The 258,270-nt window shown below is 41.4% G+C and overlaps 6 protein-coding genes across 13 annotated transcripts in view; 3 read left to right on the top strand and 3 right to left on the bottom strand.

Moving 5' to 3' along the window:
• Positions 1-15,207: 15,207 nt before the first annotated feature.
• Positions 15,208-51,599, bottom strand: STN1 (STN1 subunit of CST complex). The gene is made up of 10 exons (XM_033149739.1): positions 51,473-51,599; positions 44,578-44,787; positions 41,482-41,577; positions 30,437-30,508; positions 26,710-26,880; positions 25,594-25,705; positions 24,395-24,557; positions 17,639-17,761; positions 16,589-16,661; positions 15,208-15,722 (listed from the first exon to the last, which is right to left on the bottom strand). Exons 2-10 carry the CDS (start codon positions 44,708-44,710, stop codon positions 15,565-15,567), a joined length of 1,101 nt encoding a protein of 366 aa, XP_033005630.1. The 5' UTR covers positions 44,711-44,787; positions 51,473-51,599; the 3' UTR covers positions 15,208-15,564.
• A 439-nt stretch (positions 51,600-52,038) lies between these two features.
• On the top strand, positions 52,039-97,564 carry SLK (STE20 like kinase). 4 transcript variants are annotated; one of them, XM_033149737.1, is made up of 20 exons: positions 52,039-52,080; positions 52,499-53,328; positions 67,706-67,870; positions 69,053-69,101; positions 71,111-71,260; positions 74,233-74,305; positions 74,665-74,859; positions 75,593-75,674; positions 77,760-77,888; positions 79,133-80,575; positions 81,782-81,912; positions 82,515-82,638; positions 84,101-84,280; positions 86,772-86,864; positions 93,116-93,245; positions 93,693-93,817; positions 95,200-95,388; positions 95,819-95,944; positions 97,114-97,227; positions 97,390-97,564. In XM_033149737.1, exons 2-20 carry the CDS (start codon positions 53,179-53,181, stop codon positions 97,534-97,536), a joined length of 3,795 nt encoding a protein of 1,264 aa, XP_033005628.1. In that variant the 5' UTR covers positions 52,039-52,080; positions 52,499-53,178; the 3' UTR covers positions 97,537-97,564. The 4 variants fall into 4 exon arrangements, with proteins under 4 accessions (XP_033005628.1, XP_033005626.1, XP_033005629.1 ...); XM_033149735.1 differs by having other exon boundaries at positions 79,130-80,575; XM_033149736.1 differs by lacking the exon at positions 52,039-52,080 and adding an exon at positions 52,086-52,105 and having other exon boundaries at positions 79,130-80,575.
• A 6,235-nt stretch (positions 97,565-103,799) lies between these two features.
• COL17A1 (collagen type XVII alpha 1 chain) lies at positions 103,800-165,606 on the bottom strand. Its single transcript, XM_033149734.1, has 51 exons — positions 165,433-165,606; positions 157,117-157,178; positions 156,138-156,182; positions 154,387-154,485; positions 151,729-151,860; positions 150,879-150,926; positions 150,135-150,170; positions 149,547-149,594; positions 148,785-148,928; positions 147,642-147,797; positions 146,731-146,802; positions 146,269-146,337; positions 145,156-145,236; positions 139,495-139,659; positions 138,691-138,780; positions 137,989-138,033; positions 136,202-136,351; positions 134,828-135,022; positions 133,983-134,012; positions 133,252-133,269; positions 132,027-132,080; positions 131,537-131,641; positions 130,383-130,445; positions 129,760-129,795; positions 129,474-129,527; positions 128,854-128,889; positions 128,646-128,681; positions 128,127-128,189; positions 127,335-127,370; positions 126,873-126,944; positions 126,138-126,164; positions 124,930-124,965; positions 124,007-124,042; positions 123,815-123,895; positions 122,547-122,582; positions 120,542-120,625; positions 119,010-119,063; positions 118,024-118,065; positions 116,564-116,605; positions 116,011-116,067; positions 115,284-115,325; positions 114,785-114,907; positions 114,005-114,130; positions 113,779-113,916; positions 111,605-111,706; positions 110,923-111,075; positions 109,506-110,036; positions 108,290-108,430; positions 107,478-107,540; positions 105,106-105,177; positions 103,800-104,478 (listed from the first exon to the last, which is right to left on the bottom strand). The coding sequence occupies exons 2-51, from the start codon at positions 157,169-157,171 to the stop codon at positions 104,429-104,431; spliced, it is 4,269 nt and encodes a 1,422-aa protein (XP_033005625.1). The 5' UTR covers positions 157,172-157,178; positions 165,433-165,606; the 3' UTR covers positions 103,800-104,428.
• Positions 165,607-188,257: 22,651 nt separating this feature from the next.
• Positions 188,258-192,369, top strand: SFR1 (SWI5 dependent homologous recombination repair protein 1). Of its 5 annotated transcripts, none has more exons than XM_033149731.1 (4): positions 188,258-188,292; positions 189,912-190,033; positions 190,656-191,066; positions 192,041-192,369. In XM_033149731.1, exons 2-4 carry the CDS (start codon positions 189,932-189,934, stop codon positions 192,230-192,232), a joined length of 705 nt encoding a protein of 234 aa, XP_033005622.1. In that variant the 5' UTR covers positions 188,258-188,292; positions 189,912-189,931; the 3' UTR covers positions 192,233-192,369. The 5 variants fall into 5 exon arrangements, with proteins under 5 accessions (XP_033005622.1, XP_033005619.1, XP_033005621.1 ...); XM_033149728.1 differs by lacking the exon at positions 188,258-188,292 and adding an exon at positions 188,956-189,223; XM_033149730.1 differs by lacking the exon at positions 188,258-188,292 and adding an exon at positions 189,372-189,435.
• A 413-nt stretch (positions 192,370-192,782) lies between these two features.
• On the bottom strand, positions 192,783-245,380 carry CFAP43 (cilia and flagella associated protein 43). Its single transcript, XM_033149727.1, has 39 exons — positions 245,271-245,380; positions 243,763-244,016; positions 242,778-242,874; positions 241,435-241,602; positions 239,231-239,381; positions 238,863-239,022; positions 236,910-236,960; positions 235,363-235,442; positions 233,555-233,686; positions 231,800-231,916; positions 228,516-228,596; positions 227,856-228,004; positions 225,547-225,650; positions 223,888-224,028; positions 222,528-222,697; positions 220,806-220,958; positions 218,673-218,803; positions 217,807-217,978; positions 215,685-215,789; positions 214,383-214,460; positions 210,402-210,527; positions 209,809-209,913; positions 208,345-208,461; positions 206,201-206,407; positions 204,058-204,264; positions 203,469-203,558; positions 203,288-203,368; positions 202,425-202,550; positions 200,432-200,551; positions 200,244-200,351; positions 199,433-199,519; positions 198,442-198,530; positions 197,297-197,504; positions 196,721-196,833; positions 196,007-196,166; positions 195,517-195,681; positions 195,035-195,115; positions 193,810-193,963; positions 192,783-193,121 (listed from the first exon to the last, which is right to left on the bottom strand). Exons 1-39 carry the CDS (start codon positions 245,333-245,335, stop codon positions 192,946-192,948), a joined length of 5,079 nt encoding a protein of 1,692 aa, XP_033005618.1. The 5' UTR covers positions 245,336-245,380; the 3' UTR covers positions 192,783-192,945.
• A 4,300-nt stretch (positions 245,381-249,680) lies between these two features.
• The window catches only part of GSTO1 (glutathione S-transferase omega 1), a 9,615-nt gene continuing 1,025 nt past the window's right edge, over positions 249,681-258,270 (top strand). Inside the window, exons 1-5 of the mRNA XM_033149726.1 lie at positions 249,681-249,806; positions 252,432-252,540; positions 253,295-253,517; positions 254,785-254,886; positions 255,659-255,765. Coding sequence (XP_033005617.1) covers positions 249,689-249,806; positions 252,432-252,540; positions 253,295-253,517; positions 254,785-254,886; positions 255,659-255,765 — 659 coding nt within the window. The 5' untranslated portion in view covers positions 249,681-249,688. The remainder of the gene's footprint in view (positions 249,807-252,431; positions 252,541-253,294; positions 253,518-254,784; positions 254,887-255,658; positions 255,766-258,270) is intronic.

Below are 258,270 nucleotides of genomic sequence, written 5' to 3'. Positions count from 1 at the left end.
CAGAGGCTCATAGGAAGAGAGGAGGCAATTTTTTGAAGTTCCCCCTCTTGCTGCGGCCTCCTGCACCTCCATCCTTACAGAAAAGTTTAGGGGAGACTGTCCCCCTTCTGTGAGTAGGTGTGTTCCACAAAAAGAATTCTTATAATGGATCTTTGGATCCAGTCCAATAGGGAAAAGACCTGTCTCAGAGAGATCATAATCTAAAGCTTGACAATGGAGAGAGAATAGAGGTACAGGCAAAGGATGAATGTGAACAAATGCAGTTAAAAGTTACACATACTTAGGATATGTTAGGGTTGGAGAAGTCTCCTGCATCTCCTGGAATCATGGAGCTCAGTGTATAGTTTTGTTAGGTATTGCTGAATCACACTGACAAATATTTGACCAAGTATGCTCCTCCCTGTATGGTTTCGAACATCTAAGAGAAAGTGAGAGATAAGAGCTGGCAGTCAACAAGATGAAAGTATCCCTTTTGCTATGTTGACCTTGGGTGAAAAAATGCCATAGACTGTTCATTTTCCCCACACAGGCAAAAAAATAAAAAAAAATAAAAAATCAAGCTTTGCACATTGCAACAGTGAGATATTTAAAACCAGACTGAATAAAGCACATGAAAAAGGCCTGAAAGGAACAATATCATAATGGCAGCTGGATTCACTTAGCCAGCACTAATGCACAGAAACGAGGAAAAGGCATACATGTACATGCATTTGGCCTGAGGCTGTGGATGGGTTTTGATCACCCATTCTCAATACACATCTGGAAGATCAGGTTAAACATTTCAAATGAAAGCACTCTTGGATGAGTCCAGTCAGTCAATATCGATTTGATATATCAGACAACTTGAGTCTGGGAAATCAAAGAGAATCCTCCAGAGAGTTAGAATGGGGGGGGGGGGAATCAGAAGCCCTAATTAAGTCATTGCAGTATTCATTAATTCATGTAGAAGCAAGGAACATTTTTCAACAGAGCACAGCAAATCTCATGTTAGTATTGCACGACCCCATTCTGACTGGCAGTTGTCTAACAATCTGTGTAAGCACTAAATCAGAATCTTTCTGCTGCCATGGAATTTTGAAAATGAAACTTTTCATTTTGCTAAAAGATCAAGTTTCTGGCCCTCATGGTTACACAGAAATATTTAAAAGATCAATACAATCCTGCACTCTGATTTCCCTAGGTCCCACTCCCCGCCCCAGACCTCAAACACTGGAATTAAAATCCCAAATTATGAAAACCATTTGGTAACAACTGAAAAATGCATGTAATTTAATCAAGCATTTCTATCTAATTTGCATTTATTAACAAGAGAATTTGACTTTGATATTCAAATGTTGTTGTTTTTTAAAGGAAGTATAGCATGCAAGTCTAGCAGGCATCACCAACCACCTTTGGAATTTGAGAAGGTGCCATGAACACCAGTCACAAAATGACTGCCATGGGGGTATTGGCATAACACAAATGACTGCCACACCATCCACCATTATCACTTACAGAGTAGCTCTTTACACCTCCTCAAAATGGGAGGGTGGGTGTCCAATCAAGGCACCAATAAGATGTGGACATGTTTAAGGGGGTGTCTCCAATACAGGAGAAGCAGAACTAGTGCAAACAAACTGAGCAGGAAGAGCAAATAAGTCTCTGGTGCAGTGTTGTTTTCTGAAGGAACATTTACTGCAATCTTTTGCAGGTGCCGTAGGCGGTACTGGAGAGCACACTAGCACCCACAGGGTTTGCTTAAGCAACCCCTGATCTAGATTCAGTTACTCAGCCTCTATAACTGAGGGTTGTTTGCTTGTTTTACACATGAAAAATACTTGCTTTGAACTTGAAGGATCTCAACTGTAAACATTTTAAAAGTCAGTCCAACTGAGTATTAACATGCTTACTTCCAGGTAAGTGTAGATAAGAACACAACCTGATAGCACCCAGTGTGACACAGAACTGTCTCACAGTTATACCCAGATATGTGAATATCACCCACAATACTCTCTGTCTATGGCACAAACTACCAAAGAACTGAACAACTGTATGACAAGAATAATACCATCCTTTGTCCTCAATCGTTCACTTCTATGGCTGGCATTGCATAACTGCTGAATATGTTATGCATTTTAGTTCTAGAGTTTGGATTTGATATCCTGCTTTATCACTACCCGAAGGAGTCTCAAAGCGGCTAACATTCTCCTTTCCCTTCCTCCCCCACAACAAACACTCTGTGAGGTGAGTGGGGCTGAGAGACTTCAAAGAAGTGTGACTAGCCCAAGGTCACCCAGCAGCTGCATGTGGAGGAGCAGAGACACGAACCTGGTTCCCCAGATTACGAGTCTACCTCTCTTAACCGCTACACCACACTGGCAAGTTACAAGTGATAGCCACTGGCTTCAATTGTTTTAAGGAGGGATCAGCTATATTCACGGAGAATAAGTCTACCAGTAGTGATTTGCCAAGACTGATAGAACCTTTAAATTTAGTGGCAGTCTACCGGGAAAGCACAATAGGAGGAGCCAGCTATGGCCTTCAGGCTGTGTTGTTAGTGGGTTTTCTGGTTAATCAATGTGTGAAGCAGAATGCTTAGCTAGATATACTTTTAGCCTAATAATCAGAAAAGCCCTTCCCTTACACCAGCAGTTTTCAATTTAAGAGAATGTCTTCTGAAACACTGGTGCTAATACCAGTCCAATACATTTTGCTGTCTGGAGCAAAGCTGAGCTTTAAAATGAACAAGATTACAAGTAGATCCTGGTTAACTTGGCAAACTGAAAAAAAAAATGTCATTTAAGGTTGAATTCACAAAAAAACAAGCTGCACATCTGATAGGCTACTTCCACAGGGTCCTTGGCAGAAATATGGAGAAAGATGCCAATACTAATAATGCTCTTTATATCCACTCTTGTGCATGACTTGGCTGTCAGGTAAAAAGGACTGGTAAGGAGGGCTGACGCAAGAACTCCTCCCTTTTTGTCCTTCTCCAAGGCTGTGATTACTCCTTGCCTCATCTACTATTTCACTTCTGTTCAAAAAGGATGATGACAACATGACAAAGTTTAGTGTTCATATCTGTAGGATTAAACAAATTCCCTTGATACTCGTCAGTGAACAGTTAGTTGGAAGGGGTAAGCTATTCTCTGGTGCTCAGTTACTGGCTTGTATTCAGTAGTCAAAGCTGGTGGGAAATGGTAGGTATGGAACATCAGCAAAATAGTATACAGCTCCAGCAAAACATTTCACCCACATCCAAAACAGAGTTTGGAGTTCCATGAAAATATTATAGGTGGAGTGCAACATGGCATTAAGGCAATTGTTTCATCAGTGCAATTATTTCTGCTTGCATCTCTCTCCCCCCCCCATCATGTCTCCTAAATCTGTTCTAAGGGTTCTGCCAATCCTCTGGAGATTTTGGGAGGCTGTTGGGCGAGTACAGGGTTGGGAAAACAAGAAAGTCCTACTGCCCATAAATCCTTGCACTGATGAGAGACATTAATAGAATACCACCCTATGAGAATTAACCTAAAATATATAGTCCTTACCTACTGGCAAGGATAGGATACCAAATTTACCACCCTTGGTACTTTCAAATATTGGGGCCAATAGATCTGAAAGCATACATGGCCCTCAGTTTGTCCCATGTTGTAGCGACTAACATTTACAACCTCTTTGGATTTTTTCACTGAGGTTTGTCCTGCAGTGACTATGTTTGTGTCCTGGCCTGCACTGCACAGGAGCACAACCAGCACTGCACATTGATTGAGCTGGCTCAGCTAAAGAGAAGAAACCGAGGGTTCATGTACGGTCACTGCCTTGGATCTCTAACGAGAAAGTCAAACGAAGAATTTTGCCAATAAAGCGTAATAGAGAAAATGGGACACCCACCTAGGTAAGAGTCAAGGTCCTTAAACAGCTATTCCAAAATGCTCTGGGAAGAAATGCCCTAACCACTGTCTTTCTGCGGGCTTGGATTTGCACCTACCAGTCTTCCCATTAACATAGGTGCACCCACAAGAATTCATCCTCATCCCAATGTTTTCCTGGACTTCTCCCCCCTACATGCAGGTGTTTCTCAATCCTGATCATTTCAGACTTTTCAAGGATTTTTTAAAAAACACCTATATTAAAAGGATGGAAGGTTCAGGGCAGCACTGGAATAAGGAGGGCATCATGTGGGTGTCCATACATTAATGGGGAGATAGGAAAGTGCAAGTCTACATTTTGCTCCAGTGTGCTCAAGTCAGGAGTAGGAGAAAGTAAGGCTCAAGTCAGGAGTAGGAGAAAGTAAGCAATCTTCCAGAATAGCAGAGCTGAATGTGTATGAGGAACTGAGGGAAACCCATGCCAAATGTGCATCCAGGTCAAAATAATAAGTTGGGTCAAACATGCCCAGATGGCTCAAAATAACATGTGCCTCCTGCTCCACGGAAAGGGCAAAGAATGGTCAGCCAATTTGACCAGAGGGCAACATTCTTGTGCATGAATAAACTGGCATTATAGACTCAGGGCTGGAGAGGAGCTAAGCATCATCTAGTCCAGTTCATGTCAAACACTCCACCCAAATCCTAGCATGCTACCAATGCTCATCAAAAACGACCAAGGATGTGGCAGAGGAACTTTGTTTGCAGCAGGATTATTTTAAAAAAGCCTGCAAAACTGATTTTAAATTGAACAAGAAGAGCTCTTTAAAAACAAAACAAAACAGCATCCATATACTCATCCTGGGTGCTTTTCAGACCACCTGGGAAGGTGCAGCCCGTTCCAAACAAGTTTCTGGTGTCCTTCTTATATAGGCTATGTTACACAACACTGCACCCGAGAAAGAATATTGCGCCAAATTGAAAAGCTTGCAAAAAAACCCATGCTCACCTTCTTCCTTGGTGGTAAAGGTGCTTCATAAAGTTCATCAGTGGGGCACAGCACACACTCAGAAACCCTATCCCACCCACTTCACTTTCCAAATAATTTCTCTGCCTCTTTACAAGCCCTAACAGCCAGCCTTGTAAAATGCTTCAAGGATGACACCCATTGCCGGGACATGCAGCCTTGGCACAATTGGACATTAATGGCACCCCCCTCCCATATAAGCATTATTCAGCCCCCATCTATGTACTCACATAATGCTTGGATGGGTTTCGCCTTTTTTCCACGTCCACCACATTAGCATCCAGCACGCTGTAGGACAGCATCTTCGTCCCCAGGAAAACCAGGAAATGCAAACAGAGTCCAGATGTATCCTTGTATTCTGATGAGTGTGCTTATTCTTTCAGGATGGCTCCTTGGCGCTCAAGAAGGATTTCCTAGGAAGCTGGTGCCTTCCCTTCTCTCTCTCTCCCTTTTTTCTTTTCTTCGTTGCTGGCACCAGAAGAGAAGCAAAACTTCCCCAAGCTTCAACAGAAGATGTTTTAAATTATATAGATATATTGGAAACTGCACCAATCTTGGAGAGCCTGGTCACACTGCTCACGATCCTCCCCTTGGCCCTCGAAGGGAGGAAAGGGCAGAAATGGTTTTCGGCCACTTTCAAAAGAGCTTGGCTCTTATATTCAGGTGGGACTAAGGGGATTCCTTTTGGTCCAAGGCTGCGTTTATATGGATGGGAGGGAGTCTCTATTCAGTTCCCTCCCCCCCCCCAAAGGCGGATCAAGTTTTGCAGTCCCTGTACGGATCCCCGGCGCGGTGTCCCGCGTGCGCGTGTGTCTATATGCCTGCCTGCCTCCTTTTCCCTCGCCTCTACACCCGAGTCGCCGCTGCGCGGTTCTCTTCGGCCCCAGCTTCGTGCCTAACAGCGGCGGATCCTTGGCAACGCTCCTTGGTGCAGCTGCTGCTTCTGCTGCAGCCGCCCCGGGGGAAGGAAGGAAGGAGGAGGCAGGCAGAAGGCGGCGGGCCGGCTCGGGCAGAGAGGCGAGCGAGCGGCTGGGCGCGAAGCTCCCTTCCCCTGCCTTCTCGGCTTCGCCTCCTGCTGCCGCGATCTGCACTCCGCGCCGAACAAGGCGAGGGGCTGGAGGGGGAGGAGGAGGAGGGGGCGGCCGGTCAGGAGGCAGGAGGGCTGGGCTCTGCTTGCCGCCCGCGGAGGGGAGGAGGGGGCCCGGTCTTCCCCCGGACAGGAGATCTGAAAGGGGAGTGGGCGATCACCTCTCCACACCCAAGCCCCGAGGGGGGCTGGGCGGCCGAGGAAGCTTTGCCTGGGCGGCTCCGCCCCCTTCAGAAATAATGACTTTGCGAGCCGCTGGGGGGTGGGGAGAAGTTCCCCAGGGACGGGCAAGAAAAGAAAGGCAGAGGAGATCTCCTCTAGAAACAGATCTCGGAACAACCGGCTCCCTTTGGGGACTGCTGTTCATGGGCTGGAGGCAGGCGAGCGGAAGGGAGCATAGGGTTCGTTTGCCCGTGGCCAGTTCTATCAAATCTACCATCGTGATTGGGGTGCAATCAACTCCCATTTACCTGGGAGTAAACCCGATTGAATTCTTTGGGGCCGTCTCCTAATTAGACGTGGTTAGGTTAGCTGCCCTAATAAGGGTCTGCAGTTGGGCCTGCATTGCCACTGTCTGCCCCCCTCCCAATCCCTCCCTCCCTTGTTGCTGGCATCCAACTGTCCCGAGAGCCTCCACGCGTGAAGTCAAACTTAGCAGCACCGATGTGACCTCCCTGGGGTGCAAGCCTGGGCAGTGTGTATGGAGGTCCTGGGCTGCTCAAATGACAAGACCTCACTGATGTGGTCGAAACAAAAGCAGAGCAATATGTTTGGCACCAGCTTAGCTGCAGGTGTTGCTGGAAGAAGACCTGCAAGTTGGCATCCTGCCGCCATAGAAATTCCACATTTACTTGCATGTTAATTCATATCCCTAACATGGGACTATTTAACTTGCTCATTGCTCGATTTGCACCTCTCTACCCCTTGTATCCCAGCTCCTGCCAACCTAGCAGTTCAAAGCACGTCAAAGTGCAAGTGGATAAATAGGTGCCGCCCCGGCGGGAAGGTAAACGGCATTTCCGTGCGCTGCTCTGGTTCACCAGAAGCGGCTTAGTCATGCTGGCCACATGACCCGGAAGCTGTACGCCGGCTCCCTTGGCCAGTAAAGCGAGATGAGCGCCGCAACCCCAGAGTCGTCTGCAACTGGACCTAACGGTCAGGGGTCCCTTTACCTTTACCCCTTGTATAAAATAATTGGAATCTCAATATGTATTGTGGATTTCAGATGAGGCTGCCCAACAGAATGAGACAGCCCTCTGAAGAACCACAGGGGATTCATTTCTAATTGCCATATACTCTTCATTCTGATATCAACCTGCTAGCTATTCAGTAGCAGGCTGGCTGCAACATAGCCAAAGTAACCTTCAGTGCTGTGGTGCTACTTTAGGATTTTCATGTTTTGCTTGGTTTTTTCAGAAGGCATAGCATGTGAGTGTTAGTTCTGCACCCACACCTGAATCAATCTTATTGTCTTTATCATCATTGGTGGCTGGTGTCCAGTGGGGCTGGTAGGGCAGATGGTAGGGAGGCCAGCAGTAGGTGGAGCCAGAGCCCATGGAGGTATTGTTATCTAATTTCAATCTTATCCTCCTCCCTGTTGAGTTCTGCAAGGGCAAAACTGAGACCCAAGAGGAGGAAGCTGACAGGCAATGCCACCCTCTAGACTGGTTGTTAAGTTAGAAGGCAGGCAGATGGGGAGGGGAGGGCTGGCTGAGGGCAGACTTAGGCTGGTGGGGCAGTGCCACATTCATCCTAATGGAACTGCTGCCACTGTTGCTCAGACGTCGATAATGAGTTGTGCTTGCAAGAGAACAGAGAAATCTCAAGCAGGGCACAATGTTACTAGGACTGAAGTGCTAAGGAATAATACATTGTCTGCATGACAAAAAGGTGAACAACTCTTGCATATCATGCTGAGCAGGCAAAATTAACTTACAACAGCAGAAAAAGAAATTTACCATTTTAGCTCCAAAAGATGGAAATTACCGAAATAATCAGGTGCACAAGTGTAAAACTGGTGACACTTGGCTTCACAGCAGTAAATTAAGAAAAAAAGGAACAAGGGCTTTTAGTAAGCTACTGTCTCTACATGAGGTAGCTATGCAAGAGTCTAGGGCATTGTTAGGAGGTGATCTGGGGGAGCTGAGCCCTGGGTCTTTTGCACACTTCAGGTCTTCTGCCCTTTCCCTTCCCTCTGAAAGTAGACCTAAAATTACATGCATATATATAACTTAGGAAATACACCTTTTGTGCAAATATATATCATGGACCTGTGCTTTGAATCCTTCTGAAGACCTAACGTCCCTGGCAACAGCTAAAAAGTTGACTGCAATTTAAGCTGCGTCAACGAAAGCATGAAAAGTAATGGTACCACTCTATTCTGCTTTGGTCATACCTCACCTCAACTGTGTCCAGTCTAAGGAGGATACCAACAAACTAGGCCATGTCCAGAGAAGGGTGTCAAAGATGGTGAGGGACTTGGCCTCTGAGGAAGAGAGTTTGGAGGAGATGGGCATGTTTAGCCTGGAACAAAAGACAAATAAGAGCAATGATGCTCAAGGTGCATGATTCACAGGAGCAATGTCAACAATTATGTTAATTCTATCAGGAGCACCCAAATGACAGGTCAGGTTGCATCTATTGGGTACTGTGATGTCGAACTCCACTCCATCCACTATCAACTTTATATTTACCTTTTATGGGCACTCGGCACTTCTGTGATACATATCAGTGTGGATACTGTGTGTGCAAATAAGTAAAGTGTTCCAGTTGATGCTAATTAGACATGCCCAATGACTGCTACAGAACTCCACTGTATTCTGGAATCTTGCCATTCATGATTTCTGGAAGGAGTTATGCATATAGATTAAAATATTACAATATCTTTTGGAATATACGGAAATTGAAGACTGACTTTAGGGAGCCATTTCCCTGAGTGCAAATGTAATTTTATTTAATTAGGTGACTTTAAACCCACTCTTCATTAAATCAATCCCAGAATGGGGGGCAACATGAAAAATAAACCCTTATACAGTACTGTATAAAACATCCATGTCTCACATTGAATATAACTGATCTGTAGAAAGGATTTTATGATCTGAAAATAAAGACCATGTATGTACTTATGAAGAAAATATTTAGCAGAAATATAAACAAAGCAATAAAACAGCAAACCACAACAACAATAAATCAAATAATGGCATGAGCAGTCCTTACTTCATGGGATGACAGCGTCAGTAACATACGCTGTTGGGTGCAAGTGCCTTGCAGAAAATGGCATTGCAGTTAGCAATAGGGTGGAATCCCACCCTACATAGGAAATATGTAGCAAGTATCACTGCCAACAGCCAAATTACTATGGCAAATTACAAACAAGGATATACAACTAGCAACAGTGATAATCACACATAGAATAATTTCTGTGGGGAGAAAATGATTACATGGTCTATATTCAAGCCCTGCATAAACAGACTTCAAGACACTGATTTTTATCTAGACGGCTCCTTTGGAATGTTTTTTGGTGAAAAGCACTACAGAGAGTTGTGCAAATAAAGAGAGGGGTTACACCAAAATTTTCTCCCACATTTTTCTTCATCAATTAGAAAAGAAATTGCATTTGAATGGTATCTAAGCGGAGAGAAAGATTGTGAAATTCTCGTGGGTAGGGTGCAAGATTTTTTACCCCTATGCTTTTGAGGTGGTCAAGGGATATTTGTGATTGTCCTTTCTTTAATTCAACAAAATAATCAGGTGCCCAAGCTTCAGTTCAAGCCCAGGGGAAGACACCCCCCTATGCATCCCCCCCCCCCCCGATCAGGAACTGTGGACATCCAGGGAGACTGCAGTGTGTTGGATAAGAGTTTACTGGAAAGAAAAACACACCTTGAGTCACCTTGCAACAATGTAACACCTTGCACTCATAAAAAGGGTACAGAAATTGCAATATGTCTAGATAAAAAGGCAGAAATTGGAAGGCAGATGTTAAGCACAGCACTAGTCACAAACCACTACAGTATACATTAAAAATGTAAAGGTTGAGGGAAATGCTTTACTAAAATTGGAGGCTGATGCTGTCTTATGGATCACCCTGGGACATATACAATAGATTTTCACACTAGGTTTTATGTGACATTCACAGGATGCTTAGCATAGGTGAGGTTCCTTCTCTTTGGTTAGTGCATCACAATAACTCATGTGTCAGTTGGCTCAGAAAGGTGATCAGTTGATAGAGGGAACCATCACATGAAAACATAGGAATGTGTATCTATCCCCAGATTCCGAAAATAATTCATAGTGTTTCCCTTGGTGCCTTGTTTTAACCAATTAGGTTACTTTCACAGTTACACAATGTTCAGCCCCCTTGCAAAAAAACCCCACAAAAAAACATGTTCCTATATCTATAACATTATTTTAAAATCACAAACTATGGATCAAGAGGAAACCCCAGATATCCAAACCAGACCTAAGAATTTGACCACCCCCAATGAGAAGAGAGAAAGAGATGGCTGCCTTAGATTAACAAAACAAAAACAAGACACCCATATGAACCTTGGGTCGAAGGTAAACCCGGGATTTGCTTTGAAGGGAAGCCTAGGCTAGAGCTTACTTTAACTGCAGTGAGATTTCATCTCTTTGAAAACCGAGTCTGGTGGATCTGACCTCTTCATCTGTAAAATAGGGGAGGAATAACAACCAATGGGAATATTTATTATTTATTTTTGCTATCCTTACAAAGTTATTATGATGCTCGGTAAGATGGAGCATATCTATCCCCTTTTTCAAAGTGCCTCCTAGTGTGTGGACATCTTTGCATGCTGGGAGGATGATGCCCGTGGCTATCCCTCTTAACCCTATTAATTTCATGTACAGAAAACATTATCAAGAGAATGTTCCTTGCTTCCTTTTAAAAGATACATTAAGGGTAACAATGCACTTTCCCCCACCACCTTTGAACATATTGGTAGAGTTTATTGATGAGTGAACTGAAAACCGGTGAAGAGATCCAATGCACAAAGCTTTAGAGAGGAAGGCTAGCCACCAAGTTCCAATTGTAAACGCTAAGGTACATCTCAACTGCTCACTGCGGGAGGAAACTGCTTATATTATTGTAAGGGAAGAAAAATAACACATTTGTAAATGAGGACAACCCATGGGAGGGAATGTGCTGGTTTATCCAAGCTCCATTCTGATCACAAGCATCTATTGTGTGCCTGTGCCCACTTTTTTCTATATTTAAGGTGGTCTCTGCAGTGCTGGCAGCCTGAAACTTCTTGACTTGTAAATTGAGAACTTGATCAGGAAATAGCTGAAAGAAAACAAACAAGGACAACCAGGCCTTCACTGTGCTACTTTCAAAGTAGCTATTTTTGTCCAGACATTTTGAAGCCTCCTTATTGTACAGAGGGAGTGAAAGAGACAGATAAACACACAATGTATCAGCAAAACCAGGCACAATGCAAAACGTTCAGGATAACAGCACCTGTCAACCAATGATTTTCAAACTTGTGTGTGTTTGCGTGCATGTCTTTATACAAACCAGCCAATTATGGTCAGATCATTTCCATATGAGGCCAGCAACTTTTTCTTTTGTTAAACCCATTAATGGAATTGGAACATGTCACGTACCTTGCCAAGGTGTATATGTTCATAGATCAATATTTAATATGTACTCCGGCCAGGAAATGAAACTCTGACTCACTATGACAAAAAAGGCTCTAATGTCTAATCCCACTCATTTGATAATACACGACTGGGGGTTAGGCTCTGCTATGCAATAAGAGATAGCATTATCCATAACCTTGGCAGAATGCTTTCTACCTTGGCATGAGATGCCTTGTGTAGAAATCACAATTTCCCATTTCCTTCTTCCCTCTTACTCCGCTGCTGTGTTATCTATGACTGCCACAATCACAATGCTAGACAAGCAAGAATCTTTAGTCGAAAGCTCAATGACTAGGAAAAATTCTGATTCACTAAAACTGGGTGCCCCAATCAACAGAGATCACTGCCATAAGGAGGTATTTGTCACACCCAGTCCCCATTCCTACACAAACTCTACAGTATGCCATATAAGGACAGCAAGAACACACTTGTCCCATAGTAATGGTTTTTGCGTGATTAAGATATTCCAACAAGTGCTGAGCTTCGTAAGATAAAGTGACTCAAAATTTCAACTAAGTAAATAAAACCCCAAGACTTTGTGAAGCATTCTGAAAAATACGCTACGTAATTTGAATACATCCTGCATGCAGAGGTCCTGCTGGCTTAGCATCTGGGCTCAGATGTGTTGCAGTAGTCGTGTTGCAAAAGCAAAAAAGAAGTGTCCCAGAGCTTCACGTCGTTCTTGAGGTGTCCAAACTTTTGCCGACCTTGAAGGATGAATGTAACGCTGGAGCTTTTTAGCCATTGTTTAAGTCTCTTGTTTTTTGCCTCTATTGATAGAGCTTGTTCCTTTGAAGAAACTGGAAGACTTTCAGCTAGCAACCCGTCGGATAGATGAGGACAACTGAGGAACTTTGCTTTAAACATCATATCCACTAATATTTACTTTATACTCACCTGGAATATATAGGATTCCTAAGTGAACTTTTGCACTTTAGTGTTGATAATCCTTGGAATGTATGCATCAGGCTATAGCCATTGAATTGATAATTTTTATCTCCATTTATACTTTTGTTATACTGTAATATATTCAATACCTTTCATTGTTGTTTTTCAAGGTTTTCTGTTTGTTTTGTGTTTGGTTATATTTCCGCGATTGTCTGTTTGCTATTGGAGGCATCTGAACCTGGCTTATCTGCTTGCCTTAATACAACTTAAGTGCAACTTAATACAACACTGCACATATTTAAATGCACTCCCACAGCAGGCAGTAATGGCCACTAACTTGGGTGGCTTTAAGTTTTGGACAAATTCATGGAGGATAAAGCTATGAATGGTTACTAGCTGTGATGGCTATGTTCTGCCTCCACAGTGGGAGGCAGTAATGCTTCTGAATAAAAGTTGCTGGAAACTGCAGGAGAGTGCTCTTGTGCTGGGGTGCTTCTTGTGGGTTTCCCAAGGGCATCTGGTTGGCCACTGTGAGAATAGGATGCTGGATTAGATGTGCCATTGGCCTGATCCAGCAGGCTCTTCTTATGTTTGTTTGAATATGCTTTAGTAACAGTGACTTTATTAGTTCTTTCTGGTCCTCCTTGAATTCCATAGCTTGGTTTCTTGATCACTTCTCCAAACAATTGCCCCTCTCTGGGTTTTTATTTTTTATCATGGGCCAAATTCAGTGTTAATAGCTTGTTAATCCATTCAATAAATGTGTGTACAGTATTTGAGGGACACAGTTGCAAGCTGCAGCTCATGCTCAAGTTTGCTTCAACAGCACCACACTGTGGCTAGACACATACTGTACTAGCATGTCCCGTTCTGCAATACTTCCTGAGACACTAGTACAAGACGAACAAATCAGAACTTGGAAGTTCTGAGCTAGGAGTTCTGAGACCTACTCCATGGATATTATGTTAGTGGAGCCATGAGATGATACATCCATTTCATTCCACAAGACTTCCATTTGTTCCCCTGGAAGGACACTTTAAAATATAGGGCATCAAGAAAACATATTCCATTGCTAACTAAAATGTAAAAAGACATTTCCTCTGGCATCAAGATAATGTGGGTAAGAGGATAGGGAAGATTTTTTTATTTTATTTTACAGCAAAAAATAAAATAAAAAATCCCCTGCTAAGTAATTTGTAGACTTGGGGTTCAAAAGGCAGAAGAGTAAGTTGACTCCTGTCTTTGTTTATTCCAAAGAAGTCCAGAAACAGCTTGAGTTTCCCCTGGCCCAGGTTGGGGGACTAACAGGGATATGGTGGCAGTTCTACCATGCAAGGCTGGCTTTCACCCTGGCGATTTGGCACCCTACTAGAGTCCAGGGGGTTGGCACCCTGGGGTTTGGGTACAACAGTCTTGGGGTTTGGGAGCTGGAAGGAATAAGCAAGATCTTGTTTTAAGCTTGGATTCTTTCCACCCCCATCTGATTTTGTGCCTTCCCCTCCTTTATTTACAAGTTGCCTTGAAGTTGCCCATCCAGTTAGCAGTACATGGTCAGCAGGCATACAAGTCAGCTGTTGTCTTTCCCTAATATAGTAATTATTACTAAATTTTAGGCAGATTGCAATATTTCTGTTTAAATACAGTAATTATTTATAGACTTTCACCTATACATCTAAGTTACCAAATTCAAATTTTATACAAAAGCAGTGTCCTCCCCCCCCCCCTTGGTGATGTATCTGTCAGCAGATCTGAATTTGCTTCACATTTGTGGATGTGACAGTCATGCATTTATAAAACAGTCCATGTGGTGGCTGGAATGACACACAAAGACTTCCTATGCCCAAACCACAGCGCACCGGAGCAAACAAGAGGCTCTTGCCAGACAGTACCACTTGGAAAAGGGCTCTTATCTGCTGGACGCCTACCAAAAGGATGCATGCGCTGAACAAGGGCATTTGTAGATCAACAGCATTATGGAATAGGGAAGGAAGAAAGACAGGGCCTAGGGGGTTTTCAACAAAGTATCTTTATTTTAAAAATGAATGTAGTCTTACTGGGACCAAGGAATACTTTACTCTTGAGCAGTTTTATGGCGATTTAGAATAATATAAAACAAAGCTATAACATGCATAACCAAGATATAATACATATATATTTTCTGTCACTCACTGCAGTCAGGTATAATTCTTCTCTCTGTCAGTTCCAGAAATAGTGCTCAAATGGAAGTAGAAGTGCCCTCTGGAATTTTCCCTCCTTCAGTCTCGAGGAAACAAGATTGTCACTGTTCATCTACTAATGAGTATTATTTAATACGTGCCTCAGTTTGCAAAAGAGGCATAGATGAATGTGCACATTTCAATATTATGGAAGGAAAAACTGCTTTGATTTTTAATGCCAGTGCACTGTCAGCTTTTTAAAAAATCACCTCGTCCACGACTTATGCAATCAACCGCTGTGTTCTGCAGGAGGGCATCCTGCAAATACCCTAAATTAAAGCACTGAATAGCATTTAGTAATTATTGAGATAATCATGGAATCCAGGTTAAAAGTAAACTGGAAGTAGTAACAAATCTAATTAAAACAAGGATTCAGAAGACACAGTACTTGTTGTATCTCAAGAGATGACCTAAATTAATGTACCACAAATTATGTAGATCAAACTAGGAGTGTGGAAGGGGGTATATTATTGGAGAGTGTGGTTAATTTATTCTGATGCCTGTTTCTCAAGTATTTCCTTGAATTCACACTGCTCACCTTTTTAAGCAGCTCCTGTTTATTAAGACTATAAGGTATGAATGCAAAGTTTGTTTTGTCTTCCATCCAGCCACAAGAGGGCATTCACAACATCACTGTTTAAAGAGGTCCCTGTGTTTAGTATCTTGAATACTAGAGACAGACTGAGCACTTCTGAAACATAGAGAGAAACTAAATGAATAGGAATTTTATGATACAGCATCTTCTAGGAATTCCAGCCAAGTTTTTGGTATTGAAGTATTTGTACTACTCATGCCCACGGTACAGAGTTTGGCTCTAGAAGTCCACAGCATCTTGTCTTAAAAGACAGTATAGTATCCTTCCATGGTAGTGACCACGTCACTGTTGGTCTCCATCCAGTCCAGTAGGCAATGGATCACAGCTTTGGAAACAAAAGGGCTGTAGCTCTGCTGAATACAACTGAGGATGTAATTGAGATGGCAGCCCTTTTCAGCATCTACAGATGTAAAGCAGAAGTGGAATGGTAAATGGGTGGACAATTGTTCTATTATTTATATAGATGGGAGACTGGATTTCAGTAGCAAGAGTGAAGCTGCCCCTATGGGCAGGTGGCAGACTTTGGATAAAAGCTTTGAGATAACTTGCCCAGGTGCTGGCTCAGAAACACACCACCACCATTGCCAATGCCATATTTCTTTCTGCAGGTGCCATACCTGAAGGTATTTCCACAAAACTGGCAGATCGTTTCTAAAAGGTTCACTATGCTGAATGAGAACTGACATGAACCAAAAGCATGAAACTTATGTCATTACAGATACCAGGAAGGGGGATTAGAACATTACAAGTTATTCGTTCTGTGCTGGAACAAACTGTAGTCAGTTCCACTTTCCTGTGGCAGTTATTTTGCAAATACATATCTAACTGGGTACATTCCAGAATAGTTAGAATGGGAGGGTGGTGGTGATGAGAGACCCTTAATTATTCTAGCTGGATTAATCTCCTTTAGTACTTCTTTGTTCAGGTTTCTTCCCATAAGGGAATACAGGGTTTGTGAGAGCATGCTTGAATTCTCTAGTGTGGGAAGGCTTTCTCCTTGTCCTATGTTGTGATTTTCTTCTGGTTTGATCGATTGTATTATACTGGTATGCTGCTAGCTTTTGGACCCCAAAGTGCCCAAACTGCAGTAGCAGTAATAATAATAATAATAATAATAATAATAATAATAAGAAGAAGAAGAAGAAGAAGAAGAAGAAGAAGAAGAAGAAGAAGAAGTTGTTATTAAATTAAGTTCTCTTACTCAAATACAATTATTCCTTACTTGTACAGGCCTGTGTTTGTGGTTATTTAACTGTTCATACTTACATTTTGGCCTCTTACAATCAGCTCTGAGGACTTCAAGGGTCACTTTGTGCAATTCTTTATCTTGCTCAGTCACCTAGAGGATGCAGGAGGGATTCTTAAAATCAAAGCAATGTACATTTATATCAAAGATGAGAGCCTGGCCTACAATTAGAGACCATTGCATTTTCATGATAACAGAAAGAAACATTTCAGGGCCATTGGATAATCTGTGAGTGGAAGTCACCTAACCAGCCCTGTCAGTGGAAGCCCTGTGCAAGGACTTCCACTTATACAAGAGGGCTCCCCCTGGAACCCCCTGGAACTGGCTTGGGGGGTGTCAGGAGAACCCACAGAACGGGCACACAGTGGGAGGGGGTATTGTTCTGTTCAGCTAGAATGTTTGTGTATGTGGAATGATTGGAAGAGCACAACATTGAATTCCACCCTGTGTCTGGATTTAATATCAGCTCCCAGAAAACGCATGGAAAAAGCATTGCTGCACTCAGGTCCTGATTGTGGGCTTCCCATAAGCATCTGGTTGGCCACTATGAGAACAGGATGCTGGACTAGATGGACCTTTGGCCTGATCCAGCAGGGCTCTTCTTATATTCTTATGTAAAGAAGCATTCCGCATGCATCTGACCATAATAAAACACCTATCGCTGGCCCATTTGAAGTGGTGGCTGATGCCCATTGGAACTGGCAAGGTAGTATACAGGAAGGTCAACAGTGAGCAGATCTAGAGCCAATGACAGGCAGATCCAATCAATTATAGATTTTCCTCATCCTTTTCCACGCCGAGTTCTATAAAGACAACTCTGAGACTAAGGAAGTCAGAAAGGTGACAGCCAGCAGCATCCTCAGACTGGATGTCAAAGAAAGAAGGCTGACAGGTGGGTCTAGCTGAGGGGACACTGAGTTTGGTGGGGCAGTGCCCCATTTGCTGTAACAGACCAGCCCATTTGTATGTAGAGTTAGCATGCTAGTGGCATGCTTCACATATTAAGCTTATGTAAATGAGACAGGACATGCTTTACCTACAGACCACCGTTCATATAAAGAGATACTTACAAAATACATATCCTTGGGATTTTTTGATTTCTGGAAAAGAACTCCCTCTTTTTGCAACACCTTTATTGCTTCCGTGAAAGAGTCTCTAATCAGTTTGGAGCAGGGACCAGGTTTGGAATCTGTCTGAACAATAAAAAGACAAAAAGAGAGGCATATTTGGATAAGGGGAAAAGGAGAGGCATGGAAGTCAAATGCACTTTTAGGTTATTTGGGTTATTTCCTTCAAACAGCAGCAGAAAACTGTTGAGATTAAAATGGCTGAAACAAACCTTACTCTCAGCTACTGAAAGGAGCTGCTGCCAAAGTCATTACCTCATGACACACCAATCCATTTTTAATAAGAAAAGGGAAATGAACTAAAGGATCTGCAAGTGGAAGGAGCAGAGTCTGATAATTACTTGCTTTGGTCTAGAGCATCAATCCTGTCTGAAGATAAGGCCTAATTAAGAACACACTCTGCATGAGCTGACAGAAGGCTCAGCTTGGATAGCTCTTGAAAGAGAATTGCTAATGGCAAACTTCTTAAAACTGACAGAAAAAGCAGAAGAAATGGGTGTCAGCTTGAAAAGTACAAGCAATGAGCTACTGAAGAAAACCTATGTTTTATTAACCTTACTCCTTGCCTTACAGGCAGCACTAGCACTCCTGTGCTTGCTTGCACCTCAGCCCAAAGAACTATGATTTGGATGACTATAGATTAAGTTTTCCTATTTTGTTAAGTCTTCATTGCACTGCTCTGGTTCGCCAGAAGCGGCTTAGTCATGCTGGCCCCATGACCCGGAAGCTGTACGCTGGCTCCCTCGGCCAGTAAAGCGAGATGAGCGCCGCAACCCAGAGTCGTCCACGTCTGAACCTAATGGTCAGGGGTCCCTTTACCTTTACCGTATCAGTATGTTGAGTTTTATTTACAATTAACCAAAGATCTCAGAATAGTCTATATCCCTGCCTTCTCTCTTTGCAATCACCCTGTGATGTAGCATTAGATACACAAGACAGAAAAGCAGCTCAGTGTCACCCTGTAAGCTTTATGGCTGAATGGGTTTAAACCTAGATCTCCCTAGATTAAATCCAACACACTTGATCTGCATTGGATTTGATCCAGGTAGATCTAGGTTGAAATCTATTCAGTATGGCCACAGAAGACAACAGTGGAGTGCTTTCTTTGTTATATGTGGTGATCTACAAAGAGATCTGATCAGGGGGAAAGCATCAGGAAGTAAACCTGCAGCGAGGATGGGTGTAGGAAATTCAGATAGGTCATATACAAAAGAAATTGTAAAACAAAGGAAGTCTATCTGGCCACAGAGGTTTTTTGTTTTGTTTTGTTTTGTTTTGTTTTTTGCTTCTTTAAAGTGCAACTCTATTGTACTCTGCATAAAATCCAGGAAGATCCTTGGGACCAAACTATAGTGCATGATGAGGTTACTGGCTGGGAAGACCAAATTTTGCAACATATGGTACCTCCTCCCCCTCCCTAGATGGAGGAGTCCAACTTGTTTCCTCTAATACTGCATTTTGCTTTAGAGGCACAGGGATGGCTTGTGAACCTTTGCCATTTCCTACCTTGTACAAAAGCACCTGCTGCTGCTCTAAATTCTTTTCAGCACAGATTGCTCACAGATCCTATCTTTTGCTCTTCACATTGTTTGTGGGCTGTGGCTTTTCATCAGGGATCACTGAAATTCTTAACCATAAATGTGTTCATAATGCCAATAAATGCAATGTACACATTAAGTGACACTGGGTTCCATGAGGGAAAACCTGATGCAAGTGTTACATAAACTTTATTACCAACAGTCCCAAATCACTCCTCCTCCGATTCTCCAAAAGCTCTACTACCTTTACCACTGCCCTTTCCCTTCCCTAGAATAGTCCAGGATCTTTGGAGACCCATTTCTCTTCAGTGCAATTTGCTTTATGATACTACATCAATTCCCCTCTGGTGCAACTAAGTGCCAGAATGCAGAGTTGAAAGCTCAGATGTGCATTGCTAATCTTCAAAATTAATGTTGATGAGCATGGAAACTCCTGAGCAATCAGCCTGTAAGAAAAATACCAGTTTATTCCCCTGATTGTTGACAAGCACTTCTAATTCTTTCTATGAACAGGATTCTGCAGCTTCTCCAAGCAACTCAATACAATGCCCATCTGCTTGCTTAGCAAGGAAGTTTCTCTATTCTATTCTAAAACCTGCTTTCCTGTGATTTAAAGCTCACTTCCTCATCTGTGGCAGTAGAGAATAATTGCTTTTCTAAACATTTGAAGATTGCATTTAAAGATTGCAGTTAAGCCAAACCTTCACTTCATTCATCTTTTCTTGAGAATAAAATGACTCAGGATTATTCAATGGTTTTTCCTTTTTTTAAAAAACAAACAAACCAAAACCTACTCTGACCTCTGAATTTTTAATTCATTTCTTAAAAGGTGGCTAATTTAAAATGGTTACAGAATTCCAAATGTGTATTAACCAGAGAGAATGCCATGTTAACAAAACACAAAACAAATACCCCCCTGGCCTATGCAATGGGTCAACACAATAGGTTTTACAAGTGCAACACATTACTTACAAAATATTTTGCTCAAATCATTTTGATTTATGTGTTGAAAATCTGATTAGTTGGTTAAGTGTGCTTTGCTTTGAAGCTAGGCACTGCTGGGGCATACTGGAAAGTGCCAGGAGTTGTGAAGCATTTCTTCCTGCCCCCACCCCCCCCCATAAATCTGCTTTAATGTGAGTTAGTGCTAGCATGCAAGAGTGCATGCTGTCTCCCAGCTGATACTATATAAAGAAAGTAGACATGCAAAAAATAGGGATAATTCTGCTGTATTAGTGTGGCTCCAGTCTGCTGGATTTGAAACTCAACAGGAGTCCAGCTTAGTCTATTTCAGGTACATGAAGCTTATCTAAGGAGTAGCAAAGAGGCTGAAAGAGGTAGACTATCGGCAACAAATGCAGTCCAGAGGATGCAAGAGATCAGGGCAAAGACAGAAGTTCTGCCTCTACATGAACTGAACTTAAAGTTCTTAGAGGACAGAAACAGACCAATTCCAGAAATTCAAATTAGAAACTATGTAGACTATTACCTGACCTGAGGATTTTCATAATTAAATTTTTTCATTTGATCCTTACTCTGTAGCCTTATTTTATTCACTAGCAATGTGTTATACCACTTTATGCCTCTTGACAAACATAGGGGGGGGGGGAGATGTTAATCTGGCAATCTAATAGTGTGATTCTATGCTTCTTTACTCAGAAGCATGTACTGTACTTTGTAGTTAAATTTAAAAAAATTCCAGGTAAATGCATATATACTGGAACACAGGTTACAATGTATTTTGTTTGAGAGCGTCCCCAACTTAAGGCTTGGAGTAATTCAGGGTCCCACTGACAAAAAGAAAATAGTAATAAAAAATGTAATGACTGTAAAAATATCTGAGCACAGGGTAACGGGCAAAAGAATGAAAAGACTTCATGCTAAATGTGTGTCCGTGCGGTCTTTGAAATGACAAACATAATAGGGGATACATAAAGTGAAAGGTCAAAATTACAGATTTGAAAAGGTCAAAATTACAGATTTGAAAAGGTCAAAATTACAGATAAAGTTAGAAGATATGCTGCTGCCTGCAATTTGATACCCAGTAGAATGGAAATACATAACAGAACTCTGCAGAATGCCACTGCTGCTCATCGCAGGAAATTGCACATAGAATATGATAAGAAAGTGGTTATGCACTTCTATTCAGGAAATGACAGAACTAAAAAAGACATACACTTCAGGAAATGACAGAACTGAAAAATTCTTCAAGCTGGAGCTATTTTACCAAGCATCCAAGCCTGCAGCATCCCAGGGTTTCCAGATAAATATTTATGAATACACTGAATTGAATTACACATTGAATTACACATTCAATATGACAGCTGAAATGGATGCATAATTAGATTGACATGGGTTGAGAAGAGTCATATAATTATAAAAATCTAACACTATCTAGTGCTGTAAAAAAAAAATCAGTAATTTTGTAACAGAAACTTCAATAAAGAAACTTGTCAGAATGATGCCAAAAGGTGTAAGCAACTATACTACTCTGAGGTATGGGTGACTCTTCAGAGAATGGATTGCAACTCCCATCAGTCCCAGTCAATATGCCTAATATTAATGGATAATGAAAGCTTCAGGCCAGCAATGTTTGATGAGCTACAGGTTTCTTGCCTCTGCTCTAAAGAAAGACTCTCAAATCAGATAATCAGCCAAGAGGAAGATGGCCACAGGAATCATCATATCAGGTGCAAGACCAACATATTTTTTTTTTCAAATGAAGCAACTGGTAGGGAATATCCTTCTAAAATGATGAATGAGTTCCCCATGCTTATTGTTTTTAAATTTTATGTAAAGGGCTAGTTTAAGATCTGATTGGATCAACTTTCTACCAGAGTAAATGTGGCTCTGCCTGGTGTGCTGGGGAGGGGATAAGGAAAAACAGAAACAAAGTTTTTAAAAATGTAAATATATGGGGGGTGCTCAGAGAAAGAGGGAGGATATTATTCACAATTTTACCAATGGGTAGCTGAAGCTGAGAAATGCGACTTACTAAAATCCCACAGTAAGTGTAAGGGTTCTGCCTGCTGTGGTTCCTTGCGAGTAAAGAGGCTCGACTCAGGTCCTGTATATTTACAGGTTTTATTAGGCAGATATGTATAGTGAAGAGCTCAAAAGTCCATGACCAGCTTAATCACTTTCAGATCCCGGAAGTGGCACTTTTCTGGAGCGCCCCCAACATAAGAACTTGGGCACCCCTAGTCTCCTCCTTCCCTCCTTACGTTTCACACCCCTGCGTTATTGGGGTGACGGAACTGTCGTTGCTCCCTCTTGGCTGGATCTGCTGAGGGGGCGTTGGGTCTCTGAAGCACCCCCCAGACCTCTCTCCGCTGGGCTGCTTCCGCTGAGGGGGCATTGGGTCTCTGAAGCACCCCCCAGCCCTCTCTACACTGGGCTGCTTTCCTTCCTGTTGCTCCCGCTGGAAAACCCCCTGCTATCCCCGCAGTGCTGTGGCTCTCCATCCCTTGACAGCCCCTATACCGCCCCGCTGGGCGCTGACTGTTCCCTGACAGTAGGTGTTCAACTGAGCTGTGATTTCAGCCCAGGACTACTCCAACACATTATCAAGAGATTATACTAACTCTGTTATGATTACTTCATATACTGAGTTGGGGAAGTCAAAGGGGACTGGACGCAGTTGAAGCAACGCTATTGCTTTGTGTGACCATAGTAACCCAGAGCCTACTGAGCAGAATAACTTGGAATAGCCTTCAGCTTTTACCAGAATTGCTTATTATGGCAGTTGGCTTGTGAAGCCTATTTTTTCTCTGCTGTTTGGTACTTTTTGTATTATATTCCTGTGCCACAGACCAGCAGGGTTCTTGTTCAAATCCAGGCCTATTGCTTTATTAAAATTCAATGACAAGCATTTCTTTTATGAAAACAAGTGGTTGCCAGGAAGCAACCACCAGGAAGGAGGCCACAGAACCCACTATGAATGGGAGGTAGGTTTGTTGTTACTGTACAGTTTTGGAAGGATTAAAATATCCTCCTATAGAGCTGGGAATTTAAAGCACATCCTTAACTAAATACATAGCTAGACACAAAAGGGAAGCTAGGGGGGGAAATCACCTCAGTTTCCATTGTACTGAAAGCGGAAAATAGTAAGGCAAAGTCTGAAGTTAAAGAGCGATAGATTTCCATACTGACATTCAGTTTTAATTGTAATGCTAAAGAAAGGATTTTTAAATTATATATATTCAGCCCAGATTCTCAGCAAACATAGCTATACGTAACATTATAAGCACTGAAGTTATGCAAATTTGTACCAGGTGGGCATCTGGCTCATTACCCTATTCTCTGCATGCTAAGAATCTTTTTACAGGTGGGTAGCCGTGTTGGTCTGCCATAGTCAAAACAAAATCGAAAATTCTTTCTAGTAGCACCTTAGAGACCAACTGAGTTGCATGCACACGAAAGCTCATACCAGGAACAAACTCAGTTGGTCTCTAAGGTGCTACTAGAAAGAATTTTCGATTTTGTTAAGAATCTTTTATAAACAAATTCCTATTTAACCAGAAGCACAGAGACAGACAGAAATGTTTTGCTATTGAAAAGCAGTCCAAATCTCAAACAAGCCCTTGCTTTATGTATAACTCTGATTCCAATTAGAGTTTGGGACTTTGAATCTCCTAAAAAAAATGACCCAGACCCAAAGTTTGCTCTGAACAGGGTGAAATGTCTTACAAGTAGAATGTATAATACAGAGCAGATGTCAGCATACTCTTTATAATTTTCTACAGAAGGGCCAACCTTTTTAATATGTTGGGCCTCATTTATCTTACCCTTGATTAAGTTCAGAACCATCCAGTCCTGTCACTCAACTGATCCATTATCTTCAAGAGACCTCCCAAGCTCCATTATAGCTACCTACACAGTTATGAAAGTAGTAAGTTAATAGCAGTGGCAAGTCTCAAACTTTACTTTGCTTTATAGCTTTTTCGTTTTGATCTGTCTTACTTTTATTACCATCAAAAACAGTATATAAACTAACATGCTATTAGGCTACCATGCCATTAACTGCAGAAGGTTTTGTTTTCTCAAACTAGCAGCTATTACACAGTCCAGTGTTTAGTTCAATATTATCATTAAACACTCTTGCTTGACCTAAGCTACCCCACAAATGCACTCAGCTCCCTACAAAGCCACCTTTACTCACTTGCTCAGCAGTTCTTGGTCCATCCTCCTTGACCAGGGATACTAAAGCCTCCACAGTTTCCAGCTCCTGCTGATAGAAACTCTGGATCTTGTTCTTCAATAGGAAGTCTCTTATTTTTTTGCTCAGTTCAGTGATGGAGCCCAACATGTACGCTGCACCTTGGCTATCAGCAGAAAATAAATTTAAAATGGAGAGCGAAAATAAGGCCTCCTACAACTAGATACTTACTTAGTTTAAATGGCACCCAACTAAATTTTCAGTAGTGCTGAACACACTGTCACTATTAGGTCAAGCCTACAATAGCCCAGACTTATGAGCTGGTGTAGGAGAAATTTCACAGAAATCAGAAATGTAACTGGCTTCTATGATCCACACAAAGCTTTACGATCTGGATGACATGTATGCATGATCACTGCGTAAGTGTTTGGAGTGGCGTTTGCACTAGATCTTACTGTGTGGCATCTATTCTGTGCTATGGTGTGGCACTAGGGTTACAAGAAGAAGAAGAAGAAGAAGAAGAAGAAGAAGAAGAAGAAGAAGAAGAAGAAGAAGAGTTTTGATTTGATATCCCACTTTTCACTACCCAAAGGAGTTTCAAAGCGGCTAACATTCTCCTTTCCTTTCCTCCCCCACAACAAACACTCTGTGAGGTGAGTGGGGCTGAGAGACTTCAAAGAAGTGTGACTAGCCCAAGGTCACCCAGCAGCTGCATGTGGAGGAGCGGAGACACGAACCCGGTTCCCCAGATTACGAGTATACCACTCTTAACCACTACACCACACTGGCTCTACACCACACTACTACAGCCATCTCTCCACTTGCGTATGATTAGCATGGGCACTCCTGCTAACACACACACTGACAACAGTGCTGAAAGTCGGCAGGGACAGAATGGTGCAAGCCCCACTTGTGCCCATCCCAGTGACGCACATGGCAGCTTAGAACGGAACCCCCACATAAGGGGGGATTCTCCCGTACATGAATCTGACTGTCTCATTCTATGGCTCTACCTATTCTAGACATATCATCCTTCCATCTTCTTCTTGTTCTTGCCTTTGAACTTGCCCCATTTTCATGACTTCCCCACCATACAAATTCAGTTTTCATAGAAAACCAGTAACTCTGTTTTATATCCTACTCTTGATGCAAAGCCTACACTCCTGAATCACCAGCATCTCCTATATAGATCTCTCACTGACCTTTGTGCCTCTTCTTGCAACTGGAACGGCTGATCATAAATCTCTCTGTACAGACGGGGGAGTTCCAGCATCCTTGAAATCAGAACTTCACACATAGGGTCATCAACTTTATCTGAAAAGAAATAAGGAAGGCACAAAAAAGCAAACAGATTCAAACTTGAGTCGCTAGTTGCATTTCATTTATTTATTAGTTATTTACAGCCCACCTTCCAAGATAATGGTTGTTTTATCTGATGTTAATAATAATAATTTATTTCTTGCATCCATCCCATCTGCCTGGGTTGCCCCAGTCACTCTGGGCGGCTTCCAACAAAATATAAAGGAACACAACAAAACATTAAATATCACTTGCCTTCAGATGTCTATGAAAAGTCATATGATTGTTTATCTCTCTGACATCTGACGGGATGGTATTCCACAAGGCAGGGGCAACTAAAGTGGTACTTTGGGTTAAGAACTTAATTCGTTCTGGAGGTCTGTTCTTAACCTGAAACTGTCCCATTGCCGCTGCCGCGTGATTTCTGTTCTCACCCTGAAGCAAAGTTCTTAACCCGAGGTACTATTTCTGGGTTAGCGGAGTCTATAACCTGAAGTGTCTGTAACCTGAAGCATCTCTAACCCAAGGTATCACTGTACTGAGAAGGCCATCTGCCTGGTTCCCTGCAACTTTACTTCTCACAGTGAGGGGAACTGCCAGAAAACCCTCGGAGCTGGATCTCAGTTTCCAGGCTGAGTAAATCTCAGATTATTCACAACTTCTGAGTATCAGATCTACTGTATATCCTATTTGGAATTTAGCAGGTTTGTCGTTCTATAGAAGGACAGAGAGAGGCCACACTACATCTGCATGTGAGTATCTGGAACTAGGTTTGGAGGATGGCTTTTAGAAAGCTGAGAAGCCTAGCTTTAAAAAAAAACACAACATCCATATGCTGCACAGAGTCATACACAGCAGCTCTCAACAAGGGGTATGAATCAGAGACACAAAGTGGCCTTGATACAACAGGAAAAAAGCCTGGGCGCAGCTTAAATAAACTGTAAGTCGCACAGGTTACAATTATGGGAGCTTTAAAGGTCAGGATAAAAATGCATACTGCTGAATGAGTAACTACTCACAGTACATGGAGGCCTTTATTTCTCGCTGCTGTCTGAAGATCTGAATGCAACCACGGACTCTAATAGTATCACCAATTTCCAGTTTCGTTTTTTGGCAAATTGCTACTTGGAGCTTTCTTATTTGTTCAACTAGATCCAAGCCACTTGAGGTACTAGGATGAGGTCTAAAATCTGTGGGGAAAGAAACATTCACTACATTTGGAATGGAAAAGCACAGTAGATTTTCCCAAATATCATGACGGATGTCGTCCAATATACCATGCATGTTAAAAGACCACTTCATAGGCAATATTACAGCTGCCAACACACACTGTCTTCTCCCCTTAGAAACTGCCATCCTCCAAAAAATTAGTTGTGTAGATTAAGCACAATTAATGGAAGAAAAAACAGCAATTGGAGAGATGGGGGGGGGGATAAAAGAAGACACTGTAATTCTGCTTGACCAGCCTTCCCAAACCTGGTGCCCTCTAAATGTTGTTGGGGCTTCAATGATTCCCTAATTCTGGCCATGCTGACTGGGGCTGATGGGAGTTGTAGTCTAACAATACCTGGAAGGCACCAGGCTGGGGAAAGCTCCTCTTCACTAAGATGGTGACTCAACAGAACGAGACATCATTAATATATATATTCATTATTCAAACAGAAGTAGAAAGCAGTATTTTTGTCAGACTTGCTTCCTGAAATGTTAACCTCTTTTAAAAGTACGAATGTGTGTTAGGTTTGCTGTGAAATGTTCCTTTTAATTTTACCAGCTGTAATAATGCATCTCCTTCCTCACAGAGAAACCATGTATATGTAATATCCAACACTGTCCTTAAACATTTAATGCACCTGATGAACATAACTTTGTTCATGCCACAAAACACTAGCCTACAACAGACAAACAGTGCTAATCTTCTGAAGTTCAAAACTGAACAAAAAAGGCGTTGCTAGGGAGGGAGAAGGCCCTTGGTTACCGCGCGTTGCTGCTGCTCCGCGGTTGGAGGGGACGGGGAAAGGATGGTGGCGACCCCGCAGGTAACCATGGAGGGAGAACTTCGTAATATAATCGTCTTCAATGCTTCTAAAAAGGAAATTTTTACTATGAACAATGGTTATAGGATTCTACAAAAAAAGCTTCGAAGCAACTGGAAGATACAGAGTTTAAAAGATGAAATAACTTCAGAGAAGCTGACCGGAGTAAAACTCTGGATTACATCAGGACCTAGAGAAAAGTTCACAGCTGCTGAAGTAACAATGACAAGTAACCCAGTAAAGTCTGATGAAAATAGAAAAAAACGTAAAAAGGAAGAAAAGAATGAATCTTCAGAAAATCCACAAATGTCTTCTTTTGAGAAAATGGATTTGTCTCTTTCTGAAAGCTCCCAGGCAGTTCTCAAATCTGAAGTTCTAGAAGAAGTTTTGAATGATACAAGCAAAGAAATAAATATTCTCTTATCAAAATATGTTCATATTTTAAGTGAGAGAGCAGCAATGGATGCCTCATATGTAGAGGAGCTTGGAGGAATTCTGAAAGAAGCTGCTTCTATAGAATATCACTTGAGATTGAAATGGGAGAATCTAAAGCACAGGTTTGCCGCAATGACAGGCCCTCTACAACAGTGTTTTTCAACCTTTTTTGGGCAAAGGCACACTTGTTTCATGAAAAAAATCACGAGGCACACCACCATTAGAAAATGTTAAAAAAATTAACTCTGTGCCTATATTGACTATATATAAAGTAATTTCCCACGGCACACCAGGCAACATCTCGCGGCACACTAGTGTGCCGCGGAACAGTGGTTGAAAAACACTGCTCTACAAAGCGAAAATGGATTATCTAGCAAATAATCTTTATTCAAAGGCATGGGCTGCATGTTTAGAGTTCTGTATCTGCTGAACACTAATATATAATTGAAATACCCTTTTATCTATCTGGATGCTTGATGCACATACTTGTATTGTATACTGTTTTCATGCAAGTTATGACTGCATTGCCTGTAAAAAATATCTCTGTCATGAGGATAGAATCTCTGCCATGCATGTCTACCTGTCTGTTCTTTGTGACCTCCATTCATGACCTCCAGTCCTTACTACACATCACTTACTCATATCTTTCTGTAACTGCATTTCTCCTCACAATGAATTCTGTAAATTCAAATGTATGTGGCATTGGCAGTGTGGATATTTTCCTCTAAGGACTTATTATGAGCAACCCTGTTTTTAATGTTTAAAATTTGTGAACTCACATGCTTATTAAATAGATATTCACTGAACAAAAAAAAAACTGAACAAAAAAGTAAACCCAAGTTCAAAATAAAAAGCAAACCTCACCAGCAAACCTCACTCTTAATAAAAAGGAAACTTAATATCATTAGAAGTAAAACAAAAGCTGCCTCTTTGAGCCTGCCAAGATACAAATGCACTTTGACAGAACTTCAAGTTTATTGGCTCACCAATAAGTTTTTGATCCAGGGCAGCATAAACTTTAATTGCAGCCATCTGGAAAAGTTGTCTGCTGTGAACAAATTCTCAGGGGGGGGAAAGCAGGCTACTAAATATTCTGTGTTCCTTTTCTGGACTTGAATTCTTCTTATATTTTAGAGCTAAGCCAATACAGAAAAGAAGGTGACTTCTTCGTTAAATATCAGTTTTTCCTGGCATAACTGAGCAGCTTTTTCCAGACAGATAGCCATTTTAAACTGGGACATCACACACAACTAAGAATCTTGCGGCACCTTAAAAATTATTTAATTATGCCATAATGAGCTTGTCCGTGTTTAAGGTGCGTCAAGAATTGAGCAGAGCTTAAAGTTTCAGGGTTCTTAGCTATCATTTGGATTTAGTGTTGACAATCTGACCTCAACTGTATATTAATAAAGGTTTTCCCCAGCTACCGGTACTTTTAGAGCATCAATAGACAAGGAAAGGCCTGGAACATTTATTTAACATTATTCTCTGCACCCTGAAAGCAATATACTACTGCATATTTTTAATTATGCAGTAGTAATGACTGAGGCAGTAGGGAGTGAACCAAGAATAAAACAAGCAAAGCCCAGCAACTGAGTTCAAAACAGCTGATTCCCAAGATGAAGTCTCTAGGTGACTATATGCTAGTACATTTTTTAAAAAATCTATTTTTCGTGGCCTGTTTACTCTTCAACTCACTGAAATAGGGAGGTGGGAAGCAAAGAGGAAGGGACATAATTCTGGCTATGTTATGTGGCAGGTATCTGTGGGTAAGAAGGAAAAAGTCATCTGCACTGAAACATGGGAAACATGAGACATTCACATTTTTAAAATAAACTGTTCAGAATAGGATATAAGATGTGTAAAAGAAAATAATAATATATCTGCAAATCAAAAGATATGCAAAATGTTAAGAGGCTATCTTGAATTCAACAAGCTAACGGATCTCAGATCATTTAGCTCTAATCGGAAAACACTCCTTTAATTTAGCTCTAATTGGAAAACGTCACTTTTTAAACAAAATGGAAAAGTTGCATTGGGAACTACAGTAAGAAGGCTCTTCAAGCCAAGTGTCCTGAACAGAAACAACAGAACCATCTGTTATGAATGAATGGACCTCAGCACTGCTCTTTTATCAAGTCACAGTAAAACAATATAAAAATGAACAGGGAAATGGTGCAAACACCTGAAAATAACCCTCACTAATAAAGTATAGAATATATATTAATACATATTCTGAAAAAGCTAAAAGGAAAGCAGATATGAGGTGGAAAGTTACCTGACAAAGATTTCTGCTGTGCCAAAGGGTTTTTCCAGCAGGTGCAGCTTATAACTCCTGTGCCGTCATCCACTAGACAGTAGGATAGCAATTTTAATCAGTTTGGTGGGAGTTTATAGAACACACACCACAAACATTTTTGTTCAGCAACAGTCTTTTTGTTTGTACCAGAGAAGCAAAATCTTTCTCAAAGCTCTCCCATCCATTTTACCTGTGCCAATTTCCTGCTGCAGCAAATCAACAGACTAAATGTGACTGACAAACTAATTAAAAGTCAAAAACACATTTTCTGAAATTCTGCCCTACAGCAATTTTTTCCCTAGTGGTGTTGAGGGAATAGTCTGGATAGTGAAAAGATGGAGATGAGGGTCAAAGACAGACAGACTATCTGGGACTAAGCTGGGTTATGGGAGTGTGAAGGAAAGAGGAAAATGACTGTTCCATGGACTACTGTTGTAGAGGCTGGACAAGCTACCTTCCCTATCTCTATACTAGATTAACGGTATTGGCAATCTATCTTAATGATATATAAAGAGACAGGTTTTTATTTTTAAACAGTGTCTTCTTCACTCCCAACCCTTTCTATACCATTGTCTGCAGAAATGCATATGCTATGTACATGACCTTTCCTGAAATATCTAACATTTGTCTCCTGAAATTGATATAAGGGCAAGAATGCTTGCTATTTGATACATACACTGTTGACCAGCACAACTTCTAGTATTAGCTGCAGCTTGAACTGAGATCACAAAGGGAGAATGAATGAGAGCAGAAAAGGCCTTAGATATCCTCACAGTGAGTTGTCAACTTTTGGTGCCAGATATTCACAAGGAACTGGTCACTCGTAATTTCTATCCAAGCACCTCTGCCACATTTGGGAGACTTCTAGCATTATTGACCTACATTCTTGTCCTTTTCCTTTTAAGTCCTTTCAGCAACAGGATACTTAGTCTGCGGGACCACTGGCCTTACTTAAAAGAGTTTAAAACAAGCAGCCCCTTTTAAGTATGTAAGTGTAAACAAATTCCCATTTTTCAGTGCAGAAACAAGACAACAATCCACATTTCTTCCTTTATGCAGCTTTGCTTTTCAAACAGGAGTGCCTCATGGCTCTCTAAACTCAAGCACGTGATCCAGCTGATGCAATACTAGCCAATTAGATCCCCAGCTGGCAGAGCCTTGCTTTTGAACTGGAAAATGCAAATGGTAGTTACGATTTATTTTGGGCGAGTCAGCCTGACTGCAGCTGAGAGGGGCAGCTTGGCAAGATGCCCAAGAATAAAATGGGAACAGTTTGAACATGAGAAGAAAGACAGCCATGGACGCAAGGAGGGTAGTCCTTCTCCTAAGTTCACTGGTGTGAACTTGGAAAGTGTTGGCGGTGAAGGGAGGGATGGCTGAGGAAAGCATAGCCTATGTCTTTGTACCAAAGAACAACTGTACAAGGCAAACATGCTAAGAACTACACAAGCATTTCTTCCCAGGAACAGAAAATTATGCACCTAGCATCCCACTCTCTGCACTGGGGCATTCAAAAGGCTATGCCATTGTTAGTATGCTCTTGGAACCCCATCTCTCTCTCTCATTACCACCATCTGTCCCGGTCAAGGCTGTGGAAGTTGTCAATGAAAGTGAACATTCCCCCTGAAGGAAGAGTTTCACAGCTTGGGGCATTCCTAAAGCGTCTTACAGGATACAGTTACAGGTGGGTAGCCGTGCTGGTCTGCCATAGTCGAAACAAAATAGAAAATTCTTTCCAGTAGCACCTTAGAGACCAGCTGAGTTTGTTCTTGGTATGAGTTTTCGTGTGCATGCACACTTCTTCAGATACACAGGATACAGCGATGGCCAGGTGTCGGAATACGTTTCACGGATCCGCCATGGATTCATAATTTATTGGTTATTTTATGGGTTTTTTAAGGTCTACTTTTGGTATAATTGCGCGCAAAAGTGAAAGTGAAAGCATGAATGAATAGTGTGATTCACTTACAAGATTAATCCGCCTTTATTTTGTAGATCCGGTCATGTTCAAAGCTGTTAATGAGCGTTAAACTTGCTTCCCGCCTTTTTGGAGGGCAGCAACAGTGATTTTATTGGTTAAAGTACTTATGATGATGTCACGTTTGTTCCTTAATAAAAGGCAGAGGCACCCCGCTTAGGAGAGGGGAGTAGCACGAGATCGCACGTTCTTCTTATGTTCTTTTTAGTTGGGTTTTAGTTGAAGTCAAGTTTAGTTTAAGGGGCTAGGAGCGGGCTGGACGGGTTGGATGGGTTTTTCTTTAGTTAGAGTTAGATCGCGGAAGATCATTCGGTTTAGCCTTAGTTAGGTTTTCTTTAGGTTAGCCTAGGGTTAGGCCCGCGGAAGATATTTCGGTTTTAGTTTATTTAGTTAGCCTCGCGGAAGATTGGGCGCGCAGGGTCTTTAAGTTTAGGAGAACTTAGCTTAGGGGACGAGCCTACGCGGGTTCTGCCGAAGCCACTAAAGATACTACCGGTGTCTGTCTTCCTTTGGGGTTAACGGGGGAGTAAAGTAAAATTTTAATTTTCTGTAAATCGGTCCGCCTATTCAGAGTCAGGGTACAAATTTTATTTCACGAGGCAACGTTTCTTTAAAGAAGGCAACTAGGAACTCACACACCATCAGAGTCTTCAATTGGCTTACTCATCATCCTTCAGACTGTGAGGCTTGGCCGGCGACCGTGCTCAAAAGCACGCGGAACGCTGGCCGCTTTCCCCGCAACTGGTACCTCGTGCATAACCAATCCAAGGCCGTGCACGAGGAGCTCCAGCAACCATACCCCGACAAGTGGTGCCCTCTCTGAGGCAAAGCGTAGTCAAAAATCGCTTCCACGAAGACTCCGGTTAAAGGCAACATATCGGAAGTGGCTCGGAAACAGACATTGAGAGGTGAGGTATAACGGCCCGGTTTATCTAGGATTTCGCTGCAGTAGCGCGAATCCACCGCTTGCCCAAAGTAGTGTAAATAGAAGTCGCGCGCGTGTATTTTTGCCCCAAGGGGTCCCCGGGTAGAGCGGCAAGGAGTTTAGTGTAAGCCTACGGGCAGAGTAAGGTCTTCCCTAAAGCCTACGGGTGGGAAGGGTCTGGCAAAAGCCTACGGGTGCCAGGGTTTTCGGTCAAAGCCTACGGGTAGGGCCGGTGTCTCCCGAAAAAGCCTACGGGTGGGAGGGAAAGGTTTTCTGGCAAAAGCCTACGGGTGCCAGGGTTTTCGGTCAAAGCCTACGGGTAGGGCCGGTGTCTCCCGAAAAAGCCTACGGGTGGGAGGGAAAGGTTTTCTGGCAAAAGCCTACGGGTGCCAGGGTTTTCGGTCAAAGCCTACGGGTAGGGCCGGTGTCTCCCGAAAAAGCCTACGGGTGGGAGGGAAAGGTTTTCTGGCTAAAGCCTACGGGTGCCAGGTTTTTCGGTCAAAGCCTACGGGTAGGGCCGGTAGCCCCTAGTAGAAGCCCACGGGTGGGGGCGGAGGTTTTCTGGCTAAAGCCTACGGGTGCCAGGTTTTTCGGTTAAAGCCTACGGGTAGAACCGGTGTCCCCTAGTAGAAGCCTACGGGTGGGGGAGGAAAAGTTTTGGAAAAGTGTTTAAAAAATGGGCTCCTCACTCTCAACTGCTCAAGTAAAATTTTGTGAAGACTTATTGTACCTTTTGAAAAGAAATGGTCACCCTGTCTCTGAATCAGAAGTAGAGCTTTTAGTTAAAACCATTGGGGAAATTTGTCCCTGGGTCCCTAAGGAGGGAACGAAAGATTTAGCCTCATGGGAAAGGATCGGGTTAGAATTTATGGCCAACCCGAAAATCGGAATTCCTGTACAATTAGTATGGAGCAAAGTAAGAAACTGCTTTCAACAAATCGCTCCAAGAAATATTTTGCTTAATGGAACAGTGAATTTAGGAAATACTGCTTTTAATAGTGCCCCTGTGCTGCCGCTTGCGGTTGTGCCATTTTCGGCCCCCTCGCAGCAGCCAGTTCAGGCCCCGTTGTCGTACACGCACTCGCCCTTGTCCAATTTGTCATTGCCAGATTCATTGCCGCCTGTGCCGGTGCAGCAGACGCCGTCGGCCTTTCAAGCCCCGCCGCGAACTGCCCCACCGCCAGTCGCTCAGCAGTCATCGCAGGCCTTTTACCAGCCAGCGATTTCAAGTCAGCAGCAGCCGCGGACCTCGCTCCAAGCAACGGTCCCGCTTCCTCCATCGCAAGCCGCGCTTTTGCCAGCGATCCAGCAGCAGCAGCAGCAAGCAGCCTTTTTGCCAGCAAACCCTGCTGCCCTGCAGGCCGCGCTCAAGCCAGCAGCTCCAGTTTTGCAGCAAGCTGATTTCCAATCAACAGCAATCCAAGCTTCAATGCAAGCAGCACAACAGCAATTTACCAACCCTTCAGCACCTCCAATGCCAATGCAGATTCCAAGACAAGAGCAAAGCCAAACAATGATGATCCAGATGCCAGGACTTGCAGTACAGAGCCAACAACCTTATGCTCCAACTTCAAGTCAGCCATCTTGTCTTCATCCAACTTCAAGTCAGCCATCTTGTCTTCATAGTCAGCCATCTTCAAGGCATCCAGATGTCAAAGACTCTTTAGCGCCATCTAGTGGCCCATCATTTGGAAAGCATCAAGAAGATTTAAACTCACTGATGCCACCTACAGATCCAACAGCAATGCAACCCATCTGCAGAACTCAAGCTTTAGAAGCAGCTTTGGGACAAATAGACTTTAGTGCTGATCCAATGCACATCTTTCCAGTGATTCGTGCCAATGGAGGACAACCTGCAAGATATCAAGCCATTCCTTTTGAAACACTACGTGAACTGCGAAAAGCCATACGCGAAAATGGACTTCAAGCTCCTTATACTAGAAGTTTACTTGAAGGACTGTCCACTAGTAGACTTCTGCCATCTGATTGGAAGTTGATTCTTCGCACCTTCCTGTCGCCTACAGATGCTCTTCTGTGCCTGCAAGAGTGGAAAGAAGTAGCAGCCAGACGTGCAACGCCACTTGCCACAGAAGATATGCTCACAGGATCAGGACATTACTCCAATCTCAATCAACAGCTAGCCATACCTGATGCTGCACTTGTCACCATAGCAGACATTGTAGTCAAAGCTTGGCGCAGACTACCCAATCGCACAGATGCTAGCTCAGTATCAGGATTCGCTGCAGTTAGGCAAGGTCCAAAAGAACCTTATGGGGACTTCGTGGATCGCCTGATTGTTGCAGTGGAACGCCAGATAGAAGATCGTCATGCCAGAAACATGCTGACGAAACAACTTGCCTTTGAGAATGCCAATGATGACTGCAAGAATGCCCTAACAGCAGTTGCAGCTCGTCCAGATGCCACATTGACTGAGATGCTACGCGTCTGCCAGAATGTTGGTACCCACTCCTACAAAGCACAGCTCTTGGCAGCTGCGGTACAGATGCCACGTCAAGACAGCTCTACGCCAGTCAAGAAGTGCTATGGGTGTGGAGGCGATGGGCATTTCCGGTCGCAGTGCACAACAACGCCAAGGCCTTCTGCCAAGCCGCCAGAGAGATGTCCCATCTGTCAGAAAGGATTTCATTGGGCAAATGATTGTCGCTTGAATCCACAAAACACATCACCTACCTCATCTCCAGTTCAGGGAAACGGTTCTGCGGGCCGCGCCCCGGCCCCGGTAAAACAATAGGGTGCAAGTTCAAGAACATCATGAAGGTCAACCATCCCAGAAAGGTGAACAACGCTACTCCTTATCCAGGTCATCAGGAAAAAAGAGTGATCCAGAGAGATATCTACTCTTCAGATGTCCAGAGAAAAGATGTGACCTCATCAAGCATTCAGGTTCCAGAGGTTTCATCATCTGCCTTACCTATTCAAAGGGTTCCAGTAGAGAACACAGCATTCAGTTCACCTTCTGCTGACCGCCCTTCAGTTCCAGCTGATGTCAACCCTGCTTCACAGCAAGCAATCACAGTCAAGTCTCTGATCGCAGAATTGCCCTCTACATTGAGAAAACATCCTACTGAGGTCAACCTCGCAGCACCTGAGCTTTACTCACCATTGAGTCAAGGTCAATCTGTCATCGAAGGACATTTGCCCTTGATGAAACAGCAGTGTTCAAGTTGCAGCCCAGCTGATGATCACTTTCCATGTGGCCAAAGAATACAAGTGAGTGAGCCAGCTCCCTCTTGTGGAAGCTTAAACATCACTCCAGTTAACAATGTCCACACCTTTGTGTCACCTCCAGCTTTTAAGCTCAGCCCGCCACAATCACTGCCTCGCGTCAAAGAGGAAGTTCCGTCCTGCCAGTTTGATGCACAACTGCCTGAATGTCAACAGGTTCAACAGCATCAGCAACTCTTACCAACGGAAGAACCTCAAGTTTGCCAACTCAACGCCAAGCAGCTTCAGAGTTGCCAACTTCAGCAGTGCAAAAAACCCGAAGCCAAAAAGATGTCTTCAGACACTGCCAATGAAGAACAAGAAGAATCTTCTGTCCCAGGTATACCACTCTTCTTAACAGAGGACTGTTATTTTTCAAATCCATGGTTTGCTCAGCAATTGCCAACATCCATTCGTGGTCCATTCCCAGACACCTCAATTTGCCTTATTCTGCCTAGGATGGATCGCCTCCCTGCCACAGTCACACTGACTGCAGGCCTAGTTCGAATCACAGATTCATCGCAGTTGCTGATTCCAGGATTTTCAACTGTTCCTTGTGTCCTAACAAAAGGTTTGGAAATTGCCAGACTCTATTTGCTTACTTCTACACCTACAGCTCCTGTAGACTCTTTGCCTCCTCAGGCAGCAATGGCGCTAATCAAAATTACAGAAGAACGCCCTCATCTCGTCTTAGAAATGGGTGGACGAAAAATCAAGGGTCTTCTTGATACAGGCGCAGATGTCACAGTGATCGCCAGAAAGGATTGGCCTGACCAGTGGGCAACGACTGTCACCCAGGAAGTCTTTGGAGTCGGAGGTTTCGAACCCGCCCACCAGAGCGTGCATCCGATTACCTTCCAGTCAGACTCAGGCTCCATGGTGCAGCTCCGTCCACTTGTCATGGATGTGCCTATCACCCTCTGGGGTAGAGACTTATTGTCTAAGGCAAGAACTGTTGTCCATACACATTTTTGATGTGGGCCTTTGCATCAGCGCCAGTACATGCTCTTCCACTCACCTGGAAGGAAGGACCCCCTGTATGGGTCGACCAATGGGCGCTGACGTCAGAAAAGCTCGCTGCAGCAGAGGCCCTAATCAAAGAGCTACTACACCAGGATCGCATGCAACCCCTTACTCTCCATCAGTACCTCATGGATAAAGCTCCACAGTCATTGATCTTAGAGCGTTCCCTTGATAGTCTTAAAACTGTCCTTTGCAGAAAGCCTATTGCAAAGTCCCCCTGGAAAGTTTCACTGCTTGGTAAGGTGAATTCTCCTGTCTACAAGTTCTATTCAGCAGATTCTTCAAGCACTCTCATGTCGTTCAAGTTTTCCCCTGCTCTAATGATCCAATCGCCAACCATGGGATGTTCCTTGCTATGTTCCGTGCTGTCTTTTGCATGGGCATTCTGTTGGCCGGTTTTGAATGGTACTCACCGTGCCTATAATTTGCTGCCATCACTTCTTGCAGCATACCTTTTTCCAACCAAAACCGCAAACCCTTTTCACCTGCTTTCTGTTGCTCTCTACCTGGTTGCAAATATGCTCCGCATCTCCCCAGGTATTCTTCTGGAGTATCTTTTCCTGCATCAACCAAGAACTCTACTACAGGCTCTTCAGACGGTTCCTCCTTGTGCTCAGAAGTACTGTCTTCCGCAGGGAACTCTTCACCTGAAGGTCAAGTCATGTAACCCTGCGTGGTACTTGCCAGCCTGCATCTTCAACGACAACCCCTTGTTGCTTAATCCTCTCAGCGGAGGACTGTCCTTACTTCTGCGGAAAAAACCCCTACTTCCACACCTTGTTTGTGTGTTCAATTCCATTCTTCACTTAAGAAACACGCTGGACAAACTTTGCGTGAAATTCGATGCTCCCTTTTCATCACAAGCCGTGATGTCTAACTCTGGTTGTTAGCTACTCGCTAACTTCTCAACTTCCTGTCAAATGCAGCAATTCTTCAAAAGTGCTCAACTAACAGCACCAGTTGAGTTCTGGGCAGTTTGCCTTACCCTCCTACTGCCTAGGCCTTTTGTTTGCCTCTGGGCGGCCTCTGGTTCCTGGCTGCCTAGATTTGTTCCAGTTATTCCCATACCTGCACTCATTAGCAGATCACCTTGATTTGCTTGCTTAACCTCCTTTCTTCTACAGGTATCGTTGTTTCTTCAGAGCTCGATGTTTCAGTACTTTCCTGAGCTCCATGAACTTTTCCTGAGTTCCAGGACTATTTCTTCTACATGGTCATGTGTAGTCGGAGAAGAAGACGACCGGCAACTCATTCATCGTCTTCATCCTCCTCTCCAACACCATTTTGCAGTTCTAAACCTGTCTTGTACTTTATATTGTACTTGTAAAAATTGCATATTTGCCTTTGTATGCTTCTTGAAATATCCGCCTCGCATGTTACATGTGTTTTCCTTATAGCTTGATAATTAATGATATGGATGTTTATATATGCAAAGCTTTTCTGAAATGGTTTCCATTTAGAGCGTCACAATTTTGATGATATGGAAATGTTTATGTAAGGTTAAAAACATCATCTTTGTGCAGTTCTAGTCATAGATATATTTATATATATATGTTTTATTTCAATAATCCTAAATCTCCACGTTGTGCTTGCAAAAGTTGTAGTTCAAAATGTGGTAACATTTATATTTCCTTTGGTCAAAGAATTGGTCATTCTCGGATTTGTTCAAGATATATATGTCAAGTCTGGTGGCGTCCTACCCTTTTGGTACCCCTATTTATTTTAAAGATTCCCCTTCTATATGCTACCTTTGGCAGTAAACCAGGTTCCCAGCTTTTCCCTTCACTCTGTTTCCTGCTGTTAATGGGAGACCCTTAAATCCTCATCCTGGCTGGGACACCTTTATGTAGGTAGCTTATATCCCCTCTTGTGGCGCAAACCACTTGTACGTAGGTGCTTTAAATCCCCTTTCTGGAATCGGACCCTAGTTCCCCGTTACCTGTGGTCGCTGTGGTAAGTCCAGAATCTGTCTTCCTGAAAGTTCCCTCGATTCTGTAGCCTCAGTGCCACACACCCTTTATGTTGCCTTATCCATTTTACTTAAGTTTTCCAAATAAAAAATTAAAAAAAATGGGGGAGGGGTCTGGGTAGGCCATGTAGCCCCAGCTCTAGTTATATCTTAATTTTGGGTCCCGGATCGGGACCTCTCTTATGTTTGGGCAGTCGTTATCCGTTATTTTTAATTTTGGACCTGCATCAGGTCCTCTCTTGTGTTTGGGGAGTAATTTGTTGTTTTACGCTGCACGCGAAAGTATATATGCTTATAAGATGATTTGTTGTGTTACACTACATATTGAAGTATTTATATATACCTAAAAAGGTTTACAGTGTATCGGATCGATCACTTTTTATGTTTGGCTAGTGGTTTGTTATTTTCACGACTTTATTGTTATATTATTGTACAAGTATTTCCTCTTATGAGGGGGATGGATGTTGATAGTGTTGCCAGTGTTTATATCACAGTTTTGATGTGGACACTGTTGGCACTGTTGACGCTCTGCCTTTTCATGTCGAGGTTTATATCAAAACAAATGGTAATGTTTGTGTTAGATAAATGCTTATGATATTTCTAACCTTCCTTTTTATATAACTAAATCAAAAATAATTTAATTTAAAACAAAAAAAGAAAGATGATATGTCGGAATACGTTTCACGGATCCGCCATGGATTCATAATTTATTGGTTATTTTATGGGTTTTTTAAGGTCTACTTTTGGTATAATTGCGCGCAAAAGTGAAAGTGAAAGCATGAATGAATAGTGTGATTCACTTACAAGATTAATCCGCCTTTATTTTGTAGATCCGGTCATGTTCAAAGCTGTTAATGAGCGTTAAACTTGCTTCCCGCCTTTTTGGAGGGCAGCAACAGTGATTTTATTGGTTAAAGTACTTATGATGATGTCACGTTTGTTCCTTAATAAAAGGCAGAGGCACCCCGCTTAGGAGAGGGGAGTAGCACGAGATCGCACGTTCTTCTTATGTTCTTTTTAGTTGGGTTTTAGTTGAAGTCAAGTTTAGTTTAAGGGATCAGGAGCGGGCTGGACGGGTTGGATGGGTTTTTCTTTAGTTAGAGTTAGATCGCGGAAGATCATTCGGTTTAGCCTTAGTTAGGTTTTCTTTAGGTTAGCCTAGGGTTAGGCCCGCGGAAGATATTTCGGTTTTAGTTTATTTAGTTAGCCTCGCGGAAGATTGGGCGCGCAGGGTCTTTAAGTTTAGGAGAACTTAGCTTAGGGGACGAGCCTACGCGGGTTCTGCCGAAGCCACTAAAGATACTACCGGTGTCTGTCTTCCTTTGGGGTTAACGGGGGAGTAAAGTAAAATTTTAATTTTCTGTAAATCGGTCCGCCTATTCAGAGTCAGGGTACAAATTTTATTTCACGAGGCAACGTTTCTTTAAAGAAGGCAACTAGGAACTCACACACCATCAGAGTCTTCAATTGGCTTACTCATCATCCTTCAGACTGTGAGGCTTGGCCGGCGACCGTGCTCAAAAGCACGCGGAACGCTGGCCGCTTTCCCCGCAACTGGTACCTCGTGCATAACCAATCCAAGGCCGTGCACGAGGAGCTCCAGCAACCATACCCCGACAGCCAGGGGTAGCTTTCTGCCAACTCTCATCTGGTTCCCCTATTTTGCCATTTACTGGAGCAATCAGACCTTGCCTCAACCCTACATACCTTGGTCTCTTCCAGACTGGGTTGCATGGGGTTCTCTCATTGCAGACTGATCAGAAACCTCCAGCTAGTAGTAATAGTAGTAATAGAAGTAGTAGTTGTTGTTATACTATATATAAAAGCAAACCTAATTTAAGAAGGCAGTACAGGCTAATGAGAAAAGAGAAATTTAAGAGCTAGCAGGAATAAGAATTTCTTACCTCCATAAATATACAAGGCATCTCGTTCTTTGATCAGAACCACAGTTCCAAGAATATCCACCTGCCTTATTGGATGCCTGTTGTAAAAGAATATACCTATGAAAGAAGGAGATCATTATTGATACATAGCTGAAATAAAACTGTACGTACGCTAAGTAAAGAAGGAGAATGGACTGAGGGTGGTGCCTGGCTTATAAATCCTGATGCCCACTCATTTGCTATAGGGCTAGAAAGCCCCATACGCCTTCCCAAACGCCTCTTCCATGAAAAACCACTCAAGGCTTCTTAGGAAAGGGGTGTGTGACAAATTTGCCCCCCCACCAGGTTGGCATTCTGATATTTGGCCAAAAGTGTCAATACAACATTATAATATGTCAACAAAGCAAAAAGTTGTAAGAAGTATTCATCATGCCAGTTAATGATTAAAGGCAGTAATTATTTTCAGTTTACTTAAAAAGGCCATGCCCCACTTGCTCAGATTTTGCAACCAGTAGGCTGGGAAATGCTGCTGTAGGAGTATCAGGAACCAGCATGGAAATGAAGGGTTTACTAAGGGAAACTGGAGTTTGCCAAGCAAGCAAGAAATGACAGTTTTAATAAATGAGGGTAGGTAAGGTCTGTAAGGAACATGCTGAGGAATGTTCAGCCATGGCTTTTAATTAAAAATCTTTTAAAAGAAAAGAAAGCAGTATTTATTCTTTACTTCTGTGACACAAACAGAAGAGATGCTAAATATTGAGTACACAGTGAGGGTGGGGGGACATTTTCTAAGCAGACTTTTGTTAAATTCTTTGGCTTCTGTATATCACAATTCACCTCACTTTTTCCCTTAAGCATTTTTGGAAGCAATATGCTATGTCTTGATTTCCAGTTCCATTTAACAAATATTATTCATGAAAATCTTACGTTCTTACATAAAGGAATAGGTGATGAGTCTTAAACTGCATCAGACTAAGCAAAAATAATGGTAAAAAATTATAGTTGTTTCCAACCAGGGCAGTTTTTGTCTGGCCAAGCTGCCCTGGTAATAATCATGTGAGAGATGAGCTGACAAGTAGTGGGAAAAGAGCTCTGGTTGAAGTACTATGTGAGTACGGTTATGTTACTAGGGATATAGTATCTTACGGTCAGGACCCAGGATGAATACCCTGCCATACAGGAAGGATCTCACCTCCTTTAAAAACTGACTGAGCGAGAAGGCTGGTGAATATGAAACAAAGAAACACTTCAGCATCAATCCATAATGGGAGCTGTTGATACACAAACAACTTGCCTTTTAAAGTCATCAACCATTGGGCAGAAACTAAACCAATCTCTAAATGTATGGAGACAAACAAAAAATGTGCTCTACTTCTCACCTGCAAAAAAAATCAAGTAAACAAGGAACATGTTTGTTTACAAAATGCAAGCTCAGTCACCCTACAGACACTTGTCAAAAAGGGTTGATCCAAAAAACCTAATCCATATTGGTGTCCTTAGGCTGATGGGCAATTCAATTTCTTTCACTCTTTCTGCATGGCCTAAGGCAGCATTTACATGCGATTACACTAATGCAAAGGAGTTTATGTCACTTTGAACTTCCTGCATTATTAGTCCTCAAATTAAGAAGCCCATAGCTGTAGGACAGTAATAATAGTTTAGGTCCCTATGTTCATATATTTTTGTGGCTGGTCACCTCTGACCCTCTTTGGACTGCTCTGATATTCACCTTAAATATTCAAGAAACAAAACAGCAGACTCATTCAAACAGTCAACAAGAAGAGCAGCAGATAGCAAGGTTCATCAGCTGATTGTTTACTCATAAGCATAGATGCAAAGCACAAGGCTGCAAATAGCAACTAAAGAGCAAACTATAATATACCAAATACTGTGTGGAAATCTGCAACTCCTACGCACCTTCAGATAAACTTCTACTTGTCTTAAGGGTCACCTTAAGACAGCTTAGCATGTGCAGAAGCCCAGGGAGGAGCAATTGAGTGAGCTTAAGGACATGGAGATGGAAGCATCCCCATTTCCACACTCTCCAGCTCCCCCCCCCCCATCCTCCACCCCTCCAGCCTTCCATGGGCAGCAGTCTGGGCACTGAGACTGAGGCGCAGCTCTGAGTCACTGGCTGCAAGCTCATCCAGGCTGTTGCGATCCTTCTGGCACTCCCTCAGCGCCTTTATCACGACATCTCCCTCCTGTCTGCAGCTAGTTGTACTAGTATGGCCACTCTGAGGGATAAGTGTGATGGGTCACTCCCTCCCAATGACATACGGACAATTCCAGGGACTGAATTTCTTCCCTCTTCTTTCCCCAATCCAATGGCTTCACGCTACATGAGATGGGGTGGAGGCAGATTCAAGAATATCCATAAGAGAAGGGACACTCCTCTTGATGGAGGTGCATATTGCATCCACCATTCTATTCCCTTTGCTGCTGGGGAAGGTAACAGAAGGGAGAGAAAAGTTTTTATCTGCAGCCAGATTGTCAGGCTATAGCATAGTAATGCTAGGTGTCAGGGAACTGCCACCTGGCCTGCTGAGGGGACCGAAGGGATGGTTAGGATACAGGGAGCCCCAACGCCAACTGCACAGCAGCACCTCTTCCAGCACGGAAAGCAGCCACACCTCCAGTGGGGAGGAGGAGGAGGGGGAAGGGGCAAGCCTGGCAAGGAGAGGGCTTGGGGATGCTACGGAGAGCCCCGGCACCTCATCCAGCCAGGAGCGGCAAACAGGGAGTCTGGCGGGGAGAGGGCTTGGGGATGCAACAGAGACCCTGCGCTCACCTGGCTGGTCAGGAGGGAGGCATGCCATTTCCATCGCCCCAATTGTGCAGAGGGGTGAAACGCAAGGAGGGTAGGAGGAAACTTGGGGTGCCAAAGTCCTTATGCTGGGGAAAGAGCCAGAAGGGGCTACTCCCGGATTCTGCCAGTGACTGAGACAGACATGTACTTTGAAGCTCTGCATTGGAAATATTTTGCACAATAAACCTGTAAAAAGACAGGTTGGGCTCTTGCTTTGTTACTTGTGAGGCACCACCACATGAACCTTACAGCAGGCTTCTCATTAAAACCAGTGATGTTATACATATCATAGCAATCTCATAACTCACCTGGAACCTGTTTTGATTCTCTCATTTCTTGTAGATCTTTAATGTACAGTCTTGCAAAAGCTGAAAAGATAGGATCCAGTCCCCATAACAATGAAGGGACCTCCTCTTCTGATTCTGTGGCTGCGGTGAACATTCAGACGTGAATGACGTGGCTCCAAGACCATGTATCAACCCAAGACAAGCAGAGCTTCTGACCAAATGTTTGCAAATCTGTAGGGGGAAATGTGTGTAACATAAACATTATGCTAGCTTGATCAGTTTTTATTATGATGCCTAGTTTTAAGATTTTACAGTAATTGTTGATGGTATCACAGGAATAGAAGGAGTGCTAACTGCTCCATGCATTTTATGTAGCACCTAGCCTCTGCTAAAAGGAAATAAACAAATGCTTGAGTTCATTCCTTCTGGATACAGGAAAACAGAGATGTAGTCCGAGATCAGCAATGAGGGTCTGCAACCTGCAATGTCACCTCAAGTAAGTTTATCACAAGAGGCGACATTTAGGCAAGGACTACAGGCGCATCACAGCATGCTTTGCACCCCACTGTCCAAAACCTTGCATCAATTTATAGTTGCCATCTTCCTTGCTGACAAAATTACACTATTAGTAGCAATCAGGAATACAGTGTCAGTTATTACACAATGACTAGTTTCATTATCTCCAGTGCTTTCCCTTAATTAGTTCCATCCCTGGTATGCACTCCATGCGTTGCGCAATCCTCCTGTGACCCACTGGAAAAGCAGGCATGGCTTGTGTTTGTTTTCTTTTCAATTAGAATATTTGCTACTTGTTTATATTTGAAGCTATCAAAAGAAACATATATGAAATGCAGATTTGGGAGTATCATTTCCCCCATTCCATCTTCAGTCTTTAGATCTTACTTAGTTTGAAATTTTGAGTGAATACTTGGGATGACAGTGGTATATAAACATATTACCTGCCAAATCTCAGCAATGAATTTACACAGGATATGAACGGTAGAAACCTTGTTGTTGAATGAATGGGTTACATACAACTGAGGCATACTCGAGTAGTTCCACTTTTGTCAATGGAATTTAGTCAAGTTCTTTAATTTCAATTGGTCTACTTGGAGTATGACTCGGTTGGCTACAACTCATTATGGTTTTTTAAAATGTTATTTCTACCTGCCTTGAACTGTATGAGGCTTCTTGCACTTAAAACCAAAATAATTTTTCCCAATAATTAATTTGAAATGCAATGTAATTATGAGGATCATTTTGCAATGCAAATCAATGTGAATGAAACTTTGTTGTTTAAAGCCATAGGCCACCACAATGTGACATTTATTTTTAAAGAAAATATTTCCATAGTTCATGTCACCTGTAAATTCACTGTCATGAGTGAATGAAAGCAAAGAAAATGCAGTTGCTAATGTCTGATTATGGTTCTACATTGAACTATGCATTTTGATCAATGCAGCATTAGCTGTGACTTTACAAAGCAGATTTGCTATCCAAGAGCTAGCAGGAAAAGTGTATGGAGTGATGAAATGGGTAGAAATTGTGGCACACATTTGATTTTGCAGTTTAATACCAAAAAGTTAGATGCATTAAAGGAAATATTGTGGTTCTTCCTACACATTTCCCATCTTTATTTTCTGAATTCTTAACTGGACTGGAAGTGTTTGACAAGGGCTGTTCCTTTTGCTGAGTGAGAAAGCTTGCAAGTTATAAGGTCTGTGCAGCTTGACTTTTTCAGCTAGGGAAGGAATTCAATAATGACCTACATAGACCCTGCTATGCATGCATTAGCGGCAGCAATTACCGGTAGGCATTATTGAGGACAACGGGATAATAAAGTAGCCTTAAATCCACTAAAGCTTTGAGACCTTTGTATGATTAACAGTCTTATGACTAGATTAATAGAGAACAGTTCTGCATAGTCAGAAAATCACCGTGCAATGCATATATACATAACTCTAGGTTAAGAAACCAATTTGCAGAAAGAAAACTAAAAAAATATGAATGTGGCGTAGAGAGCCAACTGTCTCTCCACCTACTGAGCATGGTTGATGAATTAGCCTTGTGTATACATATATTAGGATAGGGAAGATGTGGACAGAGAATGCTGTGGATTAGGCATAGGAAAGAGATAGAATAAAAGATGTAAGAAAAATAAAAGACTCAGAGTGAAACAAGGAAATGAGTTGGGACAAAAAAAATGGGGAGAATAAGCAAAAGAGCAGATAGTAAAAGACAAAAAATAAAATAAAAAATAGGAACCCAGATGGATCAGACTCAAAGGTTACAGTATCCTGTTAGCAGTGTCCACCCAGATACCTATGGTAAGCCTACAATCGAGGCCTAAATGCAACAGTACTCTCCACTTGTGATTCCTATCAACCGGTATTCAAAGGAATACTGCCTCCAACGGTGGTGGTAGAGCACGGTCACCTTGGCTTGTAGCCAACAATAGCTTTAGCTTTATCCTCCATGAATCTGCCTTTCAAGCCAACCAAACTGGGTTCCATCATATTGTGGCAGCTAATTCCATAGTTTAACTATACCCTGGTGAAATTCTTCCTTTTGTCTGCCCTGACTCTTCCACCATTCAGCTTCTACTATAATACAGATACAGAACAGGATAAAAACTTCTCCCTACCCTACTTTCTCCACACCATGCATAATTTTCTATCTATCTATCTATCTATCTATCTATAAAAGTCCCCAATGATGTTATTTTAGTTGCTGTATCCCTTGATCACTTTGATTGCCCTTATATATAGTGTATAGCTGTACAATATCCTCTTTGAGGTGCAGTGACCAGAATGGTACACTGTATTCCTACAGCAATCTCACCATTTATTTTAATAAAAGTAATATATTAGCAGTTTTATTTTTTATTCCTTTCCTATCAACTCCCCACATGGAAATTGTCCTTTTCATAGCTGCCACAAAGTGAGCCAATGTTTTCATTGAGCTATCAGTTACTGCTATTTTTGAACACAACAGTGTGTATTTGTCCTAACATGCATCACTTTCACTTTCACATTTCAAATTTTAATGCCCATTCCCCAGTTTGGAGATATCTTTTTGGAACTCTTCAATATCCTTTTTTGTTTTATCACCCTAAATAATTTGGTGTTATCAGAAAACTGAGCCACCTCACCCCTATGAACATGTTTTCCCCCTCCAGAAGTGACATCACAGGGGAGCAGCCACAGCTGTTACAGGATTCCATCTTCCATCAGATCCAGTCATCCTAGCCAGTGTAGTTCAGCAATCTCTGGAAGACAAGTTTCTAATCCCTGCCTTAAACAAAAGGTAGAACAGCAGTCAATTTGAATCCAACTTTTTGTCACCATCGTGGGAGAACTATAATAGTGAACACCAAAGATAGCAGAGCTTAGCAGGTAAAAGGAAGCATATGAAAAAGATTGGAATGAATAGGGAACAACAGAAACAGAAGGATAAGTGGAAAACATATTTAATCTAGTTCTTTAGTCTGTGAAAATACAAAGGTTTAAGGAGGTGGGAAATGTGACATCCCCCATCAAGTCCAGATAATAAATACTGGTAACCTTACTGGCTCAAGTGGATTTGAGAAAAACTCTATGATGAACTACAGACTGTGTATATACTTCAAACCATAAGTCTCTCAAAACAGAGACAGACAGGAACAACAAGATCAGTTTTGTGTTTTACTGCCTCCAAATAGATACCTCCAAGAACAGAGAGAAGTTAACTGATTGCATTGCAGGACGAAGATGAGATTGGTTGCCAGAAGAAATAGTGGGAGGCTGACTTTTTCATGGGAATGGAGGACTACCTTTGACTGAAGGAACAGACTTGCCTCAAAAGTTTTCACTTATAGTATTTTCAACAGAATGAAAATATTAGGGAATTATTAAATAATGTTTTTGATTATTTTGTGTTATTATTCATATAACCTTATATTAACATGCTTTATACATTATAACCTTTATATACTTTATAATCTAGAAACCTTATATGCTTTATAACCTATTTTTGTATGTACCGGTAATCAATAACTTAAAGATATAGGAATAACAGGTAAAAGAGTCTGGACAACTAGCCCTGTTTGAAGGTGGTCCATTCTAATGGGAATCTATGAATTCCAAATTCCACGGGCAGTATTTCAGGGGTTGCATTTTGTGTTTTGGAACACAGGGTAATCAGCTTAGCTGATAAAATCTCTGCTCAGACATGTTCTGATATCACAATAAAACATTTCTTTTCAATGCAATGCTGTAATGGAAAAGATTCTGCTTTTCAAATATTTAGAGAATTGCTATCAGGAACACAGGAAAATAGTTGTTTATTACTGACTCTTGTTTTATAACATAATACCATAGCAATGATTTAATCCTATATTACTGGTAATATCTATATTAAAGTTAGAGAACATGGTATTTTCAAGGTGTAAGTATGCAGCTGTGAAACCGCCTTTTTGACTGTTGGACCCGCTATTGGTCTTGTCTGCTCAATCAACAGGAGCTTGTCTTTGCATGCAGGTGATAGACAAGTTCCTAACTTACTGAAGGTTTAAGACCCATTAGCTACCCTCACCTGGTTTAGCCAACCAATCAGCCCATATTACAACGGCAGTGGTATAATTGGTCAAATTGATTTTAACTTCATAAATCATGATATTGCAAGTGGTTCTCTGGCACTTTTCACTGGAGGATTAGGTAGCCCTTTTATTTGGGCAACCAAGATTTAAAGGAAACACTTTAGCTAAATTGGGGGGGGGGGTGTTATTCATTGACCAAGTTGCATGTACTACTGTACAAGTAAAAACCCCATTGGTGGAAGCCACCTTGTTCCTGCTGAGAAATAGGTTCTTGGTTGCCCATCAAGTTTTGATGTTATCCATTGTGTCTGTATTCTGTGGATGATAGTGGGTAGGTGAAGGGTAGTAGGAAAGGGAAATACTGTATCTGAATATATATTTTATGCAGATTTGTTTTAATTCTTTTGCTGTTCTACTGACTTTTGCCTAACTAGCACACCATCTAAAATTAACCTCTACCTGTTTTGACAAGGACTGCCTAGTTTCTTTATAGTCTGGCTCTCAACTTTATAAAAATATTTACCGTATTTTCCGTGTATAAGACGGCCGGGAGTATAAGACCCCCAACTTTTCCAGTTAAAATATTGAGTTTGAGATATACTCGACCGCAGATTCTCCACCCGGCGTATAAGACGACCCCCGACTTTTGAGATGATTTCCCTGAATTAAAAAGTAGTCTTATATGCCAGAATATACAGTATATACAACTAATTCACAAAGAAAATATTGAAGTGGTTCACAACAACTAAGGATGTGTGTGCTTTACCTAAGCATGGAGACAAAACTGAGTAACACCTGGATGTTGTCTTTGCAGAGAGGGGGAAATCAGCCATTAGGTGTTTCTCCTTCCTAGGAGGCCTTGGTACAAACCTAAACCCTCCATATCAACTAAGAGAATAATTTGCAATCTGTTATCTCTTCCCACACTTCATCTTAGTACTCTTATTAGGTACAAACATGAATGGCTTGACCCACCAACCCTTTTCTCTCTCTCACTCCTCCCACCATTGAGGATTTTACCACCTACTCTGATGAAGTTATGGAGAACGTGTACACCATTTGGGGATATTTTGGTCGGCATAATACAGATGCAGCCCCAAAATGGATTTTGGAGCCCACATGGCCAGATTGTGTGAGCCATACACAACATCAGAAGGGAGAAGTAAGCTTGCCAGATGAAAACTATTTGAAAAGAGTATACTACCTCCTGGAACACTGTGAAAAAGGCTGCACTATTGCCTCTAATATGAAACTAGAATTAATTTCTGTGTAGGTCATAATGGGTGCCTTGTGCATTAAACTATTACAGTTCAGCTCTACTAAATGAACAAGAAGCAAACGTTTTCATTCAGGATAAACTAACTTATTGCAGTAAAGTTTGCTTAGTCTGTCAAACTATATTCTGATACAGTATGAACAGCTTGACAGGATAAGAGCCTTGATAAGATCTTAAATCCATCTTGTCCAGCAGCAGCCCGTTTCTATGGAATATCCACAGCTTCCATGACTTGCAACAGCTTACCCTGTTATCTGGGCTCAGGATTTAGTACAGTACAGTATTCAGAAGTGGACTGTTCCTGACGCATTGCCCATTGTTTATTTTTTATTCTTAAAAAAAAGCTACTTTCATTTTAAAGCAAAGGACCACAACCATATCTTGTGGCACTGAATTACAAAAATAATTTGTGTTCTTATGAGCACAAGAACTCTGCTAGACCAAACACGTATCTAGTCCACCCCCTAGTTTTCCACAATACGAACCGGACATCCATGGGGCCCTCAGGGCATGAGGGAAAGAGCCTTCTCCCGCTATTGCTCCCCAGCGAGTGGCACTCAAAACACACGTTGCCTCTGATCCCATACTGCAGTGTTTTTCAACCACTGTTCCGCGGCACACTAGTGTGCCGCAAGATGTTGCCTGGTGTGCCGTGGGAAAAATTGAAAAATTCAAGAGAATTGCTTTATATATAGTCAATATAGGCACAGAGTTAAAAATTTTAACATTTTCTAATGGTGGTGTGCCTCGTGATTTTTTTCATGAAACAAGTGTGCCTTTGCCCAAAAAAGGTTGAAAAACACTGCCATACTGTATGGACATAACGATCAGTAACTATCCTGTGCCTAAATTCCCCTGTCCAAACACTCCACATACACAGCCATACATGATGGAGGAAACAGGAAGCCTACCCTTTTTTCTTTCCCCTACAACAGAGCACAAAGGAATCGCCAAAAACCAATAAACCAGCACAAAAGAAGGTTGCCCCTTTTAACCTCCCCTTTTTTTTCCAAAGTGCTGTAATCTCTCCCCCTCCTCAAAACAGTTGACGCTATCCCACTTACCCGCCAAAGAGCTCGGCGCGCTCCTATTGGCTCTCCGCCGGTAACGGGCGTGTTTCCTAGGCGTCACGCGCATGGGACAGGGGAGGGGTGTCGGTGGGAGGCGAAACCGGAAGGAAGCCTACCTCAGGCGGCCGCCTTCTCTTTTAAGCTCCTCCTTCTCCGCCTTCCTCCGCCCCCGTTTACTTGAAACCCGGCTGCGTACAGGGTTGTGTATGAGAGAGAGAGGCGGGGGGGAGTCATAGTCAGCGCGAGTCCGGGAAAGAGGCATCTGGCGGAACTCGAGTGGAACCGCGCATGCGTAGTTTAGTGTCAAAGCGAGGCTGTGAGAGTAGAGCCGGGAGGAGAGCGAGTTGGGAGTGGCCTTTCTACCAGGCTCTGGCGAGGGTTGCTGAGGAGAGAGCGCGCGTGCGCGGCTGTAGTTGGGAGCGAGCGAGGGAGAGAAGCGAAGCGCAGCCGGGCTTGGGTGGTGGATGAAGGCGGGGGGAGGAGGAGAGGAAATCGGCATAAGGAGGCTTATTGCTCTGCCCCGCCCCCACAGAGGAAGTGGGAACACAGAAGGCGGCGGCGGCGGCGGCGAAGACGAAGACGCCGGATCCGTCTCGGGCCGGGTGAGAGACTAAAATGAGCTTCCCTGTGGGTCTTGGGCTCCTTTATTCGCAGCGTTTTTCCTTTCTCACTTCCTACCCCTCCAAGACTAAGAAAAGTGGGGCTTGTTTTCGTTACGACTTCTCCGGGGGGGGGAGGTCTCTTTTAGCCCAGACTCCTATGGCTTTTCTTTTCCACACAGAAGTGAAGTGGGGGGGGGGGGTTGAGAGATTTATTTCACACGCCCCCTGCTTTGTGGGGTAGCTCCACTTTATCCTTCAAAAACTCTGGTGGAGCCCCTCCCTCACGCCTTAAAGCAAAATCCATGATTGACTTTGAATTGTTGTGGGGATTGGTTAAGTGTCTTTCGGGGAGGGACCGGAGAGTTCGTGAGTTGTCAAGGCGGGACGGTCTTTCTCACTTTCTTCTTCTCTCCAACAGGCGAAACTGGCTCCCAACGCCCCTTGGATAAGGAGTCTTTTCATTTTATTTTACCCAAAACATGAAGGAGGATGTGCAGGCTTCACACTGTTGGAGTCTTGAAGCTGTTTCATCAAGGGAAAGGAGGCTTGTCCTGAAATGGTGCCTATAATCCTCGTTGCTAAATAAGTAGTATTGGAGTTGTAGGATTTGAATACGGCTGTCTGCCCTTTTGTTGTTTGGCACAAGTATCCTCCACCAGATGTTTTGCTACACCATCAAAAATATTATGCTGGTGTGTTTTTTCCAGCCCCCAGACCGCAACAACTGATGGCTGTAGACCATCAATGTACTTTATCTAGCAGCATCTTTGGGGCCTTGCCATGTACTCTGGTATGGTTATTATGAGCAAGAAATTTGTGATCAAATGATTCTTTGACTTTTAAAGCTAGAGAAATAGACTTGAAAGAAGTTCTACTTGACATTGGATTGTTGTATACTGCATCTAAAAATTAAGGTCAAAAACTCTTTTTCTGTTGCTTTGCTGGCAGCATCAAAGTTCTCACGTGACATAACTGCCGCAATTGTGTGCCTTTTATCCCTTTGGATCATAAAACAAGGAAGAAAGGTGTTGGAAAAAGCCAAACTGTTGTCTACTCTGAGGTTTTAATACAGTTTTTGAGTTAGTTTAAAAAGCAAAGATGTCATTCTTCAATTTTCGTAAGATCTTCAAGTTGGGGGGTGAGAAGAAAAAGAAGCAGTATGAGCATGTCAAGAGAGACTTAAACCCAGAGGACTATTGGGAAATTATAGGAGAACTGGGAGATGGTGCTTTTGGAAAAGTATTCAAGGTGAGAAATTTTGTTTTCTTATATTCCTGCTGTAATCCTGAAATATGAACACTGTCTTTTTCTATAACCTGTAACTTGGGTACATCTCACTTTATCATAAAAAAATTAATTATCCTTAGAATGATTTTGGTTGTTCTGTTGTTTACATCTTAGGTCAAATGTGGTTTTTCTTTTGATCATGCCAGCCTTCCAACTCTACAGTTCTTTGATTCTATGAATTGTTGCAGTTTAGAATAATAGAAATGTGAGATGGAAAAGTATTGGACCATTAATCCACCCTCTTTTTTCTTTGGTATTGCAAAGTTGTTCTTGTTGGCTGGTTTTTCTACTATAACTGGTTTTGCATTTCATTTATAAAAAATATATGCTGGATTCTCTTCATGTCACCACTGTCCTTTTTTTTACTAGATGCAGTTTGTTATGAAAGCATCGAATTAGTTTCTTTCAACAAAGTACATTGCTAGGGGGAAAACACTCAATTTTGTATGTGTTTTTCATATAACATTGTTTTTGTATGACTTCTGCAAGTACTGCTTATCACTTCAACCTTCCTTTCTCTAGATGACAAGCTGCTTTCTAAACAGTTGGCTTAGGCTTAGCAAGATCTTTATGAAGTAACTCCTAAAAGGAAGAATTCCATGCCTCATAGATACAGTACTATGCCTTTGGTTTCGCATTGCTGATTTATGGTGGTTGGGGGAATATATGTGAATATATGCAAAACAGCATTTTAAAGCATGAGCTCATCAGAGAGCATAATTGGGAGATTTGCTTATTAGAGATTGGTAAAACAAGTATGAAGTGTTTTCAGGAAAAACACACTCAGAGGAAGCAATAATACAATTTTCAGGCATCTCATTCTTTAGTGCATGGTACTAATTTTACTAAATTATCTTTTAAGGACATCCAGCTTACTGGTTGTCACTACATCTTATAAGAGCCAATTCTATAGTTTCGTTATGTAGGAAGTAGTATGCCTCTGTGTAACAGTTGTTGGTATTTGAAAGTGGGGAAGAATGTGCTCAGATCCTGCTTTGAAACTACCTCTAGGCATCTTGTTGTTGCAGTGAGAATAGGTTACTGGACTAGATGGGTCTATGGCAGGGGTCAGCAAACATTTTCAGCAGGGGGCCGGTCCACTATCCCTCAGACCTTGGGGGGGGGGCAGACTGTATTTTGAAAAAAATATATGAATGAATTCCTATGCCCCACAAATAACCCAGAGATGCATTTTAAATAAAAGGACACATTCTACTCATGTAAAAACACGCTGATTCTCGAACCATTTGCAGGCCGGATTTAGAAGGTGATTGGGCTGGATCCGGCCCCTGGGCCTTAGTTTGCCTACCTATGGTCTGATTCACCAGGGCTCTTCATATGATAGTATTTCAGTACTCTTCATATTGGTGTGGGGCTGAGATTGCCTTGTCCAAAAAGATCAAATATCTAGGAATTTGGATCTCTACAAAAAATATCCATCTATATAACGATAACGATAATTATGTTGAAGTATGGAAGGAGATAAAAAAACCTGGAAATTTGGAGTAGACTAAATCTATCATTATGGGGAAGAATCTCGACTATCAAAATGTCAGTGCTGCCAAGAATGCTATTCTTATTCCAAATAGTCCCTATAATAAGCGGGGAAAGCTGCTTTAAATAGTGGCAGAAAGAACTAGCAAAGTTCATATGGCAAGGCAAAAAACCTAGAATTAAGTATAAACTTTTGACGGAGATAAAGGACAGAGGCGGCTTTGCATTGCCGGAACTCAAATTATACTATGAGGCTGTATGTCTTTGCTCGACAAAGGAATGAATGATTTTGAAAAACACAAATATATTGGACATAGAGGGGTGAGATAACAGATTCAGCTGGCAGGGGTATTTGGGCTATAACAAAGTGACAGCACATAGAGGCTTTTTCATCATATACGGTATTTAGAAAATCTTTATACACAGTCTGGGAGCGATACCAAAAAGTTATTAGAACCAAATACACCATTGTGGCTATCGCCTTTGGAGGCTTAAACACAGATCTAAATTAGAGAGAATTATTATTAAACAATAAGAAAATATTATCGAAAACTTATAGATTACTATTAGATTGGGAACTCAAAGATGAAGTGAAGAATGTAATGGTAAAATGGGAACAAGACTTTGGATATTCTATTTTAATGAAAGACTGGGAAAAATTGTGGAAAACAGATTTAAAATTCACCACATGTTATTTGATAAAAGAAAATTTTATGAAAATGGTTTACAGGGTGGTACCTGACTCCAAGTAAATTGGCTAAAATTTATAAAAAATAATAAGAGCACATGTTGGAGGTGTAAACAGGGGGAAGGAACCCTCTATCATATGTGGTGGACCTGTTCCCAAATTTTTAAAAAAGGGACATGGTCTATGAAGAATTAAAGTGCTCAGACAAAAATTTCCCCAAAGACCAGAGGCCTTCTTACTAGGCATAATAACAAAAAACATCTCCAGAAAAAGCAAAAGAGTTATTTCTTTATTCAACAACTGCAGCTAGAATGTTAATTGCCAAGTACTGTATTGGAAAGGGGATTTTATTCCAACTAAGGAAGAATGGCAAAAGAAAGTATATATCGAACTAGCCAAAATGACAGAAGCAATACAAAACCATTCGAGCTTAAGGATAAAAAGGAATGGGATTGTTTTAAAAATTATATGTGTAAACATGGTTCCCAAATCAAAACTTGGATGTGCCTAGAGTAAATTTCACAAAATTACAAAATATTTAGAGGAGTTATTATGTATAAAGAGAAGTTTGATAGGATTTTGACATGGTACAAAAGAAAATGAAATAAAGTGAGGAGAAGAAGCTGTTAAGAGGTAGAGGGAAGTCAATAATTATTATTTAAAGTATGCAAATATGAAGAATAAAGTAGAAGATGTATGTCAGTGTAAAGGGAATTGTTGATGGTTATTATAAATTGCAATAAAAATAATTAAAAAAGAGAGATTGCCTTGTTCACCCTGTTGGGTGACCTGTCCTGGGAGATAGAGGGCTGTGATCCTGTTGATTCCCCTGTACCTCTGATTTGTTTTGGTTGGTAGTACTACTGTTCTTGCAATAAATATTTAATTGTTCTATGCCAGGTTGCACTCCCAGCATCAGGCTCATAGATTTGGGGGTGGTTCCTGGATCTCCCCTATTTATGCAGGTGCCTGTGACATACCAGTAACTATCTGATCTACCATCTTGCGCCCTTTCCTTGAGAAATCAGATCAAGTCTCATTTGTTCATGGCTTAGTCACTCCCAGGTTGGATTATGTAAAGTATCCTACATGGGGCTCCTCTTGAACACAGTTCAATTGGTTCAGAATACTGCTGCGAAACTGTTATCTGGAGTCACCAGGAATGTTGTTGTACCAACTTAACAGCTTTTGATTTCTTTCCAGGCTCAATTCAAGAGGTTGATTGGGCCTTAAATGCCCTGACAGCCTGGACTGGACAAATCAGCTTGAGGTTTGCTGTCCTCCTGCTGACACAGGTGCAGCTAGTTGGAAGAAGAGAGGCCTTTTCGATGGTTGCACCCAGGTTATGGAATAATTTCTCCAGGGACATTTGTATGCCTCTTCATTACCTGCTTTCAAACATGCCTTGAAAACTGTTGCTTTTAGTGGGCATTTTTAATTGAGACTTTTTGAATACAGTAGTTTGTTTGCTCTCTGCTGGTTTCATTAGATTCTAATTGATTATATTATTTTGTTTTTGTATTTAGCCGCCTTAACTGCATTTGCATAGAAAGCCAAAGTGTAAGTGTCGGGATACACAAAACTAAATCTTTGTTTTAGCTTTTCATTAGCATTTAAAAAGGAAGATAAAACACTACACTTTACTTTAGAAAATTATTGTGGAAAGATATAGCCCTGTTTAGGGAAGGCTTTAATGTTTTATGTTATAGTGTATTTTTAACCTTATGTTGGAAGCCACCCAGAGTGGCTGCGGAAACCCTGCTGGATGGGCGGGGTAGAAATAATAAATTATTATTATTATTTTATTATAGCACAAGGACATGGTGGGAAACCTATGGCCCTCCAGATATTGTAAGACTCCATTTCCCAGTAGCCATTGTCAGTATGGTCAGTAGTTGGGGATTTGTGATTTAGCAACTCCCAGAACACCATAGATTGCACATCCTGATACAGCATTTCTGTGGAACATGGTTTAAAGTGTGTCTTGTATGACTCATTCATACAGTTATAGATGCCATTCTCCTGAACATATTGCATGATGTTAGCTTCTGGAAGTTTTGCACATGCAGTTAGTGAAAAGTACCGTTGATATTATCCAGGGTTAATAATTTTTAATTCTTCAAATCAAGGAAGTATGGTGTGCATGCTGATTCTTGCCATCTTTCATTAGTCACTTATGAGCTGGGTGTATACCTCATGAGTAATCTGGAGTCCTTCTTTCGCACTTCAGTACATGGAGTGTGTATGTAGAATGTATCCTCCCATCCCTTTATAGAGCAAGTCATTTTCTCCAAGGTATAAGTTAATTCTTGTTAACCTCAAACATTTATTTTAAGAGGAGGAAGCAAGGTCCCAAAAGGGTGTATTAGCAGTTCATGTATATATTTTTGCTTAAATATATTTTTATGGTAGAAAAAAACACTCATGATTTCAGTTTTGTCTTGAACATAGCACTTCCAGGACACTATTTTCTGAGCAGTCTCCTAGTTCCATGGTTTGGGATTTCCTAAAGCCGTTCTGTGGTTTTATTTGCTCAGATTTCAATTTCTTTTTCATGCTGCTTATTTATTTCTGAATTGAATAAGGAACTATGAATAAACTTTATAGATTTCTGCCATCTGTCAGTTTCTGTTTCCCAAGTTGTGGAAATGATCATCAGTTGTACAGTTAAGCATTTGTTAAAACAGTAGTTAACTTTTCCTCCCAGCTGTCTGTTGCTATTCTCCACTTAATTATCCATTTTTAGTTTTGTGCGTTTGACTGGCCTCTAATCTCTGTAAACAATTTCTAGGAGGCTTGTGGAATTCTGCAATAATCAGAATGGGTAGAATGTTTTTCAACATATTGATAGCATTTAATATATTTTCAGGACAGAATAAATATATATTGAAACATTTTACATTATAAGCCATAATTGAGCCTATTTTTTAAAAAACCTGCATTTTGTTGAGTTAAAAAAGCATTCTGTAAACTATTATATTATGGGATTTGATTTACTGTCTAATAAGAGGTGATATCCAAGTTATGCTAAGAGTAGATAATTATTTAAAGCCATTGATTTAAAGGCTGGGCTCTGAGTGCTACCAATGTTAGCACTCAGTGATTTTATAATAAGGTACAATTAACTGTATCAAGGCTGCATAAACATATCTCTGTAACTATTCATCTTATAACTGTATAAATAGTATAGTGCTTTTCATTTCCTTATAAAGAATGCCATTGGGTTAGCAACGGGCAGTTTTGAGGTCTGTCTAGATTGGTGTGGGGAACCTCTGTCCTTGGATGTCCTAGTAGACCTATGAGTCCCATTTCCACCAAAACACCAACCTGCCGATCAGTTAACATCACTGAGTGGTATCAGGTAATGAACTAGGCGTGGAGTTCAATTCCCCACAGGGAATGTATTGGCAAAGCAGACCCCACCCCCATGAGACACCCCACTCACCTGTCAAAGTTGACCCACAAGGTGGGGGAAAGTAAAGGCCTGCTCCTCCAGCCAAAAAGGTTCCCTACTTCTGGTCTAGATATTCCAAAAAGGAATATGGATTGGATGTGTATTGGGGATGTGATTTTGTAATGCAGGATTATCCAGTCATTAGCTACTAATTTTGGTGCTTTTGCTTCTGTACTTGGGAATTACAACAAATCATGGAATCCAGGGTTGTCAGTAATCCATCAGTCAAAATGTTGTGGCCCTGCTGTGTTTATTTTGACTTTTTAAATTAATAAGATAACATCATTTGAATTTAAAGTAGTAAATTTGATATAATTCATAAAAGCTAATAAAGGAAACGCAACAAAACAAGCTGCAAGTTTTGACATTCGTAACCAGAGAAAAGGGCACTGAGACTGCTACCCAAAGCAGTTCACTAACTGATATATGTGGAACCTTTTGCAGAACTCTAATTTTCAAATGAAGGAGCTACACTGTTTCAGTATTTTGGTCATTTCAAACTTGATCAGGGTAAGAATCCAAATTAAATTCACTATAATTCGAAAAAGTAGCAGTTATATTAAACTAAAACAGTCTTCTTCAAGTTTAGATGTTTGATCTTCCTTGTCATTTTATTGTTATGTATTGTCATCTTACACACTATTTCCTGAATTGAAGTGAACAAATGTTTCTTACTTTCATTAAGGCAATTTTTATGCATATGGTTTTTATCAGTAGGAAGAGAAATATTCCTCTGGGGCTTCTAATTGTGTTCTAATGGTAAGGAACCCATTATAATAAAAGCAAAACTTGCTCTTAGTGATCATATTACATGCTTGAACATTGGATAGCAACAAATGTTTGCCTCGGGTTACAGAATTTTCAGCCATTTCCTTTCTCCAGACTGAAAAGCTTTATATTGGCATGTTTTTATTTCTGAAGAAAGCATTATGAATAGGCTGTTCAGCAGACAGTGGCTGCTGTGTTGGTTGGAAATGACAGAAGATACAAAGCAGATAAATATTGCATCTGACAAAGGGGCTATGATGTATGAAAGCTCATGTGACAATGCAACTGTTAGTCTTGAAGTTGACACAAAACACCCTGCAGGTCAATGATACTGAAGCAACCTAAGGAGGCATTCGTATGCAGAATTCTGAGTTGCATAGAATGCTTTATTCGCAGATTGTGATGTTGACAGTACTGCTTCCAATACTATTTCCCTCTGCTCACAACTTAGTCAAACAAACAGGTTGTTCTTTTTAATTCCTCGAATTACGCTGTACAGTATAGTAGTCACAAGGTGCACACATTTGTATCATGCCAAGTGTATTGCAGTGCTGCTCTCAAGTTGTATGTGGAAATAATGTGAGGTTTGTATTCTAATACTGCCAAGAATATGGGATTCTATGTAGATTTCTTGGTTGTTGGTTTAAAATATTAATTTATCTGTAGATATGTTACCTGTGAATCTAAGCCATTAAAAAAAAATTAGTAGTATAATTTATTCTGTTTCGTTATGAAGACGTATGTCCTGGGACAGCAGAGCTGTATACTCCAACTCTGCCTTTTGCAAGGGGGCCAAAAGCCACTGGGAGGAAGTGTGCATGCAAATGAAAGCTCATACCAAGAACAAACTTAGTTGGTCTCTAAGGAGCTACTGGAAGGATTTTTATTTATTTTTTTGTTTTCACTATGGCAGGCCAACACAGCTACCTACCTGTAACCTCCTATCATGATAAGGGGAGACCAGTCTGAACCCATCAGCCAGTGAAGGGGCAGCTACCTCCTTGCCACAAGGAATACTGAACAACTGTCAGTTGCTCAGGGGCAGCAAAACTGTAGGAAAGCATGGCCTAGTCTCATCTACTGTTGGGGAACTAACACAGATGAGTGGATGTTTATTATTTCAGTCAATTTTAAGCTGCCGTGAATATCATTTGATCAAATGACAGGGTGTCAATCTTACTGGAACAGGCAAAAGTAGCATTGGGTCTAAATCTGGTTTGTGTGCGTGCATCTGTAGAGTACATAATTATTAGGCAATAAAGTTTTGCAGTGGTTATAAAGAACCACTAGGGAACATTTGTACTGATTGGCTCTTTGGTATGTAACCAAAAGGGCAACATTAGAGACAGCAGAACAGCATTAGAATGGTAGGATGGATGGTGAGCTGATAGTGCTTCTTCCATTGTAGCATTTTGATTATGGGATTTTCTTCACGGGGGGAGGCTTGTCTGAAAAAGATTAAAATACTCTGGTTTCTCTTCAGATCGTATAAATCTTTCGCCTTTTTTGAAAAAGATTAAAATCTGTTTTTAAATTGTCATCTTAAATGGATCGGAAGCTATTGGCAGTCATTTTGAGACTGGCAAGCTTCTTCTACTTTGCCCATCCTCATTGGGAGCCTAACAACTTAATTTTGAACCAGATGCATTGCTTAAAGAGAGCCCTGTGTACAGTATATGTTGTATAAATGGAATGTGACCAGAGCACAGATAATTGTCAGTCTTAGCTGCCTGCTGGAAGGCAAGCAGCAATGAGATTAGATTAAACTTCATTAGGCACAATCCATGTTTTTGTTACCTGAAAAATAGGCAAGTTGGAGGGGCCAGTGAGAAAGTTAATGTGGCAGTACATAGTCTACAAAAGTATTAGGCTTTAACCTTTCTGTGCAACAAAATGGAGGTATTTTGACAATTTTTGAAGAGAAGACTAAGTTCTTGGGGTGCAAAATTTGCTTTTACTGTCCTGAAATGATCCTAGTGTCATCAGTCCCATCCCACCAAGCAATATTGCATCACTGAGGGGAAAAAATTCTTTTCTGGGGATTCCTTTTCCCTCCGCTCACACCCCAGTTCTGTATAGGAGCTTTCAGCTGAGCATTGCATACTAAAGCAAGATGGTGAATCTTTTGCCATCAGTTGTTTTTGGGCTCCAACTTAGATTGGTTCCTGCTAGTTGGATTGGTCAGGATGCACAAATGGTCTCCCAAGCACCAGCAATATTTACACTAAAGTTATTTTTAGAGTGATGGCAGACGGAAGAGATAAGATGAGGGGAAAGAATAAATAGTCTCTGTTTGCAGGAAGGGTATTGACCTGGCTCTTGTCACTTTTACTGATAGCATGATTTACCAAATCTTTGACAGATACAGTAATACAAACCAGTGCAGCAGAAGAAAGAAATGTGTGGAAATGTTGAAGAGGCTATTTCCATGTATTTGAGTGATGATGGAAAATCTGCACCTAGTAGAGGCAGACAGTTAAAAGGATATATAAAAGGCAAAAAGTTAAGGAATCTGTCCCTTCAGTGCATTCCTGTGAACATCAGCCCAGAGGTATAAGTGCCACTGAACTAAATGGAGTTTCCCCTCAAGTAGAAAACTCTAGGGTTGCAGCCTTAGGGTCAGATTCAATCACTGCATTCTACTAGCAGTGCAAACACTCCCACTGGTGCAGCAGGGCTGGTACTCTCTGTATCTTCTTTAAATCTGCTCTGGAGGGTCGGGAGAGCCTGCCCCCAATAGAATTCTGTGGGGAGGAGATTGTTACCTAAACAATCTCCATAATCCTACATAGAATTCCCCAGTCCACTCTTAATGTGTTGCCTGTTTCTTTGTTTTAGCATTCCAATGTTAATAAGAGTTTCCCCGTTTGAAAGAAGACATTTTGACCCAAACATAATAGTTACTTTAATATATTCTTAAATATATTGATAATTATGGATAAATTTTAACACTTGCAGAATTATGCTTACGTGTGTTGCCTTTATGCATATAGATGCAGTACATTTAGTTACTTAATTTACATCACACTTAAGTTCAAAACTCAAACTGGTAGAACACAGTTATCACCTCTTGGAGAAAAATCTTCTCAATTCTGAGTATAATTTTGTTCTGTTCTGCCAACAGCTGCTTTTATAAAGGTGCTCTTACATCAGGTCTGTAGCATTCAATCTATGGTCCTATTAAACTCAACAGACTTGTAATACTGTATTTTTACTATTTGGAAATAATTGAATGTTTTCAAATTCAGCTAACTTCAGATAGGCCATTCAAGGGAGATAAATGCTGTATGAAAACTTTAGATAAATGTTTACTACATTATATTTTTATTTATTACCTAATATTTACTGGTGCTTTAGTGGTGTTTTTATTGATGCTTTACTGAATTAATTTTCCTGTTGTATGTTGCCTTGATAAACATTTACAAAAGCACAGACTATAAATAAATACATACATACATATATGCATAATTAAAATATATACTTACCGGTATGAATTTGTGCCATGAACTATGCTACGTACTTGTAACTTTATAAATTAAAGTCTTGACACTTAATAAACATCAATGCAGTTTTCAAATTAGACCCTGCTTAAAATTATTTGAAAATTCTTGTTTCCCAAATTTCAAAGTTGATTTTAATTCTATGGACGGAAAAATGAATCACTGTGTGTGATAAATGTGTTTGCTAGTACACATTCTTGTATATAGCCTCTTCTACAAGTAGTACTTGAAAAGCTAGTCATGCAATTTTGCTACTTGTTTGTTGGCCTATTAATGAGGAACGTATGTGAGATGGTCCTGCTGGTAAACTGAAAGTTAGAATGTGAGAGGAATAAAGTTGTATAATATGCTTGCAGAAACTGTCGAAGTTAGCCTAGTCGGGTTTTTTTTCACTGACAAGATTCACTTCTACATTTATATTAATTCTAGTTAATACTTCATAGTTCAGTAAACTATAGAAGAAAAACAATGGAGTTTTGTTTCATTCCTCAAGCTTTTCTGCAACTGTATTCACAGTTTACCCTCCATAATCCTTTAGTGGAGTTCGTAGTACACAATTATCTGTACACAGATTTACTCTTGTGGCATAACACAAATATTATTTGCATTCACTGTCCCCACGTCTGATCTCTAAGGTACAAGACTCTAGACATGATAGATGTTCTGGAGTGCTTGAAAATGTTTTGAAAAACAGGAAGATCTGAGAAAATTCCTAAAACAAAGGTTATTGCTTTGTCATGCTTTATATGTGGATGGTCCCAGGTTAAGTCCTACACACCTCCAGTTTATTTTGGCCGGTGGCTGGGTTGGAAAGACTGAGATCTTGGAAGGCCACTGCCACTGTGTCTGTACAGAAAGCAATTCTCCACAGAAAACAAATATTGGCCCTTAAGGTTATGGTCTTTAGATATGCTGGTTTATTTTCAGTAGCTTATAATGATGGGTTTCCCCACATACAGAACAGAGGTAGGAAACTTTCATCTAGACCAGGCATGTCCAACAGGTAGATCACTGGTTCCCCCAAAGAAGCTCAGCAACTTTGGCTCCCCTAAAAAAAGCTCTACATCTTTGCCCCGAAGCCCCCCAAACAGGGCTTTCCTTCCTAAAAAAAAAAAGCTCAACTTTGACCCGAACTCCCCAAAACATGGATAGCTTTCCTTCCTAAAAAAAACTCAATGACCTCAATCTGAACCCCCCAAAAGGGGGTAGATCACTGCCAGTTTTTAACTCTGTGAGTAGATCGCAGTCCCTTGGAAGTTGGCCACCCCTGATCTAGACCCTTGTAGGAGTATGTGTGTATGATGATATCAAAAAGATTCACCATTCCTGATATAGACCAGTACAATGACATGACACCTGGGTCAGGTATTAGGCCAGCAAAAAATAATTGCCCATAGCTTATAAAAGCAAAATCTAGACTCCATCACAGTAACAAAAATGTAATATGAGTGGAGTATTGTCAATTTATTTGGTTTGGTGCATCACTTCCTTTCCCAATACTTTGAAGCTGCATTGTGAGTATGTCATTCACTCAGTAAAGCATTTGCAGTTATTTAGGGAGGCCCACTTACAATCTGGAATGATACATGCACAGACCACATTGAACATCCATTGAAGATCAACTAATACAGTAAATTGAGATGTTTTTCTTTTTTTAAAAAAATCCAGCATCTCTGAACTATGGTTTCTGAGACATCTCCCCAAAATTAAATTACCAATGTGGTTATACAAACCACCACAAAAAAATAAAATGAGCATTACAAATTGAAGTTATAAAAGTCAAGCTGCACATTTGCTTCTTGCAGGCATACTAAGTAGTTCGTTCCTTTCTGTGGGCAGCATCTTCCAGCCACATGGGACTTAAGGTAATGCTACTATAAAAGGTAAAGGGACCCCTGACCATTCGGTCCAGTCGTGTCTGACTCTGGGGTTGCGGCACTCATGTCGCGTTACTGGCCGAGGGAGCCGGCATACAGCTTCCGGGTCATGTGGCCAGCATGACAAAGCCGCTTCTGGCGAACCAGAGCAGCACACGGAAATGCCGTTTACCTTCCCGCCAGAGTGGTACCTATTTATCTACTTGCACTTTGACGTGCACGCACAGTTCCACTGTCGAACAACTCTTGCCATCAGAAGGTCTTCCTGAAGTTTAGTTGGAATCTCCTTTCTTGTAACTTGAAGCCATTTCTCTAGAGCAGGAGAAAGCAAGCTTGTTCTCTCTTCCATGTGATAGCCACCTTGACAATAAAGAAATCTTATCTTAAATATCTCAAGGGCTATCATATCTCCTCTCAGTCTCTCTTCTTGGCTAAACATACAAGCTCCTTCAACCGTTCCTCATAAGGCTTGGTTTCCAGACCCTGTTTCATTTTGGTTGCCCTCCTCTGCACACGTTCCAGATTGCCAATATCCTTAAAGAAAATCTGGGGAGATGGCCAAAGTTGTTGAGCTTTTTTAAGGGGGAATTGCACTTGTGCCATCGCCCCAGCAGGGCCGTTGCTGGGGGTTGGCATAGTGGGCAGCCGCTCCCCCCATGCCACTGTGGGCAGGAAGCTCCCTAGAGCGCAGTCCATCAACCAGTTGGCTGGCACACATAGCTTCCCCTCCACGCAGCTGTGGGAAACGCTCCCTTGAGCACATGCCTCCTGCAACAGCATGGGGGGGGGGATTGCGCGCCCGCCAACCAGCTGGCTGGCAGCGCGCAACTTCCCCCCACACCACGATCCGTGTATAAGACAACCCCAGTTTTTTGACAGGATTTTTGAGTAAAAAAACCCTCGTGTAATACATGGGAAAATATGGTATTTCCTTTGGTGATTGATCTGTTCCATGTCATAGTAGGCCAGGGTTGTGACAGGATATCTACCCTGGGTGCCAAACAAGCAAATAAGTAAATAAATAGTTTCCCATCCATCCAAACTCACAGCCCAGTTAGTCTTTCCAACACTCCAGCTCTCCCGACTCTTAACTTTGCAACTGATGTTCACATTTAAAGGGAATCTGCAGCTTCCACTCTGAATCATTTACTGCTATTTTGACAGCTCTTGCAAATGTACAACTTTCGTTTGTTTGTTTCACTGATTTCCTTAATAGAAAAGGTAAAAATGAGGTGTGTTTCATTTTAGCTTAGAAAATGTGAATAAGTCCCATGGAACTACTGGAAATGTGAGGGAAATAATATGCTTAACCAGACAAGTGTGTATTTGTTTTAAAGATATACATAAATATGTACACTAATAAACAAGTCAATATAACAGAATAACATTGTCACATTCAGGAAATTTACATGCAAAGATAGGGGAGAGGAGTGGAAGATTCACTTCCGTAACAATCAAGGATATGGCAAGGTAAAAGTCAAGTTTATTTCAACAAATCTTTCCAAAAGGAATCCCAGGACACTTTGCCTTAATGCCCCCCATAGGCAAATTAATACATGAGATGAAAGAAATCCAAACTGCTTTAAATGCTTCAGGTTATTGCCAGTTTTGTATATATAACTTTGTGGGTTGTACAGTAAGTAACCATGTCTGGGAGGAAGGAAAAGAACCGCAACAAATATGCTGGGTAGTCTGTTGCTAATGCTGAGGTGGTTGATATGGAAACGGCACTCAAAACAGTAGAGGCATGTAATAGCCATGAAGACAGATGAAGCCTGCAAGAGAGCCAAAGCCCACAGAATGCACAATGAAATGCTGCATTTAGCCTGACACCATGTTAATGCATTCATGCTTCACAATATCCACCCCCTAACAAAAGAAAACCCAAGAAGTTGAGTATTTCTGATTTTATTGGTGGCATTTCTTCTTGGTTGTATCCTCACAACTTTGTTGACTTGTTTCCTGGCCTAAGCATATTTACTTCTGTATTTGGCAACTTGTGTCTCTCTCTGTGTGTTTATCAGTGATGTAGAACATCACACTAGTTCAAAGTTTCGCCTTTACCTTGTGTGTCATTTTACTTGTGGAAGTGTTTAAACCTCTACAGGAGACAAAGGTGTACTTTGTGTCTTAGGTCTTACATATTATGTGGGTTGCTACTTTCATATGCAATTGGTCTAGGATTAACCAGAAACAATAACATACTTTCTCATTCAGATGTGGAAGACTTAAGGAGAGTGTAATATTACCTTAAAGTTTTCCGTTGTTTATCACCCTCCCCTGCTTTTTGTTGCCTTCATACTGGGGGCAGGTGCTTTAGTAATGCAGGAAGGAATCAACTTGTAGACTGTTTTCCCCACTCCCCAAAGAGTCCGGTAACAATAAAAGCTGGATGAGAGAATGAGACAATGAATTAGAGAGCAATTAAAACCTAGACATTTTGAAATGTTAATACTTTTTTGTAGAGTCTGTTGAAGATGGGGAAGTGCTCATAAAGTTACATAAATTGGACCAAGTAAAACAACTGACTAGAATTTTGTTTTAATGTATTTTCCAGGCTCAGAACAAAGAAACAAATGTGCTTGCTGCTGCAAAGGTGATTGATACTAAATCTGAGGAAGAACTTGAAGACTACATGGTTGAAATTGATATCCTAGCATCCTGTGATCATCCTAACATTGTCAAACTTCTAGATGCCTTTTATTATGAAAACAACCTTTGGGTAGGTATTTGCTGTTGTTCAGAGCCTGTACTTTAGGAGAAGATGTGAAATTACAGTGTCTTTATGACTTGACAAAACAGTACTTCAGTACAATATGGGTGTTTAATTAGTACTTTTTATTTGCATATGTACAGTTTGTTGACAGTAGAGGAAAGGATGTTTAAACCTTCTGGAGTGTAACTTTAGACCTAAATATGCTTGCTGTTAAAAAGGCAAAAGCTTTTTCTAGAGATCTTGATTAATAAAATAAGATATTTTAATTTAATTTTATATATTTATTTAAGAGTACTTATATCTTATCCTTTCATTGTAAAAATCCTTATGCTCTCAAATGTGATGGATTGGGCTTCTATTTTTGCCAGCCTAGGTGAAAGGAACAGATCATTTTCACCAACTGACAGGTGGCCCAGCAATCTGCTTTTGTCCCAGAATAAGTGAGGGAGAGATACACAGAGAGACAGGGAGAAGCCTGACCTACACTAGGCAGGCCACGCTTTGCTTACTGTGGCTTACTACATTCAGAAAATCATGGGAGTATATGCCTGAATCCCAGGTTTCCAGAATTTTTGTGGAATTTCCCCCCTCTAAAGTCTGTTGCCTTTTTAAAATTTTAGCTAATGGGGGAGTTGCAGATTACAAGATCAAGATCAAGATTACAAGATCAATTTGTTAAATCTTAGAATTCTAGACGAGTAGCAGAGGGGTGTGACAATGTTATATCGCACACATAACACATAAAAATAGTTGCAGTTACAGGTAGGTAGCGTTGGTCTGCCATAGTCAAAACAAAATAAAAAGAACAAACTTGGTCTCTAAGGTGCTACTGGAAGGAATTTTTTGTTTTTTATTTTGTTTTGACATATAAATACTGTATATTCTGGTGTATAAGACTACTTTTTAATCTAGGAAAATCTTCTCAAAAGTCGGGGGTCGTCTTATACGCCAAGTGGAGAATCTGCGGTCGAGTATATCTCAAACTCTATATTTTAACTGGAAAAGTTGGGGGTCGTCTTATACGCCCATTCGTCTTATACCCTGGAAAATATGGTAGCTTTTTCTTTACCCGTCTAGCTGAGTCCTTGGTTAGGGGAGTTTTGATTTATCTCCTGTGCTCTGACTAGCCAAAGTTAAATCTCAATACTTGGATGTTTAAAAATATATTATTTTAATTTTTACATGCAGATCCTGATTGAATTCTGTGCTGGTGGTGCTGTAGATGCTGTAATGTTGGGCAAGTACAATATTATGTTTCGCAAAAGAAAGCTACAATTTTGCATATTAACAGTTTGGTTATACTGTGTACCAAAATCTATCCGTCTGTCTTTCTGTCTGTCTGTCTGTCTATTTATCTGTTTATCTATTGTCTGCACTGCCCTTCATTTGAGGATCATGGGGTGGTTTACAATATAAAAACACAAAAATACATAACATAGAAACAAACAATAACAATAACCACACCACACACAGTTTAAAAGGCCATAGATTGTTTAATTAGCAAAAGGCCTGGGAGAAGGGGAATGTTTTGCCTGGTGCCGAAAGGTATGTAACAAAGGCACTAGGTGAGCCTCCCTGGGAAGAGCAATCCACAAGCTGGGAGCTGCTGCAGAAAAGGCCCACTCTGTGTTGCCATCCTTCAGACCTCTCATGGAAGAAGCACACAAAGAAGGCCCTCAAATGAGGATTGCAGGGTTCAGGTTGGTTCATTTGGGGGCGGGCGGTCCTTGTGATTTTTAAACATTTGTATACATTTAACACGAAAGAGGCTTACTCACCAAATATACCCTAGGAATTAATTTAGTAGTTAAAATCCTTCTAAAATAAAAAGAAAGGCCTTAAGGGAAGAGCAGTTTCTGATCTCACTAAAGGAGTTCATTTCAAGACCTCTTGAAAACCACAGTAAAACCCCCAAAAGAGTGTTACTTCATCCTAGTTACCAGGGCAGCAGGACTTCTTGAACTTCCCCAATAGGCCATTCTTATCTCTCATTTTAGCTTTGATGAGAAAGCTGGAGCCCAGAATAATTTATGGAGCTTTAATAGTACTGTTCCTTCTGCAGCACCTTCCTTTTTTCACTCTCAGCCACCTCCATTTTGGCTGGTGTATAAGATAAAAGAATTCAGGTGTAAAAGAAAGTGTGTTGCCAGTTCTGATCTGTGAGAAATGTGCTCCAGGTAAAAAATAGTTTGGAAAACAGTGGGGCATATTTTTTCACAGTGTGGGAATTCTGCTAATTTTTAGCATTTTGTTATGCTTGAATCTGATAGAATTTGTACACTTTAAACAAAACAAAACAAAAAACCTCAAAAGTATTTTATGAGTGCTGTAGCAGCACTTTGAATCTTCGAAGAAACTGATAGCTCAGCACAGAATATGGGGATCCCTTGACCCCCCCAAATGTTGCTGAATTACCCATCATTGACTATTGACCATTCTTGCTGGGGATGATGGAGTTGTGGTTCAGCAACATCAGGGGGTGAGGGGTAAAGGTTGCCCATGCCTGGTTTAATATATTTTGTGGACCCATTTTATATATAAGAATATCCATAGTTAAACTGTTTTATTTTAATGTATTTAGTAGCAAACATACACACAAGTATCATGATTCAGCAATGCTGCAAAATGAAAAACAAGACAGCATTTGAACTATTGTGGATATAAATATCTATGACATAGCTTTTACATTAAAACAAAGAAAACAGGTTCTACTGCTTACTGTTGCAAGACTTTTATTTTAGCTCTCTGTTTCTGAAATACTCCTTCAGGAACTTGAAAAGCTTGCAAGTACTTTGTACTTGTTTGGAAAGTCTGAACTTAACATTATTCTCTCTGTGTCTGCAATGAATAGCTAGGGTGATAATTTCAGGAGCTTGCAAGTTTTTCAAGTTCCTGAAGGACTATTTCATTCCAAAACACATAGAACTATAATAAAAGTCATGTGACCAGTTTTTTCATGGTGCTTCTTCATATTTCTTCACACTGTGGCTTCTACATTAGCTTTCTCCGACCTCGTACCCTCCTAATGTGTTGAACTACAAGTGTTCACTTCAGTGGCCAAGGTGACTAGGGGAATGATAGGAGCTGTAGTCAAACACATCTAATCAGCACTAGGTTGGAGAATCCCGTTCTGTTTGATCAGCTTTTAAGATTTATCAGGTTGAAGCAAATGTTCATTAAAAAATGTGAATCAATGCAATCTGCAAATGATGGTTTTTATATTTTGAGGGTATGCTTTTCTTGTAGAACTTGAGAGGCCACTAACCGAGCCACAGATCAGGGTAGTTTGCAGGCAGACACTTGAGGCGCTGCACTATCTGCATGAAAATAAGATCATTCATCGAGATCTAAAAGCTGGCAATATTCTTTTCACATTGGATGGAGACATTAAGCTAGGTGAGTATTCCTCTTTTAAAAATGTAACTTGGATGAAAAGAGATTTCATGATGTATTATTTTGCAGCTGGTATAAGTAAGTTTTGTGACCTGGAAAATAACAGTTTAAGTAATTATTGTAATTACGGTGACAACTTCCTTTGAATTTCAGAGTGAATGGGTGGGCCTATTGTAATACTGTACTGAATACTTTAATGTTTCTTAAAGCCTGACATGGTATGTTTTTTTTGGCTCACACTTAGAAACGCTTTAAAATGCCTGTACTTGTTCAGATAAATGATCTACATAGCTAGACCATTTCTTCGTATTGTACTGACCTACCAAATGCTTGGGAAAGATTATAATCAAGGCGTGTGATCAATATTCATTGCCTGTTTTTTAAACCCCAGCATCTGGCATTCACAGATAAGATTCAATCATATGCTATCCTTACAATGTGGCTGTTGCTTCTGCATAGTCAGGTGTCATGCCAAGAAACCCCATCATATTGGCTAAGGTTTCCATGTGGGAAAATGAAAACGTCAGCTGTCCACTGAATAGGATTCCTTGATTGGTCAGAAGCAACAACCACTGAGATAATATGAATGGCATGCTTCTGAATACCAGTTGCTGGGAATCACAAGTGAGGAGAGCACTGTTACACTCAGTCTCTATTTGCAGGTTTCTCGTAGGCATCTGGTTGGCCATTGTAAGATGAAAATGCTGTACTACATGGGTCTTTGGGCTTAATCCAGCAGGACTGTTATGTCCTTATATGATCAATATATTTTTAATCCAACTTTTAAACAATTGTTTGTACTTGGCTTTCAGTACATACTGTGGGAGTGGAGTCAATATGTAAATTATGCATCGAATGCCGAAGTATTTACTTTAGTCTTAAGGAATAAGATGTGCCTATTGAGTTCCAGCATTTTGAATATTTGTACCAGCAAGCAAATGCCTCTGTTTGTGCTGTAATTGTTTCATTGAATTATTAGGCTCCTTTTAGATTATTATATATAGCTTTATTTCATTCTTTAAAAATAGTTTGAGCTTAGATCTTCAGGGCAGTGTCTGCCTTTCCCGCCTGCTTTTTGTGGTGGCTGCTTGCTGTTTGGTCATAACTTAGCCCGCTAAGATGTTGAAAGGCCATTTTAGGAAATCCACATGAATCTGTGTGGGGATTAAGGAATGGACATACATTTTCTTTCCCCAGATTGAAACTATTGACTTAAACTGAGGAACAGTTTCCTCCTCAGCTCCGTTTACTATTTGCATCTTTAGGCAAAATGTTTCAGTATTGGCAAACTGGCTTCTAAAACTCATAGGGCCAGATTCAACTACAGTGGTACCCGTTCGTAACCTGAAAGGTCCGTAACATGAAGTGCTATGTCTGCGCATGTGCGTGACACGATTTGGTGCTTCTGCGCATGTGCGTGATGTCATTTTGCGCATCTGCGCATGCGCAAACCGCTGAACCCGGAAGTAACCCGTTCCGGTACTTCCGGGTTTGGCGCGTTCGTAACGCGAGGTACGACTGTACAGTGGTACCTTGGTCTACGAACAGTCCTGTTAATGAACGCTTTGGACAACAAACTCCGCAAAACCAGAAGTAGTTGTTCCGGTTAGCACACTTTGCCCCGGAAGATGAACAGAAGCTGGACACTGGTGGTGGGAGGCCTTGTTAGGGAAAGCGCATGCCTCGGTTTAAGAACTCTTTGGTCTAAGAACAGACCACCAGAACGGATTAAGTTTGTAACCGAAGGTACCACTGTAGTCCAGTTTATAAACAGAAGTCAGCACAAGGACTTCTGCTAATGCAGCAAGGCTCTCCTTCCCCCACATATCTCCAAGCCTCCCCCAAATCCACTCTGGAGGTTTGGGATAATGCCTAGAATAACCCAGGGTGGAAGAAAGGGAAAATAATTCCATCAGGCAAGCAGATTTCCATCAAAATTCCTAAATATTTTTCTAACCATGTACTGTGAAGTAGCCCATTTCCATTGTGTTGCTTCAGGTGGAACTGCACTGTTATGTTACATTTTACTAAGCATTCATGATGTTAGTGGGGACAACAGCTTAGTGCTTATTGGGGATACTCATCTTTGCTACTGGTAACTTGTAGAATGAATTCCCTTCATATTTCTATTGATGTGGTCTTTAATGCCCCTTTCCCTCTGAATTTTATATCAAAGTATTAAATGATATAATCAAATAATTAAAATGCAAAACTATTTCAGTTAAGTGTTCACAGAGCATATTGGTTATTACATTATAAATATAAACTACAGACCTCATCCATTTTTCTGTCTTCTTGAACCCCAAGAAAATCAACCCCCATCGTTCTGCCCGGACACTGAGGTCCAGTGCCAAGGGCCTTCTGGCGGTTCCCTCACTACGAGAAGCCAAGTTACAGGGAACCTGGCAGAGGGCCTTCTCGGTAGTGGCACCCACCCTGTGGAATGCCCTCCCACCAACTACCAGACTTTTAGAAGACATCTGAAGGCAGGCCTGTTTAGGGAGGCTTTTAATGTTTAATAGATTATTGCATTTTAATGTTCTATTGGAAGCTGCCCAGAGTGGCTTGGGAAACCCAGCCAGATGGGCGGGGTATAAATAATAAATTATTATTTGATGATTTATAAAACCAATGCAAATATACATGATTAAAGTGATTCTTTTGGAGAAGAGTGCCCAGGAGGCTCAGTGCTATTAGAGATACAAGCTTCCAATTTGGGAGCTCAGCCTGAAGTGAAAAGAAGTCATGCCCCTACCTGTGCCTCACTTGTCACAGATCTACTCACTAGGTTAAACTATGCTCTCATCACTCATGAGCTTAATCCCCTCTATTAATTCATATTTTTTTTGTTGTAAACCTGTTGAATATTCTTGACTAATGAGTGGTGTTATACATGTTTTTACATAAATGACACTGTTTGAAGTAAAAGTGTATATTGGTATGAGTGACTGTAATGTTTTCTCATTTGTTTGAAGCGGATTTTGGAGTGTCTGCTAAAAATACAAGGACAATACAAAGACGTGATTCTTTCATTGGTACTCCATATTGGTATGTGTGCAATTTTTTGTACTGTTTTATGCTGACTGCAGCATATTGCATTTAATATGCAACTGTCTATTTAAAAAAATCAAGTATAGTAAACAAAATGATAATGTTGTTTTGTTGGAGCATTTACTAGTTTTATTAAATTATATGTAAGATTAGTCATACTCTCACCCATTGGAACCAAAGGTTTAAAATAATTTATATACATTTATTTCAGTGGCTCTACTCAGATGATGTTGATTAATTTCCATTTAACTTGGTTAGATATTGCCCCTTGGATATATTTCTTCTCGCTGTTGGAAATACCAGTTATTACAGATAATATATCTTTAAAATCTTTTCTTTTTTGCTTTCTATCCCAGGATGGCTCCTGAAGTAGTAATGTGTGAGACCTCTAAAGACAGGCCTTATGATTACAAGGCTGATGTTTGGTCTTTAGGTGTCACTTTAATAGAAATGGCTGAAATAGAACCACCTCATCATGAATTGAATCCAATGCGTGTTCTGCTGAAAATAGCAAAGTCGGAACCACCATCGTTGGCACAACCTTCAAGATGGTGATTATTCTATTTTATTTTATGGTATATTTTAATTTTAATTTTTCAGGAATAATACCTAGGTACGGAATAATAAAGCTGTCTTAATTTTTAAGATGGTCAATTGGCAAAAAAAAAAAAAATTTAAAACCCCCACACATAAGCCTCAAGAGTTAAATGTTGTTTTCCCCCAGAAGCAAATAGGCACCTCAAGCTTAGCTGGATATTAATTAGGCTAGCTTTCAGTTAAATATAGGTGTACATCACTGGAGGAGAATGAGCTTGCCTCAAGATGAGGATGCAGATAGTGGTGCTATGGAAATAAAATAGTACAATAGTCTTGGACATCAATCTTCATTAAAATGATCTGAAGTATCTTCTTCTTTGGCGATCACTCGTAGCCGAGTAAGATTGTCTTCCATAAACACGGTTTTAACAATGAGTCCGTAAGTGACTGTGGAGGCCAATTCTGGATCCATACATCCTTCCACAGTTAGGGACATTGGTTTCCAGGTGGGAGTTGATCATGGTATGAATTTGCCAAGCATGCCTTCCTCTTAGCATGTTTCTCATATAATAGCTTATTAACCGTGTACTGTGCATCTTATGAGAGGTAGCAGGCAAGAAGTAGACGGTACTGAAATTATTTTTATCTGACAGTCATTAGATACTTCTGATGACATGGATGTCATCACTCAATTTGTATGTAGTACTGAATGTATAGCATTTATTGAGTTCAGCTTCTTTTATGCAGGTCTGCTGACTTCAAAGACTTCTTAAGGAAATGTTTGGAAAAAAATGTAGATGCCAGGTGGAACACTGCTGAGCTTCTACAGGTAGGAAGAATGAAGTGTCTATTGAGTCATGATATTTTATTGAGTGCATTTATATAAGTAATTTAAAACAGGAATTATTTTAAAAGTCTGCTAAATTTTCAATATTGGTATGTTTTAACTTTATTTAGAACATTCCTGTAAGGTCCTCTGTTCATTGCTCATGAGTAAGCAGGCAAAACTCAAAGTTTCCTTTAAGAGTTTTATTGTGCAAACTATGTACAGTGCAGAGCTAATAAGTTCATGTCTGTATCAAGCGTTGTCAGAATCCGGGAATGGCCCCTTCTGGTTCTGACCCCAACAAAAGAGCTTTGGTATATGGAAACCCCACCTCCCATCCTTTTGTTTCACCCCTCGACACCTTTGGGGCGCCGGAAACTGCATGTCTCCTTCCTCGTCCCTTGAGCAAGAGGAGTGCGAGGGCTCTCCAGCATCCTCAGAGCCTTTTCCCTCCATACCCTGAAAAGCCTGCCCCTCCCCACTGGAAGCCTCGCTGCTCCCTCTGATGCTAGAGGAGGTGCTGCTGGGCAGGTGGGACCGGGGCTCTCTGTAGCATCCTGAGAGCCCTTCCATCACCTTCTGCTGTGCCGGGGACAGTTCCCTGACAATTCCCATTTGCCATTGGTCACTAGAGAGTTAGGAGTCAGCATCAACTGGTTAATACCCCACTTTTCTAGCCAAATAATGATAAAAGCAGCAAATAACTTGTTTGTTTTTTTAAAAAAAAACTGCAGTGCTTGCAATAAAAAATACTAAAAGCAACATAAAATAAATAAAATACCAGTCTTCCAGGAGCCACATGTTAGTGACAAACAGGGCAACTCTACACTCTTTTGCAAACATGCATATACATACACCATAGATACATCCAACATGCACCACAGAGGCACACAGACAAGTATACTCACATAACCTTTCCCAGTCAGCAGGATGGAATGAAAGGAATACTGTGAGGAAATTTTAAAACTATCCTCCCTGCAGTCTCTCCCCCGTCCCCAAACTCAGCTGATCAGAAAGCAGCTAAGCACAAGCAAAGAGAGCTCTGCTCGGGTTCCTTAAACTTTTCCAACATGAAGGGCAAGGAAAGCCTTTTCAGCCATCACTTTGAGCAGTGCTCCCCCACCACCTCTTTCAGCTGCTCCTCAAAGCAGCAGTTCCAAAAGATGACAGGTCTGCAATTTCTTTTGGACTGCTCCCATGGAAGGGGGATGGTGAGACACTGGGGGCTAGTCCAAACAGCTATGATTTGGATTTTAAAAGTAGCTGGTAATTTAGGCATGCAGATCTTTAGAAGAGGGCATTGGGGAAGTGAGTGAATAGCATGCACCCATTGGTAAATTGTGCTGTTACTATTCTCCTTTACCACTGGTATTATCATGAGAAGCTCTCATGTCTAAGGGAGCTTGAGAATTTAAAGAGAACTTGGAAGGTTCTAGGGAGAAGACAGACATTCTGACAAAAGTATATCCAGACCTTGGTTATGCATAGGTCCCCTGGATTCCAGCCTGTCTGGTATTTCAGAAGCTGCAGTCTCCTTCATAGTTTACAAGGAGATAACCTAAACGGTGTTTCCATGTGCTGCTGTGGTTCGCCAGACGTGGCTTAGTCATGCTTGCCACATGACCCGGAAGCTGTCTGCCAGTAAAGTGAGATGAGCGCCGCAACCCCAGAGTCGTCCGCAACTGGACTTAACAGTCAGGGGTCCCTTTACCTTTAACCTAAATAAATGTAATAGGATGAACATGACTTGGTTTCATGTCACTTCATTTATGTTCCCATCTAAAATACATTAGATTTAAAAACAAAGACTTCTGAAATGGGGCCAGGCAAAGATAATCTGCCAGAGAAACACTCTTAGCTTCAGCCATGCAAAATTTCAAATAAATAAATATAAATGATCTTAGACTTGAAAATAGAAGAACAATAGCAAAGAAAAAAAGTTGTAAGCTGTATAAATTTTCCTTTAAGTGTTCTGTTTTATTTTGAGTTGGATACAAAAAATACCATAACCTGGCCCTAAGTGATAAAATATGTTGCTATTAAATGGTTTTTAATTTTGATTAACTGATATTATGCCTTTTAAAACAGCATCCATTTGTTACTGTAACTTCTAATAAACCAGTCAGAGAACTGATTGCAGAAGCAAAGGCTGAAGTTACAGAGGAAGTAGAAGATGGGAAAGAGGAGGAAGAAGAGGAAGAAACTGAAAATTCTCTGGTAAGTCAAAACAAATATATCAAAAATATTTTAACTTGTGCTGCAGTTTAAAGCTGTGAATTGTATTCATTTCCATTGATCTGTTATGTAATTGAACTTAGGGATACAATGCTAATTGCCTTTTACACGCTTTCTGTTGCATAACACACAATTCTCTTTAAGATGCCAATGTAAAGTGCAAAGTAAGTAAATGTAAGCTTCCTTAGGATGTCATGGAACTGTTTCCATGGTCAGAGGAGGGAGAGCCACAGTCAAAGGCTCCTTCGTTGCAGAAGAAATCTCTGTTGCCATTAGTCCTCTCTAGTTAGTGTTCCAGGAGGAGGAGGACCATGGGATCCTCCCATTCCTCCAGCATGTCCCAAATAAGATAAAATCTCTGCCAGCTCTGGAGTCAGTGGTTATTCTCCTCCCAGCAGTACAGTAAATTAGGAAAATCCACAGTAGGGAGGAAAAAGGAACAGGTCACTTCTGCCCTGGTCAACATAAGACTTCAGATTGGTGGTTTGTCAGCAAAGGATTTCCTTGTCTCAGAACACGGTTTAAAGCATACTAAATATATTCTGCAATGTTATAGTAATGGAATAACTTCTCAGTTATCAATGCATATAGATTACAGAACACCATCATTACTCAGACTTACATTATAAGTTTACATGTTTGAATAAATTGCTTCCTCGGGCTTCCAGAATTTAAATAAATATGAAGACTAGATCCAGAGAACCATGAGCTGAGTTCTGTTTGCACTAGCAGATTTAACCTCCTAATACCTCCCAGCTGTAGCAGCTTTATACCCCTTGGAGAACCACTCCACAGGGTCAAGGGACCTTCTAGAATGATAGGGGGTGTGAGTCTGAGGAGACTGAGGACAGGGAACTTGGGGGGAAATGGCTTTCCTCACACAAGAGGTTGTCTGCATTTGCCCACTATGTTTGCAAAAGGTTAGTGACCAAATAAAAGTGTTGCTTATATTGCTCTAAATATAAAAGAGGGGAAAGGGTTGAAGGATTATTACTATTACAGTGCACCCCAACCTTTTACTACTACTATGTGAGTATTGAATATGAAAGGTTCTAAAAGCAGGTTAATTTGGAATGGGCAAGATACCTATCAATTTAGTGTGGAAGCTCCTAAATGATCACCATTACAATTAAATTCCCCATTGGTTGATATAAAACTTAAATAGCATTATTTCCTTATTACTGAATTGTATAGCTAATCAGTTTTTTGTGTATCTATTTTAGCAGTTACCTGCAAGTAAACGAGCCTCATCTGACCTCAGCATTGCCAGCTCAGAAGAGGATAAACTTTCACAGAATGCCAGTATTCTGGAATCTGTTTCTGAAAAAACAGAGCGTTCATCCACAGAACAGGCTAGTACTAATGCACTTGAAGGTGAAAAAACAAGTGTGGCTCCTGACAAAAATGAAAAGGAGAAATACATTGCCAGCACGACTGAAGCCATACAAGAAGACACTGAAAAACTAAAGAATGGATCTGCATTGCTCCATGAAGATGAGGAAGCGAAGAAGAGTGAGAAAACAACTGAAAATTCAAGATTAAGTGAAAACACAGAGTCACAGAAAGAGGAAAAGGAAATTGGCGCAGTAGTATCTGAAACTAATGTTGAGCCCTGTCTAAAAACAGAGGAGGGAAAGGACCTCACAAATGAATCAGTGGTTGAAAACAAACAAGAAACAATTCCTGATGATGGAGGCAGCAGTGCAGAAATTACAGATACAGTCTCTAAAGCAGTTGGTGTGAAAGAAGAAAGTACCACAAACCTCCAAGACAATGAAATGGAAGAGGCAAAGCCTACCGAAGGAATTAAAGAGGTTGAGGAATTGCAAGGGGATGACAAATGTAAGGAGGGTGACCTGAAAGAGGCCAAAAGTCAGAAAAATGAAGTTACTGCAGGTACTGAGGAATCACAGGTGAAGGTCATAGCTGAGACAGTTGATGAACCACAGAAGCAAATAAAAGAAGGTACCAGTAGTCCACAAGAGATGGACAGTGCTGGCAACAATCTGGTCACTGATGTAGATAAAGTGCTTGAAAATGCTCAGGAGCCAGCAGAGTGCCTGGCTGAGGATGCTTCTGAGAAAGTCCCAGAAATGGGAAAAATTGTAGATTCTGATCAGCAGTTAGTTGAGGGATACAGTGACGATTCAAAGAAGACAAGCAGCACAAAGGAAACAGAGGCCAGTGTTTCAGAAAGAGAAGACAACATTGATCATAAGCCAGCAGACAAAAAACACACTGAAGAGGCAAGAACTGAGGAAAGCAATATTGCACCAGGGGATAAAACTGCAGAACCTGATCATAAATTAGAAAACAGAGCTGAGGAGAAGCATGAGAATAATATACAAATGGACACAGACCGACCAGCAGTTTCCAGTGGCTTGCCAGTTGAAAATAAGCTTGAAGATTCTGCAGCCAAGCAGATGCAGGAACATGAGGTGTCTTCGGTACCCAATATTAGCATTAGCTCTGCAGAAAATGAGGCAGAAGATAAATCTGGCAATCAGGATAGTGTTGAAAACTCGCATCATGTTGATTCTGAAAGCGCTAAAGAAAATGATACAGATTCAGGCAGAGGTTCCACTGCTGACAACAGCAGCATTGATTTGAACTTGTCCATTTCCAGTTTCCTCACTAAAAACAAGGAGAGTGGATCAATATCTTTACAAGTAAGAGTCAACAATTTTATTAGTAACAGTGATACAGATCAGGGTAGCTAGCTTGCAGGGCATGCACTAGATTTGCCCCACCAACCCATAGGAAGTGGCTCACTAGCCTCCACAGCTTATCTCTGAATCTGATCAGGAGATAAAATTTCTCTACCTGTTCTTTAGATAGGATTTTAAAGGTATGAGATAAAATCAGAAAATTTGGGATTTTGTCTCTATTCTAAGGCCAAGACTAAGATTAGAGATGAAGCTGTCTGCCTGCTCTTTAAGAACAAAAGGCAGCATATTCCTCCACTCTAGCACAGGGGTAGGTGCAAAATAAAAGGCTGGGTTTCCAGCCTTTACTACACCAGTGCTGGAATAAGAAAGGCTGGAAATACTGGGTGTTTATGTGTGTGTAAGAGAACAAGAGAGTTGCGTATAGAACTGGTGAGCATGGTGTGTGTGCATACGTGGTGGTGCATGTGTGTTTGGTCCATCTGTGAGCTGTATGGTCATGCATGTGTGTACCATGACCCTCAGAGGGGTAGTTAAATGTCAAGGTGGTCCTTGAGCAAAAAAAAAAAAAAAAAAAGTTAGCTAGCCTTAATATAGGCAGTGTGTAACATACACACTATATAATATATTTTATGTTTATAACAATATATCTGTCTACAAATTTAAGTGAAGGTTCCTGAATTCATGCAGAATAAGAATTTTAAGGCTGTAATCCTAGATGGCCATTGTAGAGAGTAAATCACATTGAAATTATAAGTATATACTTCTGAATTAACAGCTTGAAAATAAGTTTGAATTATCTTTCTCTTCTTGGTTACTTTTGTAAAAGTGAAGGTAGATTGCATATGTAGCAAAAAATAAAATAAAATAAAATCCTTCCAGTAGCACCTTAGAGACCAACTAAGTTTGTTCTTGGTATGAGCTTTCGTGTGCATGCACACTTCTTCAGATACCACACAAAAACTCATACCAAGAACAAACTTGGTTGGTCTCTAAGGTGCTACTGGAAGGATTTTTTTATTTTTTATTTTGTTTTGACTATGGCAGACCAACATGGCTACCTACCTGTAACTGCATATGTATATCTAATTCTGTTGATTGGAAACTGAAATCTTTGAACTTGCAGGCTTTAGGTTCTTTCAAAAATAAGTAAAGGTTGGATAGGTATGCTTTATGCAGCACAGAAATAATGCATGATCTTTTATTCAGGAAACTAAAAGACACAAGAAAACATTAAAGAAAACTCGCAAATTTGTTGTTGATGGCGTGGAAGTAAGTGTGACTACCTCTAAAATTGTAACAGAAAGTGATTCTAAAAGTGAAGAATTACGATATCTTCGGTGAGTTTGAAAATACCCATTCTTAATGACAGAGGAATTATTTTCTGAATTAAAACAACTTTTCTCATGCTTGTTTTTTTATAGCTTACTGTGGTTTGATTATATTTTTAAAAAATCATTTTGTCCCTTTAAATAACGTATGAATCAATCCAGACCCTGATATCATCATCTGAGGCCCTTCTTCGTGTGCCACCTCCGTGAGAGGTCTGGCGGGTAACAACACGAGAATGGGCCTTTTCTGTGTTGGCTCCCCGCTTGTGGAATGCTCTCCCCATCTCTTACATGGCACCTTCATTTCATATTTTTAGATGCCAGGCAAAAACATTCCTCTTCTACCAGGTCTTTGGCTAATTAAACAATCTATGGCCTAGTGGGGGAGTACTGTTTTCATTTGTTACTATGTTGTGTGTTTTTATACTGTAAACTGCCCTGTAATCCTTGGGTAAAGGGCAGTATAGAAATTTAATAAGTAATATATTAAATGCAGGTGTTTGTTTCCGCACCACCCCCCAGTGCATCTACACTGTACGCTGATGCAGAATTCTGAACTCAGTCTGTTTCTTTCTCCCCTGCAATACTGCTTCCATTCTCCTCACTATCAGGCGTCAAGAATTAAGAGAGTTACGACTTCTACAAAAAGAAGAGCAGCGAGCTCAACAGCAGCTTAGTAATAAACTTTTACAACAAAGAGAACAGATGTTCAGGCGCTTTGAACAAGAAATGACGGTAAGGTTTGATTTCCTGGGACCCACATTTTGCAGCCCCCTTATTTTGAGTTAATTTACTTAATGTAAGCAGCCTAGAAGTCATTCTAGGTATATCCTTGCCCTTGTTGCCACATTTCAACTTATATACGGTACTATGAGTGAAACTTGCATACCAAAAGCCTTAACTGATCTGCAAACTACTGCAATGGTAGCCCTGCATGTAGTCGCTGGCTGCCAACAGTGGAAAAGGCAATGAAGCGCTGCAATGTTTAGCTTGAGAGTGTCCTGTTAAGGCATGGTCAGTACAAGAATTGGCAGAATGTGGCCACTTCTTACCCTTGCAGGTTAGAAACAATTATTTTCTACTTGTAGGTAGTGAATGCAGATTTCCAGGATTGCTATACAGAAGAGGAAGCTGTTGCATACTTTGACAACAGTAGAAAATATCTCAAAATAATTTCAGAGACCAAGTTCATGATATTTGCCTTTAGTAGACTGTGGTAACCAAAACAGTATTACCTTCTAGCCCATGTGCAATTCTTTTTTCCTTGAAGTGGATAATAAAATAACTTACTTGAAAAAGTGTTCTATGTGTTGGGTCTGCTGATTCATTGGGCAGAGAGAAATACTCCCTATTGTATCTGAAACAGGTTCCTGTACTAAAGATAGCATACAAAACAAAACTTAACCACTATACCCTTAACAAAATAGTTTACATATGTTGAGTTCCAAATATTAGATTCTGAAGAGCTGAATTTCAGATCACTTCACCATGTGTTTGTTTGTGTTCAAGAAGGAAATGAACTTTGTAGTATCAGTCCCAGTGAGAAGATAAGAGTTCTGCCAATATTTTTAAACTCTGTGCAATAACAATTAGTTCCACTTCTGATTCTGAGTTTTGAAGAATTGCTGTGGGGTTTTAAAAGTATTTTTTGTGCTTCATAATGGCAGAAAAACCCAGGGAGTGCCTTTTCAATCAATTAAAAAAATCTAGGAATTGAAAAGCATAGGCAATTGATCCTTGTGCAGACTTCCTGTGCCCTGCCTCAAAACCATCAAATTCAACTATAGGTAAAGGTAAAGGGACCCCTGACTGTCAGGTCCAGTCGTGTCCGACTCTGGGGTTGCGGCGCTCATCTCGCTCTATAGGCCGAGGGAGCCAGCGTTTGTCCGCAGACAGCTTCCGGGTCATGTGTCCAGCATGACAGAGCCACTTCTGGCAAACCAGAGCAGCGCACGGAAACGCCATTTACCTTCCCGCTGGAGCGGTCCCTATTTATCTACTTGCACTTTGACGTGCTTTCGAACTGCTAGGTGGGCAGGAGCTGGGACCGAGCAACGGGAGCTCACCCCGTGGCAGGGATTCGAACTGCCGACCTTCTGATCAGCAAGCCCTAGACTGTGGGTTAACCCACAGTGCCACCTGGGTCCCTTAAATTCAACTATAGGTAAATATAAAATTTAATGGAATTATTTTTCAGAGCAAGAAGCGGCAATATGACCAGGAGATTGAAAACCTGGAAAAACAGCAGAAACAGACAATAGAGCGCTTAGAACAGGAACATACAAATCGCTTACGTGATGAAGCAAAACGCATCAAAGCAGAACAAGAGAAAGAACTGTCCAAATTTCAGAACATGTTGAAAAACAGGAAAAAGGAGGTAAATACTCTTTATTTAGTTGGAGGAAATAAGGTTGGTATTTCTTGGTCTCCAATGATTGTCTGCAGTGTTACTTTGAACAAGAATCCTCAACAGTAGATGTATTTTTATAATAATATTTAACGCTTAAAAGTTTTTTTTAAAAATAAAAAGCCATGTGCAATTAAAATAGTACCTTAGATAGGAGCAACAGAAAATATAATGAAAAAACAATTATGTGGTATAGATGTCTCCACCCTTATGATTTAAACATCATCATTAGCATAGGAGTTTCACCATTTATCTGGAACGGTATCAAATGATATATGTAGTCAATGCCTTATATGTTACAGACAATGTAAAATTGACCTGGGAGTTCAGTAGGGAGAACTGCAAGAATCCATTGCACACATATCTGTCACACGTGCCTCTTTGGATAAGTGAGACAAAGATTTTGCTTACTATATTCAGTACATATAAAAACAACACAAAGGTGGGGGGATGAGGATACTTGTGCACGGGTTCATGAAACATTCATAGCAAAATGCAATGGTTTTTTGGGTTTTTTTTACTTGTAGTTGAATTTGTTAAAAAGGTGATTTAATTAACTGTGTGTAGAAGAGTCTAGAACTCTGTGCTGTGGAAAACTACTCTGTGCCTCCAGAAAATCTTAAAACTGCAATCTTAAGCAACTTTGTTCGCATGCATAATACTGATAGCAAGATTTGTTGTAGCCAACTTGGTTCTACTCATTGTAAAGCCATTTAAACTAATAATCTAGATTCAACTGATGAGCCCCGCTATCAGAAGCCTGCACGTGCACTTTTGCTAATGCAACAGGGCTTTCTTCCTCCCTCCACACAGCATTAAAGTGGCTCGGATGGAGAAGGATAACCTCCAGAACAGCACACTGGGATAGGAGAGTGGGCTCTTTCCATTTGGCAAGATGAAACACTGGTGCTGCAAGAACGATTACCATGGCACTACTTTGAATTACTCCCAGTGAACCTAAGTTAGTGATGACTGTAACTTCAGTGAGTCTACCCTGAGTGGGACTAGCATTGGATATAACCCTTGATCTTTCAGAATGACTTACATGAGGGATTGATTGTAATATATGTTAAGGGCTAGAAATGACCAGTCAGTGATAAAGGTTTTTTTTAAAATTTAATTTGAGTTTAGTTTCAGTTCAGCAGAGAGCGTAGTTATGTATCAAGTTCAGTTGATTTAGAATCAAACCAAATTGAAATTTATATTATTTCATTACACTGGATGGGAGAAATACAGGTATGCAAAATGCAGAAATTCTACCTATGATGTCATCGTTTTGCAGAAAGTGTCTGTAATCTTTTACTTCTCATCTTAACTTTTAAAAAAGCAGTTCAACAATTTCTAGATATTATACCAATTTTGAGGCATATAATATGAACAGATTGCACAGATTTCTAGATTCTTTCATTGGTTTTTAAACAACTTTTCATGATTTTTATACTAAGTAATATATGCTATTTAATCTCCAAGATACCATCACTTCTGTTTAATTTGCACAATATTGACTATTACTTCTTCTTTTTGCTGAATTTCTTGCACTCTGAGTCTATATTGGTAATTGGGTCTCAAAAGGAAATCTGGTGAAGAGGTTTAATGCACTCAGGACCAATCTTTTTCATTGAACAGTAGCATGTGGTGATTTGGGCTTTGTTTTCTGTGGGTTCTTTGACTTTTAAACAGCCATTTGTTCTTGGATAGTTGTGAGCTCCTAGTTCTTTTGTAGGAAATAACATCTAGAGTACTGAATCTCTTCATGAGAGTATGAAAAATATACAGTCATACTTTTGATTATCTATGTAACATGCATTATTATTTCTTGACAAAATGATCCTTTAGATCCTTTGACATACGTTGCTGAAACATATTTATAAGTTGTTGCCTTCTCTGAATGTTACTAGCTAGATAAGCTATGTGAAACAGGACACTTGATTTACACTTTCCTGTGTTCTGTAAATGCCCCTTTTGAGGTGGTTTACTTTTATGAAAGTTGTTCTTTAGACAATTGTGTCTCAAATAAGACATAATGTCTACAGTAGCTGTTATTTTTTAGAAATCTAAACATCCTGCTATTTTGGAGCTTTTCCATGACGCTAAAATCATTTGTTGTCCCTCCCAATATCATTCTTCCTTTGACAACGACCTTATATTCCTTCGTGTATATACAGAATGATTGCATAAAAAGTAAATATAAAAGCATCTAATTAGTAGTTGCATGCAAAATGAAACTAGTTTCTAGAATACAATTAGCTCATGCACTTCTTTGTAGAATGCAGTCCGCAAATGCTTTGTGCATGTCTGCTTCTTCCACCCACCTTCTGCCAAGCTAACTCTTCTGGCTTCAATGCATGCTCTCTGATAACCTTTTTAATGCCTGACCTGCTCCTCTCGTATTCACCATAAAATGCTTGCTGTGGAGAAAAAGGGTTATCTTCCCCACCTTCTGCATGCTTGTGCACTATAGGTTTTTAATGAAGTGGAGAAAGCACCAAAAGAGCTGAGAAAAGAGCTCATGAAACGCAAGAAAGAGGAACTTTCTCAATCCCAGCATGCCCAGGTAACCGCAGCAGCTTCATGCTTCTAAAAACAACCAAGCAGCTTTGTTCACAATAGCTTTAACCATTCCATAGTGGTTGCTTTTTGTTTTCCCTCTGAGTAAATATGATATTAATTTGTAATGACTGACCATTCTTAAAACCATAGCTCAAATATGTGTCATATAAACAGAAGTGCAATATATTCAGCATTCATTTACTTAGATGTGATTAGTTAGAACAGCAGCCAAGGTTATAAAAATGCAATCTATGTAGTTAAAGTGTGTATTCAGGTGTGGATGTGAATTTCAGGCTGTAATGTCTACTTTATTCAGGGCATTTACCATAAAGAATAATGTTATCAAAGTGTGAAAGTAGTAATTATCTCTTTCCTTTGAATCTTTAATCCCAGGCAATGCAGTTGACATGATGGTGTCCATGTTTATTATTTAATGTCTTGCCTGTACTATCTGTGTTCCAAGCATGCCATTGCAGCAGACATACTATTGATTACTTTTCCTGTCTGAAACGAAGCACATCTGAAATATATCAGGATCTGGGTGTGTGGAAGTATATCTAGTGAATAAGACAATGGAGAACTCTTCACTTTTTGCTGACATTTCTTGTCTTGGTGTTAAATCTCAGACTAAGTACAGATAACTTCTGATATCCATGAATGCTTCCTATGTATTCATATACAATGAGACTGAAGTAATTCTGAAGTAATGTTTCAGGTATAAATGTTTAAAGTGAACTATGTCACAGTTTCTGTACAAGGGTATGAGGAGGTCAGGAGAGTGCTGCTGAACTCCCTGAGTGACAGAGAAATCTCAGGAGTCAGTGCACTAAAGAAAAGCCAGTTTATCTCATGTATGGAGCAGAATCCTGCTTTTGCAGATATTCATAGTAGTGTTTACTACTTCCTTCAAAAGACAACTGTGTATATTTGAATGTGCACATCTCTTGGAACTGGATTATTGAGAAGCCAATATTGTACTACAGGAAGGCTTATAGAGTAATTACAGTCTTAAATATATTGGAGAAAATTTATTAATATCTTTTGGGCACAGAGAGCTATCAATATAGGTTAGATAGGACTAGGTTGTAGGGCACTATCTGGCAAAATAAAATAAATACTGAAAACATGACATGAAGGTTTTTACTTCGTTTTGCAATTGGTATCTTCATGAATACAATGTAATTTTTGTTCTCATAGCTCCACCCACATCACTGTAGGTATAAACTATAGCTTCAGAAATTTTACATCTTTTAACAGAAGTAATTCAGCACAACTTCTACTTTTAGGGAGGGAGGTGCTCCACTAATGAGTCATCCAGTCTTATTGCTTATGTTCGGTGTTTGAATGCATGGTTTGTGCTTGCATTCTGACCTGGGAAGTACATTGTATTCTGCTCTGCAGGGCGTTGCTCAGGTTATGATTCAGTCTTTTCAGTTGTCCTCATGTACCCTCTTCAATGCAGTAATGCAGGATGTAAGTCCAACATGCCAAAAATTGGATGTTTCCTCTGTAGTTCTAGCTTGTTGTTCTGCTTTTTCTCTGACATGCATGTGCTGATGAATTTTAAAAATAATAATCTAAAAATGTGTTCATCTGCACAAAGATTGTGATGGACAAACTGAGCAAATGGGACTTTCAGCACATGTGTGAAACCAGTGCTGTGTTTTGCTTTTCTGTGTGCAGTGAAACAGGCATTTTCCAGAATGCTTCCTGATACCACCTGACAATGGGTGTTCCCTGCTGTACCCTATAGAGTCAGCCATCCTAAGTTTTGACTCATGGGGCAAGGAACACTCTTGTGACATTTTTTCTTCTCTGCCTTGTGCAGTAGTGGTAATTTATTTTTTAAACAAACCCGCTTCTACCTTTGTGTTCTCTCTTCTGTTCCACCAGACGGTAGTTGGGATTTTAGTAGGAAGGTGGAAAGTTTGCTTTGCAAACTTTATTGAAACGGCTTTTTGTTACATGGCTCTAGGAACAGGAATCTTTACTAATGTAGAATATCTAGGCTCCCCATCAGCACTGTATACCAAATCTCTCGGTGTCTCTTTTAATTGCGTAACAATGTTAGTGATCACAAGCCTGACATGGAAGTCTATGTCAACTGACCTTTTGTTCACAAAACTAAAGAATAGGCTGTGGTAATATCTTTTATCTAGGTTATTCTCATGTTTTGTGTTCTAAAACATACTCATCTAAACTGAGGAAACCTCAGGACTAAAACACTGCTTGCTATCATTTCAGTTTAATAATCCAGCTCCTGCAATTTGACAGAATTGCTGCTTGAGAAGGGCAGGTACTTTTGCCATTTGTCTCACTTCATCAAAGCCATTAAGTAGACAGTGGACCTATACATTTCTTGTTGTTGACATCTGTCTCTACAGATCTGGGTTTTTGGATTTGTCTGTACAAATTTTTGGTTTTTGTTGTTGGAGCTTTTTTACCTGCTTTTCATTAGAATTTTGATAGTAGTAGACTATGAACTTTTCCTCCCTCTCTTCCTCTCACATGCCTCCCCCCCCCCAACATTCTCTGAAATTTGCTCTGGGGTTTCCTTCAACTTTCCAGAGCAGATATGTGGGGTCACAGGGAGTTGAGGCAATTCAATCCCTAATAGTGATGTGAAGAAGGTAGCATTTGTAAAAAATTGATTCTGAAGGTAAGCTTTCAGTTTTTGAGGGATGTTTAAAATACAGTGGTGCCCCGCTAGATGAAAAACTCGCTAGACGAAGGCATTCGTCTAGCGGAAGGCTGCCCCGCAAGATGAATTTGTCTATGGGGCTGCCTCACAAGACGAATTTTTTTTCATCTAGCGAAAACCGCGGTTTGCATTGCCGCTTCGCTAGACGAAAAAACCGCTAGACGAAAATATTCACAGAACGAATTATTTTCGTCTAGCGGGGCACCACTGTAATGCATATTTTTCTATAGTTTTCAGGAAACATGAGCTAACCAAAGTTGAACATATTTCAGTCTCACTGACTTTCATTAGGAGAGAATTTAAAAAAAGAAAATATACTTTATATATATAGGTTGCACAGATATTCCACACTTATATAATTTATAATTTCGAGAAAATAGGTCTGTGCCATTGATCTAATACATATATAATGAGAGTGATACCTAAACCGTGGAATTGTGCAGTAGGCTTCCAAGTCCTAGTTCCAAGTCTGGTTAGAGTTAACTCTGGTTTGGTGTTACGTTTACCTCACCACTAAATATGCTTAGTTTTTAAACTTAAGATTTGAAAATTGCAGTGAAAATCTACTTTGCAAGTTTTGATTAAAACTAACCATGGTGAGCACTGGTGCAAACGTAATGCTGCATTGTAGTTAATGCTAACCAGGGGTAATTTGCATGCAAAGGGAAAGGGACCTTAAGAACCTGGTGTCCCCAAACACAGAGGATCACTACCATTACTGCTGCACTGTTCCATTGTCCATCTGCCAGTAATTTCTTTGCTATATTGTGCTTTTCCTGAAGAGGATGAATAAATAGTATCACATAAGTTAATTTTGGGTTTTGGTTTTTTTTTGCAAATAGATTCCTCATTTTCCTTCTCCCCCGCCCACTTGATAGAAGCTGCTGTTTAATTCCTTGTAGCTTTTAAAAGTGAGTTAGCATGTGGCTGTTAGGAAAAGAAGTGACCCATTCTGATGGAAGTACAAATCTTCCTATATGGTACTTTCTGTTGGTTCTTGTGAGTAGGAACATCAGACATCGGACTTTGATAACATCTTCATCAAATTGGTAAGATGCAATTTGTCTGAAGATTACTAGCAAGTAAAGAATTGCTACCAGGGCAGATGATTTCTGTGCAACATGGCCTGAAGGTGAACTTTGCAGATTTGTTATTTATTTTCTCATTTGTGTCCATAAATCACACGTCTTCCTTTTATATGAACCTTTTGAACTACAAGGACATCAGATGTGACTTACCCAATGCATTAAACATGGGCCTGTCTCAACATGAAGTGTCCCTGTTGTATTTGATACAAGATTTTTGCATACATTTTATTATATAATAGAGATGCACATAATACCATGTGCCCACCCCACACATGGAAATAATGTGTTCAGACATTGTTAGATTTCCACACAGCCTTCTTTCCATTGGTGGAATGATCTGTATAGGATATGATCAACTTCTAGTGTAGGGCCAATATTTCTAGTTATTTTCTGAGCTTGTGACATCTATTTTCATAAAGCTCCTTTCCACAAAGTAGGTGATAAATCCTTCACATGTAACCACTTCCATTAAAGTAGCTACACGTGACTTGTTATGTTAATCTTTGGAAGCCTTTTTCTTGTGTATGTGCACTGTTCAAAATGTGCATCTGGAAGCCATTGGCCTCATTTTCCCAGCATTTGCTTAATTACCGGCCTCACATTACATGGTATAGATCAGTGTTTTTCAACCTTTTTTGGGCAAAGGTACACTTGTTTCATGAAAAAAAACACGAGGCACACCACCATTAGAAAATGTTAAAAAAAATTAACTCTGTGCCTATATTGACTATATATAAAGTAATTCTCTTGAATTTTTCAATTTATCCCACGGCACACCAGGCAACATCTCGCGGCACACTAGTGTGCCGCGGAACAGTGGTTGAAAAACACTGGTATAGATGGTGCAGCTTAATATGTACATCAGTTTCCTAATGTGAAACTGTTTACAGTGCCATTGAGGAGCTAATCTTGTAAATTCTGGATTTTGAATTTTGGAAGTGTTTGGTCTTTTAGGTTATCATGTGTCATCTACTTGGTCTGGGTAGCTTGCTCTGAAACATGAAAATGCAATGTTGGAAATATAATAGGCATCCTCATCTTGGAGAGGATTCATGTGGGCCAGAGGTTTCCCCAGATTTTGCACATGTTCTGTAAAAGACAGGTGTACACATTCTAACCTAAACCTTTTCAGTATTCTTCGCACATAGTGAATCAAGACATTTCAATTGATTCTCAAGAGTAATTTGCCATCCATTGTTAACAGATAGCAAGAGAGACCTGGTTCTGTGGAGCAAATATTCTTGTTTATATTAGGGCTTTTTTTTTTACATGGGTTAAATCCACTCCCCCAGTTTCCATTTCTGCTTGAAAGTAATGATTGAGACAGAAAATAGACACTATTCTCTTCCCACAAGATACATTAAACCTACCTTAGTCACAGTAATTTTCAGCCATTTATTTATATTTGCTGTTCCTTGGACTATTCTGACCTTCATCCCACCCTGCTTTCTTCCTCTTTAAGTGATCCCAGCCATTTATGGATCATATAATGGACATCTCACAATAGCACTATGTACTGAATCTGATATGGCTATTTGTCAACATCAAGAAGTCTTTTAGAGTAAAGGCAGCGTTTCTTAAACTGGACAATGATCAATCCCAGCCCCCCAGGGATCACAAAATGGACACTTTTTACAGCTATTTCTGTAACAATCTACCAAAAAGAAAGAAACCAGAAAATTGCAGGGCAGCGTGGCTTTCTTTTAATTTTGAACAAGTTTTTTTCTGAAGCAGCTCAGCCCTAATCTTGTCATTTGTTGCTTTCCTAAACAGAATTTAGTTTACTTGGTAATTTAATATAAATGCAATAAATAATAATTTGCAAGCAAATGTGTATAAGATTTGAACTTAAAGTCCTTAAATTAAAGATTCTCTAAGTTGTGTTCCCCCCCCCCCCCATTTGCTGATTAGCATAAAGGCTGTAATGACCCGGCATACAAAGACATAGCAGGGCACAGCAACTGATCTGACAAGCTACTTGCTCAGGAAGAATTAACTTGGACTGGCAAGTGACTGCCCGCAAGGCTGTCTTGTATATAATTGGCCAAATTATATGTTTGCTGAAAAAGCAGTACTTGGTGGAGGGAAAAGAAAGAGAGAGAACTCATAGGGCCTTTTAGTTTCCCAGTATAGGTTTGCTATTGTTCAGAAATGCATGTTTCCCCTCACACTTTATAGTGCTGAGCACTTCAAATGCTGTGGTAAGTACAGCAAGCTCACTTGCTGTGTAAATGTTTTAATTGACCCTTAGAAATAATGTTGTGATTTGAATATGGGTTACCCAGGTTCAGATCCCTGTTTGAAGTTTGGCTTGTGGCAAAGTGTATGCATCTTTCGCTCTCCGCATATTACCTGCTAGCTGTGAGCTAAAAGGCTGCTCTGAGATCCTTTAAAAGAAGGCTGTATACAAATGAAGACATCTGAGACTTGTGCATAATTTACTCAATTTGGCTTAATTTCTGATAGGAGCAAGAGTTTGTACAGAAGCAGCAGCAAGAACTGGATGCATCGCTAAAGAAAATCATTCAGCAGCAAAAAACTGAGCTAGCTACCATTGAGCGGGACTGTCTTAACAATAAGCAACAACTCATGAGAGGTATTTCCCCCTTTCCCCCCAGTTGTTGGATTACTGTTCATCAACTTAAAGAAGCATTAAGGGCTCTAGGCACCTAGTACAGCTCACATGCAAGCCCCATGAAACTTGTGGAATGAGTCATGTCCTAAATTTATGTCCTAGTGAAGGCATGAAAATCCAGTGAAGACTGTTGCTGTACATAAGAGTCTTTATTAGGCAAGCAGAAAATGGTGTACAGAATCCATTTTAAAATGGCTTGTCTGTTTCTGAAACAAGCCTACTTGTGTCTGTAATTTTGGTGAATTGTTATTGGATAACTTGATGGGAAATAATTTCTTCAATGCATTTCTCCATTAAATATTTCATTGGGGTTATTCTGTTGTTGATTGCTTCCTGAAATACATTGTATAAGGAGTGTTTTTGGGGTGACTTCTCAGTAATTTTGACAGAATTTTTCTTCTGTTCTAGCCCGTGAAGCTGCAATATGGGAACTAGAAGAAAGACACTTGCAGGAAAAACACCAACTGCTAAAACAGCAACTGAAAGATCAGTACTTCATGCAAAGACATCAGCTGCTTAAACGGCATGAAAAAGTTAGTGCGATCCTAGTTTGTCCTCTTTGCTGGCTTCAAATCCTGGTTCAAATACATCCCGTCCTCCTACCTACCTACCTTTGTTTATTTATTTATTGCCTTTTTTCTTTAGTATTTAATACTTTTATATTTTGTGTAAGTTATTTGATGCACCAATATTTAGTCCCAATGTTCATAATGACAAAACAGCACCTTAAATTCAGGGAGGGAGGGACACACAAACACTTTAGACCACCATTTCCCAACCTGTTGGTCACGAGTCAAAAGTGGGTCACAGTATCTGAGTAAGTGAGGTGTGGCCTTTATAAGTAAAACCAAAATAAGTATTGCTTTTGCTCCTGAACTGGTATGAGGAATACCTCTTGCAGGTTTTGTTTGGATATTATAATTCTGTGTTGGCACATGTAACCAAATGTCAGAATGCTGCTCCCAGTTTGCCCCCATTTCCCGAGAAGCCTTTGGTGGTTTCTTCTGTGGAGGGGGTTAGGAAAGGCACATGTGCCTTTCTACCCCTATAGTGAAAGGGCAGGTGTCAAGCTTTATAGGCTTGGCACCACCCTCAGTCCATCCTTCTTTGCTTAGTCAAAATAATAAATAATATCATTATCTTATGTATCAATAATGATCTGAGACCATGTCTAACAACCATCAAAACCTGCATCAACCTACTTGTTGACAAAATGCAAGCTCAGCTACCCCATTGATACTCGCCAAAATGGACGTTTTCATGAATAAAACTATTTAAAATATCCATAATTTGTTATATATAACACAGCGGTTTTTGAATAAAAGTTACAGCTTTTGAAGCAATATATTGCAGTCAGATAGCTGGTCTTACATTCCTATAAATAAAACCATGAATAGCATTATAATTTTATAAATATTTACACAAATTTCATATCAATAGGGGTGTTCAGGAAAGTTTTCCTTGGATGCCTCAAGTAATGGTTATAAATTAGACAAAATTGCAGTTAAACAGATGGATGTCGAACGCCTAAGTTGCAAAATCCATATGACAATAAAATGATGGGTAACTATACCAAGTAAATTTGGACTTGTGGATCATTATACCCAAAGGGTAGAGAATCACTGGTTTAGACAATAAATAAATGAAAACTATGAGTGATGATAGTAGGTAAAAGGAGAGCTGTGATTTTTGAAACGATATGATTAAATGATCTTTGCAGCTGGCTGAAATTTGTGTGTCATTATTACTGCTGGTTGACTAACCAGTTATTTATTTATTTTTTAAAAAAAGATTTATCTTCAGTTTTTCTGATACAGAAAGTTAAATTATGAAGTGTTTTATTTGCACAGGGTAAAATGTATATTAAATACTTTAAATGGATATATAAAATGCATTTCTCCTCATTTTTTTAAAGGAAACTGAACAGATGCAAAGATATAATCAGCGGCTTATTGAGGAATTAAAAAACAAGCATACCCAGGAAAGAGCTCGATTGCCCAAAATCCAGCGAAGTGAAGCAAAAACTAGGATGGCAATGTTTAAAAAAAGCCTAAGAATTAACTCCTCAAGCACTCCGGAACAGGATCGTGAAAAGATTAAGCAGGTAAAGCAGTGATTTTAGACAAAGGGGGAATCTACATACACACATTATGCAGTTCTATGAAACACTCAAGTCAAAAATCTGATAGTCCAAGTCTCTGGAAGTGATGTCTTCAACTATATGTGTGTGCTTGAAGCTGATTTACTATTAGCCTATTGAATCTAGTAAGCCAGTTAGAATTGGTTTAGAACCAAGTCACATTGTTGTTTATGTGTTTTGTGGATCAGCTTCTTCAGGTAAGATCCACATTTATCCAGTATGTACTAAGAAAGAACCAAGAAGGTTTTTGCAAGCCCATGTTTTTCTTTCAAATCTGTCTAATATTAGTTATTTCAATATACTGTTTTTGAGTGTTACACTGTCATTTAATTATATGCTTGAGTCTATAAACATTTAAAAAATTCTAATTTAAGTCCTCCTGTTTCTCTGAAAGTTTGCTATTCAGGAAGAAAAAAGGCAAAAAAATGAGAGACTGGCTCAACATCAAAAACATGAAAATCAAATGCGAGACCTCCAGCTGCAGTGTGAAGCCAACATTAGAGAATTACATCAGCTACAGGTTAAAAAATGTTAATCCAAAATGTGCCCCTTTATGTTATATATACATGGGATAGGCCTGTTTTGAGTGTGATGGCACTTGATGTGCTGCAGTTACATGTGACACTTTGTAGTTGTGGTACTACACACAGTATTTCTGTTCTTTGTTTTTTTTACAAATGAATCTGCACCAGTTTTTCTTTCCAAGGCCCTCCTCTAAGTCTCCACACCTTCTGAAGTCAGGTGGGTGATATCCAGAAAGAGGGCCCTTCTCTGTGGTAGTGACCTGCATGTGGAATGCCCTTCTCTGTGAGATTTATGTGCCAATGAGTTTGGTATCTTTTTGGTGTTAGGTGAAAACATCTCTTATTAGTCCAGATCTTCCAGCATGTCTTTTAGCTGGGTTTAGCTGTGGATTTGTAGCAGTGTTACAGTTTTGTTACTGCTATGATCTCTTCTAACTTTTTCAATTGCATGAAGTATATTTGTGTATTAAAATTTTCCTGTACTACAAGTAGCTGTGGAAATTTTGGCAAACTGAAGACCGGGGAATATTTATACACAAAATGGACTCTGTGTAGGGACTGTGTGTGTAGAAACAAGCAGTGCTTTTTCTGGGGGGACGCAGGGGTGCACATGCACATATCCCTAAACATTTTGTGAATCTAAGTTTGGCCTCATTGAGGGGCAGTATTTCAACATAAGTAGGAAAATGAGAGTACCCCTAAACTTTTTTTTTTTAGAAAAAAAAGCACTGCAGAGAAGACAACATGAGGTTTCTGGTTGGGCTGATCTCATAAAAGCTAGTACCTCTTTATTGAAATAGAAGAATTTCTGTGTGAGAGAACCAAAAAAAGTAGAATTCTGATAGATTGCATAACTTTTTGCCCCTGTCAGTCTGTACTATAAATCTTGTGATTCTAGCTCTGAGATATGTTCATAGTTTTAGCTTCAGATAAAGTTTTAAAAAACTATAATACATATTATTCATGCCCTGTTTGAGGAATTCAAGTAACATTTTCTATTGAAAAGCTAAAATCTTGATAGAGAACATTGCTATGTAGGAATTATCTTGGCTACTGTACAGATTAAGCTAATTAAAGAATTAGGTCAGCATATGCTTCTATACAAGTAGCCAAATGTCTAATCTGATTTAGTTTTACTAAAGGATTATCTGTATCCCATTTTCAGAATGAGAAATGCCACCTGCTGGTTGAACACGAGACTCAGAAATTAAAAGAGCTGGATGAGGAACATAGCCAAGAACTTAAAGAATGGCGAGAGAAACTGAGACCAAGGAAAAAGGTAATGCAGATTGACTTTGAATCTCCAATAGAATACTATATTCTATACTAATACTATATGGGGCAGTTGGTTTTGTAGCTTGTCTCTGATAAATCAGATCAAAAACTAACACCAAGCTCATCATGTTTATTTTGTTTAAATGATGTTGTTGTTTGTCCTTAGACATTAGAAGAGGAATTTGCTCGTAAACTTCAAGAACAGGAGGTTTTCTTTAAAATGTCTGGAGAATCTGAATGCCTTAATCCATCAACGCAAAGCCGGATTTCCAAATTCTACCCGGTCCCTAGCCTGCACTCCACTGGATCATAAATTTTGAGCCTCTGTGAGGTGGCTTTGGGTGCATTGTTCAGCTTCTCCTCTTCAGCTTCTGTCACAATGAAATCTACACCCTGCATCCAAGAACCTTAGTGGAACTCCATCCACCTTCAGTGGAGACAATCAGTGATATCAGATATAGAAGCACAAATGTTGGTCTTGAAATCCGATCAGATATTTCATGTATTTCAAGGATAGCCATTTGAAAACTGGACTGAAAAAATGTATCCAACTGTGTTGGCACTGGAAAGCAAACTTAAACTATTAAAGATAATCTGCAATGCCCCAAGAATAATTGTAGAGGATTCTTAGGCAGATATATTACTACTCATTTAACCAAATATTTGTTGTATTATGCCCATTACCTTGTGAGGAAATGGGTCACTAGCCTCATTGAGTGCCTGAAACCTGTAAACATGCTGGGGTTTTTTTTGTAAGAGGATCATGTTTCTTTACCATTAAAGAAACCCTCATTATTGATGTTACTGTAACAGAAATGCTTGCCGCTGCCACATTTTTTGTCAAATCCTTGCACTAAAATATGTAAAAGTTTAAAAAGAGTACTCCTGTCTACTTTAAAATATACACCTCATTCCTCTACAAACTGAAATAAAACTATCATTTATTTCTCAAGACAAAGTGCGCAAAATTTGCTCCCCTATTCTCACCCCCACAATTAGAGAAACGTGAACTAAATAGATTCTCTCCTTACTCAAAGTAGCAGTTTTGAAACTCCAAAGCAGAAAATTGCCGTGACTGTCCCCGTTCTTTCAAATCAATGCTGATGTCTGGATTGCAAGGCATGTTTTCTTTCAAAATGTATGTTGATCTATAGAAGGATTTAAGTTAAATTTATGGACAAACGTTTAATCTGCTTCATTGTTTTGCCATGAAGTAACTAAAGTTAAATGGTTTTATTTCTAAAATTCATAGTTGTATTATAACTTATTTGCTGTGGGGGTGGGATAGAAATATTTATCATGTTGTTGGCAGGAGATGTGCCTGCATTAAACAGCAGCTGCTGTTTTTTCAGGCTTCAGATCTGAGTCATATCAAAAACAGTATTGTAGACTGTCCTTTTGATATGCCAAAGTTAGATTTGTAATATAAATGTTGGTTGCTTCCTGTTCTTTTGCAGCCTAATCTTTTAGTAGGTAGCTTTGAATAATCAACTGTAAGTTTCCACATTTGCAGTCTTTTCATTAAATGTGAATACTGTCCAATTTCTTACAAATTTTATATTATGTCAGCAGCATTCCTGCATGTGAAGGAAGCAGATTATAAAAATATATAGTACTTTAATCAAGTGTGTTCAATACTTTGGCTACTGGATCCAGATACTGAGGTTGATCTTACCAGATCAGATTGTTTAATTGTGACAGTATAGTAAACATACTTTGAAGATGCATGTTTCAGTTAAATTTTGTTTTCCTTTGATCATAATCTACCTAACAAATATTTCATAGCTAGCCTTAATACTTCACATTTTATTTTATAAATATGTATTGTGTACCAGGTTGTACATTTGCATATACATCACCTAGAATGTGGCATTTTGCTCTTTACAAAGTTCTGAAATCTGTTTATTCTGAATTGTTTCGGTGGGAAAGTTTTCAAAAGCCTTTACTTTTTTTAAAAGTCACCTTTACAAAATAACTAGTATTGATTATAACATTAAATACTGTTTCTATCTGTTTAAAAAACTATTTAAAAATCTCAAGTTTGTGGATTCCTTTGGGGAGTTGTGTGTGTTGTGTGCTAGTCTGAAAGGATTCTGTGGTGTTGCTGTTTCTTGGGGCACCAGAACCAAAATGAGTACCAGAACTTAGCCCTAATCAGTTTCTTCCTATATTGATGATTGCCTGGTGGCATTCTTCCATCCTCATCCCCCTTTGTTGTATATAAAGTCTTCATTTCTTTGCATGTTTCACACGCTACAAAATCAGACCTTTATTATCCCGAGATGGTTCCTGCTATCATGACACGATGTTAGGGTCGGGTGACAAACCATGGTTCAGCTGTCAGAAATTTGCATACTCTGATTCTCTTTTTATTTTTCAATTCATGGTAACCCTAGGTTTCCACGATAGCAAAATCGGTGGTGCTATGGTTACTATATACCGGAAATTGATATACACTTCAAACTATAGAAGCAACTTGATTTGTATATACATTTGTTGCATTTTGTCTAATTTGGTTATCCCTGGAAACCAGGGATAACCAGGTCATGCAGGAGGAAATTAGAACATAAAAGGGACCCTACAAACAAAGGGCATGTTCTTGCGAGTCAAACCATGCTGTGTGTATGTGATGTCTGAACCTAGCCACAAATAAAGAGGGTAAAGGCTGGCAGATAATGCATTAATTAGAGGCCCCATGAGAGGGGTCTGCCCTTTGTGCCACCAAGTCCCCCAGCATTATAAAAGCAGTTTTAATTGTAAAAAAAGTTGCATTTTTGTTTTGTGTTTGGCTCCCCCTCCCGGCTGAAACTTTGAGCACCTGCACCTGATTCGTTTCTCTGTGGAGGTACACAGTGGAGTTTGTTGAAAATGATACCAAGACATGGCCTTGATTTGATGGCGTGAGAAATGGCTTCCTTCACAGATAATTGATGAAGGAAAATACCCTGCCATTAATATTGAAACTCAGTTTTGTTGCTCTACTATGAGGGCTCCAAAAAGCCCACATAATTCTGAGCTAAGCTGATTATGTGAAAGGAGAAAACTTTTTATTGAATCGTTTTTTGTTTTAGCCTGTCAGTTGCTATAATCAAGGGGGGGAGCGCTGAGATTTGGGGTTGGGGCCACACTCGGCAGTAGCTATAGCAAGCATCCAAGGGGGCCGTTATTTCTGAAGATCTCAGGGAGTGCCCTTGAAAGTGCAGCCTCTTCCTTTGAGTCCTGTGGAAGGGACATCCAGTATTAATTTTCTAGAACAAGAGGTGCTGGACTCACCACGAACACCTCCCTTGTTCTCTTATAATGGCAATGGTGCCCACCTGAGAGTGGCCGGAACTGAGTTCTGGTGAATTGCTGCTGGAAAAAAACCTGGGGATATCATCCTCTGCTGCTTCATTGAGTCCTAAACCAACCAGCTCTGAGACTACATCATCTGTGGAGGCAGCAAGGAGTGAAGAAATGGGCAAGCATAATGGCGGCCGTTCCTGAGGAGATACAATCCATGCCTGGTGAATGACAGGCACTTTCCTCACTGCATTCCCCTCAGGCTCAGCATGGGAAAGTAATACATATTCAGTTGTGTTAGTCCTTGTGGATTTTGTTGGTTTCCAGAATGGTTTTTCTCCCACTTTTTCTGGTTTCCTATTTTGTACATATTTTATCACATTTTGTGCTGTTGAGTTTTGTTTTTCCTAAGCTGTTCCAAGAAATGGGACTGAGCCTCAACAGGAAGAGAGCAGAAAACTTATGTAGGCATTTCCTGCCTCCTAAGCTGCAGGGCAGGCAACACAATCCGCTTGGAGCCTTCTTTGCATCCCCAGTGAAATACCATTTATGGTAAGAACAACTTTTCCTTTATCCTACTTTCATTTAAATCAGTGGAATGTAGGAATACAGTTGGATCTTAAGATTCTAAATAATCTTCTTGGAAGTTGATGCTACTGATTTCTTTTAGAACACAAAATTTTTATTCTTGCTAAGGTGTTACTAATTGTTTTCTTTAGAAAGGCTTCTTACCAAAGCACAAGTTCTGGCCCCTTGAAAGTGCTATTTTAAGGGTTGGGATGTGGTTTATTTTATCTCTAGGCAGAGATAAAATAAAATTCCAGAAGGCAGAATTTCAATTCAGTTAGTACTGTACTTGAAGTATTTGCCTGTGAGCCGCCTACTCTTGGTAGTAAACTTTTTTTAAAAAAATTGCTGAATTAGAATTATATCTGCCCCTGCCCCCACAAGCTTTGAAAGTTCAATTTCATTTGAAAGCATGGAAAGTGAAGCCCATGTATTTCAAACAAAATAAACTGCAAGAAAGATCTGTAGAATAAGGACTGTGATCCATTACCTATCTTTTAAGAATCTATACTTTTCTTTCACTAGCCCTGTTCTTTCTGTGTCTTGAAAGAAAAGGGCTGCTAATTCCAAAAACCACACTGGCCACTGTATTTTGTACCAGCTGCAGCAAGGGTGTAGGTAGGACACAAGCACAGGCAATTCTGACCACAGCTGCCACCACTTGGATGGACTTGGGTATGTTTTGGCCTGATAATGAGGGGAGAGATGTTAGCCATCTTCAAATATTTAAACGCTTTTTTGCCACAGAAAACCAAAATTCAGATAAATGACTGAAATTATTTTGAGGCTCTTAAGAATACAATCCAGTGCACACTTAAAGGTAAAGGTAAAGGGACCCCTGACAGTTAAGTCCAGTCGCGAACGACTCTGGGGTTACGGTGCTCATCTTGCTTTACAGGCTGAGGGAGCTGGCGTTTGTCCGCTTCCACGGATAGTCTTTCCAGGTCATGTGGCCAGCATGACTAAGCCGCCTCTGGCGAAACCAGCGCAAGCAGCGCACAGAAACACCCGTTTACCTTCCTGCCAGAGCGGTACCTATTTATCTACTTGCACTGCATGCTTTCGAACTGCTAGATTGGCAGGAGCTGGGACTGAACAACGGGAGCTCATCCCGTCGCAGGGCCCTGAACAGCCAACCTTTCTATCGGCACAGTGGTTTAAACCACAGCGCCACCTGCAGCCCTTAGCTGGAAATAAATCCCACTGAGCTAAACAGGACTTCTCAGCAGATATGTATAGGATTACACTTAAAAGATAATGTTAAGAAGAAACATGGGCACTTTGTATCAAAACAAAATGGGGGTTTGAAAGAGGGAAACACATTCAATTTCTATTCATCTACCAAATGACTCTCACCCTTGCCTACCTGTATAATATGCAAGCATATCAGGAAACAGCTCATGGGAAGAAAGAAACTTGACACATTGGAAGTAACTTTATTTTTAAAAAAGTAAATGTCTCAGTAATAGATACAGCTGGTTTAAATGCACAACCAATTGCTTGATAAGTTGAAAATACTATTTAATACGATGTTTGCTCCAAAATTGCAAAACCAGACAACCAGTATGCCAATTACAGGAGATTCATCATTCATCTTTGGAATCCCTTGAGCACAAATCATGATGTCAAGGGTCACAGGTCCAGACATAATTTGTGCACTTAAGGGCTTGTATGCAATTCTGAGTCCCTTAGCAAACAGCCCCCAAGCTCAGTACCATGTCACAAACTAATTTTGATTAGCTACCTAGGTATGTTGGGATTGATGGAGAAACAAGTTCAAAGCCCCACTGGACACATTTAGTGGAAGTGCTAGTCTTAGGTCACACCAGAAAGCCATGCAACTATCTGCCTCTTTGTATTGTAGAAAACTGGTTTTTCTTTCACAAGATGACGAACTGCAGCTATCAATTTCTACTTCTATGTTTGCTAAGGTCGGAGGCAATAGGTAACCAGTCCAGGAAATGTGTATTTCCAGCACTGGTGTTAATTTTTCTAATTTGATCTTCCTTGATCTCTTAGCTAAATTCTGAATCTTTTACTATCAGTTATGGAACACTAAATTTGTATCTTGAAGCAAATGGAGGAATTAAGGTTGACTTATATCCAGCAATGTTTTATCAAATTACAATTCCATAACATCTTGAGATGTGTTGCAGCTTCAGGATTTACATTTTTAAAACATGCAATGAATATCTAGAAATGAAACCTGATGATTAGATTTTACTTAGCTTAACCCATTCCAGAGATGGGTAGTTGCTTGTTCATATATTTTGTTTACCTAAGCTGATTTGGTTTTTTAATGTATGTATAGTGCATTGATAAATTTCCTGTGGCCCAAAAACCTGTCCCTCCAGACTTAACTATCACTTTATTATTGCCATGATTGCATGTATAATAATGGGGTAGAGGATTCACACTGTACAACATTAATTTCTTGATATGTTGATATGATTTAGGACACATGAAAATAAACTTTATTGACTTTGCACAGACTTAGGCATGTTGCCTAAATTCCCCTTGCTGCACATCATTCTATGCTAATGGGGATTACAGCACCTTAAAAACATCAGATGGCTTAGGAGATGCTCACTGCAAACAGGCAGTAGAGGAAGAAATGGTCATAGATAAAACTGCTCACTTTTGAAGGTGGGCAGGTTACTGTACTTTATGCATAAGCTTCCCTGACTTTGTCTGTCATAATACTTCAGTGTCTTGTTTCTGCTGAAGTGAGGCTAGAGTGTAAACAAGCTCTAATCGGGAAGCTTTATATTAAAAGGGCACTTTTATAGTAATTAAAACCACAGCAAACATTTTAAAAATTGTTTCCAGCAAAGTGCTTAAATGCTAACAGCCCCAAGGTCCTTCACATTTTTGCAATGCATTTTATAACAGATTAAGTGGATTTAATAATAATAAAACATAGCCTATGGTTATGCATCCTGCTAGCATATATTTGAGTATTATCACAACTGGCATAGCCTTTACTCTTAAATCCAGATTCTTGATAATTTTGGATATGCTTTCTCCTACTTCAAGGGAAGATACATAACCGCTGACTCCAATCCTTTCAACTTTGGTTGAGTTTCTGTTGAAGATTTCTCATGCTTATCTTCATCCAGAGAAACTGAGATGTGAGTTTCCTGGGGAGTAAGTTACAACTTTTGAGGCTATGCTGTTATAACATCCTTGAGTTTAGATGAGGGCTATACTCTGTTCCAGCCAATTCATATGGGACAACAAGCAAATGAGCCATTAGTTCAATATGTACTACTGGAAGCCACCCATATCTTAGGCAAGAGATAAAAAAGCTACCATAAGCAACTGAGGAATCTTCTGCTCAAATTTGTGTTCTTAGATTAGACCCCAATGCTTCTCCTTTTCCTTCGGCCAACATACACTGCTTCACCTAAGAGAGATGGAAGAAGATGAAGAAAGTGTTACTTTACAAGTACACATTTTCCAACTTTCATGCTACTGTTGGGAACTGAAGAGCAGCACACTTTTCCATTTGCCAGGGAACAAGAACCACTGCACCTCCAACTGTCCCTCAGGATGGGGAGGCCAAGGAAGGAGCTGCCTGAAAGACCACTTGGCTGCAACTGCCCTGGGACTGCACAAGCAAGCAAGGATACTCTTGACTGCAGCCACAGGAACAGAAGCTATCAGCTGCTATTCAAGCAAGGAAAGTTCAATCTGGCCACATCCTCTTCCCTCAATTCCCCTTCCATTGTGTGTCGTGTATTTTCCATTTGTAAACTTAATTGCAGGGTCTTGCTCTTGCTTTCATTTATGTAATCCACTTTGGGATACACCAGTTGTCTGAGAAGCCGGATAAAATAAATAAACTTTGCTTGTGTCATTGCCTATGTATGGGTCTCTGAAAAAAGTAGGGGAAGGATGACTCACAATACAGGTGGCTACACTAGAACTATGACAAAAGCTAAGTCTTCATGCTTGGACCCACGCTATGCTTCCCCATGATAGTACTGGTAAAATCCAAAATACACTCCTTTCTACTCTGAAAAACAAATACCTTTCTCGCCCTTTTCACCTCTTGGTCCTCTTGGGCCTTGGCGGCCTGGGGGCCCCATTGGTCCTATGTCACCTAGCAGAGGGAAGAGAAATGATATTTTACTTGATTGAGATTGCTGTTCATTTAAAATAGTTCAACTACAACACAGGCCCACTTCTTGAAGAGTGCATCTTCCAAAGCTGACCCCATGCATTATCCCATCATGCTGCAATCTGATAAGTATGCCATAGAGAATGATGAAGCATATTTCTTAGATCACACACAGCATGGCCAGATGATGAAAGTCTGTTGTTTGCGCAGTTGGGCTAGTCCCGTGAGGATAATTGCTCTACAGAACATGTGCTCATTCACTCAGGGGTGCCGAACATCTATGGCACATGCTACTATTCAGAAATTAAGGTGAAATGCACACATTTTCAAATAGCATTTTACAGAGAGAATCTAGCCATCCAGATACAGAAAACAGTATGGTTACAGCCAGACAATCATCCATTGTGGCAACAGTTGGGCTTTGTCTGAATCCCAGTAGACCAAGCCCATAATATCCACCTTATAATGCCTAACAAATGGAAGAAGTGAAACAAAAGCTTTTTTAAAATAAAAAATAATAATAATTCCTGTATATGTAAACTGAATCAGAAGAGAGTGTGGTTTAAAATGGCATTCCCACATTTTCTTTCTTTAGCAAACAACCTTCGTAAGTGACACATTAGTGACTGTTGTGAAAGTGTTCAGAAAACAGCAACCTAGATACATTAATGGGAACCTTAATGATGTCGGCTGAATTCAATTATCTCTTCTATCAAAGAATTATTTGTTTTCTGCAAGTTCAGATTAAAAATTTGTGTATGAGAGATATATTTTCTATTTCATACAAATGGTAAGGTAAACTCTTGTTTACAAATACTAGTTCTGAGATAAATTCATATCTAAGGTGTCCCAGGACTTTGCCTTCTTTGTAGGAAAAGGATTAAGTTTAATTAATACAGCAATTAAGGAGTTAAAAACACCCTGCACTATTTTTACTTTGGGGACTTCCAAATGTGGACTTAATATTGCAAATGGACAGCTGGAAACAATTAAAAAAAAATCTTACCAGATTTTCCATGGAAAGGCTAAACCCAGATTAAGATACGGGGAAGGATACAGACTGGTATTTTTATGCCAACACAGTTGGTGCAAGAGGCAGACGTACACTTAAAGCGCATTCAATGCACAAGTAAAACACAATTCCCAAAGAATCCTGGAAGCTGCAGTTTGCCAAGCATCTTGAAATCATAGCTTTCTGAGGGGCAAATTATAGTTCCCAGAATTCTTTGGTGTAAGCCTTGCAATTTAAATCTGCTTTAAATGTATGGTATGTATGCAGCCTGTGCCTTTAAGATATCACAAGACTCTAAGCTGTTTTTGTAGCAACTTATTAACAAGACTACCACTTTGGGAAAAAATACATAAGAGCTGAGCAGGCACACCTCTGTTAGGTAACAAGCATATCAGCATTTAAAAGTAGGAACTCCTGCCTGGGAACAGGCAGGTAGCCAGAATATACAAACTTGTTCACAGGCAGGATTAAACAAAGGAAATTCAGCATTTGCCCACACCAGCAGGACAGGGCTGCTTTGCAAGCTCCCAAAATGAATTTTTGCTCTTAATGATAGCCAGCTTAAAATATCTCAAGGGCTGCCACATGGAAGATGGTGCAAGCTTGTTTTCTCCTGCTCCAGAGGCCAGGATCCGAACCAACAGATTCAAGTTACAAAAAAGGAGATTCTGACTAAACATCAAGAAGAACTTTCTGACAGTTAAGAGCTGTTTGACAGTGAGACAGGTCTCCACAAGAGGTGGTGGACTCCCCCTCCGAGGTTTTTAAGCAGATGTATGATCTAGCTGAGATTCCTGCTGTTACATTATTGGGAAAAGTGTGAATTTAGTAGATTTGCTATGCTGGAGCCAAGTGAAGCCACTGAGAAGCAAAAGGGAGATACCGGTATTAGCCTGCTCAGGGGAAACCAAAGGCTTCTGGTAGCATGTATACACACACACACCCCCCTCTCCCTCTCAGGACTAAGCATGCTCTGTCACTACAGAACATTTGTGTCAGGAAAGAAAAACCGAAAATGGCAGATGGTGGTGGGATGACGTATCTAGCTGGCTGGCTAGAACCTTGCACAGGAGCACTGCTATTGGGGGGTGAGGGTGCATGGCAACATTTTGTGGCAGGCCCCACTTGCATCTGAAACAGAAGTGCTCTATTGGGTTCCCTTTCAGTGTCTTCAAGAGGAGAAGACTACTTGTACAGGGGGAGGAGCCATCCATCTCCTTGCCTCCCTCCTGGATTCTCAAGTTGGCAAGTGTGGCATCCAACTTCTTACCTTTGGGTCCTGGGAATCCTATCTCTCCTTTCTGTCCAGGTGCACCTGGGATAGTTCCATAAGCTGTAGAAAACAATCAAACAACATCATGTTTGTGGATATCTGCTCTTATTGTAAATATAAGAACTTCCATAATGAAAAGCTCTGTGCTTTTGGCCCATTTAGCAAAGTAATTCAACACTACGAAGCCTGAAGGGCCCAGGTTACAAAATCAAGGTAAGCCATATCTGAGGGACTGTCTCCTCTTCTAATGGGGCAGAAATGCAGGTTGTCACAAGGCTATATTCTACTACACACGTCTAGGGCCTCTTTATTGAGCATTCATCATGATTTGTACTCAACAAGTTGTTGCAGCAGTTATACACAATCACACTTTCAATACCATTTGTGCCTGCAAAAGTTTTGGCGTGTCATACTGCTTCGTTTCCAAGCAGTGCATGTCCCATAGCTTCCTGCTGCAACCCTGTAACTTATTGTACCACAAACATTCCAAATTATTATTATTTTGTGATTGCACTATATATGGCAAGTGTGCCCCTTGAGAAGGTACTAATAGATAACATTGGGGAATCATTGCAAAACAACCAGTAAAGGGGAATGATGTGTAGACGGTCCAGTATGAATCCACCATTAACATGCTACTATTGCATCAGTGACATGTTGCAGAATGCACCTGCCCCCCCCCCCAAATCCACCAATATGGAGTAGCTCCTAAACTACTCCCTATCCAGTAAAGCAACAGCTGCAGTATTTCATTTCATTTAAAATTTCTGTATATCTTAAATTAAAATGAGAACTGAGATATGACTTACTTCTGAAGAATTCCATGAGGTCCGCAGTGATATTGCCGTAGGATGCAAACACTCTGCTGATGCCTGGAATGCCAGGAGGCCCTGGAGGCCCAGGTGGTCCTTGCACAGCATAAGTCATCATGTCCTGCAGAAGCCCTCGGCCTGGGAAATTTGAACATAAATTTGAAATAGAGTATACGAAGGTTGGCATGACCAATTTCACCCATCTTCAAAATGCTTTGTGTCCAGCAGTGAAAATTCCATTCTATGTTTAGGGAATATTTTAAGTTTGATGGATTATTGTATTTTAATATTTTGTTGGAAGCCGCCCAGAGTGGCTGGGGAAGCCCAGCCAGATGGGTGGGGTATAAATTATTATTATTATTATTATTATTATTATTATTATTATTATTATTATTATGAAGCAGGGGTAGGCAACCCCTAATTCTGATCAGTCCCAGTTAGCATAGTCAATGAACAAAGAAGATAGGAGTTGTAGTTCAGAACATCAGGAGGGCCACCAGTTCTACATCCTTGCTACAAAGTCAGAACTCAAGGAAGCGTCTCTTCCCACCCCCCGCCCTTTGAAGCTGTGGCATTTTCCTGTACTACTTTTAAAGCATCCTTAACACTCCAGAAAAAGATTCAGCCCATGGTTGAAGCATTGTACTTCAGCCTTCACCAACCTAGTACCCTCCAGATGTTTTGGCCTACAACTCGCACCAACCCTAGTGCTGGTGAAGGGTTCTAATCTGAGTTAGGAATCTGCCAAGAGCGGAGCAGCAGCAGGCGCGTCCGACAATGGCGGAAACCGAACCGGAAGTCCTTGAATCTGATTTAATGTTTTGATCCTCTGGTGAAACTTTTTGAACCAATCCTGCTGAGCACATATATTATATGAAACTGTTTTGCTGTGATAATCCAAGATCTAGCAGTCAAGGAAGAAACCTGCTCCTGGGATTCCCCTCAGAGGTACATACAGCACGTTTCAATTTAACATTTCTCATGTTAGGGTCATTTCAAAAAAAGCTTTCCAATGAATGCCAAGTTTTCCCTTAGAATAGCCCATGGAATCTACACTGCATATATTCAAAGGAGTGGAACACAATTTACTGGTACTTAATAGTCAAGAATCACATGTCCCAAATTCTCTCTCTATCTCTTTCTCTCTCACACACACACACTAAACAGTCCACAGCACTTTAGATAGCATGGGATAAAATATGGATATACTTACTTTGTATGTTTTCCGACACTCTGGCTGCCAACTCATTGTAATCCAGTGACCCAGCAAATGATCCACTATAGGATCCTCCTGCGCCTGTTGATCTCATCTGTGATCCACCTGCTCCAGTTGAACCTCCATAAGATCCACCTGCTCCAGCTGAACTACCGTAAGATCCGCCCGCTCCAGCACCATAAGATCCACCTGCTCCAAGCACTCCACCATAAGAACCATCAGCTCCAAGAGATCCACCATATGAGCCATCAGCTCCAAGAGATCCACCGTATGATCCATCAGCTCCAAGTGATCCACCAGCTCCAAGAGATCCACCATATGCTCCATTGCTTCCCAATGAGCTGCTGTATGATCCCCCTGTGGCAAGTGATGCATCATAGGATGTGGCGGAACTTACGGACCTGCCATACGACCCATCTGAATTTAGAGACCTTCTGTAAGATTCAGCCATCAAGCTGCCATCTCCTCCTACACCAGGTGGTCCTGGAGGCCCAGGGGGTCCTCTGATGATGCCACGAACATCGTCACCTACAAAGCACAGCAGTGGGTGTTAATAGAGCTGCACCAGTTATAATGGAATCTGGTGACAGATTGTTCTACAGGGGTGCTGAAGCCAGCAGAGAGTGCTCTGGGAGGGCATCCCAGGGGGTCACATGATATATCAGATCTTCTTAAAGGGAGCTCTGGTGTTGAATCCTCCTCTGATCCCCACAACTTCCACAAACCCAGCCCTATCAATTTTGGAACTCTTGACATCCCCAAACCAAAATGTGTTTGGGAGCTTGCAGAGAGAGCACTGGGATCTGAATGATCCAGTGCCTTCCCAATTCCACCCATTATTCCTAACAGGAGTGCTTATCCACTGTCAATTCCACCCATAGGCGAGAACCTGATAGTATGTCAATGATATTGATGTAAGCCTCTTTAAGTTTAACGAAGCAGGATGCAAATTTTAGTAAACTGAGGGACATGAGCAAAATGGTCCCCCAAAGAGAACCTATTTCTGGAAAGCTTTTCATTAAGGCAAGAGGATGCTACTTGAGACTGAGTTGATGGTTAGAGGTTATGCCCTACCAGCTAAGGTGCTGTTTTTTAGACCTTCTGGTTCCAGTAAAGGAAGCACAAATTACAGAACCAGTCTCTTCCATAAATGAGACATGTCAAAGATGACCAAACAGAAATAAATCTTAGGATCCACCTTATGACAAAACCATATTCAATACTTTCGATTTCTTGAGGGGCTTTTCAGTCCAGGATAGCAGCTGTAGTAAGCATTTACCAGCTGCTACAAAAGACCTATGAGATCAGCCCTAGGCATAGTGCCAGGATGAGGCCCAGACTTGAAATTTCAAGAAGAGCAACAGCTGGTTATAGCAATCAAAATTGTGGAAGTGGTTTTGTGTGTGTGACTTACTAGTAATGTACTTGATCAAGTCACTTCTGAACTGGTCAGTCCAAAGATCATCACCATAGGAAACAAGGCCACTTCCTGACAAGCCAGGTGGTCCTGGAGGGCCTGGTGGGCCTGGTGGTCCAGGGGGTCCAGAAAGTGTGAAGTACCCCAAACCTTGGAAGAAGAAACTGGGTTAATAATGTGCTTTTTAAGAAATTGCAAGCAGACCCTTTGCTTGAATTCTTTCCCCTATGTACCCTCCCCCATTCTAACAGCACAATCATATGCACTTAGCCACCATTACGTTTAAAAACAATTTCATTGGCATGTCAATATGGCATGCTATTTTATACCTCTGTAATTTTTTATTCATTTTTTTTTTTTTTGCAGCGAGGTTCGGGTGGGGTGATGACACCCCTTTACCCTGTTAGCAAGGAAGGTCAAAGTATCTCATAGCTTTCATTATAGGGAGCTACCAGCAGCATTTTAGATCAGCTGATTAACCAATCATACCATTTTGTCACTAGCATCCTTTTCTGGTGATGACCAACACACCCAGATCTTATGATACTGGGATTCACTGAATTGCTGTGGCTCAATTTATTTACTCTGTCCTAGAAAGCCCAGCAACTCCCCCCCACCAACAAGATATCCCAGACTCCTACAAGATACCCAAGCACAGAGTATGGCAAATCATATTTACTTTGTAAGTAGGTGGAGATGTCCTCTGCAGTGATGGAGGAAAGTGCACTGCCTGGTGGGCCTGGTGGCCCAGGTGGCCCTACAAAGCGATCAAATTCTGAGTCTGAAAGAAGGAAGAATGTGCATAAGTATCTGAGGCATGATTTACACACACACACACACACACACACACACACACACCTTTTTTTCGCTATGCAAGCAAATCCCCTCTGTCCCTACCCACATTGCCAGGACAGAATAGCTAAAGAAAAGGCAGAAGGACTTTTCTGTCCTACTCTGTTAGCTTGTATAATGGAGTGAGGATTAAGAATGGCAGAATCAGCTATGTCTTGAGGAATAATTAGGACTATGCACCTCGTACCTGTAGTCTCTTTGCAAAAGAAATTATAAAGCACATACTTCTTTTGACAGTGATCTTACAGCTCATTTCTAGAATGTGTCCGTAGGAACATAAGAAGCTGCCTTATACAGAGTCAGACCATTGGTCCATATAGCTCAGTATTATTATTTATTAAGTTTGTATACCACCCTTCATCAGAAGATCACAGGACACTTCACAACATAAAAATACAAAATGAGAACACAAAACACATAATAAAGCACACACACCTTTAACCCACAAACACCTTTTAAAGACAATAGAATGTTCAATCAGCCAAAGACCTGGTTATAGAGAAACATTTTTGCTTGGTACCTAAAGATATGTAATGAAGGCACCAGATGGGCCTCCTTGGGGAGAGTTTCCCACAAACATTATCTACAAAGATGGACAGCAGCTCTCCCGGGTTCCAGGCAAGGGATATTCCCAGATCTATCTGGAGATGCTGGGGATTGAACCTCAGACCTTTGTCATGTATAGCATGTGCTCTGCTACTGAGCTACTTCCTCCATTACTCAATCTCAGCTGAAGTAGGAACACAACCACTCAGGTTACTCTAGCAATCTACCTTCACTGAACTAAATGGAGACCTAGATGTCTCCACTGCATTTCAACTCTTTTTAAAACCCAGAGATGAGCACAGAGGGGCAAATCCAAGCTGGGTGTCAATGAAGCATTGGTCATTGTAAAGGTAAAAGCACCCCTGACCATTATGTCCACTCAGGGACGACTCTGGGGTTGCGGAGCTCATCTTGCTTTATTGGCCGAGGGAGCCGGTGTACGGCTTCCAGGTCATGTGGCCAGCATGACTAAGCCGCTTCTGGCAAACCAGAGCAGCACACAGAAACACTGTTTACCTTCCCACCAGAGCGGTACCTATTTATCTACTTGCACTTTGACACGCTTTCGAACTGCTAGGTTGGCAGGAGCAGCGACCAAGCAATGGGAGCTCACCCCGTCACAGGGATTCAAACCGCCAACCTTCTGATCGGCAAGCCCTAGGACGTGTGGTTTAACCCACAGTGCCACCAGCGTCCCTTAGTGCAGGCATAGGCAACCTTCGGCTCTCCAGATATTTTGGACTACAATTCCCATCATCCCTGACCACTGGTTCTGTTAGCTAGGGATCATGGGAGTTGTAGGCCAAAACATCTGGAGAGCCGAAGGTTGCCTATGCCTGCCTTAGTGTGTTGAAGCAGTAAATGTGCTAAATACTGGATTATTGAGAGCATCTCTGTAAAATAATCCTTTATTTTCAAAGTACTCCTATAGTATGTAGTGTTTGTAGAGAAATGTTAGGGAGGGAATAATATTACAGTGCTTCACATCCTAAACTCCTGAAAATGTTCTCTGGATCAACTCTTCAGTTTAGTCTGAGAATTCTGTGAACTAAAAGCCACCAAAAAATGGATTATTCAATGTAGATGGAAATCAACAATAGTATATTCTTACTGACCACTACAGCATATCATCCAAACATAGTGGGACATGCCCTGATAGCCCTTATGGCAGAAAGTGGGTCCACATGAAGCTATTGGGTGGCAGCAAATGTGTCAAGAATAAGCATATTCTTGCTTAAGAATAAGAATAAGAGGTCCCACCTGTGTGTGGCATCCTAAGGGATTTCTATACCAATGAGTGTGTAGCCATATACACACAACATATGGTTGTAAAATTTATGAAGGGGCCTGCAGCCAACAGGTAGTACCAAACAATACCAAAAAACCAATTTGCACCTCACAGTGCTGTTGGGGAAATCACTTAGTGCAACATAATAGCTATGCATATGACATTACTTGTTATATAGCTGACAACCCGTCTTGTCAATTCATCATAGTCCAGGGACACAGATAAGCTGTCTCCTCCCAGTCCAGGGGGCCCAGGGGGTCCTGGGGGACCTTGGGGTCCAATGAAATACTGGCGAACATCCACTCCTAAGAAAAGAAAAGAAAATTAGTCCTGCTTTTCTGGTTTGTCCAGAGATGGAACCAAATTGACGAGCCATAAAAGCATGGTGCTTACCAGACATGTAGCTCACCACACGGCGGGCCAATTCAGTGTAGTCCAAGGATTCCTCACCAATGGCGGTAATCATTCCTGGTGGTCCCGGAGGACCAGGTGGTCCAACCAGATAGGATGCACTGTCACCTAGTGAAGCAGAAAGGCAGAGTACAAACATTACTGGAGTGGATCTGTGTGGTGATTACATGGTTTTGTGGTTCTCCTGCAGCTCCACAAGCATAATCCTACAAAATCACGCACACTCTTGATTATTCTACATTGCCCCTTGGCTGCTCCTACCATAGAATAATTTGTGATCACCTCTCATACAAAGGTTTAAGTAGGGTAATTTGGAATCCAGAGTCCAAGCTTCTAATGTATTGGTCTGTCTTATTTGTTTAGTGCTAAGGTTCTTGTACTCCCTAGGGAGGAGTCATATACCTGGACCAGAGGTAGGAAACCTCTGCCTCTCCAGATGTTGGACAACTTCCATCAGCCCCATCCTGTTAAGTACAATGGTTTAACTGACATTGAAATGGAAAATGCCTGTATGTATACTGCTGAAGGTTTAACTGGAAAATATTATCGGGGTATATTGAAACTAAGTTTTACATGGCAGGAGGCAGGAAGCATTCCAGCCCCCTTCTACCTGCAATGTGAAATGTCCACAATAAATCAGATATCAGATGATCAGAAGGCAGGCAAGCTCCAGACTTTCCCCAAACACCCAAAGGTGTCTGAACTGAGTGCTGTCAGATAGTGACATGATAGTATGACTCTAACAAAAGGTGTGCGACTTACTTTGCAGGTACTCAGCGATCATCAGCTGAATGTCTCGGGCCGAACTAATTCCACTGATTCCTAGGCCTGGAGGTCCAGGAGGACCTGGGGGACCTGGAAGACCCTGAGATGCTCTTGATCCAGCTGCAGAAGTACAAAAGTTGATTTGTTTTTATTACTATGGAAGCAAGGCACAGCCTAAGTGCATTGTACTGACACTTAGGATGACATAGTACATTATAAGACAACTGTGTGTGTGTTTCACAAGCCGGCATTTGCCCCATGACAGGAGAATGACAGGCCTCCTTAACCTGTCATGGCCCCAGACCAGGACTCCTCAGAGTCCTTCAGCATCTCTGTGGGATGAGTGGGATTTTCAGCCCTGCTCTGTGAGCTGAATTGCCTTATTTATTTGCCCAGGAAGGAGACACAATACATTTCAGAAAGCTTTAACACTAGGGATGGCTATGACAGTTTATACTATATACAAAAGTGTGCATAACTTATGCTGTCATCTTACCTCCTCCAGGGATGCCTGGAGCTCCTGGTACACCTGCATCACCTAACATAAAAGAAAAACACGTGTTCATTGACTCCATTCAGCAAGCCTGTGGACTGCATGAGGCCACCTTTCTAATTGCACTCCTTCTGGGGATAAAAAGTCCAAGTCACATGGGTGGGAAAGCTTTTTCAGAGCAACAGCCACATTCCCATCAGGACAATTTTCTGGGAGCCACGTGCCAGTGGTGGGTGGGGTCAGAGGCAAAAGTGGGCAAAGCAGTGACCACAAATACTACCTTTGTACAGTAGGCTAGCTTTTACACCCTTTCACCCACCCATCTGTCCTCAATACAGGAAACCAATAGGTATTATCTGAGTTCAAGGACACATTCCAACCACTCAAAGAGGGGATGAAGTAGGGCTGGTAAAGGGCATGGCATGGGGAGTGGAGGGTGGCCTGGAAAGCAACACAGAAAAGCCTGCAGGGCCACACTTGGCCTCTAAGCCTGAGGTTCCCCACCCTTGGCTTAGGAGAACTGTAACAATCTATTTTGCCCTGTGGGAAGAGGTAAGAAAAGCAGCAAAAGACCTTTCTCAATAGGGTCACCCACAATGATTTACATTACATCGTAGATGGGCACTTTTACAGCTAAGAGCAAGGCTCATCACAGCATGCCAGAAGACAAAGATTTTGCCTCACACGCAAAGTTCAAGAAGCAAAAGGGTGCTCAGTGCTCTTCACAAACCTTTCTCTCCTTTGGGCCCAGGTGGTCCTGGTGGTCCTTGGATGGCAACTCCAGCACCTGCAAACAGGAATCAGGGAGATGGCGATAAGAAATCTGGAGAGGGGGTGGTGGAGAGAACAGGGGCTTCACATTTAGAGCCTCCTTCTTTACATGGTGCCCTCCAGATGTTCCAGCCTACCTACCACCCCTGATCATTGTGGCCCTGCTTGCTGGGGCTGACAGAATTGTAATCCAAAATGTATGGAAAGCACCAGTTTGGTGAAGGCTGATTGTCATGGACTGGCTGGATGCAGAGAAGTGGCAGGGTGAGGGTGGGTGGGGAGGCAGCAGCTGGGAAACCCCCAGGGGAAAAAGGCTCAGAGCCAAGGGCCTGGTGGTGGGATGGCAATGAGTGGCCAGAGAGAGAAGAAGGAACAGACATGGGGGAGGTGGTGTCAGAAGCTGAAGGGGAAACAGGGTTTAGTGATCAGGAAGAGGCTGTGGAAGGGGGCAGGTCAGACTCAGAGGCAGGAGAGGAAAGGGCTGATAAGAAAGAGAGTGCATTTAGGCTCACCTGACACAGAGGCTCCTGGTAGACCTGGCTGACCTGGTTCACCTGTGAGAAAGAAACCACACAACCAGGTTATTACAGTGCATCAATAGCTCCTGGTTCCCATAAGGAAAATTTAAAAAAGAGAATTGTTCAATTATTGTGGGCTGAGTGAGCTGGCAATTAAGAAAGGCCCATTAGATCTCTGGTGCTTAGTGATGGGGAACACTCAAGGTCTCTTGCCCTCTGACCAGAAGAATGGACTAAGACCAGCACCACAGCTGGTGAATATGCCAGATCTTATCTTTTCTTTTTTTAATGTTCAGGTTTGCACCCACTTAGCTCCAACAACTTTGCAGCATTAGCTGCCTCCGTACCATTCATTGGGTCAGGTTGTAGCAAAGGAAAAGTTGAGCCTTAGAGACTTTGGATCTGTTCTCTTTTGCTTTCATGCTACCATTTTACCTCCATTCACAACCCTCTGAGCAAACTCAGGCTCCTATGCGACTGCACCAGTCTGTAGAGTAAGGCTTCAACTCCCATCAGCTCTAAACAGTGGCTATGGTGATTAGGGCTGAGTTGGAGTTCAACATCATCTACAGCAAGAGTGGGGTTTTTTTGTTATCCCAAGGGCCAGATTCTTACCTTGCCAGCCCTCTGAGGGACAGGTGGGTGGGACCTAAAACCAACTGGGTGAGGCCAAAGGACAGTGCTTTATGTTGAAGTAGCATATACTAAGGCTATCACATACCAAAGTCACATTTTAGTTCCCAAGTCACAAGTAATCACACACAGAGACAAAAATGCAAACCAAGTAAAAAATAAAAATCCAAGTCCAGATTCTAGGGGGTACCAGGTTGGGAAAGATTAGCAAAGAAGGCACACAAATCTGTTCTTCCTCTGGAAGTGATTTACTTGCTCCACCACAAGCTAACTCTTGCTTGTAAAATCTGGAGGATTTCCCCCGTATTATTCATGGTTTTGTTCTATGCTGTTCTCTCTTGAAGAGAGAAAGGGACATTGCCCTGTCCTACCATTCTAAAGTTCCATGCAGGGGCATACGAAGGGGGGGGCGGGGGTGATCCGCCCTGGGTGCCACCTGGGTGTGTGTGACAAGATGGCCTGCTACCTTCCCTCCCAGCTGTAGAGACCCACCCATCTGTATGGGTGCCGTGCATGTGCAATCCGTACGGGTGCCGCGGGGCAGTTTGCCCCACCCCTTGGCGCCCTGCCTCGGGTGCTGGAGAGGCTTCCTCCGCCACTGGTTCCATGGTCTGAGACTTGTTAATTATTACTGAAGGAAGAGAGGGGGAAGTCTGGAAATCACACAGGCAGATCAGCTTGTGCTTTCACTGAACAAATTCTTCAGAAATGCTTTGGGGATTAAATCTGTGCATTAAAAATGTGTTTCACCAAAACAACAGAGCAGCTTTTGAAAATCCCTCAAAGGGAAGTTCTTAAATCAAACAAAAGCCTTTTTTTACCTGGTATACCACGAGGTCCTGGTGGGCCTTGAACAAAAGCGCCTAGGGGAAAAAATAGGGGAAAGTATTACACTGGACTCCCATTTATTTTCATAATGCTTGGAGTTCTAACCTGCCTCTCTGTTCCCTCCATACCTACCGACTTCCAGAAATAGATACAGCTTTAGGGCCTATTCACACAGTCACTGGACATGTGGCAGCCATGGATAAGGGACTCAAATAGAGTGTACCACCTACTAGCCCATGGCTGGCTAGGCATGTGCATGAAGCGATAGACTTTGACAGAGATATAAGAGATCCACAGGCTAGGATGTAGCACATTGTGCAGGCATTTCCTGCTGCTACCTCACATAACAAAGATGTTGCCTGATGAGGTCGGTTTCTTTCTGTCTGACCTAATATTAAAGGACTGTTTATCAAACTTTCCAGATTTTTAAATATTTATATTCATTAAGGCACACTTTTGTTCCTAGTCAGAAGTTATGTCTTGCAAAGTCCATCTTGTACAGCAGTTTAACTACACAAAATGTGACCTCTTTAAGTAGCTGCTAATTTCTTACAAAGGTTTTATTCCAACAGAATACAAGGTATTGCAGTGTTGATTTTTTTTTTAATGGCAGCAGCTCAGCTCTTGCCGAGTTATTGTTTTTCTTGCCTCCTGCTAATAAACATGATTTCAGGGCACACTGTGGAGTGTGTATGTTGTCTCTCTCTCTCTTTGTGTCGGTGAAATGTTTCAGTTCACTTTATATCACGCTGATCAGAAAACTGCTGGTTTTCTGCCAAGACTATCAAGGGGACAGGTTAGAAGCCATTGGGAATATTTATATAAGAAAGTACATAGAAATAAAAACAGCAAAGTGGTTCTGTGTGGAATTCCCTTTTTAGCATAGGAAGACTTACAGCATGATTATCTTTTTTTCTACTTAGCTTCCCCACCACCATTTTTTTCACTTATATGCTAGTACAGAATAGACAGTCTATACCTGGAGGTCCTGGTGGTCCAGGGGGTCCTGGTGGTCCTTGCATCTCTGGTGCCACTAGACGAAAAAGGGAAATAGAAGTACGTATGGCTTTTAATTGTACATATAATAACTGCAGCTGCCATTGCATATTTTAGAAACAGAAAGAGGCTGCTTTTAATAATAATAATAAATGATCTCACGATTTAAAATATTAAAGGAAACCAGACAGCAGTTGTATTTGAAAGGATGGCTAAATCATCTCATGTGTCTATAAATCAAAATGACAGAGGCTCCATTGACTAGAACGTACACTTTGGGTTCTGTCTAACTAAGACACATTCAGAGGAGACCCACTGAAATCAATAGACTTAATTTACCTTGAGCTGCCTTGCTCTTTCTTCCCAAAATGAAAGGTGGTATATACATTTTTTTTTAAATTATTATTATTGTTATTATTAGAAGAAGAAGTCCCTTGATTTCAAAGTGTCTACTCTGAACATGACTTAGATTGAACCAACTTCTTCAAAATTGTTCACTTCCATACTGAAATCCACACCAACATTCACAAGTGACACAACCAACACTAAAAAGTAATACTCTATCTTGTGACAATGCCCAAAGAAACATTCTATCCTGCCTGGAGTGTGAGGCATGGGGCAAGTAAAATAACTGTGTCTTCTTCTTTTTTAGGAATAAAGTTGAGGATGAGGAAAGCTGAGAGGAAAGTAAAAATTTTGGCAGTACAAAAAACCCCAATACAATAAATGAAAACTAGATAGGCTAAGTATCTGACTTGGTCTATAGTAAAATGATATTTCAATTAACTCAGGATCCCACTGTCTCTAAAACAAACCAGGGACTCCAAATGACCACTCACCCTCTTATTTTATACCAATAAGTAAGTATAGGCTTAGTTTGACTTGGTTTTGAATAGGAGAATAAGATACAGTAAAAGTTTATTTTTCCAAAGTAGATAATGGTCTGGTACATGTGTCACATTAAATTATAGTTAAAATAAACTTGGGGCTCATCCAAGTTTATCTCATCTAGGCTGTGCCTAGAAAGCACAGGTCCAAGGGGTTTTCTGCTTGAGTGGGTCTGAGTGGTTTCCCCCTTGGCCTGCTTCTTTCCAAAAGAAAACCCACTCTTTGGCAATAGATTGGAACAAATGGCAATCCAAGGGAAACCTCAATTGCCATTTGCTCTGACTGAGCGCTTGTTCAGTCGTTCAGTCGTGTCCGACTCTAAAGAGCGCTAAAGAGCAGTTTTTCCTGGGAGAAAGCAGTAAGACAAGAGGAAGTGTGGGTTAGCCCTTGGTTATACTGCTGAAATTGTGGGTACTTCACTCCTCTCCATTCCTACTGCTGCCACCCTGCCAGAAAAGAAGCCATGGTCTGGCTTGTCATGTCATACAAACCTGGACTTATGGCTTGTTGGGGAGAGCAGAAACAAACCACAAGAACATCTGAAGGCATAAGCAGCCCCTTAGAAAGTGTCAATATTTTAAGAGTTGGCTTCGCAAACAGAAGCCTAGAAGAGACCATTTTCTCTACCTTGAGCAGCTGAAGCACCAACTCCTGAACGGACAGTTTCCACAATGGTGGCTTCACCTGGGTCACCTTTCTCACCACGAGGACCTGCATCAGAACATAAGAAATGACAGAGTAATTAAGCACAAATAAGCACACTGGTTGAAACTCAAGTTGTCAGGTTCTGGTTTCCACCTAATATGCATGTGGGCATTATGTTTTTTTTTAGCTTAAACCTAATCTAGATAGGACCGGAACTGTTCCTCAGTTTATGTGTCTTGCATGGCAATGATGATACTGCAGAGTGGGATAAGGCCAGAAAAAACTGGGGATTCCTTAATGTGGACAAATGTGGAAAGACTGCAATGAAGTTTCTATTGGTGTGGGAAACCTGTGGCTCTCCAGATGCGGTTGGACGACAAATCCCATTCTCCTTGGTCATGCTCTTTGGGGCTGATGGAAGTTGGGAGATCCAACAATATCTGGAGAGCTGAAGGTTCCCCAACACTTATTTAAATGAACAGGTCTGCCAAAAGCATTACGGCTGCTTGATGTGCTATAGGTCTCCTGCATGGAAAATGATTCCTTGCAGGAAATAGCATAACACTTGCCCACATATATTGGTCATGTATATGCACCAACATACAGGTGAAACTCAAAAAATTAGAATATCGTGAAAAGGTTCATTTCTTTCAGTAATTCAACTTATAAGGGGAAATTAATATATGAGATAGACTCATGACATGCAAAGTGAGATATGTCAAGCCTTTATTTGTTATAATTGTGATGATTATGGCGTACAGCTGATGAGAACCCCAAATTAACAATCTCAACTGTGGGGTTTTCATCAGCTGTACGCCATAATCATCACAATTATAACAAACAAAGGCTTGACATATCTCGCTTTGCATGTCATGAGTCTATCTCATATATTAAACTCCAGTAGCTAATGAAACCAATTGCTTACATAAATGAACTTTTCCATGATATTCTAATTTTTCGAGTTTCACCCATAGTTTTATCATCATCTTGGCTTTCGTGCCTTGCATTTTGGAGATCTGTAATTTGTATTACATAACAAAGTCCTTAGATAATAAATTTTCCTCACCACACAAACTACTGTAAACCAAAAATTTTGAAGGTAGTACCAAAAAAGAAAAAGAAAAAAAGGAAGAGACTGCACAAGACTTGTTTTTGGATTGTACTACTGTACTTGAGCTAATGTTGCTAATCTTCCAGTCTACTATATGCAGTGGAAAGGATCCTCTACAGGCTTGTAGGTCATTGACATGCTGTGTCTGAAAATGTATTATTTGCCATCTACACTGTATTTATTTTCATTCATCCTCCCCTTTCTCTGAAACTTACAGTAAATATTAAAACAACAAAGCCTAGCAAACAGAAAAGGATGGAGGGGCAAAAAAAAAGGTAACAAAAAAACCCAATCATCTCTTTTTTCCAGTCAATAAAACAATCATCAGCTCAGCAGGCCAAGCGCCTGTCAGAAAATAAAGATCTTCACAAAATAGTGAAAAAACATCAGCGAGTGGGTGAAGGAGACCTCTCTGGGCAGGGTGTTTCAAAGCTTAGACATGGCCCTAGAGAAGGCTCTCCCCCATATCTCCACCAAGCGCACCACAGATGTCAGCAAGACAGAAATTAGCAGGAAAGCTTATGGAAGCTGGTTGTCGAACAAAAGCAATGACATCCCTGCCCAAAGGGTTTACAGTGTGAAAGAAGGAAGCACAGCTTGATAGACAAGTAGTAAGGATGGGAGGAAGTAGCAACGTGTGTAGGGGGGGAAAAACCAAGGCTAGGCTGGTGCAGAAAGACTATAGAGAAAAGCAGAGTTTCAGGGTGGAGGTGGTTTGCAGAGTTTCAGGGAGGTGACCTCCCTGAAACTTTCAGAAGAGGCTGAAAGAAGATGAGCTAAAGTGGAGCACAGAGAAATACGCATCATAAGAGGCGATGACAGGGACTGGAAAACAAAGGAAGGAATCCAATGATGGAGTTGCACTGAATGTATTACCTTGAGATCCAGGAAGTCCAGCTGGACCAATAGGACCTTAGGGGGAAAGAGGGGGAAAGTTAGATCACCTTAGTGGATAAAGCAACCTTAGTGGATGAAGCTCCTCTTGAGAAAAGGAGCAGAAACTTGCAAATAATATAACTGCCTGAAAGGCTGAGTTAAAATTTCAACAGATTTTGATAGCCATTGGCATGGTACACAACTGTCACGAGGGTGATAGCGTTGAAACAAATGATTTCCCCCATTGTCCTATTCTCTTCGTACTTCCCACCAAAACACCCTTTATTTCTGGAATGCACTCTGTGAGCATTCTCTGTTTCACTGAGAAAAGAAAACAGAAGGTACTTAAATGAAAAGGTCCTAGTAGGCAATCCCAGCTGCAGCAGGTATGCTAGTTTGAGAAAGAAAGGAGTGTACTCTTCTCTAGAAAGGGATGGATTCCAGTTGGTGAATAAGTTTGGGGATCACTTCACACAAATATGGATGCTATCATGTGTGAAAACTGTTGTATTCCAATTCCATGTGTTTTTTGAAGCTACAGCGCAAGAAATAGCACTAAGTAGTGGCAAAACCATACATCACCAAGGCAAAAGGAATGCTAATACATAATAGCATTTGTGTGTGTGTGTGTTTCCTCTACACAAGGTTCTCAAGCTATAAGCATCAACCAGAAATCCAATCCCATCACCAGCTTTTCAACACAACATTGGCCATATAATGAGAGACAAGTAGGGAGCAAGTCTTTGCAGACAGCTGTAAAGGTCCATATTGAGAGCAATTACTGGAATGAAAGCAGAAAGATCTGTAAATTTCAGTTTTCTGTTTTTCATTTTTCTATTCAAATTTCGGTTCTCAACACTTCTGCAGCAATTTGAGAATTTTCTTTTTTAAAATCCTCATAATTCTTCAGCAGTTTAGTGTAAATTTCTCCTAATAAATAAATTTGCAGTTTTGACTAACACACATTTTTGCAAGCAATTTATAACGTGTTTTATGTGTTAGGTATTTTCTTGAATATATTGGTTGCTATGCAAACCTTTTTCAAATATATGCATTTTGTGAACATTAGTCGGTTGAAGAACTGCATTACAAAATTGAAAATTTCGAAGGATGGCTATGTTTCGGTTTTCATATTGTTTAGGAAAGTGTGTATTTTATAAATTCAGCTTGAAATGTGAACCGAACAGATTTCTCCCTTATCCCAACACATGGAGAAATATTAGGAATAAAGCAAATAAAAAGGGCAAGGAATTAAAAGGGGTTTTCACCTGGGACACCTGGTGGGCCTTGAGGACCAATAGCCCCTGGTGGACCTGGAGGTCCTGGGACAGAAATAGTTGATGCACCATCTGAAATTGCAAAAAGTTCCACAAATAATTTTGTGAGGAAGGATTATGGCACCATGGCAGTACGAAAATTATCAGGCATGGGACTTTTCCTGCTACAGCAGTGATACATACCTGAAGTAGTAACTCGGCCTGGTGCTCCAGGTTCACCTGAGGAAACAGGAAAGGGAAGGGAAAGATGTTACCATGCCTTCAATTATAACAAGTTTATGACCCATGATATATCTGTGCCATTAAATACTTTGTCCAAATGACGATTATTATAGTAAGATTGGGAATTGCTGGTATAAGGGCACAAAAGTGGCTCTAATGGCAATTGCCCCGAATGATTGTCAGAATTAGGTGTATGTATCTGTTACCAGAAAAGGTAGGGCTGCCATACGTCCAAAATTTCCCGGACATAGCCAGGATTTGCCCTTCGGAAATAGCATCCTGGCAGAATTTCCGAAAATCATTTAAAATGTCCACGGAAACTTGTGTGCATTGTTGATGTTTGGCTCAACAACTTTTGTGTTTTTGTGTCTGGATTTTCACTTTTTGAAATATGGCAACCCTGGAAAAGACTGTGTGAAAGAGTACTCCATATTTCTCATCATCCCTATTCAATGCTAGAGGTTGCGAGACTTTTGTAGACAGAAGGGGCAATTCTTTGCTTCTGCTCCTTACCTTTTCCTGGTTCATACATTCAAGCTGCATAGAATTGTAATAGTATGATGAGAAAGGGCATGAGTCCCTCTGTTTGGGCAGATAATAGAGGCCTCCACATCAACACCAGAAAACCTAAGGTCCTGAACAGACTGATTTTCCACCTGCTTTTGTTTTGAGGGACAGGGAATTGCACAAACAGGAGCCTCTGCATGATTAGGAGAGGAAGTCACAGAGGGCTGAGTCCAGTGTGCAGGCTAACTGTGCAGCAGAGGGGTTCTTAGACAATCTGAGGGACTAAATAGCCTGGCTATTGCAGTGTTGCCCTAGTCTGAATGTATGAACAAGAGCATTTTCTACTTAAAACACATCCAATATTCATCTCTACTCACCTTTAGCTCCTGGTCGGCCTGGGTTGCCCGTGAGCCCTACAGAAAGTTAAAAATGAAAATTCAGTATACAAAATACCATACATCACAGTGTATGTGAGAATGCTATAATACTGGACCATAAAGAATCGTGTATTCAAAGTTCCTTCATTGCAAGGCATATCTCTCTCTCACATACATACCCTTCCCAGATATTGCAAAAGGTAGCCTGCTTTTGTTTCATTTTCATTTGTTTTCAAAGGACGCAGATTCTTCCATAAACATGCAAACACCTTCCTGTCCATCCATATCAGTCCCCCAGTACTTGGAGTGCAATCTATACCCCCATTCTCAGATATTTTGAATGGATCATTTGGAATGCACCACTTGGTAGATGTAACCACAGGGCACCACAATTCAAGAAGGATATTGACAAGCTGTAATGTGTGCAGAAGAGGGCGACCAAGATGATAAAGGGTCTGAAAACCAAGCCTTATGAGGAACAGCTGAGGGGATTGGGTATGGGTATGTTTAGGAGAATGAGAGGAGATATGATAGCCATCTTCAAATATCGAAAGGCCTGTCATATGGAGGCTGGAGCAAGTTTGTTTTCTCCTTCTCCGCAGGCTAGGACCCAAACCATTGGATCAAGTTACAAGAAAGAAGATTCCGACTAAACATCAGAAAGAACTTTCTAACAGGAAGAGCTGTTCGACAGTGGAACACAGTCCTACTATCTTTCCTTGGAGGTTTTTAAGCAGAGGTTGGATGGCTATCTGTCACATATAAATCCAGTTGAGATTCCTGCATTGCAGTATGTTGGACTAGATGATCCGTAGGACCTGCTCCAACTCTACAATTCTATGAGATGCAGTTGCTTGCTTGCATATTAACACCATTTATATTCTGCTTTTTGGGCATAGCCCTCACAAGGCAATGTACAACTAAAGAAGATCCAATTAAGATAACATGCAACAGGTAGCCTCTAATTATGTGGTAATCCCAGAATTACCAGGCTCACCACTTATCTAAATTTCCATCGCCAGGTATGACAGGAGACCAGTTCTCCATGTGGTTACATCTGCCACACTGTAAATGACAACTGTGCATTAAGCAGTTATTGTTTCCCACTAAAATGAACCTTCATTATCTGCTGCACCAAATCCAACGTTTTTCAGTGTTTAGTAGGTAGGTACTTAATGCTGATCTCTTTCTATACACAGTGTATTTACCTGGTGGTCCTTGAAGTCCTGTGAGACCTAGGAAAATAATGGCAAACATTTGAAGAAGTTCGGAATTTACAACCATGTTCTTTAGTTTCAGCAAATAAGAACCTGACCTTTTCAGCTGATTCAATAGCATCCCAAATGGAAGCCACTGCTGCCTAGTCCTTTTCAGTACATCTATGATCAGCCCTTGCCTTTTTTGCACCTACTTGCTTAACTGTTCCTTCATGTGTTTGTCATTTTTAGCCTCAGTACCTGCAATGTCCTCCCTTTTGGCCTCCTTTTTCATTTTGCTGATGTAGAAGTTCTTTACACACACACACCCTTTCCTGCCACCATAATGGTACAGTTCCCTTTCCTAAGTCTCTACCTGAATATGAACCAGCTTGCAAACAGTCTCCTCAGTGAATGATGACTTTGGCCAAAATGAATATACGAATGAATTAAGCTTATCCTCCTATCCCAAAACTACCTCCAGGATTTTCACTTTCTCTCGTGGGAACCAAGCTTTCCCCTTCTCAATCTTTCTTGCCTCCCTGCTCCTCTTCCTATGGGGAGCCTGATGTTCCTTCAAGGCTAAGGCTAAGTCCTGGTGTTCCACCTCTGCTCCTCAGTTTGAAGATTACTACTGAAGAACATTTCAGTGGCAAAGGGCACTCTCCATCTGAAAACAAGAACAACTGCCAGGGGCTGTTCATTTGCTTAACAACCAATAAATGTGCTTGGTTTGACTTTTATTACCTGGTTGCCCTGCATCTCCAGGAGGTCCTGGTGGGCCTCGTGGGCCTGGCAATCCCATAAGACCTTGCTCTCCTAGGAAATAATGAAGATGTTTGGACAATTAGTATTTTCATTTTATGCAACAGCCATGTTCACTGAAATTCAGAGCTACTCAGACCAATGGAACTGTGCTATTATTTCATTTGTTTACTTATTTTATTTCTGAATTGCTTGCTATGAAACATTAAGAAGCGATACACTGATAAAAACAAGACTATAACCAACCAAGTGTGCAATGCTATATTCAAGATCTGCAAGCTAAGCACCATGGGATTTGGTAGAAGCTCTTGATATGCAAGATCCACTACCGTTATAAAAATATTATGGTGGTATAACATTGTAAATCCATGTCCAGACCCATTTGGTGTTATTTTTTTGCATGTTTTTCTGTATCATGAAAAGAAACAGAAAGCAATCATCTACCTCTGGAGCCTTGCCGTCCATCTGGTCCTGGTGGACCTATACAGACAAAAGAGTTGGTTAGTTATATATGGTATATCATAGAATCATATGTATTTGTCACTTAACACAAAGCCATACAGAGGAACATAGCTAATTGTTTAAATTTCAAGTACATTTCGCTGAAGGTATATTTGTATAATGTATATCATATACTAGTAGCTGCATTCCTTGCATTGTTTAGGAATTCTACGAAATCCAAAAATCAGTGCCATTTTTAAAGTTTCAACCTACCACCTTGATTCAAAATGGCATCCAATTATATCCAAACATAGATGAAAACCTGCTCCTTGATCTCAGGAATGAGCAGCACCAAGATAACTTTTGAACAGCATACAACAGCACACTGCTCGTTCAAATTAAATCATGGTTTACTGTGGCATGTGAACTGAGCCAATATAATCTTATCAATGATCAAGTGTACAGAAGACCAGAATACATTTTCATATCCATGCTAGCCTTCACTAAGTGACACAAAGAAATCATTCACACATGACTTAAAACATGCACATATGCCAGTCACACCTCTTGCATCCCCAAACAGCAAGGAACAAAGAATCACGGAATTGTTGAGTTGGAAGGGACCCTACAATGAACTGCATTAAAAAAAAAAAGCTTTCTGTCTTTTGAAGGCAGCTAAATTTCAATCCCTCAGATTGTCTTTTATTCTGAGTCTTATGATCCAGGAGTCCTAGAGACAGTGGTTTGAAGTAGATTATCTTCCAGAAAGGTCAATTATTATATATTTTCACTCACCTACTGATCCTTTAGCTCCTGCTTCACCTGTAGGTCCAGGTAGTCCCCGGGAACCTGGTTCACCTGCAAATCAAACAGGAATGGCTTAGAATGATGGGCACAGTTCTGCTTTAAGGGGTTGCTGCTGGTATAAGAACCAAAGAGGTGAACTATGTAACCGTCTTCAATATCAGATTAAAATACAACATGCAATTCTTGAAGGTTCTTCTCTTGAGATCACATCAGAGCATCAAGACCTGGGTGAGAGCCAGTGGCAAAGTCTTAGTTCCTGTCATAAGCTCCCAGTCTGAACTGCTTCATCGCTGATGCTCCCAGAAAAAAACTTCCTGATCTTTCAGGTTTTCTACTTTTTGAATGGAGGGAGCCCGTGGTTCTCCTTAGAACTAGGGAAAAGCCCCTCACTTCCTTCCTGCCTATCCTCAAGGATGAAAACCTTCCAGGCACACCTCTTGGTCATCATGGGCAAGCATGGATGCTCATGTGATGTCCTTTCAAAATCCATGACAATTTACTACATACCTGTAAGACCACGGGGTCCTTTTTCCCCTTGATCTCCTAAAAGGAAAACACAAAAAGGAAAGTTGATATTATGCAATTAATTCACACCGAAACTTCCCCATCAAAGCAAAAAAACATATTCATAGAAAACATATAAGGAACACCCCAGTGACTGGGGAAATAGGAGTATCATAGCTATTGAGGAATCATATTTTATTATCCAGCATACCTTTGTTCCCAGGTACTCCCGTGGCTCCTCTTTCACCTAAAAACAACAACACAGACACAATGAAATTGGGGGGGGGGGACATTGGAGAGTAAAATCATTCAATCATATTGGACTGAAAGGAACAGTGAAAGTAGGGCATTCGTCTCCTAAGGGAGGATTCTACACACCCCAAATATATTTAATGCTCAATGTAATCTGGATTAGACTGCCTTGTTTTTATTCATTTTATGAAATCCACTCTGGGAGCTTTTTTGGGTAAAGAGAGGGATAAATAAATGAATGATATCAAAAGGCCTTTTCCTAACACATGTCAATTCACTAGCAAATTAAAAAAAATACACGTAATTTTGAACATGGCACTCTCTCTTTTTCTTCTTTATTTTTCCATGAACGCATGCATGCACCCACTTTTTAAAACTGTTACCCTCACCATTTGAATTACTTATATTATTCATTTTATTATTTAATTTCAGTCAAGAGGTGCTTACATGTCCTCCTTGGGATAGGGATTCAACTATCTGCTACAGGTACTCAATAGAGAGTGGCAGAAAGGAACCATATATTATTTTCTCTCCTATAATTTGAAACAGATAAGTTGGGCTCTGGGCGCTGAGTCATACCTTTAACACCTGGGATACCAGCTTCACCTCTAAATCCTTGAAGCCCAGGAGGACCTAAAAAGAAAAGTAAAATCAAGAAGGGTCAAGCACATAATATATGAAGTTTCTGAAAAGCAGATAATTGAGTGGATGACATATTTCATTTGTAGCTCTCTATTTTCTTTTTCTTTTCTTTTGTATAGTTTTACTACTTTTGAGCCAGGAGAAGCAATATACCAGATGCTGCCAGTTACAGTACCTGGGCTTACTATATTTTACAACTACATAATGAGAACATGATACTTACCAGGAGGACCATGGGGACCTGGTGAACCCATCATACCTAGAAAAGGAAACATTGCAACTGCTCAGGAATTATGTGATTTAAAGATGAACAAACAATACACTTGCAATCTCATGCATGCAAGTTTTTTGTAGCACCAAGACAACATGGTTGACATAAAAAATGCCAGCCTGTATTTCCCCCCCATTAATCTGGATTTACCATTTATAGGGGAAATCTGATAAAGTAAAGAAACCAGTTGCCAACAGCATGTTCGCAATATCTGAACAACCTGTTTGCAATATTAGATGTATCTAGAAGTACCCTTAGTCTACACTACAGTCTAGGACAAAAATAGATTTCTTTTAAAAACACATCAATGACCATACAGAGAATTTCTGTATGTAAACATATCAGAGGATAACTAAGAACTACTCCATTGTATTCTGAAATATACACCCAGTTTATTCTGAATAGCCTCAAATATTTCCTTCGTCACAAAAAAGCCAAGGAGTAAAAAAGTGAAGTACTATTAATGCGTTCAGCCTCACTGTTGCAACTCATGTTTCCCTCATAGATAACTGTTGAGCTTTTTTATTTGCGGTTTTTTTTATTTGTTGTTTTTCCTTGCTAGGGACTAAATTTACCTTTGAGACCAACAGAACCTGGGGCACCGGGGGGACCTTGAGGTCCTGGTTCGCCAGGAGTACCTGCAGAGTAAAACGTGAGAGAAATCCATTAAGTAACCTACTGAAGTTTCATGGCCCTGCACCATGAAGACCAACTACACAGCACTGATGTTTGTTATTATGTTCAGCCTTAGCAGGAAGATGCTTCTCTCCCTGACCCTGTTGATGCCAATGTGGTTGGTGGGGTTGGTTACATAGTCTGTGAGGTAGTCAGGTGACCCCATTCAGAATATAAGGTTACAGTTAGGTAGTGTTTTGGGGGGGGGGACAGCAGCTGAGTAGTGTTTTCCAACCCACTCTTTCGTCACCTCACCCCTCAACACCATGCGCAGAGAGACACATTCTGTGTAGGAACCAGAGTTCTATGGATACAGATACGGTATCGTTTTCCATGCCACAAAACAAACTCCCATTGTAGTTTCATTGTATGCCATTACTCATAAGAATGACTAAAGGCTGGTAGCCCCATTTACTTGGCATCTGAGGGGGATACAGTTGTGATCCCCAGCCCTGTTTGTATCTTTGATTAATGAGTAATTAAACTACAACAGACAGTACATTACTGGGAAACAAACTCATCTCTCAGCCCAACCTTTCTTACATTTATGTCATTTGGACAAATACCAGACTGTTACTGCCTTTTGCACAACAGTATTGCTGCCATTTTATGCGACTGTTGAAACTATCCAAGCACAGCTTATGTCATATTAAGGCAGTGTTTTTCAAACTATGGGGTTCCTAGGAATTTTATCTGGGCAAGCTTCCCCTGAAAGGCAACTTGACCATTACTACTGAACTGCCCCAGCAATATATACTAGATACAGGGGTGTCAAGTGTGTTTGGGGGTTTGTGTGGGGCAACAGAGCTCCAAAAGTCCTCGTCATTGCCAAGTATCACATCCTTTACAATGCATGGGATTTTCTATCATACATTCTTTGATAGACAAGCTGAAGTAGGAAGTGTAGCTTGAAAGTAGAAGTTTGAAAGCCACTGTTGTAAGAAAAAAACATCTATTTATTAAGAGGGCCTCCCTTCCTACAATATCTTTGTAATATTCATAGAAGTGGTCAACAATGTTAGGTGGGAAAGCAAGACACAAAATTATTGTTTACCTCTGTCACCTTTCTGTCCAAATCCAGGTGGACCAGGCTCCCCACGAGGTCCAGGAAGTCCCTCTCGCCCTCTTTGTCCCATGGGACCCTCCATGCCAGTTTCACCTGAAAAGAATTGAATCAGTACCTTAGAATCCAGGTCCCAACATATGCCACATTCTACTCAGTAAAGCCAAAAAATTTCCCCATGTCAGTAGCTGCTGACCGCTGCCCCATGTGCTGAGCCATTTCTCTGCAGCTTCTCAGGAAAATAACTGGAACTGCTGGATGCTACCTAATAAGGCAAGCAGTGTCACTTTGACTTCTCGGGAAAGAACCTTCCAGACTGACTTGGCCATTGACTCCTCCTGGGCTGGAAATATAAGAGGGCTTCCTGTCACAGTTGAAGCCTTGCTTGAGCAACAAGGTCTACCTGAGATCTAGTGTTTCTGGCCCTGCTTTCTGGCTTGCTCTCTGACCCTGATTGCTCATTATTCTTTGATCTGCTTACCCATGCTGCCTTTCTGTCCTTTTGGTCCTTCACGCCCAGGGATGCCAGGAATACCTGTTAAAACGACATTATTTTTATTTTTAGAAAATGAAACAAACAATGTTAAAAAGAGCTGTGCCACTAGCTATGCACTGCTACTTTGTGACATGTAAAGAAGCTGAAATGGAATCAGCATTAATATCTGAATTCAAGTTTTGATTGTTGCTTCAGATTCCACATTTTCAATGAACTGTGGCAATAACCAGAAGAATTGGTCCGAAACAGCATCAGTTTAAGGTTAAGTTTTAAAAAATCAGAATGTGGGGATCAAATACTGCGTTCTACTATGGAAAACCACTCCCAGATTTGATTTTAAATGAAGTCCAATATTGTATATATAATTTTCAGTATTTGAGTTCTACAGTTCTGCCTACTCCCCTGCACAGACCAATCCCCTCTCATCTTCCAATGCATATCATCTAATATAAAGGGACATGGGTGGTGCTGTGGGTTAAACCACAGAGCCTAGGGCTTGCTGATCAGAAGGTCGGCGGTTCGAATCCCTGCGACGGGGTGAGCTCCCGTTGCTTGGTCCCAGCTCCTGCCCACCTAGCAGTTTGAAAGCACGTCAAAAGTGCAAGTAGATAAATAGGTACCGCTCCAGTGGGAAGGTAAACAGCGTTTCCGTGTGCTGCTCTGGTTCGCCAGAAGCGGCTTTGTCATGCTGGCCACATGACCTGGAAGCTGTATGCCAGCTCCCTCGGCTAGTAACATGAGATGAGCGCTGCAACCCCAGAGTTGGACACGACTGGACCTAATGGTCAGGGGTCCCTTTACCTTTACCTAATATAAAGGCAATCTAAGTGCCTTACTGCAAATTGCTGCAAGTCAACTTGAAGGCACCGCTCTCTGAGCTTGTGATGTTCAGACTTGACAAAACAGATCAAGTTGCATAATACGGGTGCAGCAACTGATCACAGTGGGAAGGAGAGAAAATGAACAAGGTGTTCTATGGTAACAACGATTGTTGCTTAATATCAGATACTAAACAATTCAGCATTTAGACTATTGATTCCCCCCCCCCCCATTTCACATAATGATGGCATAATTAGAGCACCTTTACAGGTTTATTGCCCTGATTCCTAGTGGCCATGGAAGCTCTGTTGCACACACATGCTCACACACAAAGAAAAGTTACTCCAAATAAATTGTCATAGCACACAGGAACTGAGAATGGTAAACTCACCTGGGGTGCCCATATCACCTAAGACAGAACAAAAAGGACAGAAATGCATCAGTTGTGGGATCAAAATAAGGCTTTGCTCATTTTATCAACCCCTCTCTAATTACTGTCACACATGGGGGTAGTTCTGGGAGCTCATAAAAGACAGTGTCAAGGCCATATCTAAGTCAATCAGCTCTTCAGCTCAGCTGAACCAGTTTACTCCTTACACCTTTCTCTGTATTTCTTTGGAATAAATAATTTTTTCCTGTGAATTCTCTAAATTTTTAAACAAATTGGCTTGTGTCTAATGCTGCCATTCAGCTCATGCAACATACATCCCCTAGCGCAACAAAACTTTCCCCTCCTCTCTTCTCCCCTGCAGCCCCTTAAAAATGAGCACCCTCAAAATCTGCTTGAGAAGGTCGGGGGATTCTCTGGAGTAGGAGCACAGGGAGAGGAGGGGAAGGGGAAGTCCCATTGCACAAGTAGAACATTGCTTATGTAGTGTTGTATGCAATCCATTTAAACCAGTTTGAAACTGGCTTGAAAGTGGTTTATCTATCATGGCTTCCCATAGAGAATCACAAGAAAGAGAATCAACTTTCTCATAGAACCCCATTCTAGGTTGAGAATCATAATTATTGGGGGAGGCAAAACCCATCCTAAATACTTGTTCATTTCTATGACATGCATTACTGAAACTAAGAGAGATCCCTAATACATATCAAAACAGAGATGCAGCACACAGGTACCTTTCTGTCCTGGTTCTCCTTGGAAATAACCTGCAAAGGAAACAAAATGCTAGTCATATTTCTGTTGTGCAAATGACCCAAAACTACTTCTGGCTTAATATAATGACAGGAAGGCAGTGCAATTAAGTGGAATGTATGTGCAGTTTGTAAACCAAAAGCATTTTGTCCTAGAACCCTTTCAGTTGGCTATGGATCTTCTTTAGACTACTTGCCCATTATCACAAAATTAGGCTGCATAATGTCATCCAGTTTGAAATCTCTTAGAATGTTTATTTTTTTAAAAAATAATAATAATATTTATTAGACTTTTTCCAATTACAACCAAATTACAATCAATTTATAACACATTAAATCTCTTAGAATGTTTAAAGCCAAGGAGTAAACATGGCATGCTGGAGGTGTGCCAATGGCAGCCTAATTTGCTCCTAATTTTCCCAGCATCATGTCGTTTGATACAGCAGCTGTATCAAAGATAAGGATCCTCAGTACTGGGGGAAAGGAATGAATGTTCCACCTCTGGACATTTGGGTATGGCATTATTCCAGATAACCTCCAGAATTACACTTCATTCATCTGATGAAGTGTATTCTAATCCATTAAAACTTAGACCAGGAAAAAAAGAGATAGTCTTTAATTTTAGTTTACTTTAGTTTTTTGCTTTATACAAATATACGGATTGGTTTGGACTGACCTCAAAGTCCACATAATTCAATTATGCTTCATTCTCTCCCTCCAGTTTAATTGTGTTATGGCAAATTTAGGAGTGTAGCTAAAGAACACTACACATTTTCTGGCAAATACATTGCTTCATTACCTATCCTTGTGGAATTTTGTGGGCTCCTCACCTTTGCTTCGCTCCACATCCAGCCTCTTCTTCATTAAAAACCACAACTGATCGTCACTAATATCACCCTGTACTGTTTTATATCTCTCAGAATGTACAGAATGTACGTTTTCAACTGTGTTGGGTTGAACCTGCCAGCGGCTGGCTTGGGATTCAAGGATCTCTACCCGGGATCTCAGCTTCTTCACTTCTTCCGCTGAAAGACAGGTTAAAACAAAGAATTAGATGATCATTGCTTTCACAATTTGCATGTGTGAATACAACTTTAGTCCCACCCCTCCATGCTTCCATTCTGCTTTTCCAGAACTGGGATGAAACTTAGGGGTCCTCCAGGTGTATTCTACAACATGTTCTGGATTCAAAAATGGTACATTACTAGTGGATTTATTCTGCTTTTACTTGTGCTGTACATTAGCACTATCCAGAGGAACTACAGAACAACAAAACAGACAAAAAACAAACAAAACCCAGGCCATTTGTGATAGAAAAAGTAATAGGGTTTCACCAGGAAGTTTGGGATATGCACTGATTGGAAGTGAAGCAATGTGACTGCCCCCATGTTTTTGCAGACACAAACAGTATTGAAAGTGAGGTTTTGTGTGACTGCCCCAATACCATAATAATCACAAATAGTTATGAATATGGGGAACTTACTGAATACAAAATGCCTAGGGGTGGGGAGAGTGCAACAGAAAACGTTCTTGAATTGTGGGAAATTTAACTCAATTCTGATAGAGAGAGCTTCTTCCAAAGGAGTGAACAGTGGATTCTCAGAGGAGGATGTATGTGTGTATGTGTGTGTGATATATTTATCAGCTGGTAGAGCATGAGACTCTTAATCTCAGGGTTGTGGGTTCAAGCCCCATGTTAGTTATAAATACCCAGGACATTTTACCTAGGAAATTCTGTATCATCATATGACTGGCCAATCAACTCAGATTGGTCAGTTCTCTAACCGAAGTGAAAACATGTAATTAAGTTGAATTGTTCCTTTTCAGTGAAGGCATCCTTCCTGCATTGCTCATGGGGAGAAAAAGAGAATGACACTTGGGCTTCCCAGGTTCTTCACAGAGAACTTTGCCTAGATCCCTTCACCCTAGTCCTAAATAATTTAAGACCATGCTCTCATCATAATCAATGGCTTAACTTTCCTACCCATGTTTGTTTTGATTGCTCAGTAGTAACTGGTACAGAGTACTACTTGTGGGCTTCTTGCAGACTTCCCATAGGCACCTGGTTGGCCACTGTGACTATAGGATACTGGATTAGATTGGACATTAGCCTGATCCCGTTGGGCTCCTCTTGTGTTGTTACTAAGCCACCCCCTTCCTTAGCTGCAACCCATCACTTCTCCTGTTCATTTGTAATAACTTACCCAGAGCAATAAGCCCAAAGAGTAGACCAAGGAGAAGCAGCCAGCCTAGCAGCAAGCCTAAGAGCCACTTCCACCAGCTGCAACAGGAGGCACAGGGGCACCAGGCTGGAGCAGCTCCTGCTCCACCACATCCATCATCACCTCGGATTTCTATAGTGAGCAGAGACATAACAGTAAAAGCAGGTTAGACAAGGGAGTGTGGCTCCACAAAGGTGTAGGCTGGAAAACGTTCCAAGGTGCCCCACACAAATGTTTGTCAAGATTCTTTTAGTTACTGTCTTCCACTTAATGATTATTAACCAAATTTATAAATTGGCCTTCATCACATAGGAATTGCATAGCACTTTCCAACACAATCTGGGACGTGGGTAGCACTGTGGGTTAAACCACAGAGCCTAGGGCTTGCTGATCAGAAGGTCGGCCGTTCGAATCCCCGCGATGGGGTGAGCTCCTGTTGCTTAGTCCCTGCTCCTGCCAACCTAGCAGTTCGAAAGCATGAAGTGCAAGTAGATAAATAGGTACTACTCCAGCGGGAAGATAAATGGCATTTCCGTGCGCTGCTCTGGTTCGCCAGAAGCGGTTTAGTATGCTGGCCACATGACCCGGAAGCTGTACACTGGCTCCCTCGTCCTATAGAGCAAGATGAGTGCTGCAACCCCAGAGTTGTCCGCAACTGGACCTAGTGGTCAGGGGTCCCTTTACCTTTACCTTCCTTCCAAACAATCATATATATATATATATATATATATATATACACACACACACACACACACACACACACACACACACACACACACATATATATATATATATTAATTATTTGAAGTTATTTCCATAATGGCTTTATTTGGGAATCATGACAAACCATGGTTGATATAATGACTGGGATGAGTCGAGCCCCCTCCCTTTGGTTCATGAACTCCCGACTATTCCTTTCTCCCCTAGTACAGCTTTAATTAACCACATTTAGCTACCTCCTAAACTTAACTATGGGTTTCTGAAACAAGCCATCTTCAAAACTGCAGTAGTGTGAAGATGGCTTCTTTCAAACAAGCCAGTTAGGATTAACCATAGTTTGTGGGGCTTGAACAATGTGTCACACTGTGGTTATTAGAAAAATGGAAGCAATGTTTCCAAACCTCTCCTTATGGCTATGAAAGGAAAAGGGCACACCAAGCAGTGGGAAATTATTGCTCATTCCCACCATGGACCAGTTATGGTTCATCATGATGTCTGAACACAGCCATTATATTTATCTTTCTTTAAATGTAAAATCCCAAACTTGGTGAGGGTTGGTGTCATGAAGTGATTAAAATCACAAGCAATGAACCAGAAGTCCCCAGTTTAAGTATCTGCCAAAATCCATGGGAGTAAGAAAGATTTTAAAGCTTGACAAAAGATTTCAAATAGCGTTACATTTCCTCAGGGGAAACTCTCTAGCAACTGAAGTAAGGGAGACATCTGGGATTGATATTATGGACTCAGTAAAAGTACATGGAAACACTAAGTGAGCTCTTGTGCAGCTTCTGTTCACTTGTGAGGCACAGACAGGAGAACTCCCTGGTGGGCTGTGATTGCTAGTTGCAATCCCCAGTAGACTGGAGCATTTCTACTGGAGTGTCATTGACTTTAGTTGGCACGTTAAGGAACATTTGAGCTTTGGGTTGTAGCTCTGTTGTGCCTCTGCATACCAGCTGTTAATGGGGCTACATTTTACCGGTACCTAGTGACATTTTAAAGCTATAATCACTATAAAACATTTCTTCCCTTCTAAGACAGACACTCACCTGCATAAGTAGCTTTGTCCTTTGTTGAAATAGATCTTAGTCCTCCTATCAGAAAAACAAGAACAAATGCTAAATAGTCTTTCTACATGCAGTCACACTATTTCTAAATGAAATTCAAGCCAGGGCAACAGCTGCCAATCCAAACAAGGAAAATGAGAAAACAGTTGCAGTGTGGCTTCACTGATCAGAGAATAGGGCCACAATTTTGCAATTTTCATCATTAAGGGTGGTAAATATTAGACATGTTTCTGCAACCCACATTGGAATTGTTTTAAAATGAAAAAAGGATAAGAAACCCTTAAAAAATAATGGTGCAGAAGCATCTGCAAAAATAGAAAGCAACATTTGCAAACAATCATGCACAACCACAAGAAAGGTACCTTTAAAGAAAATGTTTCCCCCCAGAAAACACTGACTCACCCTAAAGCACTTCTTTCACCTATATGACTATAGCAACACCTCAATTATCTCCTGCACATGGCACTTTCTAACACATGTGTATAGGGGGAAAAACACTGTTTTATTATGTATAGGTGCTAGGAAGCAAAAAATTACAGCCAGTTCTCAACACGTGATTCCATGGTACAATAGCCACCTGCACAATTTTCATGTATGCTAGTGTACACAAGCGCACACATTTATTTCTATAGCTATGTTGGAAAAATATTATTCCCACTTCGAGACAGAGAATCAGAGGTTTACCATTTGTTTCTGATTTCAGATAGGAATCTCCAGCATAAGAGGAAGAGAAAGCCTGCTTGTCTTTCTTTAGGGTGTCTTCTGAATAACAGCCTGTAAACAGCCCAAACAAAATACATTCAGCAGTATCTCAAAGTAGATATCACACCTGGTTTGTCTGAACTGACCAAGTTCCAGTACCATTGGAACAATCTTCTTCCTCATTCATGTTGACTTAGTTATTATGGGGTGATTACATTGTCCACCAAAAATATGACTCCACTGCTCCCAGGATAACCACATAGCCACTGATTGTGCGAATACACAAGGACTGGAAACGAGCTCTCCACACTTCAGATCAGGGGTTTTAGAACCAAACCAGAAATGACTGGAAGAACCTTTTGGCAGATGCAACTTGCACTGCTCCCACAGATGCTCTCAATGGCAGCACAGACGGCTGGGCTAAGATCCACCACATGCTGGTCACTGGATACCTAATGAGATGTAGCACAACCAACCCCTGAAAAATACCTTGCATACATGCATCGTAGGACCAGTTTATATGTTACCACAAGAGTTTTACATAAACTACTTATAGTTTTTGAATATTCAGTGGTATATGAATCTTGTTAAACAATCAAACAGCATGGGAGCTGGGAGTCAGTTAACATTTGCATGGGAAGGAATTATGCTGCCTCCCCATTTAGACCTTACTAGAGTAGTAAACTAGACCATAGGAAGGCAGCTTCTACCCCACCAAAGTAATGTCTAAGTTAAGTCTAAAGCCACAAATGGGTGTAAGACATGAGAATGAGGCAGGAAACAAACCTCCACTGAGCCCAGTGCCGGAAGCACTGAAAACTTTTCCACTGTCCTTGGTCATGATCAGCAGCTCCACATCTTTCTTGGGAGCCACGTTCTCTTTCTCTAGGAGCAGAAACTTGCAGTCCTTGCGCAGGATGTCATCATTCTGAGAGCCTGTGGTAGTGGCAGCTGGAGGCCATTGAAAAAGGTAAAAGAAAATGAAAGCATGCAACTATTGCACAATAGCCCTATGAAGCTGTTGGCAGGAATCTGCCATTTCCCTGTAACAGCCTCATCATATATTTTGGGGACCTGAACATTTTTATTTCCACATTTAGGGGACAATCTCTTAGTGAAGATCTGTCGGCTGCCAGACTACAGAGTTTGGTGGTGGACCATGCTAAGTAGGTGGCATGCCAGATACACTACAAGCATGGCATCAATGCCAGGAGAAGGACTCAGACATGCTGGCAGAGTGGCTTCGCAGGCAAAGGGTTGGTCCAGTGGTTGCCAGGAGGACACTGATCAAGTTCTGAGGCTGTACATATGCATAGAGTGTGATATTTGAGCTCTTGGATCTCATCCTGCAGGGGAACCCAAGTTCTCCTGGGAGCAGTGTGTTGCTCCTTGTGCTGCTGAACTCATGTGCTGGAGGCACTGTGGCATCACTGCACTATGGCCATGCCCTCAGATCAGCTGGCATGGAATGGCTCCCTCTGTTCTCTGGCTGGTGTGAGTGCATAGCATCTGCCATGCCCTGGGATTGGTGGGCAATGCTGGTGTTGCCAAGGGTGCATATCTGAGGCATTTACATTTTTTTATTCCCAAGTGCTTTCTCTTTCTATACTGGACTCATGAGCACATGTTGGATAGAACAGTTGTTCTGCCGGTGTAGCGGCAACTTATCTCTGGCCTCAGTGTAATTGCAGTAGAGGATTGCTTTGCCCATTTTCAGACAGTTATTTAAAACTCCACAAATGTTGGAATGCAAATTGGGTTACGAATTTATGCTGGGTAGAAAGACACTTTTGCTAACACTTTCAGTACATATATAACAGGGGAAAGCTCCATCTACTGAATTCCTGCCATAGTTGTTAAAGGCACTGGAACATGCTAGGGGAAAAAAAGGTAAACACCCTGTCCAAAAAGGATGTACTGTATCCAAAATATATTTCTACTAGGGTCTTTTGACCCTTTCTGCTGTAGGCTCAAATGTAAATTTAAATATTTGGACTATCAAAATGTCATTTTCAGTATTTGGACTGTATAATGTCAATTTCAGTATCTAGACTTGTAAATGTCTAGTTTCATTCTGTGCTTTGACACCAAAAGCACCAACATCAGCAAAAGCACAGGGTGGAAAAAATCTATATGGGTGAGAACAGGGAATAAATCCTATATGGGTGACAGCAGAGTTTGCTGCTGTCTTGATTAAAATATGTTCTTTTTTTAGTAATAATGGGTTCATGGAATTGCCATGCAAGCAACTGCTGCCTTTGATTTATTCAACGACTATGAAGAAATGTTTCTGTGAAGACCATTTGGCATAAAGTTTGAATTAAGGACAATTATATTAGTTTTGCAATTAGACTTCATGATGTAAATCCAAATCAGCTCCACTTTGAGAAAAATGGCTGCAAAACAGGCACTAGGGAGAAGATTAATCTGTTCTCCAAGCGCTTTAGTGCACTAGGCCTTTATTCTTATTTTCAAAATGCAGCAGCTGCATCTAGTGGATAGTCTGGATAACAACACACATCAGTAGGGGCTGATGGGAATTTCAGTCCTGTGATATCTGGAGTTCAGTTTACTTCCCAACATTTCTACATCAGTTTGTAATTCTTATTTTTTTTAAAAAAAATTCTCAGCATTTTAGTGCAAATTTATCCTAATAGGCATTTTTTGGTATGCAATTTTTGCAAGGAGTTTTCCCTAATATAATGTATTTTTATATTGTTGTGTGTTTGCCGGGGATGGTCAGTCTGTATGAGGCCCTGAATCCAGCAAACATTTCTATACATGAAAAAAATTGCCACTTTGTTGTTGTTCAGTCGTTCAGTCGTGTCCGACTCTTCGTGACCCCATGGACCAGAGCACGCCAGGCACGCCTATCCTTCACTGCCTCTCGCAGTTTGGCCAGACTCATGTTAGTAGCTTCGAGAACACTGTCCAACCATCTCATCCTCTGTCGTCCCCTTCTCCTTGTGCCCTCCATCTTTCCCAACATCAGGGTCTTTTCTAGGGAGTCTTCTCTTCTCATGAGGTGGCCAAAGTACTGGAGCCTCAACTTCAGGATCTGTCCTTCTAGTGAGCACTCAGGCCTGATTTCTTTGAGAATGGATAGGTTTGATCTTCTTGCAGTCCATGGGACTCTCAAGAGTCTCCTCCAGCACCATAATTCAAAAGCATCAATTCTTCGGCGATCAGCCTTCTTTATGGTCCAGCTCTCACTTCCGTACATTACTACTGGGAAAACCATAGCTTTAACTATACGGACCTTTGTCGGCAAGGTGATGTCTCTGCTTTTTAAGATGCTGTCTAGGTTTGTCATTGCTTTTCTCCCAAGAAGCAGGCGTCTTCTAATTTCGTGACTGCTGTCACCATCTGCAGTGATCATGGAACCCAAGAAAGTGAAATCTCTCACTGCCTCCATTTCTTCCCCTTCTATTTGCCAGGAGGTGATGGGACCAGTGGCCACGATCTTAGTTTTTTTGATGTTGAGCTTCAGACCATATTTTGCGCTCTCCTCTTTCACCCTCATTAAAAGGTTCTTTAATTCCTCCTCACTTTCTGCCATCAAGGTAGTATCATCAGCATATCTGAGGTTGTTGATATTTTTTCCAGCAATCTTAATTCCGGTTTGGGATTCATCCAGTCCAGCCTTTCGCATGATGAATTCTGCATATAAGTTAAATAAGCAGGGAGACAATATACAGCCTTGTCGTACTCCTTTCCCAATTTTGAACCAATCAGTTGTTCCATATCCAGTTCTAACTGTAGCTTCTTGTCCCACATAGAGATTTCTCAGGAGACAAATGAGGTGATCCGGCACTCCCATTTCTTTAAGAACTTGCCATAGTTTGTTGTGGTCGACACAGTCAAATGCTTTTGCGTAGTCAATGAAGCAGAAGTAGATGTTTTTCTGGAACTCTCTAGCTTTCTCCATAATCCAGCGCATGTTTGCAATTTGGTCTCTGGTTCCTCTGCCCCTTCGAAATCCAGCTTGCACTTCTGGGAGTTCTCGGTCCACATACTGCTTAAGCCTGCCTTGTAGAATTTTAAGCATAACCTTGCTAGCGTGTGAAATGAGTGCGATTGTGCGGTAGTTGGAGCATTCTTTGGCACTGCCCTTCTTTGGGATTGGGATGTAGACTGATCTTCTCCAATCCTCTGGCCACTGCTGAGTTTTCCAAATTTGCTGGCATATTGAGTGTAGCACCTTAACAGCATCATCTTTTAAAATTTTTAATAGTTCAGCTGGAATATCATCACTTCCACTGGCCTTGTTGTTAGCGAGGCTTTCTAAGGCCCATTTGACTTCACTCTCCAGGATGTCTGGCTCAAGGTCAGCAACCACATTACCTGGGGTGTATGACACCTCCGTATCTTTCTGGTATAATTCCTCTGTGTATTCTTGCCACCTCTTCTTGATGTCTTCTGCTTCTGTTAGGTCCTTTCCACTTTTGTCCTTAATTGTGGTAATCTTTGTACGAAATCTTCCTTTCATATCTCCAATTTTCTTGAACAAATCTCTGGTTTTCCCCATTCTGTTATTTTCCTCTATTTCTTTGCATTGCTCGTTTAGAAAGGCCCTCTTGTCTCTCCTTGCTATTCTTTGGAAATCTGCATTCAATTTCCTGTATCTTTCACGATCTCCCTCGCATTTTGCTTGTCTTCTCTCCCCCGCTATTTGTAAGGCCTCATTGGACAGCCACTTTGCTTTCTTGCATTTCTTTTTCATTGGGATGGTTTTCGTTGCTGTCTCCTGTATAATGTTACGAGCCTCCATCCACAGTTCTTCAGGCACTCTATCCACCAAATCTAAATCCTTGAACCTGTTCTTCACTTCAACTGTGTATTCATAAGGAATTTGATTTAGATTGAATCTTACTGGCCCAGTGGTTTTTCCTACTTTCTTCAGTTTAAGCTGGAATTTTGCTATAAGAAGCTGATGATCTGAGCCACAGTCAGCTCCAGGTCTTGTTTTTGCTGAGTGTATAGAGCTTCTCCATCTTTGGCTGCAGAGAATATAATCAATCTGATTTCGATGTTGCCCATCTGGTGATGTCCATGTGTAGAGTCGTCTCTTGTGTTGTTGGAAAAGAGTGTTTGTGATGACCAGCTTGTTCTCTTGACAGAACTCTATTAGCCTTTGCCCTGCTTCATTTTGAACTCCAAGGCCAAACTTGCCAGTTGTTCCTTTTATCTCTTGACTCCCTACTTTAGCATTCCAATCCCCTATAATGAGAAGAACATCCTTCTTTGGTGTCATTTCTATAAGGTGTTGTAAGTCTTCATAGAATTGATCAATTTCAGTTTCTTCAGCACTGGTAGTTGGTGCATAAATTTGGATTACTGTGATGTTAAAAGGTCTGCCTTGGATTCGTATCGAGATCATTCTATCATTTTTGAAATTGCATCCCAGTACAGCTTTCGCCACTCTTTGGTTGACTATGAGGGCCACTCCATTTCTTTTACGCGATTCCTGCCCACAGTAGTAGATATGATAGTCATCCGAACTGAATTCGCCCATTCCTGTCCATTTTAGTTCACTGATGCCTAGGATGTCAATGTTTATTCTTGCCATCTCATTTTTTACCACATCCAGCTTTCCAAGGTTCATGGTTCTTACATTCCAGGTTCCTATGCAATACTTTTCTTTACAGCATTGGACTTTCCTTTCGCTTCCAGGCATATCAGCAACTGAGCGTCCTTTCGGCTTTGGCCCAGCCGCTTCATCAGCTCTGGATCTACTTGTAGATGAGGCCCTGAATCCAGCAAACATTTCTATACATGAAAAAAATTGCCACTAGCACGTCCTCAATAGTGCCTATGACATCACTAGTGACACAACCCCACCTCCCCATTCCATGGCAGACATGTGTATATTATGGATTGCAGAAAAGATACCGTCAGTGGCGGAGGAAGCCGCTTGACCGCCCGGGGCGGCAAACGGAGGCACCCCCTGGGGGCGGGGCATCCTGACGCTTGCATTGTGACGTCATGACGCACATCAGGACGGACTGTGCATGCACAGTCCTCCGTACTGGTGCTGCTGCTCCCGCGGCAACCTTGCGAGCCACCAAGCATAAAAAGCAGCACAGACAGGGTAGCCCCACGAGCCACCGATCGCTCCGTGGCTCACAAGGTCGCCACGGGAGCAGCAGCGCCGGCCCGGATGAAGTGCACATGTGCGACATTCCGCACATGCGCACTCCGTCCAGGCTAGCGCTGCTGCTCCCGCAGCAACCTTACGAGCCACTGCTGCACAGACGGGGTGCCATGCCAGGCGGCGGGGCTCGGCTTGGGGAGGGGCGGGAGGGGCCGCAGAGTGTCACCCCCCTCCCCTGGAACACAGGGCGCCCCGCCCCCATCGCCCCCACCTTCCTACGCCACTGGGTACCTTCCCATCAGTTATATATAGACTGGTTTTCCATATAATGCAAAATGAAAATGAAGATTCACCAGTTGTAGATGAGGTGGACACACCAGTGCTAGTCACACCATAGCTCTGGGTTGTATTTTTCTTTGCTCCATATGCTGTTGCTAATAAAGGAGAAGAAAAGAAAACTGCTTCAGTTCACAGTTTGTGGAAGCCAAAGAAAGAGATCTAGACATCTGCTTCCCCACCACTACCAATTTATTAAAAAAAAAAAAATTGGGAGTAATACAGAGGGAAAGGTATCTCTTTGCAAAGAGTTGAAAGTTACTAATAAATAATATTTTATTTCATTTTATTTAAGTTCAAAGTGTTTCAATGCAATTATCCAAACAACCCTGTAAGGCAGGTGAGTATTATTGTGATACCTTGGCAGTACTTAGGTACCTAAGCGATGCCATGGCCTTCTGTATCCACATCATATGTTCTATCACTGTCTATGGCCAGGGCCAGCCCACAACATTTTGCTGTGTGAGATGAAGGACCAGAAAGCACCCCTTTCTCCACTCCATGTACAGAAGCCAGCCAGAGGGGCAGCTGAATCTTGCTTCAACAGTAGAAATGGGACAACTTCTTGCACTGCATTTGAAGCATCAGTCTCAGCTCAGTATGTGAGTGTGTTGTTGCAGACAGAGCAGCTCCAGGACTCCAGTTAATCCATAGCTAAGACCTGTGCCTCTCTGAAGACTAATGATAGCTGCTATGAGCACTCTGTGTATGCTCTTTAACTATGCTGTTTCTGAACAAGTTTATTTTCTTCAGTAAAGTTTTATCCTGTTTATGAAGTAGATTAATTTACCCTTGCGCAACAGAGTGGAGGCGGGTATCAGGAAGAACAATCAAGGGGCTGCTACTTATCATAATCTACCACCTGAGGTGTTTATTTCATGTTGCCAAATGCTGGGGCCAGGTTTATAGTCCAGTGCCTCACTCGGAGCATCCAGTCGTAACTGAAGTTAGTGAATACGCACAACATCAAACTGTCTATAAAGGCCTGTCTGAGGCTAATGCATGGCCAACATATACAGAAATAAGGATTTAAAAATATTCCATGAGGAGCTGAATTTCTCAAGTATATGTATGTCACCAAAATGGCTCATAAACTAGGTATTTTCATAACTAGGTATTTTCAACCTTACCTGCGGTTGTGGTTGCAGTATTGGCAACACCAAGTGTGCTTGGAGCCAGGTTGTTCTGAACACCAAATACTGCAAATATAAATATCCTGGGGTGAGGTGCAAGGTTTTTTGTTTTTGTTTTTTAAAAAGCAAACAGCCATAGTGACTCCCCACACGTAAGAATTGTCTGAAATTAACCACTCCCTAAAATTGAAGACTTTCCCTACACTGCACCTAATAAACTTCAATAACTTTATCTTCAATAAAAACTTTTTTAAAACCCTCTTCTGCAGGAGTTCTAAGCCATCCCTCAAACAGGCATTTCTGTTTACAGAGCGGGAGCTTTAAAAGTATCCCACAAACTAGTCCAGGTGTGCTGATGCCACTGGCATGAAGAACTGGAGACCAAACCCTTTGCATATCTCTCTCCTGATGGCCATGCATCTTGACAGGTGGGATCTAGGAGGGAGGGAGAAAACGCACCTGTGGAAGAACTGCTGAGACCAGCATGCAGAGCTGGGGAACTGGGAGCCAAGTTGTTTGGGACGCCAAACACTGTGGAGGAAGGTAGGGGGGGAAAGTAAGAGACTGATGACTATGTAGGTGAGGTCAGAAAGCTTCCAACACATCTGGGACGTGACACAAATCACTTGTCCTGTAGCAGAATGATCAGTAAACTTTAAACTTTTCCATTTGAAGTCCACACACTGAAAGAAGTCTCTAAAACATGGCGGAAGGGTAAACTGTGACCCTCCAGATGTTCTATCTGGACAGCTCCTGCCATCAGTGACCATTGACCATGTTGGCTGGGGCTTATGGGAGCTGGAGTCCAACAACATCTGGAGGCCATGTTTCCCATCCCTACCCTAAAACCACTGTGCTTCACCCTTTGCAGACGTCTACCCTAATCTTGCAAGCTGCTGTTTAGTTGGTTGCTTCACAACTATTCTTTTATTGGTATTTAATTGCTTTATTAAATTTGCTTTATTAAATTTATTTGCTTTATTAAATTTAACCTTCCATTGAATAATATATATGTCTGAAGTGAATGAGTTCAGTAGAGGGCACACATCCCACCCTGATCCAATATATTGACCTCAAATTCCAACAGTCACTCAGGCAATTTGGCCTGAAGGGGAAATTCCTTCCCAACTTTCCAATATGGTTAGCACTTATACCCGGGTGGTGAAGGCAAGTTCTGAAACCAACTGAGGAATGGCAATGAAAATGTAGGAAAGCAATGGTGATACAGAATATCCACCCTGCATGCTTCCTTCTTGGTCTTTAAGACTTCTGGGATTGAATAACCACAACTGGCCATCTCATGATTTCCAGAAAAAGTTATCTCAGAGCTTGTCTGCACAATTGCTATGACCGCTGCTGTGAACACGTACCTGATCCAGTAGAATGTGCTGCCGTGTTCATCAAAGAAGAGCTTTGAGTCATGTTGTTGTGGTAGCCACCGAGAGACGACCCTGCAGGCAGGGTGGAGGACCACATGTATGGTGGGAGTGCCGCATTCAAGATGGTCGTGTCGTATGTCCCTGACACTGGAAGAAAAATAAAACAAGCAACATTAAAAACCATATTTCTTTATATACAACGCATGATCCTTAGGCAATGTGATTTCTTTTTCTGTTCCTCTCACCTAAACAGCACCATAAAATATGAAACTTGGTCTAATCTGTTTTTTGGTGCTTCCTTTTAAAAAAACAAACAAACAAACAAGTTTATATAGTCTTCAGAGTTATAGAGAAAAGCATTAATATGTGCTTCAAATTGGTTTTAAAGCAGGCATGGCTAACCTGTGGCTCTCCAGATGTTGGACTGCAACTCCCATCAGCCCCAGCCAGCATGGCCAATAGGGATAATGGAAGCTGTAGTCCAGCAACATCTGGAGGGATACAGGTTTCTCATCCCTGTTCTAAAACATCATAAACCGATGGTGATCCCTAGCACAGTTTTCAGTGGCCATGGAATTGGACATCAGCAGAGATCCCTTGTTTGATTCAAATTCTTTCCTTGCCCTCCTCACATTGAGCATATTTGCTTCCTGCAGTTGCTTCCTATTTGTCAGGAGTCACTCCTGAGTTCTGACCTTCTAGCTTTTAACTAACACCTCTGCCCTGGTCTTTAGTCTAAAACAGGGGTGGGAAACCTATGAACTACAGCTCCTATCACCTGTGATCATTGGCCATGGTGGCTGGGGCTGATGGGACCTGGAGTCCAGCAACACCTGGAGGGCCATAGGTTCCCCATACCTAGTGTGAAACTACTTTTGATGAAACTAAAAAAAGAGAGTTTTGCAATGGTGCCACTCAATCACTGCCAAGAGATTAAGGACTGAAGCTGTTATACATCACTCCACTTTTTGGATATTAGGAAAAAGCATGCACCTTTGGACAATCCTGTGATCCTTGTGCTGTTGGCCTGAAAAGAAGACATACATTTGCAGCCTCTGCCACCCTCTCCACCTTATTCTGTGGTTTGATAGATTAGAAATATGCTGGAATTCCTGGAGTCCAGCAATGAGATACCTGATTGGCTGCTCTCTGTCACCATTTTGGTTTCCACAACAGCTTTTTTAGGTATCGGGAGTGTGCTTGATGGGGACCGAGTTGGGCTAGCACTAGCTGACCGACTTCCCCGAAGTAGTCGTTTGACATCGTCCAATTCTGTCCCTAAAAGAGAAGAGAGATATTGGAGACTTAAGGCCAAAACTTGACAATGTAGGTAGAAAATTAAAAGCATTATGTTGGTAGAAAATTGTATGCTTTATATGTTTGGGTCTTAAAAATGACAGATGCATCTGAAGATGGATAGAGCTGAATGGTGCAGGCCAAAGCTACACACACTATACCTTCAAAGCATATTCTTTCCCTCAAAGACTTCTGGACACTGTGGTTTACCCCTCGTAGAGCTACAATTCCCAGCAACCCTTAACAAACCACAGTAACTAGAATTTGGGGGGAGGGTGGAGAACGTGCTTCAAAATATAGTGTGTATGCAACCCTTGTCTCTGTTCTGGCTGCCCCCCCACATCAAGGACTCCTCCTCCCTTGAGGCCACAAGTAATTTCTTCATTGGATTACAGTGATCCTCGCTCCTCGTGTATTTTTGTCAACCCTATATACAGTTTCTGGCTAACAGGTATTAGGAAAATATCAGATGGCATCACGGAAAAAAAGGGCTACCAAATGGTCAGAGGAAGAGTTCATCACTACAACTACTGGATTATTCATCAAGGAGATTCAGCTACCCTTTGTTCAAGTCCACAAAAAAACAGCTCAAGCACTTACACCTGGTTGATGGAGAAGCACTCTGCAGCCTCACTCGAATTTCACTCTCTGTACAAGACAAAATGAAAGAAGAGGCTTATTGTGAAGGGAGATGTAATGGTAACTGGATAGCCTGTACACACCATTGGTATGAAGAAGGTTCATTGCTGCTGGTTGTTAGCTTGGCATTTGGTATGTTCTGTCAGTATTTAGACCACACGCAGCAAAGTTTGATAGGGACAGAATACTAATTTCTCCTACACCATGGCTTGTCTAATCATTTATTTTATGAGTTTATTATTATAATGCAATGGTGACAGGAACTTTTATAAAACTGCACTCTGATTACATTCTTAGACCTCCCACCAGCCTAATTTTCCTTTTACATAATATGTGTTGACATTTCAAAGCGTTGCTTTCCTCAGTAGCAACCTGCAATGCCTCATCATAGCAAACCACTTTTTTATAGAAAACTTGTGTGACTTGGCATTAAAGAAAAAAGCTTTTAGAACAAACAAACAAACAAACAAACACTTGGCATGCCCACACACTCTTGGGCATGCCCAAATTAACTCTTTGGATCTCTGCAAAGTGTATATTATATCTTACCACGAGTTTGGCTTCGTCCCCTGGTAGCAGAGGAACCTGTGAAAGCCAAGGAAAATGTTAAATGGAATTGTTTGAAATTTTATTTTGAAAAACTGTGATCAAGATGAGAAGGTTGACGAAAATCCAGAATTCTTTAAGGGAAAGAAGCTTCTTTGAATGACCTGCTTTAAAGGTACAGTTTCCAATGAAAACATTGGAAGAATGATTTATGCTTCCAGTGACAGGGGAATGAGATCCTATATCACTCTTTATCCCCTCCGATGCCACCCAGCTTCCTAGGGCCTGATCTGTAAGAGTCCTGTATTGCAGTAGTTCAGCCAGGAATGGGAAGCACTGGCAGTACAGTGGTAACTGGCTCTTGGGCTTTCTTTCAGCTTCCCGGGACTCAGGTATTCACACTGGCACAACAGAGATGGAGTGGGAAAGGGGTATGCTTCTGCTGCCTGTTACTTTTGTAGATCAGGCATTTGCATATTATCTCCAAATATTAGACACATGCATTTCAGCTTCTTATCTACAAAAGCCAGAACTATTAGAAAGATTCTATTTCTTTCTAAATGCAAAGCTCTGCACCAGATGGAAACATGACAGCTAAGAAATATACTCAAATCTGAGTCGTTTCCATAATTCATTCTAGTGCAAGAGTATAGGGATTTTTCAACATTTTGAACTCCCTGACCATAAGGCATTTAATATGCACCTGCCCTCAAGTTGGCCTTCATAGTATTAATAATAGAAATGTACCAAAATCTTTTCTTGGAAACTCTGGAGAGGAATTTGCACTGGAGCTCCCTGCAGGGAAAAAACAAGAAGATTTCATATTAAAACTTAACTGCATGTGTTATAAGGAATGGGGAATTTCAATAGTATAACGCATCAGCATCGTGGTATATAGAGTATCCTGTAGTTTTCTCTGGAATTAAAAGGTGTCCCAAGGACATATGTAGAAGATCTATTGATTAGTTTGCATTATAAGTCAGGAAATGATCTTGGCAAAGTGTAGAGAGAGGATTATCACTGCTGACGAAAGTGTTATATTAGACAATGGATTACAGTGCTATATTCCAAAAAGCTAAAAGGATCATGAATTGATATGACAATGGGGTGGGATTCATTGGAATAAAAAAAGGGTCAAAAGTAGCAGAAGTACTGTAAAGGGCAAGTATACACTGGCCAGGTTCACATGTCACGGTAAGCCAAACCACGGTGTCCCGGGACCACATAATTGTGTTGGATCCCAGAGAAGAGCTTGCACCAGCTTTGCTTCTCTCTGGTTCTTTGAGCACAGCGCTGCAGCTAAACTGAAAGTTTGGCTTAGCGTGTAATTTGAATCTGGGATTGTGGTTAAGGTCTCTCCTCCTCAAACAACATCTGTAGCCAAGGCTTGTGCTATGGTTACAGACAGTGGTTAAGCAAAAGACCAAAATTTGGGTCAGCTAGAAGGACCAGGAAAGATCAGAGTGGGTACGAGCTTCTCTGAAGGAATGAGCACATTTGTGAGGTCTCTGTAAACAAATGAAGCAGGCTTCTAGGATAGCTGCATGATTAGCCAATGTAATCTGTGCACCCCTTAGTTTCCTTGAGACTATGATACCTTCATATGCTGCATGGCGAGTGGAATAGGTTTTTCGTTCAAAGGTTGAGCCTGGTGATTTGGTAAGAGTAGAAGAAGGAGTGATGGCTTGCTTGTAGGAGGAAGAGGAGGTATTCGTTCTAGCATTTCCACCTACAGATGAAACAAAACCTCCTAAAATGTATGTACAATCGACCAGACTGTGATGGAAATGACAGTCTGGTCTTTAATTTAGTATTTATTACTTAGAACAGGAACCTTTTGCAGCCCAAGGGTCACATTTGCTATTGGGCAACTTTTGGGGAGGGGGTAAACCATGCCAGGGTGGGCTGAGCCAGAGACAAAAGTGGGCACAGCAAACGTTTAACCTTTGTATAGCAGGCAGGTTCGTACACATGGTCGTAAACCCCTCTCCATCTTCCGTTCAGCCAGCAAGAGGCTTTCATCCAATATAGCGCTAAGTAACAATCCCATCAGCTCAAGGCTTTACACTCGCATAACAGGCCTGTACCCTGCTCCTCCTCCCACAGACACCATGAATCTTTTCTGGGGGGGTTCCCTTAACCCTCCAGAGCAGATTTGGGTGTGTGGGTGGGTGTGAGGAGAGAAAACAGGAATCCCATGGCACAAGCATAAATCCTTCTGCTGGGATGGTTACTTAGAGTTACGCTGAATACAAGCCATAGCCTTAAGAAGTCAATGACATTTGGGGTCTCATATAGTCACTTAGGGGCTTTACGGAGTATTTCAGTTTCACAAAAAGCCTGTTTGGTTTGTTACAAATTGCAAAGTTTGTTGAAGTGTGGATTTTGAAGGCTGAGTGTGTCTTGGTTTGCATATTGTTTCAGGAACTGAGTTAAGTAGGTTTGCCTTTAAATGCAAACTAAATCAAACCCCACCCAAATCCTACTTGGAATAGTATGGTTAAAATGTGGTTTGTCAAAAGTCCTGGTCGCTGCATATATTCTGCCCTTGGATTTTCATGAGGACTCCAGAAGCAGAGGGATAGCTGTGATCTAACATGATGCAGTCATGTGAATACTGGGTGAATGCCATGCTCCAAATTATGAAGAGAGAATGTACCCTTTGTAATCCCAGGAAGAGGGCTGTTCTCGTACATTTGCTTGTACTTCTGAATCTGGTGTCATTCAGTGGCTTCCCCATTAAACTGTTTGAAAAACAATGAACTTTTGTGAGGAAGCCTTTGCTTCCCTCCTCCGGCCTGCTCTCCAATTTTTACGCTGACTTGGAACACACAGACTTAAGACACAGAAACATCAAGAGTTTTATTAACTCAAACTGCTCTGGCTCTTTTAATGTGGCTGTGAGCATCATACTTTCAATAGGGAAATTCCAAGAAGCCATTTCAATCAGGACCATTACAAGAAAACATGCTAATATGTTCCATATTAACTAACTAGGGCAGGCATAGGCAACCTTCGGCTCTCCAGATGTTTTGGCCTACAACTCCCATGATCCCTAGCTAACAGGACTAGTGGTCATGGATGATGGGAAATGTAGTCCAAAACATCTGGAGAGCCGAAGGTTGCCTATGCCTGAACTAGGGGCATTACTTCTCCTTCTAGGAGGTGACTGTGTGGCCTATGGAGAGCTTTACACCTGGAAGGTTTTATAAAGTTTCGTGAAGTTGTGTGAGGTCTTTCCTGTCTAGGCTACCTTCCAGTGGTTCTGTTGGGGCTGGACTTTGGGGCTCCAATGTCCTACAATCCAGGGGTCTTCAAATGACTGCCAGCAATGATGGCAGAGGGTCCCCTCTGCAGTAAAGAGCTTGCTGAGGCTCCAGCAACAGCCACCACCTTCATTTCCCCAGAGTGTCTTCAGAAAAAAGAGGAACTCATGGGAAATGGAGATGGTGGCTATTGCTGGAGCCTCTTTAGTAAGGAAAAGGGAGTTTCTTCCTGCTGGAAAGGGAAGGAGAGCAGTGACCAGGGTGGTGGAGGTGGGTGAGAAGGTGGCAGAGCAACAAGATTGGCAGAGCACTGGGAGAGAAGGCAGGACAGCAGCCCAGGTGGCATGTTGGGAGAGAAGGGTGTAGCCAGGGTGGGAGTCCCTGGAGGTCTCTTTGCCCAGGCCCCCTCAAACTTGGCAGTGTTGTCGGCCTCATCAGAAGAAAATATCAAGGCACACCCACACAGCCTGTTTGGAGTTTTCCAGTGGGCAGTGGATGGGCAGTTCCTTGGGTGTCTAAATGGATGCCTTCCATGTTCTCTGCAGAAAGGCTATTCTAAGGCAAACCAAATATGTTTATACAAAAAACTAATGCTTATTTGCAGCTGTTTTTATTTGATTCCTCTGTACCCCTGTGTGCTGAGCCCAAAAAGAAGTGCCAAGAAAAGACAGAACCACAGAAGATTGCAAGGAAATATAATTGTGTGGTGATATTTCCTGGAAGAATAATAATAAAAAAACACCAGTTGTATAAACTCCCACCATTTACCACAAAAGGACCCTGTTTCCAGATTTTAAAGGACATCTCTGGGCAAGGACTCTTTCCCTCCTCTTGTAGTTCCACAAAAGCTCAGAGGAGGAATGCTTCTCCCACACATACACACAGCACTTGTCACTTTTGAGTTGTAAGCTTCTGCCCTTTCTCCCCACACCTTTTTATGTTCCTCATTTATGTTGTTTCCCTTTCCCTTCAGTCTGAGAACCACTTACTGGCTGTCACATAACTGCTGCCGTGGGTGTATGTCCTTTTCTCCACTCCACCTCCTCCACTATAAGCCGTTGATTTGAGGCTGCTGGTACTGCCTCCTTCTGTCAAAGTAAACACAACATGAGATTCTGTGGGTGGGAAAAGAGGACTGCGGAATAATATAGGGGCCTTTCGGTGGGGCCATATAGAAGAAGAAGAAGAAGAAGAAGAAGAGGAGGAGGAGGAGGTTGGATTTGATATCCCGCTTTATCACTACCCGAAGAAGTCTCAAAGCAGCTAATGTTCTCCTTTCCCTCCCTCCCTCACAACAAACACTCTGTGAGGTGAGTAGGGCTGAGAGACTTCAGAGAAGTGTGACTAGCCCAAGGTCACCCAGCAGCTGCATGTGGAGGAGTGGAGACACGAACCCGGTTCACCAGATTACGAGTCTACCACTCTTAACCACTACACCACACTGGCTCTCATGAGCATGCCTCATATATATGGTGTCAAACAACCATATGATTTTTAGAAGACATCTGAAGGCAGCCCTGTACAGGGAAGTTTTTCACGTTTGATGCTTTATTGTGTTTTAATATTTTGCTGGAAGCTGCCCAGCGGCTGGAGCAACAGAGTCAGATAGGCAGCATTTAATAATAGAATGATGATGATCAATTTCACAGAAATAACATAAGACTAGACTACCCTTCCCCAAACATGCTGGGGCTGATGGGAACTATAGTTCAAAACAGTGCTTTTTTCCTAAAAAAAAAAAGTGTTTAGTGGTACTCTCATTTTGACTCAAGAAAATTACCATTTTATAGTTCAATTCGGGGGAAATAAATATAGTAAATGGACAAAAGTACAAAGATTCACAAAATGTTTAGGGGTATGCATACCCCTGCGTCCCCCCAGAAAAAATGCACTGCTTCAAAACAACTAGAGAGTACTACAAGGTTGAGGAAAAGCGGACTGGATTAATTCCTCTCAAGAATAGGGTTGCCGCATGGTCAATTTTGAACTGACTAGGTGGGTCCCCCTGCCTACACCCACATGTGTCATACTTGCAACACAGCTTCAGTGCTAGAAAACAGACCACTTTAAATCTACTTAGCTGAAATGAGAATTACATTCCAGTGAGAAAGGGAAGGCTAGAACCCTAGTCAGAAGAGTTGTACGATCAAGAGCTATTAACACTGCTTAGCACTCCCCTTAAAATTACTCTGGTAAAGAAACCACACCACAGATAGTGTGGCTGGCCAAAAGTTACTCAGCAAAGGTGCTCGATATCAAACTCAAACAGCTGTTTTAGTCAACACATCCCATCCCACCCAGGTCTTTCCAAGCTGAAAGTGTGAAGGGAAGTTACATCATCAAGGACAATGCGGACCGAGGTCATGCAGAAGCCATGGGAGAATGGGACCAATTGATATTTAGAAACAACAACCCTCTACTGGCAATGTTCCTTGGCTCAGAAACAATATGATCTAACTGGATTTCGTTCCATAAATTCTTCTGAGCCAAGCCTATGGGCCTAGTGAACTCCCATGCACAGAGAGGCTGTACAAAAACTCTTGCTATTTTTAATCCATGTGTCTTTCCTGTAACTTGGGCAACTTCAGAAGACCAACCATAAGCAGCACGGTACTTTTGTTATGCTTTGATCTATAAGCTCAGTGGCACAAACGCTTGAGGGGCTTCTGACAAAGAGGCACAAACAAAGCGAACTGCATGCAGAAACACGTATGCTGAATTCTGCATAGCGGCCACTTACTTGGAGGAAGAGATGTCAGTCTGGTGGTAACAGTTTCTGTAATAACTGTAAACGAGAGAGAGAAGTATAAACCCATGGGATAGGTTGTCCTCATTTACAGAGGAACCTTGATGCTGCTCATTAATCATTAGCATCTGGACAGCAAATTGAGCAGGCACGCAGGTCACCTGATCACACTATTTCCCACTGTGGTGAGATCCATTGCATTTCCCTTCAAATCACAGCATTATTTCTAAAATTACATCTGTACATAGGCAATTTTTATGCAAATCTGTGCTCACTTTTCTCCCTGTTTGGGGGCGATAAGTAAGTGGCCATGACTTCTTCTCTCTTTTTTCAAAATTGCTAAGCTGAATTTGAGTCTTGAATTCATACCAACAAATTCCTTTTGAAAGTTGTTTTGAATATTCATTTCTGGCCCATGGAAACCATCTTGGCAATTCTGAGAAGGACTCGGGTTTTTTTTTACAGGTGAAATACTTATGAAGGCATAGTGAGATATAACTTTTCAAAGGATGTATACAGCAGGGATAATTGCCTGAGACTCTGTGAAATATATAGCCAAAACCATCTCTGAAAATGGCAATATAATGCTCCTGAAATGGCATATAGTATTAAGCTGCTATTATCCTGGTTTGCAAGGTTGGCTTATTATATCAAAACTTCCATTTGGGAAATAATCAGGAGGTTCCACTTGGGGCCAATTCACAAAAACTTATTTGAATTGTTACCCTGAGATGCCTCCTCCGTCCCAATACTCAGGCGGTAAGGGCCTTCACATTTTAATATCCCATTGCCACATAATGAACATTTCATTATATATAAAAGCCTTTTTTTAAAAGGATATAATAATGTCAGAAGACCATTGAACCACGTGGATATTGAAGGGTGAAATGACTGCACGCCAACTTTTACCTCTGCAATGTCTGTGGGAATCGGCTTAAAGAACCACCTGTTCCTAGAAAAGGCTTCAACTTACGTCTCTCTGTGACTTCTGTTCCATCCCGCTTGTTTTTCTTTGTTACAGCGGCCATATCATTGCTACATGAAGGCGAAGAGAAAGAGCAAAGGTTAACATATTCCTGACCCCCCCCCCCGGTGGCTTCTTTGCTGTAGTGGTCCCACTCGGGCCCTCCCTCCCTCCCTCCTCAGCCAATGCTAGGCTAGGAAGCAGCTTAAGGTGTGCAGTTTGCACACTTTCACACAGTCCCTCCTGGACCACTTCATCAGCCTTTTTCTATTTGATGAGAATATGTGTGATTTATAAAGACTGGAAAGCCGGTTAGAAGTTTTGTTTCCCCCCCCCCCTAGGATAAACCCATTCCCCACAAGAGAAAGGCACTATGCACATTTTCTTTGACCTCTCCCCCGCCTCATAAAATACTCCGAAGTAATCTATCCAGGGTGCTAGAATGTTTATCCAAAGTTGACAATTATTTCATTGACGTTTCTTGGTCAGGGTTCTGGAGAGGTGTCTAATAAGTACAGTAGAAGAAAGGTAGAAACTTGTTTTAAAAACAACTGCTTTAGTTGGTGAAGCAACAGCGTCATCTAGTGGCAGCTCAGGAATATTTAGCCAGTGTTTATCTCCCCCTGTTCAGATTTAGTTCACAGCTTTATTCTTCAAATGTTTCCAGGCCTCAAAATTTAAAATATTCCTGGAAAAACATTCTATATTTGTTTGCTTGCTCTTTTGGGATATGACTGTCCTTGGGATCCAGCCGCATTGGTGGTGTTCTTTGTTCAACTAGATTCCTGTTTTCAGACATGTAGCTTTTTGAGGTTTTTAAATAACATTTTGACATTGCTGCATTTTAACAATGTTGTACACTACCCCAAACTCCTACAAGAAGGGCAAAATAACAACAACATAAATCTTTTATTTTAGCTGGCAATTATGTTTAGCGTTTGCCACCCCCTCTGGCACTAAAAGGTAGGAACGTTCACATTTCTGAATTATAGTGGTTACAGTACTTTCCCCCTAATAAACTACAGTGACTTGTTTAGCTCAGGAGGAAAAAGAGACCAGGGACAAGGTCCGTTGTTGCACATTCAAGTAGATGGGAAGCAATGGTCCTGTAGGACCACAGAGCACTTTGTACTTATTATACCTGCTTGAGGGTTTATTTGCCTTTGGGATGACTTTGAAAGTGGTTTTACTCATGCTCAGCGATTGGTTGATTGCCACTAAAGAAGGCATTTCCTCTCAAGCCACATTGGCTAAAAAGATGCCTACAGAAGCAGCCTTGCATGTATGCATGAGGCAATATAAAACTCGCTGAGCTCTGTATGGGATTTTATTGTGTCCTTTTTCCTAGACAAATACTGTTCCTGTGTAGGAAAATATTTGCACATGAAGTGAGTCTCATCTCAGGGTAAATCCATCCTAATTGTTTGTCTAAATCCACCCAAATCTCTTTCTTCACTGCTGTGCCCTCTTCCTCAGGATAATGGATGCCTGAGGCGCTTCAGCAAACCCACAGCACTTTAAACCATGAATCACAGGCAGAGTCATAATTGGAGCGCATGATGAACAAGCTCTGACACTGAAGGAAGATGCTTGAAAGATGAGCTTAGGCGGGTGGAACAATGGAGCCCTGGAGCCAAACCCAACCCAACCCAGTCTATGAGAAGATTTTGGCTTGAGGTGGCATCTTGGCCTCACTCTCTCAGCCTCTGTTGTCTTCCTAAAGTTTCTTTTGCATGTTCCTTTCTTTTGCTCGACCTTGGCTTTCAGGATTTGGGAGAGCAGCCAGTGTGGAGTAGAGGTGAGGGTGTCAAACCAGACATGAAGATCAAATCCCCATTCTGTTGTCATGAGCAAGGCTGGCCCTACAATTAGGAAGAATAAGGGAATCACCTCAGGCAGCACAGACTGGCAGGCAAAGGCAACAGCTCCCCTAGCCACACCTCTGGCCGTTCCCCTCTGATGGAGATCAAAGCTATGTGTGCCACATGGCCTTGCAAGCACACACAAACACAAACAGCCTGTTGCAACCACCAGGTACAACAGGGGATGCTATGCTCTCCTGCTGAGAGTGTAGATGCCAGTCAGCTTCTGAGCATGGAAGGGGGAGCCATTGTGTCATTTACCTCAACCAGCAAAACATATTGGGCCAGTCCTGGCCATGAAGGCCTTAGGCCAGTTACAGTCTCTCAGCCCAAACTACCTCACAGGTTTGTTGTGAAGTTAGAATGGGGGGGGGGAACCACAAGCATTTCTCTGAGCTCATTAGAGGAGGGTTGGGAGCTTGTGGCCTTCCTGATATTGCTGGACTGCAACTCCCATTAACCGTGACCACTGGCTGAGGCCGATGGGAATTGGAGTCCAACACCAACTGGAGGACAACAGGTTCGCCTAGCCCTGCCTTAGGTGACATAAAGGGTTAATATGCAATTAAGTAAACTTCAGATGGCATCTGGTCATGCATGCTGTGAATAGAAAAATTGTGCCCCCTCCCTCTAGTCTCCTGCCACAGAGGTCCAAAAAGGACATTTCCAAGTATTTTAAAGTTGCCAATTAATTCACCAATGAAACTCAAAGCTGTCTGAGAATCATACTCTCTAACCCATGCAGGGAAAGTGTGGTCCTTCAGCTGTTTTGAACACCAGCTCCCATCAGCCCAAGCCAGCATGGCTAATGGTCAGGGATGGTGGTAGTTCAGTATGTGGAGGGCCACGGATTTCCCATCTGTGACTTATTCTATGGCATTTTTCTTGTGACGGCTGCTCACTAATCCCAGGAAAGACACAATGCAGCGTTACTGTCCTTTAAAATATTATTCATTTGGGTCACATTAATCAAATCCTAAGGCTGTGGTCTCACACCATTTAAACTAGGGTTGCCATATGTCCGGAATTTCCTAGACATAGCTAGGATTCGGCAGTCGGAAACAGTGTCCTGGCGGAAATCGCTTAAATGGCTGGGAAAATCCTGACATATGGCAACCCATGTCGGAAGTGTAGATTGTGGTGAATTTCCTTAATAGCTCAATAACTTTGGACAAAACTAGAAAATGTTTTGCTTTGTTGGTCAATCTACAAAAAAAGGGGGGGGGAGAGAGAAACCAGAAATCTCCTCTACTCCATTTATTTATGTTTCTAATTTATAGGCTGGTTTTATTGTATTTTATATGCTATAAGCCGCCTTGACATATTTTATGAAAGTACAGATTATCAATGTTAACACACACAAATAAATAGTATTTATTATGTTTGTGACTCACTTGTTATCAAGGTCTCCAGGAGACTTACATTTAAAAGCATCAAAATAAATACACTATACCAATAGAAATTCATATAAAACATCAACATTCTCATACAAACACCTAGAATTCATATATACACATATAGCTTGTCCACACTACAGCAAATGTAGATTTGCCTTTCTCCCCGGTAATGTCCACCCTATCCCAATGTTGTCCTGGACCTTCCCCCCTTTAAATGCAGGGTCTTTCAATCCTTGGAAAGTCCAAAATGGCTAGGATTGAAAAAGTCCACATTTAAAGGGGGAAAGGTCCAGGACAACATTGGGGTGGGGTCTACTTTTTGCTCCAGTTCGGACAAGTATACATACAGAAACAAACCCCCTACAGCAGCCATAGGAAGCTTTGGCAGCACACTAACAGCAGAACAAAATCCGTCCATTAATTAACCCTTTGTTCCATAGTCTCCCAGATTTGAAAACAGCAACTTTAGCCACTGAAACTGGTCCAGTTGGCTTTCATGGTCTTCCAGCACTGCTGATATCACTTATCAATCAAATTTACCTTTCACAGCTAAGCTACTATAGTAGCCTAGCCACTGCTTTGGGGTCCTGTGTACCACTCCTTCACATACTGTATCTAAGATGACAGCAGGAATTTGAAGTCTAGCAAGGCTTTCTTTTCCTTTTGTTCCATCCTCTGCGGTACAGAGATGATTATCTCAGTGACTAGAAATGAGGCAAGCTGGCACATTTGCTTTTGGTGTTTCACATGGATGCCCATCATGTGATAAGACATCAAAGGAAGAGGGAATTCAAAAGAAAAACTATTATATATCCTGCCACTGAAAATGTTGCATTTGCCCAAGGAGCTGATTTAAGGATCATAAGTGAAATTTGGAGGTCTTCCAGGAGTGGCTGCACAGCAATCTGTTGGGGACATTCTAGCTCTGACTTTCCTGCAGCAAGCAGGAGGTTGGACTAAGGCAGGAGTTGCCAACATTTTTGGACCAGTGGACACATTTCGAATTTTCAGAGAGTGCTGGGGGTGCTAGACAAAAATAGCTGCTATGGAGGGAAAGGAGGTGTGGCATAACACAAAATGGCTGCCATGGGGAGCGTGGCATAACACAAAAGTAAAGACACGGCCACCCCTGACAACCTTATGTTAACCTTGGGAAGTAAGCTATGTATTGGTCCTGATTATAGAGAACACACAATATTGATTTTTTTAAAAACACAAACACAGGTGCTGTTGCTGTCAAATAGCAATAGGGAGCATCCCTCAGTACCAGGAAAAATATACAAAGTAGCCACACCACACTCACAGAAATCACTTAAAAATGTACCTGTACATTTCCCCTTAACTTTCTTTCTAGGAGGGTTTGAGGCATGTTGTTTGCTGTTGTTAATGAAAGGTTAGAGTGTGGAGCACCTGCCCAGAGGCACCTGTGAAAGTCTTTATTGGCATCATGGCAACTTCAAGTACTCGGCTGGCAACCCCTGGACTAAGATAACCTACTACAATACCTCTACAATTCTATGATTCCAGTGGAAATGTCTCCCATGCTCAATATCTAACGGATACTGGGAAGAATTCTGCAAGAATGGCTAATAAGGCAGGAGGGCATATTGCCTTCATATACCTAAAAACAGTTCTGTTTGTTTGTTTAAAAAAACATTTATGCCCTGCCTCTTAGCAGGATGGCCTCAAGGCAGTTTCAGTAAAAATACTGAAGTATAGGGAAACAGAAATATTATAAAGCAAATAAAGCAACAGAACCAATAAGTATCATCTAAATAAAGCAGCAGGTGGTCAATTTGTAAAAAGGACAAAGATGTAATTAAAAGACTTTAAGGGCCTGATATAACAGGGCAGACTTCACCATGTGCCTAAAGAAAAGTAAAGGAAGGCACTAGGCAAACATGTCTTAGGAAGGTGTTTCATAATTTGGGTGTCACCACTGAAAAGGCCCTTTCTCCGATAGCTGAACTGCAAATAGGGTAGTACCTCAAGAAAGGCATCTGATAAGGATCTTAAAAATAGTGGGCAGGGTGAGTGGGGGAAAGGCAGCCCTTCAGGGCCCAACTAAACTAAGGCTGCAATCCTATACACACTCTCAAGTCGCAACAAATTCATTTTTAAAAAATCAACATTTTTAAAGCAAAAAAATAATTAAGTTAAATTATGTTAATTCTAGGTATTCACAATTATAACTAAATAAGAGCAGAACATTATTCTTTTAAGATGGTTTTGCTGATTAAGTATTCTTACTAATACTGTTGTTTTTGTAGCATCAGGGCATAGTATAAAACAAAAATAAACTATGGAAAACTATTGAGCAAAAAAAAAAAATACACTAGGAGCTATCTGAATAGGCATAAGATCCAAAAGAAGCAGGGGAAATTATCATTTTATCTTGATAAGAGTTCTTCAAATAGAAATAATTGTTAATGGACTTGTGATATAATTATAGCCAAAGCAAGTGGTTGCTTGCAAAATGCAAGCATGAACAGCAAGGATGATACTCTCGGTAATGAAGCAGCAATTTAGGGAAGGAGCATAGCTCACAGGTAGAGCATATGCTTTGTGTGCAATCTCTGCCATCCTCAGCTGCTGCCAGCTGGTGTATCTAGCAATATTGGGGTAGTCTGTGTGGCTTTCTCTAGATGTCTTGGGTGTTGGTTCAGTGAGATAAAACATGGCCAAAGGACTTAAGCACTGAGGTATAGTGTCCATTACAGTGGGATGCTGAAAAACCCCAGCAGCTCAAAAGGGAAATGCCCTTCCCAATTTCAAATAGTGATTGCTTCTCAGAGTATATTCATGCTACATTAAACTGATTAGATCCTGCTGTAGTCCCGGTATGTCTATGCTGAATGGTGCTTGTCGGGGTTTCAAGTAAGAGTCTTTCCCAGCCCCACCTGGAGATGCCAGGGACTGAAACTGTGACCTTCTGCATGCAACACACATGCTCTCCCATTGAGCCATTTGTGTGATTCAGTCTGTGCCAGCTCCTGCCATTCCACTCAGCTACCAGTGAACCCCGGCACAGAACCAGCAATGGCTGTGTGGTCCCTTCAGCTACTTCTCATGCTCATCATGCAGATGCCCCAAGGCAAAGAGAAGCTGGATTTCTGTCAGACCCTTCCTGCCCTCCCAGTGATGTACTAAAGCACTTGAGCAAAAGCACAGAAAGTCTTCATTTGGTCAGGCATTTAGAACTCAGCTTAAAAAAAACCCTAAGTTAAGCAACTTGGAATAAATAGGCCACTCAAGATAGAATCTTCAGAGGCCGGAAAAGGATATGGGGGAATCTGGTCCATGCTTCTAAACAAACCATAACCACAGTTCCTGCCCTGTTAACCTTGGGCGCTTCCACGTTGTTGGCATTTTGAGGTGGGATTCAGTCACAGCAAGGTGCCACAATTTTAGTTGATTCAGATGTCTTGTGCAACAAACTTTTTTTTAAAAAATACACCACCAAATTAGACTGTGTGTGTGTGTGTGTGTGTGTGTGGAGCATGACAAGAAAATGCACTGCAAAGTTGGGGAAACAGTTTGAGGCATCAGCCATCTGATCTCTCAGCAAACAAATCAGGATGAATGTTCAGTAGGCAGGTTATGCGGAAGCACCCTTAGATTAGTTGCATTTTAATATATGCACCACAAGTAGGGAGCAGGATCAAGCAAGATGTGTCATGCATGCCTCTAGGAAACAAATGTCCTTAGGATAAGGAATATGTTCAGTACAACACACCCAGTCAGCTCGGTGAAGTGATCTGTACTAAATGCTGGAAGCCAACAGCTAACTTGCCCTGAGGGGATATTTATGCATTTTTCTAAATACAGTAATTGGGCAGAGTTTGTGAATGGAAGTAAAATGCTGCATTCCACTTCAATATTTTTCTCAGCTCCCTAACCTGAGATTGTCTCTTCTGATATTCTCTTTTCAGTCGTGCCCTTAACACTTCAGAAGAAGGGAATGTTATCCCATAGGTAGAGGAAATTCATTCTGGGCCCTTTAAGCCACTATTGAAACACCATAAAAGTCACAATGCTCTTCAGAGCAGCTTAATTTTTAATCATGTTCTTTACTCCTATATCTTCCAGGAGACCAATTCAGCATTTAACTTCAGAAGATTCCTGAAAAGTTTACCTCTATAGTAGAATCTAGCAAAGGCTTTATCAGTGTTGAGAAACATATTTAAATACTATTTTGCAGATGGGAGGGAAACTTGAAAGCCCACAGTCCAGGTTTGAAACCAAAGTAGTTGCAGAGATGAGCAAAATAGACAATTGACACCCTTTTCATAATGATGCTATTTTTTGGAAGTCCATAACCCAAGATTAGGTACTCAATTGTATACAGGAATACAAAGGAGTGCAGTGATTCCTGATAATATACTCCTTGCTGATGAAGGTGGCTTGAATCTATTGTTATTTTTCACAGTCAACACAAAATTCCTTTCTTCAAAGGAACTGCAAGCATTTTTTGAGAGATATGGTTCAGTGTACCCAAAAACAGGATCCACAAACATTGTCCACAGAACTAGCACACAATAACTACATTTTTGTAATGATGGTTATGCAATTCCTCTGCCTTGAAAAATGCATTAGTCAGTCTTTCTTCCAGAGTTCTGATATACCATACCCATCTACAGCTATAACCATAATCTTGTGAATGCCTATCTAATAAGGCTGAAATGCTTTTGTATGCTTACTAGGAAGTAAGTCTCATAAAATTTACTTTCAAGTAAATATCCACAGGACTGGACCACATGGACCCAGATGTGAGAAGAAATGCTTATTTTGGCTTGTTTTCAGAGTATTGCTATTAAGTTATATACTTATAACTTTTCTTTCAATGCCCATTGTACAGCTATTTCCCCCATAAACAAACTATATCAATACTCGGTCTCTACAGCATAATTACTAGACTTAATATAGAATAAGAAGCTATTTCAGCCTGTAATTTGTCTGAGATTTATCTCCTCACACTTCCCCCCTTTTTAAAAATCAAAGAATCTGATAGAATTATAGTAGAAAAGGGCACCCTTCTGAGTGTTTCCTTGTCTTTTGTTACATACCTGAAGTGCTTCTGTTCGTAATCCTTATTGTTTGCTTTCTACCCAGATTCCAGATGTTGTCCCACAAGTCCTTGAATAAAGCACTCCTTCAGCAGTATGGTGTTTCTGAGACTGAGTGATCCTCAGAGAATGCTGAATTTGACTTGTATTTAATGTCTTTTACCCCACGCCCCCCAAACACGTATGTTCTTTTCCCCAAAACATTTTTCCTAAACAAGTCCTGACAAAGGTGTGTGATGGTTTCTTGCCTTACTCCACCCTATCAATTATCTGACACAGTGCGGGTTAAAAAAAAAAGTCTGCCTCCAGGAATCAAATTTAACTGCTGAAATAGTCTAGCCTATTGCAATGTGCTTTACATGAAGCTGCCTTTAAAGATGGTGTGGAAATTTTAGTTGATGCAGAATGCAGCTAGTTGGGGGTTAGGTATTTGTTGACTACGTTTTCATTTTGGGCCCCAATTTGAAGGTATTTAACTCTTAAGTCCTAAATAGTATAGGGCCAGGTTATTTGAAGAGAAGACTGGCTACGGACTTGTTAGGACCTTGTGAGACACTGCAGATGTCGGGAACCTCCCCACTACCTCACTCTCTCCCTCCCAGTAAGTAGCAGCGACTCTGCTGATGAGAGGTCAGGTACATGGCAGTGCCCCTCATTAGTGAGTCCTCCTGGCCTGCCATGAAGGTCAATTAGATTCGTGATCTGAAGAAACTGGGCCTTTTCCGTAGTGGCTCCATATTTGTAGAACTCAGTCTCAAGCCTTGTGCATTTGACCCCTTCTCTCTGTGTGTTTTTGAAGATTCCTTGGACACTTTTTTATTTCAATCAGCTTTTAGTTGAAATATGGCGAGCTAATTTTTGCTGGGCTGTGTTGAGAGGTGTTTTATAAACCGTTTTAGTTGATAATGTTACCAGTATATCTTTTTATCATTTTATTTTATTCATTGTGAGTCACCTTGAGAAGGCAAAGAAATACTGATGAACCACCTGATTAAACAAGCAAACCACTCGAAATATCAGCCTCCTGTTTCCCAAAGTAGCCAGCCAGGGATCTCTAAGTAGCCTACAAGCATGACTTGAAGACAAAAGCAACCGGTGCCAGAACGAGAGGCTTCATATCCCCCAAATTCAGGACGAAAGAAGATGCAGGTTTACACAAAATTTGCACATGCTAATTTATATTCAAATATGAAAATTTAGAAATGACTAGAAAATAAATTGAAATACAATATGCCTCATCATACCAGAGAAGGCTGTAACCAGGTTTGTGTGTGTGCCTGCTCAACGTCCTGTCTTTGTGCTATCCATTGATGGGCAACTTCAGCACCCAGTCTTCTCCCTTCATAATTGTTCTTTATCTTCTTCCTGTGGTTCTTTACCTTATTGATATTTTTTTTATCAGACTTGGACTGAACAGCCCTTCCAGCAGAGGACTGACCTCTGCAAATAATTGATATTTAGTGGCATACTGTCTCTGAGCCCCAACTGGAGTTTCAATGTAGCCATCATGGCTGGTTGCCACTGATTACATTCCCTTTCATGAATCTGTTTAATCCTGTTGTAAGAAATGGGAGACATGGTAGGAGGCACCATTATACAGGCAGAGGCCTGCAAGGGACCAATTAAGGTCTGTAGTTCAACCAAAAAGAAAAGGCACCAAATGCAGGAGAAAAGGGGAGGAAATCCTCCACCTGCAATCTCAATAAACGATTCTGTGCACTTGGGTGTTTCCTCCCCATTTCCCCCCATGTAGCTGAACTCCCTGTGTGGTAGAAGGGAGCCTCATATTTTACAGCATCTTGATGCATTCTTGCTAGAATGTCATAGTGGAGACAATAATTCTGAATGCCCTTTACACAGCTAAACACTTGCAGCAGATGGGTCTATATAATGGGTAGGCAAACTCAGGCCTGGGGGCCGAATCCGGCCCAATCGCCTTCTAAATCCGACCCACGGACGGTCCGGGAATCAGCGTGTTTTCACATAAGTAGAATGTGTGCTTTTATTTAAAAGGCATCTCTGGGTTATTTGTGGGGCATAGGAATTTGTTCATTTTTCTTCTTTCAAAATATAGTCCGCCCCCTCCCCCCCACAAAGTCTGAGGGACAGTGGACCGGCCCCCTACTGAAAAAGTTTGTTGATCCATATTATAGCATGCCTATGTTACTATCAGAAGGTACCAAAGTACATTATGCTATAGAACAGTTAATAACTTCAGCATGGTTCCTGGTCATGATAGCTCTCAGTTACCTTCAGTATCACAGGCAGTTGCTGGGAACCCAGTTGATCAGAACCTCAGTTGCTGGGGAGCCAAAGTGGGGAAAGTGTGGTTGCGTTCATGTTCTGTTTGTGAGCTTTTCATGGGCATCTGACTGGCCATTGTGAGACAAAATGATGGACTAATCTATTTTCCCTAATAAGGAAGCTGTATCAGTGGATGCGGAGTAGGAGGGAAAATCTCAGTGTGAAGATCTTTGCATATAAGAGTAGCATTTGAACAGTGTCTGTGTATTGAAGGTGGCTGTTTCCGTAACAACTGATTTTGGGGCCTGGGAAAGTTTAGATAGGTGTAGGGTAGGCATTCGTAGTAATGAGTTGAAGCTGGACTCAGGAACTTTGGGTGAATGCACTTCCTACAGTTAAGTATACACACTTAAGTGTCAATAATGCAGCTGACCTTTATTGTTGCTATGTAGACTACCCTTCCTCATACCCTCCAAAATTTCTCTGATCAAAATAGAGACGTCCCATTCCATAATGATAATTTTATTATTTATACCCCACACAACTTACTGGGTTGCTCCAGCCACTCTGGGCAGATTCCAACATATCTAAAAACATAATAAAATATTAACTTTTTTTTTTTTTTTAAAAAAAAAAACAACTTTCCCTATACAAGACTGTCTTCAGAAGGCTCAGGGGTCGGATAACTGCATACCCTCCAACATTTCTCCAATGAAATTAGGGACATCCTAAGGAAAAGTGAGACATTACAGGAACAAATCAGAAACAAGGGCGGTTTCTCTAAAACAGGGATGTCCCTGGAAAATAGGGACACTTGGAGGGTCCTTCAAGAAGCCTCTTTATTTAATCTTCACAAGGACACTATTAGCTAGGTTAGGCTGAGAGATCACGAAGAGCTCAAAGTTGTCCAATCAGCATCATGGCTGAGCGAGGATTTGAACTTGGGTTTCCACTCTCCTAATTCTACATTCTAACCACACCACCACAATGTCTCTGAGAAATATTCCAGGTTTACTCAAACAAAGATGGCAACCAAGACAATTTTGGTTGTTTTACACAAAAATACCAATAATCTGCCAAGCCCAAGTTCGTCCTGATCAATTAGCAAACCTACCTGTATATTATTCAGCGTACATAGGATTCAAAGGTATAACTACAAATTATTATCATGGCAGGAAACACCGGTGTTAAACCAGTGTTTTCTGCAGCAAATTTATCTAGTATGTGGGAGTAATACATGCCTGTATGTGAACATTTAAATGCCAGTGTCCATAAATCTAGGAAACCTCACTAGGCCAAGGTTCCCATATGTGTGTGCACAACTGTATTCAAAGACAGAGATACACACCTGAATCAGGGGCGGAGCTACCTGCCCTGGCACCTGGAGCGGTGGGGGGTGCTGCTAGCCATCCGCGTGGGGAGCATACCTAGCGGCCTGCCGCCTGCACAGTGAGCGTCCGGGGGATGACGCCTGCACAGCAAGCGGGGGGTGGTGCCAGGATGTCACCCGCCCTCATGGCTGACACCTGGTGCGCACCGCACCCCCTGCACCCACCTTCCTCCACCGGTGACCTGAATTACTTTCACTTTTGGTTCATTTGCCACAGAAGGCACCCTTATGGCAATCAGAACTTGAGTGAGCAAGTACTGTAATACTTATTCATTGATCCCCAGTGGAAATTATTCATGACATTTTCTTTGTGGTGCTCATCATATCCAATATGCATCCTCAACTACAGACATGTTTGATGTCTGCAAGGAAGAATTGTAGATCATCTTTTGTAGCCCAATGAGTAAGAAACCGGATAGGTGTTTCTTGGCAACAAAGTGCCGATTTTATGAATCACTTTGCCTATTTATTCTTGAACTTCCAAGATTTTTTTCAAAGGGAATGGAGATCCCTTAAAAGGAAATCGGAAGAGTGTTGATAACTGATAACTCAGCACTTTAAAAGAGATAGTGTTGCTCTCCTCTTTGAATCCACTATGCTTACCAAATAATATATTTAATAAACTCTGTATCTTCTATTTACACAGTTCCCAAGTTTTTATGGGTAGCTAATTTAATCACTAATAGAAAATTATTTCTAATGAGCAAGCTACTTGTTCCATGCAACTGCAGATGATTTGTTTTCCCCCCAAATGGGTCTTGAGCAGCTATGGTTTTAAGTAAAGGAACAGAGGCAAAAGGGTATTGATTTTTCTTCACTAAGCATAAACTACCCTAGTGGCTTTTCCCCAACAGAGTTCCACCTGGAATGTTGCTGAAAGGAAAACGTATGGAGATTGGTGTGATTTTGACTGGGGAAATGGCTGTTGGAGAAAGATCAAGTACTAATTCCTGCCACAGAAGTGATCATATAATCATAGAATTGTAGAGTTGGAAGGGATCAAGTTTGTGAGCTCTGATAACAGAGAAGTTGGTCTGGCCCTCTATGCAAGGGGATCTATCCATGAGGCAGTTTACCATGGACTCAGTGCTAATCATACCATAGGTGCTGGATTCCACCCAACTTTGAGGGAGCCTGGCACACACACACAACATCACAAGCATGATGCACACGTGTGATGTCACATGGCAGGTAGAGGCCACAAGGACCGCCACAGCCTCAGGGAGGCTTAGCAGGGCCAGCCACAGCCACAGGTAGGCCCGACAAGGCCCAGCCCCTCAAGACTGGGGGCTCTGCCCCATCCCAATATATTTGGAGGTGGCTGAGGTATCCTCAGCCCTATAGTGTTGGCACCTATGGATCAAACATATGGAGCATACGTCCATATAACATCAAAATTCATTCCCATTTTATTTTTCCATTTAATCCAGAGATATGGTTTCTGTAGAAAATCCAACAAGGAAAAAAACCACTTGTGGAAATGGTAAATCCAGATTAAGGGGTGGGTATCTGGGAAGACACTGTGTTAAGGACAACATAATGTGGATGTGGACACGGGGGGGGGGGGGGGCGGGACTCGCATGCATGAGCTGCACTAAGTCCACAATAACCTGCTCTGAGGAAGTGCCCAGTGATTTTCTCCTGGTATACAAGAATGGCTGCAGACTTGCATACCACATATTAGGTAGGGTATTTTGAAATGTGTCTCTGTGCTTTGCCATAACATGCCTGCATCCTTTATATATGCATATCACACAATGCGGGCTTAGAGACAGCTTAACCGAACCAACAAGTTTGCCCATGCAGCTTGTTGATCTTTAGTAGCTGAAAAGATAAAACCTAGTGCAGTGTTTTTCAACCACTGTTCCGCGGCACACTAGTGTGCCGCGAGATGTTGCCTGGTGTGCCGTGGGAAAAACGTCCCGGCCGTTGTTGTTGCCTTCCTTCAGCCAATCAGGGTCAGCCCGCGTTTGTACACAGAGCCGAAAACAGACACCCGCCTTGCCCCAGCAGCGCCGAGGCTACACTGCACTGCACGGCCCTGGACGCAGCAGCCGCGCCGGCCGCCTCAAAAGCACCTCCCTCCCTCCTTCACCCTCCCGCCGGCCAATCGTCAGCGCCCTCCGGCCTGCCGGAGTTCCCCGCCTCCTCAGCCGTCGGCGTGGCCCTGAAGGGGTCCTGCGTGCCGCGCGCGCCTTGTCGCAAGTGGGGTTCCGAGGCCAATGTAGGCGCGCGCATCTTAGAAGCGGGAGGGGGGGTGGAAAGAGCGGGCCGCAAGCCGCCGCCACGGTTCGTCAGCCCGCCTCCGACTACAGCTCCCGGGGTGCACCGTGGCCAGACCTGCTCTGCCCCCTCCGCGGACAAAACACCGTCGCTTGGAAGAGCGGGGGGGGGGGACTTCAAGTCCCGACAAGCAGCGCGGCCAAGCGCGCGACCCGTGAATCGGCGTATTCTGGAAAAGCGGGCTGAAAACATTCCACCTTCCTTCCGCCACCTGTTCCCGCATAGCCTGCTGGGATTTGTAGTTTGGGGGGGAGAAAGAGATATTGTGCTGCTTCAGGAACAGGTGCGAGAAAAGACTTGCTGCGTTTCCAAGGCTTGCTTAATGCGGTGGTGTTTAATCAAGGGAAGCAGATCCGGCTTTAAAGTTCGCGCGGCTGGCGGCTGTGCCTTAAGTTCCCTTGTCCGCTGGGGAATGCCAGGAAAAGTGTCGCGTCTCTATGTTTTCCTGCCTACCAATCAACTGCCGCCCCCGCAAAAAAAAAAAACCAACCAAACAAGCCAATCCTCGTGATATTTACTTAAAAGTTTACTTAAAAGTTTCCCGACTGCAATTCTAAATGCACTTACCTGGGCGCGAGTTCCATTGTAGGCAAGTACAGGATGGCACTGTGATGCTTGGTTTTTTGTTTTTGTTTTAAACTACCTAGTTTCGTTTTAAGCCCACCCCTTTAAAAAATAAATAAACCAAGAAGCTAGAAAACAAATGGATTTGTTTAATAGTGGTGCCCGCTCATCGGTTTCACGAAAACTGAAAAGTCCCTTTGCAGCCTGAGTTTCATTTGGATGAGAGAGCAGAGTACTGTACTGAAGATGTCTGGTGCTTTTGTAGTATTTTCTGTATTGGAGCCTAATAATAATAATAATAATAATAATAATAATAATAATAATAATAAATTCTATATTATTATTATTATTATTATTATTATTATTATTATTATTATTATTATGTATACGCCGCCCATCTGCCTGGGTTTTCCCAGCCACTCTGGGCGGTTCCCAACAAAATATTAAAAACATGCTAAAATGTCAAACATTAAAAACTTCCCTAAACAGGGCTGCCTTCAGATGTCTTCTAAAAGTCAGATACCGGTAGTTGTTTATTTCCTTGACATCTGATGGGAGAGCGTTCCACAGGGTGGAAGCCACTGCCAAGAAGGCCCTCTGCCTATATCATGTCAGGATGTCTCAGGAGCTTCTCCACTCATGTCTTTGTCACAAAGTCACTCAGGTACAAGACTAGAGTCCCTTAGACCTTACTTGGGGCTGGACTATATTTTGAAAAAAATATGAACAAATTCCTATGCCCCACAAATAACCCAGAGATGCATTTTAAATAAAAGGACAGGTTCCAATTCTGTAAAAACACGCTGATTCCTGGACCATCCGCGGGCAGCATTTAGAAGGTGATTGGGCCACATCCGGCCCCCGGGTCTTAGTTTGGGGACCCCTGCTCTTAAGTCCAAGATTATAAAATACTTTCTTTGTGTTTCTATTCAAGAGAATTACTTTATATATAGTCAATATAGGCACAAAGTTAAATTTTTTAACATTTTCTAATGGTGGTGTGCCTCGTGATTTTTTTCATGAAACAAGTGTGCCTTTGCCCAAAAAAGGTTGAAAAACACTGACCTAGTGACATGCTAAAACTGAATCCAGGGGCTATGTTACTCCTATTCGCTATTTCAGTGAAGCACACAGGACTCAGTATATCACTTACACCAAAACTCTCAAGGATGTTATTGTTCCATGACTTCAGTCCATGACGTGCAACTGATATCAAACATGCAGCTTCTGATTATAACCCAATAGGTTCCTACAAAGACCCAAAGGCCACACCTTCAGCATTTCTGCTTTGGAAACCGTCAGCCGTAGCAAAAGTTAATAAGCTTTGAGTTTTTGATTCATCTGGTGACTCAGAAAATATCTGAACTCCTGTCTCACACACCCTTCTTTATCATCACATGAAAACAACCATGTAGGTGATGAATGATAAACCGAGCTGTGTCTCACCCATGTGTCCATGCACTTTTGCTTTATGGAATCTGGATGGAATCTCGCACAGAAAGTGCAGGAAGGAATTCAAGGTTTATTAAAAAGTGGGGAGTTTCTATCTCTTATGGCTCCAGACAAAATCTTTGACACATGAACAGGCTCAATATGGCAAATGCTTAAAACAGGGGTGGGATAACCCCAGGACCAAGACCCAAATGCAGGGGTGTAGCTAGGTAAATTGGTACCCAGGGGCAAAAAATTTTTGTCACGGCATGGGAAGGTCAGGTGGTACCCGGTGCAGAAAGTTTCTTGTCAACCCCCCCATTGACACCCCCCCCCCGCAAAATGGTTTTACGTTATTTCATATTTTCTTACAAAGGAATAATAACAAGTAATAATAAAAAAACCTTTTATTTATATCCCACCCTCCCCGGCCAAAGTCGGGCTCAGGGTGGCTAACACCAGATACATAACATTGGTATAAAATCAAACAATAATTAAATTACCTCCTAAAAACCTCTCAAACCTCTCAAAATTACCTCCTAAAAACCTCTTAGATGGCTTTCCACAGGGTTAGGGTTGGGAACAGTAAGTGTTCTCTGAACTGAAATTTCAGCCTTCATGACATAGGAAAACAGCCAAGTAAACAGCTATTTTGGTGGAGGAGGGTCAAGATATTAACCGATATGCATGAAATTTCATATATAGCTATATAATCCCTAGTATAGTAAGATAAGACCTTCAGAGCAGGCATTTAAAAAAAAATTCAAAAATTTTCAAAAGAAATTTTTCAAAAAAAAAAATTTCCTTACTAATTTGTCACCCCCTCCATTATGGAACCCAGGGCGGCCCGCCCCCTTGCCCCCCCTCGCTACGCCCCTGCCCCAATGCAGCTCTGCCTTTAGGCCTCTATATGTGACCTTTGAGAATATTCGTAGGCACATCCTTCTCCCTGGCCACTTCCTTCACTAGATTTGCTCTGTACCCTTCTTAGGTGCTTCCTGGCTTATTTATCTCCTTGGACTGTGATAATCCATCTGCTCTATTTGGATAGGGGATGGAGAGAGGTGCATCTGTCATACCCTCCAACATTTTCACCCCCTAAATTGGGATGTCAGGGGGTGCGCAGCAAGGCCATGCCAGAGTGAGCACCTTCAGATGAGCACCAGACTCAAAATCGGGACATTCCAGGTCCCAAACAGAAACCAAAAAGATTGGCTTCTGTGATTCTGCATGTCCCACTTAAAACAGGACACTGTGGTATATGTGTGTGTGTAGGAATCACCAACTTGTGCATGGGTGAAACGCAGCCTTCTGAACAAAGGTGAGAGTCACATTTATGGCTCCACCCACTTTTGCATCTGACGCCACCCAGTACTGGCAAGCAGCCCTCAGAAGGTTCCCCAAGAGGGAATGGAGGCCTCAGACTGAAAAAGCTGCCCACAACCTGGCTGATAAGAGGCCATATAAAAAACCACCATCATCTTGCCGGAAAGCTGTTGCTTGTTCCTGTCACTCATAGTTCTTGGGCCAAGATCCTAAGCCTCATTATGCTACAGGCAATTCCACAAACAAGGTAAAGAGACATTGTTGAGATTTTTATATATATACACACAGAGGTTTTTAATAGACGAACATAGATTCTGAGCTGGGTACTCATTCACTTCATGCACTCCCACTAATGGCTTTGGAATCCATGTACACATGATATAATCAGCGAGGCAGAGCTATCCTGTAGTTTCTTGAGAAACACAACTGATTGGTGCATTTTCCCTCAAACCAGCTTCTGACAAAAAGGAAAATATAAGCCACATTCACTTTGCGGTTCAGCTGAGGTGTGTACATGTGAGGCAACCATTTGTGCATGCATGGATGACAGCTTTATGGTGGTGCTGCAGGAGTGGGGAGGGGAAACAAATCAGGTAATGTGCACCTTGTGAAGACATCTGTGCCCTCTCTGCACAACAACGCGCAAGTGTGACTTGAAATCCAGCAAGGGGAAACGACTTCACTGCATTTTAAGCCACTAATACGTACACAGCCCCAGGGTTAAGACTAAATCCTAATTTAAGCAGCACTGGTTACAGTTTGGGGGAAAGCGATTGCTTTATTTGAAACATACCCTTTCATATAATATATATGGATAGAATTAATATAATATTGTTAAGCAGACTTTTACTATATTAATTTTTAACTGCAGATGCAGACAGGCGCCTCTGAGGGATTGTAGGAAAGTCGCCTATTTTCTTTTTGCCTTTTGTATTTAGTATGTGTGTGGCTGACTACTGTGATTTCTTGGGCGATTATTCCCCTCTAAAGGGCTTGCATTTTCTCCTGCTGGCTCTTGCCTGCCATGACTGCACCTGTTTTACCTGGGGCATATCTGCCAAGTGCAGACTTGCAACAATGGCAGTCCTTTATGAAAAGGTACATTCCAGAAGCATAAAACATTACCAGTGAATTCACATGGGCAGATGCTTGTGAATGCTGCTCAGCGCAAGATGAGACATGAAAGCATAACATCAACAAACTCACTTCCTTGTGCTTGCCTCTCACGTGGCAGCCAAAAACTTCCTGAGCCTACACTTTCAGTCTCTTACACTGTAATTCTATACATAGCTACTCAGAAGTAAGTCCCATTGAATTCCCCGGGACTTGCTGTCCTGGTAGGGATGGATGAGAAATACAATTCAATCCACATTTACAGCTGAATCTATGAAATTTGAACTTTTCAAAACAATTTAAGAACCAAAACACAGCCTTCCATTTAAATTTGCGCTTAACCCAATTTTATGATGGAGTTCACTGCAGCCAAATTAAAGTCAGATGTGTCTATACACCTCTCCAGCGAGGCAGGTGAGAGGTCTTATTATAGTTCAAGAATGCAATTCATCCAGCAGTGTTAAGGTCCTGGGCTGCCAGCCAAGCAGCCAAAAGTATCAGGGGGTTACTTGCCTGGAGGCAGTGTGTGTATACAAGGTTCAGTCCAAACTAAGGTCAGGATTATCTCAGTTCACATAGTCAGATAATCCAGGGATCAAGAAAGCCAAGGGTCCAAGGTCAAAAGAAGCAAGAAGCAGCAAGGTCTGACCAGGAACAACGAATCTTCTTTCTAGCAACTGACAGAGGCTGGAAACCCTGCTTAAGAAAGCTGGAGCCAGCTGGTTCTCATCAGGAGCAAGAAGGCTGATCAGCAGCAGGTGGAGTCACTTTGCCTTCTGCTCCTTCAGGCTGCTGCTGAACAGGTGAAGCCGACTCCTGGCCCATGACAAGCAGGGCCAGTGAGAGGTGGGCTCTAGGGAGATGTGTGCTGAGGATAGTTCTAAGGGCAGATAGAGTTGGATGGGGGTGAGATGGTGATGGAGGCAGTAGCTCTAACCAAGGCTCCAAACTTATACTTAAGTTTTATTGTTTTACTGCTTTGCTGCTAATCCTGCTAATGTTATTGCTTTTACTGGTTTTTATTGCTTTTTAACAATTTATTATTCAAATGTTTAAACACTGGTTCACGACTCAAAAGATTGCTGAGCTTTTACTATTTACTGACTGTTGGCTTGAATTGGTAATAGGAAAAAGCCCTCTACTGATTTTGTAACCAACTAAGTCTCTACATAACCAAAGATTCTTGCTGCTTCATATAGGAACAGTGTTTGCTATCCATTATGATCAGAAACAGGAAAAGGAATGCTTTGTCTCAAAGAATAAGCAGTCAGTTCAATTCCAAACAAAGCAGAGCATTGCTTTCTCTGGATGCCTTCAAGGCATTTGATAGAATTGAATGGAACTTTAAAAAAAAAATGTTTTCTCCAAATTACAATTTGGTACTAAATTCTTATATTCAATAAACCAAAATTCATTCCAAATCCCATGCAATCATAGTAGTCAACAGTTCTAATACTCCTCAAATTGACCCATTTTTTTTTATAAGATTTTATTATTTTTCCATGAAACAAAACAAAACAACATTAAACCTACATGCATGAACACCATAAAAACATAATAAACAATCAACAATACAAAAATACAACAAAACCATACAGCAAAACAAACTTATACAAACCTTACTAAATACTTATCTCTGTTTCTAAACTTGTTTTAACTTCTTGGGGGGACTTCCCCTGGTCCCTCCTCTGTCTTCAAAAACATATATACTTTTAAGGTAGCTTCATTTCTTTTGTCATTAACTTATACTCAATATTCTAATATTTTTTAAATTTATCTAAACCAAAATATTCCTTAACATATATTCTATATCTTATCATCTTCTTATACAAATAGATCTATCCAATCAAATAATATCTTCTTAAACAATTATAGCTCTACTTATGCTTCTAAAGCCGATTCTTTTATATATTCCTGCACAAACATTCAAACATTCATTTTAACATGATTAACTAAATAGTCTTTGAATTTCTTCCAATCTTGTGACACCTTCTCCTCCCTCTGGTTTCGGACTCTGGCGGTAAGGTCTGCAAGCTCCATGTACTCCATCAGTTTCATCTGCCATTCTTCAATTGTCGGTATCTCTTCGCCCTTCCAAGTTCTTGCCAATAAAATTCTAGCAGCTGTTGTGGCATACATAAAAAACACTCTATCCTGACTGGGTATCTCATCATTGGTCATGCTCAAGAGGAAAGCCTCTGGTTTCTTGCAAAAGGTAATTTTCATTACCTTCTTAAGCTCATTATAAATCTTATCCCAGAAGGCCCTTACCCCTGAACACGACCACCACATGTGATAAAAAGTACCTTTTGACGATTTACATTTCCAACACACATCCGACATTTTAGAGTTCATTCTAGCTAGCTTGACTGGTGTCAGATACCATCTATATAGCATTTTCATTACATTTTCTCTTAAACTATTGCAAGCAGTAAAATTAATATCTTTCCTCCACAATCTCTCCCAGTCATCCATCATAATATTATGACCAACATCTTTTGCCCAATCTATCATTGTTGATTTAACCAACTCATCTTTAGTATGCCACTCTAGCAACAAATTGTACATCTTGGAAAGGTTTTTTGAGTTCGATTCGATCAGTTCTGTTTGCAGTTTTGATTTCTCCACCTGAAAACCAACTTTTTTTTTTTTTTTTTTTAAGGATTCCGGGTCGGTAGCGGGCTGCAGTAATTCGTTGCCATTTTTTCTTGCTACTGTGTCAGTGACTGTTTACCAGTGGAGACTTTTTAGTTATTTTGTGGCCAGTTACAACTCAAAACAAAGACTTGGTGGTAACACTGCAAGGGAAACATAATTTCTGACTTGGATTAAAAAAGGACTAACTTCTTTTTGACTGAAAACTAGTGAGTTTTAAAAATTGTGAACTCTGTGCTTAAAAGTTAAACTGCTGGACTTGTGTGGAACTCCTGGCTCAGCAGTCTCTTTGTTCTCAGGAGGGAATTGCTGGCCACCTGGTGTTTACTCTTAAGACTGTTGGCTTTCTGCTGTGAATGTCTGAGACGGTTACCACAGCAACTGGAGTGACCTTGAGATTACAATTGCAGAGCTCACAGGACATGCATGAGAGCACTAGATCAAAAACATCTAGCTCTGCACAAAGAAAAGGCTCTATTTCCCTAACTTTACAAGAGCAAATGGAGAAATTAGCTGCAAGTGTAGCAGAAATAGCAGAAGGACTCAAATGTGTGACTGAGGGGTTGAAGCAAACGCAGGCTTCAGTTAATACAATCAGCACATCGGTTAATGCTACAGTTAACTCTGCAATAGAAAAACTCCAAGTGGACTTAAAAGCAGATATAAAAAATTCTACAGATACATTGGAGAGATCAATCGGCCAAATTGAAGAAAATGTAAGAAAGAATAGAGATGAAATAAATAAATTGGCACAGGAGGTAACAACGCTAAAAAAGGACTCTGAGGAATTTAAAGTGGTTAAGGAAAAAATTAAGAAAGTGGAACAGAAATTGGACAATATTGACTTGGACAATTTAGAGGGAATTGGCACACGACAGAGAACTGTAGAAGAATCTCTTGCTTTTCTTCAACTCCACCAGAGAGAGGGGAACATCCGTCTCAGGGGTCTTCCAGAATTGGAAGGAGAAGACCTAAAAGCCTTTATTGTGAAGCAATTTTCGTCATATTGGGAATTGGAAGAAGTAAACGTCGCAGCACGCATAGTGAAAGCCTTCAGATTTGGGCCTAGAGGGTCCAGAGGGAAGAAAAGCAGCAAAACAGTCAGTGACTGTCTGCTGGTATTGCACGATAGAAACGACAGAGATTTCTTTCTGGATCTACACTACAGAAACAACCTGGTGGTACAGTGGAGCAAAGTCATCTTTTATAAGGACATCCCCAGATTTTTTTTGGACAAAAGAATTCCATATAACGATCTGGTTGCAGAATTAAGAAGGAACAACATCTCCTTCAGTTGGGAGTTCCCAGAAGGTCTTGCATTTACATTTGAAGGAAAAAAGACAAGAATTAAATCCCTGGCTGAAAAGCAGAAATTTTTGGATAAACACCTGGAAGAACTCAAGGCAGGGTCACTTGATCCATCTCTACATAGACGCCCAGGAGTATTCCCACCGCCGGGGGTACCAGGACCAAGCGATAAAGACCCAGAAGAAGACAAGAAAGCACAAGCAACTGGAGGAGAGGACTAAAACAAAGGAATATGGCGTTGAAGTTATTGACATGGAATGTACAGGGATTGAACCAGAGACCAAAGAGACGCAGAGTATTTCATGGATTGGAAAAGAAGGATTTGGACATTATATGTTTACAGGAGACACACATAGTTCGGCGACACAGAAGATTATTACAAAACAAAAAGTTAGGCCAAGAGTTCATTTCATCTGATAAGGCCAAAAAGAGAGGTGTGGTAATATACGCAAAGGAGAAATATAATCCAAGACAGTTATTTAAAGACGAAGAAGGGAGATACATCGCAATTGAGATTAAAACACAAGGCGAAAAATTCTTGATTCTGGGACTTTATGCACCAAATGATGGAAAGTCAATTTTTTACAAAAAAATACATGACTTGCTGTTGGACTATTTGGATTACAAACTGATTTGCCTGGGAGACTTTAATGGGGCTGTTTCCACTTTAATGGATAGATCCCAAAGAACCAAATTAACAAATGATGGGAAATTGCCCAAGACTTTCTTTGAAATGGTGGACAATTTAAATTTGGAGGATGCCTGGAGGTTGAAAAACCCCACCGAGACAGAGGCAACTTACTACAGTGAATCCCAGAAGTCATGGTCGAGGATAGACTACATCTGGATATCGAATGAATTGACATCTAAAATATATAAAGCAGAAATCGGCCCAAAGACATATTCAGACCATAATCCTGTACAGGTAACCCTCAAAATGGTTTCCAAGGGATCCTTTAGATGGAGAATGGATGACGCGTTGATGAGAGATACCAAGCTGGTAGAAAGAGCTGTGAAAAAGATGAAGGAGTATTTTCAAATTAATTGGAACTCGGAAGTAGAAAAAAGAATTGCATGGGATGCAAGTAAAGCGGTAATGAGAGGATTCCTCATAAGCGAAAAAGCGAAAAAGAAAAAATTACAAAGTGCAGAAATGGAAAGGTTGTTGAAATCAATTAAAGTTAAAGAAAAGGAGCTAAGAGGCCATCCCAAATCTTCAAGAATTCAAAAGGAAATTAAATACTTGCAATCCCAGTATGCTAAAATTATGAATCAAGATTTAGAATGGAAATTGAAAATGATGAAACAAAGATCATTTGAATCAGCGAACAAATGTGGAAAACTATTAGCTTGGCAATTGAAGAAAAGACAAAAGGCCAACGTCATCGGCAATTTGGCAGTAAATGGGAAAATAGTGGAAAACCCGGAGGAAATCAGAAAGTGCTTCCAAAAATTTTACAAGCAACTGTACAAGGAGGAGAGGATAAAAGAAGAAGAGATAGACCGGTTTTTGCAACAACATGGTCTGCAGAAAGTCCCAGAGGACAGACTAACAACCCTCAACCACCCAATATCGATCCAAGAAATTGAGGAGGCAATTAAGAACATGCAATTAGGAAAGGCCCCAGGACCGGATGGACTAACTGCAAAGTTTTACAAGACTCTTAAAGATTGGCTTTCACAGCCACTGAAAGAAGTATGCAACAAAATATTGGAAGGAGATAGGGCACCAGAGACGTGGAAAGAAGCCTTTATCACGCTGATTCCAAAACCAGACACAGATAGAATGCAAATGAAAAATTACCGTCCAATTTCTCTATTGAATGTGGATTATAAAATTTTTGCAAATGTTATGGCTACAAGACTGAAAAGAGTGCTGAAGGATTATATACACAAAGAACAGGCGGGTTTCCTTCCAGGAAGACAAATAAGCAACAATACGAGAATTATTGTGGACATTTTAGAAAAACTGGAAAGAAACATAAATACCGAGGCAGCACTATTGTTTATTGATGCGGAGAAAGCTTTTGATAAAATATCTTTGATGTTTATGAAAAAGAATTTGGAAAAGATGGGAGTTGGAGAAAGATTCTTAAATGGTATTAAAGCCATTTATACTGAACAAAGAGCTAAAATAATAATAAATGGCGTGATATCGGAGGAAATTGAAGTTGAAAAAGGAACAAGACAAGGGTGCCCTATCTCCCCTTTATTATTTATTACGGTCCTGGAGGTCCTTTTAAACATGCTACGAAAAGAGAAACAGGTAAAAGGAATCAGAGTGGGAGAGAAGGAATACAAACTACGCGCCTTTGCAGATGACCTGATGCTATCCCTACAAGAACCGGAAAGCAGTGTCCCCAAAGCCTTAGAATTAATTGAACAATTTGGACGTGTAGCTGGCTTCAAACTAAACAAACAGAAAACCAAAGTTTTAAGTAAAAATATGAGTGCAGAACAGATACAAAGATTACAGGAGGGCACCGGCCTCAATTTTGTCAAATCGGTAAAATATCTAGGTATCAATCTCACAGCAAAAAACGTGAACCTGTACAAAGACAATTATGAAAAACTGTGGATAGAGATAAAGAAAGACTTGGAGATATGGACAAGATTGAAACTGTCGTTAATGGGAAGAATAGCCGCCATTAAAATGAATGTTCTACCAAGGATGCTGTTTTTATTCCAAGCCATACCAATTTTGGATAAAATGGACTGCTTCAAGATTTGGCAAAGGGATCTATCGAAGTTTATATGGCAGGGCAAAAAGCCGAGAATCAAGTTTAAGGTGTTGACAGACTCCAAAGAGAGAGGAGGCTTTGCCCTGCCGGATTTAAGACTTTATTTTGAAGCAGCTGCCTTTTGCTGGCTAAAAGATTGGTTCAAATTAGAGAATGTAGATGTGTTGGACTTGGAGGGATATGATAATATGTTCGGCTGGCATGCATACCTTTGGTATGACAAAGTTAAAATTCACAGAACTTTTAAGAGTCATATAATCAGGAAATCTTTGTATCAGGTCTGGATTAGGTATAAAGACTTACTGGAGAGAAAGACTCCTAGATGGATATCACCAGTGGAGGCTAAGGCCTATAAGAGACCAAATATGTCTGCTAGATGGTTGCGATATATGGACATATTGCAACAGGAAGGGGACTCATTTAAGCTGAAAAGCTATGATCAAGTCAAAAGTCAAGTCCCTGACTGGTTGCAATATCATCAGGTACATGAAACTTTTAAACTAGACAAATTGACCCATTTATAGGCACATGGCAGGGTTGTCTCATTGGCCCCGCTATTTGTAATAGCGAAAGGTCCTAGCCAACCAATTAAGAATGGACTCTTCAATTAAAGGTATCACAATAAGAGGCAGAGAACATAAAATCAACGTGTTTGCCAATGATACACTTCTAATGATCCAAAGGAAGCTCTTCTTCCTCTTGTCAATCATTTAAATGCATTCCATAGAGTTGCAGGTTTACAAATTAATTACTCAAAATCAACAATTCCCCATCCCCCTAATATAGACATAACAAATTCATCCTTCACCCCTGTGGAAGCAATTGGCACACAGGAATGATAAAGGTCTATATATGGAAATAGTTCTAGAACTCAAGAAATAGGAAAATGTCAAATTAAGCAGCTATAAATGGACAAATAGCAGCTATAACGATGTCTATCTTGCCTAAGTTCCTATATTTTTTCCAAGTTCTTCCAGTCATCATCCCCTCACTATTATTCATGCAATGGCAAAATACACTTAATACTTATGTGTCTAATGGCAAACGGATGCATGTTAATGCTAGTATACTATATAGACATACGTCTAAGGGAGGACTGGGAATGCCAAATCTACAACTCTACTATGTGGCATTTCAAATCAAATAATTAATTATCCTAACCAAAAAGTCAAAGCAATTGAAAAGTCCAGGGAAAAGTAACATTTCAACTGGCAACTGAGCAAATTGATACTCCCATCTCTAAATATAGAACTGCATAGCATAATTTGTAGGACCTATATAACTGCACCCTTCATCAACTTGGGTGTCCTCCAGATGTTTTGGACTACAACTCCCATCAGCCACAGCATGATGTCCTGGTGAGGACTATTGAGAGTTATAGTTAGAAACATCTGGCGGGCTCCAGATTGGCAAAAGTTGTTTTATAGAATTGACAACAGTACTGCAGGTGCACGATGCATCAATATCAGTTGTGTGTTTAGCCACCCAGTGCAACAGGGACTAACTGGTCTTGTGTTTAGAAGGCAAGCACGTGTTTCATCACCTAAAATCTGAGACTCAAATTGTTGCATTGCCCAAGGCTGCCAAGTTTCATTACTGAACGGTTTAATTGCATGACGCTTGGTTCTAATTATTGCTTTGACATTAGGAATCTGGCAGCCTTACAATAGTCTTTAAACTTGTACCTGCAGGTAGCAGATACCCTGTTTTGCTGGTGAAGGACAATCTGGGCCAAGTTCTAGAAGAGGTTGTTTAATTTACTAGCCAACAGTGTTTTCCCCTTCTGAAGTTTGCTTAACATCACAAAGCTGAGTGCTTTGTGAGGTGCTAGATTGAGATGAACTAATTATCCTTGTAAAGAGTGGATCTCCAGAGGCAACCTATTCCTAATCTTTATGATAAATCCTCAGAGCTCTGGCAATGTTCTCTATTACAGAGAAAAGAAACCCAAAAGAAGATAACTAATCTGAATTGTAAGGGTAAGCTGTCAGGAAGGAGGGGTTTGCCGGGCAAGAGAAGCAAACACCCCATCTACCATCTTTGCAGCTAATTGTCACACTTCCTGGATGAAATCTGAAATCAGGAGGCATTAATGACATGCTGGGGTAATCTCATGGTATCTGATAATTCCTAGCCATCATGAGAGTAGGGAGACCTAAATCTTCTGGGACACACAATCTCCACATCTCACAAAATTTGATAAGGCGTATTATAAAAGCCTCACCCCACATGGCACAGCTTCAGGCTGGGAGGGAAGTGTGATCCTCCCACCCTGCTTGGCTGATTGGGGACTGGGAATGGTTTTTTTTTAAGCTGTCCAAACTGGCTGAAGATGGGCATGATTTCCCCTTCCCTGGGGTAGCACCCAGGGGGTTACAAATACATTTACACTGTTTGCTATGCTCACAACTTGGGCAAGGGATGGGTACAAAGTAAAAACAGGGGCACATGGAAGGTGATGCCAGCCATGTCCATGGCATGGGGGCTGTGGTGGAACCACCCAGCAGATTGTGCGCAACTGCTGGAAATGGGAACCTCACCTTGCCTGGTTGGCAGATTAAGCATAAGACTTCACCAAGGCACAGATGGCCTTCCTTGGGTAGGAGAGGTTAGGAATTAAGGCTTTCAACCTCCCACTATGCCACACATATTGTGTTGGTGAAAACCTGCCAGTACATAAAGCTGTGACCTAGTTGTATACTCCAACAGAGGATTTTATAAGAGTGCAAAGCCCTGCCTCAGTATGAAAGAGAAAAAAAGAACAGCCGTGCAATCTCTTATTAGGTGGCACTGGTCAGAGGGATAGCTACGTCCCTCTGTAAGAGCCTGTGACCGTTAAATGAAAGCTTTAATACATGCAATTAAATATATGTAAAATAATCTGCAATGTAAAAGATTTTCCCAGTCTGTTTTGATGTCATGTGGATGACTCTTAAGATTTGACACCTGTACATGCATTTGTCCTGGAAGACAACACTTTACGCTTGACAATTTTTAAAAAATATATAATAAAGTTTATTTTTAAAAGTATGCAAAATTAACAGTGATTGTTTCACAACAGTCACTAGTGATGACAAAAACATCCTCAAATCCCCCTTGACATCCCTTTTATTGTGCATTCATAATGATTTGTGTTCATAATGCAATCAGGGCAGTTGCTGATGATCCTGCTTTAAATACTGTCTGCATCTGCAAAATTTTGGGGGAGGCAATGGATACAACCCCAAGTTTCTTCTGAGCTGTCCTGCTAGCAAACTAGATTAATGGGGACTTTGCACTTCATACATTTCCCTTCGCATTGTCAGATAAAAATCTCCAGACAGACCCATTGAAATAGCATCCGGGCTTTCATTACTTTGATCTGACATGTAGCATTTAGTACCAGCCCTGTAATAAAAAGCAACTGCATACAATAAAGTTTTCAAAGGGAGCCTCAATGCTATTGTTGCAACAATTTGAACTGTGCAATCTTCAATGTACAGCTGCATAATGATGGAGTTTTTAAAAACTGCAGGCATAAACTTGAAAAAGGGCATATGTATGAGCAAAGCAATTCCATTAAGCAAAGTTTTCAATGAAATCATGTACTGAGTGGCTGCAATCTTGTCCACTAAAGCTTATTCTCTATTTAAAAAATGGTTAATCTTTAATGCGTAATAAGACTCTTTATTGGTGGTTCCCAATCCTTTCATTCTATGAACCCACTTGAAAACTGGCGAACCACTGAATTATTTTTCTGCCTGCCATTGTCATGTACTGTGCTAGATGCTGTATGGTTTTTAACTGTATTTTTATTTAATTAACAAACAATGAATTCTTGTTCCAGAACCATGAGTTTTGCTTACACATCAGCCATATGAAGTATTGCCCAAAACTTAAGTTGCAAATACAATGGCAAGTTAAGCAGCAACAATAATAAAATGAAGGAAGAGCAGTAAGGACCTTCAAAACTAGGTAAATGCAAGGAATAACAATTCGGTGACAAGTGGATTTTGCTAAATAGTAGCTAGAAGCAGCAGCTTTCTCCATTAGCTGTGATAGGTATATGTATATATGTAGTGTAAAAAGTAAATTAATTTGGCAAAAAGTATTTCCCATAAAAGAAAAGAGAACATCTTGATATGCCACATTGGGTTTTAGACAAAGCAAAGTTTAGAGGCAGCTGGGTTTTCAGCCAATATTCCTATGCACACATACCACAATCCTATGTATATTCAGAAGTAGGCCCTATTGAATGTAATGGGGTACAGTATATTCTCAGCTAACTTTTCCCAACTTGCACTTCTTCCCCTGAACTATTTAGGCGTTGATCTTTTTTTTTTTTTTTAGCATAAGATCATTAAATGAGAGAAAAGAATACAATAGCCGAGACATAATGGTCAGCCATAACATTCAACATAACTGTCTAGTGTAATCTGTGATGCAAGAATATGAAAGAGGAAGAATTATTAACCTGACACTATCTTTTCTAACCAACACTTTCATTTCTCTCTTTCTGTTTAATGGGGCTTCTCTTTTACAAAAACTGCCTGGCAAGTACAAAGATAGGGAGAGGTAGATTACATCTTCACTTCCACACCACAAGGCACACACCCACACCAAATGGCTTAAGAGCCAAGGGTGGGACAGGAAATGACCACTGATCAAAGTGATCTATGCTACAGCATATTCATGACTGTGGCCCAGGTTGCATAGCAATTTACAAATAAGAAAATGTTCAAATAGCAAGTGTTATTCAACTAGCAAAACCACAGCCATATACTGTAAGCCCATACTGGAATGGGAACGGCTAAGGAAATTTTGCAACACCAGGTAACTGCATAAGCTTCTCCACCTTAATGCTCCAGGCTATAGTAACATGACTGTCCTTTGTCTGTCAGGGTAAATCATAACTGTTTGGCTTTCAGCTACTTCAACAATATAATGCAGAAGATCTCTGAGATGCAAACTGAGACGTATTTCCTAAATAGGGTGAGTAACAATGGCATCATCAGGATTTTACGGGAAGGTTCTAGATTTCCTGCCTGGTAATAGGTTGAACTGAACTACTGTATGCAATAATACAAATGACTTAGGGAAGCAATTAGAGAGGTTAACTTGATCACCCCCCTGCCCCAAACCCTGCTGTTGAAATGAAAGCTTAATTGATCAATAAGATGGTGCTTATATAATACAATAAACATGTTACAGACAGGTTTGGTAATGAACTCCTGCCCCATTGCAGCAGCATGATGGTGGAGAGTGACTCACTCATGTTGATGTTGAGTAACAATTTCAAGAATGACCATGCCTGACTGTAGGCTGTTTACTCCAGTGTTTGAAACTCCCATTGTTCTAGGCGCATTTTGCGACAGGGAATTTCATTAATGTGACCAGTTTCTGAGCTCTGGAAGCAGTACTGAGCCTAATATTTTAGATTAAAACTGCTACTTTTTGAAAGAAATATCTTTTTCTGCCTTCCCACTTCCAGCCACTCTCTGAGGACTGGAGAAGGGACCCTCATAAGAATATGGGGGGGGGGGCAGGCAGTGGAAGTATGGCTTTGTGTTTGTTTGTTTGAGTCTTCAGATGAGGACTAGACCATGTGAAATATGAATATAAGATTTTATATGCAGTTCATTCATTTTCATCTTTGTATTCTTGTTATAAAAAAGAGATTTAAGGTGCCATTTAGCTCCTAGCGTTCATATTTCAGTTTCTAACACTGGTTTACTCTTAAGTAAATTTTGCATAATTCCACGTTTCAGGTAAATATTCAGAGCTGCTGCTCGAATTCATTTAGCACCATACAAGTATCTAGAAAAGGTAAATTATCTTGCTCCTACGTTTTGTAAAGTGAACAAGCAATAAAGTTAAGTGCACAATAAAACTGTTGTTCCAGTTTTATTTTTACCTCACTTTTAAGGCAAATAGTCTCCTAAAGCAGCTCTCACGTTTTTAAAGTCCTTTTTTCCCATTCTACCTTGTTCAAAAAAAAAAAAAAATGTCAACACCTCCAAGTCTGACTCTCTTAGGCAATTCCTTAAGATAGGAAATTTGGGTTCGGCTATTTTTGACAAAATCACAGCTGCATCGTTCCCACAAGAAGCATGTGCACATAACAAGCACCTCCTTATTCATTCGTTGCCTGTGAATCAAAAAAATATTTATTGTGGTTTTATAACGTTTCCAAAAGGGACAATTTACCCAACCAACATTGGAGGGTGGGAAAACAGATGCTTATTGTGTGTCAAGCATACAAGTTTTTCGCAGCATCCAAACGACACCGTTGGCAGCCCCCCCCCCCCGTTTATTCCGGATTCATATTTACTGTGGAAAATCCAGCGAATTACAAACAGAAAACAAAACACGGCGTATTTTATTTCTCATGTGATTTCCTTCCAGCCACGTCTCGAGTATGTTTACTTCAGAAGGAAGCCCGGCCGGTTTCAAGCGAGCTTTACTTCGCAACGCTGCAAACTGTAAAATTCACTTTCCTGGGAGTAAGCCCCACTGAACCCTATGGGAGTTTCCTCCGAGTAATCCTGTACAAGAAGGAGTTTCGGCCTCAGCTCCCCTCGATATAAGGCAGCGATTCCGCCCCATACCGGCCCGCCCCCTTTCTGAGCGCAGGCGCTGGGAGACCGCGAGACGAGATTTGCCCTTGCCTGCTGCTTCCTCCGCTTCCCTCAGAGCGGGAGTTTTTGAGCGGATGTGTTTTCCCTCTCTCCTCGGACTTGACGTTATCATCTCTGAGGTAAGGCATTGGTGTGCCTGCGCATGGGCGGGGCAGAGGAATATTAACCGTTGCTCAAAGGGGCGGGGCTACTTGGCCGTCCGCGTTCCAGTTCCTGCCCGCTCGAATCCACGAGCCACGACTACCCCACCCAGCCACTCGCTCCTTCTCACCAAGACGCGCCTGCGCGGAACGGAGAGTCCCCGATGCCTAGGACGGCGCGCGGGTTTTCGGTGGGCAGTTTGGCTGTCAATTGACGAGTCGGCGGTTCGCGTCAGTTCTGGGAGTCAGTAGTCAGACTATTCCCCGCCCAGCAAAGGCAAACGGCCATTGAGGAGGCTGGGAGTCCTTTCATCATCATCATCATCAACATAAAATACGCCTTGTTAATTCGTTTAGCAGAAATGCAACAGGTGTGTTCCTTGTACCACCTGCTTCTTCATTAAATGGAATATCTTTGCCTGTTGAATTTCTGCCATGTGATGGTTATAGAAGTCTTGCATTGGGGGGGGGGGGAGGCCTTTTGAGCATAGCCACCAGTGAAGGTTTTAATATCAAAGCTGTTGTTGGCATATCTCCCAATTGCTCAGGAACTGAGTTAACCCTGGTTTTCCAATTTTGAGAAATTGTAGGCTGACTGGAATAAAAACGATGGTGTCTTATATGTACAAATGAGACCTGCCTTTTGAGTTGTTTTTTCTATCCCCAGCAACTGAGTGCATCTTGAAAATGGAAACGCCTGTATTAAACAAATCTACACTGCTATGCTCCACTCCAAAGAACTGCGAGACATCTCCTCAGAGCAGCAGCAGCAGCAGCTCAGGGAAACAGGTTGTAGCTTTTATTATGAGATAAAGAAATCTTGGTACAAAATTTGACCACAAGCTTAAAGTAAGAAAGATATGTATCATACAGGCTTCCTCAAACTTGGTCCTCCAGATGTTTTTGGTCTACAACTCCCATGATCCCTAGCTAGCAGGACCAGTGGTCAGGGATGATGGGAATTGTAGTCTCAAAACATCTGGAGGGCAGTTTGAGGAAGCTTGGTATAATAAATAACATTTCGGTGTTGTTGTTTTTGCCTGTTATATGTACATGCATGCATACATATACAGTGGTACCTCGGGTTACATACGCTTCAGGTTACATACTCCACTAACCCAGAAATAACGCTTCAAGTTAAGAGCTTTGCATCAGGATAAGAACAGAAATCGTGCTCTGGCGGTGCAGCAGCAGTGGGAGGTCCCATTAGCTAAAGTGGTGCTTCAGGTTAAGAACAGTTTCAGGTTAAGAACGGGACTTCCGGAACGAATTAAGTACATAACCAGAGGTACCACTGTATAAAACAACAAAAAGTGGTTCATGCAGATAGCTTGTTTTTTGTTTCCATATACCATTGTTATTAACAAAAAACTTATTCGTTCTTACTTCTCGCATACTACATTCACTCTAGCCAATGAGTGCAACTCTAAAAGAACGATTGAAGAAAGCAAGACGGTCCTTTCATTCAGCTTTCACTGTTGCCAAGCGTCTTAAAATAGATGATGAAAAGAACAGTAGTCCTTGTGAAGGAAGGGCTTTATCTAAAGGAGAGACATGTTCTAAGTCACAAAATGAGGGTGAACATTTAGAAAAAGTTCCTGATGCCACCATGTGTTTGAAAAGTGCTTTGCAAGAGAGAGAGCTCTGTGTATTGAAATATACTGGATGTAGTGAAGCTATACAAAGCTCTCCAGAAGTTCGGGCAGAAACAAATTGCAGGCAACGGGAACTATTGGATGAAAAGAGAATGTTAGCAAAGAAGATTCAGGAAAAGGAGGAATTTCTTCGAAGACTTAAACTCGTCAAAATGTACAGATCAAAGGTGAGATGCTAAAATGTCTTGAAAATGTTCATTTTGTTTTAGCCCTATTGAGAGCTTTTAGAAAAAAGTACTGCAAGGAAATGTGTGTTCCAATATTTCCTTAGTTCTCTTTTAATTCTAGTACTGTAATTAAGTGAAGTACTACATTAACCCAAAATGCTGCTCCCATCTGGCATTGTGCACTGTAGCTATCGTCAACCATACTTATTGTAGATACAGAATGCTGATACAAAAAAATGCATTTATGTGCAAGTCTTGTTTATTCCTTGTGTCTCTCCCGCTGTCTTTGTTCCTTTGTGACTTATCCTGAATAGAAATTATATCTCATTTTAGCTCTGTAAAATTATGGAGGTGATAATTTAATGTTAATCATACTTGGAGTAGACTCATTGAAATCAATGGACACTTAAGCCAATTTCCTTCATTGATTCAGTTCTGCACAGTATCCATAGCACTTTTTCTGCTAGCCCAAGGATTTCCTTCTGTGCAATAGAATTCCCCCCCGCCCACTTCTCTACCCTCAATTGCCTTCCCTAGATCTGCTCCAGTGGGTTGGGGGAGAACCCAGAAGAGATTTAGGGGCATAGGAAGGGAGGTTCAGTGCAGGGTGAAAAGTACTTGTGCTGACAGAACAAGTGAAGCCCTCTATGTACATTGATGGTTCTGTGTAAATAGGAAGCAGTTTTTCAAGCAAATGCTACAAAATGAGGCTAATGTCCAATGTGGAAAGTAACTAGATACCAAAGATTGATAAAACACAATGCCATTCTTTTAGGTAAATTTTCCACTAGAATCTTTTAATGTTGTTTTTTGTTGTTTTTTTAGAAATGTTGGGAGCTCTAGTACTTAAGATTTCAAATATTGTAGATTTGGAAAAGGGAGATAACTTGGCAAATGTGATGGATGCTTGTTTGTTAAATCAATACTGGGATGTTACTAAACAACTTCAGCTTTTTTGTCTTTTCCTCTTTCAGAATAACCCAACAGAGTTGCGGTCTCTAATATCAAAATGGCGGTGCAGTTCCCAAGCAATGCTATATGAGCTACAGTCATCCTTGTCTACAGATAACAGGAAATTAAGTCTCACTCAATTGATAGACAATTTTGGATTAGATGATAAACTGTTACATTACATTAGAACGGAAGAAGACTTTACAGATGCATGATATGGATGTTTCTATTTCATTCTTAACACATCAGAAGATAAATATATTCAAAGTTTAAATATGGCTTTTGAGCTGCATTGCTGGATTGTTGTGAATCCTTGAATCTTTTAAATATTAAAAGACTGCTGCAAAAAGTACATGATCAGTTCAATCAGTATGTGAAACTCAGCCCCCAGCCCATTATCCTTGATTATCAATGCCCCTTTAGGTCTTAAAGCTGCTGTTAGAAGACAACTGCAACACCTACACTGCTGCTATTTTAAAAATCCAGTAGCCCTGTTGTCGTTTATAACTTCCTAACCCTCTGCTCCTCCTTTCCTATAATTTTGCCAATCCACTTTCCTTTCTACAGGTGGCGCAGTCTGCTTTTCCTGCATATTAGCTGAAGTTTTCACACAGTCCTACTTCACTCTTCTTTATTTAAAGTTCATGCCTCCGCTCCACAACATTTGGCCAACTGCCTGTATTGTGCTTTACACAACTGTCTTTGAATCCTGGCAAGCCTCAAAGGTTTCACCACCACAAGCACAATGAAATATAGGTATTTTTCTTTTTTATTCCATTGTAAAATACATAGTGAATAATGTCTTTTGAGAATCAAAATGAGTTGCAATGTAATATCTAAAGCTATCTTAAATGTGCTTACAAAAAACCCACTTTTTTATTTAACACAAGAGAAATTTATTGCTTCTAGTTGTGGCCGAATCACCTTGCTAAATCTCTTGCACATCAAAGAAAGCTGGGAATGTTCTCATTCTCAGCCTCTCCACTTCAGCCTGAAGGACTGACAACTCCTGTGCCTGTGCTTTTGCAAGATCCACAAGCTGCTGTCTCTGCACAATGTCCTCGTAATGCTCTTTGGAAATCCTTTGGTTAAGCAGCTGTGAGTCTGTAAAAAAAAAAAATAGAATGTGTCTGGTCATATAGAATGTGCAGCAGATTGACAAACTGATCCATATGATTTGCTTTCTTCATATGTTTAAAGGGGAGCATTGCGGGAACAACATTGCAACAGTTCTCATTCTGCTGATGGAAACATGAACTAGCTCCAGTTTTGCATTTGATAAAACACTTATTTCCTTTGCATCCTGATAGATAGATAGATAGATAGATAGATAGATAGATAGATAGATAGATAGATGTATTATTTGTACCCCGCCCATCTGGCTGGGTTTCCCCAGCCACTCTGGGCAGCTTCCAACAAAGATAAAAAATACATTAAAATGTCACACATTAAAAACTTCCCTAAATAGGGAATATCAAGAGTTGGCTGTATTGAGTAGTATAATCTATTACCCCCCTCACAGAAGTAACCCAAAATAATCTTGGGGAAAATTGGAGCACAGTTTATCAGTGTCATGGCAGTTAGTGATGCCTTTAAGATCTTGTCTCACACTCCTGATTCACATGTTAATTTTCCACCATTCTAAGATTGATTTGTTTACTTTTAATAATATATACACTGGTATGAGTATTGTAGGATGAAGTTCAGGAGAGAGAAAAATGATATGAACAGTGGATTAAACTTTGTGTCAAAAGATGTCAAATAACCAGGTAATCCTTCAAATGTGACTCACCGGTAGCCTCATTAATGTGCCGCCTTTCTGACACAATTACAAGCATTTCTTGTAATTCCTTGCTAAGTTTTCGGTTTGCTACGTCTTTCACACTAATTTTATTCTCTAGCTCTTTCATGACATTCTCACATTGTTGTACATTTTTCTTGTGAACCTGGTCATTTAAAAATAAGCAAACATACATACAAGTTGCTTGAGAACTGTTAAGTGAAAAGTTGCTAAAACAAGTTTTATTTCATTGGCAAAATACAGGTAGATTTGGGTATTTAGCATACGGTACATTTTTTGCAAGCTTTCCCTGCTGCAGGCAAAGTAGCTAACATAAGAGCTCAAAGTAAATTGCATTCATATATTGCATAAAACAGCAACAATAATACTATCATTAAAACACACATCCAATATCGATAGCATGAAACTAACACAAAAATTAAAGAAATTCACAAAAAAATTCCTGTTTCCTGATATTTTAAAGTTCCACATGAAAAGCAGGAATATAAAAAGATGGTGAGGAAGTGGGAGGAAACATTTAGAACTGGAAGATCAGGATTCTAAAGTGTTTGTGTAAAAGCCTGTTAAGTCCCACTCATTTTAACAGACTTAACTTTGAAATATGTACCGGTATGTTCAGTATTGAAGATGATTCCTCCTATTCTATATGCCCTTACTGAAGCATATCTTACTGGGGCCAGTGGGGCTAGCTACCATGGAAGTGTTGAAGTGATTGCAGCTCTTTAATAGTTTGGGGATGAAGAAAACTGTGTAAACGCAAGTTTTATTGTATATATAATTGTAAGCTGTTCTGAAATCTTGATTAAATTGTTTATATTTATTAATAAAATATACTGGTATAAAACAAAGTGATACCACACAAATAAATTGGAAGAGAGAAAGCTGTGTAGGTGTATACAGCAGTTGGAGAAGAAAGCTTTTACAACTGGAACACATATGCCCAGCTCCGCACATAGTAATAGGAGACAGGGCAAATTTTTTTGGATGGTGGCAATTGTACACTGAAGGAGAAGAGAAAGCTGCCAGTATGGTGAAAAGTGAAGAAGAGAATAGAGAAGGAAGCAAATTAGATTTATTTAATAATGGCATTAGCCAAAACCCAGAAGGAAGTAGTGCCAAAACTAAGGATGGTGAGGGTGGTTGTATACTTTTGAGCTAAAGGGTATATCAGATAGGCAGGACACTCCATACATGTATTTTTCCAAAGGGAGCTTACCTTATCTAGAAAATTAAGTGTTCCTTCCATTATTGAGACTTCATGATTCATTCGGCTGTCATAGTTTAATGCATTTAAGAACTGGGATTAAAAGCAGAGAGAAATCAAGCTAACAGAGTTGATACTCCAGACATTAAACCTTGCTCCCCAATGCAAACTGAATCCCTCTGTATAAGTATTATTCAATAGTGTGTTAGGACTGTGTGTACTGCCCAAATCTTTTGGTTTCTCATACAAAGTAGTTCTTACTTAGGTAGCATGCCAATACTAAAGTTATGAAGTAATGATGAACATGCACAAAATACCAGTCACAAACACCATTCCTGGGGTAAGATGTCACTGGAGTAATACCATAATTCATATAGAGTAGAACTCTTAGAAGCACCAATTAATGAAGGATGATAAACACCTGAATAAAAATCACTTTCCTGAAACATACAGTTGGTTCAATTTATGGTAAAATCAGTGGAGCGGTAACTTACAATCTGATGATGTTTGGTAACATTCAGCTTTTGAATATCTCGAGCCTTTTGGTTCAGATCATCCACTTGCATCCGCATTTTTTTATGTTCCCATTCCAGCTGAAATATCCCTTTACGAAAATCTTTGCTTTCCACCATGCTGGCAACTTTCCTTTCTCCTTGAGCCTGGGGGTGCAGGGTGGGAGAGAAATTAACTCCGTATATAGCTTTATTATTTACTTCTGAAATAACTTATCAAAGGGAATTCTAAAATCCCAGATGTAATGACAGAAAACAGAAACTGCAGCCACATTCCAATGAAGGGTCCTTTTTGTCCATTTATTAAATATTTTGGCTTTTGAATCACTTGCCCATTATTAAGGCTTACCCTATTAATGGCTACAAGATGGGAAAAGCACAGGGATTATTTACACTACAAGGGTACAGCATACACCATTTAGAATTTCAGTGCAAATCTGTACAGACTCAGTTTTGAAACAAGACCAGTTACCCGGATTACGCTGTTCAGCTCTTCAATGATGGTCCTGCTGATAAGAATAGCATCTGTGTAATCTGGTATTAAATTGGTACCCTCTAGTTCTACTTGTCCTTGCTTAAGAAGAAACTGGACCATCAGATCTAGCTGAAATGTCATCTTCTGCTCTCGAAGCCTACAATTGCAAAGGAAAATTTGGGTGTTTGATTTTCGTTGTTGTGTATACTGTGTATATACGGACAATGACAATAAATAAATCTTATCTTATCTTATCTTATCTCTTATCTTATCTTAAAAAAAACTTTTTCAGTAACTGGTATATATAGTTCTAAATCACACTATGGCAAATGTATTTGGAATACTCCCAGCAATATTCCAAATGTATATTCCTATATATGTCTACTCAGAAATAACTGTGTTTACTCCAAGATGGGTGTAAGATTGCAGTCTAAGCACTCGGTGTACTGGTTAGTCTGGGCCTGAAAATGAATTTAAATTAGGAATTAATCATAACAGCACCTTATGAACCTTAGTAGCTAAAAATGAGTATTAACCATTCCAAGGACCAAACTAGGTGTGGCATTAGTTACATAGTTAGCCTTAGCATAGAATATTTTTTAAAGCAAACTAAGCAATGGGAGTCAGTGGACCTGACTGCAGTGTAGCTTTCCTTTGTTAAGGCTGTAATACCACAATATCAGTAAACATAAAAGGAAAAAGCAAGCTTACAGATTGAGCTCAGCAAAAACTTGATCAATGTCATTCCGTAACCTCTCATCATCTTCAGTCCTCTTCTGAAGGAAAGTCTGCATTTCTGCAAGTATCAGTGCTTTTTGCTTCACCTAAGCAAACAGGGTGGCAGAACATGTTCACATTACCACTCAATCTCTTGTAGTCTGTTCAGGTTTCTAGTGTGTGGGATGTAGGATTGCTGATGATTCATTGTACTTTATTGTTTCCTTTGTTGTACTGTGATGCTGCTCACTACTTTGGGAGCCTGTGGGCTAAAAGTGGCGTGTGTTTGTAATATAGCTTGAGAGCATAGCATACTAAACCACTGTTATTCACCCTGTTATTGGAGTGTTTAGGATGTTGTGATGCTGATGACTTGGTGCATGTATTCTCTGCATACAAAGCCTAGAAAGGAATAAACAGGGAGCTTTTTGCCTTGTGGGATCACTTCCTACCAGGTGAGTATTGTGGAACTCTGAGCCTTGATATAACATTCAGTTCAGATCAGATTACCAGAATGTTGTTCAACAATGAAAATATTTTTCAAAGCACAGTACAAATAACTTTCCCTACCATCTGTTCACTTTCCACCTTGGCTCGCCGAGCTTCACAGAAACGTTCCCAGTTGGGAAGGTCAAGACCCTCAGGTTTGTTTTCAGGTTCATCCATTTCATCAATGCCTTTCATTAAATGGGCAAGAGCAGCCTTTAAAGCCTCTGCAGAGCCTGGTCGTTCACCATAGGGGTTAGCCGAATCCACTGGAACCTTTGCCCTGAGAGCCCTTCCGCCATGGAACAGAGCAGAGAAATAAGGATTCTGCTACAGGATGTTTATGCATTCAGAATAAGGATGTTTGTCATTAAGATCACTTTGTTTCTAGCTGTATTTCTTTTCTGAAGTTTGTTGATATTACTGGCTACCTTCTTGTTAACTTGCTTACTTTTACAGTTCCACATACTGACCAGCAGTAGAGCCTACATTCCTTTCCATGGAGCAATGGGATGGCAGTATGGACTGCTCACCTTCATAGCTTGAGGCTTAGTGACTTAATTGTGAATGGCACCCAGGACTTGAAGTAAAATGTATGTGTTGAACTAACTGGGAACAGTGTCCATGGTCCTATCATATTTAACATAGATGAAAGTGGACAATAGCCAAGAAAGTCCAATACAGTCACATTTTGACTTCAAAAAAGGAAACTTCCCCAAAACGAGGAGACTGATAAAAGGAAAGTTGAAAGGGAAAGTCAAGGAGGTCCTTAGAGTTATTCAAAACCACAGTAATACACCACTGAAAACAAGTTGCTGGGAGGTAATCCCTAACCACTGTCCATGCTCGCATGGACTGGAAAGAGTTAAAGTCCAAAAATATCAGAGAGTCACAGATTAGCCACTGCTGAACTACAAAGATTCTCAAGCTGAGTCCTACTAGTTGAGCAAGCTGTAATGTGGGAAAAACCGCACGGAACTGAGTTTAATAATGAAAAAGGTGCCAGTTCAGGCAAGAACTATTTGTTTGCCAAGATGAACAATGTAAGCTGATCGTTTATAATAATGGTTCTGGCATCATTACTTTCCTGTTCTATTTGCTGGTTTTGAAATCAATTTATACTGTTTCTAATAAAACACTGCCACCCGTGGAAAAGTATTTTCCTTTCTACTGTAACAAAAAAAACCAAAGAGCCCCAAGAAAAGGTTGGGATCAACACGAAAGCTTACCTTGGTCGACGTTTGTAAAGTTTGAATAGCTGATCAATATGATGAGTGGGAAGATCTGAAAATTCCTTTCTAAACCCACGTTCCATAAGCTAACATTGAAGAGGAAAACACAACCTTATATCAGTCTGGACTGAGTTTAACAGTGTTAGTATGCACCATCCTGCATGAGAAAGATCTATAGAAAACACTGAAGGTTTATAATAGATCAAGGAGTTGAGAACCTGCATAGATATAGTTGCAGAGTTTAGAAGCTGACTTTTTAGTAGAATATATAGTGTTATTAACAGAATCTAGACATTCATCAAGGCAGCTTTGCAATACGCTATAAACAAGATGTGGGAAACCTGAGGCCCAGGTGCTGGCTGGCATAAAGCAAGGCTAACTGTTCACCTTTACCTTGCTATCAGTCTGAAGCAGTGCCCAAATCCTAAGCTCAACCTCCAGCTTTGAGTCAGTTAAAGTAGGGAAGAGGCATAATTTTGACACTTTATTTCACATATCTCAGGCCAACATTGCCCCCTCACATTTCATTTTTATAACAGCAAGCTTAATTAAAAAAACAAAAACAAATAGGGAGCTGTCCTCTTACACATTTTAGAAAGTCAAATACACTGGTGGTGCTTTATAAATAAATAGAGTCTTATGGAAATAATGGTGGAGAGAATAAGAAGAAATATCAGGTGAAAACCAGTCAAGACCATGCAATCTCTAGCTATTTAGGTCTTAGCTCATGAATTTTTTCACAAATATCTAGGCATATTTATTTCCATTTACTCACAAAATATTACAATGGCAGTTTAGTATCAAAACACTAGTACTGCTTATAAAACAGTCCATTTCTACAAAGGAATACAACATCTACATGTGATCAACAACTTAACTGAGTTGGATTATTTGAATGTAAAATTAGTTTAGTCCAAGTAATCTCAACAGAGTTTGTGAGTTTTAATCTTACAGCTTCAGTTTGGAGATCTGGTTTAAAGGTTCTTACTTTGTCTTCAACGACTAAGATGTCATAGGCTTCTCTGTGGGCGTCCACTTCTGCTCTGGATGTCTTAACTGCTTCATTAGATATTAACTACACCAAAAAAAGTAGATACGATTGACTACTTTTGGAATAGAAAAAGTCAAGTGAGCAATAATGTACATACAACCGTTCCCAGAAAAAATAGCCCCTTGTCCTTGGAACTCAAGACATTCTTTAACAGTGTTTCTATGCTCACATAGATACTAAATTGCCACCAACAGATAGCAGGAGGGTGTAACATGCACAGCACCAGGGGTAAAAAAGGGACACGGGTGGCGCTGTGGTCTAAAACACTGAGCCTCTTGCACTTGCTGATTAGAAGGTCAGCGGTTCAAATCAGCACAACAGGGTGAGCTCCCGTTGCTCTGTCCCAGCTTCTGCCAACCTAGCAGTTCAAAAGCACACCAGTGCAAGTAGATAAAATAGATACCGCTGTGGCAGGAAGGTGAATAGCGTTTCTGTGCGCTCTGGCTTCCGTCACGGTGTTACATTGTGTCAGAAGTGGTTTAGTCATGCTGGCCACATGACCCGGAAAGCTGTCTGTGGACAAGCACTGGCTCCCTTGGCCTAAAGCAAGATGCGCACCGCAGCCCCACAGTCGCCTTTACTGGACTTAACCGTCCTTTACCTTTTACCTTACCGTTTACTTACCAGGGGTATCATATTTGGTGGCTTATTCAGTAAGAGGAGAGATTTTACAGAGAATTACTATAGAGTCTTGGGCAGATTCCATTAAGAGGCAGGTACTTTGTCAAATTCCAAATATTATGTTTACCTTTTCCTTCCTCTTTTTATTAAGGTAGTGATGGAGCCCAGCTTCTCTTGTGCTCAGCTCTTCATCCAAAAGTAGTGAGTAAAGGAGGTTAGTTATTTTGAGTTCTTCCTGCGAAAAGGTTTCAAAAAGGAACAGTCAGACTGTAGTTTGTAAGGAAGTGGCGCTGGTGAATACATGCAGATGCTCACCTGGTATATAACCATTTCTGAGTTGACTTTTTTTTCAAACAGCCTTGTCACAATTTCATCAAAGGATTGTGTAGTTTCCTGAATAGAACTTTGAAGTTTCCTCAATTCAGTGTCCAGAATCTAAGGAGGGGGGTAAAGGTGCTGTGTTTGAATATAGATTATACGTAATATTATGGCTCAATTAACGTTTTGCTTGTGCTTCTTTGAAAATCTGATACTTTGTTTTTAAAGCATGTAAAATTCTAGATAGTCATGTTTATAACAAACCCAGCAATAATCAGGCTTGAAACACTGAAGAAACATGGCATCCTCTCTTATCTTATTAATCATTTAGCAGGTAATTAGCCCTGGGTGGGGAATGAACAAAAACAATTAACCAATAAAGAGGTGATAACCAGGAAAAAGACAGCATCTTAAAAAGCAGAGACATCACCTCACCAACAAAGGTCTGTATAGTTAAAGCTATGGTTTTCCCAGTAGTGATGTTTGGAAGTGAGAGCTGGACCATAAAAAAGGCTGATCACCGAAGAATTGATGCTTTTGAATTACAGTCATACCTCGTGTTGTGTTTGCTGCCGGTTGCAAATGGCATGGAATATGAACGCGCCGAACCCGGAAGTAACGCAACGGAGTACTTCCAGGTTTGGCAGGTCGCGCATGCGCAGACACGCTGAATCGCGACCAGCGCGTGCGCAGAAGTAGCGCTGCAGGTTATGGATTTATCAGGATACAAACAGGGCTCTGGAACGGATCCCGTTCATATCTAGAGGTACCACTGTATGGTGCTGGAGGAGACTCTTGAGAGTCCCATGGACTGCAAGAAGATCAAATCTATCCATTCTTAAGGAAATCAGCCCTGACTGCTCACTGAAAGGACAGATTCTGAAGCTGAGGCTCCAATACTTTGGCCACCTCATGAGAAGAAAAGACTCCCTGGAAAAGACCCTGATGTTGGGAAAGATGGAGGGCACAAGGAGAAGGGGACAACAGAGGACGAGATGGTTGGACTCTTAAGACAATCATAACCTTTGAAAATTTAGTGTCAGGAGTATAACGTATTCCTGGACACCGCAGAGTTAGACGCAGACTTTTCTGGAAGCTTCTGGCTGTTGTGAAATTGACTAGACAGCTCAACGCAGGAACTCAGCAACTCACTGGATAACTATATACAGTATTTATTGATTGAAGCAACTAGCATCCATAAGTTACTATTTACAGACTTTACAAAATAAAAGAAACAAAACATAAAATCTTTTCCTCTCTCTGTCTCTCTCTCATCAACCTAACACCACACACTAACACCTACCACACCCTCTCAGACAGAGCTGAGTTCTTTAAGTACTCCACTGACCAATCACAGGTGGTTGCTAAGGGTCAGAGAGAGAGCAATCTGGGCTTTCTGCCAACTAGTTAATTGCTTAATTGCTTGGAGATAACAGCTGCATTTCCTTTCTGCACGTAGGTGACTCTGAAATCTCTAACATGGACAGTGTTCTCGAAGCTATCAACATGAGTCTGACCAAACTGCGGGAGGCAGTGGAAGACAGGAGTGCCTGGCGTGCTCTGGTCCATGGGGTCATGAAGAGTCAGACACAACTAAACGACTAAACAACAACAACAAGGAAAAAACCCAAATTGATGGAGAAAGGCAGCCAGTGGGTCCAGCTGTCTCCAGTTTTCCAAGGCTGGTGTTCTCAGCAGCCAGTTTGGCTTAAATATGCCCATTTCCGATGTGATTAACGTATTCTCTATCCAGGTTACCAATAACCTAAAGATATCCCATGCCGTATATTTGTTTGCAATTTTCCTTAGTTCTAGGCCTATTTCACAATACCAAATTCTTGGAAAGCTAGTTATGGTTTACATTTACATTTTGCCTCATCAAAGAAACTTTCAAGCTAATCATACTAGATTTGGATTTACTTAAAGTAGGTAGAAATACTTTTTAAAGGCTGAGAACCCTGATGATCCTCCTCATCTTATTTCTGTTTACCTTTCTGTGTTTCTCTCGCTCTTCATTCAGTTCCTTAACTTTCTTCTCATATTCTTTATATATTTTTCTCTCATCTTCATTCCACAATGCATCTGGTTTTACTGTAAAAGCGGGTGCTGGAATCTCCTGAATATATAAAAGGGGGAGAGAGATTCAAAAACAGCACTGGATATTTACTAACATTATAATGCTTAAAAGATTTATACCTTGAATTTCAGAATGTTACTTTCTGGTGACACTCAATGTCATGATGGAAATGATCGATGAACTGCTGCTGTGTAGGCCTGAGGTTTGCACAGTTCCTCTCCACTATACCTCAAGGAGACTGAAACCTGCTTCTTTTAATTTTAAACAAACAACACTCTCCCATGTGTGTGAACTTGGGGATCTCTGGTTAGATTATACTAGAATTTGAGGGGGGAAACCAAGGTTTTGAAACCTCACTTGGATCCTGGTTCGTTCTCATCATAGTTTAAATGAACCACAGTTTCCCAGGTTCAGGTGTCACAGGGAATTCTGGTTGGTTTATGATCAAAAGTGGAAGCATTTTGCCTCTTCAAAGTCATTTTCATTGAAATCAAGCCTACTCATGTCCTAGTTCACATGTCACACCAACATATCTGTTTTCCTGTATAAGTATGGGAATGTGAAATTTGGGGTCCTTGATCTACTGTTAGTTGCATGCCACGGAGGTTATTGTTCTGCCCTTAGGTACACTTTGATTACTGGGGGTGGGGAGACAACTGGGGGTGCCTTGTGCATCCAGTTATATGAAAAACTTGTCTCTCTTTATGAGATTAATGCTATATTTGTTGTCATGTGAAGTCTTACTTTAGCTATGAGTCGATAAAAACAGGACTCACCATCTTTAAAATATCTTCCTTTTTTATTTCAAGGACTCCATTCATCATGTCCATAAGGCCACGCTCTCTTGCATTGTCCTCCTGAAAGCAAGAACAAAATAAGACGTAACAATGTAGAAATGGAGCATGAGATGAGAGAAGTGAAAAGTGTAGAAAATAAAGCCCTGTTGTCCCAAACTACCTGAGCAGCAAGTCGTCGTTTATAGTTAACTCTAGACATAATTTTTTCTTTTGCTTTCTGCAATGGGGTCAAGTACTTTTCCACTTTGATCTGTGAAGACAAAAGGTTCAGATTCAGCTTTGTCAGCAAATAGACTGTCTGAGAATTCACAGTCCCCGTCCTACCTGCTAAATAATAGTCATTTTCTTAGCATCCCTGCTCGACAGCAATACTGCACTCTCTCACGGCCTTGTAGAGTCTATACCCTAAAATATCCACATTCTACAGTAAGGAGTACATCTTCAAGGTCACAATGTTGAAGCAGAACCTCAAGCCAGCTGATCAGTGCTTCAAGCCCTGTTAGGAGTGACTACACACTGAGTTGCCAATTGGACAGTTCCGGATCCAGCCTGCCTCTGGATCCTGTTCCCCACCCCTGCACTCAAGCAAGTAACCCCATCTGCTTGCCTGGGAATACTAGGGCCAAAGTACATGCCATGACAAATGTCACCAGATGTGTGCAAGTCTCTTTGAAGGGATGCAGCTCCTCAGGTTACATGTGCACTCTTGTGTTCCAAGGCAAGAAAGATCTGAATTTTGTATACTCAACCTCTGAGTCCAGAATGATCAGTGCTTGATCTGGCTTCTCTTTCTCGGAAAGAACTGGCACCCAAATTTCTTCTTGGAGCTCCAGCTGCATCAGGATCTCTGCAATCCTAATGTTTCTTTCTTGCACACGTCCAATTTCTAAGTCTTTCATTCGGATGACTGCATCAAACTCCTTATTGAAATAACTCTTCACATTGTAAATGATGTTCTGAAATAACAGGTAAGAAGATGGCAGCAATACTGCAAAAGGTATGTGGTAAAATTCTAAACCACATAATGAAACCCGTAGACTAGTCCCCACAATGACTGACAGCACCTTTGACCACTTGTCTCTAGGGACTTTGCTTAGGTCTTCTGCTGGCATCATTAGATGGAGGAAGGAAGTTTCAGAGTAGAAACTTTAACCTTACGAATTTGGGCTGCTCTGGACCACCAGGTGTCCTTCCTTCCCCTCCCCTCATGTATATGCACAGAACACATTGTGTTGATTTATTTTGTATTGACTATTTTTTTGTTTCTTTTTTGAAAATTAAAAAACCCCAATGAACTTAAAAATAAATTTAAGAATGGGCTATATATGTACCAATACGTTGTAAACCAAGATGAAACTTGTTTGTTATATTTTTATTGAATTAAAATTCAAAATTCTTTCTAAAGTCCTGGGCAGTATATAATCCCTATACAGTGGTACCTCTGGTTATGAACTTAATTCATTCCAGAGGTCCATTCTTAATGGGGCCTCTGGCGTGCAATTTCCGTTCACATCCTGGGGCAAAGTTTGCAACCAGGAGCAGCTACTTCTGGGTTAGTAGAGCTCGTAACCTGAAGCGTTTGTAACCAGAAGTGTTCATAACCAGAGGTACCGCTGTAATACATACTCAAAAGCATCGTTTCAGTTTCCTCATTCTGCTTAAGAGCTTTATGAAGCTCAGAATCTTGCATAATACCCAACAGAAGTTGATTCAACAAAGAATGTCAGCTTTGTTTTATACGCTGGAACAAATGTGGTAATAAAAGTATTTCCTAACAGCATGCCCACTCAACTGCTTCAGTCTATGGAACTAGCACTGTTACAGGTGGTACATAATATTTGTTCTGCACTTGTAAGAAATCACTCTTTTAATGAGGCAGCCCCTACACTTTGGAACTCCCTGCCTGTAGATACTTGCAAAACTGACCGGCAGGGTCAGAAACCAGGACGATTCAAGGTTCCAAAGAGATTGGAGTAAATTTGTGGATTATATAAGATTGAACTGAGGAAGTTTGAAAACACTAGTAGGGTTGGAATAAACCTTTGACAAAGACTAATAGATAGTAACAATAAACTGCGCAATAGGACTGAACTAGAAAACCTGCTGACGAGAGGGAGGGGAGTCACAGCTCGGCAGAGCAAGGATTTAAATGTGTATGTGAGTAGATGCTGTATTGGATGTAATTTGAATTAATTGGAAAATAATAAAATTGTTTATTAAAAAAAAAAAAGATATCAGGCAGGAGCATTCACTCCACTCAGCCATGAAGCTCACTGGGTGACCTTGGGCCAGTCACTGCCTCTCAGCCTATCCTACTGCAAAGGGTTGATGTGGGGCTTAATTATGGGGAGGGGGAGGACCATGTATGCAGCTTGAGCTCCCTGGAGAAAAGATGGGCTATTAGATAGATTAGATAGATAGATAGCTAAAGCACATTCAAATGCCACATAAATTTAAGCTGACAAGGGATTTCATATTTACTGACTTTCAAAGGATACAACACTATCCTTTGCATAGAATCCTAGAACTACATAGCTAGAAGACAATCTTCTTCAGTCCTTGTATCAAAGATGGACTCTCCTTAATCAATACTATTAACTGACTTAAAATATCATTTGGATTCTAGCATGTTCTGAGCAATTAACAGGTTCAGAGCAAATTTGTCATAATGGGGCAGCCGCATTTGTTGCTTATGTGGCCTGCATTCTGTCATTCCCTTTTATAAAAAAAGAGTATAAAAAGCGAGTACATGAAGGATCAAAATTACAAAGAAATAAGATAGTATGAACATTTTTGTAGCAAAAAAACCCTATCCCATCAGAGGATACTGAAGAGCAGTTTTGACTAGATATAGTTAATGAAATAATAAACAAACACCCATGGAAAAGTTACCCGTAGCAATAGAATTTGATTAATCTTCTCCTCTCGAGTGTGCACTTCAAGCTGGTGGTATAAAGTTGATGTATTTCCACCATAAAGTGAACTCAGGCTCCCCACCAGAGCATCTACTTTTTCTTCTTCCTGCTTCTCCCCTTCCTCTGTCCTTTCCCCTTCAATGACTGAAGGTTGAGATTGAAATTCAACGATTTGCCTTCGAAGCTAGATCGGTATAAAACAACGCAGTAGCTTAGAAGAATTGAACACATGGTGCCAAAAGCATATGGATCCTACAGAACACATATCCGAGAATTTGGCATGAAACAATTCCATTTTTTTCAGATTAAAATATACATATATGCAAGGTGAGTGCCTGAAAACAAAATGAACAGGGCATTGCCTAAAGGCACATGGCAAGCAAACATTTTGAAGCAAAGCATGTCTGGGTCTAGTCAGTGCTTGGACCTCTCTTGAGTCTCATGGAGAAAAGAAAGAAATGATGCCAATGATAGAATAAAGAAACAATGTTTGTGGAAATTTGATTAGTTTACATAGCTCAAGAGTATTTGGCAACCTTACTTTATTAGATGTATGCCTCAGATTATAGGTCTCTGCTACTAGCCTCAGTTGTCTAATTCTAATTTAGAGTTCTTCATGTTTGGGGAGCAGAAGTTTGAGCAGAAGTACAGGAAGGGGACAATGAAGAGGAATTCTGGAGATGAACAGTGAATAGTTAATAATAGTATATGTTACGCCTTTGGCCTCAAACAGAAATGACATTTCTCATTCAACAACTCTTTGCACAATTTTTCGGAAAGTAAATGGGAGCTGCAGGGGGCCCTGATCTGAATTAGGGCTATAGGATGTGGGAGAATTGTTTTAACCCTTTGGCCCCACTTCCACATTTCTTACCTGGATGCCCCCAGCCCCAATTGATATTTTTATTTGGAGGAAAGCTCTCATGCACAAAGGAGCTGCCAGGGGAGTGGAGGAGGGAGGGAGGGATCCTGATCAGAGCCACAGTCCTACTCTCTTCCATCCCACTGTTTTGATCCAGAGTGCCCCCAACCACAGATGCTACTCATGCAATTAATGAGTAACATGAAATCTGTTTTGACCCTAAAAGATTATTGGAAACTCCTCAGATGAAAAAGCCAGGGATTCAAGGAGCTAAACCCTGACAAAAGTAGTTTATTTAGTAGTCAGGGCAGCGGTAATCTCAGGGAAACTACCAGGAAGAACTGGCAAGCACATCAGCTCATGGGAATACTGACTTCTGTGTTCCATGTTATATGTTTCCCAGGAGATCTAGTATTTTAACATGAATTGCTATGTTTCATATGTACTGTTCATAGGAGTTTTCTGTCTGTATTGCTCAGACACATAGTAGATGCAATTGTTTTAAATTCACGGTTAAGGATATAGAGCTAATGAGAAAGTATTTCTAAGAGCAAAATTCTAAATTATGAGGTGTAAGGTTTATAATGAACAATGTCACTTCATTCAATACAGCCCAGGTGGTCAGGAAGGCCCAACAGAGATTTCATTTCCTTAGGGTCTTGTGAAAGAACAATGTTAGACAACAACTGATTATTTCCTTCTATCGGTCCACGATAGAAAGTGTTCTCTCACGGTGTGGTACACTGGTTTGACAGCCATGGACAGAAAGTCCCTACAGAGGGTGGTGAAGACAGCACAAGAGTCCCCTGAGTCCGCTAGACATCATCGCAGGAGACCGTTGCCTCAAAAGAGCGAGGAACATTCTCAGGGATGACTCATACCGGCCAGCACCTTTTTAATCTCCTGCCCTCGGGCAGGAGATATAGAAGCATAATAAACCACACCAACAGGTTAAAGAACAGTTTCTACCCGTGGGTCGTGAGGCTGCTGAATGGAAGACAGCAAAATTGCAGCAGATGTTTGGGGTTGGAGGTTGTATGACAGCACATAGAGTGTAACAAGGACAGAGATTGTGGGGGAGAGGGGGGCTCATTTAATCTCACTGTAAACATGTGGTACAGTGACAATAAAGTATTTCTATTTCTATTTCTATTTCAGCATGGGAAACCTCTAAGAGGATGGCCTTGAACATTAGGGTTATTATATAATCTTAACATGTGGATGGGGATTTATTTTTGGAAGCGGTAAAGAGATTCTACCTTTAGATCTATTGATTCAATCTTCTTTAAATAACAAACTCTCTCCAACATGTACTGTTCTTCTGGACTCTGTTCTTTCATTGGGTAATTCTGAACTTCGTTGGATGAGTGGAAGGCCTTTTGAGTGGAGAAGGGGGAAAATAAAGATTCTGTGGGTGAGGTTCTTTCATGTTACTTCAAGAAAATTTTCAACACTGACATGTGCAAACTCTGTTCATTCATTTGAAAATTTACACCAACAATCCAAACGTCAGCTCTGGCCAAATCGTAACAAAATTAAGATTTCAAACTCATAACCTGCTAATATGGAGAAGCCTTACATAGGAAGATGGGAAGTTATCATACTGAGTCAAACCATTTGCCCCCCTATCAGTGTTGTCTACTCTGGCAGCATCTCTGCAGGTTTGTCAGGATACTTCCCTAGCCCCACCTAGCAATAGTAGGGATCAAACCTGGGATTTTCTCATTCAACAGCTATGGGCTGTTGGGACTGGGAGACTTCCCACAGTTTGACCAGACAAACTAAGAGATTGCATAGTTCATTTTCTAGGCTGCCCACAGTTCTCTAGATCCTTAAAAAAATCTCCCCTTTGATCAGTTCTGTCTGAGCTATGATTAGTATCTCTGGCCTGAAAAAAAACCACGTATGAATTTTAAAGTTAATATGATACAATGCAACTAATATTTTGGCTGTGTTTGCACAGCCTGCTAAACTACAATTTAGTGCAATGTGAATGAGCAGGAACAAGCCAAAGCAAGTCCCCTCTTCATGTATGGAGAGGACGAGCTTGGCAGTTTTTGCTTCTGAGTTATCATAGCTTACCATGTCATTTGAACCCAAAACTGAGTTCAGTTCTCTCCTAATTAGCGTAAGTTTCAAATTTGTTATTATTCATTCATTTATTTTAGCTCCTATGTTTATTCTGATTTCCCTTTTTAATATAAATTTTACTTATAATTTCCCCATTTTACATCAAATACCCCATTTCGATCTCCCTCCCCCTTTCTGCGCTTGCTTAAATTCATTATGTCTTAACTGCATCTCCTAATTTATGCCTAATTATTAATTATCCCATTCATTCAAAATTGGTTTTATCTCACTGCATCTTTACATTAATCCTGCTGATTGTATCTGTTTACAATAATTTTTTAAATATTCAATAAACGATTTCCAGTCTAAATTAAGACTCTGTCATCTTGGTTTCTTATTCTTCTGGTGAGTTTCGCCATTTCTGCATATTCCAATAGTTTTTGCTGCCATTCTTTTATTATTGAGTTTTGTCCACGAGATCTTCTGGCTCATGGGACAGTATCCTGCATGTACACTTATGTGGGAGTAAGTGTCATTGAAAGCAAAGGGCATTAATTCAAGTAGCCATGTATAGAATTGCTCTGTTAATTACTTTACTTCAGGACTTTAATTACAACAGGATCAAGCTGAAAGAAAAAGTCAATAGAAGTTACCTTAACTGAACGCCCTTTTACTGACATGGTATCCCAACACTCGTGTTTGATGATCTCACGTAAATAGCAGTTGGCCAGATTTTCCATCTCTATATCCTTCTTTACCTTTTTTATAACAGAAAAAAACAAATGAGAAGGATACAAATTCCACTAGGTTACATGAAAATCATATATATTAGAATGTGCTAAGCAAACCCACAGGAGGACTAAGTAGGAAAGGGCTGGTTAGCACCATCCTGCCCCCTGCCTGGCCTGATCTCCTAGCCAGCAAGAGCTGGGTGTGTTGTTTGCCTGTGTCAGTCTGCTTGTCCTGTTAAGATAACCGGCTGCAGATAAGAATGTGTGCTGATTACAGTGCGAGGTTTTGTCTGATTGGTGATGGAGCGGATACAGCTGGCCACCTGCCAAATTTGGTTCTCCAAGGGTAGGGGGATAAGGATCTGGCCCATCAACCAGAAAAGGTTCCCCACCCCTGCCTTAGGTAACTTTAAAAGTTTCTGCCAGCATTTAGTGTTCCTCTGTTCTAGTTCTTTACTCTGTGCCCAATGTTTCTTTCTCTTCTGCAGCAATCTCTCCCCACAAGTTCACCTTACCCTTGCCACTTCTGCTTCACTATGCACTTGCTGTTTGTCTTGTTCTTCTACGTCCAGATTGAATTCGTATTGCTCCAGCATCTCATTTTTTGGTACCATTGCATTTTCAAACATCATATCCTGAATCTGTTTTTTTAAATGATAAAGTATTAGTGAGGGAGGCTCAAAATGTGTTTGTAAAAAGTGAAGGTGCAACATGCTTGTCCAAACATACAGCGGACATGGATGAGGAAGCTGCAATCAAACAGCCTTTGAGTGGTTCCACTTTGTGCCTTAGAGTATTTGGGAAGTCTGCATCTCCATGTTTTAATATCAGCAAATATCTATCTGTTCCTGAAACTGTAGGAGGTACATAGTGCCTTTAAAGTTTGGAATGATTCAGACACTGCTCCTTCTCCATGCAGGTGTTGGAAAAGCAGTCCCAATAGGCATCACACAAATTCTGCAGATAGAACCCATAAAACACACACTTGATCAGCATTGTTAAGTGCTGCTGGTCCTGCTGTGTAGACTTACACTGGTGCAAATACAGTGGTACTTCGGTTTTCAAACATCTTGGTTTTCAAACATTTCAGTTTTTAAACACCGAAAACCCGGAAGTCGTATTTTTTCATCCATGTATTTTGGGGGACTCAGATTTAAGAAAATGGGGGAAGACGCCCCCTAATTTTTGACATTCATTTTTAGGAAAGAAATCAAGTCCTATACATGGGGAAATATGGTGGTAATATAATAATAATAATAATAATAATAATAATAATAATAATAATAATAATAATAATAATTTATTATGTGTACCCTGCCCATCTGGCTGTGACGGATTGGCCCTAAGATGGAGGAGGTATGACAGCCCAGCGCCGAAAGAGTTAAGCCACCTTCGTTTGTGACGGACAGTTCATCCTTTGGGGGCGGGGCAATCCCCGGTTTAAAAGGAGGGAAGGCCATTTTGGCAGTTGGAGAAGAGGCCGGGTGTGAGTGGTGACTGGAAGAAGAGGAGTGTGGGGCCAGGAGAGTGGTGGTTAGGATAGGATAGGATGAAGATTAGTCAGTTATACTGAAAGAGTTGATATTTTTGATGTAACTAAGCTGATGAAATATCAAAATACGTGAAGCACGGTGTTCTGAAATAAATAAAGTCTTGTTTTTTCTGTTGAGCCAAGAGAAAAGAGGCATTTATTTGGGCCAGCGATATATGGATGCTCATGAGGAGGTGAACACAGGGAAAAGGCAAAACTAACCGGCAGGGTGATAGTTTGTATCTTGGAGTTTCCCTCAGGAGGGGCAAAAGGGCAGAAACCTCAGTAAGGCTACACAGTTACTAAAAGGGTTTAGATAACTGACGCAATGGGGGAATCTAATGAGAGAGAGAGCCCCAGAACTGATAGAGCTGAGAGGTATTCTCAACCCAGGTGCCCAGAGCAATATATATACATATAAAACAGGCCACGACAGCTGGACAAGAGAACCCCGTTACCAAGTCATCCCTAGTTATAATAAAAGGGGGATTATCCTCACAGACAGACCTCAAGGATCGAGGTGGGGTGTATGGAAAAAAGTGACCCTGAACACCTCAGAAGTAATACACTTGGTAACAGAGGGGTAGTTGGCAGGGAGGTTCGTCGCACCTGTAGCTTTGCTTCTCACAGTGAGGGAACCGCCAGAAGGCCCTCGGCGCTGGACCTCAGTGTCTGGGAAGAACGATGGGGGTGGAGATGCTCCTTCAGGTATACTGGACCAAGGCTGTTTAGGGCTTTAAAGGTCAACACCAACACTTTGAATTGTGCTTGGAAATGTACTGGGAGCCAATGTAGATCTTTCAGGACCAGTGTTATATGGTCTTGGCGGCCGCCCCCAGTCACCAGTCTAGCTGCCACATTCTGGATTAGTTGTAGTTTCCAGGTCACCTTCAAAGGTAGCCCCACGTAGAGTGCACTGCAGTAGTCCAAGCTACTAGAGCATGCACCACTCTGGCATATGGTAAATGCTTTGGTTTTCGAATGCGCCTTGGAACTTGAACATGCCACGCAGCTTCTGTATTGAATTTTCCATACTGAGGCTTCCGTTTTGAGTTTTCAGTTTTCAAACGTTCCGGAACTTGAACAGTCTTCCAGAACGGATTATGTTCGAAAACCAAGGTACCACTGTACACTGTTAATGGGATAACTGAAAAGTTCATCCTCTTTGCATAATTGTTCTGGAATATCTTAATAAGGAAATGCGCTGATCATATTTTTGTTTCTTTGGGATCTATGTGACCGTCAGGATCTGGCAGGCTGCCGGCTCAGATAATCAGCACGCAGTAGTTGTATTTACAAGAAGATTTATTGTATACAGTCATTAACCTCAGAGCCGCTCCCACTAGCGACCGTCCATCAAGATGAAGTTGAGGCATCTGAACTCAAATTGCACCTTCAACAAGAAACATGAAAGGGTCCCCCTCTTCTTTGATTGATGCCTTTCCTTGACCTTTGTTCTTCTGCGAGCCCTGGGACTCTCAGGGTTATCTCCCACCTCTTCCTCTGACGAAGAGTTCCCCCTCCCCTTTTAGGTGACTCACGGCTGCTCCTCAGAGAATTGACCCCCGTCCAGCCAGCTCTCGCTGTACTGATAAAGTACAGTCTCTCCTCCTTCTGAGAAGGGGGGCTGTAGTCCACTGCCTGAGAAAGAGGCAAGTCTCTTTCTTCCTCTTCTGACTCACTACCCCCCCCCCCCGACTGCTCATCTTGACTGTGGGAAGTCATGTCCATGACAGTGACTTACAGCCTTTGTAAGTTCTCCAGGGTTTATTGCACTGCATTGACTCCAATATGTGGCATTTGGCTCTGCTCTTACTTGCAGCTTGGATACTTACCCATAAGTCTCCTGTGATCTTATTAGTGGGCATTACACGCCCTTTTGAGAAGACAACATTCCCTTTCGAAGAGAACCACTGCCATGATCTTATCTCTAATGTCTAAGGGCAAAATGGCTCCATGATGTGGTGCTCCGAAATGGAACCCATAACATGTGAGAATTGCTTATCTCATGGGATGGTTCTGTCAAATGAAGATTCTCTACAATGGTCCTAGTTATGTTCACTAGTATAAATAATCAGGCCAGATGCCTATGGGAAGCATGCAAACAGGCCTGAGCACAACAGCCCTCTCTGACTTGTGCTTCCCAGCAACTGGTATTCAGAGACACATCACAACCAAAAGTGAAGGATATTGTTGCTGTCATCACACTTTCCCACTATAAAGCACCCTGGAGCACTGCAGACATTAAAAAAGTGACAGAAACCATTGGAATAAAAAATTATATCAAATAATAAGAAGTAGAGCAGCAAAACATGGGACACTGGCATAAAGAAACTCCACATGATCATGTCAGTCTATGTGGTAATTGATATTTGCCCATAGCAGCAACTAAATAGAAACATTTACAGTGGCACCCAGTTACCTGCTGTAATAAAATCAGTCTTAAAGAGTGCAGTGGTATACATCAAAACTGTTATCTAATCTTATGAAGGCAGAAGGAAACCCAAGTGCAAGACAGTTGAAATAAGCATCTGACTCTGGCCAAAAATGTCCTCTCCACATATAAGAGGCAACCTCAGCCTAAGTTATTGCTGCTGGATATGCAAGGCTTGCTTTTTGTATGTTGTGATAAAATGCAGATTAAAGATGCAGGCTTTGAAATTCCTCCCTAAGTGTCACATTAGATGCGGATCTGCTCTTAAATGCCCTTTATATGCAGCGGCAACTGAACACGAGCCTCTTTGGGTTTTGACTCTGTGAAAATGACCCATTTGATCTTTTCTGCCCATATTAGCTCCCAGTCATCAGGGGTAATGTCTCCTGTTCAGGTCAGGGGTCTCCAGAGATTTAAAGCTATGTTTAAAACCCACTATGAAATGGGCAGTGTTACCACAATGCTTCTATGGCTATGGAAAAGTAAAGGGCAATGCCCTGAAAATGCTTCTGACAATCTGTCAACACACACCTTTTTGCGCAGCTGTTTAATTCTGTTTTTTACTTCTTTTTTCTTTCCATGAAACTTGTTGGATTCCACATTCATAGCCTAAGATGTAATAGAGAGAAGGAAATGCACACACAGAGAGAGAGAGAGAGAGGAAAGGATGTTTGTTTATTAATCATTCATTTGATTTCTAACCCATCTTTCTGAATCAGGCAGGGTGAGGACACTACTTAAAGCACCGGAAGCCCCCTGCAGGTGCCCTTCCACCTCTGCCAGTGGAAAAGCGATGCTGACATTGGCTTGATTTTGGGTGAGATCTCTCAAAATTGGCACAGCAGCAGCGGTGGTGCTAGCAGCAACGCAGCACTTTCTGATTTGCTTCAAGCAGTGAAATGAGCTGCACCACCCCTGTATTTTTTGATATAGAAAGATCCTCAAGTTGGCTTACATGAAATGTATAATACAAGAACATGAGGGCTGCCTCCCCCACCAAATGACATTGCTCTGGGGGCAGGACTGAGAATTTTTTTGTAATGACCAAGGGCAGAGAAGAAGTAGCCAGGAACAGATGATATATGAAATAAAGTACAGGTAAGCTCTAATGGAGATTATAATGTGAAAATCTTACTGCCTCTAGTTTCAGTCAAAAAACTTGGCTAGAACAGAAATAAGGACAGGCACCAGTGGTGAGTGATTGGGTGACAACCAGCAGGTTTGCTTGACAGTAAGTGTCCCAATCACTTGTAATCCTGTGCTATTAATGGTGTGGACTGCAAACTTCCTGAGAGAAGCAAATGAATTTTCTGATACAAAGATCTGGTTCAGACACGACATTCCCATTCCAACAAAACCTGGTTTGTTGGACTGAGAATTTGTTATGAACCTGAGCACCCTCTCCTGCCTTTCTATAATCCTCTCATGTGCCATATTTAGGAGCAGACTACATGATTTCCTATGGTATCAAAACTGGGAAACTGTGGCTTAGTTTTGCAGGTTTGGATGTCAAAGCAAACAAATCAGGAAGCTAGGCATGCAAAAGGAAAAGTGACTGGGGAGGAGTGCGCTCTCAAGCTTGTTGCTTCTTCCCGGTTCAGCAAACCGTGTTTTTTCAACCAGAGTGGTATGTCTAAACTGGTCTAAAGAGGAATCAAACAGAAATTAAAAGAGGGGCATTGGTACATACATAGCCTAAGCTGCTTGGTTTTCACTCCCAAGCAATTTCTATCTGTTTTTTTGATACTGGGGCAGCTTTAAAAACAGAGCAGCATGACACCAAAACACATTTCAGTTGCCACCGAGACTTTACAGCAGTACTGGACAAATTACCGTCTCTGCTTTCTGGTCCAACCATGTAGTCTCTTCAGATTTTGCTTGGGTCAGAAGAAAGTATTCATCTTGTTCTGTTGTATCAATAAATGATGCCTTCTGCAACATTATATTAAAAAAGAAAGAAAGACAGGACCTATTATCGATTTATCTTCAGAATTTTCAGCTACCAAAATATGTTAGTACTGTATTTTTTATTTCCATTTTATATACTGAATTTCCATTTTAAGATATTTAACATTTGCTCTCTTGATTTTTCTTATAGGGTGGGAGAGTGCAAATTTAAATAAATCTGAATAAATGGAATAATTATTATACAGCTTGCTTTGCATAGACTCCCAACAAGATTTGTCAATGCTGGTGGCAGACTACCATGGTTGTTACTATTACCGTAGAAAAATGATTGTGTACAGAAACTAATCAGGAAACTAAGTTCACTATTATGTTGGTCTGGGGCCTGCGTATCCCTACAAACCTTTGCCACTCAACACATTCCCTTGCTTCTAAAGGGATTAGAACTATACTAAGCATTACATTTACTAAAACATCATCACAACAGTAGATGCATAATGCCACGGAGGACAATACAAAGTGGGACTGAATGATGATCCGTGGCCTCTATCACTTTTACCTTACCATTCTTGCATTGAGCTCATTGTTGGGTTACTGCAAGGAGTCAATATCCTTTGGGTGGCCATGTTGGCCAGTCACAAACTTCTCATAATTAGGACATGCCCCTGCCTCATGGGGTGGGGTTTTATCCTTGATACCATGCTGCACAAAATGAGGTCAGGAACAAATGAACTCTCAGCCAATTCCCTGCAGTTCAGAGCTTCTGGGGGTTGGGGGAAGCAATCAGGCCTCTATTTCCTCTAGCACATTAGACATTATAACTGCATGGAAGGCTCAGAGACAAGCCTGTCCATCGTCCGTCTTTAGTTCAGAAGCAGAGTATGAAGGTAGCCGTTTGTTTTGCTTTCTGCTTGTATGTGGGAAATGAAGATCCAAAACATACTGCTGAACCTGCTCATGTTTTGGGCTCCCTCCTCTGTAGCTCCAGTATCGGGAGGAAGCTTCAGGCTTATCTCTGTCAACAGAACATGGTTGTCACCATAGCAAGGGGGATGAGCAAGAATGCCAAGCCCTGGCTATCTCATTTTGTCTTCCCCAATAGCTTGACAAAATAGGTCTAGGTCATCCAGTGAGCGGCCAGTCTTCACTAGTTTTCATCATTCTAATAAGCTGAACAAGAAGATGGTCCTAAAATCTTGTGAAAGAGAATACAAACATACACAATTCCCTATGCTCTCTCTCTCTATATATATATACACACACACACACACACACACACACATTCATCAATTCTGTATTTTATTCCTACTAAGCTTAGTCTATGGCAGCTTCACACAAGACCTCCACCAATCACATCACTTAGGAGCTTAGGACCCTTGTACCTATGGGACCGCCTCTCCTGGTATACCCCACGGAGGACCTTAAGGTCCATAAATAGCAACACTTTGGAGGTCCTGAGCCTCAAGGAGGTTAATTGGTTTCAACTAGGTCTAAGGCCTTTTCCGCACTGGTGGAACGCTCTGTCACAAGAGACTAGGGCCCAGCAGGATTTGACATATTTCCGCAGGGCCTGCAAGATGGAGCTGTTCCACCTGGCCTTCGGCTTAGATTCACTCTGACCCCTTATATGGGATTTGGTATATAAATTTTCCCTTGGGTTTTTTGCTGGCCCATATAGGACCAGCATGGATAGCTGGCTCGGGTCAATATCTGATGTTTCCTCCATTTATGGGCTACTACTAAAACGAGGCTACATTTTAAGCTGTATTTTAAGTCATATTTTAATTAACTGTTTGTTTTTGTTTTTGTTGTTTATTAAGTTTTATTGTAATTCATATTTGGTGTTAGCTGCCCTGGCTGGGCGGGCGGGATATAAATTTAAAAAAAATATTTATTCAGAGCATTCATCAGTCATTTTTGCCATACATCCTCTAACAACAGATCTAGGATGCACAGTAACTCACCCATAACTTTCACACATGCACATCATGGATCTATATAGCACCTATGTTTCAAATACCACACTAGTATATTTAAAAAGTCTTAAAACCTGAGAAGAAATGCTATCCAATGATAACTTATATATGGGACTTGAAGTCACTGCCCATTCTGGCATGGTCTTTAGGTGTGCGTTTCCTTGGAAAATATAGCTGTCGAGTATGTTGCTAAGAAGGAAAGCCCCGAAGTCAGTGGCCTCCTTTAATTTGCGCTCTCCCAGTTTCCTGCAAAAAAAAGAGAGAAGGGGAAATTAAATGACTAGGAAATTGGTACGGTTGTACTACCATAATTAATGAACTGATCAAAAGATTGTTATATCTAACTCCAATGCTTATTTGCTCAAAAATAAATGGTCAGGATAGTAGCCCATGTCGATTAAATTAGAGGCATTTCAGACATCTTTCTTACTGCAATTCATGGTGATTTGTGCTCATGATGGTTATATGCATTCCCACTTTCAATACTGTTTGCACCTGCAGTTTCCATTTTTATTCACTGCATGTTGTTATACTTCCTCCCAAAATCCTGTAAATTTTTACACCACCAACTTTACAATTTTTATGCAGGTTTTCTTTTGCTGTGGTGCTAGAGTCCCACCCACCCCATCGCCACCCAGTTAGCAATAAATATAATAACATTGGGGAAGCATTCCAGAACACCTAATAAAGCAGAAAAATGTGGGGGAAATCCAGTATAAATGACACATTGGAAAATACACCTACCAAAAAAGGCTGGAAAGAACCTTAGTTGCCCTTCTTTGGCTGACATAAAACTAGTTGTTTGGGGTCAGATAACAGAGATATAAGCATATAAAAATATTTAAATTGCTCTGTTGAATAGGAAATGATAGCCTAATGGAATTGCTGAAAAGCTGTTTTATGTCATATACAGTACAGGCATTCTTCAGCTTATACATACTTCCATTTCAGACAAACAAGTGCACCGTCCTGCATGCCATTTACAAGAATATGTTGGCCATCCAGTGAGAATGCCAAAGATCTGATTCCCTGTCCATGATACGAATGGCAGTATTCACGAGTCAGAACCTCCTAAGACAGGAAGAGAGAGAAAATACCACTGTTACCTGATAATCAAGGAATTCCTTCTAGAAAGAGGGACATTGAGATTCTGCAGCCTGCTTTTATTCTCTTAACTATGGTGAAGAGATTGGTTTGGTAGAATCTGAGCATCTCACATATCAAAGACAAGTAACTAGGAAAGAATCTAAATCAGATATTTTTATGCTATTTGGTATGTATTTTTTTCTATACAGTACATCAATACAACAGAGGCAGTACATAGACCCCCAATGATCCAATTAAGTTTGTGGAGAGGATATATTTTAGAAGATTAGGATAAAGTAATTTTTCAATGCCTTGGATATTGATTGAAGATGCAGCACATGAATTAATGTAGGGTATTATTTTCCCTTTTCTTCCCCTTCCTCTTATCCATTCTAGTTTTCCTCCCCCACCACACCCCATTTATATCACTATGTTTAACGTTGTTTGCATTTTGTTCTCATTTTAAAAAATTTAAAAAGTTTATTTTTAAAACAAGAGAGATTGGAAACATTATGTCAGTACTTGACCAGTTTATTTAATTGCTGTAATCTGTAGCCCATCAGACCAAAGAGTTTTGGAAGGATTACAACAGAGAAATAAATGCATCTAAAACACATTCTGCAGCCATGTCCATTTTAATAGTTTTGTGGTTCACTATATTCATGTTTAAATGAGCAAAGCTGAATATTAATTTAGAGACAAAGGCCATTATTTAGAGTGTCACATGCACATGTGTTTCTCACTGATGGTTGTGGCAGATGAAGCTCTGAAAGTGCAGGGAACACTTCATTCTTTCATACCTGGAAAGAAGTAAAATCCTAGCTCTGTACAGGCATTATTCTGTGTTTTAACACTGAGTAGGGGATTGTGCACACCAGCCCCATCTTCAATGTCTGTGCATGTTCTGGTGAGACCCATGCCATCCACAAACTTCTCATGTTTCACAAGAAGGTTTGAAGGTAGAATAATACCTAAAAAGGCCTCTGAGTCCAGCAGATTGCAAGTTATGCATATTTACCATGAAAATCTTAATTATGATTAAGGGTTATATCTGCACCATGTTTAATGCTAACTGGAATTTGAAGGAGGTCTGCAAACCCTGGTTAAGAGGGAACCTGATTCTCATTAACTAGGTTGAAACTGATAAATATAGCCCCTTGTCATGGTTAAGGTTATCTGAAATGTTTTGGGGAATTCATGCATGACAAGGGAGGAGCTGGGACAAAAAGCACACCATCTCATGGTTAGCCCCTAGGTTTCTTAAGCATGGTTCAACGTGGTTCAGGGTGGTTCTTCAGCAACACCATGCCAGAGTTCCATAGCTCAACCATGACCTATAGCTTCAGGATGAACTTGAAGAACATCAGCTGAACTCAAAGGCCAATCTGCACCCACTGATAAGGACCTATAAAGCTCTGACAACAGTCAACTTAGTCTGTACAATGTGCCATTGGAGAAGCTGCTGAACTCCTGCATCCTCCTTTCTCCCATCTGCCATCTTCAGAACTCCTATCTTAGGTTATGTCACCTGCCTCCAGGCCCTTGTGTTCTGGTCTGCCTGAACCAGAGCCAAAACACAAACTAGATTTGCATGCCATGGGTAAGGTCCAATCCTGCATTAAGCTAAATTAAGTTGTACCCAAATAATAGAAATGTGAAGAAACAGTAACACTATGCAGGAATTTTAATGCAAGCATGTTGTTCTGTTATAAAGACTGCTTCATTTGTAAACAGATCACTGAATGAAAGGGGGGAAAGTGGTATTTTATTTTTAACTGAGATCAGTGAGATAAAATGCACAGATATTCTTCTGCCAGCAGTCTGCTAAGAATAAGCTGCACTAATAGTGTTACTGGAAGGGTTACAATTGGAATAATACATGCATGAAAGATTAAGATGCATAGATTATTTCATTACAGTTAGCTTAAGCACCAAAGAAATACTTCTGACAAGCAAAGGTTAATGGAAGCCACACTGTGACAAGTACCAGATTTGAAGCATCATGGATAAATAAGAGGCCGCTCTCTGAAGCTGAAGCTAACCACCTGCCATGAGCTGACAATTCCAGGAAACCCCGTCCAAACTGTTTGCTTGGTGTCATCCTCTCTGCAAACATGATTGGCTGATCTTTCCAGGTTATCTGTGAACCGAACAGGTAACATTACATAGCAGATGTGACTGTGGTAGTATTCAAGAATGCTCATGTAAAATAACTAAGAAAACAAAAGAAAATAAGATTGGACAATTTTTAAGATTTCAGACAGGGCTATGTTAAATCTTTATGGGGACTGCTGTTTGTAGTAGGTTTTACTGCCACCCCTACATGTAGTTCTCTTGGGCAGAAACCAAGTTGCTTCTGTATTTCATACAACTCACCAGTACTAAATGCAAAGCAGAAATTGGAGCTGCTCTCCAGGACATTACAGTTTTGCTGGCCGTGTGAAGTTCTTGTGAGTACCAGGCTCAGTGCCAACCCAATAGTCCCCACTACAGCTCTTGGCTTTGCAAACAGAGCCTTGGAAGCATGGCAGGAAATCTCCCATCTACTATGTGAATGCCAATCAGGAACAGAGACTGCCAAGCCCTGGCATGTGCCAGTGATGTCATCAGTGCTTGGAATTAAATAGAATGATTTAATGAAGTTTCCTAAATTAGTTAAAGAAATCTCTGAACTACACCTGAAAGTATTTCCTGTAACTGGCATGTGAATTAAATTCATTTTGGTGTAGAACGCTGAACAATTCCTAGTTTATCTGCTTGATTTACTTCCATCTGGACGTCGCTACAGGACTTCATATACAAAATCGGCCAGGCACAAGAATAGTTTTTTCCCTTGTGCCATTAAATTGTTAAATTCGTAGTTGTATAGCTTAAGGGGAGGTAAAATATGGGTGGGGTTTCTTTACTTCTTTGTATTGTGAGAGGAACAGTGTCTGTATGTTTACATTGCAATGTAGCCGAAACAAATTCCAAGTATGTTGGAAAATGTACTTGGCCAATAATAAATTATTCCTATTCCTATTCCTATTCCTATTCCTATCTTCAAGCTCATTCTCCCTTGATGTACACCCTTAAGTCACTTCCAACTTGATTATTTTATACTTCACCACAGCAGCTTGCAACATTCTGAATGTTGAGGAAAATTACTGAGGACCAATTGGATGAACTTGAACTTTGAAATCAACATGAAGGAACTACTTAATTTTGTATATGAAAGATCATGAACTGGAACTAGTTCCTTTTTGGACATGTTATTAAACTTGGATCACTCCCTAGTGGCGAGCAAGATCCATCTCCAGCCAAAGAGCTGGATAGCACAAAGCAGAAAGTGTGGCCTCAAATCAACACTTCTACAAGAGCAATACCTGAACTTTGTGAATGCTTCTCTGATACCATCGAACAAGCATTGGCATTGAAGCAAGGTAGAACTACATCAAAGAGGCAACCTACAACACAGCTATGTCCTCTTTTAGGGTTTGAGGCCAGCATTAAGGACATGGAGATTGTTACTGTTGCAAAGCACGAGGCTCCTGTGAACTACAAGTGTGCACCCTGCAAGAAGATGTTTACTGCACTGAGAAAGCCACTCATACATAGCTACTTTTCTAGGATAAAGTGTCAGATCTGGGAAACTGGGGAGTGCATAACAAATTTCACATCTAGGTTAACTGCCTTAAGTCACCTGATTTATTGTGCAATAGGATCATACCTTTGCTGTAAGATGGTATTTGCAGATGAAAGGTGCCTGGCTAGCATAGCCAAACACCATGCTGTCCTTCCGCTTGACCACAGAACTTAGAGCATATTCTAGTTCATACCCACGGATCTGAATGACACTTTCTTTCAATTGCCCTCTTTCATTGATACACTCATCATTTTCTGCAGAAAAAAGAGATTCATAGTGCAATGGGGAAGAGAGAAAGACGTTACTTCCATGTCAGTAGTTATCTCTCGCTAAAAACATAATAATGTAAAAAGCACATGATAAGTGTTAAGTACATAGATCAGGCTCTCAATCAAATGTGTAGTTATAGCCAGTGTGGTGTAGTGGTTAAGAGTGGTAGACTCGTAATATGGGGAACCGGGTTCGTGTCTCTGCTCCTCCACATGCAGCTGCTGGGTGACCTTTGAAGTCTCTCAGCCCCACTCACCTCACAGAGTGTTTGTTATGGGGGAGGAAGGGAAAGGAGAATGTTAGCCACTTTGAGACTCCTTCGGGTAGTGAAAAGCGGGGTATCAAATCCAAACTCTTCTTCTTCTTCTCCTTCTCTAGAATATCTGTACAAAGGACTCATCCACACTTCTGTTTTCCCCTGCAAAAACCCTGTTTACTATTGAATTGGCGCAAACATCAATCAGGCTTTCTCTGGATTGATGTTTGCTTCGATTTAACACTAAAAAGCTGGTTTTCTAGGGGAACAACGGATAAACCACTCAGAAAGCATGGGACAAACAGAGAACAGCTGGGACCCATGATTTATTGGCACTTGACAAGCGGAAGTGTAGACAAGCCCAAAGTGTACATCCTCACACTTCTCCCTATAAATGCGACAATATGGAGATAAGAAGCAAAGGCTTTCTCCATTGCTTTTCGTTCCTGGTTCCACTATGCTAGATTCCCTTCACTCTCTGTGATTACCCTACACAGAGAGAAATAATTTATATATATTAATGGACAAACAGTACCCGAAACAAAATGTTGCAGAGTGGTAGAGTACTCCTGCTTAGCCATGTCCCTTCCCCCCAGGATGTTCCATTCCATTCCCACCCTCCCAACTCCAGTTTTCTGTTCCCGCCTCCAGTTAGCCAGCATTTCATGATCACAGGATATTGCAAGTCCTGTTCCCCCTCCCTTCTTTAGAGTCCACCCCAAATAACGCTTGTACTGCTGTGAACCTTGGGGTTCTCATTAGTCTGCTAATACCCCCCCCCAATGTGTAGATGGTCCATTTTGGCAAGGAAGGGCTCCATACCTGGAGAATGGGTTTGCAGTTAGCATATGTGATTTTTTAAAAAGACTAATACAGGGCACAACAATAGCAGAACTTCACACAATATTTCATTTTTACCCAGAATAATCTTTGAAGGAAGATTAAATATCTCCACTCGTGCCCTTTTGATCTCCGGTGGACAAAGGAGTACAACCACTTCAGTTGAATTCTTATCTACATCATAGACTGAAGTTATATCAAGAATCTCACTGGTCATTGCTAAAGTGAAGAGAAATCAGTATTTCAAGCAAGGTAGAGAATCACAATGATATATTCCTTCTATTGGTGTACAATGTATTAGGAGCCCTGGGAAGGTAACACCAAGTAAACAGGTAGGTAGACTAGCTTTTGAAATTAGGGCCTCTTTGTATGCGACTATTTCCCTACAGGGAAAAACCGGAGAACATAAGGAAAGCCCTGCTGAATTAGGCGCAAGGCCCATCTATTCAGGCATCCTGTTCTTGCCACAGTCAATCGGATGCCTATGGGAAACCTGCAAGTAGGACCTTACTACAATAGCACACTTCCTACTTCTGATAGCCAACTTTATATCACACATATACACATAAAAACCTAGTCCCAATTGAAGGCACTCTTAATAACTTGTAATTTGTTACAAGTTACACTTATTTGTTACACAACTTAAGTATATTTGCAAACTGCAGCTTGGAAGGTGGACAAACCTGAATTAGAGAGCTGGTTTAAATCTCTCTTTGCCAGCACCGTGACTCTGATCTGAACTGGGGACCTAGTAAATGCATTCAGTCTTATAAAAGAATGTTGGAGTTTTGATAACAGTTCTTTTCACCACTTTATTATTAAAAGCTCAAGGAAGCCCATTACAGCTCCTTTGTGCAAGGGTGTTATGTGTAAAGTTAGGCTTGCTCACCCTAAAACCCAAACCAACATGATAGATACACCAGGTCACAATGAGTGGATATACAGGTGAAACTCAAAAAATTAGAATATCGTGGAAAAATCCATTTATCTAAGCAATTGTTTTCACTAGCTACTGGAGTTTAAAATATGAGATAGACTCATGACATACAAAGCGAGATATGTCAAGCCTTTGTTTGTTATAATTGTGATGATTATGGCGTACAGCTGATGAAAACCCCAAAGTTGAAATTGTTAATTTGGGGTTCTCATCAGCTGTACACCATAATCATCACAATTATAACAAATAAAGGCTTGACATATCTCGCTTTGCATGTCATGAGTCTATCTCATATATTAATTTCACCTTTTAAGTTGAATTACTGAAAGAAATGAACCTTTCCACGATATTCTAATTTTTTGAGTTTCACCTGTACATCAGTTCTATTATTAACCCATTAAAAAAAATTGAGTTGGTCCTCAAAATTCCAGTGAACTAAAAGAGCCTTTAGGAAACAGTCCCCCCCATTACCTGCCATAGTGTTTTCAGATTTTCTTCTGTAGCTATAGAAGCTAAGCAGACACTTACTTATTTTTAAGGAAACTAAAGCAAATATGCACAGGGTGCTAGCAAAAATCCAGCGTCAAGGAATTTCCTTTAAATGTGGATAGTATACAGGCTGGATGATATTCTCTCTTGGACTTAATACAAACTATTATTCTGAAGTAAAACCTTCAGTTTCTGGAGAGTGTCATCTTCTTTGAAAATGCTCAGGAAATAATATCCATTACCATTTGCAGATATTGCAGCTAACACATGCAGGCAACAAATATCCATGAATTTTGAACGTACTGTATTACCTACGTATCCAAGGACTTGAAATGATTCTGTGGGCAGAGCATTTAAAATAAAGATATATCCATTTATTGTTGATGTTATGAGAAACTGACCACTTTGTTCATAGCTAGAGAGGGAAAAGGAACAAATATAGCACATCAAAAATTATTTATTAACTATTTATTTCACTAAAAGTATACATTGCTTGATTGTTTAAAAAAATTCCTCAAAGCTGTTTACGAAAGATAAAACAGTAAATAAAGAAAAAATATAACCGTACTTTAAACATACGTAAGTTAAAATACTAAAACAGACTAAAGTTACTCCAATTTCCTAAGCATCTGAGTAGGTGTGTATAAACACAAAAGCTTTTAGCAGGCACTCGAAATAGTACAGTGAAGGTGCCTGCTTGATCTCAATAGGCAGGGAGTTCCAGAGGCTAGGGGCTGCCATGCTTAATTAAGTATTGTTTTTGTCTTGAAATATGGCAACTGATATGGGAGCTTCTAAATGAGAACTATTTATTGAGCATTCATACCAATTTCTTTGCAGGCAGATTGGAAAATGTTGGTTATTTAATAAGCAGCCATGTTGAATTGTTTGTGGGGAGGTTAGATGATGTTGCATCAAAGTAAGTGCTATCCCACAATTTTCAGTGAGTTTTTCTGTCACTTTGCTTATGGCAAAGAAGTCTGCTCTTTGAGGAAAGTGGGTTTGTTGTGCAAGGTCTCCCAATAAACTACAACTGAGCGATCTGAATTTGCCAGTATGGGAACTGAGCACGAAGTAACATAGCACAAGCTTCTAGGCCAAAGAATTACCCCTTTGAAGTTCCCCACTCTTTAGGAAAAAGGAAGAGTGTGGGAGAGACAGTCTGACCAAAGAGGAATAAAAGGCCTCAGCTGAGCTCAAGACCTCCTTGTCTGCAATTCTATCCTGAACTACACTCAGACATGTTATATACCAGGGGACGGAAAACTACAGTCCGTGGGCCAGATCTGGCCCAATTGCCCTCTGGATCCAGCCCACAAACAGTTCTGGAATCGCTGCTTGGATCGGCACAATCACCATTTTTTCCCTTATTTTTTTTCCAGGCGCCATTTTTTTTTGCGATTTCCCCCCTCCCTCCCACACCCACACCCCAGTGGTGTCTCCTCCCTCCCTCTTCCTGGCTTCTCTCCGCCCTGTGGAGGAAGGGGGCTGGGCTTTGAGAGGAAGCCTTGCCGCCCACCCGCCAGCCTCCATGGCTGCGCTGTGGGCTGGAGCTTGGCGCACCTGCTGGCCCCATGCCTGGCGCCCAGGAAGGCTGACTGCCGCCGCCGCTGACTCCCAACTGCAGGCAGAGCGGCGGAGGAGGTAGGCAGGGGGAGGGAGGGGCAGGGGGAGAGGGAGGGAGGGAGGGAGGGAGGGAGAAGCCCCCTCTTCTTGTGCACAGCGACCGTGAAGGATGCTCTCCACCGCCGTGTCCAGCCCAGCAGCCGCTCCTGCTGAGCTCCCACCCACCCGCCAGCTGCAGCTGTGGCTCGGAAAGCCACCCCGGGTCCAAGTGCCAGCTTTGGCCGACGGGCTCTGTGCTGCCCTTGGGCACCCCACTGAGGCCTCCGGGCCCTGGCGGTGGTAGCAGCAAGCCCCACCTGGTGGAGAAGGACCCACCCAGTGCTCGTCTGCCCTCTTCTGCCGCAGATCTCCCGAGATGGGAGCCAAGGCCCCGCCGCCCTCCATGGCCAAAGGGGACCCAGCGGGATGGTCTTCTCATGGCCACCCACACAGCAGGCAAGGCATGCTGCCTGCCTGTGTGCAGGAGAGTGAGCAGAGGAGAGGAGGGCAGTGGTGGGGCCACCCTTGCCTGGAAGGTGCAGGAGCCAAGGAGAGCGAGCCCCCATCTCAGGGCTCTGGGAAGGGGCTGTCATAGCCCAGGCAGAGTCAGCTCCCTTTGCCAGCCTCCAAATGTCTGAGGAGCAAGACACAGATTCTGGGTCGCGCGCAATCTATGGGCCTTGCAGGAACCCGGCTGCGGAGCAGGGAGATGGCGACATCTGTCACCCCCTCCTCAGGGGACTGCTGGTGCCTGACCAGGGCTGGATTTAGGTTTGGGGGAGGGGATGGGGGGAGGGGAGGGGAGGAGGGGATGGGGGGATGGGAGGAGGGGATGGGGGAGAGAAGCCGCCTCCACCGCGCATGTGCACGTAGTCCGGTCCACCACTAGGTCTGGGGGAATGGTGAACCGGCCCCCTCCAAAAAGAATTTGCTGGCCCCTGTTGTATCCTGTGGGCCCCCTGCTTATGGTTGAGCCCAGACAGTCCATTTTGCTCTGCTTTCTTAATATACTTACTGCAAAAATTGAATAGGATACTCAGAAATGGCAACTCGGTGAACCACCCTAGGCGTTTCAACAGCAGTAAGATCCATAAAATAAAGTTGGCCCTTTTTAGTTCCCGCCGTGACACATGAACATGAAAGGCTACAGGCCATTGCAGTGACCTATGGAAATAACAAATAACAGTGAATTTCACCGTGACAGGATCTTGAAAAACATTTTATGGCGATGACAAGGACTCTTAGTTTTTCAAGTGCAAGTTATCTTTTATAGGGTTTCAAAAAAGAATCCTAACAATCACACATGGATCATTATTAGGCCATACTTAGTTAACATAATTCTTCTTGTTTTATTCTTGACATATTTGCATATGAAACTGCTTCAGAAATGCTTTAAAAATTCCATAGAAGTTCAAAAGCATGCTTTGTAAAATAGCAAACAGTGAATCCATATATAAAATCATATTCTTTTTCATTTTTCTCATTAAGCACCATCAGAGTACTCTTGGTTTTTCTATACCAAAAGCTCTATTGGATAAACTGTTTTACTAGAAAAAATAATATTGATCTCTCTCAAAACTCTAGCTGTCTGCTGGACCAAATGTATTGCTGCCCTGAATAAGACAACATATAAAATTCCTCATTAATTACACACTCAAATTCTGTTTGTGCATACCAAGGTATGTAGACATAGCTTGCTGACAAAAGCACCATCTTCCAACTGCCAAACATGTACCTCTCCTGATTCTGCTACAGACTGCAATATAGGAGGAAAAAACGCTGTAAGCAACAATTGAAAATATATCAGGTTGGTGATCTGACATACTAGCTATGCACACCAGTGTGCTCTATTTGCACTGAACAAGTTTACTTAAGAGCCAACACATGTAATGGCAGCAATTCTGGATCCAACTTTAAAAGCAAAAGCAAGTTTGCGAGTGAGAAATTCAGAGCTTCCCACCGGGCTCCTAGGATATCTCCCAGCAGCACTACTCTCCAGGCACTTTGATCCTATCTGGGACTCTGAAACCTGAAGTTGATGTTAACCTGGCTTTCAAGAGGGGGAAAGTATTTAGTGAGAGGGGCAAGAAGGTGTTAAGCCATAGGAAGAAAGAGGTTTCAGATCCTTGCCTCATGCAACCCATTTGCTTTTAATATCAGATCCTAAACCCCATTTATATGTTACTAGAGCGGTTCCAAATTTAAACACAAAGATGCGCTATCCAATCTATCTGGTTTCCCCCCCCAGGACATTATTATCGACAAAACAAAACAGAGTTCCTAGAGAAAATAAGTTGGCAGTCTATTGACATGCAAACTAACACACCTTGTGACTGAGGGCATACGTGTGGCTACACTACTTCCAAATTTTAGTGAGCATTTCTCCTTATTTGTTTACGGGGCAGTATGCAACAATGGGCATTCATCCTGATTTGCTTGTAGCATGTTTATATGCCTTCCCGTTAGTAATTAATTCATCCCACCATTTTTAATGCATTTCCCCATTACTCGCTAAACCACATAAGGCCAGTTTCTTTTGATTTGCTGTGCTAGCATGGCAGAGCTTTTTAATCTAGTTGAACTGCACAAACCTAACTTTCTCTCTAGTATGCACTTGAATCCCTCTCACAAAACTGTGACAGTCGAAGCACCGATTTAAAAAGCGAGTCATGTGAGATTAACTATAAGAGGCTTGACATCTAAATGTAGTGCTTAAACTACCTACCACTGCGGACTTCCGGCGAAGGCGCCGTTGCCGGCAGCTGGGAGTCGCTTCGGCAGCGAAGCGACTCCGGTTTGCCCGGGGGCCAGGAGCTCCGCGACCGCACAGCGGGCTCCGGGAAGCCGCGGGAAGAGCGTCCCGCGGTCAGGGCTCTCCAGCAGGCCCCTTTTGCGGCGACCCTTTCTCGGGATTCCTTCGTAAGAGGGAGTCCCGAGTGAAAGGGCTACGTCGTGGGGCTGTGGAGACTGTCCCCAACCGGGCAGACGAAGCGGCGGCCGCCGGCGGCTTCTGAGCGCCTCGTTTTTCCTCATTCGGACTGCAATACAAAGAAACCCGTAAGCTGTAAGTACGGAGGACTATTTGATTCTAAAATTTCTTCAATTGGCTTCTGGGGAGGAACGTTAAAGAGGGAGTCCGTTCCTCTCCCCTGTGACTGCAGACTGTAACATTGAATCTGGCTGTTGCTACTTTTGGATACAAAGTATATTTTCTGAATTTTGAGACTGACTGATTTAAAGATCCCCCTCTGGGGAGGACTGAGACCTTGGAAGTATTTTCTTTGGAGAGACAGTGGATTAAAAAAAAAATGTGCTCTGGTTAGGGAGAAATGGCGGCTGTTACGGGAATTTGAGGATGGAAAAGTACTGAACTTTGTTATTTCCTGCCTACTGTTGCCCTTTTCGCTTTCGTTTTTCATGATGCCTACAGACTTAGAAATGACTTCAGAACAAAGGAATTTTTTGGAACTGGAACTTTCGCAACAGAATGTCAACGAAAGATTTGTAGAGACTGGTTTGGCTTTTAGGAACTTGGCTAAGGAACTTAAAGAACTTAAAGACTTAATTTGTGAGTGCTATTCAGGGATTTCATTGGAAGAGGAGAACATGCAACTCCAGGATGAGGGAAGGCCCTGTCGACGTGAGAGGTCCAGGTCCGGTTATCGCGACGTTATAACTGCCCTTTGGGGTGGGAGCCCAGAGGAAAAAGTAAATTAGAACTGAACGCAGGAGAGAGAACGGGGGAAGTCCCCTTAATAAGATTTGGAACTAGATCATAATTAATAGTTGGTGTGTTCCTGTTTGTAGGTATGTATTTGCTTTTCTTTATTTAGTTCATGTTGTGTGTTATTTTTGTTTTTTCTTTGTTTATATGTTATATGTTGTTGTTTTGTGGGATGGTATTTGTTAACTTTTGTGGAAAATCAATAAAAAAATTTGGGGAAAAAATAAACTACCTACCACTGCAAAGGGATGCAACAACTTTGCACCAAGAGTTTCAGTATAAAGAGAGTTGGTGGACTTCAACTCCCATCATCCCTGACCACTAGCCATGTTGTCTGGGAACAACAGCAATTGGAGTCCAGCAAGGTCTGGGGAGCACAACCCTGCCTACTCCTATGTTTGGCTTACTAGTGAAATGCCTCATCCTCTTCCTTCTCTAGCAGCAGGACTAAAGCAAGGCTCATTAGCACAGCTCCCACTGCATGGCTTATGTACATTGAAATAAAAATGCCAGTTAGTTACAGTGGAACCTTGGTTCTCAAATGGCTTAGTTGACGAACAAATTGGCTCCTGAATATCAAAAACCCAGAAGTAAGTGTTCCTGTTTTTGAACTTTTTTCGGAAGCTGAACGTCCGATGCGGTTGTCGGCTATTGTTTCTGGGGCACCTGCGCCAATTGCAAGCTGCACCTTGGTTTTCGAATGTTTGAGGAGTGACTTTTGGAATGGATTAAGTTCGACAACCAAGGTTCCACTGTATTTGTTTGTTACAGGTGGTGACCATTTTTGTGTGGGGGTCTTGTTCCTAGCCCCCACGTACTTTTGGCAGAGCATGCATAAGCCCACCCTGCCCCATTACACCCCCATTCTGCCCTCTTCTGGGTACAAAAGGACCCATGCATCGGTGATTGTGTGTCAATTGGACAAGCCTGCCTTATCCAAATGCTTACAGTGCTTTGTAAAATGAATAGGATAAAAACATCAGAGTAGAACAATCAATATGGAAATAGGTTTTCGGATCTCACTTGGAATCTTAAATTGTAATAGCCTTCACAAGATGATGGTGCAGCCTTTTCCCAACTGGGTGGCCTCTAGCTATTTTGGAGCAGAACTCCTACAGCTAATGGAAGTTGTAGTCTAAAACATCTGGGGGAACCCAAGCAGGCAAAGGTTGTGACAGTGCATTAAAAAACGCTGGTTTCTCTCTTCTGTTATTTAGAAAATAATAGTTCCTTACCACACAGTGCTTGTTTCCTGGAACAAGAAACTCAGCTCCTACAAAATGGCTTATACTGGAATCCATTATCTTGATAACGTCTTCATTATCATTGGGATTAAAAGCGAAGAGTGATCCCTGTTAAGTGGATATGATAATCTATTATGAGGACAGAAAAAGCATATCCTAAATTCTTTGAGAAAAATGCACCTATCTTTCTAAATTTTCTTTTTTATATGTTGAGAAGTAGATTTGAACTCAGGTTCAAACATCAGGTTATATGATTCAATTATTTTATGCATTTTCATAAAGGACTGAAAAACTGGCTGTCTGTAGCAACCACATCCAATTGCATTGACATTTGACTACTTTTTTGATCCTGATTTACTGCTAATATGGCAGAGCACGATGAGGAAATGCTGGTAGCTATTTTCTCAGAAGAAGAAAGCTAGATGTAAAGTGCCCAGACTCTGAGATCTTTTTAAACAGCCCTTCTCCAGGTGTCCCTGCCAGGTGATAAAGGACCCTTGACAGTTAAGTTCAGTCGCAGATGACTCTGGGATTGCAGCGCTCATCTCGCTTTACAAGCCAATGGAGCCAGCGTTTGTCCACAGAGTTTTTCCGGGTCATGTGGCCAGCATGACTAAGCTGCTTCTGGAGAAACCAGAGCAGCGCACAGAAATGCCGTTTACCTTCCCGCCAGAGAGGTACCTATTTATCTACTTGCACTTTTTGGCATGCTTTCAAACTGCCAGGTTGGCAGGAGCTGGGACTGAGCCACAGGAGTTCACCCCATCGCGGGGATTCAAACCGCCAACCTTCTGATCGGCAAGCCCAAGAGGCTCAGTGGTTTAGACCACAGCGCCACCCACATCCCCAGGTGAAGTCTAGTGGGTGGCTATTAAAGGAAGGAACTTTTCAGTGGTGGACTGCCAATATGGTTGTGGAATGCTCAGCCCAGAGAGGCTCAATGGGTAGTGATAAAGCGGGATATCAAATCCAAACTCCTCCTCCTCCTCCTCTTCTTCTTCTTCTTCTTCTTCTTCTTCTTCTTCTTCTTCTTCTTCTTCTTCTTCTTCTTCTTCTTCTTCTTCTTCTATTCTCAGTGCCAAGTAAAGCCATCTTACCTTTCCAGGGCGTTAATACAGAGTGGCTAACCTGAGCGTCACATCGAGGATTTGCCATCCGTCCAGGGGCCAAATGCCATGTGGATGTGACCAAAGTGAGCATAACCAACACATAAGCACACAAACCCCATATATTAATCACAAATAAAGCACATGTATACACAAATAGACACACACACCCCGCCCACACCATAGATACTCACTCACTCACTCAGTGGGGGAACGACATATTAGCAGAAAAGCACAGATACATTCAAGCAGGCAGAGAAAGATATACAGAGGTGGGCATATAGGCAAGCAGGCATGCACACATATTCAAGCAAGCAGGGACACACATATACACACTCAATCATGGGTTCCCCCCAGCATTTTTGCTCCCACTTAGAGCTGTGGTAAGTGGTTAAAGTTTATTTTAGATATATGAATTAATCTTCTGAATTTCATACCTCAATCCTCATTTGCATGTTAAGGCAAAGATTAAAATCAGATGCAAAATCAGTACCCAGCAGTATTTGATTATTTCCTACATTAGCGGCACTTCTGTTGCGTATGACAGACCCCACATTGTACTGATTATGGGCTCACTTTTTAAAATATCCCAATTTAAGGTAGGAACCATTTATCAGCAACTTTGCCTTTCACAATATACCTTTTCTGTTTCTACTAATAAGTAAAAGTAGTCAGGGGAGAAGATAAGATTTGTTATGGGCTCTTCCACTTCCAGACAGTCCTCCATCTGAAAACTGTTGCCTTTGATTTTATATAAACGCACAACGCCATCCTAGGAAAAAACAGACACATACCTTTAAAAGCATAATTAGCAAGACAGCATAGCAACCAGCTAGGTGGAATTAAATAGGGACAGTGTTTTCCCAATCCTGTGTTTTCCTGACAGTGTTTTCCTGATCCTGTTTTCCTAATTTCCTAATCCGTTCCTGATCCGGCGCAGGAACGAAGCAGAATGGCGGATGGGGGCCGCCGCGACTGCTAAGGTACAGCCTAAACCCCGCCCCCAAGCCAGCCCTATTGGCTGACTGCTAGGGGCGCGGCGCGGCGGCGGGGCAGGTAAGGCTGGGGGCGAAACGCCCCCGCCCAGGTGCTGGAGCCGGCTCCCGTTCACAACCCCTCCCCTCGCTGAGGAGGAGAGGCTTTATTATCTAAATAATACCCTCCCAACACACTATTAGTGAAAATGTACATGTATTTGCCCCTTATGGGAAAATAGCAACTTAGAGAGGGGCAATTTAAATTGGGATTGTGGTGCAGGGAGAAAGATTAACCTCTTCCCTCTGTCAGTGCTCTAGCCCCAACCAAATTTGTTTGCCATCCTGTGGCTACTTAAAAAAAATATTCCTTCCAGTAGCACCTTAGAGACCAACTAAGTTTGTTATTGGTATGAGCTTTCGTGTGCATGTACACTTCTTCAGATGCACACGAAAGTTCATACCAATAACAAACTTAGTTGGTCTCTAAGGTGCTACTGGAAGGAATTTTTTTATTTTGTTTCAACTACGGCAGACCAACATGGCTACCTACCTGTAACTAAAAAAAGAAAAACGAAAAAGGAAGTAATAATAATTAAGAGGTATTGGCCCAAATATAAGCCGCACCCACAAATAAGCCGCACTTTTAAAATTCGAGGTTTATTTGCGGGTGCGGCCCACCTCCTAGCACTACTGACTCCCAGCACTACCTCCCCAAGCCGTGCCGAGGGAGGCTTGGGAGCGGCGGGTGGGCTGCGTGCTCCCAGGCTGCTTCTGGGGGCATGCACACTGCTTTGCGGGCGGCCTCCCCCCTCTTTCTGGCGACTGGGGGAGGCATAGCATGCTGCTGCCCAGCGCTCCTGGGCTGCTTTCTGGTTTGTGTGGGGGAGCCGTGCAGTAAGGTTGCAAATATAAGACACATTTTAATTTTTCATGGCCCGAATTTGAGAAAAAAGTGTGGCTTATATTCCGTATACAGTATATCCAGTCACCATCTCCAGTGCCTTATATCTAGTTTGGCTCTTGGGACTTAGTTATACGCAACACGTTTCTGTGTTTACATTTGGTGCAACTTCAGGATGGAATATTATGGACGTGGGTGGGGAATTAACAGAAGGGTGTGGCTGACACCTGTGAGCCGGTGTAGCATAGCAGCTAAGTTCTTGATTTGAATATCATCTCCAACATACTACCAGTATGTGACCTTAGGCAAGTCACTCTCTCTCATCCTCTCACACATCCTTTGCTCTGGAATGCACATTTTTTTCTTGCAGAAATAGCTATTTTTAGAGCTCAAAACAGGTCAGGACTAGGGGGGGAGGGGGGGCTTTCAAACTCTGACCCTTAATGTTGTTCCAGTCTGAATCCAGCCTGCACACCTGCAATTAGCACAGGATTAAAGCTAACATTGGAGTTTGGCCGGCTAGCACTCACAATGAGGCTACAGTCCTCTACCAAATGGTGCCTTACATACATTTCCAGCTGCGTAGAGTCCATCTTTATGAAGTGCCATGGCAAGCAGTCTGACGTTCTGAGCTTCCTTCTTTGCTTCAGCTACAAAAAGAATTAATAAAATAAAAGAGATTTTTTAAATTTTATCACTTAGATTTCATAGCTAATCTCCAAAGGCAGTACTGCCACTCAGTACCGTGGAATAATAAGGAACAGGGATGGATGGATTTTTCGTCTGTTTCAGTTTTATATGTACTCACTCATAAGTCCATTCCAACCCATTTCTGCACCATTCTAACGTTTTGTTTTAAGAATAATAATACAGTTTTTGGCTCGAAAAATATATCAAAGTGCACATAAAATGTGTATCACAACATCTGAAGAAAGACAAAACCCCAAGACTAACTGCAATCTGAGCTGCATATTAGTCTGGGAAGTGCGAATCAGGCTGATTCATGCACATATACAGATTATATGAATATAAAATTATATTTAATGCCAGGATACAGCCTCACAGGTTTATTTATCTCCTTGTAGAGTGTGTCACTCTGTTGAAACAAGGATCATCACAAGTAAAGGATCCTGGATCATCACAAAATGAACCATGGTTATGTCACTGAGGCCATGAACCTTCTATAGCCACTTGGATTTCCACTTTTTGAAAATTGCACTGCCACATTTTCCCATAGAAAAATATGTTTAGGATTCCAAGGCCAAGGACCTGGTTGGCCACAAAGGGATTATGGGCAATAATGAGCCCAGAGTAGAAAACATCACTGTGGCCTTTTTGCAATTGGGGGTGAAGCTCTGAGTTAAGAAGATAAATAGGAGGGGTGAAGCTTCTGCTCCCTTCAAAATAAAGCCAAAGATGCAGTTTCACTTTATCAAGAAACAACATAAAAAAGTAAAAGTTAATAGAGGGAGCAAAAATTATTTAATCAAAGGTGATAATGCATCTCCCCTGTTGCACACCTGCCTGAAACCCATCAGGATTTGGTCCCTTTGTGATTATTTAGCTTTATTCCTACTATTTTAATCTCTATTGTCCTTCTGATAACACAAAGAATAACACAAAACCCAAGGAGCGATGGGAGCATCAAAAGGCTCTATTTCTCCCATCAGCATTCCCAATCCCCCCAAAACTATCCCCCATCCCTCTTCTCTGGAAAAAGTGTGGCAAAAACCCATTGTTATGGTGTAATCCTTGCTATGGTGTAATGCTTGTCTGCATGCACACATGCTCTCTTTATTACACAGTGAGAGAACCTCTCCTTCTTACAGTACTATTCTTCAGTATACCTGTTTTTCAGTGTGCAATATTTAGTACTTTGATAATGGATGATCATTCATAAAACTTTTGGAGGACGAATTTGCATCTGGACAGCTCATTTTTGTGGCCATCCAATTCTACTGCTGACACTGGAGAGTTTTCTATGAAATCATCAAATAAAACACCACCCCCTCATTTCAAATATGCCACTCTGATTAGCTGTTTCCTACCAGACAACAACATACAATCCCCTTTGCAGGTGATTCCTGCAAAGTCAATTAGCATTAAAAAGTAAATACCTTCTCCTTTCATACTGTGTGATAGCGATCGAAAAGTTGCCCGTTTTTTTGCTGGAAAGGAAACAAGGCTATGTCAGTTGCGGCCTACACAGTGTATTAAAAGTGTGCTGTAGGACCAGACATGATATAGTTTAAAAGAAACAAAAGCTTCTCATTACACCAACCTGCTTGTAGATTTTTATAGTGTAGAACCAGTATTTACTGGATTTGTGAAGCACCTACTGCAGTTTCAGAAGACTGCAATAATCACTTCTACGGGGTTTGGTTTGGGAACTGCATACCTTCATTCTAAGTAGTAATGTGTGGCCTAGGCATACACACACATGGATATATGGGCAATTGACCATGTTTTGGGTTTTCTTCTACTCAGTTTTGAAGATGGAAGGCATTTATGTGCTCTCAGAAGAAATGTCTGCATTGTAATAATGTCCACAGCAGAATGAAGTAACTATTGGGGTGGTTTAACATGTGATGACATGGGTGGCACTGTGGTCTAAACCACTGAGCCTAGGGCTTGCCAATCAGAAGGTTGATGGTTCAAATCCCTGCAATGGGGTGAGCTCCCATTGTTAGATCCCAGCTCCTGCCCACCTAGCAGTTCAAAAGCATGTCAAAGTGTAAGTAGATACACTTTTCCGGCAGGAAGGTAAATGGCGTTTCCATGCACTGCTCTGGTTCGCTAGAAGCAACTTAGTCATGCTGGCCACAGGACATGGAAGCTGTCTGCAGACAAACGCCAGCTCCCTCGGCCTATAGAGCGAGATGAGCGTGCAACCCCAGAGTTGTCTGTGACTGGACCTAACAGTCAGGGGTACCTTTACCTTTACTAACATGTGATGACATTAATTAAAAATAATAAATATGAAGATGAGGGGAGTTCAATGTGGCAGAATATTAGGAGCACTGGTCAAATAGTTTTAAAACGACCAACTGTGAAGCTAGTGGATTCAATTTGTCAATATAAATCTATTGCATTTCAGTGGCCATATGAAACCCACACCTTTCCAATCAAAGATGGCTTCCATAATTTTAGAGCATGAATGGTATGATAGGGTCTAAGTTCACAGCAACATTCAAAAGTCCACTCTTAAAGCAGTCACCATTTAGAAGAAGAAATAGGATTTTTGTCTTTGGCACTAACATGCTAATTTATAATAGTAGTTACAGAGTGGCTGAATTCTTGACGTGTGCAGGCTCCTGGAGCAGAGATTGCTGCTGTTCTGCTCTTCCTTCAGTCCTGCTACTGCTATGCTGCTGCGAGACTAAGACATGGTTTGTCTTGTCACAGTGCCTGAATCCAGGCATAAGTCAAGTCTCCTCCAGACAAACACAAGCTGTAAATGAAGAACAAACCTTGTTTACAGCTCACGGTTTGTCTGTAGCCAGACATTTCAAGAACCCAGACTGGGATGGCACATTCAGCCAAACCATTGTTTAACTCACAGCAGCACAGCAGTACAGTCATACCTTGTTTTGCACTCGAAGCAGGCTGCCCGTTTTCAGGATACGAACGAGCTGAACCCGGAAGTACCTGAATGGGTTACTTCCGGGTCTCAGCAATCGTGCTTTGTGCATGCGCAAAGCGCCAAATTGCATCACGTCCATGCGCAGACGCAGTGACGTGGATTGCGAATGCTGTGGGTTGCGTACGTGCTTCCCGCACGGATCCCGTTCGCAACCCGAGCGTCCACTGTGCAATGACTGCAGGAGGAAAGGGGCCATTATCTCTTCTTCGGTACCTTGTACTTGTGCGAAGCTGTTATTTGTCTTAGCAGTACCAGATCAGCGTGTGTAACCAGTGAATTGTCCGGGTACAGGTGCAGGTGCAGAAGAATCACATGTAGTCTAAAACGTGGGGAGGCAGTTGCCTCTCTCGTTCTATGAAAGGGACCCTGGTCATCCTAATGAATCAGAAAAGGCTGGGGACAATCTTTGACTTGAAACTGCACTAACCTTTAGCATCTGCGGAAAGCTTTTGATGGATAACTGTAGCCTTGAATGTGTCTGCACCAATTTTCAAACAATGTCCTTCTTCACAGCCCATATACAGATCAGAGATTTGAGTCCAGCAGTGGGCAGTAGGGTGAACATAAGGTTGAATGTCATCTTTGGGCTTCAATTTAAAAAAAAAAACCGTTTCAGTTACTAAAAATAATAATACTAAAAAATTACTCATTCAGTGCTGATGGGCATTGACAGCAGTTATCTACCTTTCACAGTGAAAATTGCACAGTGTTTTGTGACAAGTTCTGCTGTCCTATATCAATGATATTTCAATAGATATCTTGACTACAAGTAGTTATATCCATAGCAGAACTCACCTTAAATGTTTCTGCTTCGTCCGCTACCAAGCCAGCAATGGCTGAATTGGGCAGAATAGGGCCAAAGTAAGGATCATTGTACGTGGGATGGGAGAAGAAGCTGTTTTGCTCATCTACTAAATTTCCATCTTCAGCAGGAAGCCTAACTGACCTAAAGCAATGAGAAAAATGGCACAGAAGAAGCATATTTGGAAAATTCAAGTGGAACTGCAACAAACTGCTGAAGTCATGCTCCCCAGGATACCCCATTCAGTTTTTTCTTCTCCACCTCCAACAGCAATCTGTAGACACTGAGCATGCTTAGTTCTCATTAGGCTGTTTCAAGTTTCTTAAGACTCCCTTATTTTCCCCAACATAGCATATATCTATTGCTGGCCTGAAATGCAGCAAGGTCATTTCTCCCAATTGCAATTCAAGCTGCATTTGCATGAAGTTGTTCACATTAGAGAGGGGGCAGAGATGCTTTCAACTGACTCATGACCTTTCTGGTTTCCCTACCCCTGCAGGCCCCCTGCAACTCTTACTGATTAAGCTGTCATCTGTTCTTGCACACTCATCTACATCTGTGCAGCGGCTGTTAGGGTATGTGTTCACATTTCTGCTTACTCCACATCCAGTTTTCTAATCAGACTGAAGCTGATTTAAGGAATTTTTTTAAAAAAATCATACAGCAGTATTTGTCAAGAAACTACAAGACTAATATGCAGCGGCAGAGGGATCCTGCAGCCTCCGTACGGAGCTTGAGCGGTGCCATGTGTGCACCGTCTGTATGGCGCACGCACCTCCAAGTGGTTTGCCGACGGCGCCGCTCGAGTGTCGTACGGGCAGCAGCAGAGGGTGCAGCTGCGAGTGGAGGATCCTGCCCATGTGGCTGGGGCAGCGTGATGGTGATGGGGCAAGCCTCCCACGGGGTGCCTTCTTTTCACCCCCTCAAAGATGGCACACCGGGCGCTCTGCCTGCTGCCCTTCCCCCGCCACTGCTAATATGGACTGTGGCTTATGTCATGTGAATGTGGCTTCAAAAATGAGCAGTGGGAGCACATTGGATGCACAGTAAGCATAATGTGAACATATGCCTGAGGACTGGTACTCAATCCAAAACATCATTAATGAAGTCCAGGGTCATAGTCTGAAGGCACATGAAGCTGCCACCTTGTGGAAGCAAAGCAAGTCTGGGTCAGGTCAGTGCTTGGATCAGTGACCGACTGGGAAGTGTGCATGCACACGAAAGCTCATACCAAGAACAAACTTTTTGTTGTTGTTGTTCAGTCGTGTCCGACTCCTCGTGACCCCATGGACCAGAGCACGCCAGGCACACCTATCTTGCACTGCCTCCCGCAGTTTGGCCAAACTCATGCTAGTCGCTTCGAGAACACTGTCCAACCATCTCATCCTCTGTCGTCCCCTTCTCCTTGTGCCCTCCTTGTTCTCCATCTTTCCCAACATCAGGGTCTTTTCTAGGGAGTCTTCTCTTCTCATGAGGTGGTCAAAGTACTTAGAGAACAACAAACTTAGTTGGTCTCTAAGGTGCTACTGGAAGGAATTTATTTTATTTTATTTTATTATTTTGTTTCGACTACGGCAGGCCAACATGGCTACCTACCTGTAAATGGGAACCACACACTCTGTTGGGTTCCATGATGGGAGAGTGGGGGCAGGATATAAATGTAAGAAAACAAATAGGGAATGATTTTTGGAAAATTTCCTTTTAAAGACAATGAACCATGAGGGCTACTCCATATTTCTAAAATACGTTTTCTAAAATGCAAAGGACAGAACATGTTTATTGTGCCCAAGAGACATGGATTAGGTACCTGATATACATAGCAACTGAGAGTCAGTGTGGTGTAGTGGTAGACTTGTAATCTGGGGAAACGGGTTTGTTTCTCCACACCTCCACATGCAGCTGCTGGGTGACCTTGGGCTAGTCACACTTCTTTGAAGTTTCTCAGCCCCACTCAACTCACAGAGTGTTTGTTGTGGGGGAGGAAGGGAAAGGAGAATGTTAGCCGCTTTGAGACTCCTTCGGGTAGTGAAAAGCGGGATATCAAATCCAAACTCTTCTTCTTCTTCAGTCTGTAGACCCTCACCTGAAAGCATGCTTTACCGTTCATCAGCTGCAAAAACGCTCTTTTCCTAGCACAAAAATCAATCTCAGTGTAAAATAAAAGTAACATTTGAAACATCTCTTCTAATAACCTTACTTTGACTTCAAAATATGCTCTTCATTATTCCGCTCAATGGTCCAAAGTGTAACAGAAGTCCCATTATATAAACACAATTGGTGCCAGCTCATGGGGTTAAAACTCATTGTGGTCACTTCTACTCCCATCTGTGACTGACTGCACAAAATAACTTTTTTGTTCCAGTCCCTAATCAAAAATGAAAGAAAGCAAAAATATTAATTTTATTTTTTTGAATTCTATTTTTGTATATTTATATTCGGCCTCTCTATAACCGAAAACGTAAAATCACACCATAGAACAAGCCCTAAATAATACAATCTAAAACTAAAATAAAAATCAGATAGAAAGCCAGTAAAAGAGGATTAAGCGAAAACAATTAACAGTGCAATTATATGCATGTCTATTAGGAAGTATGGTGGTACCTTGGTTCTTGAATGGCTTGGCTCACGAATTCCGCAAACCCAGAAGTAAGTGTTCCGGTTTGCAAACGTTTTTCAGAAGTCAAACTTCCGATGCGGCTTCCGCTTGAGTGTAGGAAGCTCCTGCAGTCAATCGGAAGCTGCGCTTTGGTTTTCGAACTGTTTCAGGAGCCAAACGGACTCCCGGAACAGATTAAGTTCGAGAAACAAGGTACCACTGTAAGTCTCAATGAGTTCAATGGGGCGTGCTCCCAAATAAGTAGGGACAGAATTGTAACCTAAAATGACAAGAAAGTGCCTAACCAATCCCCCAAATGCTTGCAGAAACTGATGGGCTTTACATGTCTTTCTAAAACCTAAGGTGGGTGATATGCTACCTCAGACAACTTATTTCAGGTGTAGGGGTGGTGGGGATTATGAAAGACTATGGAAACCAGCAGTATTTACTGATTGTGGAAAATGAGGTATCATTTGGAACTTTTTTCAAATGAATCTAACTTGTGCACAGTGAATTTAACTTGTGGTTTTCAGGCAAAAGCGTGGTCACTTGAACAAAGTGTTTTGAAAGTCAGCATAGGCTCACTGCCTGCATCTCTGTTTGCATGAATGGATGTTTGTGAGTTTGTCTGTACAGGAAACTCCCCATTTGCATGGGGGTTGCATTCCAAGGCACCGCATGTCAGCGGGACACGTATAAGGCCACGCTGCCCCCTTGAGGTGCCAAAAATGGCACACACGTCAGCAGTTGCACATGTGCCAATCACGTGCAAATGATGAGTTGCCTGTATTATGCTAAAATGAAGACATTCCTATTTTTGACTTAGGTGTTAAATTAGCTACAGAGAGCAAGGGATCTATTAGTAAGTAATATGAATTATTAAGTAGCTAATATTATGATATGATATGATATGATACAATATAAACAATCTATCCCACGCTTACCATATTGTAAGAGAAAAGTCTGGGATTGAGGAGTAACTGGCCAGGTAAGGACCCGTGTAACTGAATGCAAGCAAGGTGTAATCCAGACTGGCTTGTCCTGAAACATAAAATAGCATGGATTTAGTATCTCTGCAGCTTCATGCTGTTGTGCTATTTCCTATCATACCATACCATACCATGTCATAGGGCTTTGTCTTGCCAACATAGGAGGAAGTCTATGTACAAATCTGTACAACCCTGGTGGTTTTGCTTAATTCATTTGAATAGACTGATATTATGAGTTGTTGCATTTGTTCCTCTCTCTCTCTCTCTCTCTCTCTCTCGGTATTCAAATGTAACTGGTCTCCAATCCCCTTCTCAACTTGCTCCATTTTTACTGAAATTATACATCACAAAACTAGTCTCTGCAGATCACATATTGACTAGATTCGTGGGCTTTTTTGTATTTTATCTTGATCCCACTGCATGAATATTATGCAATAACATTCCAAGGTCTCTTTTACCTAGCCTTTCTTTCTTTTAGAGGCTGCACTTTTAGAGGAAGCCCCATGAAAATATTATTCAATGCAAGCTCAAGATCTGCACAATTTCTAAGGAATAAGGCAACACAAATGTAAATATTCATGTGCTACTTGGTTGATCTCTGAACATTTTAATACTATAAAATTATAATCATCAAGTATAATATCATAACAGTATAAGTATAATTTGCTACCACAATATGCAGTGGTAGTCTCCAAGTGGGATGAGAATGAGACAAATTCGTGGAAGATATCAATTGCTACGTCATTTGACCTTCAGGATCCCACACTATTGCACTCTTGTCCAGCTTGCGGAGTTCTCAGAGACATATCAATGGCCATTGTAATAAGAGAATGCTGGATTATATAGCCTTTTGGTCTGATCTAGCACAACTCTTATGCCCTCCCCACACCAAATTCCTAAAAACCATTTCAAGATGGTTTTGATTAACCATCAGACCCACCTTTTAATTTGGCCTGTCTCTTTAGTCCTGGATAACTGTGGATGTGAATCACAGGTTTCAGCTGCCTGTCAGAATAAGCAACGACATTCTGGTTTGGGTTCACTGCAAAGGCTTCTATCTTTCCACTGTGACACCGCAAGATGGATCTCTCCAGTGTTTCAATGTTAACAAATATTATGTAATTGCCACAAGGATAGCAGACAGTTCTTTTGGTGACAAAGCCAACATTCCTGTTGGTGAATCCTTGTACCCATCTTGAAGGGGTGGAGAAAAAAAAGAAAGTTAGGATTATATGACATTTTAAAAGAAACAAGAGTTTTGTTTTTTGCTAAGTGGATAATGTGGCGTAAAACAAAGCTTCCACTGAGGATAACCACTGTTGTTTGTGCTCACTAATTACATACACAACCTGCAACTAGAAAACAGATTTGAAAAAGATGTAACAGTACTTCCCCTCAGTTTAAATTGAATGAATGCAAATATAATTTATTTATGGTTCACCTACTGCAAACAAAAAGCTGCAGGATGGAAAATGCATAACAATATTGAAAGGGAAGAGAAACAGAAAGCAGTAATAGATTGTACAATATTTAGAAATGTTGCAACTTATTTAGTAACAACAACAACAACAAAAAATAGACGCCTCCAATAAGAACATAAACAAAGACTCTGAAAATAGTCCTGGAAAGGACTGTGAAATGGGGTGTATCGGAGTTTATCTAAAGCTTCACTTTAAAAGAACATGGGACACAGAAACCACCTCTTTGTTATTACACTGGCAATATCTCGTTATTTACAGGAGTGTTGTTATATAAGCCTTCATTCACTATATTGAATGAATGACAAGACAGATAGCTGGAATTACTTGGGACTTCAATGAATATATTTGCTTTGTTAGCATCATCATAATATCTTGAAAAGCAGATTGTATACAGGGTGGAGGGAATGAAATCAAACTTCCTTTGTCGTTATCAATACTAACATTTAAAAACCACAGCATATATTTTTACCTCTTGATTCAGATCGGGTAATAAAAGACTATGATACATTTGTTGGTTTTCTTCCCCCCAAGGTCTAGCTAGCTTTTCTGTAGCTACATTCCTGAAGAAAGGGACGTTAATAATGTGAACTAAAACTGAGGCACAAAGAAGTGTGAGACACCCTGGGGGAAATAAAGGCTTCGGGAAGGTGGGTGGGAAGCTTTGGAAGACAAGCTACGAGAGGCAAGGACGGGGTCTTACAGAACAAATCCTCTGCATTATCGTCCGTTTAGGCATCTGCCCCACTGAGCTGACCAGAACTCTCTGCAAAACAAGCGTGCATAGCGGCCTTTGCCAAGGTGGCGACCGCAGACGCTTTGCACCACAACTTGCATCAGCCCCAGCCAGCGCGTGGTCCAAAGCGTGTGGCGGGCGTCACCTTGGCGAAGGCGGCCGTACGCAGAGGAGTTTTTTTTCGGACACAAGAAACACCAGGCAAGTCTTCCCCCCGCTCGCTCCCCTTCGCACCTCACTTCGAGATCAGCTCTGTGACCGGAGCCTGGGCGGCGGCCGCCCGACTTCCCACCGTCCATGGTACCCGCGAGAGAGCTGCCCGGAGCAGTTTGTACCCGTCTCCTAGCAACACCAGGCCGCTCCTACCATTGGCTAAGATGAGCTTTCCGTCCCTGACCCGCCCCGCCCCGCCCCCCCCCCCCGCTCCGCTTGGCGTTTCAGTTCTCGTGTTCCAAGCATGACTGACTCCTTCCGCGTGCGGGGAGGGCGGGGTTATTTCTAGAGCCAACCTCTGAAAAGCCTCTTCGCTGGATGACGTGGAATTTACTGCCCAGGAAACATGCATGAAATGAGACGACGAAACCGGAAACTTTTTTAAAAAAAATAAATTATTTTCATCTTAAAAATATTCAGGCTGCCGTCCTATACACAGTCCTGTTGAAACTTAAGAGGGACTGACTTCTGAGTAAACATGTCTAGCCCTAACCGCGTTTTATTCAAATTGTGTTTGTTGTCATGCTAGTGTAATCAAACGACAATAAAAATGACAAATGTTCGGGTGCTTAAACAACAACACCACCACTCTGGGGGCATTTTCACAAGTGATGCTAATAATGTCTCTTAGTTTGGAATTTTAAACTTCTGAATTGAATAGATAACATTGAATAGATATGGGAAGAGAGCATTTAAAAGCAAACCCTAGAGGCTAGGTCCCTTCCCCAAGACATGCTTAAATTGGTGGTGACATTATTTTCGGTGGTGTGCTGAATTAAGTTTAGTTGAAGGGTTGTTATTTTTTTATTCCCAGAATCTAATTTTAGGTCATCCTATACTTTTGGGACAGGCAAGGACAAATAAATCAAGCGCCTTTGAGAACAAATGCTTTCCAATTCTACTATTTTAAACCTTCCTAGTTATACACTCTTAATATTGTATTCCTTTCTCGTGAAACTCTGGTACGTAGATATATGGCAGAGCTTTTTGTTCTCTTTTTCTTGTTATCATGGATTGTGCTAGGCATGCTAAGGCATGTGATGCTGGGAGGAGCTGGAACGCCTTTTGATTTATTAGGCAAGTGCAGAAGCCTCTCCAATTACCCTCTTTTTCATTTGCTTCTGTGACAGGCTATAGGATACATTTAAAATACATTTAAAACACATCCCCGTCCCTAAGAATCCTGGGAAAGACAGTTTACCCTTTAAAGTGCTACAATCTCCAGAACCCTTAACAAATACAATTCACATGAGGTGGAGTTGCTTTAAATGTACTTTAACCATATGGTGTGTATGCAGCCAAAACCAACAGAGCTGTAAGTAGCTCAGATAAGTTACACACTGGTAATAATGAGATTTAAAGTACATTTTAAGCACAATCTTTTTCTCAAATAATTCTGGGCACTGTAGTTTATATGGGTTTCTGGAACATGTAACTCTCTGAGGAGTAAACTACATTACCCAGAATTCCTTGAGGGCAAGAACGTGTTTTGAATGTGTTTTAAAGATATACTTATTACTTTACTTATTAGGATTGAGCCCTAGGATTACATTATTAAATGTGCAGTAGTCCTGCAATACCAAGGAAGACTGTTGTTTCTAAATTGTTAGAAACAGACAGGTTAGATTTCCTTTGCAACCTAATTCACAAATTAAAACAAAAAAAGCCACAGTTTTAAAAATGCTGAAAATCACATGGAATGCTGGAAGATAAGATAGCAAAAAGCAAAGCAACAAAATGCACAGCTAGGATGACTGTGCATCAAAATACTGAGTCACCATTGTTGTTGACGATTTGGCCACAGTGTTACAAGACTGTTTCTCAACTCTGGGTTACCAACTTTATAGGCTGGAGGAGACTCTTTAGAGTCCCATGGACTGCAAGAAGATCAAACCTATCCATTCTTAAGGAAATCAGCCCTGATTGCTCACTGAAAGGACAGATTCTGAAGCTGAGGCTCCAGTACTTTGGCCACCTCATGAGAAGAGAAGACTCCCTGGAAAAGACCCTGATGTTGGGAAAGATTGAGGGCACAAAGAGAAGGGGGTGACAGAGGACGAGATGGTTGGACAGTGTTCTTGAAGCTACCAACATGAGTCTGACCAAACTACGGGAGGCAGTGGAAGACATGAGTGCCTGGCATGCTCTGGTCCATGGGGTCACGAAGAGTCGGACACGATTGAATGACTGAACAACAACAACAATGCATGTATCACATGCATCCTTAGTATGTCAGGGACCTGTGGGCCCAGGAAGGACCCTGAAATACTTTGTTTTTGAATGAGTCACTCAATTTTTGTCCTTGTTTCAAACTCCTTGCAAGTCCAGTCTGCTCCTGCCATACTAGTTTTCTTCTTGTAGGGAGTTTTAAAAAAACCCCAACACAAACCACATAGAGAGCAGTCTGTGGGAAGAACCATGTGGCAGGAACAGCCCTGATATCCAGAGGTGCAAATTATTATTACTCCCATTTGATTGCAGTGTATATGTACTTTCAGGGTAGAGTTGCTCTTTGCCCCAGTACAGGAAACTTGAGTTGAGAATGTAAACCAGCCGACTTGTGTGAACAGTGTAAAGTTGGAAATGTGTTCTAATGCTCAAATTAGAAAGGCTCCTAATAATAATAATAATAATAATAATAATAATAATAATAATAATAATTTATTTGTAACCTGCCCATCTGGCTGGGCTTCCCCAGCCACCCTGGGTGGCTTCCAACAAATGTTAAAATACATTAAAATGTCACAGATTAAAAACTTCCCTAAACAGGGCTGCCTTCAGGTATTTTCTAAATGTCAGGTAGCTGCTTGTCTCTTTGACCTCTGATGGGAGGGCGTTCCACAGGTTGGGTGCCACTGCTGAGAAGGCCCTCTGCCTGGTTCCCTGTAGCTTTGCTTCTCGCAGTGAGGGAACCACCAGAAGGCCCTCGGTGCTAGATCTCAGTGTCCTTGAACTACTATACTGCTTTCTTTGAGAAAATATGAAGATTCTACTAACAAAAATGTATTTTAAAATGTGGCCTTCCCAACTGTACACTTTGTTCCATCTCCTCAAGACTCTATTAGCAAACTTTTATAGGATGAGTTTGATGAGACTTACTACCAACAGGGAAATCCTCTGCAGGTTTATTCAGAAGTAAACCCCTTTATAGCTAGCCAGGCTTCCTCCTGGTTAAGTTTCTATAGGCTTGCAGCCTAACAGTGCAAACTTATACATGTTTACTCAAAAGTAAGCCCCACTGATTTATGTTCCAGAGGAGCAGCTGCATGATCTCCATTTCGGCAAAAACTACAAAGATTCCTGTGGCTCCTTATAAGCTTCACAGATCTATTATGGCGTAAGGAAGTTAGTGGGCTCCAGACCGCAAACCTTATGTAAAAATAATGTTGCCTTTGTTATCTTTAAGGCGTCATATGGCTATTGAGCCTTTGTGGGGTAGCAGTTAAGTGTGTCGGACTAGGATCCCTAATAAGCAATGAAGCTCTGTGGGTGACTTAGGGCCAGTCACCGTCTCTCAGCCTACCTCACAGGGTTGTTGTTGTTGTTGTTTTAAACAACAACAACAATTTATTTATACCCCGCCCATCTGGCTGGGGTTCCCCAGCCACTTTGGGTGACTTCCAACAGAATATTAAAATACAATAGTCTATTAAACATTAAAAGCTTCCCTAAACAGGGCTGCATTCAGATGCCTTCAGATAAATCAAATGTTTTATTGAAAGATTTTCATGGATAACAAAGGTACATATAATGTCTCTCTTTTCAGTTCAGAGTCCTTTCCACAGGTCAGTTACATTTGCTGTAAGACACAGCTTTGGGGTTCAATGAGGAGTGGGGACGAGAATCAAGTACTCCACTTTGAGCACGTTGGAGAAACGGTGGGCTATGAATGCATAAATGAATAAAAAATATTGATTTCAGTTTAAGTGGAGGTAGGACTTTAGCTGAAGCGCCTTTAGGCTGGAAACCTAAAGCCCCACTGCTATCTATATCCACTCAGCATTATGTCTAGGGCCGGATTTACGTTTGATGAGGCCCTAAGCTACTGAAGGTGATGGGGCCCTTTATATGTCCAGCTGTCCTTTGTCAACAGTAAATTGTCGCTGTTTTTTTGTGTTGAATATATGCTATATGGTAATTTATGGACCTAATAGGTATCTAAAGCCATTTGCCACTGCTGCTGTATGTAGGTTTTATTTTATTTGTTTTTTTATCTTATATTTTGGAAATGTACATCCAGTTTTCTTCCCCTTTAATTTTTTTTTTGGGGGGGGGGCCAAGAGAGTGGGGCCCTAAGTTATAGCTTGTTTAGCTTATACGTAAATCCAGCAATGGTATGTCCAGGCGCTTTCAACTGGCCAAGTTCTGATAAGGCTTCTATAACTGAATCGTCGCATAATAACGAAGGGGGCGGAGTCGATCGATCTTGGGATCAAGGGATGTGGGCGGAGACAGTCGGCAGACTCCGGGGAGGTTGCCTTTCTTCGGTGTCCAACACTTGCCTGCTGACCACACCACGGAGAATGTCTGGGGAATTCGCTAGGAGCTTAGGAAAAGGTGAGGGGGTTTGCTTCTTTCCCACAGCATTGCATGCTCTCTGCTTGCCTGTGCCTGTCCTTGGGTGGCTCGGGCCGCCTCTTTTTCTTGTGGCAACCCTCCGACGCCCAGCAAATACTAAGTTTAGTGATTTTCCTCCATATTACGGCAAGGGAAGGAAGGGGTGAAATTTCCCCCTTCTCTGAGCCCGCTCGTTACCACCCCACCCGCTGATGCGTTTTAAAAATAAGAATAATAATGCAAAGCTGCGTTTATTTAACGGCACGTGATTTGCTGCGGCGCATTTGTTCAGAGGCACGTATACGAAGAGAGGGCGGGGGGGATTTCCTGGGACTATTTTTGAAATTATAACGTTTCAAAATGGACTCTTTCCTTGAAATTCTGTGTAAAGCAAATCTCCGAAGCAGCTCGCAACGAACTTCACTAAAAGCGACGTGCATTTTAAAAAATAAACGCTCCTCAAAACAGTTTGCTTGGCGGCGTGTCACTCCTCTAGTTTCCTCATTTAATTGAAAAAAACGCACAACGGCCGTGAGCTCTCTCTCTCCACGTCTGATGTGAAAACACACGCGTGTTGCTGTTTGTGCACAGTACTACATGTGAAAAATAGGATTGGCGTTGATTACTTTAATTTGCCTCAGGTCACCTCCTCCACCTGCACTCTGGACAAGTTGCACTGATAATTGTATTGGTAACATGACTGTTTAATTTGCACACCTTTTAAAGGTCTGTTCAGATGTTGCTGTAGCTGCCTAAACCTCTTGCCTAGCCGCTGCTGGTAGTGAGCTAATTGAGGGTGCAGTGTAATGTCAGAAGTGGGTTTTGTAATAAGTAGCTACTTTCCCAGTTGGCAAATTCTCCAGATGCATATTCTGCTAGACCCAGAAGAGGCTGTTGTGATCTTCCATGCTGTGTTCCTACACCAGACCCCAGTTCATTCATGGGACACTTTTCAATTGGCACTGAAGGCAAGATGCTGATTAAATTGGTGAGGGCAGTGTTGTGCCACACACAATTTCTCTTCACAAACCCATGGATCTTTATGGGGTGGCAACAGCTTGTTTTTGCAAAAAATACCAGTACAACTGCAGAACAACTTGAACATTGTAGGAGTCCTGTTGCTCCTATAAAGAAAGAGCACTCTGTTAAAATTGTGAGATGGGGTTGTAAGAGCTCATGAAACCTCCACATTTTATGGAGATCTTCTGCTAATGAATAAATTGCTACAGGCATAACTTTTTTTGCGAAGATGCGATGTCCACACAACTCTGTTCTCTCTAGGCTTGCATACAGTTCCTTCTGTTTGGTTTAACTACTATGATGTAAGAGAGTGCATACGCCTAGAAATGTTATGGCCTGAAGAAGAAAAGTCACCCCTCCCTGAATTTCCTGTGGACCTTCTATGATGACTCTACTGTTCTCCTGCTTTTTCTCAGGGGCCCTCCAGGCGGGTTTAAGGTTTCTTTTCTTTTTTGGCAGGTATATGACATTGATACAATAATATTGCATTAGTGGTGGATTTTTGCTGGGCTGTCCACACATCATTCTACTTTATTAATTGTTCTCTGGTGCTTCCCCAAAGTGACTGCATTATTATCATCTGGTACGGCACTCTTGTGCTATGGCGCAACAAAAGCAGCACCCTCGTCTCCTATAACGTGATAATTTAAAGGATTTCACTATGGGGCATGCACTGATTTAAAATAAATACATGTCCATCTGAAACTTTGATAGATGCAAACATATTGAAAATGGGATGGCATATAACTGCCCTGATGCCACCATGGCTACAGATCATCCTGAGTGAGCTATAGTCTCTTTCCTCTAGGTCTAGCCCAAGTCTATGAAGTAAGTCCTTGGTTTGGGGAAAAGCATAAACTTAAGTTTCCCATACAACCTTACTTCCTGGCTTGTGACTTTGTGTCTGCCTACATGCCCAAGTCCAGCAAGGAAGTTATGTGTGTGTTCCTTTGCTGCATACACAGAGAGAGATGGATGTGTTGAGACATGTTGGTACGTTCATTTTGTCTCTTCCTGGCCCTGTAGTCATGCATGAATAGCGGTGAATGGGCCCCATAAGTCCATAGCAGGTGGGGAAATGAGTACTGCAACGCTAAGCTTATGCTGCCAAATCTTTTGTTGTTGTTTTTTACAGCATATTCCTGCACATGTTTATTCAGTGATAAATCCCATTGAGATCAATGGAGCTTACTCTCAGATAAGTGGATATAGGACTGCAGGCTTAAGCTCCAAAAAGTGCAAAACAATTAAAATGTACAAGCTGCTTACTTTGCAGCAATTCAGCTGAGTGCTGTGGAATTATTCTCAGATCGGTAGTTTGGCATCCTCACACTCCTGTCACCATTTACTTTCCTCTGCTAATTCATCCGAATTATGATGTGAATCACCAGTGTGAAACAAGCCGTTGGAATGACTGCAGGGTTATGAAAATGGAGCATATCAAATACCAGAGGAATTTATTTTTTTGAAGCCTCCCCTTTTCTCTCTCTGCTTCTTTGTTCTCTCTGCCCTAAGTCATGGCCTGCTTATGGGTTCTGTTCAGAAAAAGCTATAATTTTGCTAGTTCTGACCAGAATGACCTGTGTAAGTCTCTTTGTATTCCAGGAAGTTCTGCTCCAGGGCCTGTGCCGGAGGGAGTGATCCGTCTCTACAGTATGCGCTACTGCCCTTTTGCACAGAGAACAAAGCTAGTCCTCAAAGCCAAAGGAATCAAGTAAGATCAATCAGTCATTTTATTTGTATGCCGCCTTTCCAAAAACTAAAAAACATAACAAAAGTAGTTTTAAACAATAAACGAAACATCAAAAAGTACACAACCAAATAGAACAATTTCCACATAAATTATAAGATCAAAAATAAAGCATTAAGAGAAATTAAGAGCAACGGCCACACCCAACAACTCCCCCAAACAATACCCCAGCCCCCAGATCAAATGAACCTTCTCTCTAATTTCACTTAGACCTAATTTTATTGTATTGTCTGTTTTTAACCACCTTTGGGGTTGAAAACTGGCAGACGTTCACTGCATATCAAGCTTTATGGGAGTTGCCTTCTAATTGACACAGGGTGTGTTTCTACACACCCATGCACTCCACCCAGAAAGTATGCGCCACAGCATGAGGCAGTGGAATGTGAGGATTCCCATTTTGAACCTGTGATGTTTGTGAGTCCAACAAGAGGAGGAGGTGGAGCTGCCGAAAGAACCCTTTGATGAGTGCTAGAATGGAGTCCATGGTCTGGATCAAGCCTAGAGGCCAGTGGTTCCCCATTCATCATCTAGACCCCTTTGCCTTTTAGTTCCTAATGGTTAGAGGGCTGGATCTAGAGTTCCGTAGCCATGTAGCCTGTATGAAACAGAACTTTAGAACCTTAGGTAATTTCAATAACATAGCAGAAGTTGACTCTTAACTGTAACAGGCAAGTTGGCAAAATAACCTTGCTATGTTTTTCCATGCCATACGTTTTAGTCATGAAATTGTCAATATCAACTTGAAAAACAAGCCAGACTGGTTTTTTGAGAAAAGCCCATTTGGATTGGTACCTGTGCTAGAGACCAGCAAGGGCCAGTTGATCTACGAGTCTCCAATCACTTGTGAGTATTTGGATGAAGCGTATCCAGAGAAGAAGCTGTATCCTGCAGATCCTTATGAGAAAGCTTATCAGAAGATGCTCTTGGAACAGTTCTCCAAGGTGTGTACAGAGGAGTAACGGGAAACTCATTTCAGTGTGTGGCATGAAAATACCACTGATAAGGCATTGTTATGATTAAAGGCAATCTGCTAGGCCACACCGCCGCCCTATTTTGAACATATGCCTGAAAGAAAAAAGTGAGATCTGCAAAGAACACATTTGTGGAAGAAAGACAGTGGTTTTAAAGTTACTGGACAATGTGACCTGATGCTGGGTGTTACTAGGAACTGGTTGCTACAAAGAGTTTTAGTGTGTTGACATATACCACTTATGGCATCCTGCAGAGATCCTGGTGCAAGATGACAGGACCAGGCTGATATAACTGAGAAAGTGGGATTTTGTAGACTAGGGACAACATGAGGAAACTGGTAAATGTGGAACATACAGACATGCCTATATGTTGTTTCGACATAGGACTAAAGTATAGAAGCAAAGCGGAACTGTTAATGTACTGTACTGTGTAGCTTTGCTTTTCCTTTGAGCTTACTTGGAATTCTACATTAAACCAGGGTTAGTCTGGATGCTGAGTGGAAGGGGTGTGTGTTGGTATCTGGTACGATCTTCTGGGTTGTTCTACCTTCTCCTGCATTGAGAGATGCTTTTGTGGGTTTATCATCCTTGGTTTGTGTTTCCTCCTCTCCACCTTAAACCATTCACTTCTATGACAACAAAATTCATTAGGATTTTTTTTATAAGGCGTTTGAGGAACACATCTAAGCTCCTGTAGCATCACACAATGGAAAGTTGCCCTGTGTTAACTAAAATGAACACGTTTCTCTGTCTGTAGTATACAATTAACTGTGTGAAAGAGAAAGGTGTGAATCTCAACAGGTAACCAAATAGTTTAGAGGACGAAAACAACTCTTTTAGGCATTTTTATAGCAGGGGTGGCGAGCTTGTGGCCCTCTTATTGGACTCTTAACACCCATCACACTGGCTGGAGCTGATGGGAGTTGGAATCCAGTGACATCCGGAGGCCCACAGGTTCCTCATTCCTGCTTCATACTAATGGAAAGATGGTGTGGGTGGATGTTCTACCAAGGTGAAAGGACTCCTCCACAGTTGGCCAGCGGAAGCCATGCTGGGCTGCAACTTATGGTACGCCCTCTTAATTGACAGGGCTTTATGAGGACGAGCTGTCTACCGCTGTAACTTTAACTCATGGTAGAATTACCTCTCGTTCTTAGCATGCATTTATGTTCCTTGAATTAAAATGCTTAGCACCTTTCTGCACCTTGGTAACATGGCAATCTCTGCTTTTGCTTAGCTAACTCCTCTGTGTCACAAGTATTTGCTGGCCGTCAGGAGTGGAGACGATGCCTCGGCGGTGAAGAATGAGCTCCGAGAAAGGCTTCTCAAACTTGAAGAGGTGAGAGTTGGGGGTGGGGGGCATTGCTCCAAGGAATTAACTTGATTGTGAGGGAGAGAGGTTCCCTGTTTCCATTCCACACACAAGGTCTCTTCGGTTTTCCAACTAAATTCAAGCATTATGTCCTTGGGCAACTCTTCTACTCTGTTACTAGGCTGAAGAGATCTGTTGAATCTGTGTTAGGGAACATATTGCTCTGTTCTCTGTATCTTATTTCCATAGCTGTACTTCATGCAATGAAAGTCTAATATTTTGATCCGCCACATCCCACACAAGGGCTCATTGAAACTTGTGACTCTTCCACATAATTTAGTTTTGGGATTACTCTGAGCAGACTCTAGTGCTGCCCACTAGAGGGAGCCATTTTCATATCTTTATTGATGGATTTGTTTCTGTCTGAGGAGGGATTTTCAAACAAAAAACCAAGAGTGTTTCCAGACAGAGAGCTCCTAGTGCTTTCCAGTGTTTGCAGTTTTGCATTCTGCTGAATCTGGAATTGCAGCCAAGAAGTTCTTAAAATCCAGCTGCACAACCCACTTTGGTCTGTGATCTATTGTGCAGTCCACTCAGGACCATTACAGGTTAAAATCACCACACAGGTCTGCAACATAGGGCTAGAAGTTCTGAAACTACTGAGCTCTGTGTAACAAGGTGCTGTCTGCTATATATGCAGCGACTTTACCCTTCCTCACTCTGGATTTCAGTTTCTGCAAGTTCTCTTGGTATACTGTACTTTTTCTGTAGGAATGTCATGTGTTTCTTTCCCTTTTAGATTCTAGTAAACCGCAAGACTAAGTATTTCGGTGGGAACACTGTTTCCATGATTGACTATCTGATCTGGCCTTGGTTTGAGCGTATGGAGCCCTACCAGTTATATGAGTAAGCCCTTTGAATCTTTTGTACATCTCACATTTGAGTACCATTCTCCAGCTACCTTCCTTCCCTTGTCCGTTCACCAATGGGCACCATTGATAGGGGACAGCTACTGCCATTTGTCCTGCTTCATCTGTAATCTGCAAGGCAATGGGGTGTCTGGAGGAAGTGAAGTGGGTGCAGGAAAGGAGGAGAATCATTTCACTTGAAAATGCACATTTGACTCACTTGAATGTGTATGTTTCTGGAGTGATCCCTTCTAATCTATACTAGTATTTACTGGCAGATTCGGTTCTGTTCAATTTCAATTCGATCAAGACAATGGGTTTCTTTTCTCACTACAGATAATGGCCACACTTGGATGATCATTCCTCTGATTAATAAATCCAAGGTATGAACAGCCCTTTTGGCTGTATGCACAGCCCCTTTGTTCTTCCCCATGCAAGCAAAGTCTTCTGTTAACCACAGCTTCCCAGTTCAGGGAGGAAAAAAAAACTTTAAGAGCTTCAGAACAAGTTTGGATACTAAATGTACTTCAAACCATGGTTTTGAAACTTACCTTGTTCTAATCTTGTTAACTGTGGTTAACTGTAGTTAATGGAAAATTACCTGGTTATGTTTGCTGTTGCTGCAAAGGGAAGAGTGAAGAAGCTAAATGCTTGGTCAAAAGGCTTGCTTATCTCTTGCCTTGTTAAGCTGAGATGTGATATATTTGGATCCCATGAGTAATAATACCTGCATGTTTTACGAGGCTGGTGAAGCTTCTACCACAATCTGTCAGGCTCTAGTGGCACCTTAAATGAGTTTTTGTTGTTGCTTTAACTGATGCAGCCACTCCTTTTAAAAAAAAAAAAAAAAAAAAAACATTTTTTAATGTAACGTAACAGTTTAGGTCAGTGGTGGCGAACCTATGGTACGGGTGCCAGAGTGGGCACGCAGAGTCCTCTGTTGGCACGTGCCATCACGCCAGCAGTGCTGTTGTTTGGGGTTTTCAAATTGGGCAGCAGCTTCCCCCCATGCCTCCTTGTGAGTAAACTGCTCCCACCCGGCCGGCAGCAGCTTAGAGGCAGTTTATCTCCCCAAAGCAGCTATATTCCTGCCTCCCCGCCCCCCGCCATTGGTGGGATTTTTTTTACAGCCAGCAGGCTGTAGTTCATGTGATTGGTGGCTTTGTCAAGGGTTTTCGTTGATTGGTTGCTGCCTGCGATTCTTGAGACTATGTGTTGTGTGTGAGTGTTCTTCTCCCCCCAAAAAAACAACTGTGATCCAAGCCCCCCCCAAAAGCTCTGCTAGTCTTGGCAACCCCCCCCAAAAAAACTCTGGGCAATGCCCCCCCCAGCTCTATGTGTTGTTTCTGCTCCGCGTTTATAATGCATGTGAGTGTTTTTCTCCCCACCAAAAAAACTACTGTGATCCAATCCCCCCAAAAAACTCTGGCAATGTCCCCCCAAACTCTGTGTTGTTTCTGCTCCGCGTGCCATAGGAAGCATTTATAAGGCGTGTAAAAAATTTTCTCCCCCCCCCAAAAAACAACTGTGTTCCAAGCCCCCCCTCAACAACCCAGGGCAGCCCCCCACTCATTTTATTACGGTATATTAATTATTATCCCATATTAAATTGCCGTGTTGGCACTTTGCGATAAATTAGTAGGTTTTGGGTTGCAGTTTGGGTACTCGGTCTCCAAAAGGTTCGCCACCACTGGTTTAGGTAGTGCACAAGGAACTTGTGATTACTGTGGGAGGATTAAAATTCTCATTAGAAACATTGCCGAGGATAAATGTTATCAAACTATGCCGCAAGGTGTCCAGAGGGTAATTAGGGGAGGATCAGACTCCTCTGATGATTTGCCTTTTCTCTGCTCTCCTAGAAGAGTCCAGGGTCAGGCTCGGTGCTCTGGGATTTCTGAGAAATTCTCTTTGTATTATACTTGTACAGTAAATCAGATAGTAGGAGTTCAGGTTTTACTTTATTTTCTTTGGCATAATGTCAGGTTTAGATCTGACTTCAAAGCCATCTCAGGTGTAGGCAGTGTATAGGATCATCATCCTGTGAAAGACATTTGCGTACTTTTCCTTTTAAAAAATGGAACGATGAGTTGACATGGGGCAGGATAGGAACATAGGGAGCTGACTTATACTGAGTCAGGCAATTGGTCCATCTTAGTATTTCCTACACTTACTGGCAGTGGCGCTCAAATGATTTCAGACAGGGGTCTGTCCCAGCCCTACCAGGAGGTGCCAGGAGCATCATGCACTACCGCAGAGCTATGGCCCTTATACTGTTAAGCTTGTGGAGCTACCTTCAGGTAGCAGGCTTTCTCCATTTCTAGGTTGTGGACAGCTGCACTATACATTCCATACCAGTTTGGCTCTGTAGCACACAGCTAGGAAGGAGATGAGGGTGTTGTTTTTTACTGAGCCACTCCAGAGAAGAAGACTATGAATAGCTTCTAGCTGTGCTGGCCAAATGGAACTTCCAGGTGGTGGGAGTAAACAGGGGACCACTCCTTCA

This window comes from Lacerta agilis, chromosome 5 (genome assembly GCF_009819535.1).
Source record: "Lacerta agilis isolate rLacAgi1 chromosome 5, rLacAgi1.pri, whole genome shotgun sequence".
Taxonomy (NCBI): domain Eukaryota; kingdom Metazoa; phylum Chordata; class Lepidosauria; order Squamata; family Lacertidae; genus Lacerta; species Lacerta agilis.
Note: the sequence above shows the minus strand (reverse complement) of the source record. Positions and strands in the feature narration are given on the sequence as shown.

What these genes read in the sequence shown, in the direction of transcription:
- STN1 (XM_033149739.1), bottom strand. Translation starts at nt 44,710, where the DNA reads ATGTTCACCGCAGCCACAGAATCAGAAGAGGAGGTCCCTTCATTGTTA. An exon ending in TTGCAAGAAGAGGCACAAAG is followed by an intron (nt 24,558 to 25,593) that starts GTCAGTGAGAGA and finishes TTCTGCTGATAG; the next exon opens with CCAAGGTGCAGCGTACATGT. An exon ending in ATCCCAAGGATATGTATTTT is followed by an intron (nt 16,662 to 17,638) that starts GTAAGTATCTCT and finishes TGCATCCTCTAG; the next exon opens with GTGACTGAGCAAGATAAAGA.
- SLK (XM_033149735.1), top strand. Translation starts at nt 53,179, where the DNA reads ATGTCATTCTTCAATTTTCGTAAGATCTTCAAGTTGGGGGGTGAGAAG. An exon ending in AAGAAACTGAAAATTCTCTG is followed by an intron (nt 77,889 to 79,129) that starts GTAAGTCAAAAC and finishes TATCTATTTTAG; the next exon opens with CAGTTACCTGCAAGTAAACG. An exon ending in GAGAATTACATCAGCTACAG is followed by an intron (nt 95,945 to 97,113) that starts GTTAAAAAATGT and finishes TCCCATTTTCAG; the next exon opens with AATGAGAAATGCCACCTGCT.
- COL17A1 (XM_033149734.1), bottom strand. Translation starts at nt 157,171, where the DNA reads ATGGCCGCTGTAACAAAGAAAAACAAGCGGGATGGAACAGAAGTCACA. An exon ending in AACAGAAGTCACAGAGAGAC is followed by an intron (nt 156,183 to 157,116) that starts GTAAGTTGAAGC and finishes TCTCGTTTACAG; the next exon opens with TTATTACAGAAACTGTTACC. An exon ending in GATCGCTGAGTACCTGCAAA is followed by an intron (nt 114,131 to 114,784) that starts GTAAGTCGCACA and finishes CTGCTTCACTAG; the next exon opens with GTGACAGTGCATCCTATCTG.
- SFR1 (XM_033149731.1), top strand. Translation starts at nt 189,932, where the DNA reads ATGGAAACGCCTGTATTAAACAAATCTACACTGCTATGCTCCACTCCA. An exon ending in GCAGCAGCTCAGGGAAACAG is followed by an intron (nt 190,034 to 190,655) that starts GTTGTAGCTTTT and finishes CATTCACTCTAG; the next exon opens with CCAATGAGTGCAACTCTAAA. An exon ending in TCAAAATGTACAGATCAAAG is followed by an intron (nt 191,067 to 192,040) that starts GTGAGATGCTAA and finishes TTCCTCTTTCAG; the next exon opens with AATAACCCAACAGAGTTGCG.
- CFAP43 (XM_033149727.1), bottom strand. Translation starts at nt 245,335, where the DNA reads ATGGACGGTGGGAAGTCGGGCGGCCGCCGCCCAGGCTCCGGTCACAGA. An exon ending in GACTCTACGCAGCTGGAAAT is followed by an intron (nt 233,687 to 235,362) that starts GTATGTAAGGCA and finishes GTTTTTTCCTAG; the next exon opens with GATGGCGTTGTGCGTTTATA. An exon ending in AATACCATCTTACAGCAAAG is followed by an intron (nt 220,959 to 222,527) that starts GTATGATCCTAT and finishes TTCGGTTCACAG; the next exon opens with ATAACCTGGAAAGATCAGCC.